General features: G+C 41.6%; 2 protein-coding genes across 5 annotated transcripts; one reads left to right on the top strand and one right to left on the bottom strand.

Annotated features, from left to right (window-relative positions):
* Positions 1 to 6,908: 6,908 nt before the first annotated feature.
* On the top strand, positions 6,909 to 119,942 carry FLT1 (fms related receptor tyrosine kinase 1). 2 transcript variants are annotated; one of them, XM_063331892.1, is made up of 30 exons: positions 6,909 to 7,232; positions 23,251 to 23,347; positions 23,647 to 23,867; positions 33,136 to 33,260; positions 39,551 to 39,713; positions 39,801 to 39,937; positions 41,455 to 41,629; positions 43,556 to 43,673; positions 45,648 to 45,817; positions 46,229 to 46,388; positions 61,622 to 61,736; positions 70,567 to 70,675; positions 76,983 to 77,273; positions 82,355 to 82,501; positions 84,452 to 84,583; positions 90,412 to 90,518; positions 93,429 to 93,567; positions 98,511 to 98,615; positions 101,856 to 101,969; positions 102,726 to 102,814; positions 104,636 to 104,795; positions 105,213 to 105,310; positions 105,856 to 105,978; positions 107,097 to 107,208; positions 108,868 to 108,967; positions 110,344 to 110,449; positions 110,543 to 110,673; positions 111,069 to 111,153; positions 112,016 to 112,107; positions 117,386 to 119,942. In XM_063331892.1, exons 1-30 carry the CDS (start codon positions 7,175 to 7,177, stop codon positions 117,588 to 117,590), a joined length of 3,984 nt encoding a protein of 1,327 aa, XP_063187962.1. In that variant the 5' UTR covers positions 6,909 to 7,174; the 3' UTR covers positions 117,591 to 119,942. The 2 variants fall into 2 exon arrangements, with proteins under 2 accessions (XP_063187962.1, XP_063187972.1); XM_063331902.1 differs by lacking the exons at positions 82,355 to 82,501; positions 84,452 to 84,583; positions 90,412 to 90,518; ... (12 more) ...; positions 112,016 to 112,107; positions 117,386 to 119,942 and adding an exon at positions 77,437 to 80,309 and having other exon boundaries at positions 6,912 to 7,232.
* A 359-nt stretch (positions 119,943 to 120,301) lies between these two features.
* Positions 120,302 to 206,571, bottom strand: PAN3 (poly(A) specific ribonuclease subunit PAN3). Of its 3 annotated transcripts, XM_063331917.1 has the most exons (21): positions 205,775 to 206,564; positions 199,953 to 200,093; positions 192,826 to 192,947; positions 182,415 to 182,481; positions 180,623 to 180,693; positions 178,324 to 178,386; positions 168,733 to 168,894; positions 159,905 to 160,055; positions 149,420 to 149,667; positions 148,742 to 148,846; positions 148,042 to 148,099; positions 146,737 to 146,898; positions 146,459 to 146,575; positions 146,252 to 146,353; positions 138,176 to 138,341; positions 137,645 to 137,732; positions 131,646 to 131,785; positions 130,686 to 130,815; positions 127,713 to 127,777; positions 126,845 to 126,983; positions 120,303 to 123,802 (listed from the first exon to the last, which is right to left on the bottom strand). In XM_063331917.1, the coding sequence occupies exons 1-21, from the start codon at positions 206,196 to 206,198 to the stop codon at positions 123,662 to 123,664; spliced, it is 2,862 nt and encodes a 953-aa protein (XP_063187987.1). In that variant the 5' UTR covers positions 206,199 to 206,564; the 3' UTR covers positions 120,303 to 123,661. The 3 variants fall into 3 exon arrangements, with proteins under 3 accessions (XP_063188007.1, XP_063187987.1, XP_063187996.1); XM_063331937.1 differs by lacking the exon at positions 168,733 to 168,894 and having other exon boundaries at positions 120,302 to 123,802; positions 205,775 to 206,571; XM_063331926.1 differs by lacking the exon at positions 199,953 to 200,093 and having other exon boundaries at positions 205,775 to 206,562.
* Between the last annotated feature and the right edge of the window lie 8,295 nt (positions 206,572 to 214,866).

Below are 214,866 nucleotides of genomic sequence, written 5' to 3'. Positions count from 1 at the left end.
TCTCTCCTGAAATTGCTCTGCTTGCAGTCATGTAAGTGAACCAGCATGTGGGGCAGGGAGTACACCAACCCTACCATTTGGGGCACATGTGGTGTAACCATATGCATTACTCCTGTGCTGCAGGACCTTGACAGTGCTGTACGTAGCCCACATTTCCCAACACAGTTCCCAAGATACTCCTGTGAACATCATTTCTGTGGTCAGATAACTGTTTGCCTTTGTTCACATTTTGTATCTGATTTGTTCCAAAATAATCAGGACATAGGCATTCCTGCACATCACTGAGTCACCAGCTTCTCTGCGAGAAGCAGCTGCGCGGGCTCTTGGCGTGGAGGCCTGGTTTGTGTTATGGTGAGGGAAACACTAAGCCTCTAGGGGCTGGTGTTTGGGGTGGTAAGAGGAAAAGAGCTCTTCATTGTAAAGCTGGTTTTCTTTTCATGGCCCAATATTTTCTTGGGTAGTTTTCCCTTTTTGACATGTTTTGGTTTGGTTTTGTGGTTCTTTTGCTGACCTTCTGGTTGTCTTTCCCACTGAAATGCAGTGACCTTGGCCTGATTCCACAGGGAGGAGATGCAATCGATCCTTTTATGTGGTCATGCCTCTTTCTAAACACTTACCCTGCTACATTCATGTACTGATGGCTCCAGGAAAGGCATATATATATCCTCCGGGATAAAAGGAAGAAGCAAAGGCTGGGGACTGGATTTCACATGCCTGGGAGATGAAGCTGTGAGTGCTACGTCACCACCACACTAACCAAGCTATGCCCAAAGTGGGTCATTCCCATATTGATGCAGGTGTGCATGCATGCGAGTGGGGTCCAGCGTGCGTACGTGTGCGTATAATGGAAATGCTTACTAGCATTCTTCTATTGTACAAATAGAAGGACAAAAAATGCCCCTACCAATTAGGGACGAAAAATTCCTGTCCCACTCTTTTTTATCCTGTTCGGTGAAATATTGCTGAATACACATATAAAATCGGTTGTGTAGCATTTTGAAAGAAAATGTATATTGTAATAGAGTTTGCTTTTATTGAGGGGGGTGAAATCACTGACGTTCTGCTGTGTGGTCCTGACAGGAAGAGGAGATGCAGGCAGAGCCAAAATCGTGTTGGATGTGCCAGGGACCAGCGAGGGCTGGCTGCTTCCTCAGTGAGTCAAGCACAGTAAAAAGGCAGGTGGAAGCAGTCGCCGCGCCAGCAAGGAGCCGGGATGAGGAATGGCAAGTCTGTGTGAGGATCAGGTCCAGAGACAGTGATCAGACTCAGATACAGTCTGGTGATCCCCCCGCAAGGCCACAGTGATGCGGCAGGTCTGAAGGCAAGATAAGCCAGTGGGTCAGAGTCAAAATGGCAGAGGTACAAGACCGTGTGCGGGTGTAGCTGCTGTGACACAACCACGGTGTAGCACAAGTGGGGACCAGTGGTACGGCCTCAGTTTCAAAGCCGCTCCCAAAGGACAAGAGTGGAAGATCCTCACCTCTCGGTTTCTCCACAACAGCAACTGCCAGCGAAGGCACTGACCATGTACTTGGCCAGATAAGCTCCTCAACTCAACCACCAAAACTCCTGGAAGCGGGGCTACTCTCCGTGCCCGAGTACTACAGGAGCTCTTACTCATTAGCTTCCTAACCTCCCAATAAAATACCAAATAATCTGATTAATTGCTCATTCCATTTGACCAATTATAATAAAAAATGAGCTGTGGCAAATTATGCGCTCCCGTTGCTTCTACTTGCTATGGTTAGACTGCTGCCTGCTTTGCCTGCCCTCGACAGTGGACCTAGCTTTGATGCAGGTGGGAAATTTGGATGACGAGGTGACACAAACTCTGCTCTGAGCTGTCGTACCCTTCGGTGAAGGATGGGCAGCACTGCCGTGAGATTGTCCTGCAAGGACTAATTCTTTGCTGCAGCTTTTGGCTGTCATTGCCACACACACTGACCGGGTACAGAGCCAAGAGTCTACATAATGTCAGGTAAAGCTCAGCCTACAGCACAACCACAGCTGTAGTTTGTGTCTCTGCATACACCTATCTATGCACCTGCCTGGTGGGCAGGTATAAGTATCTGTCCCAGTAAACACAATAGTATAGAAAAGAGGTCTCAGCTTTTTCTTCTCACAGCCCTGGAGAAAACTAAAGCACTTTACTTTTGTTTACATGCAGCTTTCAATGTCATGGGCAAATCCAAATAACAGCAGCAGCTAAAGTTATAAGGATGATGGTAAATGGGACTTACTTTATAATGTGCTCCTTAAACTCTGTTCCTGCCATAGGGAGATGGGAGATGACAAAATCAGTGCGATCAAAACCACCTCATCGAAAAGAGAGTCAGAGGAAGGCCTTTGGAAGAGTGGACCCAATCCATCTCACCTAGGATCTTGGTTCAGGTTACAGTCTTTCTGGTAGCTTGATCAGTATCAAAAGCTCCAATATTCTTCCAGCTGTCACAGTTCACTGGGTCTCCCGTTATGTGGGTGTGCTGTAAGCTGTATCAGTGAAATGACACAGGTTCTAAGTGGCCCTCCATATAAAGCAGACAAGTTACATCCTGGCTTATTTCACCAAACTGTTTTACACTGAGCCCCAGAAACAATTGTGAGCCCCAGAAATGGTTGTGCCAGTGCAACTGACAAGGGACTCTAGGGATGGAGGAGGCTCCCACTGCTGCACAGGGAACATTGGACCCTTTCTCACTGACTCTGAAAAATTGTAATGTTTTTGGGCGACCAACTGAAATACTACTTTGCTTAAATTTTCAGTCCTGGGAGTACCCAGTCCTCTTAAAAGAAGTCAGTTGGCAGATGCAGATTCTGCAGAAGACCTGCAGAGGGAGATCCAATCTGCTCTGCTTTGACATCTTTCCTTCTTTCCCAACAGCTGAAGCTTGGGACCATCTCAAAGGCAACCTAGTCTGTTCCTGTGAGGTGCCTACATCTCCGCTATGAGTACAGTGATCAACAGATATCATAAGGTCCTTCAGCTGTAACTCTGGCCCATGTGGTCATCTGCTACAGGCAGGCACCTGCTGTGCAGGTGCTGGTAGTAGCCTTATGTGTAATGGTCTGAACACCAAAACCAGTGCCACTAGGAGCTATTTTGAGCACCAGTGCAAATAAAAAATTGCTTCCATGGCTGGAAAGAGACAGGTCAGGTTGGGAGGGTATCAGCTGCTGCTGTGAGTGGGATTTTCCAGGCTCTTTATTTTTGCCAGGTCCATGGGAACTGTCCAAGTGATTCCTCCCAGAAGACTTGGCTAAAGCCCTAACTCAGGATGTTCCAAGTGTCCTAATTCCAACAGGGAGTAGAATCCACAGCCTCAGGATGTGTCCCAGCAACTTGACTAAGTCACATCCGGGTTGAGAGGAGTCTCCACCCCACCTAACTCTTGAAACCAGACATGCAAGAGTCACAAAGGCTGGCAGAAAGCAAGCAAGAGGCAATGTCCTGGTTAAGTATTCAGCTATGAAAGGTCCTGTGGGCTCAGGGTGGTGTCTGTGTTTCTTTGCAGCATGGTAGTCTGCTGCTCAAGGCGGACCCGGGAGATGAATGCCCTGATTACTCGTCTTTTCAATCAAATTTCCTGTTGCTCATTTTCTGTGTTGTTCCAATGAGTCTTGTTGGCCAGGGAGGGGTAAGGGATGCACATTGGAGAGTTGGTGCTTCTGCTGCCTGACAACTAGATGATCAGATGTATGAGTTGTTCAAGCAAAAGGCTTGGTAGAAGACATCTTCCTGCAGAGCAGGGTAAAATGCAACAATACAAGGTACTGCTGGGCTGCAAGTGAAGGCTAAAAACAGATGTTGTCTACTGTGGAGGCTGTTTCTCCTCCCTCTTTTGCAGCTTCTGTAGTGCTGGAGATTGAGAAGATAATCAGCCTTGCAGCAAGGATGTTTGCCTGATACATTTCAGAGGGCTTACTCTCAGCTGCTAAATTTGGTTGATTTCCTTTCTAGTATTTAGCAATAGTATTTAGTAATAGTCTTTTTAACAAATACTAGAAAAAGGAAAAATCCCACATTTTAGAGCAGAAGGTAACGTAACAACAGTTACATATCCTGTATTCCAAGGACAACAATTGTCCTCATACCTGTTGGAGCGGATCCAGGGGAGGGCCACAAAGATGATGAGAGAGCTGGAGCACCTCTGCTATGAGGACAGGCTGAGAGAGTTGGGATTTTTTTTTTGTTCAGCCTGGTCAAGAGAAGGCTCCAGGGAGACCTTATAGCCCCTTCCAGTACCTAAAGGCGGCCTACAGGAAAGATGGGGAGGGACTCTTTATCAGGGAGTGTAGCTCCAGGGAGACCTTATAGCCCCTTCCAGTACCTAAAGGCGGCCTACAGGAAAGATGGGGAGGGACTCTTTATCAGGGAGTGTAGCAATAGGATGAAGGATAACAGTTTTAAACTGAAAGAGGAGAATTAGGAAGAAATTCTTTCCTGTGAGGGTGGTGAGGCACTGGAACAGGTTGCCCAGGGAAGCTGTGGATGCCCCATCCCTGGAAGCGTTCAAGGCCAGGCTGGATGAGGCTTTGAGTAATGTGGTCTAGTGGGAGGTGTCCCTGCCCATGGCAGGGGGGTTGGAACTAGATGATCTTTAAGGTCCCTTCCAACTCTAATCATTCTGTGATTCTATCCCCCCCACAGCTGAGCATCAGACCAAGGCCTAAGATTCTGGTATGAACAGATCATATTGCCTGGAGGATGGACATTTCCCTGGGACAGGTCTAGGACCAGCCATAGCACTTAAACCACTCTTCGAAATAAGTTCTCACCTTACTATGTGTTGCCAGTTACGTGCTAGTACACAAAAAATAAGATCAAATAGGTTCCACACAACCCTCCCCTTCACACATGCACTGTCCATCTGCCCAGATATTTCAGCCTATGTGTTTAGAGAGGCCTTTCATCCAGTTCCAGGCACAGGCTTCCCACTGTTCCTTCGTTCTGCTTTATGGGAATGTCTGCTGCCTCTCTCTTCCCTGTATCTCACTACTGGTGTCTTTTCAGTCTTCATGCAGGCTCCACATCTCTTCTCTCCCTGGCTTTAGTGTATGAAGAGTGATGAGGGGTTACGAGCAGATCTTCAGGTTTGCCCTTCTTAGTCCTCAGCTCCTTGGGTGGATCAGGAGCTGATGACATCTCTTGGAGACGGAAGGAGACATGCCTTGCCAAAGTCCTGTGGTCTTTGAAGGGCCATGGCTGAATGCAGCAGTGATGTAGGAGGTGTGAAGAGGGTGGGGAGGAACTGGTGTGGTATGGCTGCTGAGCTTGTGATGGAGCCTGCATCATCTCAGACTCAGCACATACTCAGCACTGGGTAGGTCAAAGGCAGGGACATACAGTTCTCTTAGCTCCTTCCACCGGCAGCCCTTGCTCCTAGGGGGTCTGAGCTGTCAGGATGCCCAGTGTCCTAGTTCTGGTTGGTCTGTCCTCACTGGCCGACTGTTTTCCCAGCTGCTGTCCTCTCCACTGGAGGAGGTGATTTCTTATGAGTCATCCTCTTCGGGAAAGAAACCTCTGGGTTGTTCCCCCCATGGTGTGAGCAGATGAGGAGGAAGGTATCCATAACCATTTTATTTTCAAGGTCTCAGCTGGGGGCAGGAAGATTGGAAAATGCAGACTTAAATTTGTAGCTTAGGGTGTAATTTATGAATAGGAGTTGGACAGAAGTGTGCAGGAAACATTCTCACAGACCTTAAACTTGAAAGCTAAACAGTTCTCAAGTTAAAAACAACACCAACTTCTCATCTTTTTTCTTGCACAGGATGGTCTGGTGGGACACAGGAGATCTGAGTTCTATTTCTGGCTCTTGTCACCAGCTTCCTATGACCTTGGACTAGCCGCCTAACCTCTCTATGTGCCTCCATTTCCTTCTCTGTAAAATGGGGGCGATCACATTTACCTGCCCCATGCAGATACTCTTGAGACTTATTTCATAGGACAAAAATATAGGAAGGGACATACTGAGTCAAACCAAAGACCTGACTCACCCAATAGCCTTTCTCTAGCTACGCAGGGGAAAAGTGGAAGCACAGGGCTCGAGTTTGGCTGTCACAGGTTCTCTTCTGGTCTTTCACAAAATTAAACACGTATGAAAAACGTAAGGTAAGTGCATAGGGAGGAGAAATATGTTTCTAGGATGGTCCTGGATGTCACAGGGTCAGTGAAGGCCAGCAGCAGCGCTGGCAGGGCAGACTCCTGGAGCATCCTTAGCCAGTGCTGCCCCTTCCTGGCTTCCCCGCTCCGAGTGCTCCGTGCTGCTGGCAGGGGACCCGCGCCCGCTCCGGGATAGGCCCCGCACAGGGCAGGCTGCCCCGCCGCTCCCCCCTCCGCCACCCCAAGGAAGGCGAGTAGAGGAAAACCGGGCTCCCGGGGCACAGGCAGCTCTTTGGGGCGCCCCGAGCATCGTTCCCGGCGGCCGGGAAACGGGAAAAGACTGTGCGGCACCGGCCTGACCTGGCCCCCGGCCCAGGAGCCGGCGACGGGACGCAGCGCTGCCGGGGTCTTCTTGCGGAGCAGGAGGGGGGCTCTGCGGAGCGGGGACCCCCGCCGAACTCAGCGTTTCGTCCGGGAATCGCAAGTCCCCCTGCGCGCCTTCCCCGGAGGAGCCCGGCGGGTGCGGGCGGCGAGCCCCGCTCCTCGCCCCGGCAGCGCTGCGGCCCCGGCGGCTGGAAGCTCCCCAGCGCCGGGCTCCGGGAAGGCACGGCCGGGCTCCGGGAGGGCATGGCCGGGCTCCGCGGGGGCCGGGGGCGGCCGGGGCCGGGAGATCCGCGGGGGAGCAACCCCGTGCCCGCCGGCGGGCGGGGTACGCGTCCCGGGGAGGGCGTGCTCCCGGCGGAGGATGTGGGCCGGGGTGGGGCGGAGGGGTGCGCGGTGAGGGGTGGAGAAGTTATAAATCAGCGGGGCTGGGGCTGAGCTGGTAATTGATGTCCGCGGGAGGTGAAGCTGGCAGGGCGGCTGGCTGCGGACACTCCCTTTCCGCGGGCCGGGGCGGGCGGGGAGGGTTCGGGGGCTGCTGGATGCGGATCCCGCGCCGCGCCGCGCCGTTATCTCCGCCACCGCGGGAGGAGCCCGGCACCGAGGAGAGCCCGTCGGAGCCTAGCCGGCGTCTCTGCCTCCGCCTCGCTGCCGTCGGCAGGGGAAGAGCCCTGCGCTCCCGCGGGCAGGACCATGCCCCGCCAGCTGCTCTCAGGGACCGTGCTGCTGGGAGCCGCCCTCCTGCTCGCAGGTAAGGGTCCGCCGGCACCCGGTGCCCCATCCAGCCCTGTCTCTGCTCCTGGCTGTCCGCGACGTGCCACCAGCGATGTGCCTCCTCGGCGGCGCCTGCCGTGCCCCCAGACCGGCCCCGCCGCACCCCGCTTGTCGGCTGGAGCCGGCGGGCACCTGCCTCCCGTCCTCCTCTCTCCCCTGGGTAGGGCCGGGGGACGCGATCCCCGCTTTTTAGAGAGTCGCGAAACGCCGCATCCCGAGCGGTCGTTATCCTCCGGATCCCCGGCGGTGTGCCCCGGGAGCAGCGCCCCGGGGGTGCCGGAGGTGCGGAGCCGCGGTGCCTCCCCTCCTCCGGGCAAGGCGGTGGTGCCGGCGGGGAGGGGACCCTCTCCCGGCCACAGGGGACAGCCGGCCCGGGCGACCTCCGAACCGGTGCATCACGGAAAGAAAGCATGTCTTGGCTGCAGGGCAGGCTTCTTTCCTCCCCGCTTTGTTTCCAAGTGTCAGCCTCTCCCAGCTCTGTCCGTGAAGCGGAAAAGATGCCCATTTCCTTCGCAAAAATCCAGCTCCTGCTGCCTCCTGCCCGGGCAGGGCGGCGGAGCATCGGTCGCGGCTGCCTGCGGGGGGCGGCCGCACGGATACCCGGCGTGGATGTCTCTGGAGAGTGGGACGGAGCTGCTCTCCGGCGCCTGCATCCCGCAATGCTGCGTGTGCTGGGATGGATCAGCGCAGATTTGCTTTTCTTAATCGAGTTTTATTTTACTTTGAGCGAGTAGCCGTCCCTGCTGGGCCGGAGCGCCGTGGTGGGGAGCGCGTCCCTGTGTTGAGTCGTTTGGTCACCTGGGAGCAGGGCTGCGGGGGACCGGGCAAGGGCCAGTCCCGCGTGGGCACATCGCACCCCCCGTGGGGCTGCCCCGCAGGGGGCCCTTCCGCAGCCCCCCCCCAGCTCGGGATCCCCGCGTCCCCAACGGGGCTCCCCAGGTGCGCTTCGAGACGCGGGGCAGCTTCCGCGCAGCATCGCCGGGCTTGGGGGCCGGCTGGGAGCGACAGCAAATCGCGGGTGGGGAAGGAAAAACCCGAGCTCCCGCCGGGACAGGCGTCGAGGCCAGTGGCCGAGCGGCGGAGCGATTCTGCGGCTAGCGGCGCGGCCGTCCGACTCGTCACGCTCCCCCGCGCAAGTGGCCACGGGCTCGCTCTGCTCCGCACCGCTGCGGGAGCGGCTCCGGCGCGGCGCGGTGTCCGCCGGAGCGGTCCCGGCGCGGTGCCCGGTGTGACCGCCGGAGCGGTCCCGGTGTGGTGCCCGGGGTGACCGCAGAACAGCCCCGGCGCAATGCCCCGTGTGCCGGCCGGAGCGGCCCCGGCGCGGCGCTCCCCGGGCACTACTGGTGCCACCGGCCGGCGGCAGCCGAGTCTCGCGGCTGCCCGGGAGGAGGGCTGGTGGAGCCTCTCCGACGAGACGTTTTCCTGCTCGGGAAGTGCTGATTCATCAACTTTGAAACAGATATATAGGTTTGGTTTTGTTTTTTTTTCCCCAGGAAAACGCTAATTTCCCCACATTATTTGTCTCTGCCAAGGAGGTTCTTATGCCCAGGATGATATAGGCACAGGCATGGGACACCCACCCTGGATACAGGAAACGTGGGTTCAAATCCTTGCCAGGCTTCCTTCACAGCTTGAGCTTGAACTTCGGCGTCCCGCTCCCACATGGGCTCCTGCAGTGACCAGCTATTGCTGGGGGACTGGCTTCCTCTTTCCTGTCGGAAAGGTTTCCCATTGTGCAAATCATGGCAAACCCACTGCCCAGGGAGAAGGTGGACTCTGTGAGCTGAGGACTGTAAGAGACCCTGGTTCACCTTCCTGTTCCAGGGACTCTCAGGGACATGCACACCCTAGACCAGTTCCAATGGGAAAAACTTGGCTCGTTTAGGGGAAAACCTGGTGCTTTGGGTGCTGGGCTGTGTGGACGTACATCCTGGGGTAGCTCAAGTGCGATAGCCACTGGAAAGGTGCTTCTCTGTAATTTGGCTGAGTGTCTTTACAACCAGTTTGCTGGAAATTTGTATCCTCCCTCCTTAAACATACAAAAGATTGTCGTCCAAATCAGAATTTCAACTGTTTCAAACTCTTTGATTTTGTTCCATTTTTTTTTTTTTGAAAGAAAATTATCCTTGCACAGCTTCATTTGGACATCCCAGATAGGTTGATCATGCTTCTTCTGGGTCAGTGGTAAAACTCTTCATACTTGACGTTTGCATGGCGTGTTTCAAAGTTGTTGGTGAAGTGGTGGGATGCTTTGTACCATGCGTCTCTCTATGCTTTTCTCCTCATTTCAGCCTCCTTCACTGCCTACCTACCTAAAATTCTTACTCGTGCTGTCCAGCACTTCCCTTTCAAATGTCCTTGATGAAACTTCATTCATCATCTCTGCATGGTCCGCTCTTGTAATTCAGTCTCTGCGGGTGTATGCGGAACTTCCATTTACTGACAGGTACCCGAAGAGATTCACAGAAATAGTCAGTGGCTCAGGAGTTACTACAGAGAGCTTCATAAGCATCCGATAGAAAGAGGTCTTTTAGCTTGTATATGTCTATTTATTAATCTAAATTTCCCCAAAACAACATGCAAGCTAGAAGCCATGAGAATCCCCATTTGAAAATGAGATTAAGGAAACTATGTTTCTTTGAAATGTGAGTGTTGGACATTTCAGCTCTTTTGTATTTCTATGCACACGCATATTTTGGCTGTCATAGGAAAGAACAATACTTTTGTCTGTGTTTTGCATAGTACTCGCATATGTTTCCTTTATAGCTTGTATATATTTATTCCACAAATTTTATTGCATACATTTATGCTACAGACTGTACACATAATGGTCAACATGAAAATGTTGTAGTCATATTAAATTCAGTCTCCCAGTCCTAGACTTTGTATAACAATAATTTTAATCGATAGCATTTGGGAATGTGAAGGACTGGGTTTAAACCCTGAAAAGATCAGATTCTGCAGCCTGGATCGAGGATTATGTGGACACATTTCCAGAAACATAGGCAGATAATTTGGCTTTATTTCCAGCTGTCCACACAGACGCAATACCTCACAATTAGCAGCTAAGAGATAAATAGAGTCTATTACAGTCTTATCTGTGGGCAGTGCTATATGATTCTCAGTTATTCCAGTTGGAACTAGATCATCAAAATCCCCAGCGAGTGGTAGACATTTCAATTTCATGGTCAGCTGGAAAAAACGAAGGAAGAAATTCCAGGTCAAATCTAATCAGCGCTGAGGTTAATTTCTTACAATAACTAACCTGACTTTTCTGAAAGTGCTATTCAGACGGAAGTTCATACATGAAGGTTTTGGTTTCATTTGGGTACTCAGCTGAAACAGCTGTGCAGACACCCAGCTACAGCGGTCTAATTTGGGATTAGGGCTGGAAATCTTAATGGAGTCTCGAAGAAAAGGGTTTCCCACTTCTTCTGGCTCTTCACAGAAACTAGGATCCCTTAAAAATTCTGGACTACATTCACATAAGGCAGAAGAGTTAGACCCAGCTGCATAGCACAGGTTTAAAAAAAAAGTATGCGTAGAGTTTAAGTATCAAACTTTCTGGCATTGCTAAAGAAAATCACTTACATCACTTACTGATGTTTTGCCAGATAGGCGCATTGCTCATATGTTCTACCCAAAGCTAAATTTCATTCTCTTATAGCTGGTGTAAATATGGAGCAATTCCTTTGGGCTAGGCTAGCATCCTCTAGATCTATGGTTCATGTGGGAGGAAATCATGACTTGAGCTGTGCCTTGCCTAGTAAAGATCTTCATATCCAGAAGCACCCAATCCATTAAAAACTCTACAAATTTGTCATTCGGGAGATCTGAGGATTTGTTCAGTGGCATTGGGTGTTTTTTTACATGTGAACAAACAAGCTGAGCCTATTTTTTGTCAAATGCTTCAAAGACTGAAACCAGTGGCCCTTCTCATTGTGTGGGTGTATAGGACAAAAGGAAATTGTCCACATTTTCAGGACAGTTGCTGAACCATATGCTTTAATGTGGTTTGGAAACTTCAAGCACAATGTTTATGAAGTTGCTAGTTTTCATGTCCGACTGAGATTGGGAAAGGAAGAAGCTCAGCAGATGAGGGTTAAGGTTTGGTCTTTCAAAAATCTGTGTCCAGTGGGGCTGTGGTGGGGCTTTATCAGCAAATTGTTCCTTTGAATCCCCCAAAGTAAGGCGTTGGGTCTTTCTGCTGCAGCCCCAGTGGGAATGGAAAGTAGGAAATAAGTTTGCCATGAAGCATAGGATGCCCAGCTACCACAGGCACCTCTGCTCCTGGAGGCAAGTCTCTCCTACTGATGTGAAAGCAAACTGCAAACTGCTCCTTTCACAGCTGTGCTTTTTATCTTTAGATCTCACTCCCCCCCAGCCCCGGCCCAAGAATCTTTTCATCCTCTATCACTGTTTGTAAGAATATGGGAAAGGTTTATGGGCATATTTGAGCATGAATTCCACCCATGGACAGCACCAGGCCCTTCTCTCTTTGCCCTTACGATGCATCCTTACCACCCATACTCCTGCAACTGAGAAACAGCCTTCCCCAAACATTCCCAGCTGGGAATGGCCTGACTTCTTAATCCACCATGTAGGAACCTCTCATCCTAAAACTGGTCCAATGATTTCAAGAAAGTGCCCCACTGATGGAGGTCAACACTGCATAAATCCTGGTGGTTAAAAGAAAAAGATATGCTGCAAGCAGCAGCTTGAGAAGTGAAAATACAGGCATTAGTGCTCTCTCCAAAGCCAAGCGTGCCACAATATCTTGCCTTGCGCGATGGGCAGAATGAATTCATGCTGAAACTAAGCAAAGCGATAACAGATTGAGAAACACAAGGGTGTAGGGGAAGAGATTTGAGACTGTACGTTTCAGAGGTACTTTTGGCTGAAACCTAAGTCTTGAGACATTGAGATGTATGGAGAAACTTGGACTGGGAGTGTGGATGACTGTTTCTTCTGTAGTAAGTCATGTTTGGTATTTGGGGTTTTTATTTTGTGGCACTAAAGATGAAGAGGAGGATGATTTTGCTTATGACGCATCTGTATTATTCAAGACCATTATAGATGCTTGTGAAACAGTTAATTGATTTATTCATCATCTTTCCCAGAGTTTTGTTTGGTTTGTATTAACGGAGAGGCAAAAATTCACGTTCATGATGACCTGATTTTACTGTCTCTCTGTTTTTCCATCAAATCCCCATTGATTTTCATTACCAAAATCAATTTGTCCATATCCACAGTGTTAAGTCACCCCTGTAACATATTGAGACAGAGCACAATCCAGCGTGACGCGATTGACACCTATTTCTGGTTGCATGACTTTTCTAGGCGGTGGAGCTGCTCTTCCAACCTTCACTGTTAAGTGGCACTAAGCACTCCTAAGTGCAATCCCTTTTAAGTTGTATTCACTCTTTTGGAGCTGTGGCCTTGAAACAAGGTGCTGCTTGCCGTTAGAGCAGCTGAAAGATGTGGAAGTGGTTAGAAGGAAGCTATTTCTAGGACTTCGGTGGGTTGAAGATGCTGTGGCAATGCAGTGACATTATTTCCGCTCTGTGCCCGGAAGCGGGGGCGAAGCGGGCAGGGGATGGTGGCCCTCGCAGAGCTGGGGACCCATGAGCAGCTGTCTCTGCTCCTCGGAAGTTCCCTCGGGAAGCCCGTGCTCTGGGAACAGGACCCCCTGCTTAGTGCGTGGGGAGCGGCGAGGGATGAGTGTGAGGGCGTTTCATGAGAGGAATTTCACAATTTCACATAGTTCGCTTTGGCGTCCTTCCTGTGGGATTCTTCCCTGCCACGGAGCGAAGGAATTCGCCCCTTTTGTTCCCATTGTCCTTCCTCTGTGGAAAAACCTCTCATCAGGATCACCATGGACTAATGTTAACAGAAGCGTGAGAGTTGCCATCCTGGATCAGACAAGGGCTCTATTTAGCTCCGTGTCATGTCTCCATCAGTGTCCAACTTCTGATCTTCAGGGGAGGTTCAAGGAGCCTTGCAGGAAGCAGTTATCTGATAAAATTCTCCAGAGAGGAAATTTTTTTGTAGTATGATCTAAAATCCACTATTATTTACTAAGAAACCGTGGGATTGAGAGTCAAGGAAACTAAAATTAGTCTCTGCCAAAACTTAGGTGTTGCCTATGTTTATGGCAAATGGATATAACATAGTGGGATTAAATTGCATTATATTGTATAATCCAGAGAATTTTCTCCTTCTGTTGTGCTGGTAGCGTTTGGGGTGAAAACCTACCTTTCTTTGTTTCATCCAGTGTTTTATTCATTGACGTTCATTCTAATCTATTTTATGAGTATTAATGATTGTAATTTCCCAGTGTAAACTGAGCCATCGGCGAGCTTGTCAGAAGCTCTCTGCAAGTGCACCTACCCTAGGCTTTGTGATTTAGATGTCATTTAACTGCAGAATGGGTCCAGCCTCTTGAGCTGTTGCAAAGGACTCCTCTGCGCAGACTGTTCTGGTTTTCACCTCTCTAGTTTAAATTGTTGTGTCGCATTACTGATTTTCCCTTGTTTTGAACCCAGGGCTTTTGCTTGTAGCTCTGTTTTATAGGTTAAAGTAGGGTGGATGGAAAGTCAGTTCCCGACTTTGTCTTTTTGTTGTTTTTTTTTTTTTTTTTTTTTTTCTTGGAGTGTTACAGAACAGTTCAGCCATAATGATGGAGTATCGGAAATAATAACCGGCAGCCTTCAGCAAAGTGGAAATCCTGCAACTTTGCTTTAAGTTTTCTTTTATTTAGTTCTTAATTTACTTCAGTGTGCACAGCTTAATGGATAGTACAGCCCCAAATGGGTTTGATAGGCCGGTGTTGCTGGGTGAGCTGACAGGTTACTGACAGGTAGGCAGTTTGACTGCTCAGATGTCTGTAAGAAATAGTCTTCCAATTCAGTCCTATTATGTTGCTTAATTTGTCCTGCCAGGGAATCTGTAACAAAACTTAAGCATCAAGTTGGTAAATAAATAAAAATTGGCCAAGAAAATTTATCCCCTTAGTCTACATAGGAATTTTGAATTATTTTTTAGTCTTTTTTTTTTTAATATACGTGCTTTGTCTTTGGTACCATATCAAGGCTTTCCTACTACACTAGTTAATGATACAAACTTTTCTCAAAAAATATCAAACTGATGATTATGCGCTGGGATCCGGCACGGTGGAATTAGAGCAGAGGCGTGGTGATGGCTGACAGCGTCCATAAGTGATAGAGTAGGATCTGATGGCTCACAGACGTAACACGGGTAGGGCTACCAACAGTCCTGTAAGCAGCACAGGCTTCATCGTGTATAGGGGCATGAAACCATATCCCTGGGTGAATGGAGGGGTATGTATGTCAGCCACACGGACCTGTGACAAATGTGGCTGTGAAAGCATTGCTACAGCCGAGCTCTGCTATAACCAGTCCTTACTGAGAACAGCCTCAGCAGACCTGGCTTTTTTAAGCTGGGAATTCATTCTGTTGGAGAGAAGACCAGACTTAGGTGGACACAACTGTGATACGGCTCTCACTTTTCTTAATGCACGACATGTATTTGTGTGTTTTGCCCCGTTGGTGTGGTTTACCTGAGTGATGATCCCATGATGGTTTATAATGGAGGCGTTACACTGTGCATTTGGGCTGCCATTTTCAATTCCATATGCTCAAAGGGGAATAAAATCTTTGTGATCATGGCTGATTTAATTCTTCGATTTAATTCTTCTCTGTAATTGCTTTCTCCTTATATAGCTAATGAAATGAGCACCTTCGCCTCACTAGATGTTGGCAAAGGTGCTCGTGTCAGTGCTAAGTTTCTAAACTTATTAAACTTAGATGCATAGAAGAGGAAACTAAGATTATTTTTTTCCCCCAGGTTCTCTGAATGTTAAATTTTGAAAATTATTTTTAAATGGCATTATGTAAAGTGCCTGTGCCCATGTTCAAAATCGCCTGGTGACTTTAGGGCAGACAGGACACAGTGCTCTGACAAGCTGGTGTAGCTAGTGCCTTCAAGCAGGTATTGCCTGGGCACAGCGCACTGAACTGCACGGCCTTGGCTGTCTTTGCGGCTTTCCAGATGCCCGGGTATGATGGGAAATGTTAATACTTGACTACTTGACTACTTGGTAGTAACTGGACACAGATTTATTTCAAATAACCAACTGTGATTTCAGCTTCCGAAATTTCTATATCTGAATTTTTAAATGAACAATCCCTTTCACTCTTTAATAAAATGGTTTTACCACAGGCTTCTGCAAGCACCACCTTAGCTAGGGCAAATACTGGCAAAATATTTGGCATTTATAGGGGAAATACGTATTTGTTTACATTTGCAGCTATTGACCATATTGGCATCCTAACGTGTACTGCTCAGAAGTGCTAATGAAGTGCTGTCAGAATTGGACTTGCTCTATTTTTAGCTGCTGGGTGTTTTGCTTTGCCTTTATAGCATCTAGTCTTGCATCAGTGTGTTTACACACCTAGGGACAGCAAAAGTGTACAGATAGTAAATAAACTCTTATCACTTGCTCTGAGGTCCAGAACTGCGAGGGGGAGGACACACTTGCTCAAATAGGACATACGCGTTTTTCTGTGCCTGTGGAGACCTTTCTTGGGCAGTAGCGTATCCATTTACCCTGACGACTGATTTTTAATTCCAGGGCATGGAGTCAGGGTCAAGGCATTTTAGTCTGCCCAGGACTCTTCTAATCTACTGTGATAAGCCTTATGCTGTTCAGACTCTGTTACGATGCTGTATCACACAGCAGCCCAGCTTTCTCATCCATTAACCTATCCACTTTCTTCGCTGACTGTTATGCCGTAATGGTACTGTAAATTCTGAAATTATAGTTGAGATTAATCAGATTTGAGCATTTGATCCAGAAATCACTGGGGATGTGTTGCAGAACGTCAGACTGGATAATCGGAATGTGCCTTCTGGACCTGGAAGGCACAAATCAATGAATTGGTGTTTTTTATGCGTCAACGTGTAGTTTGTAAGTAAATAGCTTCCAACAATTTTCTTGATCTTGAAAGCAAACAAGAACACATTTCAGGCACAACAGAGGCATGTGTGAGTGATAGATCTGTTGAGAAGTGAGACAACTTGAACCATGTCTTCTGCCCTGAGTGTGTTTCTGTTTGCGGCCGAGTCCCAGCACAAGAGCAACCAGGAAACAGGGACAAAGCTACCTTAGAGTCCAAGAACCTCATGTTACAATTAACCCTTGCAAGTCCACATGGCCCTTAGTTGCCCTGCAAAGCTTTGCTTTGATAGAAGTAGTGGTTACATTTTGCTGCTTCAGATCATGAGCTTGCTCATCTGGACAATTGTCAGTGTCAGCTTGGGACATAGGTGTACCTCCTTGCTACCTCACAGATAAGCTGTCTTAGTTTCTCTTCTGCAGACTTTAGGTTGGATATTTGGATTTGCTTCAGAGAAGTGGTATGAAATTAGGTGTATGAAGGACTGTGAGGTTTCCTTTAGGATGGGGCTTGGATGGCATCTGAAAGACCTGGAGATAGTGCTTTGAACCTCAGGGTGGCTCATGGTTTGGCACTGTAGGCCTTTTCTGGAGGCTGTTTCTGAGTACAGGCAATGGAGATGGTGCTTTTACCTCTGGGTGCAGGAACCAGGCTGCGTTGGCTGCTTTGCCTGTGCCTGAGCTCTAGGAACCCAGGCAACATAGGTGAAATAGGGGCTATTGCTGCCACAGAGCAGGGAGAGTAGCTTCTTCCAGTAGCAGTTCTTCCCAGCAGTCACAGAAGTAGAAAGCTTCAGTATCCAGAGTGATCCCTTCTCCCTCTAGCCCTGTGGCAGGACAAGGCCAGACTTTCACCCTTCAGGCAGGAAAAAAAATCAATATTTTTTTTCCAATCGTCACTCAAATTTTGAGACAATTCTGCCTAGAAGTTTTCTTGTCTTATTGATGCAAGTATTGATGCTGATGAGAATCTCACTGTTGATTAAACTGGGAAGCCTGTTGGTCAATATTTCTCCTTGTGGTCAGATGTAAATCAAAACTTTAAATGGATCTTCAGAGTTGACCACAAGTTCCTTTTTCTCTGTCTCCTTTTTTAAATAGAGTGATGTGGTATGATGGCGTAATTGGAATTATTATGGATAGGTACAACTGTTTGTCCGAAAAAAAAATGTTATATTTATTCACAGAATGGCCTGAAGTACCTTTAGGAGTATTGTTAATACAATAGCTTGCCAAGAAGAGCTTTGAAATAAAGAAAACTACCAAAACAGATTTCCTTATAAAATGGAGGAAAGCTGTGTGCCCCTCAGGAGGCTGGCTGGTGGCCATGTTCTGGTTAAGGTGCTGCTGAGATTCAGCTCATTTTCACTGGAGACGCGCTGAAGGTCAACCCACTGGGTACTGCGTGCTCCTGAGCATTTCAGCCAAATTCTGCACTTGCTTATTAGTTGCACGCGTGTGGGTATTACCATTCCCTTCAGTGGGACGACTCATAAGGAAGTGCTCATAAGCAAGAGTAAAGTCCTGGGCTGCATTTGAACAGAACGACCCACACTTTAAGGAGCACAGAGAGGTGAAGACCCTATTAAGAAATCATGTGTGCTCTCTTTCCAGTTCAGGAGTGTCCTCTACAAAATATATTTTTTCTGAATGTGTTTGAATCAGGAGGAAATGATATGTGATGGTAAAACCCACAAAGGGTCAGTTACATTTAACAAGCCTGCAAATCCAACAGTGACTGAAACAATTACTTCATGATGGATAACTTTATTGCTCACAGATGGCACTTGAAACCCAGAAGGTCAGATTCTTTGTATACACTGAAGTTGCAAAGATAAACTGATCGTTCTCCTTAACCTCTCATTGTGCAGGTGAAAAAAGATTAGTCAACATGTTCAGGATAACTGGAGCGGCTGGAAGACAGTCAGTCAGCCTTGAATTCTGAAAGAGATGTTAAAAGTAAAGGCTACCAAACCTGTTAACTTCAAGGAAATTTCTAATAATTTCTAATTTATTTAATTTTTTAACTAAGCCATAGAGCTAGCTTTTGGGTTTACTTCCTTTCGTCAAAGGTAGCAGAAATTCAAAGCGTACAAAAGGAAATTTAGAAGTAGAAGCTGGAAAAATCAGAATGGAGATAATCATCCAGAACATGCTCCCAATTTTGAGTTCAGCAGTTCTATCCTTTTAAGAGAAATTGCGGTTTAGCTAAAATAAGTGGAAGGTTGTTCATGTGGACATCGTTACTCAGGTATCTGTCTGTAGAACTGAACTCACACATCATATTGGAAAAAAATATGCATGTTCATTTATTTTCTCTTCTTTTTAATTGCTTGTAATCAGTGTTTTTGGTTAGCAGGTAATTCAAATTTTTGTTTACTTCATTCAGGAAGAGCATCACCATTTCTGCAAGGCAAAAAATAATCAAAGAAAGTTAATTCTTTTGTTCCTTTGCAAATTACAGATTATACCCTCTGCTTTCTTTAAAAAAATATTTGTCCTTTCCTTGTTTTAGACAGAATGGCCAACTTTTGCAATCTAAATTAATGTTTGCTCATTAATTTAGCAGCCCTATTGACTGACTTTCCCATGTATCTAATAAGCCTTCCGAAACAAATAGAATACGCAAAAAAAATCACCCCTTTCCCTATGGGAGGAGATTCCTCAGTTATCAGGATTAATTAGTTCTCTTGTTGTCACATGAAAAGAAGTTGCACCCCCCAATGTAGGTCAGTGTGAGGGTAGGCTGCTGATGGTCGCTTAGTGACAGGCACAATGATAAGTGAACGTGTCCTGTTGAGCCATGACCCTCCAGAAAAGACAGTGTCAAGTAAAATGCCCAGAGAAGGTACATAGAAGGCGTAAGCCGCTTCTAAATATTGACAGTAGGAATTTCCCTGCTATTCTCCTCCTTTTTTCTTTTCTGGTAAACATGTCAAACTCTATTGCGTTTGTACTCTGCTTCAGTTTTGAAGCATTTAAAAACGTAAGGAAGCTAATGACCCATGAATAGATAGGACGTCAAATAAAGCTATTTTTCTTCAAGACTTCGCATCTTGCTGGTAAAAGCATTGTCTCGCCTACTTGCAAAAGCCACAATGTTGGCTAGAAATAGGATCTTTTACTTCAGCTTTTTGTGAGTGAAAAGCTAAATGAATGACCCTATAACAGATGTGGTATATCATGCCAAATACATTAATGTTAGCTCTTGAATATTAATATGATTAACTATTGGAGTTACATGTCTAAAATGTACTTGAAATCAACGATGAAACTCTGGCTTATATCAATGGGAGCAAAGTTAGACAAACACTAAGCACTCCTTAAGATCTCACCCACAATATTTACAAATACTGCGGTGTCTTTTAGATATACGTAATGTGTGTAAAAGGGCAAAAGCTTGAATATGTACCCAGTATATCTGGGTTTCTTTTTTGCCTGCAGGATGGGGTGAAAAGATCTGCTGTTTGTTTCTTTTTTATTTGATTTTAATAACTCTGAGGCAGATCTTCCGATACACAGGCTTCCAGGCTGTCTTGTTTTGTATGTTTGATTTAAGATTTTGAGATTTTCATGTGGATGTCTTTGCTTATAACCCCATAGAGTTACCAAGAGAAGAGTTTGTAACATTCATAATGTTTTCTTCTCCTTCGCCTTTGGCAGACTTTGACAACAAGAGCAGCCCACATTCCCAGGGCTGTCCCCCCGGTCCCGACATGGGTCGGGGGTGGGCACGGCGCTGCATGGCTGCCTTTGCCCCTGGGCAAGGTGTTGGTGCTGGTGCTGAGCAAAGCCGCGCACTCAGCACCACAGTCGTGAGCAGGCACTGCAGACTTGCTCTCCTGCCTTGCTCTCAGCGCTTGTGGATTATCCACCTTTCCATCAGTTTTAACTGAAAGCAATTTACACGTTACTCTCTAGCAACCGGGTTGAGTGTTGCAACTCCAGCAGCTGGGCTTTGGTCCCAATGGGTTCCTCTGGTAGACAATTGCTTACGGGTTTTTTCATACCTATTGAAGTGTCTGTAAACACCTTTGCATGCTTTCAGCTTTTCTAGAGGCTGAAATAAGGAGCAGTTCAGGGAAGCTTGGGGCCAAGTTGCCCCCTGAAGTAAGGAACAAGATTCTTAAAGCTGGATATAAACGCTGCCTTCTTGGGAGAGCATCTGAGCCTCCAGTTCTGGGATGACAAGAGGAATACGAATGAAATACAGGAACACGGTGGTTTTGTGAAATTGTCAGGTTGTTTAGTTGGAGTGCATTGACAAACCCACTCAACCAAAGTGCCTGGGTTGGTCTTCACAGAAGCTGCCTGAGCTCTTGTAACGTCTTATCTCAGTTTCTCAGTGTTTAGCTTCAGGGACATTATTTTAGAACTGCAAATGATTGACTCATAGACCGTAAGCATCTGTGGGAGACTGTCCCATACAAGCATGGTGCGCTATTTGGCAGAGCCAGCATTTCAGAGTTGAGATCCTTAAATGGTAGGTGAGAAAAATGTATGTTTGCAAGATACCACATAACCAATTGCTTCTTCAAAGGTTTGCTGCATCGTTTTTCATCCTCTTAATGGCTGGCAGAATAGCTTCATTTCTAATCAGAAGTATGGTTGTCTAGGCAAATCACAGAGGAAGTCTGTATATTTGTACAGTTTCACCATTCAAATTTCTGGTAATGCTTGTGGTGCAGTTCAGAGGACCTTTTTTCTCTGAAAACTTGTTATGGCTTTGCTTAAAGCCTGTTCAAGTGAGCTATAATTTAGTTTACATCTATGTTTAAGTGTACCCTTTAAATATTCTTTTGAATATGTATGGATGATAGCATATACAGGAAAAGTACTGGAGCTACAGCTTAAATAAGATCTACAGGGCTAAAAAGAACAATGCACATAAATGTGACTAACTTAGATGCCAAAGGTTAGTTAAAAGTTGGTTAACCCCTACAGTGTACATTTCCTATATGGCTAAGGAAAAGAAACAATCTCTGAAGACCTCTTGCAAACAGTTTTGCAGACCTAACCAGCTATTTGGTTCTTTGCATGGATTGTGTTAGGTAGTCCCAGAAGGTGATTTAGGTCTCTCGTCTCCCCTGATATTGTAGGGAATCAGTAGGAAATACTTACTGACAAATGGAGCAAAGCTGGCCCCTCAAAAAACAACCAAACCCAACACCCAAAACCAGCAGATGAGAGCAGTGCTTCTTTAACTTTTGTACAAAATCCGTGTACTTTTAGCATCTCTTTCCAAAAGTGGATACTTGGCTTCTAGGCCTTTCTCAGACCGAACGAGTTCAAGTCCACATCTCAGAACAAAGTTTTGCCGTTCAGCCTCTAATCTGAGGCTACATCTGGTGCTGGATGAAAGTTGCTGAATCTGAAGCAGCCATTGACTTTGGAGGGTTTATACAGTTGAAATTTAGTCACCAATCTCGGTCCAAAAGTTCCTTCTATAGGCAATGAAAGAGGGAGGCCTTTCCAGTGGGTGATCCATAGCAGCCGAAAAAGGTTCATGTATTTCTACTATGTTTGGTACATACAGCTGTTCATATTTGGTTGTGGCAGGAACCTCTTAGAAGGGCTTAGAATAGCTAAACTGAAGCTGTACTTGACTGCGTTCTAGTGGAAAATTCATATTATCCTTGTTTACATGATGCTGCTTCTCTTGTACGTTGACAAAGAAATACTTTCTCTTGAAGTAAAGTGATCTCTCCCACAATACTGAAATCTTCATAAATTGCACTCAGGTCCAGATTTAGACTTAAACTGGTTTTCAACTTTAACTGTTTCAAAATATTTGCTTGTTTTGTTACTAGCTTCTGGAACACTTTGCTGTCAGCGAAAGGGCAACGGGATGAATCAAGGACTGTTTCTTCTCTAAGGCATGGATTTCTGTCTGCTTGCCATGAAAGCTTTTATGGCCATAGCCTGCCCAGGGGAGTAGTTGAGGCACCATCCCTGGAGGTATTTAAAAGATGGATAGGCGTGGTGCTTAGAGATATGGTTTAGTGATGGTTTTTGTCAGAGTTGGGTTGATGGTTGGACTAGATGATCTGAAAGGTCCCTTCCAACCTAGGCAATTCTATGATTCTATGAAAGATAAAACATTATGCCTTTCCAGCACTTGCTGGCTTGATGCAAGGGCAGGTCCTGTGTTCCTCTAGTCTTCTGGCCATGGAACTTCATAGACTTCCTAAAAATTGCCTCCACATATCCTGTGAGAAGCCTGCCTTGATGTTTTCAAGTGTCCTAAGCCACCTCCACCTCATCTTATACTGACTCCCAGGGCTTCACCCATGCCAGAATGGTCTGGCCATGACTGGGGCCATGCTGGCAGGCTTGCTTTCTCAATAAGGAGCAAATGTTGTCTGGAAGGTGCCTTGAACTTATTCTCAGAATTTATCGTCGAGCTGTCCAGTTACCTTTTGACACCACTTCACTGGTAGGAAGCCTGCAGCTAGCGAGGGACCGTAGGTAACAGTGCTGTGACCTTCAGTCAGAAAGGGAAGATCTTTAATCCCCTTTCATTCCTTCCAGAGCAGTTCCAGCTTTGCAGCAAGTTGTTTGAGTAAGAATTCAGTATCTTAGAGGTCAATACGTGGCTCTTGCCATGGAAGTGGCTGACTTTTGCCCTTCCCATTGAAGGGGCTGCCATGGTGGTGTTTCCTAAGGAAATGCAGCCAGCAGTGCTTGAGGGCACGCTTCCTTGGTTGGATGAGTAGCTGCAAGGTCCTGAACTTTTTTCATCGTACGCTCAGTGAATAGTCTGGGAGCAAAGTCATTGACCGAAACTTGCATAGCTTTCATTTCTACTCTCTTTCCTGAGTAATTCTCATGGAATATTATGTGAGTCCTGAGTCAGGACACCAGGATTATGCTCAGAGCAAAAGAATATGTGTGGTAAGGCGGACATCTCCTTTTTTTTGCTTTCCCCTTCCAGTGTAACATCACAAATGCGAGTGGACTGGGAACAGGATGACTTGTCGTTGTTAATGTGTTTTTTTTTTTTTCTTTGTTTTTCTAGGATCTAGTTCAGGATCAAAATTAAAAGTTCCCGCGTTGAGCATAAGTGGCACACAGCACGTTGTTCAAGCAGGCCAGACTTTAAATCTCACCTGCAGGTAACCAGCTGAGTTGGATTCTTATAATTTGGCTGGGAGTTCATACACCTGACGCTTTCTTTTTTTTTTGCAACTGAAATTAGAAAAAAATGAAATCTTATGTTGTGGGGAAAGGTGGGGAGTGAACTTCAATGGCAATTGTTTAATAGTTCTTTGTTGTTTCTGTTGTTGTTTTTGGAAAACAAGATAAAAGAGAACCCCAGAAATAGCTTGATATAATAAAAAAGAAAGCTTGGGAACTGGAGCTATATAATTGCAGCCCAGCATAATTGTTTCTGCTTCCTTATCTGTATTTGCAGGGGGGAAATGGTTCATTCATGGTCTTTGCCTGAAACTCTAAGTAAGGACAGCAAAAGGCTGAAAGTAATTAAATATGCCTGTGGAAGGAATGGGAAGCAGTCCTGCAGCAGCCTGACCTTGAGCAGAACTCAAGCAAGTGACACTGGAAACTATAGCTGCAAATACCCAACAAGTCCAGCGAAAAAGAAGAAGGAATCTACAGTCTATGTATTTATTAATGGTAAGATTATGTTTTTTAACACTTCTTGGTACTTGCACTTCAATACAGCAAAATGGATAAGTAAGGCAGTTCAGCTGTGGTTAATACAAGGATTTGAGTGGTATTTTCAGCCTTGCAAAATGTCACGATAATTTACCAATTAATGTATAAAATCTGCTTTGTCAGAGCTTGCAAATACAAAGGCTAGTGTTCTATCTGATAGGAAAAAAATGAAGGAAAGAACAAGACCCAATCCAGCCAGTCTGCTAGAGCAAATAAAAATCCACGTGGAAGGAGACTAGTAGTGGATCTGTGAAATGGGTATCAGAGAAATCACATCTTACAGAATCGGATGATGACTGATGCAAACTATATATCTGGTACAACGTCCACTTCAACCTGTCTGTGTAAGATTATAGATTTCTAGGCAGCTGAAGGATGCCAGAGCTGTCTATCTAGATCACTGAATTAGGCTGTAGAAAATTACAATTTGCATGTTGTGGCATCAAAAATGTACTCTGTACTCCACACTACGCAGATTGTAAAAATCTAGAATAAATGGAATCAAACAAAACACTGAATTGTGTTCAGCAAACAAGTATTGTGTAATGTATGGGAAATGCTGGAATTAGGTCAGTTAGGCTATAACAGAAATTGCTTTCGGATCCTGTTTTCTTCCAGGATATTAATCAGATACTTCTCAGAACAGTTGAATTGAATAGACACAATAATAAAAGAAGGAATTATAAACACATTAGGGATTTAATTTAATTTTATATTTTAGTTTTTATTGATTTTTACAGGATAAAATTAATAGATTACTGTAAAATATCTGGATTCACAGATTTTGAAAGCCCGTATTACAGAGAAAGTGCGACTGGAAGTTTTCCAAATTATGTGTCTGCTGCTTCTAACGAGTTCACATCAGAGTGAATTAGCCTTTGTTTTCATTTTGTGACACAAAGAGTGGGACTGGTGCTGTGAAAAAGCAGAATAAAGTGGATCTCTCACTACAGCGACAGAAAATAAGATAGTTTCCCCCCATTATTGTGTTTTGGTTTTTTGAGAATTATTGAATTCTCAAACATATTGGATTCTTGCTGTTCATCCTACTCTCCTTAATCTGAAATATACTCTGGAGTATTTTTCTTATCTAGCTATTTTCATGTAATTCACTGGATATCCAATTACAGATGCATCCATGGAAGCTTAACCAAAGTAGGTTATTCATTTAGCGACCAACATTTCCTGCTGCCTAGGAAAACTTACAATTTTCTTGGATGATTTTTGCAAGTTTCCCATCATCGTGGGACTTTCTTGAACCTCCCACCTCGGATGTCATCTCTATCTGAGATCTACCCACAATCCTCTTCATTCACCGCATGAGAAGGGCAAGGATTGCTGTGACTCTAACTGAGAACCTCTCTGCTAAACCCACTTTAAGTTATAAGGGATTAATTTACATTCTCTTGGTCTCTTTAATGTTCGAAGTGTTAATTTTTCTGGATCCTGAATTTTTACAAATGGAAGATGCAACCAGTCTTTCTAACTCTTCACTGCTTCCCAAGTTGTATGCAGCTTGCTTGCATGTGAAAGAGATCCTCAATGAGATGTATATGAACCGAGGTTTTCTGCATAATGCACATGGTGATGGAAGAGAAACATATCATTGGAGAAATAGTTTTCGTACAGCCCCTTCCCCCCCTCCAATAATCAGTAAAGGAAGACTGCCTGAGTGTCTTGGTTTTGTTGATTTTTCAAGGACATTCAGTCATTAAATGTTGATGTCGCTGTTGAAGGTAGGATTAGATTACGTTTCTCCTCCTATCTTACTTGCCAAAAACCAGTAAAGTATTTAAGGGACAGGCCTCTATCACACTTAGACCTCCTTAGCATCTTAGTTTTCTGAATTCAACAATCCTTTTGATTGAAACCCAATTTCTTAACATTTAATTATTGGTTGTGTCCTAGTAGGCACATATGAGAGTTAGGGCAAACTACTGATAATGAGGGAAGCTGCAAGGTAACTGCTCGTTTAACACCTGTTGAAAGTGTCACTTTGCCCTAAGATGGGGAAAGGTGTATTAGTCCTCCAAAAATTTACAATTTCAGGAAGAATTTTTCAGTAGGTTGGAAAGAAACAAAATATGACGTATCAAAGCTGACCCTTCCTGGTCAGTGTACCATTAGCATTTGGAAAGAAAATACTTAAGGAATCTCTTAATATAAGTTGTTGTTTCTGTGAACTTGCATGAAATTCAATTATCGGCTGAAGTTCGCGTGAGGGGGATAACAAAATCCTCTATGAAGACTACCTTTCTTGAGTTTGGTTTTGTTTTAAATGAATTTGTGGGTGCTTAGGAAATAAACATTTGTAAAATTTGGGTCCCTCCTAGTTTTGTATTGTTTCCTGTGGCAGGACGTTGTGTCAGTCCATTTCCCATATTAGCTCCATGTGGATCACCGAGGTGCCTGTTTCCCATGTCTTAGCATGCTGCAGATGAGAACAAATAGTTGCTATTTACAAACACAGAATCCGAATCAGGAAAGTTGATATTGTTTGTACAGGAAGTCATCACTTATTGTTTTTAAAATGTTATTCATTTCCGTAATTAGAGTGATACTGAATATGAACTGTATTTAAAAAAAAAAACACCCAATAAACCCAGTAAGTCCTTTAGTTCAGTAATGAGCATATACTATGGCAGAAGATGAGCTTCTATAGACAAAAACGAGATGCAAGACAGTAAGTAGGAGACTGCAAGTCTCACGTGCCCCAGGATGGCTCGAAGCATTTCTGAAGTTCTGAAGCATTTGAGTGATCAAGAACAGGCAGGCTGGTGACATTTCTTTCAGGAGCTAGTCCTGACACCACCCTTCCTTCAGCTGGAGAGGTCACTACTGAGTTGCACAGGGGAGTGAGTGCGCAGTGTGTGCCGCAGCAGCTCTTGACCACACACAGCTCAGGAATTGAGACATCCAGCAAGGGAAATGAATTCTCTTAAGAGCCTTGGACTTTGCTCTAAGGAAGCTGATGGTCTGACTTCCACCACGAGCCATGGGAAAAATCTGAAATGAAGCAAAGCGTCTTTGCCAGTTCTTCCACTGTCTTGGACCAAAAGCTGCTCTGATCTTTGTTTTGTCATGCAACGGCAGCCTAGTAGTAAAATGGAAAAAATCATAATGAACACTCAGTGCCTACATTGGAGTGAGGCATGGGGAATTTTCTGCTTGAAAAGAGATAATTCTGGAATAAAGGCATTTAAGAAACACCTAATTATCACCAGGCTGTTTTGAAACCTATGTAGACTTCCCTGTGGACAATACTAAAGGCTTTTCTTTCTGCCTGCCTTTGTTTTGGTATCTCCAAGACTTTCTTTTCCAGTTGCTGGAGCTCATTCACTTTCTTCAAAAATGTGCAGTTCTTTTCATTCTCTACTCTCGTCATCTCTCACCTTTGATCAATTGTTCCCATGGTATGGCAGAGGAAAAGCAAAAAAGTTCAATTACATTGATATATCAAGGTTAGATTTTTGTAAGAATTTAAACAAACTTTGATTCAAGTGAAATTTTGCTGCCTCCTGTGATGAGGGCAGCTTTCAGGTATTAACACACAAAAGTAATGTCTTAATTCTGCTGCAACAGAGAATTCACCTCTAAGTGAAGTTCTGCTTGGCTAAAGGGTATTAGCACATTTCTTAGTCAATGTTCTCCCTCTCCTTGTCTCTCCTTACGCTCCTGCTGTGCATGTCTTCTGACCGCATACTTTTCCTTGCAAAATGAAACCTTAACTGTTACTTCAATCAAGCACCATTCGAAATATTCTGTTTTAAAACCAGACCTCTAGGCTGAGTCAGTTGTCTATTCTCTTTCTATACTTAACAGAGAGAATAAAAAGAACCTTCTGGTGCGTGTTGCTCATCACTGACTATACAAGGAATCTAGAGAACAAGCTTATATAGATGTCTTGCTTTGAGATGATTTAAGTCAGGTGAGAGCTGGGTAAATAAAGGTACATGTCCTGAGAGTACGTGTACTCACAAATGCCTAGAGTGTCAAACACGTCCACTAGTTTTGGATATTTGGCTTGAGATGTGTCTCAGATTGTACAGTCCAAAATGAAGGGCTTTAGCATTAGTGAATGGTTCAAAATGTAAGACTTTGAAGTGCCAAAGCATCTGGGGTTTTGAGAGTGCATTTTCAAACTCTAGAGTTGCATTCTGCAAGTGCTGAGCATATGGCATCTCCTTGGGAGGTCCACTTGTTGACAGATAGTTGGATCCAGCCCCAGAACTGACATGGATTTAAGATTTATCTTGAATGGACTGACTCCTGTAACCCTAAAGGTACTATATTGCAGTACAGGGAGAGCATCCAAAGAGTTCTCCAAAAAGGTCTCCTATCATCTGAAGCATCAAAGCCAAAGTAGTTCAACAGGTGAAAAAAGCAGTAAGACAAAAGACCCTGAAAGCTAACAGAAAGGGAGATTTTCTTCTTTTTCCTTCTTATTTAGAAATAATATGCTGACAGAAGAACCTGCTGTGGCCTGGGAAACTCTTCCTCCCCTGTGCCTTTTTTGTGTCTTTGCTTTTGGCACAGTTTTAACGTATGAGCAGAACGGTTTTGGCTTACGCTGTCAGAGTCAATATTATGATAGGGCTTCTGTTATGAAAAGGAAACTAGTTGAACTTAAACTATGCTACAGCTGTATCAAGTATGCGGACACATTTTTAGTGTCTAATGAGGTTCCTGTTACAAAACAGAGCCCTCTAGGACTTGCTGACGTCAATCACCTATAATTGCCATGCTTTTGTCATTGCGTGTACATGGACTTCACATCATAGTACATTGTGTTGAGCGGAGCCTGTGTGGACCCCTTGGCAGCATCAAAGGCCATGCACTAAGCCCTCCGAGGTCCTTCTTCCTCACCAAGGCTTACAGCTCCTCCTGAAACAGAAATACATTTCCAAGATGAACCATCGTGAGGGAGCGATGCATCTGAAAAACTGTTCCTAACGACCACTAGCCTTTCTAGAGATTGCTTTCTGATCATAGTAATTGCTCTAGTGTGGATTTCCTGGCTGCTGCAGGCAAGAATATTTTTCCTTAAGAGTTTTAACTGTGTTTTATGTGTGTTATGGACCTACGTCGACGATAGCAAAGGAAAACAAACAAACGCTGCCTAAAAATCACTCCACAATTATGCTAGCAATGCTTTGTGTCTGAATGTGCTCCAAATATAAACTGTTCCCCACCTTTTTCTTTTTATTTTTGCCATGGACTTCTATAATTATTAATTTATATTTCAAGTCTCCCTTCAAGGTTTAGAAATCATTTGAATTTAAAGAGTACTGTTTTACAGGCTAAGAAGAGGCAAGACTGGAAAAGCCCTTCTTGCAGATAAGTGTTGTGCTTCCAGACATACAAAATGGGAATTTTTTTTTCTCTTAAGGAACATAGCTATTCAACCTGCTCACGTGTAGCTGTCTGCCTTTCCTAGGGCATGATTCATCTCATCATAAAACAAATGTATAAAAACAGGTCAGATGATGACTTCCATGGCAGAATTCCCCCTTTCTCCCCAGTGACCACACTAACAGTTTGGCCACTCAGCTCAGTGAGAAATGTCTATATTTTAGATGTGTAAGTAGATGAGAGCCACTCCTGGTGTGCGAGGTTATCCTCAAATTTCTTCTGAATAGGTCTACTAATTTAGCTGGGATAAATAAAGTTAGTTAGGGTGAATCCCTACAACGGAAAAGGGAATTTGGCAATTAGCCCATTAACTTTAATGAAGTTTGCATGTCTGTGTTTTAGTAAAGACTTTGGTCCTATTCACGTGCATGAGGGAAAAAGTGTTACCTGAATGTGAGGAAACTGGTTTGGCTCTTTTAGCCTGAAAAAAATCTTAATGATGAGCCAAGCATAAGTAGGTATTTTGGAAGAACTTCAGAGGACAAACTTTCAGAGATTTCAAGGAGCTCAGACTTTCCTGTAGAGGCTTTCTTTTTTCTTGCAAGTGTATGTATAAGTACTCTGGCTTACATAGCTCAGATTATTAAAAACAAAACAATCCCAAGAACAGTAGCTGAAGCTTGTGGAAATAAAGAACGTCTCCATCTTTTCTGAATTTGGCATTTCAGTGTTGGCTAATTTAGTTGTTTGTGCAAACCCCATAAATAGCCTAGACAGGTTACTGATACCAGACATAATATTGCTTGTGTTAAGCCTCTTATCAAGTTTGTATCTGGCTGCCAACCAGCTTAATAAAAAGCTGCTATTTATGTTCTTTAACAATATAGCAAGTGACCTTCATGGATTTTGTGATTTCATGAATGCTCTTTGTGGTTTCATGTTGATTGTAACGGAGAGATATTGTAAGGAACGCAGTCAAACCACCACACAGTCATTAATTCGAGGCACAATTTAAAAATACACTAAACTTTCTTTTAAAGTAACCGTTAGCACATGCAAATACTCTGGCTGTCCATCTTTCATTTTGCTACCCTGCATGCAGCTCTGAAGCAAAAAAAAAACACCAACAAAAAAACAAACTCAAAAACCAGGGTCAACCCTCTTAGGTATTCCGTTCCAAATCCTGATGGAGCTGAATGTGTAACTTGGATGTTGTCTTCAAGATAGGTCAATCCATGATGTTCCTTTTGTCTAGAGCTTTCTGAACATAAAAGTGAGTGAAGCTGACCCAGAAGACCTCTGGCGGGAGGTTAGGTCATCCCAGATGCGCTGCCAGCCAGCTGTTCGGGGAAGGATGGCATTTACCTCCCTGCAGGAAGGAATTCTGAGGAAATGTAGCAGAAGCTACTGGCAATATGTAGGACTATGATGGGAAGGAAAGAGGAAAAAAGAAGCAAGGATTGCCACTATTTGGGGGGTGGAAGGATTCCACATCTTTGGCACACCCTGCCAGCTTGGCATAATCTCCCCTGGTGCTGCTGTGGGTTCGGCTGTGCCTGATGTAGAGCCTGCACCAGATTTCTGGTCTTGAGGCACCAAGAGCATCCCCTTATGGCCATTAAGACTGAAGGGGAATAAAATCAAAGGGAATCAGGAAAAGCCTCCACACTCATTATGAAAACAAAACTGTGCTAGGAAACATGATGCGTATTTCTTTTAATCAAAAGCAGGAAGACATTTGGAGCACTTGGGGCCATCGATTGCCCTCTGGCCCATGGCGGAAGTCCCCGGTGATGTCAATGGGAGCTCTGCACGCGAATAGCGGGGGCATGGAGACGCCTTGGCGTACCACTGCAGGGAGTGTACCAAGAAAGGCTGTGACTGGGCTTTAAAGCCTACCGAGAGCAGCCAGGGCGTTTGGTTGACTTTTATAGAGCACTTCATTAACTTCTCCAGGCACGAACGTGCATTTCCATTGAAGAAGAAGAAAAAAAAGAAGTCAGATGTGGTGCTCGTTTCCTGTCCCTGCCTTTGGATGGGCAGGAGTCCTGCGAGGTCTGAGCTGCACAACCCCCACTGCCTTAATATTGGCATCAGTCAGTGGTGACACTGTGTCTGCAGACCTCTCCGGTAGTCCCCAGAACAGCTCTTCCTCACACTTGTAATGATCTGGAGATTATGATACAGGAAACTGCTTTGCAAAGCTTGCTGGTTTTGGGCAGGAGCTCTTAATTTTGTGACAAAGATGAACGAGTCTTTGGGGATTAGTAAATCCGTTTGGCTGGTGATGTTAAGGGGCAGGTGACCTCTTCTGTGGCTGCAGCCCCTGAAACAAAAAGGGTTCTTTTCACCGTGCTACAAACAGGTTCATTCTTGGTCTTTCCTTGAATCGTACTGCAGAGGAAACGTTAGCCTAACAAGTCCTTAGGGTATTTTTTTATTACATACGCATCCTCTATTACTCATAAGTTCCTCTTGCGATCTCAGTGGACATTTAACACCTATTATTAAATACAGCATTGTGGCTTTTATTTCAGAAAGTTTGTGTAACATTTTCATTAAACATCTTTAGGAAAACTTTTTCTGTATCCTGTGGTACATTTGCGATACTCTACCTCAGGATTCTCCCTAGTATAAATTAGAGCAGAATTTGCTTCTCTTCCTGTTTGATGTCTCACACAAAAATATTATTGCGTATAATAAGAAAAGAAGATCCTAAGGGCAGAATGGTTTTATGACACTGGGAAGTGCAGATCATACTTTTGAAAGAGAAATAAAAGTAATATATTTGAAGAACTGCTAGAGTGAACACGCAGAACACTTGAATAAAATATCAGAATTTGAAGTTTTATGAAGGATCAGTTCTTGCTAGCTTTAATCATTTCTTATCCAAGAAAGATTTCCAATGTTATTTGTAAGATTTTTAACTAATTGAAAATAATAGGTTATGCCTGAAAAAGACATTGGAGCTGTAGGTAGGCACGGAATTAAGATCTGAATGTTCCACTTTTTTAAGAGTTAAAAACCAAACCTTATGTGAATTTTGAGGTAGTCTATCTGCGATGAGAGTCAAACTGAACCTTCAGATCTGAACACCTGCAAAGAAGATTTGGAACCAGAGCCTGTGGCTTGAGCCCCTCTTTGTTAAGTGGTCCAAACAATAGCAGCAGCTATGTTCCCTGTTCCCAGCGCAAGCTATTTATGACAATGCCCTTTGTTAAAGGGATTGTTCGAGGGACGGTAAATTACTCTGCCAAGCTTTAGTTATTGAGTCGAACGGAATGAACGTTTTCCTGGCATTTTCATTTACCTTGTCACTTACAAAAGAGACATATAGGTATTGTGATAGTGGGAAGGAGAAGAATAATTAACTCTCGCTAGTCTGTATTCTCAGCGTTGAAAATATGGCTGGATAATCACAGTAGATTCTTTCTCCTGGTGAAGTTGATGTGAGTTTTTTCCATCAGTTTCCTCGCAGAAAGCAGGAATGTGTCCTGTTTAGTGAATTTCAGTCACTTCCCATCTAATTATTTCTCCTGGAGATAAAATAGAAATGCCCTGAAATAAGAAACACATCTCTCAGCAGTGGAGACGATGCTGTAATGGGAAAAATGTACTTTAACTCTTCTGGATTTTAAAGGAGATACCAAAGTACTGCTATTGATATTGAGTGATAAATATATTTTCTAATATTCAACAACATTTGATTAAAATTGTTTAGATAAAAGTAAACAGAAAAGTGATTTGAAGACTTTGTCTATCTTATGTTATGGACAGGGTTAGTCAGTTCTTTTGAGACTGTATGTACAGTTACAATTTCCATACACTGTCTTAAGAGTTCAGATATTAACGTTTTCTTTTTCTTCTCTTGCAGATACAGGCAACCCATTTGTAGAGATGCACAGTGATATACCTAAAATAATACACATGACGGTGGGAAGAGAAATGATCATTCCATGCAGAGTCACAGCACCAAACATTGCTGTTACTTTAAAAAAGGTACCTCAATCCAAGCATGCTATGAAAGTGTTATTGTGGATGATGCGTTTTTTGCTTGTTTGTTTACAACTATTGTAATGCTTTTGAAATATTTCAACAATTTAGTATTTCTTAAACAAGGTTTCTGGGTGGCAGTGTGTTTAGAAAGATTTCAATCCTGGAGGCTTTGTCTCATATCTCACAAAAGGGCTTCATCAAATCTCTTGAACTGGATGGGAGTTTTCTGAAGCAACTTAAGCTTTTCACACTGTTTTATTAAATTGTCACTAACAAAGGTTTCTTAAGCCCAGGAAGGAATTTCTTGTTAGGAGAAGAGATTTCCTCCCACCTCTTCCCCTGCCCTTCCTCCCCTTTCCTCTTCTGTCCTCTGGAACAGGCGGTAAGTGCAGTCCCCGGAGACTTGCTGGGGCTGTACAAGGATCTCACCAAGCCTTTACCCTGCCTCACTCCCACCAGCGACTTTGCTGCTTCCTTTTCCAGATAGTGCGCTTATTGTCAGGCAGGGGACAGCTTCTTTTTGTAAGGAAAAGTGCAGAGTTTGAGATGGTGGGGGCAGTTTTAGAAAATCTAGACATTTTTGGTGTTCTGGGGAAAACATTTATTTCCTAGGTTCTTTGAGAGTTACATGTAGGCTGTAGTAAAGTGCTTGGTATCAAGACAGAATGGTGCTGCTTTTTTTTACGGTTCCTTTTTTGGCTTAAAAATTAGGTGGAAGTGCTAGTGATGTTTTGTTTCTAAATACGGGGAGTTCTGTACGTAGTGGCATAAATGTTCATCATTGTTACATGGAAAAGAAATTTGTCTTTTTATAGAATAACATGTAATTGCCAAACAATCATAGAATCATAGAATTGTCTAGGTAAGAAGGGATCTTTCAGATCATTGGGTCCAACCATCAACTTAACACTGACAAAAAACATCACTAAACCTTATCACTAAGCACTATGTCTACCTGTCTTTTAAATACCTCCAGGGGTATACCTCCCTGAGCAGCTTGTTTCAATGCTTGATAACCTTTTCAGTGTAAAAATTTTTCCAATACCGCCATAAGATTCTTATCTAGATCAATACAAATCTTTGATTCTTTATTGACTATGGAGTTTTACACCATCCACAGATTTGATCCTGTGTTTTAACTTGCCCTAGAGGTTTACAAATTCTATCCAGCACTGCTTTGCTAATATACATACTGATTTTGCCTCCTGTTTTCCACCTGTTAAATCACATGCAAGAAAGAAAACTGCAGAGAAAAGAAAGTAATCTGACCTAGGACACCTTGTGTGTGTGTGTACACACACATGCGCGCGCGCACACACACACACACACACAGAGTTCTCCTGCAAGAAGTGCACCAGGGGTGGATGATGCACAAGATTCTGTGGCTCTAGAATCAAAACTAGGTGAGGAAACATCCATCTATAGGGTGGATGTTGTAAAGTGGGAACTTATTTGGGCAGTATATTGTCGCACCTGAAATCTCAGAATATTAAATTCCTAACTGAGAAAATTCCTGTCAGGTTTTTGTCTTATTAAACAATATAAAAATATTTTTTTTCTCCTTATTTGGAGAAGATTGAGACATATATCTACTCTCTTTTTGTCATATTGACTTGTCTTTAGCTTGGATTTGCGGTGTAAGATGCATCTTTACACCATCAAAACCAGATATAATACTCTGGGAAGGAGAAAGAGGAGCTGGAGCCAAGTCTTGAAAGAAAGGATTGGTTGCTTACATGTTTTGCATTCCAGGAAAAATAAATGTGTTCCCTAATTCATCCCAGAATTTCCTGAAGTATGTAAGCTACAATGCATTACATCATATCTTACTTTATCTATCATCTGTGACACCCGTGTATGAAGATTCCAGCAAGTTTTTGCTCACAGAGCAATTAAGAGATGTGTTAAATGCATTTTACAGCTGCAGGCAAACTACTTCTGGAGAGCGGGCAAAAGCTATTCTGTGTTTTCCATTTAGCAATAAAGGAAGAAGTCAGTGTCCTCATAATGCAATCCTCTGCAGCTGGAAAGAAAATCCCAGAATTAGAGTCATTAGATTCTGCATTATATATTGCCAGGAAGTAAAAATACGGAATATTTTTTGGTAATCTATCTCTTCTGAAAGGACTCGTTGAGACAGTTGCATGAGCACTGCCTCCATCACTTTTTTTCCTGTGCCGTGCTGCTTCTTATTATCAGGAGACCAACATGGGGAAGGTTTAATGTCCGTCTTAAACACTACAAATGATTTTTTTACTAAAACAGCATCTTTACCTTAGTCCTTTTGAGATACCGTGCTGCTCTAACTTCCAGGCTGAACATCTGCACAAGTTGTATTCTATAGCATGGTAATCATACACAACACAGGAGGAATCTTAAAAATTAAGAAGGTAACAAAACAGGGATCAGGAAATGGGGTTGGAGCTTTTCATTCCTGTTTCAAATCCAGCCTTCAGGTTCTGTTATAATTGCAACAGCTGACGGTCCTTTCTCTTCTTCATCATATGAAGACCTGTGAAATCAATTGATAGTGTTGCTTAATAGACATTTGCTAATGCTTAATAGACAGATAACCAGAGCCTCTGAAACCATCATTCCTACCAATGTGACTCTGGCAGGCTGATTCAAGATCCCTAAAATAAGATAAACCTTATTGCAACTAAGGTACGCACTTCTCTTGCCTCTTCATTTCCTCTTATCTTGCTAAACAGAGAAAGCATCACCTTTTGGTACAATGGTTTGATCCCTCTGTTTACTCTCCTTTCGGATTCTCTGTCATAAACTCAACAGCGACATTTGCAGGAACAGAAGTAAATAAACTTCAGCATAAGGAATAAAAAGAGGGGAAAAAAACCCCCAAGGATGTTGAGAGTGACCCACCTGGACAGTCTGAATTCTTAATAATGCCATCTCAACCTTGCCAAATTAATGGAAGGGGAAACATGAAAGAAAAGACAAGCATTCAAAACTCTAATGCACATTTTTACTATACTTTCAGCTGGCTCTTTCCAATACAATCTGCTTCTGGAGATGTGGAGAACCACAGCTTGCCTATATACGTATCTTGATCATACGTATATACCCAAAACCTTGTGATAGTACTGTGTTAATGCCAGCGGGTACCAAAAAGGTTCAGTGGTTGGTGCTGAGCAAAGAAGGAGGCGCAGCCTATACCAAAAGAAACTGAAGTCTAGTTTGAAATTAAGTACAAAGAAGGTAAAAGGCCAAGACTCCACTGGGAGCCACAGCGATGTGGTTCATGCAGATAAGTATGTAGACAGTAAATTCCATGTTTACTGCAGCTGTCACAACAAATTGATTCTTTGAATGCCTCTGACTATCTGCTGGTACCCATCTGTAAGCTATTATTTTAGCTGGATTTATCCCCTCTCTTCTGCTTCAGTGGAAATCTCACTGTTCCGGCACTATGTTCCTTCACAGGTTTTCTACTTCTCTCTGTGATGACCAAGGGCCAAGTTTTTTGGCAAGACCATGAACTACGTTGGCCTTGCTCGGTGTGGGGGATGGACCAGATGACCTCTGGAGACCCCTTCCAACCTAAATTATTGTGTGATTCTGGGATCCCCTGTCCTGTACCATCCATGATGTGATCATCATGGTGATGATGCCATGTCTCTAGGTGGTGGCCTGGAAGCTGGTTTAGGGCAGAGCAAAGCAACTGCTCTTTTTTGAGAGTGGGAAACAGGTCATCTGAACCAGTGGGGTTGGCGGAGGAGAACACTGTGGAGGAGAGCTGGGCAATGAACTGAAGCAAGTAAGGAAAGAGCGTAGAGCTGTGAAGGGCTGTGATGGTCAGCCCCAGCCACTGCCCTTGGCCTCTTCTGAGACGAAGTCCTGGTGTTTCCACACTCTGAAATTTGTTGCAGTTTCTTGTTTCCCTGACTTACTGAGAGACCAGCCGTGCCACAGTGGTCTTTTGCTAGTCATAGACTTCAGTTTTCTAAAGTATTCCATACAGTAAACTAAAAATGTTGATTTATGTTTTTGTATGTGATTGCATGCAACTTTTTAGTCTCAAAGCTGCAAAAACTACACAAAAATATGTAGCTCTAGCTGTTTTTGAAAGGTATCAGGTGAGTACACTGTGCAGGCAAAGATTTGCCTCCAGGGCAGGTGAGCCTGTTGGATACACAGACAACGGACAACATTCGGTGTTGCAGAACAAGATCATATTTATAAACACTTCATTTCCAAGACCCGGACACTTCCTGGGTCTTTTGGTTACTTTTCCTTTCCTGGAATAAGGCTAATACAAATTCAGTAATCTATCAATTAATTACTTAATGTGAAGTGAAAGCATTCCCTGGGAAATGTCAGTCTAGGGAGGCTCTGAAGTCTGACTTGACTCCCTCTTCATGGTATATATGAAAACCTATAGAGGAATACGGTCAGAAGTAGTTTGGTTTCCACCAAAGTAGCAAGGGGTTAAATCCAGTTGAAGCCCTTGAAAGCATAGCCATGAACTGGTTAAACAAAAGCTTGAATATTTGTTTTATTTAGAACAGAAATGGCAACAGAGCTCTTAGAGTCCAAGATTTTGTTGAATGGTAGCCAGCAGGCTATAATGTAATGGGCTTTACTTGTGTGTGTGTGTGTGTGTCTGTGTGTGTGTGTAACACACACTTCCCCTGTGATTTGCATGCTTATTATAGCATCTTATCAGCTGTTGTAAAGATAAGGAATTCTACCACGGCATTTTGTGCTCTGCAATTATTGTTCGTTTGATTCATCGTGCACTTCTGGCAGAGGAAATAGCGTGAGATGAGTGGAGGTGATCTCGCGGGCAGCTTTTGGTCAGTGCTGAGCAGGCAGCGTCGAGGGTGCCGTGTTTTGGAGAGAGGCTGTGCCACGCAGGAAGGTGCCAGCCAGACACGTTTCCTCCAGTCCCTGGCAGCCGCCCACGCTGGCTTTGGCTGTAGGAAGGAGAGGGCTGGCCAGCGTACAAGTCCTCTGCTCAAATAACGGGGAAGAAAGAGATGAAGGGGGGATAGTGAGGCTGGGTGCACAGGGAGAGGTGATGGGCTGCGAGGTGCTTAGTTGACCCAGAGGTCTTTGCACTAATTCACTCAAACTCTGCTATATGCTATCTTTAAAAATATGTTATTTTTTACCATAAAATCAGGCTTTATAAAAGCAGAGACACATCCAGGCTTTGTACTTGTGGCTGATCTCTGTGTTATCCAAATGGTGGCATTTATTCCATCAAGAAGGTGTAACAAAAAAAACATGATGCGAAAACAAGAGGGCTTGTCTGACCTGCAATGCCTGTGTCATGCTTTGCCTTTTCAGGGTTCTCTTGATACCTTATTAAAATGGGGCTTAAAATGCAAATGATCCTAATATAAAATATAATTTGTACTGCTGACAAAGTGAACACTTGATCCCAAGTGGCAATATTTTAGTCAGTATTAGATTTCAAGTCTTAAGTTTAAAAACACCTGATGGCTTTACACCAATTACTTGTTGGGCCTTCAACTTCTGAGGGATTTAGAAGTGCCAAATTTTTAAAATGTGCTGAATACTTTTTCTGTGGAAATGTGATGTATTTAGTGTTTCAAGATGCCCTTTCAAAATCTCTAGTCAATATGACTTTCCTCATTCAGTATGATCAGTAGTTCTTAATAACAGTGGCCAAGGAAGCTTTGTACCTTTAAAATTTGCACGTCATGTTGTATGTAATGACCTAGAGATATGTACTCTGTGACCTGTCGACTTTGAAACAGCCATTCATGTCCTTAAATTTTTATTTTATTTTAACAAACCTGTCCAGTCCTTTAGACAACATAAACGTGATAAGCATCAGACTGAATCCTGGCAGGAATTTGTTAAAGGCACAAAATGACAGCAAATTAAGTCCATTTGTCACCTCCATTGAAAAATGTGTATTTGTGTCCCAGTGGTGAAACCAGGATACTTAATTGCAAAGGTTTGCCAAGATGAGCACTTTAGCTGCCAACCAGGAGCCAACAGAATAGCAGCCCAAGCGCTGAGACTAATGATAGCGTCGATCTATTGTGTCATAAATTACATCCTGTTATAAATAATGAAATCTTGGAAACAAATAAAACATTCACATTCTTCACCCCGATTTTTTTCCTCTATTTTGTGATGAAAATGTGACTTGAAAAATCTGCGTAATTAAATGGCATCCTTTCTACTTTGATTGGCATTTTTTAGGGCATTTTTTCCCCCATTCCTTTTTATTAAGCTGCTTTGATTCGTGAGTGGCATGAGCATGAGCTGTTTTTATGACACATGTTTGACACTTCCAGATTCCACGAGAAACCCTAATTCCTGATGGCAAGACAATAATCTGGGACAGCATGAAAGGCTTCAGAATACCTAAGGCAACCTACAGATTCATAGGGCTCCTGAGCTGTGAGACAACTGTCGGTGGACACAAGTATAGCACTAAGTACCTAACTCACCGAGAAAGTAAGTGGTGTTCTCCACTCCCCATCCTTCAGAGAGCACTTTGCCCTGGTGACGTTATTCATTTTTCTTTCTCCTTGTCACACGCAGCCAACACAATTTTTGATGTTCAGTTAAGCACCCCACGTCTCGTCAAGTTGCTGAGAGGAGACAGCCTGGCAATTAACTGCACTGTCACCGCAGCCTGGAACACCAGAGTGCAGATGACATGGACTTATCCTGGAGAGGTGAGTGCTGCGGCTGAAATGAAGAATCCAGGGGTTCCCATAGATCACACTGCATCTGGCATCCTGGGAGGAATTTTGCCTCGAAATGCTTGCCGTTGTTCGCATTCCATCGTTTTGACCCTTGCTGACATGTCTTTAGAGGCTTCTTTTTTTTCTTTCTGGTGCTTAATTGAATAAGTAAACATGTTTACACAATGTACTCTGGTTATATTGCATAATTGCGAGCGAACGCTAGAGTTGTTTCGTCCCTGGGAGGTTCTTTTCAACTTGGAGAAATGGTAGAAATTTATCACACGGTCCCAGGCAGGGACTCTCTCTTGTGACAAAAAAGTTTTCAGCGAGGCTGTCTTTCTGAACACATTCATTTCAAAGACTGGCAGACAGTCAGGCACCCAACTCGAGCGTGTTTAGAAAAGATATTTTGATTTAGCTAGCCAAAATCTCATTTGTTAAGTGTCATATGAACAATCCTCTTGTTTTGACAACTACAGGAACGATCTTGAATGTGCTTCTCCTCCCCCCACATTGGGAGCATCCTCATAAATATTTGTCGCTTACAGAATAACTGCCAGGGAGTCCGTGTAAAGCTGATAAGAAATTTGACATTAGTTTAAGGTTTACAACTCCCATTCCTTTCATGTCAGTTTGATTTATGCTGGCGATTCAAGTCAAGATCATTTATTATGTCACTCATTGTGCCTAATCACAAGCTAAAATTATGATTACATTACATAGGGAAGATTAATGCAGCCATTTCTTGCATACTGTAGCCATTTTTTCCTTGGCATTTTTTCACCTCCGAAATAAACAACTTAGCAACAAGAAATGCTCCAAATATATTGTATTGCTCATTGCTCTCTTACCAAGCCCTAGCCGGGCACCGCACTTGTGAAATTCTACTTTGTGGTTATTTGGATGGTAACCGAAGGGTGCTCAGTGTTTATAAGACACCAACGATGTCCTGGGTTAAATAAACTTTGAGGCCAAAGGCTGAGGGGGAGTTGCAGGAAATAACTCCTCAGACTCACATTATCTTCAGTTCCACCCTGTTATTCCCTTGCCAAATCTAGTCCCTTTTCCGTCTATAGCATTTCCAGAATTCTCCCCTTCTTGTCTTAATGAGCCCTTCTTCTATATGTCTGCTGCCTATGGACACTGAATCCAAGCACCAAACTTTGTGCCTGTGGCTCCGGGAATTTTTAAGAGCAATCTTGGACAAGAGCAATGGGGAGCCAGACGTGTTGGTATGGCAAGTTATACAGAAAGGATGATCTGTAAAGAACTATTGGATGCACTTAAAACTTTGTTGAAGATAAGAATGAATTGCCATATAATGTTACTTATAATTTTTATTGTTGACCCTCTGGAAACGGTAGGTGTCTTTTGCATGTCTGCGTTGTACAGAGCGATCCGGATTTTTTTATTAAGGTATGGTGGCAGTACAGTACAATAAAAATCTTAATAATCATTAAAATTGGTTTGATTAAGCTCTTTCTTGTTCTTTTTTGCTTTTATAGGCAAGGAAGAGAGGTTCTGTAACGCAGCGCATTGACCAGAAGAATACAGAAGCCAATATTTTTTACAGTATCCTCGTTGTTGACAGAGTGCGCGATATTGATAAAGGCCAGTATACCTGCCACGTGAAGAGCGGGCCATCAATCAAAGCTGTTAACACAACGGTCATTGTTTATGGTAAGAAATGTTGCAGATGTGTAGAATACTGAATGCCCATGTACTAAGGTCAGTCATATGATAGCTTGACATAAAGTGGAAGTTAAATTGTAGTGCATTCATCATTGGTAGAAAAAGGAGGGAAATAAGAGAGAATATGTGCCTTTTCTTCAGTGGCTGTTTTGTATTGTTAGCAGTAGACGCGTTAATGTTCATTTAGATCACCCTTGTCTGCTAAATACTGTGATGACCCTGTCCTCAGTCAGTTCTGGCAGCAGCAATCAGTTAAACTATAGTTTGCAAAAAAAATAAAAATAGATGTACAAGCTGAATTTAAATAGAAGAACCCCACTTCCTCTTCTACGGTACTTATTCATTGGTTTTAATGAAAAATGAAGAAGAAATAGATACACTAGCTCTACATGGAGCAGGTAGCTGCTAGACCATTCCAAAAAATGAAGCAAGCACAAGATACTGCAACTCATTGTTGTCGTTTTACAGTGGGAGCCTTAAACGAGTTCCCTGTGGTCTGCCTGGGCCTTCTGTGAGATCTGGAAATTCCTGGTGTTGTTTCAAATTTATTTGAATTAGGACTTTTCTGCATTGGGACTCTACCTTCTTTGTGGCATCCTGTTACAATCAGGACTGTCCCAGAAGCTTTGGAGCATCATTGGTATTAAAGACCAAGCAGTTGGTGGGTGTCTTCTACAACAGATGACTCCTGGACAGAAAATTGATTTATTCTGTGTTTTCACTGGTCTACCTTTTCTCTGTCATCTGGAAGTGTGGACTAAGCACCCTGTGTTGGTATTCTTAAACAGTATTTCCATGTATTTTCTCTGTTTAAACCTTGGACTAAGTCACTGGGAACGCAAGATGAACCATAATATCCACTTAATATATTTTTAAACAGATAAGGCTGAAGCTGTCAGAAACTGAGTTTTAGATTAAAATTAAAGTCAGAGAATCTGGACTCTTACTCGCATAAGCAACCCCACCTATGGGATACCCACATTAGAAAGAGCCTGTGTGAATAAGGGTTTGCAGAATCAGGGTTGTGTCTTTAAGTATAACCTTACCGGTGTAATTAAACTACTGGTTTGTCTCATGCATGTTATGTTCAATATATGTGGCAAGTGTGATTAAATATTGCACTTGTTTATAGATATCCAACATCCTTGGGCAGTCCATAACGTGAGTAAATATTGTACCACAAGTACTATCTGAAGGACACTCAAACAATTTTTCCTGTTTTGAAAGTTTTATTTTGCTTAAGTGCATTTTGGAAAAAACAATTTTTTTTTTTTCAATATATTGTACAAATAGTCTGTTTTATTGCCTCTGGTTAAACCCATCAACTTGCCAGAGAGTTTGAAATACAGGGCAGTACAACTGGAAAAGAACAAATTCCAGCAGGTTGAGATTGTTCCAAAGAAGTGATAAAGATTTGTTTGTTTGATGAAACAGCTGTTTACCAATGATACAGAAAGTTTCAGCTTTTTCCTTTGCTGTTTCTCTGAAGATCCCCTAAATCCTCTCTGGCAGAATATTTTCTTTTGGAACATTCATTGATTCTTGGCCTTCAGCGGTGGAGAGGTCATCTGCTCCTCTAGTTCTGTTTCCCACGTACCGTGAACCACCTTATCTCTTTTGTGTTGAAACCAGTGCCTTTTTTTCTGACTGAAGCACAATATGAATTTTGGCTAGAGCATATCTTCTCCAGGCAGATTCGTGGCCTGGGAACTGTGTCTCAGTTTCTTGTATATTTGTGGTATTCTTCTCTATATTTTATAGATCTATTTAGGGTTTTATTCTTGCTGCTGCCATGTGGGAACACGAAAATTATTAAAGATAATTTTCATTTGGGCTCCTCTTTTCTTTAGTAGAACAACTCTTTTTGCAGGTTGCAAATCAGTAATATAGGTGCACTCTTTTTCTTTGTTTAAGATAAAATGTTCATTAATTTGAAGCGTCGAAGAAAAACTGCACTGGAGGCTGTAGCTGGAAGAAAATCCTATCGTTTGTCAATGAAAGTGAAGGCGTTTCCCTCTCCAGAGGTTATATGGTAGGACACCAGTTACTTCCACATATGCACACTGGACCTCTTCTTAGATGAAAAAGAATACCTTGGTATAATATTCAAATAAGACCCCTTGAAATGGCAACAAACTGGAGACAAGATGGGTGGGAAGTTTTGTTGGAGGTTTCAGGACTGTCCTGGGTTTTAACAATAATATTCTACGAGAATGTTACCTCCATTTTGCAAATGCAAAAAAGTGGTCTGGAAAGGTTAAAGCTTGGATCTTCAAATATGTTAGATATGCCTCCTGTTCAAATCAATGGACGCTCTACAGCTAAATATCGCTACCAGCCTTGACTGAAGTGTTGCGTCCAACTTCACTCACACCTAGATATGAGACCTGAACTTGCATTTTGCAACTTTAATTAAAATAACTGACTGAGTTGAGTCATACAGACATGCACTACTAGAAAAGCAATGGAAGTTGGTTTTATTATGTGGTGATCTGCAGGTTGTGGATCTACTTTATTGACTGGAGCATTGACTTTGGCTCACGTATACTGTGCTAAGAAATCTTTTGAACAGCTTTTTGTATTAACCCAAACCACTTTTATATAAAACAATGTTATCTATTCATGATCTCACTATTTTTTTTTTTGTTTAAATCATTTTAAATACCAGTAGCTCTGGCTCAATTCATTACACTTTAACAAAGGCTCTATGACAAGACTGATTAAGAAAACAAACCATACACACATGAACAGTGAGAGTTCATGTTACTCACAGCCAGCAATTACTTTTGCTCCAAACATTTTGTTTTGTTTTACAAAACCCTTACATTTGTAGTTCCAGATGGAAAATTAAGGGGCAAAAGTGGGGCCGATGCTGGCCATTTATACAGTATTTTCTGTTTCTTTAATGGTGGAGCTTGTTGGCTACACATACAGATACAAAGCTTCTGAAATAGAAAAAATTCCGCTTAAACCAGAATTTAAAAAAATTTTTTATTTATCACTGTGAGGTTGGTCAAAAACTGGAACAAATAGTCGAGAGAGGTTGTGGAGTCTCCATCTTTAGATATGTTAAAAACTAGACTGAAAATGGTATTGGGCAACTCGCTGAACTTATTTTGGCCAGGGGGCTGGACTAGGCGATCTCCAGAGGCCCTTTCAGCCTCAACGGTTCTGCGGCTCTGTAAAATACAGATACAGTGAAATGCCTAAATCCATAGTCCTTAGACCCAATTGTTAGTGCTCCTCTTATAACTGTAAGAGTTTTCTGTAAACATTTACTAAAACTTGTGAATCATTTCAACGAAGTCCATCATCATAGTGAAACTCTGTTGCACTCTTCTTCTAACATCATGTCAACCTTCATATAGCAACCTACCAAGATGTGCTTTACGCTGCATTTTAGACTTTGAAGAAAAATGTTGTGCTTCTTCAGGAATCTGTGTGTGAACAACAGTTAGTACTTTCCATGTTGATTTTCTGTTATCTTTAAAAACATTCACCTGATAGCAGGATATCTGATTCTTAAGTGCTTATCTAATCTACTTACTCTTCCTCTTCCTAAAATCCCAGCTGTGCTTAGGCTACTGTAATACTTTGTCCCAGGATGTATACTGAGGTCATAAAGAAATGGTCAGTGCTGGATGATGCAACTTTATTTGTGCAAATGACTTAGGCAAAATGGTTGTCTTGTAGACTAAATAGCGGCACAAGCATGGAAAACTGGGATCTTCAGAGACAGAGTTGCAATTTTCAGCAACTCTCGAATATTATATAGCCCTGTCAGATCCTAATCAATTTCAATATATAGAATGGTATTCTCCAAAGTTCTTTATAAATATCAGCAATCTTACTTGTAAGGGAAGAATAAGCCTCTGGTAAACAAAATCTCAGACTCTAAATTGAGTCCTTGCCCAAAGATCGAGAAATGTTTTGAAGTGAAATAATGCAGGCAGTTTAAGCAACACGACTTTTCAACACTTTTGATTTCTGGAATTCTTTTAAACAGGTTAAAAGATGGGCTACCTGCTGCTGAAAAGTGTGCCCGGTACATGATTAAAGACTATTCCTTAATCATCAAGGATGTTGCTGAGGAAGATGCTGGAAACTACACTATAATATTGAGCATACGGCAGTGGAACTTGTCGAAGAATCTTACGGTCACTCTTACAGTAAATGGTAAGTTTATGGCATGTTCCCACGCTTTTCCTGAACGTGTAAACGCTAAGTTTTCATTGAGCTAGATTTTCATTGATCTTGCACAGTTCAGATCATTGTGGGTTTTCTTACTGGCTTTCATGCACCCAAACCCAAGCCCCATATGCGGGGTGACAGACCTGTCTTGGAATCAGAAGACAGACATTGGTTTTCATTAGAAGGGTTTCTGTCTTCCACGGTCACGTACTTGCTTCTGATGACTTAAATGTGTTACTAACCACCCATCTGACTTGACTTAGGCCTGCTGCTTTCCTTTGTTCTCCTGGGGATTTTTCTTATTACTCACCCTGCAGGAATGTAGTATTTTCATGATCATGCAATACACTGGAAATGAGCTGGTTTTAATCACTTTCCAATTTTTACGCTTTGCAGTGAAACCCCAGATATATGAAAATGCCGTGTCATCATTCCCCGATCCCAATCCGTATTTACTGGGCAGCAAACAAGTGCTGACATGCACAGTGTATGGTATTCCTCAGCCTAAAATTACATGGATGTGGTATCCCTGTAGACAAAACCATTCCAAAATAAGGTAGGACATCTTTCTTACTTCTATTTAGTATGTCTTCCCTTACTATTACACTTAAATATTTACTATTTTACAAGAATAAAGCTTGTCATGACCATTGCTTAGTTAATAGAGTATGTATACTTTCAGTCAATGTATTTTTTAGTAACCGTGTATGCACAATGCAATTTTTTTTTCTGCATCATTATTTGAAAACGGAGGGCAGAGTTGTTATTTTGTATTGCTAGTTAGGTTTATTTATAGTTCACTACTATTCATGCATGCAATGAATGTCCAAAGGCGATAACTGCTTTTTAATTCTTATAAGTGAAGACTTATAGACAATGTCTTGCAAAGTTCACATGCTTTCTCTTGGAGGAGATTTCCGTGCTTTCCTCCATGCACAGTGATTCCCCTGTGTGGCTTCTTCTGAAATTCAACAGAAATCCTTTATGAAGGTCAAATCTTTTTTATGATACGTTGACTCATAGATTCAGTTCAGCAAGCCAAATGTGCCCAGTATTCTCCAGATGATATTTCAACAGGGTAAAATATAAATGGCAACATACAAGCTTACTTGATGCTGATGAGGCGCTTAACTAATCCTCTTTTATATTTAAGCTTTCTTTTGAACTCTCTTTCTTACAATTACAAGTTTTTGTGTTGACTCATTTATCCAAAGCTCTTCATGAATCAGGAAATCTGACACAATCTTAATGATTAACACTCAACCTCCACAATGGCATTAGCATTAAGCTACTATTGGAGGCTTCAAACATGCAAGGTATTTGGATCACAGCACAACGAAGATATTTAAAAACCTAACAAAAGTTTAGGAACCAACATTTTCTCAGTTTCAGTTGAAGTTAATCATTTTACATAGAGTTTAACTTCTCTAATGTTTTCATTGAATTGGGTTTTAGTGCCAATCCAGCCAAACATTTAAGCACATGCTTAATTGCAGGGATACAAGACACCCTATTCAATTATGGAAGACAAACACCTTATTTCAAATTGAGGGTGCTTTGTGGTCAGTGAGGGCGTGGTCAGCACTTCCTAGAGCATAGTTTTTCCAATTGCTTTGGGATTATTCTAATGGGTGGCTTTCTGTGCCCTTCTCGCCAAGAGGTGGCACTAGCAATCTCTCCTTTTGCTCGAATAGGTATAACCTGAAATTCTCCATTTTGAGAACAGGTGAGGGCTGCATTTCCTCTATCTGTTACGTTAACTTCGAAGGACGAGTTGCAAAATTCTGAGTAGTTTTACTTATAAGTGCAAGGTGTAAGAGAAAAGAAATCACAACCTCTTTTAAATAAAGAAACCCTGTGAAAGGCGTATATGAAGATTTTCAATCTTTTAGTTTCTTTCAAGTGCTTATACATCTGGGCATACGCTGGATTGAAATCATGGTGTGGCACTGATAAAACAGTTGGTTCTTCTTTGGGAGGTGGGGTGGTGCTAGTCCATTGTCAAGTATTTCCTTCTGTTAACAAGCACAGATCTGCACGACAGCAGAGGAGAGCGTGTCATCAGAAATAGAAATTAATATCCGCAAGCAGGTGTTTAATAATGCGCTAGACTCAATCAAATGCTAATTAGAAGCGTGTTCGAGCAGGTGATCAAAGGAGAAATGTAACCATTTGAATCAGCTACTGGCTCTGTTACAAGGTTGTTTCCAGACTTGCTTCCAAATTGCCTTCATAATTGTTCTGTGACAATTCTCTTTAACCCCCTCCCCTTCCTTCTCCTTTGAACGCTTATTGAAGAAGTAGTCTGGAGAACGCCATTTTTAATGCTTTGCCTAAGAGGAGTGGAATGAATCCCTCTGAATAATGTGATGTTAGTTAACTATTGCAGAAAGGCAGAAATACCTGAATAACCGCATTTTGTCTCCTGCTCTGGGAAAGGAGCAGGGTGGACTACAGCAGCTGGCATGGCTGATGTCTGTGCCAATTCAGGTGTTCTCCCTGAAGAACTGGAGAACCCTTTAATCCCACCTATTTCACTATACCTTCCTTTTTGTGTGATGGGAGGTTTGCCTAAACAACAGATTTAAGCTGTGTGTACCTTGTTCAGCAGCTCAAAAACGTATCTTATTTTCCTATGATGGCATTTCTTTGGATTTTCCTGCCCAACATAAAGTTTCCAAGGCTAATGTGTCACTCCGTTTGTGCTCAAATAGTGCCTATTTCTGTGCACAGATGTACCTTGTACCTTAAGTTGATAAACCCGTACAGTTTACCATTATTCAGTGTATGGGAGTAGGGATTCTCATCAAGTTTCCGAGTCCCATACCACTGGCCAGAGCCCACACTCTGAGTAAAAAGAAGCTGTCACTGCAAAGACTTTGCAGTTCACAGATCTGTTTACTTCAAGATTTATATGTGTGCTTAACTTTACATCACTTGAGTACCATCACTGCAAGCTGGGGAATGACGCATAATGCATAAATTAGATGGTTTTGTTTTCAAAGGACTCTTGCCTACGGGCAACTTAATAGAAACCATTAGGTTATCTAACTGCTTCTTTCAATTTCTGTTCTAGACAGTATTTCTGTTTAAAAGATTTAAAAATACCTAAAAATACCTCAGTGGATTCCATTCCTTTTCTTTTTAAATAAAATGCAGATATATTTTAATGCTTTATGATTAATACAATCAATTTGCATAACTCTCCTTTCTACATCATTCAGGCCACTAACAGGAGGCCAGCCAAATTAAAGTTTCCATAGATTCCTGGTAGCAAATAATAATAATAAAAAAAAGTTGTAAAATTGCTCAACAAATTTGACTTTTTGGAATGTGGAGAGACCAATGTAATTAAAATTCTCTGATCTTTATTTGCTGTTAAAATTGCTTTACTTAAACCGAGTCTATTGCCATTAAATAACCTTTTGTTAGCTAGCTATCTAACGAGGGATTCTGATGCTCAACCCAGCAAGGAAACATAAAATAGTCAAGAAAAACTGTCTGGGGTAAAATATAATGTTTTGGAGGGGTTTTTTTTTTCAAGCTTATGCAGAACTAGTAAATTCAGAGAAGGCAGGCAAAAGACAGCAGAAGATGCAATGAGAGTTAAAATAAAATGCATTTTATTTTTTCTTAATTTTTTCTTAAATGACTGAGAAACTCCTTTTCCAGTGCTATCTTACTCCAGCTTACGCTGCTGCTCTGTAGCAGACACACACACTCCCAGGCTGGGCAGCTCCCGGTTGCTCAGTGGATATGGCAGAGGACAGCCTGTGGGACGCTTGTCCTGCAGTGTCCATCAGCCTCCTTGCCCTCTTCCTTACCACCCCGGAGTTGTTGGTTCTGGCTTTGTTTTCGCTCAGGTTGGGTTATCAGCGGAGGGGCAGCCAGTGTCAGGGCTTGCTGAGGAGCTCCGGAGCCAGCCAGGCTGGGCTCCACCTAAACCCCATCAGCTCTGAGGCTGCAGAATGAGCATCCGCATGCTGGGAACATGCTTGATGCTAATGGTTCTTGACCTGAATCTCTTCAGCAGATTTGTGTTTATCTTAAACTGGTCTGGCAGACATTGCCAAGAAAGGCATGTGGGATATTAGTATTGCTCAGTGGAGGCACTGATTTCTTCAGCGGTTGTGCAGCATCATTTGGAGGCAGTTTCTCTTTCTGGACATTTCCACGTAGGGAGTTCAAGACAGATCTTCATCGTGCTCTGCCCCAGGTTTGACCAGTCGGTCTTTAAGAAACTGCAAACAGATGCAACACTCAAATTGGATGTTGTGTGGATTGGGCGTTCCAACTCTCCCGCCACCTTACTGCCTCTCTCTCTCCTTGAGCTATCAGTTTTGCTTAGCCTCAAACTGAATATCGGATTATTATTTTACAACTCTGTCGTTACATCAGTCTGCATTTCTTTGGCTTTTGTTTTTTTCTCTGTGTGTGTGTGCATGGAGGAGAGAGAAACATGACAGTATTGTAGAGATGCCTACGTGCCTACAAAACCAAAGTCACCGGAAAAACTGGTACCTGATTTTCGGCCCCCTTGACTATATGTCAGGATATGAACTCTTCTTGATGGTAAAACCACCTAAATGGTGGGACTGGAAATGAAGAGACTGAACACCTTATGCTGAGGACAGAAGCAGGCAGTGGGGACCAGGGACTGTGCAGCAATACCTAACCTGGTACTGCTGCCAAAGAGCTAATCTTGGGAAACCATGATGTTTGTAGCGCTCCAATGTGTGGGGGTCCTCTTCAAAATCACTACTTATTTAACACAGACTGATAAGAAGGGAATATTGCCTCCCTTCGAGGCTTGTCTGCAGTGCAAAGCTAGGGTCACGTGAATGATATTCTACAGAAATATCTCTCCAGCACTGCATGGGGAGGAATGGGGTGTGCCGTGGATCTCAGTGAGGCAAAACCTAGAGATTTTCCTCAACTTCTGCAGAGATGTAGAAAGCCTGAAACTACCATAATGAAAGTGCGCGGCCAGACTCCCACCAGCTTCAGTGAAAGAGGAGGCAGGCCATGTGTGCATAGCAGTCTAATTGCATTTCTGCATTGTTTATGTTAGTATATTAACAAGGGATTGAAAGGCAGAATCATTAGGATGTGCTTGGGTAGATTATCAGGGGAAACCAGATTTGGAACATCAGTGAGGTATGTAAAATGAACAAGTAAGGAACAAATGTTAATTGTACTTAATTAGAAATGTACTGAACCACCCAAATTTAATTGTGGATGTCTGCAAACTTTGATGCCCATTAGTTTGTCCACAGCGGCTGTTTTTGTTCCCCATGCCACCTTCTATTTTCGGGAAGGGGAAGTCTGAGTCCTTAGAGCTGGTAAAAGTAGGTCAGATGCCATTAATAAACAGGTAGTTCAAAAATGCCTTTGTTTAATTTGACATGTGGCCAGATCCTCAGCTCTAAATTCACACTGGCTGAGGATCTGGCTGGTGGCCTTTGTGGCTTCCACTCTCTACTGCAAGAAAATCTTCTTACGGTGATCCACTAACATAAAGGTACATTAAATGGGTACATAAAAAAATTATGCTAGCTATTCCCTTATTTTCCTGCAGTTGAGGGAATACATTAGCATAACACAGACCCTGTGTTTTTCACATATCTTTCAAAAAAATGTAGAGGAACTGACACGAGCATACATTGCAGTAATGTGGACTTGCAGAGTGTTTGAAGCCAAAAGAGAGAATTGAAATAGCGACTGATCCGCTTCAGCCTGAACAAGCAACGTGCCGAAGCATCTCACTCTGCACTTCCACTGTGAGCCAAAAGTCAGCGTGTGCTCGTGAATACCTTCTATCCTCTGAGAACAGCTAGTAGGGCTGTAGCCTTGTCCTCAGTCAGTATTTTGGAATTTTTTTATCTTTTTTAATATTTTACTTACAAAATGCCATTTGGATCAGACCTGGCGTATACATATGGGTAGGTAAGGTTGACAAATATATGCTATACCACGAGTACAGTTTGCCTCAGGCTGTCCTCAGTATAACACAGTGAATGTACTGATGAATTTATTCTGCAAGGTGTAAATGGTTTCACTATGGGTCTTAGCTGAACCAGAAGCTTCAGCTTTCAAATTTCGGTATTTCTAGTTTTCAAACCACTTTAAATCAAAGCTTTTTCCGAGTCTATTTCCAAAATGTTTTAAACCAAAATGCATTATGTTGCCCGACTAATTTTTTTTTTTTTTTTTTTTAATGGGTCACTGATCAAACCTAAACATAAGGAGTATGGTAACACCCAGATGGTCAGGAGTACTCTGCTTAGTATTATACTTTTAACCCTCTCTGTCCTATCTTTTTTTTTTTCATTTGCTGTTCCTTTTTTACACACACACACATACGCACACCCTTTCCAGTTTCTTTTTTTCCTCCTGTTCCCTCCACAGGGTAGTCTCTTGGCTTTACTAGGGACAGTGTGACACCCAGTCTTAAGGAAGAACACATAAGGGTCATGCAGACGTGGGATGTTATTGCTCGGTCCAGCCCATAGAAACCAAAGGGTGCGACAGGCTCTATGTGGGGACTGCACATCGTGAGCGAGGCCTCGCACGCTGGCCATGTCCGAGGCAGTGGGACGTCCCAGCCCGTAGCCAGAAACCTGCTCCTGCGCTAGCAGGGGCTCTTGGCCAAAGGAAGGCACCAGGTCAAACCCTGTGTGTGCTTCGGAGTGATTATGAATGGAGTACTATTACTGGATCGAGTACACCTTTTACAAAAATATACAAACTTTAGTTAGCATCCTTTTTCCTCTTACGTGTACGCCTTTCAAAATGCCTTTGCAGAAGGCTTTGAACAGACACGGCGTATGAGGTAAGATCATGCTCAGAAAAAAATATTCAGCTAAAAAAATAGAAAACAGAGGTTAAGAGGGAACAGCCAGTTCTTGCAGCGCAGGGAGGCGACCACTGAAGTTTTTCAGGAGCTGGTCCTGGGGTCCGTACTTGTCAACATGTTCAGAAATAACCTGGAAAAGGGGGTGTAGGGAGGTGACAGAGTTTGCTGATGATATTAAGTTATTCACATGTGTAAGGATGAGGGCTGATCGTGAAGAAAAGCAGAACTCTGTGAATCTGGGTATCTGAGTGATAAAGTGGCAGGTGAAATTCACTGAAGATAAATGTGCATGATGTACACAGTAAAAACTAATTTGACTTTCACATATAAAATGTAAATGTAAAAATGCTGTACATGTAAAAAGGCTGTTGGCTGATCATTACTACCACAAAGAGAGATCTGAGTGTTGTGATACATGGGTTTGTGAAAGTAATCACAATCATGAGCAGGTCAAAAAGCAAATCAAGTGTTAGGAATTACCAGGAAAGAAATAAAGAACAAAGTAGAGAACACCATGATAACTCCACATAAATCCATACATTTTCAACATCTTTTGTACTATGTGCATTTCTGATCCTTTCATCTCAAAGGATGCAGCCAAAGTGGGATGAACACCAGGAGGGGTAACAAAAAAGATCAAAAGAATTTCGGGGAATGAGAGGAATGTGTGAGGGACGAGTGAGGAGGGAGGTCAGGGCTCTGTTGCCCAAAAAAGAGGTGACTTGGGGGGGCTGCATGATAGAGATCTACAGGCTTGTGAAGGACACAGATATCTGAGGATCAGTTGTGTATGTCTCTTACAGTTCAAGAAGTAGGGGCCATTAAATGAAGCCAGGAGAAGTGCAATTTGGAACAGGAAAAGGAGATGGCTTTTCATGCAGTGGGCAACAGATCTGTGAAACTCCTTGCCAGAGGATTTTGGGGGTTTAAAAAGTTTGCAGAAAGTCTTGGAAGAGAAATCCACTGAAGGGTAGAAATGGCCACCATTGCGGGAAGCTCTCGAGCTGATAATAATTGGTGACTGGGGGAGTATTAGGAGGAAGTATCTGAAGTTAGTCCTGCTCTTACTCATCCCCAACCATCTGCTTATGGTCATTGTTGAAACAGGATATGGGGTAGATGGATCCTCGGTCTTATATCCATGTCTGTCAGTATTTTTTCTTCCTGTTTTCCCTCTAATCAAGTCCCCTCTCTCCTTAAAAATGTTTCCCTCCATTCTTTCTCATCCCTTCCTTGTTTTCTGCCTGCACTTCCAGTCCCTTGCTCCAGTCAGCCCAGGGTTGCTCTCAGACCCCCACTTGCAGTGAAGCTGAAAACAAACCATCACAAAAAACTCAACCTCAGTGCAGCAATTGTTCCTTCATCTCCTCCACTGGTCATTGGAAAATAGAAAAGGTGTTAGTTGTGCTCCCTACTTGTCGACAAAGCAGGGAGATTAGTAAAGAGTCACTCCTTTCTAGAGCCAAGAGGACTCAGGACAGCAAAGAAAAGGAAGGGGATTTCAATATTATGAGAAGGAAGGCGTTAGGGATACCTGGATCTTGGAAGGTTATATATATGAGGTTATGCCTAAAAGTCAATTGAGCTGTTAGGAGTGACTTTTGCATGAAATATAACTTATGCCGGAAGGGTCTGAACAATATCTTGGACTTTATATACAGGGAACTTATTTGGAAATAGAAGAAACAGAGAATAAGAGTAAACATTGTATGGAAAGATTTCATGGTCTTTCTTTTTAGGTTTCTGACTGTTCAACAAAATCAGTAAACACTTCTTCCTTTCAGCACAACACAGGCTATTAAAATCAAATGCTTTTTCCCATCGAGAAGTTCTAGCTGTTTGTGAAAACCTCGTGCTTTCAGTGATAATTCTGTAGTTCCAGCCAACGTTCAGCTCCTCTGTGGAGGACACGGTTGGTGCTCTCGGAGAAAGTGGAGGCTGAGTCACAGTGACAACATGGGAGATGAGAATGATTACAGTCTAGCAAAGGAGGGAAAGGAGGCAGACAAGAAGGAAGGAAGGAAGGATTGGCTGAAATATGGTATTCTGTGTCCATGAAGAATGCTAAACAGTGTGAAGCAGGAAATTGAGGGTCAAGAAACAAAATATAATTATCTGATAAGAAACTCAAGATGAGAAATTTTCAGGTCACCTCAGGATGTGCAAACACCCCAAAAACTACTTTCAAATTCCGTTATGTTCCCTAGTGGCCAAGGTTCTCACGTACTGGCGAAGAAGTAGCAAATAAAATGTGGGGTTTGGTGACCCTCACCCTCAGTTACTTGCGTTTTTTGTTGCAAATAGCTGGTGTTGCAGGGTGCCCAGGTGTGCAGATGTGGAAGTGATTTTTTTTTCCCCCCTGTTCAAGTGCAAGCATGGGCTGATGAGGGCTTGAAAGGTGGGACAGGTTAGACTGCTGTTGATCTTATTGCTTCTTTTGAGATAGTTCAGATCAGCTTTCTGTGATAACATACTGGAGTAGTTCAGAGCAAACCATAATGTTTGGAAAGGATGACTGTGAAAGGGAAACACTATCCATTTGTCTGGTTGCATGTAGATAATAGCAGGAAAGGCAGTGTGCCGCTGTCAAATGCTTTCTTTTTCCATACACCCATGGTGATATGCAACAAGACCATGAATGCCATATACCCTATCATTTTCAAAGATGCTCACCAGGAGGATGAGGCATTCAGGACGTCGGGGTTCTCCCCTAGAGCATGTGCTTTCCCTCTAAGTATCCCCCTCAGTGGGGACACAGAGCATCCTACAAAATAGAAAACAACTCAAACACCACTCTGGAAGCTGTGTAGTGCACCAGGGCCCCAACCCAGCCTAATGCATTGAGGCCACCAAGAAATCCTCCAGTCACCCTGCAGCTCAGCAGTGAATGGCTTCTCAGCACAGCTGAGTGCCCTTGGCCACAAGTTGCTCCGGGTCTGGAGATGGAAGTTGAGGAGTGGCGATGGAGAGTTGCTGCTCTTTGGGAGGCACGAGCATGTCTGAAGTGAGATGGGCTGGTGCTATCCCATCTGTTCTTTATGGGCATACATTGACACTGCAGTGGGTAGCAGTAGGGTCCAGTGACAGTGAGAGCAGAGAGGTGAAGGGCTGAAGAATGAATCATGCAGAGGAGGAACCTGCACCATTTTCACCAAGACTGCTTGTTTGGCGTTCCTTGCTAAGCTCCTAAGTATAAACAAACAAACTACAATATATGATGTCAACTGTATCCAGCTCCTACTATTTATAGAAGATTTCCTCCCAGCCCCTCAAACCCACGTACTCTATGCGTGTGTGTGTGTGTGTATTGGGGAAGGTGCTCGGGATGAGCTCCCAGATGGCTGCAGCTTTGCCACCAAATGCAGTGGGGCCAGCATTTCGACCTTTAACTGATTATTTTTCACCTAGAGCAGGAACGTTTGGACCGTAGCTCCTTAATGGACAAGCGCATTATAGTGTTACAGCCAAAGCTCGCGGAGCACGCTGGCGGGGGGCCAGCACACATTCTCCCCCTCCACCCCCATTAAGCACGTTTCACAACCTGTACATGCTCCCTGCTACTATTTTCTCTCTGGGTTTCCTGCCTCAAATTGACTCAATATTCCCCAGGACACGTGGCTACGCCAGCCCCCGCTACCAATTGCACGGTGCTGGACACCGAGGCACGGAGCAGGCAAGGCCCATGTCATTCAGATCTTTTTTGATAACTTCCAAGTGGAAAACAGTCCCTATATATTCTTTACAATTACAGGAATTTCCAGAGTTCCTGTCTTAAAGTCGGTGCCGTCACCACCGCCTCTTGAAAGACGTGAGTCAGCCCAACTTGAATTTGTAATAACATTGCCCCCATGCTGTGAGGAATTGATGGCCACCCTAAAAAAAGGATAGGTGATGAGAAAAATATTGTGCCTGACATTAATCACTCTCAAAAATGACCACCATTAGCGAGAGGATGGCTTCCTCTTGCTCCTAGTACTGGTGCAATTGCCAAATACTACCTCAGTAAACAAGAGTGTGACTGAGGCTGCCAGTGGCTTTGCCAAGAGGAATGCTTAGAGAATTGGATGGGATGTTACAGGAGGGAAAGACTGCAATGGCCTCTGGCGTCACACAGGAGGGGATGGAAGGGAGGAGCTGAGAGGATGAGTGGACGGAAGATGAGTATTTTTCCAACCGATATGGGGATCGAGGCTCTTCCACTGGTATTTGTCACTGTATTACAGTAACTGCAAGTTGCAGAACTGCCTCCAGGGTGGGGAAGAAGAGGTGTCTAGACAGAAGCTGGGTCTATGGCTTTCGTTTCGGACTGTCTGTCATACAGAGAGTAAAATCTGCCCTCTGAATAAGTAGACAAATCCTTTACCTCAGCTCCTATGCTCTGCTATAAATCACTGGGGTGACAACAAAACCACTTTTCTTCTGAGATCAGTGGTTTCATAGGCAGGACTTTAGCTTGGAGCTAGTTTGTAGTTTGATTTCAGTGAAATACATCAAGATGACATGAAGTACACTCTTACCATGGAAACTTTTCCCCATCGATGGTTATAAATATACCACGCTATTGTGCTTGGCATGCTGTATGCTAATAGAGGTGAGGGCTCTGAAACTCATTAGGAAAGGGAACGGGCTGCGGAGCAGAGTGAGGACAGTGTGAAGCTAAGGTTGATAACCATGGCCTTGTCCAGAATAGGCCATGGGAGTTTTCTTATCTCACTTTGGCAGGAGGTGCTGCTAGCTTCCTGTGCGAAATCAGGAGCATATGCTGCTTTCCTCTTGTTGTTTGGCTTCCTCCGCTACACAAGACGGTTCCCAGCACTGTGATTATCTTTGCATCTTCAAACATGGCACACTCTGCTTCCTCAAGGGCTTGATGTATTCTTGAGAAGCAAGCTGGCTCCCCTCCCCCAGGCCACTTCTCCAGGGCCCCCGCCGGTGCCAGCTCCGCACATCACAGACCTTTTATAAAGCTGAACTTACTTCTGGTTGCATAAACCTCCCCCTAGCCCTGTAAATTCCCAAAGCAGAGGGCGGCGAGCGGGTCTGCCGGGCACGCAGGGCGTGCTGCCGGATTGCCCCGGACCCCAGCCCCAGCCGAGCCGCTCTCGCCCCTCCTTCCCCCCGCCCCGGACTTCTCTGGAAACCTGCAGGAGAACTGACGGCTGCTGTTTTTACAAAGGAATAGCCTATTTCTCTGGCTCGTGACTCAAAGGACGAAGCGCGGCCGTGCGTGCGGGTGTGCGTGGGTGCACGCAGGCACCGCGCGTGAGAGCACGCACGCAGGCAGGCACATGGAAAAAAAACACTTTGAGGGGTGAGAAACCTGGTTGCTCTGCTTCTCCCAGCGCTTGACTAAGGCAGCAGAGTCTGGTCACCTTGCTCTGAGATCAAATAACGTTTATAAACACACATTTGTGTACACACCCCTCAGCATTTATCATATAGGATCCCTACACATGCATCATTGCACCCACAAAGTAGGGACGTGAAAGGATCCGCGGGGAAACAGGTGTAAGAAGGGCTTAGAAATCTGCTGGCAGATAATCAGCTTGTTTATCAGTTTCTGTGCACACTGTGTGCTTTTTCATTAACCTGGTGGTAACCCTGCTGTAAGCTTTCCTGAAGATGCAAAGTAACGAGGCTCATCCCACAACAAAACATTTCAGGAATTCGTGCGCTCCAGAGATATCTGGAGTAAGATTCAGATATCCAAAATTCAGTGGGATTTCCCTGCAAACACGCGCAGTTCTCGCTACAAGTAGGATATCCTTGCTATTTTATTGAGTGGATAGTTCGCAGTAACTTGTAATTTCTTTAAAAAGCATCAAAATGCATAGCTGATGTTATCTGAGGACACACACAGCAAAACAAAACATCAATTGAATTAACGTGAAGATGTTTGTGTATTTTGGTCCCAGCCAGAGCAAATTTTTATATTTTCATTTTTCTCTCTTTCTTTCCAAGCATCTGTACTTAACACAAACATTTGGTTTGATGACCACATCTAAGTTCAGCGGAGCCCTTTCTCTTTCTGTTACAAAATGCTTGTTTTTAGGAGCTGAAGTCAGGTTAGGAGGCAGGACTTAATTACTCCCACTTGTCCCATCCTCATCTCTACCCCAAGCTGTTGGCTTAAGCAGTGGCTTCAGGTGGCATTGCTGGCTGCAGCAAGAGGAAGGATGGCTGAGTACTAACCCCAGTAACCAGCTCAGGAGACTGGAGGTGGCTCGTGTCCTCTGTCCTCTGTCCTTAGGCTGTGCCAGTGTATTTGAGGTTAAAGTGAGAGCATTTGGCAGCTGAGGAGAGAAAGCATCTGGTTCTGCATCCAAAGGGATGACTCTTGAGTCTTGTCCGAGGCTTTGCCTGGCAGCCGCGCTGCGACTGATCTGTAAGCATTTGCTGATCCAGCAGACCGTGGAGACGAAGTGGCGCGTACGACAGTGCTCACGTCTCCCGCTGTGTACCATGGGCTGTTGGATAATGTATTCTCAGCTTGATGATGCTCCTTTTTTTATTAAAACCACGGACAGCAGCTATTAAGTGTACTCAATTTTCTACTGTAATTGCATTAACATTGTAATCGGCAGTTTGGACATAGTATGGTATGTGAAGTCAGTAGAGTTCACATATGTGCCTCCAGGGCTAATATTTAATCTTGCATTTTACATGTGTTTTTCTTGTTATTGTGATGTTATTGTAATTATGATGGTGGTTTGTATTATGGTATTAATGAGTAATCAGCACCCCATTGTGCTAAGCATCAACAAAGACATAACGCTGTCCTCATCCCTAAGACCTTGCAACCTAAATATATACAGTCTTTTTCAAGGAATTATGAGGAAGTGTATAATAAGAACTAAGCCTGGAGGCTCCAGAGCTGCAAGAAAGGAGATTGGGGATGCCTTTCAGAGATGCACAAGCAGTTTTTGAATATGCATCGTACTCTCTTTCTGTCCTTTACCAGAATAGGTGTCGCTCTTATAGGAAAGAGCACAAATTTTCAACATTGTAACAAAAAACCATCAATTCGTTCTGTGAGGAAAGGAAAAAAAAATAAAAAATACCTTTTAGTATGGATGAAATGAGATTTTGGGCTCTCTGTCTTCCTGTGCAGAGATTGCCCAAATATCCAGTCACAAGAAAGTGCCTCTGGTACCACCTGTTTGTGCCTACAGTACTGGCATCATGAAATAAGTTCTGATATGTGCTATGGCATGGAAATGTTATCAGCTTACCAACACTATCATGTCTTTTGTGTCCTAATTTTGTTACAAAACCAGACTTCTCAAAGCATTAAATATGCAAAGTAAATGGCCTCTTCCCTTCTGAACAATTTTTAACAATTTTTTCCCATCTGAATGCATCAACTGTCTAAATGCAACTGTCTTTCATCCACCCTCAAGAATCATGCATTAGAAGTTGGCTTTTAAACCAGAGTCTGGAAGAAATGGTTGTGTAGCTAGGGCTTTCTTGCCATGCCGTTGCTCCTTGACATTTCTCCATGCATGGATAACAACGGCCTGCTTCTGTTTTTTGGCTTTTTCAGCTCAATAAGCCTCTCAATGCATGTTAAGAAATTTGGGCAGACGATCATATATCTGTGTTAATGGTTGCAGCCCAAGTGAGTTTGCGTATCATCGTTTCTTTAAGTGGTAATATCTACTAAGGCACTGGCCAGTTTGACGCAAAGCTGTGCAATTAAAAACAATCATGTAAAGTTAGTGTACCATTGATCTTATAAACAACACAAAGTTTAAGCAAGCTGCACAGTTAGCTGAAGGGAAATGAACCTCATTCTTTGGTCAGGATTGCATCACATGCCATCATCCAGTCACCGGGCTTTAAAGGTCATTTCTCAAACAGCTGATATACGTATCAGAACTATTTGATTACAGATACTGTGGTCATTATCTTTCAAATTCACAGAAGATCAAAGGAACATATCAAATTTGAAAGAGCTTGACCCTGCTGAAGGGTTAAGCTCTACTGTTGAAGCTGGAATGGAACAAGCAATAAGTAAATTTTGGATGAAAAGCAAGACTAGATATCCTCAAAGAAGAATAGGGACAGACAGTATTTAAGAAGCATTCAAGAAGCATTCCAATGTGTTTATTTCCATGTGTACCAAATTAGGCTTTGGGAAACAAATTAGCTCTACCATGACCACACCTGAATGTTCTGATTACAAGCCAATTTGTTGCGTAAGGCAAAAAAATTTTTTTCCCTGAGATTTCCATTCATTAACATGACTTTGATTTTTTTTCAGATTAAAAGAACATGTAAATCCCTTTGGCAATTAGGTATAGTTTTGTTTAACTTCGTATTTCTGATTTGCAGGATTATGCAAATTATTATTTTTACTGTGCATCTTATAATCATTGAACCCCAGTATTGATATTTTGCCATTTTGTAAACTGAACTAAAGAAAACATTCAGAAATGAGAACTTGCATCATTTTTCATGATAACAAAATGAACCTGCACATAGTAAAATGGCATCAAATACCTTATGGAATGGATCTTAAAACAAATATAGCTTGTCTTGGATTTAAGGCTGAAAATAGTATGAACTCACTTTTGAAGCCAAGTCTGAACCATGGCAATGGCTGAAAACAGGAGCATTGGAAATGGAATGTTGTTTTTGCACAGCCCTATAATTAGGCTCAGATTGTAAATTCTGACCTCCCAGGCACAGTGGGTTAAGTGTTAACACTGACTTCAGAGAGCTAATATTCAAGGAGGGGCTGTGGAAGTGGATCCAATCATCAGGCTCCACAAACCTCAAGATTTTATGAAGAATAACTATATTTGCCTGGTCATCACAGCACCTGCAGTTTCCGTGACTGATCACTGTTTCCAGAAGAATTGCTTTGTCTTATGTGTTGAATGTTTCAGTCTATCACAAATCAATAAAACTTCAATTTTTATTGTCTTCAGGCATGGCTTTTGCTCTTATACCGAAGGATCTTTCATCCTGAAAGCTGGCAGCAACATAGGAAACAGGATCCAGACCATCACTGAGCGAACGGCAGTAATAGAGGGCAAAAATAAGGTACGATTCCTAGGAGCAGATACTCTTTCTGTGTGACAGCCTGTGTTGAAAAAGCACTGTACGATGCTGTCAAGGTTACAGTAAAGGAGCCAGTATTTTTATATTGTTTAGATTTGAAGAGCTGCATAAATGCAATTAGCTTCCACAGTTGGTATTTATCTGCTGAGGTGTAGAGATGTGCTTCTGCATGCGGTCATATTAAGGTAAGTGACATACCAGGAAAGTACACCAGTGGAATTTACCATATCTGCTTTCCTAGAGCTGGTCTGTAGTATCTTGGGGCACCTCAGGAGCACAGAGGCAGGGTTCCAGGCCATCTTTGCTTCATTTTGTGACATTGCACAATTTCCTGTTGTTTTTCCTATGAGAATTGAACAGTTTACTCTCTTTAGAGGGTTTATTCACAGATGTGGTCCTAGGTTATTAGATGACCAGGTCTTTTCTTGCAATAAAAAGTTTAAAGGGACAAATGAATCCACATTACAGAAGCAAAGAGACATCTCAGTCAGAGAGAGCGTGGTGGGATTCATGCCAGCTGCGTTAACTGCCTAAATGCTAAGTGTCTAGGCCAAGTCAAACATCCCTTTATGGGTCACGGAGAGGTGCGGGCGCTTCTGAAGGACGAGTAGGCATGCTGTGTGTTGGTGTCTAATGTGGGAGAGAAAGCCAACGAGATTAACTTGCCAAGGGCCATGGAGGATTCTCCATCAGTTAAAACCTTTAAATCAAGACGTTTTCCTAAAGAATGCCCTAGATTAGCTGCACTTCCCTGGGTTATACATGAGACTGATTTGGTGTGGTTGCGTAGCCTGTGCTACAGAGGAGCTCAGGAGAAGGTGCACAATGCCATGCCACTGTCACAGCATCTGGTTTCACTGACTAGTTTTATTAGTGGCAGTAATGGCTGAAGAGACCATACATTTTAAAGCCTACCTTATTCTAGACCTGTCATTTCTAAGGACACTGAAATGCTTTTTGTAATTCTAAGGTCACCAGTGATATAGGTCTCCTTTCCTTGATGGCTGCCTTCAGTCTTCTGCATGTGAAAGTGGATATAAACTGTAATTACTCTCCTGTTAGGGCCCTTTCACACACCGCAGAATAAATAGGGCTTTGCGTGCAGCCAAGAATCGGGCCTGGAACTGCATTTTCTCCTGCTGTTGTATTATTTAGAAAGTACCACAGGTGTTCGTGGCGCCATTCCAGCACTTGGGAACAGGCTGGATCCCAGTGAGGCATTTGCTCTATTTAGCTGGCCATCTCTAAGTGCTTAAAGATCAAGGCAGACATGGGAGAAAACAGCTTCCTAGGGGAGACTATCGTAGGAAAGCACATGAAAAATGAGACATAAGGAGGGATTTGAAGGAGGAAAAGGAAATCATTTCAGGCACAGGAAGACACAGTCTATTCCAAAGGGGGAATGATGAACAAAAGATGATGAGAACCAGTTATTTTCCAGAAGGCCTCTAGCCATGCTATGGGTGAAGTCCTACCTGTTCACAGGGTGCAGAAGGAGCTGTCTAATGACCAGACCTCATTCTCCTTTTGGGCCATGCGTTTTGGAGTCAGCGGAAGAGGAGTGGCTGAAATGTCAAAGCAACTTCCAGTCAACAAATAAATTCCTCCCTGGAGGAAGAAGCTAATAACGGGTCCTTGTGTCAGAACTGCAGGTTTTGCTTAAAGTCTTTGGCAAGCAGCCCTTTTTAAAAATATGTGCCTAGAAATGAACCAAGGAATGGTCTCTGCATGTGTTAAGTGGAAAGTTTTGCAGTGAAACTTTGTGGTTCTCCTTGGTATTCCTTGTCTTCATGCTGTTTAGTTCGACTAAGAAAGGTCTACCTTGCATTGCTTTATTCCTCCTGCCTCCTATGGGGAATGGGAAGTTAGTGAAACAATCTCTTTGCTCAGCTTTCTCACAGCTTTTCTAAGGTTTCTTCATTTCTGCTGTTCTTCCATAGCTTTTCAAGCACAGCTGGATTGCTATTGTAAGTAGAAAATGCTCACTAAGCCTGGGTTCCTGGCCAAGCTGTGAGTTGCATAATTTGTGTGCACACAGCTGCTCTAGAGCATCCAGGATTTTTTTTTTTTTATTTTTTTTTTCCGTGAGAGTCTATAGCTTTTCACTCTTTGCAGTCCAAGAGTCATTCTTGGTCTCCCAGACCAAACTCAAAGGGACACAGTTCAGACAAAACCCTTCCTCATCCACTGGGATATTGTAAAACTGTTAATAGCACCGAGCTCACTGAATGCAGCACGTCATCACAAGTGCCTGGCTCTGATGGACTGCTACTGTGAGCAGTTCTGCTACTGCAAGCAGCTATGAAGAGCTCTCTGAGGCACTTCCACATCAATGGAGTCCTGCTATCTAAACAGAGCGTCTACCCCACTTCCACATCCAAGCATAGCAAGCATGGTAAAAACAATCTCAAAGCTCAATGGAAACAACAAAGACGTAGGAGACAAAGCAGTAGGAAGTGGATGAAGAAACTCAAAAAGTTGCACATTTGGGTTAGCATGAAAGGAGAAATGGGGGTGACCACAGGATGAGACTATTGTAATCAAGGGAAGAGATGAACAAGGAACAGTCAAAAGGTTTCTTTTAGCAATCAAGGTAGCTGTTTTCACCTTGCTTAAAGACATTGTGCCAGTTCCACCCATTTCCTGTATGCACAACATCTGAGTCCCTTCAGTGTGGCTTTTCACCGTGGTAGGTTGATTGGTTGTTTGTTTGTCTGTGGTTATCAAGGTAGCCACAGGCATATATTTAAAGTTAGAAAAACCTCAAACCCCGTGTCTGTACGGTTAAAGTAATGCAGGAAGCCTGCGCTACATTATTCTTCTGGTGACAGAGAAACCGTGACAACAGTGTTCTAGTAACGTTTCCGCTGAATCCTCTCTAAACGGACATTAAGAAACTTGAGTGATATAATGGAAGAACTTTGTAACATAAGCCATAATACTTAATCATAAGACAACTCTTAAAGTGATTTGATTCCCCCACCCAACATTTTCATTCTCATTTTGTTGGACATTTCAGTGACTTCCTACAAAGTTGGGCTATTCTTAGGCTTATCATGTAAACCCGTCACAGACGCTCTCCTGTCATTCAGCTGCTAAAAACCATCACTTCTCAGTGTTCCCAGCTAAAGCTAACTGCTATGTATAACTCAGGGATAATGCTGGTTATTATTAACCTTAGCATGATCAGTGTTCATTAAAATGTAAATCTGTGAGTGACCTGCAATAATGAGGTATAAAGAGCTGGTGTAGTCATCGGTATCCGTGCATACGTATCAGGTTTATGTTCTCTCCTGTGTGTGCAGGCACACACTGGTTTATCAACAGCTTTGAAATAAGTCAGTACTCCTTGTATGGGGGGTACAAGGAATAGGGAGCTGCAGGAGAGGTGAACAAAGAGCTTGGGCATGGAGAATGCACAGAAGGCAAGTTCAGATGGGAGTAGAAGGAGTTGGCCAAGAAGAAAGGATGATAAATCCAAGGGAAGGATACAGTAGACAGGAGGGCAGATGAGTGCAGGGAAAAGTTGGAGCGAGTGGAATAAAACGCCCTTGTTTTGGGGAAATAACCTACTAGAGCTAAAGTTCTCAAGAACCTGAAATGGGACGGAAAGTCCCTGACTGCCCCAACCCTCTGCTGCTATTAAATGTTGGGGTACCACTGACAATAACAGGTATCAGGAAACCTGGGTCTGTGTCACACTGCATCCCCCCCAGGAACAGTGTATAAAGAATAGTAATGCATGAAGTTGTGATTTATCATTCATATCTGTATGTGTATGTAGAGATAGATATATATACGGCCTTGTTTTCCACTGCATAAATACCTTACTGACACAAGTTTTTAATGGTCCCATCCCTTGTGAGTGACAAAGCCACTTGACTTCAGGGAAAATGGAAAGTAGTGACCCTGTAACAAGATTCTGCAAGACCAAACCTAGGCTCACTCTTGTCCATCTCTGGTTTGGCTGGCAATGATGGGTCAACATGGCATGTGCTGACAGTGGGTAGTATTAAAAACTGTGACCGTCCAACATAAAGGTGCAATGCAAGATAGTCAGAAGAGTCAATATCTCTCGGACATGACCGATAAGTTGTGACCATGCAAAACAGGATGGGTACATATCTCCTGCATCTTCTATGCCAAGCCCTAAACCTCTAGCTCTCTTCCGCGTCCCCTCATTACTGATGAGACGAGGAAGCATGTATTGTGTCTGCTCTCAGTGCCTACACATGCCAGCTGTCTGGCCAGTACGTCTGTGCTGATTGGCCATCTGGAACCCAAAGCAGAAGAGAAAGCTGTTTAGCTCACTACAACAGCACTTATTTTGATCTTTCTCCTCTTCTCAACATCTGGTTTTCATGAAATGCATGAGATCTTATGAGCTTTAAGTTTTCTGTCAATTTTGGTTGAAATCGGGCAATGGGTTCAAAAATTACTGAGGGGATGATACTGGCAGACAGATGGAGAGGCTGGCAGACAGATGGACAGACAGACAGACAGTGTGATCTTCCTAGGAAGCCAAGCTAAAGATAGCAGTGGAAGCGTAGCTTGCCTCTCTTTCAGCACATCGTAACTTCTGCTGGGGCCTTCCTGAGTGCTACTAGAATCGCTGTCAACACTTCGAAGGAGATTGCTGGGAGGTGCCAGCTGACCCTAGCCCGTGGTGAGATTAAAAGCATCAGAACTTGGCACCTGCCTGCACTTGGCCCTTGGTGCATGAGGGAGGCATGAATCAAGCACTGCCTCTCTCTGCCTGTGGCCGGGGAAGGAAAACAGGGGATGCCCGTGGTATAGCTGTCTGTAGTGTGGTCTCCTTGCCAGTCAGCTGTCTGCATTTAGTCTCATGGTCTGTTCAAGCTGGACAACATGGGATGCAGAGGGAAACCACAGCTCTAACAGCAGCGGCTCGCCTGTCTGACCCAAAGGGGAAGGGGGTGCTGTCCTGCCTGTGGTCATGTCCTGCTACTGGAATTATTTTGGTGTTTCTTCTGTGGCTGTCCAGAAGGTGAAGCGTGTTGTCCAGATGTTTTGCACTGATGCTCCTTGCTGACATGTGAGGCATGCAGATCATACGTCTTTGGCATAAGCAAGAACAAGCTGATGGTGTGCTGCCAATATTTCAACATGGGTCTTCCTAAATAATATTGCTTTAGCCAAAGATAAATCCATTTCATTTTTCATCATTTCAAATAATTTCATTTACTTCAATTTGTTTTTTTAACAGATAGGTTTTCTTAAAAGCATAACTAGGAGAGAATCAACAATATTTGGCAGACATGCACTAACCTACTCAATGCTGAAAGGACAGTATTTTGGTTTTTAAATATATTTAAATGTACGGGCTGTTTAGAGAAGTTAGCACAGCAATCTCTGGATGGAGAGTCATGAAAGAGTCAAGTTACCAACCATTTTCTGGAACCTCCTCCTGCTTCTCTGCCATCAGTTGGAGCAGTGGGAATACTCTACCTAAGCTACTTTGAGACAAGAGGAATTCAAGCAGACCCTCCAGGGGAAAGACAGGCCAACCCTGACTCCAAGCACAGCCATCTTGCCAGTTGCTTTGCACTCTTCCTGCCCCCCCCCCCCAAGTCTTTTCCTCACCGGTTTCTACCACGAACAAATCTGTAAATTCCTCTTCCATCTCTCAGGACTTCTGCTTTATGCCTCTTTTCTTTGCCAGCAGAAGCAGTATCGGATTTGCTTCCCTAGCCCCTGGCTTTGAGATGAGCCTGTAGAGCAGTGCTTCAGCTGAGATGATGGGTGCAGAAAGGAGGAATAAAGGATCAAAGCTTTGGTAGTAAATGGGGTTTGTGGACAAATGATGCTCAAGATGCTGAGCATGCCAGGAAGGATTTGCCCTCTTCTGTCTGTTCATGGCAACTGGATTCAGACTTTGTCTATACAACGTGGTTGCAAATCCAGGGCCTGAAACTCTCTGTTGCGAAGCCAGATTAAACAAGGCTGCGAGAATTTTTTCTCTTGCTTCTTTTGTAGCAATAGCTGTATAGAGGAACCAAGTGGCACAGACTGATCTCAAACAGCCATGATTGCTCAATAAACAGCAACATGCCAGGCTTGGTTTAGTACACGCTGCTTCTCTGGTGGGTTTTGGCTAGCATCCACAATGCAGAACACAGACTGCACCACTGGAGGGCTCACAAACTGTTTAAAGAGATGTTATCTTATCCTTATGACTAATTTATAAGCTAAAAGATTTATGCAGAGACATGTTGTCTCTAAAATATTCTATTCTTGTGTAAATTCAGTCGCTTTTTCCTAGACACTATGGCTTTCCCTGCCTTAGTCTAAGTAAACATAGCAATGACTGGTCTCTGGCACTAAGACCTGTGTTCATAATATTTATCTCCCTTACCCTCCAGAAGATGCTGGTTGTGTGCAAGTTGCCTTTCGGCATCCTTGGCCCATGCTAAAGGAGTATTTGGGACCATGCAAGTTGGTCAAAACCAAAACAATGCTGGGGAAAAGCATTCAATTTAAATTACTGAATTTCAGTACTGAGGAATGTTCTCTAGGTTCATTTAATATGCAAGAAAAGGCATAAAAAAGACACTCCGGTCAGTAACTCCAGTCATACTGCTTAAGCGTAACTCTATGTGCCATCCTCAGTGTAATAAAAGTAATAATCATATCGTAGTGGGTTGGAGCAGTAAAATTTGGATAGAGTGCACAATTTTTCATTAAAATCTAATACCTGATAAAGTCAGGACAAAATATAGTTTGATACTACAGAAAAAATTTCCAAACCATTGGACTAATTGTGGAAGGAATAATTTACATGAGCTTTTGAGGCTCAGTAATGCGCCGGTTCCGGGTGTAGTGGGATAAAGACAGGTGCCCTACAGTCAGAGAGTAAGAGCTTCTTTCTCCTTCACTGTGCATTTTAGGTCACTGCTCCTACCTGGGTAAAGTTGCTATGAGGTAATGCCAACTAACACGAAAAAAAGGCTAATTTTGTGGTGGAAAGTCTGGGATGGCAGAAGCAGTGTTTAACCACCCATATTAGGCCTCTGGCAGATGTTATGGGACTTCCTTCTATTTTGAGTTAGTGTTGATAAAGCAGCTGCAGGAATCCTGCCGCTGGGCCCTGTGTCCGCACTTTACAAAATCATGTTTAAAAACTGGAAGGAATTCTAAGAGAATGAAAATATAGACAGGGCTGGACCCACACTTTATAATTAGGAATTTGTAGAGGTCAGACGACTGAATTTAGCAAAACAGGATGATTTTTTTTAAGGGCTGTAATTATCTATCTGGTATTACTGAGCCTCTTTCATCTCACAGAAGAGCCAAAAAGTACATTAGAAAAATTCTGGCTGGAAATGAGATGTCGTTTGTTAGCAGACAGGTAGCTGACCACTGGGACAGCTTAACAGGGTAGAGGTGCTGTTAGCGTCACTTGTGGTCTTGAATTTGCCATAGGGCAGCTTTCTAAAACAAATAAGCCAAAATCAAACAACTTGAATCCACTGTGTTTGCGCGAGGAGTAGAGAAAGTAATATACTCTTGCTACTAAAGAATGTTTTGGGAAATGAGAAGATCTGTATTATTTAGGGGTTCAACAAGGAGTTTGGGGATAGTTATGAAGTCTCTGAGTTGGAGACACAGAAGTAGTACAAACGTTCAGCCAGTGTTTATGTAGAAATGTAGATAACTGGTCCTTATTTATTACTGACTCACCCTCTTGCGCTTGTTTCTGGACTCCAGCAATCAGGCAGACTTAAAAGAATGTATTAATTGCACAAAAATTATTTTGAAGGTTTTTAGAAAAAAAATGTAATTACAAACAACGGGATTCCGTGGTCACACAATTTTCTTTCATCACTGTCCCAGCTCTGCCTGTAGCTCCAGCCAACACGTGTTTTACAGAAGAAGTAAAACGGAGTCAGAAAAACAGAAAATTAAGCCACTAAGTAGTATCTAAGAGCATGTCCCGCTGCTGAGCTCCGTGTTTATGCCCCGTGTCTCAGCTCCATATCAGAATGACACCTCACTTGTTTCTGCATAACTTTCTTCTTTCACTTTGTGCCCGAGCCATTAGACCACAGTTTTCCATCACGATGAAGGTATAAGTCTTGTTACTACAATGATTTTTATTTTTCTAAAGGCGCATCAAGTGTTATTGGTCCCTGGCGTTCCGAGGTCTCATCATGAAAGTCATATCACTTTGTGAAAGTATTTACTGTGCTGAACCTCTGAATATGGTGATAGAACACAATGTAATGAAATCAAACATATCATTATTTAGTAATAGAAATAATAAGTTCCAAGAAGAGGAAATATTCCAAAAGAGGATGAGTAAGCATCTCTTTTGCCCCTGTCTTTTCTCACCTGACACTTACTTGAGAGCATGAAAGAGAAATAAAATGCATTTAGTGCCAAACGGAGCTAATTTTTTCCCAGCATTATCCAAATGCCTGGAGCATTCCTCACCTATTCCCTTTGCAGTCTGGCTGTCCTACAGGCTGCTCATCTCCTCGGGTGAACCATGTTGTGTCACGTTTTGTGTTTTGTAGCTTATCATTACATCAGCAGCAAAAAAGAAATCAACCTGAAAGACACATTCAAAGATTTTTGGTTATCGTGGCTCTGAGAAGGGTCTTGCTCTCTGCTATTCTGCCACTGTTTCCAAAACTGTATATGGTGACATCTCCTTTAAATACCCCAATGGTACCCGTCACTGAGAGACTGAATCATGGGATTTAGGAAATGGTGACTTAGGAAAAAGAGAAGGGAAGCTTTAACTGAGCTCCTGATCCAATGAGAGCTAAAACTCTTCTTTCTTTCGCAGACTGCTAGCACTCTCGTTGTAGCTGAAGCCAAGTCTTCTGGAATCTACAGCTGTGTGGCATCCAATAAAGTGGGAAAAGCCGAAAGAAATGTCAGCTTTATTGTAACAGGTAAGATCTAGTCCCCACTAGAGCCAAACGTGTTTGCTGGTCCTGGGATTATAACTGTTAGGCTGTTGTGGCTTTTTCATATACCACAGTTTGAGAATTGTTGTAACGTGTGCACCTGTAAACTGATACCATGCTTTTGGGTGATCCTGGAAGGGTTTTTCACAGCAGCTGGTCTGGATTTCTAAGAAAGACCGCGAATTAGGTGAATGACTCATCCCTCCATCGAGTATCCCACCGTGACACAAACTGCTCACAAATACAGCAACCTGTAATTCCCCCTTTTAAACGCCCTGGCCTCTGCAGTCATTCCGTACGTGACATTTTACTGTATTTTCATAAACCAGTAAGCCAGTTTCGTGTGTGACACTGATGGTGTCTATGGTCTCATCCTGCCAACCAGGAGATCTCATAGGGTAGTGCTCAGAGCAGTGCCAGCGTCTGTAGGCAGCATGGTGCTGGAGGAGGGATGCCTGCGGTACCTGGGCAGCCCCTCGCAGCTCTCGGGGACTATGGCAACTTGTAGGTAGAAAAGTGACAGGGTACAAAGTAGAGAGTTTTGTTCCCTCTTCTGAGATAAACAACCTTGGACATCATTTGGGCCATGGCACTGAGAAGACTCACTGTGTTAGCTGCACATATGAGCATGTTTCCAGTTATTTTTACATTATTAGATGTATGCAAGTGTTTGCAGGTTCGGAGACAAATGATTAAACATCTGATTTCGAGAATTACTGAAAAAAACACCATGAGTTTTTGAGAATAACTACTGCATGATTTAGCAGCATAATGTCTGCAGATACCATAGCAAAGGATTTGTTTTCTGGTGAAAGATGTTATTTTGGTTTTGTTAACAAAATGGTAGTTCTTAGAGCACTTAGGCTGATCACAACTTTCAGTGTAGGCCGTTGAAGACAAGCAATTCATTCCGAAATATGGAAAAAGACAGAGAGATTAAAATATTCTGATACTTTAACCCCAAAATCATAATCTTGAAGTTGAAAGCAAAAAATAATTTTAGTGCATCCTGTTTAATTTTTGTTGTTTCTCTTGTCTGTTTTTGTTGTCAGTCTCTCACTTATCATTATGATGTGTTATTGTAGTGAAACTCATTTTGTAACTATACCGAGAGATACCAAAAGAGAGCAGACACACATTCACTAGCTTTGTTTAAAGAAAAAAAGCAAAATTCTTTGAAAAATGTCCCCCTTCCTGATTTTGTGGGACAAAATTTTTATTTTTTAAATATTCCGACTAGCTGTGGTAATGCACTTCCACTTTTCGAAAGTGCCAGTTATCTATAACATAGAACACTGGTAACAAGCATGAGAAGTATTTATTGAAGTCTAAACAGATAAGTGACACAAAGGCAGTCTGTTTGTTAAAATACAGGAACAAGAACATCATCTCCATGTTCTATTAATGGATGTGACAAGAACATTTGCCACCTTGAAGATGTCTGCTGTCCCTGCTCTCAAATCACAGTTTTGCTTTCATTCCTATCCTTACATTGTGTCTGTTTGGACAGAAAGCTAACAACGGCACATAGTTCTCCATAAATTAATGTGCCGATGGAGCTGTGTTCTCATCTTTATGTGGGGACTTCACATGTAACTTTGAGCAGTCACTGTGAGTCGCTCGCTGAGGCTCTTTTAATGTGCAAGATGCTGAATCTGGCCTTCTCTAGCTCTTAGTCCTCAGTCTTCAAAAAGTCCATGCAAGATCCTGAAACCAAAAGAAGCTGAAGCTTGATGGGGCCCATTCACTGTACCCACATCTCCCTTTCAACATTCTGATGGCCGTTTTAAGATATTTTAGTCCAGTGACATGAAGGAGTTAGTTTCCCTACTTAGATCTCGCATACTTAGATCTTGACCAGGGATAGAAGGAAATCCTTCTCCTTGATACCAAAGCTTGCATGAGAACATGCAGAATATTATGAATTTCCTTTGAAGGCTCTTGTATTGGCTGGTGTTCAGAAAGAGGAGTGGCTGCTTTATTATGGCTTGGAAATTCTTAATATCCTCACTAATAGCAAACTTTCTATATAGGGTGGTGAAGTTGAAGTGCATTTGTCCTTTTGTTTCCTGGAGCTGAGCACTTCAGTTGTGTGACATGGAAAGCCCTGATCATCCACTGATACTCGGTGGCACTGATTGAAGGCAGTTTGTTTAAACAATACTGCTGTTTTGTCCTTGCAAAAATCAATTTTGGCTCATTCTTTGGGTTTGCGCACATAGTGCATCAGTTGGGCTCGCAGTGTGTAATCATAATTCTCCTCCGTTGCGCTGAGACCAAACTGCTGTGGTTGGGTAACAGCCTGTGTTTCATGACAATGAAACAAATGCGTCCAGCGTTTGCTGAAAAACACATTGAGGGAGCAAAAAAATGAGAGCCCTAACAGCTGATGGATGTGAACAGGACACTGCAAAGTATTTCCTTCTGATGAGTCCAAAACCAATACTTCAGGTCTTGTGTGACAGCTTGGGGCCAGTTTATCTTATGTTGTTGGGTCTGCTGGCGCCATATGAAACTAGCCTGAACCACACCAAAGTAAGTGTAAGAGAAGTGTCTAAGCAGAAGAAGGCGATTCCATGCAGGAAGAGGAGCTGCTGCCCTCTGTAAAAAGGGACAAGACAGAAAGGAGACAAAGCCTGTCCTGAACAGGAAGAATCCCTTTCCGTGAGGACAATCTCCTTCAGATCTTGTCCTGGGGATTAGAAAACACACGTGCTCCAGTGAAGCAGCTGTGGTGGTCGAGGAGTCTCTTTTCTATAGGCAGAAACTGTTGGGAAAGTTGTGGGAAGGCAGAGCTTGTCTCAGCAAACTTAGTTTGACAGTGGCATGTTCCACCCCTTCAAGAAAAGGTAGATCTGACGAGCTAAGTGGAAGAAGGTACAGCAGAGCGCACCCAGTAAGAACAAGCCCTTTCTGAAGTTATTGTAAATCTCATTATTTCTGGGCTTGAAGTGCGACTCGCATATGTGTTTCTGGGAGGTCTGAGAGTGGTATAATTTTATACCCTGTGCCCCAGAGTGTAGGACATGAAGTCCATGGGCTCTGCCATAGCTTTCCTTTCCTATGGCCTCTGTCAAATGGGTATTTTTCGGGTATTGTCACACTGACTTATTTCTAAAAGCAAATCTTTGTTCAGGGCACAAAAGCAGCTGTTGGACTTACATAAGGGAGATGTGGAAAGGTGATTTCTGAAGGCTCTCCGGCTCACTGATACCACAACAGTCTCTCTAACAACCTATTTATGCCAAATTTAGCTGGGGTAGCCCCCTTCCCTCCAGCCTGCCCCTTTCCCTACATTTTGGGCTGTTTTGCTGGCACACAGCAGGCCCATGGGTGTGTTTGCAATTACAGAGGGTGAAACAGGAACAGCTCTGCCTTATCTCCCTGGTTTCCCAATGTCACTAAGCGCATTTTATTTTGAGATTCCTGATGGTGCTTGGCAAAGATAAACAAAATCTTCCATCAGGAAACCTGGGAGCTATTTCCACAGGAAGCTTCAAATCACTAAAGTAAATAAAACCCTTTTACGTTATTCCCAGCCATGTTATTTAGCTAGCCTGAGCCTGTAACAATTGGTGAGAGGTGTCATATATTAGGGGCTCCCAGCCTTTAAACAAATGATTCTCTTGGAATCCTGTGCATTTTGCTTTTGTCCTTAGATTTTTCAGAAAATAGCCTTTCTTCACAGAAGAGACATCTAGGAAGAGCTCCAGACCTGACAACATGGAAGTAGTTACAACTATATTATTCTGTTGGCACGTTATCCTTTTACATTAAAAATAGCTCACTTGCCTTGATCCCAGGGGATCTTTAGTTTCATCTTAAGAGTTTTGCTTGGCTCTTCCTAGCATTTGCTGAGTGCTGGCATCTGCAAAAGCCAAAAATGTGCAATATTTCAGACCTGTACCCTGGCTTTCCCAACACAGATCAGAACAATTTGAGGTGTACTGAGAGTAAGACGCAGCAGTTTCTTTCATCCAAATGCTTACTCATGATCAAAACTTTGGACCCTGGATTGCATTTAAGTGTGTCTGAATTCAACGCTGTTTAACAAAATCAAGCAGAGGATTCACTTCATCTAACTTAAGCCTTAAAGTTAGGTATCTAAGCCTAAACTGGTCATGTAGGATCTCTTCATGAGTAAGCGTGAGGGATTAGGATCTCTGGAATTTGGCTCATCTTAAGGCAATGGGTTGCGTTGCTCTCTGGAGGTGCCTCTGTCACACCATGGGCCGTAAACTTTAGCCCATACGCAAACCAAGTATATTCAAGTACATTTCGATGGCTTAGGCTAAATATGCTGTAACCCCATTAGGGAAAGGTTTAATCTTAGTAGCACTTCCAGTCAACACGTTCTTAACTGAGACCAGAATCTGGCACCATGCACCCTTACATATCAAAAAGGATGCTGGTGATAGTCACTCATAGATGAGTTCACTAAATTTTAAGTTTTTCTTTTAGTTTTGTTTGCTGGATAGAGGAAAAAAGGGAGGCCCCAATCATGTATAAGAGGAACAAGTCAACACACGGGATTTAATGTCCAGTCCAATACGTTAGTGTCACTGCCTCCATTAGGTTGATCTTTGGACTACACAGCTGAACTACAGCTGGTGACTGTACAGCTGCCTTGCTCTCACTGCAAGGGCACAATGAGCTCAACCAACAGAAATCCTCTCCCTGGAAGGCACCTACCGTCAGAGGAAATTTCAATCCAGGACTTGCAGGAGCTCATTTACCCTGTATTTAACACTCAGGGCTAAGTGCAGAAAGAGGATATTAAGGGGAGCAACTGATACCAGACTTTCAACAGGCAGAAACTTTGTTTGAAAGGCAGCGGTGAGCAAGTCGTGTTCGTGGTTCCCCTGGGGAGCCAAGGCTTGTACGGTGGGGATTTAGGGATAAGCTTTCTGATGGATTGGTGAATCAATGAAAAATGTTACTGAAAGGTGTGGGATCCTATTCACTGCAGATCTACTCTTCATGTGCCCCTGCTGCTGTGACATTAAACCCGAAGCAACGTTGGTAAGCATGGAACTGAATGAAAGACGGCGTTGAGTTGTTCATGCTCTATGAGACAAGAAAAGAAGGCATAATTCTCCATTATGAAAGATGAAACCATTCTTATGGTTTTGAGTCAAGTTCACAGCCAAGTGCTGTAGCAATTAGCAGTGAAAGAACAATTGAAAATGGCCAAAGTCGATGTCACTTGACCGAGAAGAAGGAAATGACTTTATCAGAATATTGGCTACAAATAAACGCAGAGAGCTTGCATTCTAGGAGTAAAACTTGGAAGTGCTTTCTCTCAGGAACTTTCACTGAAGCCAGTGGCATAACTCTCCCTCGCTGGAGAGATGAACCCCAGGCGGAGGCAGTCAGCACCACCACGGGTCTGTGCTGCTCCCCAGGTGGATGAAGCTGCAGTAAAGTTACAATGGATGGCAAACACGACTTTTTCAAGTGTGTCTTTTTACATTCGTAGCTAAATTATTCCTACCTGAACTACCAGCTATGAAAATTCCTTGTGAAAACTTAAGATTTAGTAAATGGTTAGTGCAGTGATCCTTGATTTCTCTCAGGTGGAAATATTGTTCACTTTTGTTTAATGCCAAGCAGCCTGAAAAGAGCGATCTTCACCCTAGTGCTGCCCACACATGGCTGGCCACCCAGGCCAGCAGGTGCTGTTTCTGCTCTCCTTTAGGGTGCCTGACAAGCTTTAAATGCATGGCAGGCAAACACCTCTGTTCCAAGGGAAATGTCAGGCGTGTAATCACAGATTCAGTAATTTCTCAGGATTTGAAGCATTTTTGAGAAAGAGACATGATTTGTCTGAATACTCATGAATAACAAGAAAACAATATAACCTAGCCTGATGAACTGCAGTATTTTTCTGCTGTCCCCTTGAGATTCATTTTCTCTCATGCAGTTCACAAACTGGAACTGAGATCAGAGTTTTACTCCTTTTTCATAGTCCCACTGTGCTGTCTTTAATTCTGCTTTTGGTACCCTGCCCCAGTCTGTCTTAACGGGGCATAACATTTCTACAAACTCAATACTTCCAAGAGCAGCTTCAGTTTACACTAACTGATGCCTGAGCCCAAGTGTCTCGTAGCTCCAAGACAAATTATAAGAATAGTTGGAGCCTAGCATATGAAAGGAAAGATTAGAGACTTCAGCAGGAAGACAAGGACATCGATTAGTTCAAAGGCTTCCTGATAAAGGGGAAAATATACGCCCCGTTAATTTTGGCTCATTCATTTCGTATAAACTAAAAAGTGTTCTTGATTTTTGACAGATGTACCGAGTGGATTCCATGTTAGTTTGGAAAAAATGCCCATCGAAGGAGAGAATTTGATCTTGTCCTGTTCGGCCAACAAGTTCCTGTACAAAGACATTGCCTGGATTTTACCGAGGACAGTCAACAATCAAACGAAAGCAAAAAGATCTCTCAACAAGGAGTACTCCATCACCCTCACTCTGACCATCAAGAACGTTTCCCTGGCACACTCGGGCACCTATGCCTGCCGAGCAAGGAACATATACACGGGGAAAGAAGTGCTTCAAAAGAAAGACGTTACAATCAGAGGTGAGCACTGCAACAAAAAGGCTGTTTACTCTCGGATCCTCAAATATAAAAGCACAAGGAATGATTGTACAACACAAAGCAATGTAAAACATTAAAGGACTCATTAAACAGTAACAGGTGTCTCATATCATCTTGATTTTTTATTACTGTTGCTACCTTTCAGGCCCTGAGGTGGTGCACATTCCCCCATGGGTTGGACGTAGGAGGAATAGCAAACAAAATCATAACGCGTGAGCTTCCAGTTGAGTTCAGACGGGTGTTTTCTGCTTTGACAAGGCACGTGGAAGCTGGGGTTTGGAAGATCCCCTGTGCTACATTTTGCATGTTGTTATTTTTTCTCTTGCTGTCTCCTACTGAGCGATAAGGAAAACTTTGGATCAATCTTTTCTTCCACTTTGATATCGGCCTCGTCAAAACTGTCAAAGCTGAATAAACTGATTAACTTTAAAAACTGCTGTTTTCAGTCAACAATGGACATTTAATAAGTTAACTTGAATGTGCAGAATGAGCACAATTCAGTTTGAGATTGACTGGACTATATATTTTTTATTTTAATCTGATCTTGATGGACTTATAAATATTACCTGCTGAGCAAGTTCTAATGCTTATTTATTTGAAATTATTTTCTACACTAAAGTACATTAATCTTAAAAAGTATCTTCTAAAGGAAGTATGCAGGGAAGAAATAAAAATGTTGATATAATGCACAGACCAATCATATCATTTATAATAATGACGATTTTAAAACTGACAGACGTGAACCGTGTTTCTCCAAATAAATCCAGGTAGACTTCCAGTTGCTGTGTTGGTCAATTTTTAAAGTCAGTTCTGCACTAATGTAAAAAGCTACTGATAAAAGGGTGAATGTTGCTCTTGGCCTGAAGATACAGGAATTTGTAATGTTGTAATTATTTTATTAAATGAGAAATATTACACTAACATGACTGACAAGGTTGCAGCCAGCACAGTGAGTTCTTTAATATGTTTTTAAAATCACAAATTCAAAATTGAAGCCATTAAAAATATTCATTGCTTTTGGGATGCAAGTGACAATTGGATTTATTATGGGGATTAAGAACCAGTCAAACTGCTGAAGGAGAATTAAGGGCAACATAAAACTTCCTTGTGAGCGTTTCCCCTTTTTTTTCCTTCGACCTGATTTTGCTATGAGATGTTTCTGTGTATTATAAATTCTGTATAAGGAAGAAGTTGCTATTTTTAATAGATCTGATAACTTTATTTTTTTACAATACATAGCTTTTATTATTTTTGGTTACATTTATGATTGATCATTTATATAGCATTTACATAAACCATAACAAAACAGGCCGTAGTGACCAAAATAGCTACAGCAAAGGAACAAAGTGGCTGTGCTTTTAAAATAGAGGGTGACAACATGACAGTTTCTTGCGCTTGGGAACTCACCAGGCTATTTCCTCCTTTAGGTGTCGAGACTGTGTCCCACGGCTAAACTTGTCTTTCACGTGGGAATTGCTTTTGTCAAGTGTGAAAGGGTAAACAATAGCATTTCCCCGTAATGCCAGTTTCATGGAGCCTAAAATGCTTAGGAAACAATTGATAACCTGGAAGTTGTCAGAGTAAAGAAGAGAATAATCATTTATATCTTGAAATGTCACCTATAGCCTGCTTGTATACAGTAGCTCTTTTGTTCATTATTAGTGTGATGGCTTCCAGAAACAATGTGCTCTTGCAAAGGGACCTGGGTCTCTTTTTTTTTCTAAAATATGCCTAAAAAGCAAGCGAAATCATTGGTGACTGCTGAAAAATGGGGCAAGTGCGCTCTGTAGCATTTGCAAGTCTTCAAAAGAATTACAATACAGAATCCCCTTTTTTATGAGGCTGTTTTGTGAGAAGACATTTGATGGCAAGGTGGGCGGTGATGACAGGACGTTATGAATTTTCCATGGCCTTGTGAGCCGGAGTGTGATGACTTGTAGCAGCCAGTTGCCAGGCAATATGAGTTTGGGTCAAGAAAAAAAAAAGAGATGTGGCGATTAGACTGTTCCTCTGTGAAATTGTTGTGAATCGCGATGATGTGTATCACTGCTGGGTGGACGTCCTGCCAGCCTGGTCTCAACCAGACCTCGGGGGGCCACGCTGTGCACGGATGTCGTAACATCCCTATGTGGCTGCCTGTGTTGGGAGGCACAGAGAAACCTCACTGGAAACATTTGAGGAAAGCAGGTCTTGGGGGCCAGATAAAAACTACTGATGTCACTTTTGATGTCCTCAGATGACTGGAGAATCTCATCGGTTTGGGGAGTTTCTCTGCTTTCTGTTGTGTAATATATTATTTAGGGAGAAAGGTGTGAATTATATTTCTTCTTTTTTTTTTTTTAAGTGTTAAAATTAAAGCTTGTATTTATATTTTTGTACTGATTAATAAAAATAAGTGAACAGACAACGTAATCATAACAAAGGGCAAAAATGGATGGAATGCAAAAGTATACCCCAAAATGAACAAATTGTAATGTTTTCCCCTTGTTTGCCATTGTTTGCTTTTGGAAATGCAAATTTTCCCTCCTTTACCGCCCTCGGGTGGGCTGAGTGTTCTGACACCAGCGTCCCCTTCTCCCCTGTCGCTCCCCTGGGCCAAACTCTGCCTACAATGAAGTTCCTCGGGGACACTGAGAGCAGAGTTTGGTCCGGCCAGGCAGCGCTTGCGGGCAGGCACAAGGGCTGGGGATGAGCCCGTGGGGGCTGCCCTGGGCGCTGAGCCCTGCACTGGCCGTGCTGGTGGCCAGGGCAGCCCCTCGGCTTTGGAGTGAGCAGAGCCGGGTGTTAGAAACTGCCCCCCTTGGCTTCACTGCAAAAACGAACAGAAGAAAATGGGGGGGGGGGGTTGCAAAAGAGGATAATCCTCAGGTTGACCATGTCCTTGAAAAAACAGCTGACTGCAGCAGAGAAATTATTGAAAGTATATGAATGGTGACTTAAGTTTTAAGCAAAAAAGTTTTTCGTAATATGAAAACCCATCTTTAGTGTATGGCTATAAAAAAATTAAAATTAATCACAAATAACTCACTGAATGTGTGATTTGCCTTTGTTGTGTCATCTTGTCTGCCTTCATTTTGGATGTCTGGTCTCGGGCGTCCATCAGGGACCACTGATAAATGTGAACTGGGGAGCTCTTCTCAGCCTGGGTACACAGACATGTGTCAGACGGTGACTGTTCATAGGCAGCGTGTGTTGTGAAAAATGATAACTCTGTAAAAACTGAGGTGAGATACCAGTGAGAAGAGGGCAGTCTTCTTGGCTGCCAGGCAAATATTGTTGACCATGTCATTGTGTAGGTATTTGATGAAGATTTTACTTTACAGCCTCTCTTATGAGCATTACTGTTTGGGAAGAGAGAACAGATTGTGTACTACACTGTAAACAAAAAATAGCATTGCCTGTGGAAATTACAGACTTGCAGCTCAGAAAAGCCCAAACTGATCATTGCAGGGTCATGACTATGCTGGAATTAATTTCAAGGGGTAAGAGCATAGCAAAGATAGCCTACTTTAAAAGTGCTTTTAGTACTGTGGGGTTCATGCACACTGCATAAGCTGGTGGTACCTAAGTGCTTAATTTTTCTGAAGAGTTTTTTATGTACAGCTGGTAACAGAATAATTGTGAAGATGAAAATGTCTGACAGTTGGTTTTTCTGAAAGACTAGAGTATAATTTTCCAAACCCAGAGTGTCAGAAATTCAGCTGATATTATACTTGCTGTATTGTTATCTACTGCAATCCAAAAGAAAATATATACCAAGGGTTGGGTTTTGCCTTGTTTTATTTTGGTTTGTTTCATATTTTGTAATGTGTGTCTTATTATGTTAGCAACTGCTGATCCTGGCAGTTATCAATGAAGAGAAATATTACAAATAATCAGTTCATGCAAGACTGGGGAATTCAAGGGAATCTGCAGAGCCTTTGCATCTGTGAGATTGCTCAGGAGCTCCCTGGATTCTCCATCACTACTTTGAAGGGACCAAAAAGGATCATGTGAGAGTTGCAAATGTGATAGAAAGATGTTGCCATATAATGTGCATAAACGTCGCATATATCTTGATCTTTGTCAGAACAGCCTTCAGCTCTGCAAAGAATGAAGGAAGGAGTGGCAAAGGGTTGAAATGAGGATGGGGAAGATTTGTTGTTTTGCTTCTTTCAGGGATGACTTTAACATGACGTTTACAGAGTGTTTTTGAAATGCCCTTCTGAGAGCAGAAGCAGACCAGATGAGATGTGCTTCCAATACACATTGTCACTGACTGTCATGGAAATGTGTTTTATTACCTTGCCTTTGTACGAATTTCAGTAGATAAAACAGGAGTGGTATTGCTATGCTGTGTGGCTTGCTAGCACTCGGCTTCGGCCCCTGCCGTCAGGGTTTCCAGCATCTGTGGGCTGCTGGAGGACACGGGCGCATTTCTCACCAACTCAGTTTTGGCAGGCGGGCTGCGGTGTGGTTTGGCCAGGCCTTGTTGTGTTCAGCCAAATATGTGAAACACAAAAGTGGAAGAATTTATGAAGACTTTGGGACATGTAACGCAATGCTTTTGTGCTTATGGTTTCTGGTTTTAGATTATGTGAGTTTACTGAATACAATTTGTAACTGTACTCTTTAAAAAAAGTCACTTTGGCAGGTATTGTGGTGTACAGAACTGTGTGGGGCTATCAGTGATGCAAAGATATTCTGCTACGAGGGTGTCCTGATGATTGTTAAAAACCTTGGTGTCACAGTTTGTTTCTTCTGATGATGCCAAACTCTGAGCTTTCATGGAAACTTGTTGCTTTCAATAAACAAACGTGGTTGGTAATGGAACTGAGGAAATCTTTTAAACAATGTCATCACTGGGTCTCCACTGGTCATCATAACCTCCTTTCGCTGAGTAACGAGAGTTTTCTGCACACATCAAACGCTCTTAAACAAACTGGAATGGTAAATAGAATCTATGAACAAAGAACTTGGTAGAACATCCATAGCTGTTTACATCAGTAAAATGCTGGTAGGGAAGATAATTAAGCCCCCACAGTTACAGGAATGTAAAACGGAGGTGTTGTTTTGTCTTGTAGCTCAAGAGGCACCAGCCCTCCTGCGGCACCTTATGGATCAGACAGTGAACACCAGTAACTCGGCCATGCTGGAGTGCCAGGTTCGTGGCATCCCCGAGCCCCAGATATCCTGGTTTAAAAACCATGAGGAAATACAGCAAGAATCAGGTGAGAGCTCTGTGTACTCGCCTACCTTTTACAGCTTTTTTATTGTGCCCTGTCTGCCTTAGATAGCCATTCGCAGAGTCCTTGGCATCGGTACCCAGACATAAGGAAGGAGAATTGCCCAGCTGTTACAGGCAGAGAAGCACGGGTGCTCCGGGTTATTTTGTCTCACTCCAAAACCCCAGCCAGGCTGGAGGTGTAGGCACAACGGGCTTCTATGGAGCCAGTGGGGAAAATACAGCTCTCAATTTGCATCTGAGAAGAGTCATCTCCAGAAAAAAATATTTCTCTCCGTTTACTATAGAGGGAGCCTAAGGATCAGGTGTCTTGGTCGGTGTACAGCTAGGTAGGGGGAAACCAAGCTTGCATGATGTGCATAGGAGTACCACAGGGAGTCTGTGGTCAGGCATGCAAAGTCTGTTCTTGATTGACAACCTAACTGCCAGACTAATTCTGTATCTGGGGTCAACAAAACCAAAATGCATCTGCTGGCAGCGGAGGAATCCAGGTCTCATGGAGCAGAAAGGAACAGCTTCCCAGGTGGCATGCTGCAGCTACAGGAAAACTCTGGGAGATGTTTTACTGCTGTATCCGGAATGTGGCTTGAAAGATCAACTGAGGCTCATATCCAGCTCTGATGGCACAGAGGTCACGAAAGTGCTCCTTGGAGATTTCAGATCATCTGGATCTGAGAATGATCTCAGGATAGATATCATTCCGATAGAAGGCAAAACCTTTCTTATGGGAATTCATCCACGTTTGGATCCAAAGCACACAATGATCTAGTGTTACAGGCTCAGCAAAAATGTTCAAGGAGGCTTTGTCTGTAGGAACTTGGATCCCAAGTGTAGTTCAATAACAACATTTTAGGAAGTTGGTGTTTGAGGTTCTGTCCTGCATTATTGGAAATCAGCATAACATGAATAAAAGCAACAGGGAATAACTCTGAGGATTTCTCAAAATGAGTTATAAGCACTTGCAGACTTGCAGCAAAGGCACCAAACTTAATCTAGAGCCAGATCCCATGAAGCTTTACAGTGACCACATGGTTGTAATGTGTCCTATTGTCTTCTAAAATGTGTTGTCTGTCTAGGGTGTAATGCAACACATGAGGTTAGGAGCCAGGAAGATGTCTGTAGAGGGTAGGTCAGAGCACTTCAGTTAGGTGCCTGAAATAGATGGTGGGAACAGTACATTTTGACAGAACAGTAGTTCTGATGGAGCCAAACACACAAGTGTCCACTTGACTGCCCGTTTCCTGGCCATACAGTGCCTTAATGGCAGTCCTGAGGCCAAATCTGCTCCCTGCCATTTCCTCTCTTGCTGGAGTATTGCCCAGGCTGGCTTCTGGGTTGACCCAGCTGGAATACACAAGGTGTTGAAAACTTCAGATAACTCCTGTGTTTTAGGGTATACCTCACGGGACCTCTCTTTGCACTGGCTGGGATTCTTCTGAGAAGGGGCTCATTGTCCCATACCACATGGACAAGTGGGACTTGGAGCAATTCTGCTGCCCATAAGGCCAGTGTGGACTTATGGAGTTGGTTCTTGGAAGTACTCTGAGCTTGAGCTGCTTCCGGTGTGGACCTGAGCCTGTAAGTGTAGTGGTTAAGTAACCACACCACCCATTTTCCAAAGTTGGAGACATGCTGAAGAACTCATTTGCATGAACGTCTAGGCACAGTGCTAATCAATATATATGATACCAAGTGCTCCCAGGATCGTTCCCTTAGGCTGAGCTTTTTCACTCAACACAAGTGCTTTGTAAACACTGATTTCCAAAAGATTTCCAAAACATCCAAGTATATTTGGCTTTCCTGCAGATAACATTGTGCTGTTCAGTCTGTGGCTCAGATTTCTTTTGAGAAGAACTTGAAGCAGATATTATTACACAAGGGCCTGGTTTTGTTTATATCCTGGCTCCCTCTTATTGCAAAATATTTCGTTTCACAGGAATAATTTTAGGGCCCGGAAGCCGAATGCTGTTTATTGAAAGAGTAAAAGAGGAGGATGAAGGACTTTACCAGTGTATAGCCACCAACTTAAAAGGGTCCGTGGAGAGTGCGGCATACGTCACGGTACAAGGTAAAGCACGACATGAAATGGGAAGAGCAAGCTTGCCAGGGTGATGTTCCTACTCAGGCTGGAAGGGTGGGGGTACGGCTCAGGGCTCATGCGGTGATCTCTGAAGGCAGCAATTTGAAGGAAATCCTAGCAAGGGAAGTGTACCAGGTTGGAAAGGAAGCCTAGCAGGAAATGCTAACTCAGAGCATGTTTACACTGACCTAAAAAGAAGAATTGCTTCAACCCAACAAAGATCAGGTCAGGGTAGAAGACAAATGTAAATTTAGTATCATCAAAACAAACAAAAAACAGAATAAGGAACACTCCTACCCACTCATTTTCCCATTTCAGGTTAATTCCAAAGAAATTAGAGGCCTGGGATATTTTCATTTGTTTATTTTCAATGTAAAGTGAACTGCCAGATTGGACTAGAAGATTTTAGCCTAGCAATAGCTACACATGCGTTTTTCAAAGGTACTTGTAAGAACTAAGTATGTTCTAGTTATTTCTGTAACTATTACTTGAGATATTTTGCTATTCATTTAAATACCCAGCATCATTCTGCCTTCTGCCAAGCTTGACTTAGGTCTGTGGCAATGACTTCTGTCAAGTAATTTTACATTGCATAAAAATAAGTGTTATTCAGTGACTTTTCAGTTTCATTGAATACCCTTTTTGTTCATATATTATGAGTCAGGAGAACTGGTTGACATTCTCCATGTAAGTCAGTGCCATGTATGAATTGAATTTGACATAACCTATCTTATTGATCTCATGTGTTAAGTAAATAGTCCTTAATGCATTTAGTTTCTCTTTATAGAAGACCGTTTGACTACCACCAGGTCTCTCAGGCAGGGATTATATCTTTGTGGACGTTTTCATACAATTACTAAATGTATCTGAATGCTACTGAGTGAATACTCCCCTACAGCAGAAGACCATTGATTTTCTGCCACAAGTGTGTTAGCAGTTTCAGTTAATGGTCTTCTTTGATAATACAACGACGTTTTTTGCTTTAAAAGGTCAGGGATAAATATATGTACACGTGGGCTGGCCTAAGTGGTGCAATCAAGGAGTTAAAAACACCCCTCTCCTTATAAATAATGCTAAGGTTTTTATGGCTGCTCTCATAGCTAAAAGAATACTTTGTGCCTAAGTACTTGCTGTCCAATGCATCCTACTAATTGATGGACTTGGACAATATAATTAATTATTGTATTGATTTTTAACATCATCGTGTCTTGGCTATTTATTACAACCACAAGCATTCTGTCCGATGGCTTCTAGGAAGTCGTATCTCCTTGTCCATGATCCAGAGAAGAGGAAAGACAGCAACCAGGAAGTCTTTGGAAGCTTCTCTGGTTACATGTCCTGGGGGACCACTGGCAATGCTCTTGTGTGAATCCTATGGGAACTCTTTGATAAGTAGGGGATGAAGTCTACCATATTAAAATGTATAACTTTGAGACTGCATGAGAAAAAGAGAGACTAGTATGGTCAAGGAAAATGTCTTTCCACGCTCTCTCTTCCTACTGCCTGAAGGGACATCACTGGAGGTTTTTTCAGTCACACCAGAGTGTCTGTCCCTCTCCCAGGGAACAGCAGCCTCCCACCCCATCCCTGAGCCTGGAGGGATGAGATCAGGGCTTAAATGTGGCTTAAATGCGGGGTTCTCAAAAGTGGGCTTTGCCACTTGCCTGTCTTTCTGAGAAGTACAGACCGTGCGACTGCCACTGTGAGCACCAAAGCCTTCCCTCCATCCCGGCAGCTCTCGGAGCGTGAGGCTGCCGATCAAAGGGAGCAGAGCAACGCCTCATGTGGATGGCTGTGTTTAGCAGATTGGAAGAGTAGTTTGTGAATGAGTCAGGAAGGAAACTGTCTGCTCTCTTTATTTCCTCTGAAAAAACATTCTTATACTCGCAGATAAAACAATGTGTTATTTTTATATCCGAGATGGATGAATGGATGGTGAAATTCAAGGGCCGTCTTTAAATAATCACAGCCCATGTTTGGTTTGGAAACCCTTTTTGCCGGGTTGTCTGAGAAGGAAAGGGGCTGCTTTTGTGGACATGTCAGAGCAAACTGTCCGCTTGCTCTCGGCTGAGGAACTGAAGAGGCAGAGAACCTGCAAGGGCTGAACAGGAACAGCAAATGGCCGCCAGAGCGCCCAGCAGGCGGAGGGGACTGTGTCCCTAAAAACCTGGGGACACAAGCTGGTGGGCACGGGGGGAACACGGGCTGTCTTGGGCAGCTCTCCCTGGGGGACACACCCGTCTGCCCCGTTTGTAGAGTGGGCCCCTTGCCATGAAAGCCTTGCCCTGCTTCTCCTCCTGGGGACCCTCGCACCCCCCCTCAGCCGCAGCCAGCGATACAGCTGCTCGTTGCAGAGGTGCTGCACCATTTGAAGGGGATGTGTTGCTGAAGGAAGGAGCATCTTTTACAGTTCATGCTCACTGAAATCCAGACATATAACAAGCAAATGAATACAGGAACACACACTGACTTAAAGCCGATGTTGATAACTTGAAGTGATCCCTGCTGATGAGAAAGGAAAACCTCTCATTTATTAAGCATTCATTGGACTATTCCAACACTATGAAAAGGGTGTTTGCTTTTTAAATAGCTGTCTGGTTTTCTGTCTATCTGCCTTTCTGACTTTGTATCTCAAAAAGTTGTTGTGCCTTTTGGGTCACTGACTCTGAAGTCATCAGGAATGTTTCCATGAAGTTTAACTGGAATCCCCTTGGCTACTGAATGACATTCAGCCTGGGTTATGTGCATGGGTGTAAGAGAAAAGGTGAATATCAGGGGACACTTATACTCTTTTTACTTCAGGGGACGACCAAAGGAAGTCATGGAGGTTTCTAGTTCATCACAAACGCTACCTCCAGTCAGTGATGGCTTTGTCTGGCCAGGTCATGAAAACCTCTAAGGATGGAAATTCCTCAGCATCTCTGAGCACCTATCCCAGTGCTGCACTGCCGTGATCATGGGATCACATGGATGAAGCAGGGTAGATCACATTGATCTAGGGGTGAGGGACGCTTTGGGTCCAGCAGAGTGGTGTTGGTGCCCCAGGCATTGCTTTTCCCCTGGTTGACACCTGACACAGAGCTGCACCTTGATGTTCGGAGCTGAAATCCTAACGACAGAGCCTACGCCAGCCCATGGCCTGAGCTCATTCCTGGAGGGGTCAGTGCATTAGTCCTGGCTGTCGTCCCGGCATGCCTGCACCATCCTGGTGGCTCTTGTAGCTGCTGAGAGAGAAAAGCTGCTGCCAGTGGCACTTCTTCAGTCGCTCTCTCCTCACCCCTCTGCAGCACTGAAGGGGCACGGGATGGTGCAGGGGGACTTTCAGAAGGGCTCTGGGCAAGAAGGGGACTGCTGCCTGCTGAAGAGAGTCACGAGGATGGGGCAAAACAGCACATGGCAGAAAGTCTGTGTCTAATGAGATGTCTGGGGAGTAAAGGTCTGGGACAGGTGTAAGGGGGAGCCAGAAATCTCAGGCCACTGGGCAGAGAGAGGGATTTGGTCCTGCTTACAGCACCTCCAAACTCTGCTCATCCTAAGCCTTCTTCTGAGTGTTCCTGCCCGTTCTGCCTCAAATCAGACCTTTTCCTACCCAGCTGAGAGGCACTCAGCCAGCTCTGGCTGCAAGGCTTTTAGCAAGACGAGGAATCCAGCCCAACCCCAGCCTGGAGAAACGCTTTCTGATTGCCTAAATTCACTTCGACTTTTCAAAAACATCACCTTCATGTCTCTTCGCTAACTCCTGGGCAGCATACAGTAGTGGTTAGGGAATTGCTGCCTTCCACGCCAGGATGGGCTGTAGGATGCCTCATGGCTTTTCTGAGTCCTGCCATATGGAGCAGCGGCAACAAATGAACCTTCAGCCCCTCCAGGTTTTGCTGAATAAATGTCAGAAACTATTACTCACCATCTGCACGGGTGCAGCTCAGAAGCAAGAGGAGAGTATCCATACGTAAAAGGAAAGTCTGATGCTAGAGGATGGGCAAGCTGCATTAGGCTGTATCATTTATGCCATCATTATGACCCCTATCTAAATCAAGCCTTTAAAAAATACTTAAGAAAAATTAACACTCTTGGCATTTTGGAGAAATAGATACTTTATATCTCCATTTGTAGTTGCAGTCGTATTTTTCTTCAATGAACTGTATTCTCAAAGCTCCAGAATGGACATACTGGAGGAATCTATAGGGTACGAACACAAATCTGATTATCACCTTTAGAGAGGGAAGATATTAAGCTGCTTAAGCCACAACTACAAGAAGAAATTCAAGCTCTGAACAAAGCCTTACTTAAAACAAGGCAGCACATCCCTCTGGATTACCTGGTAAGCCCACCATTGAGACATCGATCACCCCTTTTTCATGTGCCAGGAGTAGCACCGAGCTGCCCGGCGTCTGAAGCTGCTGCAAGTGCAGTTGACGAAACCACTGTGAAATCATGTTCAGAATTGCTCCTTCTTGTCCTCTCATTTTCTCTCTCTGGAGGGTCTATCAGAATAAGAGGCAGAGAATAAGGGTTTGGGTTCTTTTTTTCTTGCATTTGCTACCAATCAGATGGAAAACATATTGTGGGAAGCATGGTATTTTGACACGATCACAGTATTTGCAAAACAGACTGCTCTGAAACCATTTTATGAGTCCCTAAGTAGCAGTCTGAAGTGAATTTTATTTTGTCTTTTTTTTAAGATCTGTCAGTGGCCTTTAATCCTCTCCAGATTTCTAATGTTCATGTTTTCTTGCTGCTTTGTTTTCAGTTGTTGTTGTTGTTTTTCTTTTTCCCTTTCTGTGCTTAATCTGTTCCCTGGTTTGTAGAGCTCTCCCAGCTCCCCGCCAGCTGGGTTCTGGAAGGTGCTGATGGGTCCCCTAGAGAGGGTCCCATGTCCCCGTTGGGGAGCTTGTCCCCGTGCTGCTGGTGTGACTGGCAGGAGACCTGAAGGCGCAGAGCCTGCCAGGGGACCAGCGGGTTGGAGGGAGCGCTGGGCTCTACCCCCCAGGTTTCTGGCCACGCTGGGGATTAAGATCAAGACTTTGCAGAAGCTGAGATCACAGGTGCCAGACCAGGTCCACCCAGGCCATGAGAAGGAGAGCTCATGGACTGCTGCCAGCTGCACGGCGAGCCTCCAGGGGAGCCCCCAGCTCCCCACCAGATAGGTTTTTGGTGAGAGCCGGTGGGTTGTACCCAAGGAAAGGCATCAAAGGAAAACCCAAGCAGCATGTCCTGGGTCACACCTGGATTCACCAGCGTCTACACCAGCACAAGCCCTCCCTGGAGCTTCTCCTGAGTGTTATCAGCCGCTCTCACACAGCAACGTTGGCCCCCAGGATAGGCCAGCAGAGCCATCCCCTCCCGAGGCTGCTGGGGACTGAGACCTCTGCTCCTCTCTTGGATGTAGGCTTGGCCAGATGGGTTTTGTTCTTGGGGGGTGGGTGTGAAACTGCATGAGCAGGCCCACACGCATTCTCACACAGAGAAAATTTGGCTAAAAGAACCCTGCTGCTGAATTTCCGCCTCAAAAGGAAGTTGTTATCTGACTGGCCATCCTCAACCCGGTTTACTTCACCTCCTGCACCCCAAAAAAGAGCTGACTTTTTACTGAAAAACTTATGGATGGATTGAACACAATTTTGCTGTGTTCAATATAACAGCTTTGCTGGGGAGACCGTTTTTTTCCAGGCTCTGCAAGCCAGTCCAAGCGGACATTAATAGCCCATTGAAAAGAAGTTGGTCCTTCCTGGTATGTTATTTTAATGGCAAAGAAACATAAAGTGCCCTTGGTTCGCAGGTCATTTTCTGAAATGTTTGCTACTTGATTTTCCCAGGCACATCGGAGAGGTCAAACCTGGAGCTAATAACCCTGACCTGTACCTGCGTGGCTGCGACGCTTTTTTGGCTCCTGTTGACCCTCTTCATACGCAAGCTGAAGAGGGTAAGAAAGGCCAGGGAGCTCCTGGCAGCACCTGCCTCTCCTTACCAGACCTTTGCTCATGTTAGAAAATCTTTCCCAGACCACTGGGATTGCTGAGACTACAAAAAAAAAATTAATTTAATTCACTTAATGCTCACCTTTGTTCCCTGTACAATCACCGGGCTGCTGATGGGTGCCCAGGGACCCGTGACCCACATGGCTGAGTATGAACCAAGCCAAGAAGCAAAGCCTGGGTGGGGGCAAGGCCCTGAGAGTCACAAACATTTGGATGCCTGACTCCCACCAGAGGCATCCCCATTCTCTTTAAAGCAGTGGGGGTTTGACATCTTAATGTCTTTGAAGATCGGAGTGAGCGGGAACGACAGATCTTCACAGACTGCGCTGGGGTCTGGTTTGCACAGTGTCTGGTGTAATTACATCGCTTGCAAAGTGATATTTTACTGAAGTAGTTTTGGTGGTGCAGCCTCTAGAGCAGATGATCTTGTATCAGCGTGATAACATTAACTGCCCACGCAGCTGACCCTTCTTCTTGTCCAAGGATGACCGTGATGGTTTAAAGCCCCATTTTGCTGACAGCACCATGTCCGCATTGCCTGGTGTGTGCAGGTTAAACCACCGCAACTCTCATAAGCAGAAAATACAGTTCCTCCACAGTGCGGGAAGATCTCAGAGCAACCTGCAGGAGCAGATGGGTTTGAGGGAAGGGAGGTATTGGGGCGATGGGGTGCACTGCAGGACATGAGATGAGGGATGGCTGCGTGTCCCCCTCTCCCCCAGTCCCATACCACAGCGGCACTGAGACCCGTCTGCCATCCTTCACTCAGCCTGAAAGGTGACACTGGGTGGGAAAGAAAACTAAAGGTCAGCTGAAGCCATCGAGAAACTTTGTAGCTATAGAGAAATTGCAAAGCAAGTGGGACCAGTTCTGACTGCTCACCAGTTATGAAGCAATTCATAACATAACTGCAAACCCTTGGGAAAATATAAGTTTTCAAAGTAGCAAAGAGGTTCTCATTTGTTATACCAAAACTTGGCATTTGCTTGGTAGATTGTTAAAACATAGTAAAAATAATCATCCTTGCTATAGAACTAGACGGCATATGAAGGGTTCTTTCCAGATGAGCCTTTCCAGCTAGTCTGTTTAGGGTCTTCTCTGTGTTTCTGTTACAAACCCTTACTCTCAAGGATTTATGTCTGGAATTAACTCTAAATTAAATTTCATACACAAATTATGTTGCCACAACAGAAAAAGATGGTTTATATACTCTCTGAGAGCATTTCCTTAAAGCCTGTTACACATACAGGGACAAACGATATACTTAAAATTCTTCATCATTCAAAATGTTGTTTCAAATCTCTAATTGTGACAAAAATTTGGCATTCATTGCATTTGAATAAAGAAACATAGGAAGCTCTCTGCACATTCCCACTCCCCTATTGCTTTTTCTGGGTCAGGTCTACTTAAAATCTCTTCTCAAGTGACTGGTAGGAGCAGTCTGGTACACACATCTCTATCAAGAAGTGCTGTTTTTGGAGCACCATACATGCTTCTGTATCTATCCATATCCCACTTATCCACGTCCTATCCAGGGTCAGGGGATTGTTTGGAGCCAGGCTTTATGCCACCTGACTTTTCCCCAACATCAGTGTAATCTTTCTTGGGATTAATCTTCTTTGTATTTGGGATGGTGAAAGGCAACTGAAACAGGAGCTATTAACTACTGTCATTTTAGTCTAGTTATGTTTTAGTTATGTTTGTAACCAAAACATACACAGCTAGTAATAGCCTTCTAAAGCAACGGCCTGGAAATGCATGTGTTAGAGACAAATTTCCAAGCTGTAGAAGAGGAAAGCCGAAAGTCACACAGAGCAGTTAAAGAAACCACAAAAGAATATGCAGATCTGTCTGTGTGTCTGTGTATGTGCCTGTGTGCTCTTTCCACGAGTTTAGGAAAAGCAACATGAGGGGGTCAGTTCAACAGATTTTCCATAAACTCCAGCTAATAGCCAGGAAATTAGACCAAACTTGATATCTTCTCTATAGTACTCCTGTACTCCAGTACACCACTCTAATCCACTGGACTTTTCTCCTGTGTCAAGAAAAGTCCAATGGATTAGAGTGGCGATCTTGGTGCTCTTTGAAGGAAAATATGTTTCAAAATGTACGGACTGCAGAAAACTTTGCAATTAGGTTCATCTTTCCTTACCTTTCTCATGTGAAGTGAATAATCCATTTGCTCAGTAGAAACAGAACTTCCGGCAAATTCATTTGAAATTTTGTGTTTGAAATTACGTGTTTGAAATCACGTGTTTGAGTCCCGGTGTTTATTAATTCCTTGAAACTCAAGTAATTTCAATAAATTTCTCAGAAATTGTATCAAAGAAATAAAAAATTCTGAAAATTTGTAAACATGTATAATGTCTAGTCTCCTGACGACTGGTCTTGCACAACTTCTAACCACATATGACCTGTCTTTGCCGGGTATATGGAAAAAACAAACACTGGCAGTTGAACTCCATCTGTTGCATATGGCCACATCTTGCTTTGCACAATCATGAAGGAAAGTTATTTTTATCAGCAATGTTTAGTCATTTGCCGAAAATATTTCTCTTGACTGTGCAGAGGGCCTGTATCATAACACCATATGTTAATACAGATAGATCCACATGGATTTCATTGAAGAAACTGGTATGTCACATACAAGGAAAGCTAGAGGACAAGGGTTTTTCTACATAAAAAGTCTTGCAATATTTAAAAAAGCCAAAGGGATCTTAACCGAAGCATCTATTGGACTGTGGAACATGCAGCCCTGAGGGCAGAATTATCTTGGAGCCCTTGATCCAAACAGGAAGATTCTGACAGATACCCTTATCCTTTTTTTTCATTTTGCCATATTATTTGTTTTCTAGCCTTATTCCTCTGGAATGAAGACCAACCATTACCTGTCAATCATAATGGATCCTGACGAAGTCCCCTTAGACGAGCAATGTGAACGTCTGCCTTATGATGCCAGCAAGTGGGAGATTGCAAGGGAAAGGCTTAAACTAGGTAATATTGGGATACTTCATGTTGGGTTTGCAGTGGTTGAATGAGAGGAGCTGGGTGTGTTTTGGACATAGAATCATAGAATATACAATCATAGAATCATTTAGTTTGGAAAAGACCCTTGGGATCATCGAGTCCAACCATCAGCCCCACTCTACAAAGTTCTCCCTTACACCATATCCCCTAACACCACATCTAAAAGACTCTTAAACACGTTCAGGGATGGTGACTTCACCACCGCCCTGGGCAGCCTGTTCCAATGTCTGACCACTCTTTCTGTGAAAGACATGCAGCACAACATCCTGCCAGGTTTGGTGTGAGCTATTCTGTACCAAGTGCCCCGGTCCCTGACTGACTTACAGCATTTAGGACTGACTGAATCTGTCTACCTGACTTTCCATATGTATATTTTGACTCCAGGTAGGAAAACTAAAACGCAGACAAAAATCCTGCAGTCTATTTTTTGCAGACTGGTTTACTTAAAACATGACATAAAAACAGGACAACCGGACTCTTCCAAATCAGACCACTGACTTGGGTACTTCTCTCTCTAGACTTAGGAGCCTGACCTTCGGCATTTACTGTGAGTTTCTTCCCTTGTAACCTGGTTATGTGATCACCTGGTAAAAAACCTATGCAGAAATGGGTCCTCACAGTCCACCCTGTACCCCTCGCTGTTTCTCCCTTTCCTCCTCTCTCCAACACGCTCTCTCTGTTTTCCCTCTGTGGTGCAGATTTATAAACATTCTTGTTGGTGCACCGTAAAATGCAAGAATGTGACACATGAGTCCACGCATAAATAAATAAATATCCACAGAAACTTTGAACCTGCAGCTAGCTCACCTACAGATGCTCAAAAGGCATGGGTTTATGACTGCTCCTTATTTCCTTAGCCCAGTGTGGGGTTGACAAAAGGGCAGGATGGTAGGGACCAGATTTTGGAGTTGAGGAATCCCTCTAGAAACCACACAGATTTTAGTAAGAGGGTCAACATTAAAATATCAGTGATAAGCTCAGACTGTTGCTGTACTGATGTTTGTTCTTTCAGGCATGCATTAGATTTGTCGTACAGCAAGGGCTAGAAAATCTCTGCATTTTAGCTAGGAGCTGTAAAGATTCCTTTTGTCCTCCAGGGATCAGGGGCAGAGGGTGATTAAAACATGCATACAATTAGGATCACACTTAATTCGCTTGCTAGAAGTCACAAGGTGACCAGATGTGGACAAGCACAGCTGAAATATATTGCTAGTGATTTATAATTGTCATACACAATTCCGGGAATGCTGAAACATAGCTTTGCATTGGAGTGTCTTCAGTCTTCAAATAGTTTTCTTACAATGATGGACCAAGAGCTTGATGTGCAGACGTTGTGATCGCTGGTTTATGCAATGCTTTATTTGTGTGTAAATCCCATGGAAAGAATCAAGCAGAAATGGAATGTAAACACCAAGGAAAAGCCCACATCTTGCAGGGTTGGTGTTTGGAGTCTGGAGGTGAGGAATGATGACCAGAGAATGAGTTAAAAGTAGAAGAACTGGTGTAAACAAATAAAGAATGCTGACAATGAATGAGAACCAGATTCAGAGAAAATGGGTATGTGCAGTATGCTAGATTAGCTCAGTGCAAGTCCTGCTTACATGGCAGTTGGCTCAGTCTTTGAGTAACCTTGGCAGTCTCCGAGGATTAGTGTCTCACAAACACAAAATGTGCTTCTATGTTTTTTTAAAAATATTTTTACTGAGAAATGCAACCCCTTCCAGCATCAGATATGTCTGTTTTTCTCTTGCCACCTACTTATCCTCCAGGATACATATTTATTGTAACTTTTGCAAATAAGTCTCTCCTTTCAGCCCACATCTCCTTTGCTGTGTGTTCCTCCAACACGCATACATACAGCCCACAGTTGTGATGCAATGCTTGTAACAACAGGACTCCCCCTTCATCTGTAAGAGCTACAGATGTTATAGGAAATTTCGTATGGGCACCACTGAAGTTAGGATAATTAACATTCAGTACAGATTAGTCTGGCCAAGAGCAAAATGTCATCTTTTCAGTAGGCAGAAAAATGCTGGTGCTATAAATCACTGTCAGAGTGGTCGGCGATAACGTTGCCGGCCAGCATAAGTGTTGAGCTAGCACGCCTTTCTCACCTTACTCTTGGGCTTGACCTTCCTAATCTATGCGAGGTGACACACTGCTGACGCTGCGGTGCAGGACCCCGCGGGAGTGTTGCCACATGGCCCCGGTGCAATGACAAACACGCCGGTGGTGACCGGCTTCCCGAGCCCCGCTCCCTCCTGTGCACAGCCAGCCCACAGCGCTGGCACCCAGTGGAGCGCTTTCCGTCCTCCTCCACGTGCAGAGCTGCTGTATGTAACCTAACGGAAAATGTGAAGCCATGTGTGGGAAAACCCCAGATGACTCAAACTGCAGGAAAGGAACCGAGAAACAAACACACCTTTGAGCCTCTGCCTTCCAACACAGATGGAGAGCGGTGTCTAAAAGTGCTTTTTGCTGATGCCCCAGTCCAACAACTCACACACTTGAAGGACCCTGCTAAAATGGGACTGAAACGGGAGCCTCCTGATCCAAAACTCCTTCAATAAGGGGTATGTCCACTTTAATGGGCTCTGAATTGCCCCAGGAACGCAAAGTCAACCGCAGAGAATTTAAGTAGAGCGTTTTCCTTCCTTGGTCTGGATGTACACGCTGCAACGTTTCATAACCTGAGCGTTATCCCAAACATGGCCAGTGGGGCTGCTTGAGGGCTGTGACGAGCTGACTGCTCAGATGGTTGGGCGCCTTAATATTCCTCTGTTTAATTGCTCCATTTAATAATTTTGTAATTACTTTCTGTGTCAACATAAGGGGCTTTTGCAAGAGCAAGCCATTAGGGTCATAGACACAACTCTGCAAACTGTGGAGTTTGATCTATGCTCTGAAAAGTTAAAGCAGCCTTATTCTGCCCTAACATTTAGCACGGTACAAACAATAGCGGAGCAACAAAGGCTAATACATCAAGTGTTATTACAGTTTCCCATTAAATCACAATCGCTGTTTGGAGAAGGAAGTGTTGTTTGCAGTGCTCATTCTCCTTTATGAAAGGTTAGCAGCTTTGTGTAGCTTTATGAGCTAACCAGTATGTTTTCCAAGTGGTGACTAAGTAGGTTATCTCGATCTGGGAAGTGAGTTAACAGTGATGGAAACAGATTAAAGCCATGGATTAAACAAAGGTACGATGGGTTTTACAGGACCTCAAACTGCAACTTCATCTAGTAGAAACCATGAACAGTCAATACATTAAAGACTAAGAACATAATTTACCAAGAAAACTGAAAATTTAATGTTCGTTCCCTTATATACCTGCTATATGCAGTAACTGAAAAAGAAGGCTACTGTAGATTTTTCAAAAATGCACACTGATTCACCTGTGTTTGTGTGTCAAACTCTAAGCCTTTCACATACCAAGGCTTGATGCTTTTCAGCCATGTAGATTAAGTTCTTCACGGTTTTTATTTCCTCCAAAAATTACAGCACTTTTGCACATCTAGAGGGGAAATAAATTTTGGGGCTTTTTTTGGCTTAGCGTATTCCACTTCATATTTCCATTGCTTTGATAACATATGCTGTTTGCTTCTACTGACAGACATACTGAGAATTACAGTTTAGAAATGTGATACACATATAAAAGGTGGTATCCATTTAATTTAATTTAGAACTGACAGCAGCTCTTCTTCTTTGCCTGTGGGTGTCTGAGTGGGATTCATCTCTCACTTAGGTGCCTGGGTTCTGCTGAAGGTGAAGCACATATGCAATCTGAGAATAGTTACTACTTGGAAATAAAGTTTATTGCTAGCTGATACGCTGACAAGATCTCTCTGATCAAAATTCTGCTAGCCACTCGAGAAGGGCAGAGGCAGCCAGGCCTGTCCATGTGAGCACGGTGTCAAAGAGGTAGTCAATACTCCCTGCTGCAAACAGTAATAAATCATGAAGGAGACTGTGAAGATCATAAGATTGGCTTAAAATGTCACGAATTCTAGAAAAGCTATAACAGCACACTTGGAGTCTTGCCTGGTTCTGAACATGAAGGAAGTGGACATTCAGCTTCTACTGCTGGAGAATTTTATTGATGCCCACTGATTTCACCCAAGGACCTCTGGGTGCTTCTCCTTGAGTCTGCTCAGTAGCAGCATGATGATGATATCACAGCACAAATGTCTGCCCTTGGACACCTGGAAGCATTGTAGCCACCATAAGCAAACCCATCATTCATCACTCCAAGTCCCCTCTTGCTGAATCCCCCCCAGACCTCACTTTGCAAAGGCGAAGGTCTCATTTGCACAGATTTGCATTCTTCTCACCACTCCATGATCTCAACCTACAAGGGCTTGCTAGGGAAGAGCATCAGGTGGTTGTGCAGGTACTCCAGCGGCTGCGATGCAAAGTTGCTGCCGCCTCCCTAGAATGAAGATAATTTTAAGGCACCTTGTTCAAGAAGGAAGAATTTCACTTCTAAAAATTACCAGAGTCTGTGACAAGCTGCAGCTCAGCGTGTGTGCGAGCAGAGGCCCTGTGTTGTAGAAGACACAAGCAGCAGTGTCACAGCCTGCTGCATGGTGCAGTGTGCCCAGGGAAAAAGGGAGCAAGCCTTTCTCTGGCAGAGCTAGACTGAAAAAAATTGGGTCAGGAGCCAGCGTACCTCTACTGAATGGTTCCATTCACCTAGCATCATTTTCAATCATATCACCTATTCCCTCCGATGACTCTGTCTTCTGTTTTGTCTGCTTACTCTTTAAAAAAGCCAAAAATCACAAAACCCTCAAAACACCTATATGTTGGAAATATACACGAGACTCATTGTAAACGACATTTGTCAATTCATTATCTAAGAAACCGTTTGCTTTTTTACCACAATGTATCTCTCCAATTTATTTTCTTTACAGGAAAGTCTCTTGGACACGGAGCTTTTGGAAAGGTGGTACAAGCATCTGCTTTTGGAATTAAGAAATCACCAACATGCAGAATAGTTGCTGTGAAAATGCTCAAAGGTATCTTGCTGCAAAGTGGGGCTGGAAAAAATGATGCCTTTTATCATAGAATCACAGAATGGTTTGGGTTGGAAGGGACCTTAAAGATCATCTAGTTCCAACCCCCTGCCATGGGCAGGGACACCTCCCACTAGACCAGGTTGCCCAAAGCCCCATCCAACCTGGCACGTCCCACTTTTAATATGATTCTGTTGAAAGCAGGAATATATGATGTTATCCCCTCTTTGTGGCCTCCAAAATGTGTACACCAAGTTCCAGGTCCGCTACAAGTGAAATGGCAGAACTATGAAATAAAAATTGCATTCACAGTAAAAAAGGTGATAAATTGTCACATGATACAGGAGAAAGTTTCAGATGCAGTAAGAACCTACCTGATTGCCTAAATTTTTTAAAAATCATGTTCCGCTATTTCAAATGCCAGAAAGAATGAAAGAGTCACTTTCGTAGGATCAGAAGGAGCGATTAGATTCCCTGCATACTCTATGTTGTGCCGTTATGCGAGACTGACCCCGTACTGAACACTGTAAATGAAATTTAGCTGAAGCATGAGGCATCCGCTTTGACACAAAGACATTCAGATGGAAGCGTTCATATTTTCCTTGGTCATTAGTTCCAAAGATTAATCATGCCTGTTAAAGACAGGTGCTTTATGTCTAATTTGCATCTGTCTGACTTTCGCTTCTCATTCCAACCTTCTCTGTGAGATTATATAATGATTTTTCTTCATGAAGGCCCTTTTATTAAGCTGAACAGATTGAGCTGTTTAAATCCTGGTGGTGTTGTACAGGTGTGTCCTCTCTGAGCTGTCGGAGGATGCTGACACCCAGGTTGTGTAATGGATTTGCCAGCGCCCTTCACCCACCAGTGCTCTTCCCAAAGTGAAATCATCTCCCAGCTATTCACTGCCACTTTTCTCACTGGAGCAGAAAGGACAAAGCCCCTCATCAATTTGAAGAGGGCGCTTGGGAAATGAGGAGGCAGGATGATACTCAGTCATAGCCTGCAGCGGCTGTGGCTGAATTCCCTAACCCAGAGTCCTGGTAGCATCCCTTCCTATGTACTTAGTTTCCTCTTGTTTATATATCTAAGGATCATATCAGGCTTTTTTTTTCTTTTTTTTTTTGCATTGCCCTGGGAGCTTATGCTGCATTGCTTATCTGTCTTAATCCTTGAATCCTTTTCAGCAGCATTCTCTGCCAGGACACATCCCCTGTTCAGCCAGCAAGGCTTGGGTCCCTGATGCTCTCAGTTGGCTCCGTTCAGGCATAGTTTGAATACGTCCCTCTTACCCAGTGGCTTCGAGCTTCACAGCTGCTTACTTAGCGGTTATCAGGAGGTCTGTACATGCTACTTCCATCCCTTAGAGGGACCCATGCAATACTCTCAAACATACGGTCTGTCCATGCAACACGCAACCTGAAGTAGCTTCTATTTGTTGCCGGCAATGACCTCACAGCTGCACTCGGTGTAGGCTGTGCCCTCTTGATATTGTCCTCAACAGGCTTGTTCTGCAATATAACGTCAAATGCTTTCGCAGGGGGTGGTTCTTGCTACTGCAATATCCAGGATCATCCCCAAGGAGGGAATTTGCAGCTGAGAGGGTTGCAAACCTTTCTGCTTTCTCTTATCGCAGAAGCACAGAAATACCTTGTTGGCCAATGCCAAATGAACAACTGCCCTGCAGCATGTCTGGAAAATGGGAGGAAACTAAAGCTTTGGTCCCTGTCCAGACCTTCTGCAGCAGTGGGCCAATAGCCATCTGTGTCACTCGTTTCAGTGGATGGCCTGTCACCTGGGTCATTGCCTGACCCCTGGTTAACTGAGCTGTTTTGCCAACATGCAGACATAGGTGCTGGCAGAGGGGTCTGCCAGAGTCAACATTTCTTTAGGTACATCAGCAGGCTTCTTGTGCCAACCAGCACCATAAAGGCAGCAGGGATTGCTCCTGGCATAGATGGGAGCAGACGGCAGCTACGAGAAGTCTTCATGGTGGGATTCATGTGTGTGTGTGCAGGGTAGATGCTTGTGTCTGAGTTAGTCACTCAAATTCCCTTTATTGTCAGTGGTGAGAAACAACAGCTCATCCCATCCTAAGGGAGATCCCTGCATATGGTGAGCTGGGTGCTTGTTTAGTTCTGCTGACTATGAAGAGAGCCTGTGGTGACTAGATCCTCTGTAGGTATCTTCGCTATGGGCATCTAAAGTTAGGGGGGGTCTGCCCCATTCCTAATGTCCTCACTAGATTATCCAGGAACTTTGCAGTCATTCATGGTCTTTATCCTTGCAGAATTCCCATGAGGTGGAGGGAAAGTGTCACCATGTATACAGATGAATAGTGGATGACTAGTAGGTGACAAGTTTTGTAGGGGGCCACCAAGAAAATTTGTTTCCATTCAGATGTTGAAATCCAGACCTAGCTCTAGGTTCTTTCCACTGGACTATTCATCTTACTCTTTGTGTCACTAAACTGCAAAAGTCATTTTGGGTCTACACAAAGCAATATCTTTTTTCTTGTTTTCTTGCCAAAATAAAATTCTGGAGAAAAAAATTTGCTTGGAGGGAATTAAAGGTTTCACTCAACAGAAAATAGAATCTTTTGGGCTTAGTTGTGGGATTTATATTATTACTATTATTAGTAACATTGACCATAACTAGTAAGGGTCAGATGCAGCCACATAACTTTAACCAATTAAAACTTACTTCCCTGGTCTATCTTAATGCTCCAGGCTTCCTCTATAATGAACAGAACTAGGCAAGTATCTCCAAGGGGTGGTTCATCTCTTCCCTATCCAATGGCTAAAGCTGATGGCTGCATCAGCCTCTGTCTTGCCACCAACTCCTTGAGACATTGACTAGGTCAGGCTAGTACATAACCCTTACACGGCTGAAATCAGGTCAGCTGAAACCCACTCTAGATAGAGTTAATTATAGTCTTGAAATCCCTTTTTATTTGTTCTTTCATTTTTTTTTGGCTGAAACAACAAAACTATTCATGTGAAAAGAATTTCTCTCAGTTCTAAATATAACAGAGTCTACTGGGAGGAAGCTGAGTGCCTAACTCTTTTTATTGGTTTTATTGCGAGTAAGAGGATGCTGAGCAGGGAGGAACAGACAAAGAACATCAACACACAGAGTACAAGCAGGAATGGAGGTTATTTCAATGGACAGTAACGAGAAGTGGTAAAGCTCAGCAGGATCAGTTCTTTGCCATTTCACATTGACTTTATTTTGCATTTACAGAAGGTGCCACAGCAAGTGAGTACAAAGCACTGATGACTGAGCTGAAAATCCTGATCCACGTTGGTCATCATCTCAATATTGTGAATTTGTTGGGAGCTTGCACGAAAAATGGAGGTAAAAAAATCTGCACTGCACTGAAAATGGGTTTGGATCATCTCCCAGTAACAGTCATTTGGTTATGTTGTTTTTCACCCAGAGGTCAGGATATTAACTTGAAATATTTGAACTCATCCTGTGGTTGGTAAAAAAGAAGAGGAAGAGAAAAAGAGATTTTTAGTCATTTAATTAATTGATTAAACATTTTCTCTACTTAAGCTCTCTTTTAGTGTTAACATGAGAAGTGTGAATTTAGGACTGTGCCACTTGTTGTCCTTTATCTTACTCACTTCACCGCTGAAGCTCAAGTTAAACTTGTTCTGGAAAGATTGGGAACAAGGGATATCAGCTGCTGGCCCTGAACAATGAATCACAAGGCAACTGTTGTAAAATCCTTCATGACATTCCACCAAGAAAATCAAAGGGGCAGTATGAGTGATGGTTTGTTTTAGATATGTCACCTTTTTCAGTTCAACAAGTGTGTGTGGGCTGCAGGACTCCAATCTGAACCCAGACTGCCCGAAGAGGAAACGGAGGGTCCCTCAGGACCCAGGTTCATGACCCAGCTTTCAAAAATTAGTCTCTTCCCTAATTTCCAGAAACAGTATTGTTTTACTAACATGTCCAGTGTCCTTCAAGCAGCCTTCTACTTCATTAGGACATGCTGTTAGTTATTCTGGACTCAAGTTTTAGCTACAGGCTAAAACTATTCTCGGAACTGATAACCCCTTGTATTGCTTTATGCTGCTCAAAATGCGCTTTTCTTTTGTCCAGGGCCTCTGATGGTCATTGTTGAATACTGCAAATATGGGAATTTATCAAACTACCTGAAGAGCAAGAGGAATTTTTTCTGCCCCAACAAGGTGAGGAGGCAGATGCCGCTGGTAGAGTTCATCTTACCTAACCTAAGTGTCCATAATGTAGATAGCAGCCTCTGAGCTAGTCTCCTAGACTCTCTTCTACCAAAGGAGAGAAATGACTTTTGGGTGCAGTTCACCTGAGCTATTTTAATGTTTGGTGTGGGATGTGCTGTGCCAAGAAAGGGCGCATTTCTCTCCCCTGACTGTCCAAGGAGACTGCTGGGAGTAATTCGGATGGAGCCATCTACAGAGAGAGGAAGCGAATCCTATCCAAAGTGTCCCCACATGCTCTCACTCCACTGCTGACGAACCCATTCCTGCTGAGCTTGGGGTCACTTCAGAGACTTGTGTCAGCGAAGCCGAAGGAAGTGGTTTTGCCCACTGATTCCCGTACTGCTGGGAACACAACCGAGATAATGCCATTTAAAGCTCATGTTCCAAGACACCCTAATGTTCAGAGATTTGCAAGTAATCTTATTATTGTGTGAAGAGAAGGGCTATCAAGAAGAAAAGAGATTACAGTCTTCTCTTCACATCCCACAGCCCTCTGAATCAACTCTAGAGCGTGTTTCTTATTACAAAATTGAACCCAAATGTGCCAACTATATCCTTGCTTGTGCACTTTCAGCAAAATCCCCCAAAGGATTAAGGGCTCTGAAGTGGGGTTTAGGAGCCTGGACCCAAAACGGCAGTCCTCAAAACCCCTGCTCAGCTGTGCCAAAAGCTCAGCAGCATCTCAGGGTTATTTCGGGAGGGCTCTGCAGGGAGTCGTGCTCAGCAGGACCTCCCCCTCCAAATGGTTTTGGCTGAGCATCTGTTCCCAAGTCCATGCTGGACTCTGCATGAAACACAGTAGCCGCCTCCTCCAACATGTGGTTGTTGGTGTAGGATGCTCAATGGGGAGCATGGTCATGCAGGGTCTACCATGGGGGGAGCTGCCCACATTTCCCCCCAGTGAGGAGCCTGCTTGGTCTCAGTACTCCGGCACCCCTGGGAAGGGCGCCTGGGTGGGAGGGAGAGAAGGACCCTGGCTCTGCACCACCACATGCAGGGGAGTAAGACGGTTACAGGACAAGAAGAAAGGGGAGAGTGGGCAAGACCATGGCCAAGCAGGTAGGCTGCTGTGTGGGTGGCAGTGGAAAAGCCTTTTCCAATCAGTGTTGCATGTGTCCCAATAAATCTCATTGACTGTAACATAAAAACATTGGATAAAGGTGTCAGGGTAGAGAGGTAGTCACTTCCAATAGCAGCTGTATTTCAAACATGAAGTGTCCTTGCTCCTTGTTGGAAGGGCTTAGAGTCTCGTGCTAAGCACTGCGCAAGGACATAGAGGCAGGTGCTTTAAGCTGCCTGGGATGAAAAGCTGACTCTATTTTGAGAAGGCTGAGACACCTGCACTGTGGGCACATCCTTCTCAACTCATCCCACCAGGCTCCTTCTCTGGGTACCAGAGCGAAATAGGCCCTTTCAAATGTCCCATTTCAGGCTGAGATGAGCCACAGCCCAGCAAACGTGTCCATCCATGGACCCCAGAAATCCTCACCTCGTTAGCTGTAGCCCACCACCCAGGGTGCCCCAAAATCCTGTGCTGATGCTACCACGACATCATGTTTCTGTCCTCTGGGGATGGCAACCTTGGTGCAGTACTGCCCTGCCACCAACCCCCACCTGCCACTGGACACCTTCGCCCATGGGAAACATGACTGCACGTGCCATGGACTGGCATTTTGTCCCCATGGAAAGGTGACAGAAGTCTGACTCGGTTTCTCTCCTATCCCCTCCATTGCTCTGATGTAGCACCTCTTCTTCTCTGTTTGTTTGAAGGACTCGTCTCTGCAAGGAGAACCAGTGAAAGAGAAAAAGGATCTTGAGCCAGTGGAAGGCAAAAAACAAAGGCTGGCCAGTGTCACCAGCAGCGAGAGCTTTGCGAGCTCTGGGTTCCAGGAAGATAAAAGTCTGAGTGATGTGGAGGAGGACGAGGAGGGTAGGTATTAATTCCTTCCTGTCCCTACACGGTCTGTGATATTTTTACAACATACTGTGCATCCCTGAAATTTTTTTCCTCATTTATCACCCTAATAAACATCCGTGGGAGACGCTCACAGGGTCATGTCCAGAGGGTAGAAGATTTAAAAAAAGATTATTTCCAGGGTTACTAAATCTGACAGGAAAATGTGTGATTGTTTCTTCTGACTGCTCCTTATCTTTGGGGAAAACACAGCAGTGTCCAAAGCGCGGGGTGTAAAGCAAGCACTATTTTTGTTTCCAGTGACAGTGGGTTGACCTTCGAATACTACTCTATGAACGCTGAATTTATGGGAGTAATAGGGTCAGTAAGAGGGGGAAAATAACTGCCTGGTGAGTGATCTTTGTAATGAGCCGCATTTTTCCACCTTTGCAGAGGCTGATGAGCTCTACAAGTTGCCCCTTACTATGGAGGACCTGATTTCTTACAGCTTTCAGGTGGCCAGAGGCATGGAGTTCCTCTCCTCCAGAAAGGTAAGTTTTGCACTGGGGACTTTTCCCTGCAGAAGGATGGGATTCAGAGGTGAAATCATGTCTACATTTTAGTGACACCTTCCTTGGGAGAGCTCCCAAAGGAAGAGCCTTTTTCCTCTTGGCGTTATAAATATAACCATGTGTTTATCCAAGTCTCCATAGTCCATAAACACAGGATCATGGCTGAAGGCAGTGGGTCAAGCTCATTCACTCATGGAAGATCTTTTGGGTGTGGTGGTTTTTTTTTTTTCTTCATTTCAACATGTATCATGCAGGGAGCTCCAAATGTCCCTGCTTTCCCTGCAAATGTCAAGGGGCTTAAAAATTTATCAGTTTCTGGACTTGGGAAGTTTGGTGGGTTTTTTATTAAGAATTGTCACCGTTTACAGTAACTTCATGTAAACTATAGTCAACTTCCCTAAAAAAATATTAAATTGATTTCTCTAATAATAATAATAATTTTAAAAAGGATATGGGAGACAGTCAGGAAATTTGTGCGCAAGATTAAGGAAATGCAGTTTGATTGTGAAACTGTTTTATTATAGTGCATTCATCGTGACCTGGCAGCCAGAAACATCCTTTTATCTGAGAACAATGTCGTGAAGATCTGTGATTTTGGCCTCGCAAGAGATATTTATAAGAATCCTGATTATGTGCGAAAAGGAGACGTAAGTCAAGATGCTGTTTATTTACCCAAATGATTATAACATATCATTTCAAACTGTCCACCAAAATGTTCTGTAGATATTCACATTTCCTGGACTTAGAGGAGATTGAAAGCTATCATGGTTTTTATGTGAAGATGAGCTATCCGATGCATTGTAGATCTGGAAAGCATTTCTGTCCTTAAGCGCAAGGCTCGGACACGCTAACTGTTTCACAGCTCTGCCCTTAGATATTTTTTCGACATTTGTTTCTTGGCGGGCTCTGCAGCATAACCCACTTACTCAGTTAACTTCCTTCTAGGAAACCAGTCCCTCCCGAAACAAGGTGCGTGGCCGGCTGTGTACCCACACCAGGGTCCAGCATCGCTCGTGGTGCCTCCAGCAGCCAAGCTGGACTCGCTGCCTCCAGCACCTACTTATTTGGGTTTTTCACTTCTCCTGTAAATATCAGGCAGTAAGCCCCTTGCCAAGCCTGCCGTGAACGCCGGGTCAGAAAACTGTGCCTGTGCCCACTGGTGATGTGGGAATTTGCTGTGGGCATCAGGCGCATGCAAAGAGTCTCCTTCTGCATCTCACCCACCTGCCGGCTATTCCGTCATCCATAAACAGCTTTCAAGACTTGCGGCACTGCATATTAGCTGTGAAGTGTTATTTGCATAATTTGGGTACTGCTCAGGAGACACTACGAGGCTGCGCTGAGGGGGCTTCAAGGGTTCCTGCAAGTCAGGCTCTGAAAGTTTCCCCAAGAACATCTTTGACACCGTTACAGAATGATCTGCGCTCGGATGTAGGGTTTTCTCCCCTGTCTCTAGGATGCTGGCAAGAGGCCTCTGTTCTTGCATATCCCCACAACTCCATAAAGAAAAGGCCTGGTCGCTCTGGTCACAGGTTTCCAGTCTCTGGCGTTTTGTGCCACGCATCTTAAAAACAGCTTTTTACTCTGATAATTTGTTAAGAAAGTGTCTGAATGAATGTGGGTTTATCTTGACCACCTGTAAGGAAATCCCACAGGTTCCTGTTTGAATGGTAATTATTTACGTAACAATATATAGTTGATTCATCTACGATTAAATTCTTTTAGACTTTGAAAATAATAGTCAGGTTTGTCCATTTTACTCCAGGCTCGACTTCCTCTCAAGTGGATGGCTCCAGAATCCATATTTGATAAAATCTACAATACAAAAAGCGACGTGTGGTCCTACGGGGTCTTGCTGTGGGAGATATTTTCCTTGGGTATGTTGACTCTGCACCCCAGGAGCTGGACTCGGCGGCGGAGGCTGTAGCTGGGGCCGTCGTTTCAGCCTGGGGAAAAACATCCTTATCTTCAAGAAGTTTTTGCCAGGTCTTTCATAAAGAAAGGCAGAGGTGGGGTGTGAGGGTACAGGGGAGAACTCAGTGTATCATGCTCCCGTGAACTGGAAATTTTGGTGATTGTAAGGGCACTGAAAATTGACTTGCCAGGCTGAAAGCCTTAACGGATAGCGCAGCTATCTGAGCACTTCTCCACCTATTTCTGCCATGGGCAAAACCTAAGCTTCCCTCTTTCTCCTGTAGAAACCCTTGGTAGGGGTGCAGCGCAGCACAGCTGGAGCGGGCACAGCCCTTTGTCCAACTGATGGCGCAAACCAGGAAAATCGGGCAAATTTTTTAGGTGTTTCTGTTGAATATGGAACCCTGTGGGATAACATGGAACTGTGGGCATGGGTCGGCAGCTGCCAGAGACTGAGGCATTGCGTCCTGTGCCACAGATAGCATCCAAGACACCCAGTGCCAAGGCCTGGATTCTCCCTCAAAAGCTTCTTACATCCCCAGTGGGAGCAAGGGAGCTGAACGCGCGCAGGGGTTTTTGCACGTCTCAGACTTTGTCACTCCATTTCCAGCCTGAGACCAGGCGGTTGCCCCAGCCCAGGGGGGGAACCAGCATGTGTTCCCCCCCGCCCCAACCCAGGCCACTGGACACAGCAGGCAAACAAGCATCCGCACAGATGCCGCAGGATGAACTAGAGCATGCAATCTGAAATTAAAACCCAGTGAAGCTTTTTTTCACATGCACACTCCCCCCACTCCTTTCTTTCACGTGGAAAAGGCAGGATACAAGATGTACACTGGGCGGGAACAACAATGACCGTCAGAATAGAAGAACCTTAATTGGGTTCAACATAGAGGCTGACAAAGGAGGCGAACAGCAGAGGAAACAATACTATACAATTCTCAGGACAATCAATCATTTATTAGTTTAAATACATGTTGTTGGTCAGCCTGCCAACTCTTGTGATTTTATGGTCAGCCTCATAATACCTGCTATTTTTTTCTTAAAGCCCCAGCTCCTTGAACCTGGTGACCGTCAAACTCTCTGAAAGATTTTGGTTGGTTTTTTCTTTCATTTTCACTTTTCCTGATTTTTTTTTTCTACAGAAAAAAGACTGACAGCACAATCAGTCTGCATCTTAAAACCACAGAAACTAAGAAAATAATGCAAATGTACTGTGATCTGATTTAAAACCACAATTTTATTATTTTCAAGGTGTTTTTGAGCATTTGGGGTTTGTTAATACTCTGCTTACTAGAATTTGGGGTGATCCAAACCAATAGAGAGGTCAGACTCGGCTTTTCTTGAGGAATGCTTTTCAAGTCCAGTTCACATTTATTTTTTGCACCACCAATAATGCTGGGTTTGATCCTGCCCCCCCTCCAAAGACTGGGGTTTGGGGCAGCATCAGCAGCCGTTCCTTCCCTGTGGGAGATGGGGATGGGGAGAGACAGCCCCGGGCTCCCAGCTCTGCAAGTAGATGCTGCACACCCCGAGTCTTTGCTGGAGGGGAAGTACAGGGCCAAAGCTGAGTCTCAGGTACCCAGCTCAAGGGATGTATGACCCTGTTCTCCTGCCTCCAGGTGCCTCTCCTTACCCTGGAGTCCAAATAGACGAGGATTTCTGCAGCAGGCTAAAGGAAGGCACAAGAATGCGAGCCCCGGAGCAAGCGACGGAGGAGATGTAAGATGCCCTTCTCTGCTGGCCTCATGTACTGCTGCCCTCCTGGGCTGCCTTGCAGACGATGTACGAGTCGCCACAAAAAATACCCTGTGCCAACATAATGAAAAACAACCCGATGCTGCGTTGTATCTTCCTGCTGTCATCAGCATCTTCTCGCATCCCTCCCCACCCTTGTCCCCCTGGCCCTCCCGTGGGGTAGGACAGGGTGAGGAGGGACGTGGACCCGAGCCCAGGGCACCACCAGGGCTGGGCTGAGCGAGCAGCCCGGAGGAGGAAGGTCATTCATTCCTCTCCAGGTTTACTATTTACCGACACGCACACAGATAAGTGCTGGAGGAATGTGACATTATTAACGTCGTCTTGACTTAGGAAGCGACAGTGGAGGCTTCCTCGCAAACACTCGGGTGACAAGGGTCCACCCTTTCCCGGAGATGGTGTCTGATGGTAGAGGAAGGTGACAGGGACCCACAGCCTCCCAGCCCGTGTCGCCTGCGGGGTTTGCCTGAGGTCTTCCACCGCGACATTGGCTGTCCCTCCCCAGTCCCCTGCCTTTAGGTGCAGCCTCCAGCTGCTGCTGCATGGCCAACACCTTTTTGGAGGCTTGAGGGGTGTCCCAAGGGAGACTCTGAGTTTGCAGCCCCTCTGCCCTGGGACTGGGATGGAGTGCCCTGACCAGGGTGGCACCTGCAGCACATCGACCACGCACCTCGTGGCACGAATCATGCAGGAGCATGAACATATCGAGGGTATTTTACCTCTGGAGGCAAAATCAAGTATGTATAGGTGTCTTCGGTGCCTTTTTGAGTACTACGTCATGACTCTAAATAGCAACACTTACCAAAAAAAAGTTCTGGAAGAAGAAAAAGGATGCGAGCCAGCCAGGCCTATCTGGGAGTATTACCCATTGGCTAATTTTATTATCCTAGTGACAGTAGATAAGAGATTTTTTTTTTTTTCCTCTTCCACATATTTTATTGCAGGAAGGAAAGCTCGACTCGAGCAATACGAGGAAGTGACACATTCATATAAGTCATCTTAGGATGCCTTAACTTAAACATTGCCAGTTAATAGATGTTTAATACAAAGGTTTCATGCTTAATTAGGAATGAAAAAAGAAAGTATGACTAGTTGGCTAAATTATTCTTTTGATGTGGTCTTCCCGGTATCTTGCGGGAAGAAGTTTTTTTTCTTCTTCTGTAGAAAGTTTATTCTTTTACTTTTAGTAGGAGGCCTCGGTGGTGTTGGAGACCATCTTTGTAAAATCAGGCGGGCTCAGGAGTTAAGTCTGTCAACGACAAGCTGTCAGAGACCGCGCTGCCTTGGATCAAAGCAAGCTGTAACCCCTCCGTGTGCTCATTTCGCTTTTGTCCTCACAGCTACCAGATCATGCTGGACTGCTGGCGAAGCAACCCGAACGACAGGCCGAGGTTCTCTGAGCTGGTGAAAAAGCTGGGCGACCTGCTGCAAGCAAACGTCCAGCAGGTACTAACGTCACGGCCACGGGCTGCCACCAAGGCAGGGGCGACCGGCCGCACAGTGCCAGGAATAACTCTTTGATTTCTTGTTTGCATTTAGGAAGGCAAAGACTACATACCCCTCAATACTATATTTACAACGGAAAGTGGGTTTCCCCCTGCATCTGATCCTTTGTGCAATGAAAATTTTTCTGTTACAAGCCCGAGTTGTGGAAGCACTGAAAACGTCAGGTGAGAGAAGCAAGATGAAGGCTGAGTTTGTTGGGTGTCACAGGTTGCTGCTGAGGGGAGAAAACACACAGAGGCACCCCACCACCGCGGGCCTGAGTGTCCCACCAACCACCGAGCCCCCACTGCCGCCATCCCGTTGGGCTAAGGTGGCCCGTCGGGATGTCCCTGCCCAGGGGGACCATCGTGTCACCGGGGTGGGCCGCTCTGAGAGGGGCAGCCATGTGCGCCGCAGGGCTGAGGAGGGAGGTTTGGGTGGGGTGTGGTTAACGAGTCCCTTTTGTGTAAACTACCTCGGTGACAACTGCTAAAAGAAACAGAGAAATACCCAGCGCTTCCTGCTTACGCACTTCACACCCTCACCAAAACTTGTCCTGCTTTTTTTTTTTGTCGAACAGATACATAAACACTTTCAAAATAAAACCACCCCAGCGCATAAAGACATTTGAAGAGCTTCCCGTCAAGGAAACGCTTGTGTTTAATGTGAGTGACTCTTGGGCCAAACGTTACGCCATTTATTTCTTTTTATTTGTGTGACAGATTTATACAGAGAGAATCACGAAGGGGTTTTACTGCTTTGTCAGATCTGCTGATAGGAGGTGCAAGATTACCTGGGCTTGCAACATGGTGTTATCCCACTGTCCTACAAATTGGGGACAGTAGATGCTTGCTGACCATGCCATGGGCTGCAAACTCTCCTTCCCTGATAAGAAACTGCCAGTGCCAGTGGGCCAGCAAGATACAGCTGCCAGGCTCCCATCTGAGTGCCACCGGTGTGGGAGAGCCACTTAAAATCCCTTGGATTTGTGTTTTCATCTGAATAGTAGTCCATAAATGAGACTCATGGGTCACATTTCCATCAGAGGTTCCTGGGATGAACAAGTCCTGTTATCACGTGGACAGGCTGGGGCAATGTCTACTAACGGGGCACACATACTGTCCTGGTGGGGGTGGGCATGGGTGGGAGGCTGGGGGAAGCTTTTAGCGGCCCTGTTGTATGCATGAAGCAGTGGGAGGTGGGAAAGGCGTGGTGGTCCTCTCAGGGATGAACGTGGCTGGCCAGGACCTCACCTTGCGCGTAGACACCTTTCTTCCAACACCCTGTATCTGCATTAATGGCACACGTTTGCTGCATCCCAAAGCCAGGACAGTTTAGAAAGGCACCATCAAATACCTGGGCACTGCGGCACCTCCAGCAGCACGGAGCTTCTGTCTCCTAGAGCTCTCTGAGTATAAACAACGAAAATGATGCTGAAAATCAGACCGAAGAGTAATTGGGCCCATTGCAACAGTAACTTTCTACAGTTAACACCTAATAGGGTTGTGTCTGTCTTTTTTCTTCAAGGATTACCAAGCAGACAGTGGGATGGTGCTGGCTCCAGAAGAACTGAAACGTTTCACATGGACAGGCAGCAAGCAGAAATGGACGCTCTTTGGGTCTGTATTTTATGTTTCTTTCTTCTACTTCACAATTTAGAAGGCGAAGGAGGATTCAAGGTCCTTATGCTAAATCAGACATACTGAAAGTAGCCGAGGTGTCCCCAGTCCCTGCAAACATTCTTGCTCAGGTGTGTGCTGCTGAGTTGGGTCAGCAGTCGATCAGTTCCTGCACCTAACCCTCCATATGCCTTTGAGGAAACAAATAGCCCTCATAACCTCCAATGCACATCACTGTTATGATTTATTAGCACTCTATTCACAGAATCACAGAGTCACAGAATGGTAGGGTTGGAAGGGACCTCTGGAGATCATCTAGTCCAACCCCCCTGCCAGAGCAGGGTCACCCAGAGCAGGTTGCACAGGAACGCATCCAGGCGGGTTTTGAATGTCTCCAGAGACGGAGACTCCACCACCTCTCTGGGCAGCCTGTGCCAGTGCTCTGCCACCCTCAGGGTAAAGAAGGTCCTCCTCATGTTTAGGTGGAACTTCCTATGCTCAAGTTTGTGCCTGTTACCTCTTGTCCTGTCCCCGGGCACCACTGAAAAGAGCCTGGCCCCATCCTCCTGACACCCACCCTTTTAATATTTATAAGTGTTGATAAGATCCCCCCTCAGTCATCTTTTTTCCAGACTGAAGAGACCCAAATCCCTCAGCCTTTCTTCATAAGAGAGGTGTTCCAGTCCCCTAATCGTCTTGGCAGCCCTATTGATCAGCCTGATCCCCAACTCAGTGCCAGGCTGGACAAGTGAGTGCCAGAGAGCACTAAACCATGGCAGAGGTAGGTAACTATAGGAAATGAGCCCTTGGCAGGGCAGGAGGGGGAACGTGTGGCTATGAAGGATTTGCAGTTGTTTCTGCAAGTCCCCAAGGGCACCCCAGCTGGGACAAGGCCCTCTGTGCTTGTTTTCGCCCTTTTCCATGACTCAGCTAAGCACGGCCCATTTAACACCCATGGGCTCAGGATGCTAAAGTGGCAACTGTACAATAGATGGATGTGAGGGCCTCACTTCTCTTCCTGCCTTTAAGCACTTTAATATATTGGCCACCTTCCTCCACCTAATTCCTGACAGCTGCCCAAGCAGGGAATGAGGGCTGCTCTAAGAAATGCGCCGCACTGACATGAACTCTCTGTAAATGGGAAATGTTTATTTTCTCAACGCCGGCGGTGCCTCAGTTCCCAGCCGCTGCGAAGCTGGCAGTGTCTGCGGCTGGTTTTGTCTCACTGCTCTCAGCCAGCCCGGGGACTGCCCGGGCCCAACCCATCCTTCATCTTACGCTGGCAGGAGGTCAAGGCCATCCCGCCATCCTGCCTCTGCCAGACTTGTCAGCGACTCGCAGCTGGGCAGGCTGGGAGGTGTAGTATTGTCTCGACGAACAATTGGAGCTGGCTGGAACGTGCGGTCAAGGCAGAGAGGGCTTGCTTCATGAAAAATTCCAGTGACTAAGAGGGCGTCACTTAAACGCGGAGAAACGGGGGTAGGAGGGCGTGCGCGCTCACACAGCCATTACCATGCGGCGCGCGGGGCAAACGTGCGGCTGGCAGGAGCCTGCGGGGGAGCACTGCTCACGCCTGGCAAAGCCGGGGTGACTCAAGCCACTCCACACGAGTGCTGGAAAACCCTTTCTCCTGCCTTGACCGCTCGCATTTCAGAAAAAAAAGGCTTGTGAGCAATTTTACGGTACTTTGATTTTATTGAGACGGTTTTCCATACTCTTTTGTGAGGAGACAAGTATTATAGAGCTTGGAACGCGTGTGCACATTAGAGGGCTCCAAAGGATGCAGTGTTTCCTAGAAGTGGTTTAACCCGTTTTTTCTTTGTGTAAATGTGACATTTCCGAAGGGCTGCTGTAAGCCACAAAGACAACAGGGCAACCTCCCCAAATGAGATGTACAAAATGCCTTTTTCTTTGCGTGGCATGGAATACATGGAGCATGCCCCAAGCATCCCTCTGGAATTGCTTTAAGGAGCAGTTTCAGCTGCAGAAGGAACGCTTGGATGGTGTGTGTGGGGGGGAAGAACTCAGCAGCGGCTGCTAGAACATAAATGCTCGGGGAAACAGAGCAGCTGGGTGAGAACACACAAGGTCATCTGGTCTGCAAGCGAAACAAGTGGTACTGTAGCACTATGCCAAAAAGCACTCATGTATGTGAATGCACGCAGCCACCCTTTATTCTGCACACATTCCTAAAAGAGGTAGCTTCTTAGCTGAGCATCCTTTACTTTGGCTAAATTAGAGCAGTAAATAAATACCCCTGAAAGTAGCAGTCGAGAGGTAAAGCCTGGAGGGGTTTGGCACACGTAAGCTGATCTAACCAGATGCACAGTCCTGCTTCTTCCCTTGCACCTCAGGCATCCTTCTCTGCGGTCCTGCCCCCCCTCTTGTGCAGATATTTCTGCTTGGCTTGCCTTGCAGAGAGCTGCTTCAGGTGGCTGGACTATCAGGAAAACGACCCCAGAACAGGTTCTGAGGGAGCAGTAGCAGCTCACCGCCAGGGCAGATGGTGCCAGCGGCAGGATGAGGAAGGGGTCACCCCCCTCTTAGCAGCAGCTTACAGCTCCATCACCTTCACTGCAACGCCTCACCGCTCCCAGAGCACTTACCATCACGCTGTGAACCTCAACGCTGCAGTTTAGGACACAGATGCAGAGAAATGCACTCGCAGCGGCCGGTGGGTCCTGAGCCGAGGCTGAGGATGCTGTGGGGCTGTGCCCTTGCTGCTCCCCACTTGCCTGCAGACTGGGGCAGAACAGTTGGGCTCAGGGTGGGTTTTTTTCTCAGTTCAAAGCACGTGAAATCACAGGCGACCCAGCCAGGTGGGGTGACTCTTTCAGACCAGCCCAAGGGTGTGGGCGTGCCCTGCAGCACGGCGTCAGAGGATTCAGACTTGGCAGTACCACGTCTGCCACCGCACTGCTGAAGGACTGCAGAGAGGGTGGAAGGAGCCAAAGCTGGTGGCACCCTAACTGTCCCCAAGAAGCGCACCCAGGGTGTGTTCGAGAGGAAACTAACCATTTTATTTCAGGAGAGAGCCAGTGCATGCACTGGTGCTTATGCAGCGTGACCAACCTGAGAGCAAGGTCCTGGGGAGAGCAGAGAGCCTTGCTCCTTTGCAAGTGGAAAGGATCCCAAGTGCAACTCTCTTTTACCTTTTCAGTAGTGGTGAAAAAGCCCAACCCAAGTAAGCCAAAATCCTCAGGCTGCCAAAAAAAATGGCTGCGAACTCCACCACTTCTGAGCAGGAACAAGCATCTCAAGAGCCACCACCAACCTCTAACCTCACTCCATTCTTGAATCTGTCAGGAAAGCAGCTGACGTTTCCTCCAACAAATGATCCCCATTAAGAACCAACTAGACGGAGTTTCTAATTTACATTCCCCGAGTGGAAAGGAGATAGTCCACAGCTAGAGAAGCCTTTACTGACTGTAAGCTCAGTCTGAAAATGAAGCCTGACCATGGATGCCAAAACCCCAGGGGCTCCCCTAAAGCTCTCTGTGGGAGTGTACGCCCAGGTACAGCAGCGCACTCAAGTGCATTAAAGTTAACAGATGTAGCTCTACTAGTATGAAGATTTAATAGTTAAAGTAGAAGCCAAGTCTAGCTTGCAAGAAAATTCTCAGGATGCAAAAGCCTGATGATGAATGGAAGGATCAAAGCATGATGATTTTTAAGGTCGTAACTTCACATGCACACTCCACTTTTGCCAGCCCACTGCTCCCTGAGACTCACAATTATAATGTAAATCACAGGAGCGTTTCTTTTTAAACCCTTCACAAAAAGTCCGTTGAGTCTGTGACTAACCTTGTCACATAGTTATGGAATTTATCCCAAGGCAATTATTTGTCCATCTGCCAATGGACGCAATATAAAAATATGGGATGCATCCACAGTCCTCATCAGGAGGGCTCCTTCTCATGGACTCCATCCATCTACAAACAAATGTAATGGGGTGGTCTTCTTGGGAGGACCCTTCAGTTTCCTACAGCAGGAGAGAAGACCAAGACCACACTCTCCACAAAGCACACAGGCCTGTGAGTTAAAGATTCAGGAAGACATGAAATCTAACAGAAACTATTACTTCTCCATTTCTGAATCAGTAAAAGGCCCTGTGCTATCAGTTCTGTACTTTACTGAAAGATACGACAGTGCAAATTATAATGAAAAGCAAAACCCTGGGCTCCCAAAACCTCAACAGATGTGCTGACTGTCTTCTCTGGAATTCAAGACTAGGGCTGCCAACGTTCCCGACCTTATAAAAGGAGAGGGGCATGAACTTATAAAAATACGGGGGAGGGAATCTAATTTTAGGCATTGCAATCCAACATATGTTTACATTAGGATTTCACATATAATCAGTGATGCAAAATGCTCTTGGTTGTCTTTTGTCTACAGATAAATCTTCAGTATCTAAATTCAGTGGTGTGAAAAATCTCTTTGCCTTAACTTTCTTCATTATTGAAAGAGCCCTTTTAAGTGCTGCTCTCTCCAAATATGGGTGAGAAAGTGCTGGAAGGTGAAGAGGGTCTTAAAGAGCAGCTCAGCTGAGAAGACATTAAACCCTTCTTGTAAAGAGAATCTTATAAAAGGCAGCTTACAGGATAACTGGTTGTGGGAGAGGAAAACTAATCCAAACCAGCAGTTCATGTCTGCTGCTGAGAGAAGCCTAAGAGAGTAGATACCCAGACCTTGTGCCCTTCCTCACAAACATCATCCATTTAGCTTAAAAATTCATCCCAGCATTAGGCTTTGGGAACATCTACACTAGCAGCTTCCTGCTTTTGCCCCAAGGCTTGAAACCTTTCATTACTTCATTCCTGCTCAAAAAAATCCCGGTTCCCTTAGGAAGAACATTTAAGTGTGGGGACCCTATTGGGATCCACAGCCCAGCAGCAGCACAGATGCCAGACTCCACACTATGCCCTGCCATGAAGTATCACTCCCTACCACCTGCCACAAATGAGCAATTAGAGCTTAGGCTGAGCAATCAAGTACTCCCCATAAGCACCAAGACTCTAATACTTACAATGAACACAAGCACCCTAACAGTGATGTTCAGTCACAGCATCTCTGTTCAGAAGGGGACTCGAGGGGGACACAGGAGGGCTCTTTCAGTCCTCCCTCCCACTCCCTCATTGAGCAATCCCATCTGCATCAATGCCATTCCCATCATGAGAAAACAAACAAAGCCACTTCTTGTGACATGGTGTTGCTCAAGTCATTAAAACAAACGCTCATACTTGTTAAATGTGTTAACAGTGAGGCTGCTCTGTTACAGAGTGAAAGGTGCCAGCAGGAGCAAGGAGTCGGTGCTTTCTGGAATAACCAAGCCAAGAAGTTGCTGCAGTTTCAGCTGTGACCAGCTCAGTGACTCCAAGAGAAGATACACGTACGGTAACGCCATGCTGGAGAAAATGAAAGTGTGCCATTCTCCCCCTCCTGACTACAACTCCGTGGTCCTTTATTCTCAGCCACCTGTTTAAGTACTTCTAGGGCAAGATTTAAATATGCTTTTAATTCAAAAAGGTTCTTCTGAAACACTGTCAGTTTAAAAACTTTGACTCAAATAATGTTAATTATCCTAAAATTTAAAAAGATATCATTGGCTTAATCTCAGTGACCTGCTTTTCTACAGACTGCAACAAGCATATATAAAATATAGTAAAATACTAATGCTTAGGCCTTGACTTTCCCCGATGCTGAACACCAACAGCTGCCACTAAATTTGCCCAGTGCTTCTGAAAACCCGAATGGTCAACATTACAGAGCAAAGCAGTTTGCTGTTTGGTCCCAGGCAGCAGGATGGTATTTCACGCTCCAGTCACGCAGCCTCTGCTGGGACTCAGGGGCAGCACCGGTGTCCTGGTCATGAGAGGCAGCTGGGAGCCCTCGGGACCCCCCGTGTCAGGCACCGGGAAATCTGCACCCTATTGCTGGGGCCTGTGTAGTGCTGGAAAAGAAAGGATTCTTCAAGAAGAGAGAAGCAAGGAATAGACCATGCTCTACAGCTTTTAGAGTTTCTCTCTACTTTGAGAAACTTGAGGGATGGCTAACGCTCCGGGGAAGCTGAATTAGCTGGGGCATTATACGGCTCTTACTGCTTCGGATGGCAAACGCAGTAAGGAGTCCCGCGAGGAATTTCAAACACGTTGTGTTGCAAAACACAATTGGCAGAGATAGAGAACTAAGATCAGAGCCTGGGCTGCAACAACAGGGAATACAGATCAATTCAGTTTGGACAAGCCTGCTGAAATCAAGTAAATATTCTTGAGGTTTTGCACTTTGTCAGTATGCCAACACACACACACTGGAACCAAACCACAAGCTAGATAGGTTAAAGCCAAGCTCTGTCCACAAAACCTCGTGGACCTTCTAACACTGCACTGATTATATTTTATTTATGGGAACCTGTCTGACAAGACAGGATGGCTACTAAACTGCATATATATATATACTATATATATATATACACACACACTTTAAACAACGAATCAATCATTAGAGAGTCTGAAGAGGTTAGAAATGACAAGACAAACTCTTTGGAAAGTTAGTGGAAAGTTAGGGCAGCTTTTCTATGAAGACAAGTGAATTTCCAGGTTAGTTATCAATATATATGTACAGGAATAAAAAGGTATCATTCATTTGCAACAGACTTTTGTACAGCATCTCAGAAAGGGCATGAACGTTCTTTGTTTGAGAAGCATAAGGATGCACCATCCCCTTCCACCTTTAAATGCAATATTAAAATGAAAGTTGGCCATTTAACACAGTAGCGCTGAGGTCTTCCAAATCAACAACTACTGACAAATCTCAGCTTGTTGTGGTCCACTATAAATATATATTAACTACAATGCTACGTATAATATGGTTCTGACCTCTTAAAACTCAGCTTAGGAGCTGCGACTTTAACCCACTAACAGACTTAAAGGCAAATGACCATTTGCATACTTAAAAAGAAAAATGTTCTTGGATATTCAAATAAAAGAAATATGTACCACTACTTCTAAGTATCAATTCCAGATCTTCCTGGCCAAGAGATCATCAGTTTTAAATATCTATTGCACTGGCTCCTGCTGGTAAAGTATATTTGATCTTGATCATAACAAAAGGAAATTTTAAGAACCATTTCTTAACTACAATAGAGCAAAACCAGTTATGGGATGATGCATCTCAATGGAAATGTTTGCACAATGTAAATATATAAATATGCTTTTTGTGCATAAATATTTAAGAAAAATGGACTACAAAGATTACTTTTATATGAACCCCCTAAGTTTCTTCAGATGTGAATAACTCTTATTTTGTCTTCCATTTTCTGTCTTCATATAATGTATTTGACTGCTAAATTCACATAATAAAGTTTGCTTTTGAAAGAATCTGCAGAGTTCTGCCAAACTAGTTAATCCGGTGTCAAGAGACTGCTGCAGCAGATGATTCAGCTCTGGGCAGCACTAACATCAGGCAAACAATCGATTCGCTAGGCCACTCTTGTGAGCAAAGGAGAATATGGAACAACTGCATGAAAGGCAAAATTCTCGCACAACAGTGGATACAGCGATGGACACTTGCACCTCTCCCCAGGCAAGTGAAATGCCTTAGATTCAGCATACGCAAGAAGCACTCACTGCTGTCTAGAGGAAAAAAAAAAACCTCAACTCCACCCCTGGGAAAGGCAAAGTTTCACGGTGGGGGAAGAAAAAGCAGCTTATTAGCGAACATCCATTCAACTGCCCCCCCGCCTGGTTACTTCTGCAGCTAGAAGATCTGGTAGAGATGAAAGGCCATGAGTTAGCACCTCAGGCCTGGTAGATGCTTTCTCTTCTTCAGGGAATCTCCACATCCCCACCCCATCCATCAGAAGCTGAGGATGATCCCTACAGAGACATTCAGTTGAGGGCTCTCTGCTATGCAGCATTTTATAACGGGAAGGGATCTCCAAGCCACACTGCAGATAAACTACACACAAGTGCTGGAAGGAAGGCGAGATGAAACTTCCTCCGGGGTGGCAGAACGTAACGGGATCCCCTACTGCTGTCACAGGAGGTTCTCTAGTCGTTACTGCACATCACTAAAAGAAATTGGAGACCAGGTAACTGCGCCAATCAAGCCTGCTGCAGCTTTAGTTCAGTCTATGTAATAAAATCTCTAAAACACTGCAATTTAACTGATAATGACTCCCTGTGTGCAAAGAATATCGACAATTTCACACACATTGCACAAAATTTCACATTACATAAACATGGTCAGGACTGGATGGGTATAGGAGATTTTACCCCATTGGCAACTCACCTCGGCTTTGATGGTTAACAACACAGAAGAATAATTCTGGGAAATGACTCCACAATGACTCCACATGCAAGTTGTCAGAGAAATTAATATACTTTGTTATTGGGCAAAAAAATCCTCAAAAAAGATGAAAGTAAGGGTACTTTAATAGAGTTTTCAAAATTAGGGCTTGTCCAGTAAAGCAGACCTGATCTGGCAGAAGCAGACGGGACTTGGCTTGGGAGTTAAGGAAACATGTATTAGTACGACTCTAGTGAACACGCTCTCTAAGTTTTAGGACACCTGACATACTGTAAGTGGCAGGCACTAAACGCACTTTGTGACTCCTGATTGTTTGAACTCCGCATTGCAGACAGCGAATACAAAAGAAATACGATAGAATGAAATACAATTCCAGTACCAAAGTTGAAAAGCCCTGTACCCAAGTTCACATTGTCAAAATAAGGCCACGTTATTTCTGGTATTCTTTATTAAAAATACTGCTGTACACATGAAGAATGAAAACAGGATTAAAGATGAGTAACACATATTGGGATCATGACATTAGAACTTAACATACTGGTGCTTTTTAGGGGAAGCAGTTGACACCTGAATTACTGAAACAAGGGCAAATCAAAAATACAGAGGTACCCTCAACAAAATATTTACAATATAGTAAATACAGCAACAGAATTTAAAACAGGTATAAAAATTAAAATGACCAACATCAAATGATTTCAAAGGTTGTCCCTTCTGTGCTTTTAGCTGTAAAAAATAGGAAGGTCAGAATTAAATTTCCCATCTGGGAGGGCACATCCTGGTGGCTCTTCCTTTTAAATACAGATACACAGTTTTTCCTATGAATGGATCAAACTACAACTTTAGGACAACCTTCTTAATGGAATCAAAATGGGGTAGAAGGGCTCTCCCCAAAAAAACACCCAAGCTGAACTTCAGACTGTTCAAATCATTCCCAAATACGGACCAAATGAAATAAATAGAAAACAAAACTCAACTTTTTTTTTATGTATTACCTGACACCAAATATTTTCTGGCTGACATTACGTATGAAAACTTATTAGCTGTCTACCTTTTTATTTTTAAACCAAGTCCTGAGGTTACTAGGGGCTGAAGCAAACTGACATTATGCAAGTACACACAGGTTTGCAATTTAGACATGTCTTGCAGAGGGTGGTTTGCTGGTCTAAAAAGGATGAGAATTCAAGCCCTATTTTACCCCTGCCTTACACTTTCACAAAATATTGGTCCACAAATTAAATTTTCAAAGGTTCCCAAACCCCACAACTGAACAGATGATCCCCTTTCATTTTCAAAGAAAACAATACTGGAAAAAACCTCAGCCCGCTTATAAATTAAGCATTTCATATTTCTTCTAGAATACAAGTACTTCTTTTTTGTACAAAAGAATTACAATATGATTTGTCAAAAAACATATAAAAGACAGCTGCTCTTCCTCAAATACATGAGCTAATGATAAAAGACTGTTTTGCATGTTCACTTTTCAAAGTTCCTGTTCCTTTTATATTAAAAAGAACATTCTGGCAACTGTTATCGTTTGAATATTAAACATTATGTTCCTTTTAAAATTCATTCGATCAAATGCAACAATAATCGATTTTTAAACTCAACAACTGATGCTACCTAATGTGGATTCAACCACATTTTCTAAAATGTGTAAAGCATGTCCCTAGTCTTCAAAGCTTTCGATGTGAAGAGAGTTGCTTTTTTCTTGATGCAAGTCTCAAGGCGGAGAATCATTTTAAAGCTTAAAAAAGTGGACAGAGAAATATTAAAAACTTCTCTGAAAACTACAAATATTGAGAATTATTAAAATTGATGTCAGTAACATCAGTTGCAAGTGCTTAGAGTCTGTCCTGACCTTTTGAGTTTCCACATTTTCTTCATGGTGAGCACCCAGTGCTATTAAAACATTCAGTGCTGGGAAAGGGTAGATACAGTCTTCACTACTGCTTTAAGAAAAGAAAATTCCTACATATTTGGCAGTCTTCAGTATCAAAGTGTAGGTGTTTAACTAGAAATCCCACGAATACCCAAGTTTGGAAACAACTGCATGTCCAAATATTAGAAAGTTAATTGAGGAGGAAAATTCCAGACTTTTGAGACTGAATTACTTCAGGAATATTCATGTGTTGAGCATTATCAAAAGTAATATTACTTTGGGCTAAGCAGTGACTGCAAAGGCACAGCAGATCATTATCCCTCCAGATTCAGGCTGTAAAACTTGAAAAGCTCTTGATGCCAGACAACTGCTGTGTTTAGTTAATCTTCTTTTAACAGTGTCTTTGTATCTGTATCCAGTGTAGCGTACCATAATAAAGCTGTGGTTCAAAGAACAGAACTTTATACAAAAATTATACTGTAAATAACCTAAAGTAATACACTCCTGAAACTTCAGGCATTTAAACAATTTCTTTAAAAAAAAAATCTATTAAAAAAATTGCATAAATGTAAATGCTTCTGACTAGCAGGAAAACGTACAAACAGTTTTTAAAAGGCGCTGGTTGTGTTTAGAGCAAGTTTGATATGCTCCTTAAATTATAGATGATTCCCATGTTGCTATTTTCGTCACTTCGCTTAGACAAAGTTTAAATCAAATGACAGGGGGCTTGCTTTCCTTTTTTGTCAATTCACCGATACTTCACTTGACTGGTTTTAAAAAGTTTCGTCTTCTCGCATCTTTTTTTTGAGCTAACAGTGGGTGGCATACAGAGCTTGCATACAACACACTTTTACAGAGGTTACGAACTAAACGGTCATTAATAGAACACAATTTCTATTAAATTATTTACCTGGTCCTTTATGCTATTCTGGGTGCAAATAATATCAAAAATGAATAAATTTTGCTATATCCTCAGTGACAAAAATGTATCCCAGAAATGTCCTTGCAAAGAGTTTCCCTTAAGTATACAATGTGGCAAAACTTCAGAGATCAGAAAAGTCTTAAAAAAATTAAAATTAGTGCATATACAAGTGGAAAAAATAAAAGCAGGAACATCATGCACCTGATGTGTTCCTTAATCTAAAATAAATTCTTCACAGATAAAGCCTCCAATGGCAGCCTTAGCTCTAGGATAAGTGAAACATTCTTCCCTTCAAGTAACAGTGTACCTGACTGAAGTGCAAGCAGCTTTGCTCATCTCCTGTTTGTTTCCCAAATGTGAAATGAGATGACAACAACAATTCAGCTGTAGTGCAATTTGCTATTGGTTAAGTTCCTCAGCAATGTCCTGCATGCTTTCAGCAAATACTACAACTGACCATTTGCGGCTGCAATCAGTTCTTGAAAAGTATTTTCAAAGCAGCGTTTTAAATCGCTGTAAGTTACCACAAGTACACTCTTCTCATCTCTGGAAATGAGGCTTATTTTTTCTGGCACACCAGCATCTAACTGTAACAAGAATGCAAAAGATAAAATAAAAGAAGTGTGAAAGAAATGGCAAAACATTTCCCCAATAACAAAAGCAATCAATTTCTTGGCGAGTACATTGTTGTGGTGCAGTTCAAATCTGCTAACACCACAGAAAGGAAGGATCTGAATCGCACCACAACAACGTACTTGCCAAAAAATCGAGACATTTTGGTCTTAACCTGATGGACATTCCAGACCTTTGGACTAGGTTACCATTGTTTTCTTCCCTTTCCATAAAGCTAATAATCCTTCAATGCTATCTTCCCCTGGGTAAAAAGCCTAGCAAAGTTTCCATAGAGCTCCTGATGAACAAAACCACATTTGACATTACATTTGCACATAACGTTCACAAGCCTCCAGGCAGGGTAGGTAAACTACTTCTTGCCCACTCTAAAATGAAATAATGGATGGACCAGCCCCGGGTAGTTTGAAAACTGGTAGAAACCCAAGCCTCACATTTTTGGCAGTACTGGAAACAAATTTAGTTCCCAAGCTGTATGGTACTTTTATTCCCTTAACAAAACAAACAAACAAAAACCCAACAACCAAACAACGACAACAACGAGATCACCTACTTATAATCCATAAACAAAGATAATTTGCGGTTAAAGATAAAGTCTGTTCCACATTTGTTTTCATGTTTTGTTCTGACTTCTCAAATTCAATATTAAAAAATTGTATGTTATGCTATGTACTTCAGAGATGTACCACTGAATCCCAATTTGGAACAGAGGAATACCCTACTTTACATGCTGAAGTCCCTTCCAAGACTGTATCTTATGTTCTCCTCACTTTGCAAGAAATGTTCACCAATGGAGAATTTTCGGATTCTCTTATAACACAGAACTTTTGTAGCTCTGTTTTAGTTGATATATCGATACTTCCCAATACTTGACACTACAAACTTTCTTGTTCCAATACAGAAAGTGGGGCAGAGACAAGTGGGATATGACATTATTGAGGCAATCTTTGGAAATACAACCCCAGCAGGATTACATAAATGAATTATAATGTTATATTGAATAGCAGAAGAACAATTATGTTTGTCACTGATGTTCCACTAGCTGCTGCCTGAAGCAACACAGCAAGTTAGAAATTTCTTGCATGTATCTTCCATAATGGTGTTCTGAGCTGGAACCTCCCAAATTTAAAGTTCCTGCTTTGTGAATAGCTTCAGAAGGACAAAAGCAAGCCAACTACCTTTTAATTCTTGTAGAGTAGGACAAAACCACCAGTTTCTTCCAACATCCATTACAAAATATTATTGTAATTAAGGTGTTTGTGAAATATATACAGTAGACAATATTTAGCATCATTCAAAAAAATCGGTGAATTACCTTAACGAATTTAGGATATGGAAGATCTGTATTAAGAAAGCCACACAGCTAACTAAACATCAATATTTATGGCTTTCTTCCTCTCCTCCTGTGGAGGCATAAATCAGTATCTCAGCTGAAAAGATCCCCAAAATGCCACATTGAATAAAAGATACATTTTTTTAAACAATAGAGTAATTTTCATTCACAAGGAATGCTTTTGGAGCATAGCAGGAAAGCCCAGATAACCACTTCTACTAGTGCACACTACAGTTTCAGAAGTGTGTTTTGGAGTGTATTTCCAAAGTAGAGTTCTGTAAGCCTTACATTTTTTGTGTGCTGAGCCCACAACCACAGAAGAGAAGAGCCTCTGTTTAAAAAGGTAAGCCATGAACATTTATAGAACAAGGCATTCTTTGACACCATCTCTTACCTGACCTATGAATTCAGGACTGTCCCCTCTTGCTACAGTACTGTACGGGTCACTGCTTTCAAATCATGATGGCATTTCACTGCCTATTTGAATATCAACATGCTTTCTTTTTGATTTAGCCTCAATCCCTTTAATGTCCTTTTTAAAGTGATTACAGACACCAACCAGAAAGATAAAAAGGAGGTTAAAGAAATGCACAGCAGTGGTCTAATAGGAGATTAAAAGCCCTGATAATTTAGAAAAAGATTTAACTGTAGTTAAGTCAGTTGTTACATGTCAAATGGTCTGAATATGCTCTGGAAGAGAAAGTTGGCTACCCTAACTAGAGAATACTAGCCACTGACTCTCTCTATTGTCAGTGTCCGCATCACCGTTCTCTACAGAGTGAGTGGAATGACCAAGCAGCTACAAAAAAAAGGAAGTAGCAGCATCTTATTCTCCTATGAATTACAGAAATTTGGCAAAAACAATGTAAAGTAAGCTGAAAGCTGATCTGCCAATAAAAAAAAAAAATCAGCTTACATTTTTAAATTTATGAAACAAAACACGTGCTACAACTACTGAAGATCTTGCGATCTCTCACACGTCTCCTGCTATTAATCAAGAGAGTGCTCAGCTAAAAATCTTGCTAGTGGTGCAGCTCTTGGAAAACTGCAAATAGCTTTGTTAAATCAATCTTGGAAACTGAAGGGCTGGAGAGGCTAGGGGAGTTTATCAGAGGTAGACTTAACATTGTAAGTCACAGAAATTTTCCAGCACTATCCCAGACAGTAAGGATTTTGCACAAACTTTTATTGCAGTTTCCCTCCTGATATACCCTCCTGTCTCCTACTCTGGTCAGCACAGTTTAGGAATGGATCCTCTTGCCTTATGACCACCCTCTGTGATAACTATATCAGTAGAAATCTCCCCCAGTTAAAGGGGGTTCATGGATCCTTTATGCTGTGTTGAAAGACCAGAGTAGCATAAAGGGACCAGCATTGCTCATCCACAGTATTCAATGCGTTCTAGGATGAAAAGTTAATACTGTATCTCATGCTATATTACCAAATTCCAAATTTTAATATTAATGTACTAAGTTTATTTAAAATATCCATAAGTGTTTGAATATTAGCTTAGTGAATACATTGTTTTCATCCAAAACGGGGAAAATAACCATCAGTTAAATCAACAGAATTAACCTGCCAATGACAACTTGCTTTGAAGTGGAATATTATTTTAAACAAAATTAACCCAAACAAATTTTTAAAAGCTAACCCAAGTACAGTGTACCTTGTTAAGACATGAGATAATGTGACTGAGGTCAATCCAAGGAGTACCCGCTTCTGTCACCTGATGGAAAAGGTGATCTCGAAAGAGCTTTAGTAAATATCTGTCTCCAGTTTCTGACCACGTTGGGTCCTTCTGAAACCTGGTGTAAAATAAAGGCTCATATTAAAGCTCAGAAAGTTAAGAAAAAAGAAATCAAACCCCACAGATGTATACTGACTCTTCAATCTAAACTGAGTAATCCTACTGCTTTGCTAAACTACCCATTATAATTTGCAATTAAATGAGTCTCCACCCCCTGCAACAAACAGAATATAACATAATCAAAGTTTTTTAGCTGAAGTACCCAAAGCTAATGCCTACCAAGGACCACAGAAAAGTAACAGAAGAAAGCAAGAGTTATATTCAACAAGTTTAACGTATTAGAAACCAGCATTACGAACAACTCCAAGTCTACAATAGAAGTCAACTCCAAGTCTCTTCAATAGGGTGGAAAACTGACCATGAACACTTCATTTGTATGTAGTAGTTGATAAAAAATAAGCTGAAAATTAACTAGCTTAAAACCAATACCTACACCATCTGCTACAGTTAAAGTAAACTATAGATTTCCTCAAAAACTTTTGTCACTCACAGGAGACTGCTAAGAGAAACCACACTAAAAAAATGAAGCAACTTTAGCATATCTATTTGTAGCCTTCTCTTCTCCTTTATTTAAAATTTTGGTCAAAGTCGCTTATCTTATTTTTCTCAAGGCTTCTTGAATACTCGAATATGGGGAAAATGTTTAGCTTAACTTTATGGAAGAAGAAACCTTGCACTGCAAATTGGGGTTTACATACTTTACACCATGAAAACAAGTATTTCTTACTCTGGCCTCTCATTGATTGTTCCCAATTTTGCTAGAAGCCTAAACAACCTTCCATTTTGCACCTCCTAGAAAACAAGAAAGAGATTATTAAAGTTTCTGAAACATAAAATTAAGAAACTTATTTGCAAAAGTTATACAGTAGTAATGTCAATGAAGCACTATTAATTACAATTATTTATTTAATTTAAGAAGAGGGTATGATTTTTTTCAGAAAGCGACAGAATGCATTATATTGTGTATTGGTAGACCAATGCTCATTTTAGCACTTCATATTCAAATTATAATGTGGAGATTTAACAACTAACGACACTTTGCTGCTCCAGCAGAAACTGGATCAGGCAATCTATTTCTTTGTGGAAACGTAAGTCTAGTCTTTTGCCAGCCTCCGCTTACAGGTATGCTAAAACATAGTAAGTTAAACAAGAAGAATATGTTAATATATATATACACACACAGTATCAAGACCTGTAGAAATATATAGTATAATACCTTATTTCAGGTAAAGATGAGAAGCAACATAAACTACCAGATGTGTTTTGCAGACATGCATTCAAACATTCAAATTACAATTGATTCCAAATATCATTCTGAAACAAGTTTTTCCAAAAGAGCTAGAAGTTGTCTTAAAACAGTATAAATGCTGAATCCATCAATGACATAGATAAAGCAATAAGAATAAGCTCACATTAGAATTATATGTTTAGAATACATGCAATTGAAAAAACGGTTCCATACATTTTTCCCCATCGATTAGGATTCAGTAACAGTACATCCTCACTTACATTACACTGTGGAATAATGTTTTAAGTAAAAGCTGCTCAAAGCTGGCAGGAAAATGATTCTCTCCTGATATTACTCATATTCGCCAATGGCCCAGCTCTCCAACATTATTCATGCTAAGCTGCATCACATTCCATGCATGATCATATTGATTTCAAATGAATTCAGTGTGGAGTGGATTACTGTGCACAGCTGGGTAAATAAAGTAGGTCAAGGTGATAATAGCTTGACCTTAGACAACCTATGAGTTGCAAAACTTCTACTACCAGCCTAAAAACATTCAGGGGAATGGCTTGTACCACGACTGTAACTACACTCAGAGACTGACAGGGAAGACTTACCTTGTCCAGCTAGTAGAGGTCTATACAACCTCCAAGTAATTTTTTGGTATGTGGCCAAATATACAAAAGCCAAAACCACATTTGTGTGAATGCCACTGCCTTGCAGATGCCCAGTCAGTGGTGACACAGCTGAGCAACAACACTGGCACTCGCTCTCCAGGTGGCCTCTCTCCAGGCTTAGTAGCCTGTAAGGCAGGGAGCTCTTCTACAGAGTGGATTAGAGGACTTGAAAAAACTGAGGCTTTGAATGCTGGCATGTATATATGATGGGAATTTTAAGGTGAGGAAGGAAAGGGGTGGAGTAATGGGGTCACTGTGGTGTGAAACAAGAGCATTAAGGGAGTAACAAAATATTCATGTCTTCGAGAAAACAAATTTATTAATTGCACACAAACTACTTGCAGCATGAGAAGCTCCTAAGCTACAGATGACAGCATGCTAGGAGAATATGAGGGAAAATATCATACATACTAGTCTTGTTCTAATACTCTCCCTGAAGCATCTGCTTTGGGGCAATAATGAAGAGAGAGTACTGGGATAGACTTAAAGGATGCTGTAGCTCTGAAGTTACTGAGGATGTGGTAGTACAAACAAGTTATAGTGTGACAGCTAATTAACAACCGCTATTTATCACTGCCAGGCAAACAGCTAGAGACAAACTGGGGGCTATGCAACAACTTGGATTTGCAGTGGCCCTGCTCACCTGCCACAGAAAAGCAACTGCTACAAACAACCTGACTGAAAATGTGAGCTGCTTAATGCTGATTACCGGACAATCTCCATCTTTGTTCTGGAAAAAGGTCCGCCTGCCCAAATCTGTGCAGGCACATTGGGTCACCTTAATAAGAAATTACCTTAAACATCTTCAGAGCAGGAGTAGTGGATAACTCTGATTGACTGAGCACCAGTCATCTAGAGCTCTACATCCAAAGTAGATACCACCTTGCTCTTCTACAGCTCTTTACTTCTGATAGATTGCAATATCTTACACTAAGGAGGGAAAAACAGTTATCCAACAAGCTAATGGTGGAGAATTTAAGAGAACCAGTTCATCAGAATCCCAACCATTGGTTTACTACCTCTTAAAAAAAATTCTCAATGAGGGCATGTAATGGAAAGGAGTCACAGGACTTGATTAGATCCTTAAAAACTTAATATCCTATCCCACACATCTTCAGCATCATGAAAGCCTTCTGTAACGTACCTCAGTCTTGCTAGAAAATCCTGTGACCATTGGCTTCTGATGAGCAGACACCCTTTCTTGTTGAACAAATACTCACTAACATGGGACAAAGTACATATGTCCTTTGTAGCTAGCACTTGGTACCTTGACTGAACTTGATAGGCTAACCAGATCCACACAGCAAGAGGTACACACTTCAGGGAAACTGAGGATGGCTGCCTTTCCCTCCACGATCATTCATTTGGAAAGGAAAATGTATGACATAAGTAAAGGGACACTGGAATCCAAATCTATCCAAGAATTTAAAGGCAACGTTTGTTGCTGTATAAACTCTAGCACAAACTACGTGATCTAGCATGTGATGACGTGCATGGCCTTATTTACTCAGAATTAACCATTCTATAAAGAACATCTTTACCCCAAGACTACTGGTTGGACATGAAGATGTTACTTTAGGTAAAGCCCAGCTGAGGACATCCTAAAACTAGTGGTTCTTGGAGCTTTTGGACTTTCAATACCTTGAGCTCACAGTTCTCAAGTCTGCATGCAGATAACTTAGGTTGCTAACCAAGCAAATGGAAAAAATGGTAGAAAAAACGTTCCCTCTTAAGGTACAGCTGTAAGAATACTGACTATAGGTCTTCCCGTAGGATTTACTAAATGATTTACCTTTGCAAGGTCTTCCTCTATAACATCATTTCGCATTTGAGCAGCATCCAACTGAGTATAGAATCGCGCACCAATCATAGGCATGATATCATTTACACTGCGAAGCCTGTTTTGGTCGGTCAGCAAATACCTGCCAAAATATCCCCACCCCCAAAAAGATCACTTAAACATGTTGCAAATGCCAGAGAGATCATCCTATTACAGTTTTATAACTATTTGACCATGATGTCTATTTAATACACAAAGTCAACAATTGCAGCGTTTCTTTAAAAAAAAAAATATTAACAGAGAAAACGTGTGTTAACTTACATGTATACATCCAGTCAGTTACTTATACAAGATAGGAGTGTACTTTCATGGAACTGCGTAGAGTTCACCCACTCAAATAGCAAGAACATACTCAAAAAGAGAGAAGATGCGAAGATTCAGATTGTCGTGCAATTGTTTTTCAAATCAGAGAGGGGACAGTTTTCTACTTTTCCCTCTTAGGCTGCAAGAGGAGAAAGGCTAACTACACTAAAGAACAACTAAAAATAATACACAGCCAGGAGAAAATAGCACTCAACCAACCCTTTGGTCATAAAGGCAATACGCCTATTTCTCAACACCTGAAACTGGAAGATAAGACTAGCATATTACTATGGTAGATAATAGGCAATGAAGCCCAGTACTGAAGACAACTTAAAACTGCTTGTTTTCTTTAAGCTCCTAATTCTTATTAGGAGCTTAAACAGCACATAATAAAGAAAGGACACTGATTTTATTAGATACACCATGAAAATACACATTTTACAAACAAATTTTAAATTATGTTTAATGACGCATTGACTGTGCAGACAACTCAATGACAGTAGTTATATCTGTAATCTTACTCGCATCTAAAAATATCATTTGACATTTTCACTTGTATGTTTAAAAAAAGCAGTAATTTTCTTTAAAAGATTTATTAAGTAAACTTACAAAATCAGATTCTTCAGATCAGAGGAATAGTTGATTGTCACTAGTTCCATTGCTTTCTGCAAATTCTCTCTCTGAATTCCTGATAAAGAATTGCAAGCCAAAGCCAACACAACTTTCCCCAGGGACATCAGATCTGCTTGCTAACAGGGAAAACACACAGAGATAAGATTCTTAGTATAGATAAACATTACCTATGGTACTAGATGGTATTTAAAGAGAGACAGTTCTTCAACAACCTTAAAAGAATTTAAGCAACACGCTATTCAAATCATTGTTCAATATGCATGCCCAAGTTACAGTAGTCAAAACGTACGGAGGAAAATCTGTCTTGATTTTCTGGCCTGATAACTAGTGATTTCTAGGTATAACATTTATCTTTGAATGCTTAAAATTTACCTATTTTTAGCTTAAGGACAGTACCAGAGAGAACTCTTGCACAGTGAGCAGAAGCTCTGCAAAGAGGTTCTCCTAACCACCCACCTGTTGGCTCCTGACAAGTCAAGGAATTGGTGGCAATTAGAGCAACTCTTCTTGATACAAGAGGCAGAAATACCTATCAAGGATGGCCAGTGTGAAAAATATGAACTACCTGAAATAACTAGACAGGAACAGGCTCGTACGGCTGACAAATTGAGCAGCATGACATTTTATGAAAAAGTCCTCAGTGTTACTAAATGCTTTCCTTGGAGTAGAACAGCTTTTAAAAGATGAATGCTGCATACAAACTGCTTTGCCGCAACGGAAAATCCTGCCTATTTTAATAGACAGCCACCAGAAATTATTTTGAAAAGCTATACCAGATTTTAAAGCCCACCCCTAAAAACAGGAGCCTAATTTAGTAGCAGGCAATGACATTCATAGCAAAAGCTGCCTGATTCTTTCCATGGAAAGGCTTTCAGCTGCACACAACTTGGCCAAACTTGAAACACCTGCAGCTTTCCATGCTGGATGCTTGCTTCAAACTGAATTTAAGAGTCAATTAGAGATACAAATTTAGTATTTTCCTGAGTTTTTTTTTTTTTTTCTAAGAAAGTAAGATATTTTTGCAGAATTAAAAAAGTGAAAGCTACTAATTATCAAGAATGTCAACTCCACAGTCTGGAACAAGGCTGTGTCATTTAGCAGAGAATGCAGTCGTACAAGGAATACACCTTTGGTCACTTCTGTAAGAAAGGCCAAAAATTTGGCAGCACTGCAACGTCAAAAGTTCTGCGTAGAATTCAGCAGCTTTAGAAAACTGCTGTGATGGTGAACATGCCACAGTCCCTCACAGCTCTTCTACCCAGAGGTGTAACCACTTTTGCTGCCTCTGGCCGCAGGAGCTGAGCAGAGCTTTGCCTGCAGCCACATCCCCCAGGCGTTGAGGGACAGAGTGAAGAAAACATTTCCAGGTCTTTCAATGTCCCTGCTGTATCCAGATCAAGTATGATTAAGCGGTGCAATTTAAACATGGATATGCAACATGGTAAAAGTTCAATACCGTAGTACTCTTCTAACTACTGAAGACAGAAACAGGATGTGGGAAATGAGACAGAAATAAGGACGAAGCGGTGGAGGAGATGGGACTGGCATTTGCTAGACTTGATTTCCTAAGGAACCAGGAATTCCCAAGTATCAGCATTCCTTTGTACTTTGGTAAAGAGAAATGAACCAGAGCAAGAAACCCCATTTTTGTGGGAACTCACTTGCTTTCACTGCCAAGTGGTGAATTTGAGCAGCAGAGGACACTGCTATAGGACTAACAGAAGGAATCATGCTGACGCAGTATCTATACAGACACATCACCTGTCACAATGGTGTTTTTATTATTTTTTTCTCTGAAAGACTTAGAAGAAATACGTAAGTATCTGTATTAACCAAAATCTTTCTTCTTTCTGCAGTCTTTACTTTAATACCTTCCAACTTTTAGTAATTCATAAGGATGTATCCTATATAAACTCTCTATCATCACACAACCCTGAGACACCAAAAATATACAACTTCAGGCAAGACTCTATGAAAATATAGTCTTCCTTTATATAGGTATTTTCATAATACAGATTGCATTAGATTTTAAAAATTATTGAGAAAGAGTCTTATGCTAACATCATCCAGGAAATTCTAAATTCAGACTTTTGATTTTTTGAACATTTGACTTGCAACCTTAATTTTTGTCTGTTTTGCAAGTTGCATCTAATAGAAAAACTGGCAGAGAGGATACAGTACACCAATGCAGCCTCAAACACACACATTTCAAGTTACAGTCAACGCCTAACTTGTTTTAGTTGCAAAAGTGGCTTGGATTCATCCCACTGGTTTTAGGGACTTAAACTTCAAGTGATTCAGTTAAGAGTCTGATCGATTTAAGATATCTGTAACTCTGCAAAACAATTCAGATTGAGTGAACTGAACTGCTCTCTCAAGGTGCCTCACTATTCACCGACAGCTGAAACCCTGAAAGAAAATGTTATTACAATGCTCAATGTCTGAAGTTTTACAAGTGCACAAAGACAGGCGGTAATTTTCCTGTGTGATAGGAGAATCATAGAATACCTTGAATGGAAGGGACCCATAAAGATCAGGATTTATGGAAGTCAGATTCCTATGTTAGAAGGGACAAAACTACCACCCACTGACCAACTCTATGCATGCAGACAGGCTACGCAGCTTCCCAGGCATTGGGGTACATCATCCTTTATAGAAGAAAGCAATCCACATATGCCTATTAAGCCCTAACCTACCCTCTGAAAACATCAACAGATTCAGCTCTTCCTCCTCCTACGTAGGAAAAGCTTAAGGGAAGCACACAAAAACTACTAGACCTCCTTGGAGGAGGGACACCAGAAATAAATGCTGTATTCCTGTAGTACCCTTGCTAGTGCAAGGTACAGATGAACATTAGGTACAATAATTTCCCTGTTTATACTCCATATTGTGCTTTACACGTATCTATGGATCACACCAGTTCCTTTTGCCACAGACCTGCCAGAAGACTTTTGCTACCGTTACTATCAACAGTGACTAAGTCATACCACGTTGACTCTCAACTTCAAGGAAAAGCTTTACACCTTTTAAGTACAGGCTGACCTTTGTTCAAAAATGGACCTTGCATGCAACTAATGACCATTTAATTAGCAATTCAATTCATAACCTTAACCTGTACTTAATCTTTTTATCTCCTGAAAGCTTTGCTAGGAAAGATTTTATCAACATCATCTAGTTCATTGATAGAAGCGTTAAATAGCATTAGACTAAAAACCAGCCCCTAAGAGATAAACTGAGAAACAGCCCTCTTCATTACTGTCTCCCTGTTATCAAACGAATTTCAAAAATGTCAGTGAGCAATTTAAAAGTTAATTGAATAGGTACCCATTCTCTTCTGCATAATTTTTTTTTAATGTTAAAAAGGTATGTGCGACTATGCCAAATGCCCTGGAAATACCTCAGCATTTTATACACTTGGCTTTATCAGACAGACATATAAGCTAGTCAAATCTAATTTTTGAGAAGATCCATTTTCCATAAACTCTTTGAAACTGACATTACTTTTTTGTCCGTCCTGTTCCACTGCTTTGCTTGGATCAATATCAGCTCATCCATTCTACTACTCTGAGGATTCACTTATCCTTTTAAGTTCTGGAATTGCAGTTAGAAGTCCCTCCAAGTTCCTAGATTTTTTGATTTTTTTTTTTTTTTTTTTAAAGTCAACATTAATACTTCAGATGCCTCTTCAGCTAGTTTCTTTAAATTTGGGGAAAGTTATTTTGGTTTGCTAAATTAAAAATATTTACTTTGAGCAAATGTAACCTTATAGCCCCTGTTAAATCAATAAAACTTATGTTTTCACTTACTTTCGTATGGATAAGATTCACCTTCATTTTATTCCAAATACAGAAATATTTATTAAACCTTTCCATTTTTTCTTACATCACCATTTACAGTTTTCCCATCTGTGTCTCGTAACCGACTGTCACAAGACTTAACGGATTGGGGGTGGGATGTGATGTGCTGGAATTTATATAGGTTTAACACCTTGCTTTTAATGCAAGCAGCCATTCATATTTCATTTACTACTTTTTAGCTTCCCTTGCTGTTGCCTTTATTTAACTCTTAAATGATCATATAAATTAATGTTTAACACAGATTGTAAAGTACAATTGCATTCTGTTTACATAGCCCCTCACTGTTCTGGCCGAACTCTTTCCTATCTATATTAACAATGGGAAATAGCCAGAAAGTGACAAATGCTAACAAAAATACCTTCCTCTATTGAAGACAGCGACAAGGAAATGCATATTAGCTGGGCAGTAAACCAAGAGATAACCTACATTTTTAACAGTCACACTGGAGTCCCAGAGGAATTCAGGAACTGGGTCATGGATCGAGAGGAAAAAGGACAAGCAGCAGCTGTTATTTTGTAATTTTATCTGGCTAGGGCAAACAAAGGTAGAAGATGATAAATGACTCCTGAATTGAAGGAATGAACTCAGTCCAAAATCTCTGAAGGAACAAAACGGATAGTGAAAGCCAAGCCCTTCTAGAGGAAGCGACAAAACAGAAGGCAATACTGTGTTTTCTAACTCCAGTTTAGATCTTCCAAACTATGTGTTTAACAGTATTTCTTTTCTGGTTTAGCAGCGGTACCTGAGCAATTTGAACACTAACAATGTATAAAACATGCAAAAATATCCCCCTCTAAACAAAACCAGGAATTACCAAGCAAGTTAGTTGCCAAGTGTTGGGCTGCTATGGTGGTAAATGCTTTTGACAGATTTGCGTACCTGCAAGTATTTTTAGATTTGTACCTCCAAGTACATTAAATGTTTTGCTTTAAAATTACTTGAATGTCATAGTATCTCAGGAGGATCTCTTTCCCAGCTGCAATTAGAATAAATTCGAAGAAGTATTCAGATTTAAAAAAAAACACACAAAGAAAACTCTCTACATTTTTAGACATGGAATCCCTCACTTGCATGTATTCTTATCATCTCTCAGCTGTTTTCCACTAAATTATTACCAAAAGCCCATTCATACATAGCTGGGGGGGTAGGGGGGGAATCCTTTGATGTACTACTCAGAGTACACTGAAAATTGCTTTACTGTATCATTCATGAAAAAAGAAAAAAGTTGCTATGTTTTAGGAGACGGTTTCCAACAAGCTAGCTTCTGCCTGGCCAAAGTTCAAACATTCCATTTATTACTGGAAGACTCTGAATGACCAATTTTCTCACAGTGAATAAGCTCAATTAATGAAAATAAATTAAAACCAACTCCCTACTACAGTCTTTTACTCCCAGTATAGACAGGGTATGCGATGACTGCTGAAGCAATGTACTTTACCCTGAGGGGAAGTTAGGGAAAGAGGCACTCCTCTACACAGTGATGCTCCAGATGACTGCGGAACAGTTTTTGTTAAGTCTAAAGGGATTCTTCTTAATTCAGGAATTATGCAGAGTCCACACTTCAGAGAACGCCAGGAAAGCACGGAAAAACTAGGAGCCTAAAATAAAGATACACTAGAACCTTTTAGGATTGAGGAGAAGGCCTAAGTGCAGTTTTTTAAAAGATGTCCTACTCCTCTGTGAACAGGTATTCAACACTTTTTTTATTATTTTAACAAAAATAACTGAGAAAGCAGAGCAAAAACTGTTACTCAACCATTATTTTTTGACCTCTAACACTAAATGTAAGATTTTTCTTCTCCTTCCTTTAGAAATCCATATTTCCAACCATTTCTGACTTAAGTTCGTTAAACACTAATAGTTCAACCTGTTTGGCGAGTTTGCTGAAATTTTAGAAGAAGATAGCAAGATGAGCATTCACATTTCTAAATTACAAAGAAATTTGAATAATGCATGGCAGAACCAAGATCAAATCAGGAATGAAAAAATATGGTCATTTAGAGACAGATATACTGGACTACAGTTAAATGAAAATACTTGTCTTCCAAAAGGAATCACACCGGTTTTCAGTACTCCCTGTGCCAAGTCACCAACCTAACTACGGCGCTATTGTCTTACCTGAAACTGAGCCATTAATGCCAGTGGATTATTTTGACTGTTGTCAAAAGTCAAAACATCAAAGATTCCAACGCAATTAACTCGTAACCTTTAGGAACAAGAAGAGAAAAGGAAGAAGTGACGTTAAATTTTGTTGGTTACTCAGTTTTTCCTCTGGCATTCATTGAACACTTTGATATGACAAAAAAAGTCATCGGTGCTCAGCAAATTGCTATGAAGCAGAGAATACTAATTTTACTATTTGATAAAATGCAACAGACAGTCTTCAGTTTACGAATAGATCAAAAAATTTCTAGGCTGTCAGTAGTGGATCTGAACAGTGTTTTGAGGATAATGCTTAAGTCCTCCCAAAACACGTTTAAAAAGAACTTAAAAATTTACAAGTTTTAGCACGTGTTCATTTTTAGTCTCATACCAGTTAAAAATAACAGTACTTTCTAGTGAGACTTTGCTATTTCCGTAACAGGTGCATGGTCAGCAGCTACCATCAACACAGCTCACAGTACACCGCGAGATGAACGCTTTCATTACCTTGTTTTGCCTGTTACTAGAATCTTTGTTGGATCCATAACTCGACATGCCAGTCCTGCTGTATGAATGGTCCGTAATGCAGAGCTGAGCTGCACGATATATGCCCATATCAAAGACTCTGGAAGTAATCCAGCATGCTGCCGTGGTAGAGGTCCATCATGCTGACCTAGAAGCAAAACGTTGTAAGCATCACTTGTAAGGCTACTACATAAAATTAAAGTTAGCACATTTTGAATTATACAATTAATTCACATACTTATTTCACTCAGCTCATAATAGTCCTCAAAAACTTATCTGTTGTGCTTTAATGGTTGCGTGGGTTTGTTTTTTTTTACTTCGTTTAGGTTGGGTTTTTTGGAAGGACAACATATTTTAAAATGCTCACAATTCAATAGGCATTATTATTTTCACTCTCACGTTCAGGAAACCTATGCTGATTTTTAAAGTTTAGGATGAATAATCACTACTAAAAGAACACTGGTTAGAAATTGCTGCAAGTGGGTGGTACATCAAAATATGCAGGTACTTCAGAAGTAAAACTGCTGGTATTCTGAAACAAGAAGCATGTACCACAGGAGCTCCAACCAATCCCATTTTACCTCCTCTATTGTAGGAAGGCTTACAAATCAAACATTCTGTGTCATCTGATAAGATAAAGGAGCAAGCTAGTTTCAAATTAGATGGACAAATCAGACTGCGAGATTTGGTGGCTAAACATCACTGAACTTCACTTATGTTCTGCTGTGACCCAACTCCCTGACACGCCATCACTGTGTGACCCCTGTGTTCAATGGGCCATATGAAAGCAACGCATCACTCCCTTTCTACGCGGATTTGTAGCCCCCCTTTCAAATGTAAAACCAATTCTTTGCAAACGACCCCAAATTCTACATTGCAAACCGTTTCTGAGTAATAGTGAGCCAGAGATGAAAAAATAAAGATACAGATAACAAGTGTTATTTTTAGTAAGATGCGTGTAATGCAAAGAAGTTGCTACTGTTTGTGTGGCACAAAGATGCAGAGAAGAATGCACATCTAGATTAAGACAGTACATCTCAATTTTACAAAACATCATAGGCATTTCATGAGGTTGCCTCAGGACTCATTTTGCTATTTTTGAGACCAGTAATATCATCAGTATTCAGTAAAATCATATAAGCATCCGATTCAGTTGTAAACTGACTGCACTCCTCTCCTCCAAACATTTGTTTCTTGGGTTTTTATTTGGGTTGTTGTTTTTTTCCTCTCCCTAAAGGAGCATATCAACATCTGGGCACTTGCTCAAAATAAGTTTGTGTGTGTGTGCGCGCGCATTCTTGCATGCGTACACACAAACACACACATACGTACGTGAGAGTTAAAAAATGAAACACATCACTGAAAAAATTTTTACTGATTTTGGAGTGATGGGCTGGGAATGTTCCCAGCTTTCGTTTCTGGGCTTTTGTTTATTTTTTTTCTAAAGTTTAGTTCATTTTTCAGGTTTAAGGTGCTTTGGTTTAGATTATAAAGATCAAGACACTGACTCCTTTAAATAGCAGTAAGCCTGGCATGTCTACTGAAAGCTGAATATAATGAGATACTCCTTGTTTTTTCTGGAGTCCTGATGAATCATTATGCAAATCACTTCCCACAAACCAGCATACCAGAAGTCTCACGTAGCAAACTTTTTTTTGCTCATGATTCTCTCTGCTTCAGCATGACAAGAATTATGATGATACAAAATGACTGAGGAGATATAACCTCCTTTATTAGTTAAGGGTCCTCCTCTAGTTGCTACTTGCTATAGAATACACTTTCTGTTTGGTAAACAGCAACATGTGTCAAGTTTAACAGGAATGCGTATGGATACTGTAAAACAGAATTACAACTGTATGAAATAAGTAGTCTAGAACAGAAATGTTGCTATATCATCCCAAAGAGAGAGAAAAGCCAAAACTCGAGGCTTATTTTTCTGCAGGCAACTTAAAAACAACAGCACTTGTTCTTTGATTTCCAGATAAGGGCAATGTAACCAAGAGAATATTCAACATATGCTGAAAAGCTGAAAGATCAGACTTCAACACAGCTTCTCTCCCCCTCTATCAGAAAAATCTCAAGCAACAACATTATTTTAGTACTGGAAAGACTTGCTTGAGGCTACAGTTGAATCTAGTCTGCTGCTTTGGGGCTGGCTGGCTGCACCCCATGTTCCCATACACTAAAGGTACAAGTTAAGACATTGGAATCAGTTTTGAAATGCTTACACATCTATCTGTTCAAAGGAAGTAAGATCAAAAGTAGTTCAGTTTGGCTGCAATGCTAACTACAAACTACGACCCATGAAGGCCCATCAGGCCTGCCACAGATGGCACTTGAGCAAGGAGCCAAAGAGATTAGACCCAAAAGCTCATTCTTCAGGCAAAACACACAGTTTTCAAAAAACTACTGAACACAGTGGAAAACATCAGAAGAATATAAGAAAACATTACAAAAATGATCAAATTACTTTACTCCAAAAAGTGGTATTTTAGAGGTTTCATGGTTGATTTGAAAAAGGCCTCTTATCACAGGTTGAATCCAAAGCCACAACATGCAAAATTTCTGATTATGTTCTTCCCATCTACAGACTCACCTCTCCCATTACTTTCATCTCTCTGAGATGCAGAGCATAGATACTAATGGAAAACATTAAAAATTAAAGAACCACCACTCCAAAAACACAGGTTATCCATTACTTTTCCTTGCTGTGTTAAGATAAACTCATTATCATCATTTATTTATTTATTTTTATGTTCTACAGTATGAATTTTTTCACTGAGCAAGAAACGTCCCCTTGGCACTGGTGTGTGTATATATACTACTTTTTTGTTTGTTAACAAAGCATTCAAACGAAATTCAGTTCCCCAGAGCAAGGATAAAGCCAGGGACAGTCCTGAAGGGAAGAAACAGCTGGGACCACCGGCAATAGGACCTGTTTTACATCACCAGGAATACCGTCAGAAAGCACGCTAACAAACACCAATTCTCATCAGACGGTTATGAAAAAAATAACCAGAAGTCCAATGAAAAATTTAGCTGCTCACTAAATGGAACCTCTCAGGCCTGTAAATCACTCTTTTGCATCGAGAACTGTGAATTGTTGAGTGTTTGCTTAGTGTTCCTAAGTTCCAGTACTGAAAGTAAGATAAATGCAGCAGCTTTCATTTCTCCCCCTTCTCCAGGGAAACCTGGGCTTTGGTTTTACATTTCCCAGTTTTCAATACACAGAAAGGTTCTGAACTACTAATACAGCATTAAATTTTGTCAAAAAAATCTGAAGATATTGAAAACTTGAATTTACTTCAAAAAAGTTGCAGCTTTTGGCAAAACCATTTTAGGATAATTATTAGTCACATATTTTGTCCTCAGCAACATCACGATGATTTTCAACATTCACGTATTCTTTCTTCTCATCACAGTCTAAGTACACAACTTATTTCTTTTCCAATAGAAGAGGTATTTTATGAAAAAACGTTCAGCAACTGGGGATGCAAAAACTGTAGAGTCAGCAATGAAGTCTATTTTTGTGCATGACATACTACTATTAATGTGTCCAGAGGAAAACAAGGTCCAGGAAACTTGCCTATCTTCATTAGAAAGCATGTGTTTGCTGAAAAGCAGAATCTGTGGTGCTGAAAACTACTGTAACAGCATGTAAACCAACGTTTAATTACTCAGAGCATTTTTAATAAACAGGCCAAAGGACATATCAAAGGCATGCTTATCTCTGCCAACCACAAAAGCTCATCAGGACAAAGAAAAAAACCTTAATTGGCAGCAGCAGATAGCTATTGTTAATTTGCCAGGATTGTCTAGCCAATAGTTTTAAAGAACATACATTCAGAATGTGGTTTATCATTTAATTATTGGACTGTTAAGAACAATGTTTCAGTACTTTTGGGTTAATTTGCTAATTTAAAGAAAACGCTTTTGCAGAGATAAATGCACTAACATGTACTATAATCTGAGATCGAGAAATATCAGAAAGGTGGAAGAAAATCAGTAAGTTCCAGAACAACAGATTTAATGTTTAGACAGTTTTGATAGAAATAAGTGTATTGAGAAAATATGAGGAATTAGAATCAAACAAAAAGGAACTTTTCAAATAAGTAACAACTGAAAAGTCAGACTCCTGATTTTAAAACTTGTGTAAATTTAGTAAAACATGACAGAACAACATCGGATTATCGCACTGTACCACATGAAGAAAAAGGATATTCCATTGCATAAAGAACACAAGCAGTAAATACTATAACATTCAGAAGTAACAAAGACATTAGTTTACAGTATAAAAAAATAAACACAAGCTGCTGGGGTTTTTTTCCCCCCCACACCAAATCCCTTCCAAAGTAGTTCTGTAATAGGGTCTGTAAATAACATAGCAAAAAGAAAAAACCCAAGACTGACCACACTGACACCAGTGACATGCAAGACAGCTACGTAAACCATAATCCTCATCTTTTAACTGTCAAAGTCTCGCGTTGCCAACTGGAGTGTTCAACATAAATAAGGTTGCATACCTGAAATCAAATTCTCTGAGTTCACTGATCAGGTTCACAGTGTTGTGCCTCCTAAAACCTTTAAAAGCAATTGTACTAATCTGGGCCTCATGCTGCAGAGTACCCAACTTCCATCCATTCCCCTGCTTCTCTTGGGAGTCTCCTCTAGGCAGGCAGACGGCCAAGAAACTCTGTGAGGGGATGGAGAAAGGATCCGTGAAGGCAGGCAATTCTGAGAAATCAAGTTATAGGTATGCAATCTTATTTTTCTCTTTTAAATTGCTCCTTCTACTGAGGACCAGACTAGAGAGCAGCAGCTACCAAAAAAGAAAGGCCAAAGTAAAGATGTGCAGAAAGATCTGTCAACCCTGGGGAATTTCAGGTGATTTTTTTTTTTCTAACTTATCTAATAAAAAGACTGGAAGAGCAGGTAATGAGAAGTGCCATGATCAGGAGAGAGTCATCTTTTTTACATATTTCTCTAAGTTCTGCTGCAACAGTTCATTTTAATTAAATAATACTTTAGTTTTGCTGAAGAGAAACTGGTGTCTTATTTCCAGTTTCAAAGGCCATCCCTGCCTACAGAAGGAAGTTGCAGTAGGCCAAATAAATGGTCCAGATTGCCCACTAACCTGTTTCAACACATACACTAAAATCGGAACAATAGATTGCAATAGATACCTGAATGTAAAAGCATAAACAAGTAGAATATTCTAGTAGCCCCTAAAGATTTGCAGCTCAGAGAACTCCTGAGCTAGATAAAGTGTCCTTGCAGTTAACAGTCCTCAAGTATTTCCCCTTCATGAGTAAGCCCACTTTCCCCTTGAACCCAGACAAATGTCCACAATAATTTGTGACAAAGACCCATGGCTTAATTTACACAGGTTTTGAATTTGCTACCTGGATAGTTTCATTGCCAGTCCCTAGTTCTAGGCTGGAAGCAATAGCAAACTATTGTTGCTTATTCTTTTTTTTTTTTTTTAATCCCTGATGATTTTTTCAGACACCTACCATATTCCAGGCATTTTTAACCCCATCATATCTCTGTTCATCTTTAAAAGCATGAAAAGAACTATTCTACTTTGCCGTTCTTCATACAGAAGCTGTTCCATGCCTTTGATCATCCCTGCCACTTCTTCGCTGATGTTCCACAACCTTCAAAATTGTGTAGGGAGGACCACAACTACAGATCTGAGTCTATGATATACCCACATCTTGAATACAATGTCTTCTGTTTCATTGTTTACTCTTTTATTAATGATCTGCAACAATCCATTTCCTATTTACTGCTATTCAGCAAGAGGACAATATTTTCTTTAATCTACTTAACTATAGCCCCAGAACTGCCAAGTAACAGCCAAGACAGAGGCCATCATTTTACGTCTAAAGTTAGAGTTATGTTTTCCCTCAGCCACATCGGTTTATGTTACACCACCTGCTAGGTTACTGCCAAGAATCCCAGTCTTGTAAGATCCTTCTGCAATCCATAACAATTGGCCTTTGTTTTTAACAATCCAAATAATTTGGTATTATCAGCCAGCTTTGACAGACCATTATTTATCTTCAGTGCAAATAAGTGAATGTGTTAATACAACTCCCAGCACATATTCTTGTGAGACTCCATCAGTGATCTCCTTTCAGTGTGAAAATCAACTGTTCCCTCTTATTCTGTTTCCTCTCTTCTAACCAGTTATTAACCTGAGGACTTTCTCTTATCTCATGGCCACTTCATTTCTTTCAGAGACTCTGATGGACTCCGCTGAAAAACCAAGACCTTATCTACTGGATCTTCCTTCAAAGAACTTTAACAGATTAATGAGACCTGAGTGCCCTTTACATGAGCAAAACTTAGTTCTTTTTCAGTGTCACAAAAGAATGTGCCACAAAGAATTTTATTATACCTTCTATTATTTTATCTAGAATAGACATCATTCTTCTATAATACTCTAGAGAAGTATAAGAACATAACAAGGACTGATTTACATGGAAATTGAAAACCATGGGTGGGAGACACTCAGAAGCATCGTCCTGCACGTAACGGTCATTAACCTGGCAGTAAACATTCCAGGTTTATCCTACCAAATTCGTTTCACGTCAGGCTCACTGAATTTGTAATTACATTCTTTGACTTGCCATGGGATATGACAAGTCAATCTAGGGTTTCCTCTGTCTGAGATATTACTACCAAAACCAATGATGGAACTGAAGTTCCAACCTCACTTATACTGGTCAGCTCAGTGCAAAGCCAGTGGGAATTATTCAGTATATAAGGGATCTACAGGCCTTTGAATGTATTCACACACTATGAATCCATTATACTCTGATCTACCAGATAGTCAAGTAAAGTTTTCCATGTCAACCTTTGAAACAGAATTCAATCTAAAGCTAAAGACTGTAATTGCAAAAGGCACGAGAAAGAAGAAACCTCAGCTTCTGCTTCTCTTCATACACTGGTAGCCTAAAGACATTTAGGGAACTTCTACTCTAAAAAAATAAATGAGGCCAGGTCATAGTCATCTGGTCACCCCTGCTGCTGGATCTAATTTCAGGGTTGGTCCTGTGTCAAGCAAGAGGTTGAGCCAAGGGCTCTGAGGATACTTTCCTACCCTAAGTCTTTCTGTGATTCCATTCAGTTGTGAGCATCTCTGTCTCTCAGCATGGCGCCGGGCTCTACTTTGGCCAATAGCTTTGGCCTGTTGTGTCCCAGGCAACACCTGGATGCAGTCTGAGAGACTGCATGGGTCACGAACTGGTTCTCATAGGCAGCATGATTGGCAGCGTACTGTTTTGGAGGGGAAGAGACTTTAGCTATATGGATATGAGCTCTGCTGGGAAACTTGCTGAGCCACAGACCATGCTGTGATGGATTTTATTCACAAATGTACATGTAGTTTTAGAGACCCCTTTGAAGTCATAGCATAAATCTGAAAAAAAAAAAATCAGACTTATGATGTGAAGTTTGTGTCTGAAAAGAATATATGTTACAGGGATTTTTAAAGCCATTTCTTGTCTTAACTGGTACTTCACATTTCAAAACATTAAATAAAACACTGTCTAATTAGTCCTCATAATACTTTATGAGGAAAAAGAAAATTATAAGTGGAGGGCACCTGAACAGCAAGCATCAAATTGACATAGCATATGTGTTTTATGATTTTGGAACATCTCCAATAAGCGTCAGGTAACAGTCTGTGACAGACCTGCAACTGGGACCCCAGAGTTCTTGGGTCCCAATTAAAACTTATTTCCCTGCCAAAAAATTGTAATTCCCCTACAAACTGACATCAATTTTGCAAACTAGCCTTAAGTCAAATGTGACCAGAAAAGTAAATTATTCATTGTTAGACTTTTACCGTAACTTTTAACTCCACTTATATTTTTCTATTATTTAAAAATACAGACAGAAAGTGGAGTTCTCTAATCCCTATCAGTTTATGATACCACAGGACCGCTTAGCTAAAAAATTAAGTTGGAAGACTATTTCTGACCAGCTGTTTACTGCTTAAGTATTAGAAACAGTTTACAGAAGTATTGTATGATAATGTATTTTCCTTACCCCATTTTCGTTTTGTGAAATAGGCATCAGCACTAGGGTCATTGAAGTGTCTGCTCATCATAGTCTCTCCACCAGCGTGAAAATCATATGCAAACACAAGAGCTTAAAAATAGAAACATGTGACAATTACTAACTCAAGCATATTTAGAAAAAAGTCTCAACACATCAGTTGGGGAAAAAAAAAAAAAAAAAAAACAAAAAACTTACAATGTTCTCCAAATGCTTTAGTGGTAAACACTTCACGCAAGGTTACTATATTTGAGTGCTGAATTTTTTTCCACATGTCAACCAATACCATGCACTTTGTGTTAACAAGACGAAAACCTAGAAAAGAACAAAAGCCACGGCTTAAAAATCTAGTGTTTTAGGGGAGAGTTTTTTACTTCAACATTTCTTCTGAAACTACCGAAAAGCAACCAGACGTTAAAATATGACTAGCATGCTTAGGAATGCTATTCCTGTTGAGACAACTCGATTTTTCTCACCATGTATCCTCCGAAGGCAATATGGCAGGTCATCTTTACTATTTACAGCTTTATAGCATGATGTAATGTACCCAAAGTTGCTTGTTTTCTGTATCCGATTGGGCGGTGGCAGTGGTTCCAAAGGAAAGAGACTGTGGTAGCTGTCCACTTCTGCAGGAACCGCTAAAATCATCAGTTTATACGCAGAAACATATTAGGCGTCAGTTGACTTTGGAAAAAATTATAACAGTAGCAGAGAAGATTAAAATGCCTGTCATTAATACGTAAATACGTTTTTTAGGTGCACGTAAAGTTAAAAGTCACTGGTTTTGCTTTAATGCCAATATATAAGGTTCCCGGAAGAGATTCCACAGAGCTAAAGTAACGGTCTTCAGAAAAACAGTTACACCAAGTAAAATCAACAGAATAGATGCACAGTTCCATCTGCCATTTTTTCATTTGCCTTAAAAATTCACCCTTCTGAATGACGTTTCTTTGGTGTTTTTTTTTCCTGCATAAACTCATAAATAAGCACCAATTTCCATACAGACTTCATAGCACTGTAAGAACCCTGTTTTCATCACAAAAAAACAAATCTCAATCTTACGCGTTTTAATGTACTGGTTTAGAAAACAGAGACAGAGGTGCTGAAGGTTTACAAATCAGATTAAGAGATTAAACTTGCAAGAAGAGATACACTGGTACTTCATCTGGATTAGTAAAATAAACTGCATTTTTTTACTGTATCATTATCATATTAAACACACGTTTGAGAAGGATACGGCAGACAAAAAAGCGATCTGTTTAAATCAAGTTGAACACACTCAATTGTAAATTCTCCAGAAGCCAAATTACTATGAATAGTATATGTTTCTCTTGCCTGATAACTAGTACAAAGCCTTCTCTGATATACCAGCCAATACACTTTAAAACAAACTAATTTGCTAGTTTATATACAGCCTTTGAAAATACATGCATCCTTTAAAGAAAAACCTAATATGTATAAAGTAATACAACATCCTTCTTCATGAGGCTTTATTGCTTTAATGATTTTTCCTTTCCCAGCAATTTTACATACTCCCAACTATTAAAGAGTTTCAAAACAGAAGAAAATTGCAGAAGAAAAAGAGAACAGAAGCAAGAAATAAATTTAATATTTCTGAAATACTTTGTATCTGGTTATCCATAGCCCAAGCTGGTGATCAAGGCTTCATGAAAAATTAAAAAGAAGTGGTGTTTTTTGCAAGATGTTGTTAATATTGTTGAATATGCATGGTTGCAGAACAATATCATCACAGTTTAGTTTGCAAGAAAACACTTACTTACCAGGAATATCAGCCTGATCAATCTGGGCCATAGTTATTAAGTGTCTGTTGATCAGTTCCTGAAGAACAAATTAAGTCAAGCTTTGAACATTCTAATTCAGCTCATCATTTTCTATAAGTGAACAGTACACTGTTTTTGAAGCACCAGCTACTTGTACTAAAACAGGGAGTTGATCCAAGTGTCCGGGCCAGGGGAAGAGGACCACTAGCTTGAAAACGTTGATGACAATATATAAATTCTTGAAGTAAGGAGCTGCAGATGACACATTAAGCTAGAGCTAATATTGACAGCGGCACCTTCTACAGTAAAGCTGAAATAAATAACAACCACAGCCAGCCCTCAGAGAAGGACTCATCAACTAACACCTGCACATATTTTCATTTAAGTGAAAGACTTTAAAACTGGATAGGATTACAGCTTAAAGGAATGCCACATAAATGAACTCACACACACCAAAACAATACATAAAAGTAAGAATACTTAGCTGAATCATGGCATGCAGATTAGGTTGGAGTCACATATGCTGTAACCTGCCCCCACCCTCTGTTGTACTCCATCCATTACAGGACTTGATTTTTTAAATTCTCCAAAGGGAAAATTAACTGCACAGATTTTGAGCAGCTATTTCTCTTCTACCATTAGCGATTTTCTAGTTTTTGCCAAGGTATGCGATTTTCCTTTAAATTCTCCATCATCTTACCTGTCTGAGCTCATCTGCCATGAAGAAGGAAGGTGCATTTGCTTTTGGCTGCATGTAAGCAACATGAGGTGCAGCTGGATGGTAAATGTGGTAGTTTGGAAATACCTGAAAACAAAACATTTTAGGCAGTTTAAAATCCTTAAGGATAGGGAAAACAAGGTGTTTTGTCACCCTTTTAGTTTGACCTACTGAACTACGAAGTCTTCATGCACAGGACATGTTACAAATACACTGTCAGATACATTACAATTTCCGTATGCGATATTCATTACTAATGATTTCAAGGGGGTCTGCATATGTATGTACATACTTACTTTAACACTTTTATAACTGCCTTTTCCCTTCCACTGTAAGAGTTATTTAACCTATCATAAAAAAAAAAATCTGAATTTTTGATTATCTTCTCATCATGTATGTATCCACTGAGACAAACATAAAATGGTTTCTCTCCGTTGCTGTATAGAAAAGAAAACCCAAAGTCTCCATAGAGGTAAATGAAAACTACATTAAAAATTCTCTGGTTCTTAAATTTCAGTTATTTTGGAGAACAATTACAACAAATAAAGATCAAATCTTCAAACAGAATAAGGGTTTCAGAGCATTAAGAATAATCTCTGTAGTATCAACCAATTCAGCATTTGGAACCTCCACACACTTCTGTATCGAAAGCAAACATACCATTCCCGTGAGAGGTGCTGGAGTTGTATCAGTGTAGAAGTACGTGGTTCCACCCACTGTTTCCTTCTGGATCACCTGGCCAGTAGATGGAGGCTGAGAGACAGCATTAGCGACAGAAGCAGAGGCACTAGTAGGCACCATATAGTTTGCTGGGTTAGGAGTATGACTTCTTCTTCGAGGAGCAGGAGATGTATGAGGAGTTATTTTGGGGGAATGAAGAGGAGAAGATCCTGCTGACAGTGACATTCCTTAAAGAAACACAAGAAGATATTCTTGATCAAATCCGTCATCAAAAAAAAATTAGCAATTTGCAAAAACAGCCTTCATTACCAATAATATTCTGAGCAGGTGAGATGCTTTAGGACTGCTACATCTACATGAAGAGTTAAAGGGTAAAACATTAAGAGCAAGACTGAACAGATACATTTTCACAAAAATCTTTCCTTAGTTCAGGGAGAAAGGGCTTGGGAACTTATGATCTACACATGAAGAACTGGAATGAAAGACACAGAAATTGCAGAAAGGGGGAGACAAATCAAATTAATGCTGTGTCTAGAACAGAGTTTATTAAACCACAAAGAGATAAAATATTACAATCATAGAATTGTTTTGCTTAGAAGAGACCTTTAAGATCATCAAGTCCAACCGTTAACCTAGCACTGCCAAGTCCACCACTAAACCATGTCCCTCAGCACCACATCTACACATCTTTTGAATACCTCCAGGGATGGTGACACAACCACTTCCCTGGGCAGCCTGTTCCAGTGCTTGACAACCCTCTCAGTAAAGAATTTTTTCTTTATATCCAGTCTAAACCTCCCCTGGCACTACTTGAGGCTGTTTCCTCTTGTCCTATCGCCTGTTACCCGGGAGAAGAGACCAACCCCCACCTCTCTACAGCCTCCTTCCAGGTAGTTGCAGAGAGCAATAAGGTCTCCCCTCAGCCTCCTTTTCTCCAGGCTGAACATCCCCAGCTCCCTCACCCGCTCCTCATAAGACTTGTTCTCCAGACCCCTCACCAGCTCCGTTGCCCTTCTCTGGACCCACTCCAGCGCCTCAATGTCTTTCCTGTAGTGAGCGGCCCAAAACTGAACACAGTACTGGAGGTGGGGCCTCACAGCACAGAGGCACAATCACGTCCCTAGTCCTGGTGGCCACGCTACTCCTGATACAAGCCAGAATGCTGTTGGCCGCCTTGGCCACCTGGGCATGCTGCTGGCTCATATTCAGCTGGCTGTTGACCACCACCCCCGGGTCCTTTTCCACCAGGCAGCTCTCCAGCCACTCTTCCCCAAGCTTGTAACGCTGCATGGGGTTGCTGTGACCCAAGTGCAGGACCCGGCACTTGGCCTTGTTGAACCTCATACAATTGCTCTTGGCCCATCCATCCATCCATCCAGCCTGTCCAGACCCCTATGTAGAGTCTTCCTATCCTCGAGCAGATCAACAGTCCTGCCCAACTTGGTGTCATCTGCAAACTTACTGAGGGTGCACTCAATCCCCTCGTCCAGGTCATTGATAAAGATATTAAACAGAACTGTCCCCTATACTGAGCCCTGGGGAACACCACTTGTGACCAGCCACCAAGTGGATTTAACTCCATTCACCACGACTCTTTGGGCCTAATCATCCAGCCAGTTTTTTTTACCCAGTGAAGTGTACGCCCATCCAAGCCATGGGCAGATAGTTTCTCCAGGAGAATGCTGTGGGAAACGGTGTCAAAAGCTTTACTAAAGTTCAAGTAAAGAACATCCACAGCCTCTCCCTCATCCACTAAGTGGGTCACCTTGTCATAGAAGTAGATCAGGTTTGTCAAGCAGGACCTGCCTTTCATGAATCCAGGCTGATGGGGCCTGATTGCCTGGTTGTCCTGCATGTGCTGCATGATGGCGCTCAAGACGATCTGCTCCACAACCTTCCCTGTCACTGAGGTCAGACTGACAGGCCTGTAATTCACCAGATCCTCGTGGCCCTTCTAGTAGATGGGTGCCACATTTGCTAACCTCCAGTCAACTGGGACCTCCTTGATTAAACAGGACTACTGATAAATGATGGAAAGCGGCTTGGTGAGCACTTCTACCAGCTCCCTCAGTACCTTTGGGTGGATCCCATCAGGCCCCACAGACTTGTGTGTTACCATGTCCTAAGTGGTACAGTAGCTTGTAACCATTTCCTCTTGGATTATGGAGGGTTCATTCTGCTCCCCATCCCTGTTGTCCAGCTCCAGAACAACTGGTCTTACTATTAAAGACTGAGGCAGAGAAGGCATTAAGTACCTCAGCCTTTTCCTCATCCTTGGTCACTATGTTTCCCTCTGCATCCAATAAAGGATGGAGATTCTCCTTAGTCTTCCTTTTGTTGTTAATGTATTTATAAAAACATTTTTTATTGTCTTTTAAGGCAGTAGCCAGATTAAAATCTAGTTGGGCTTTGGCCCCTCTAATTTTCTCCCTGCGTAGCTTCTGAAATCTTTGTAGTCTTGAGTGGCCTGCTCCTTCTTCCATAGGCCATAAACTTTCTTTTTCTTCCTGAGTTCCAGTCAAAGATCTTGGTTTAGCCAGGCCAGCCGCCTTCCCCACCAGCTCATCTTACAGCACACGGGCACGGCCAACTCCTGCACCTTTAAGATTTCCTTCTTGGAGAATGTCCAGGCTTCCTGGACTCCTTTGCCTTTCAGGACTGCCCTCCAGGGGACTCTGTCAAAGTCTGCCCTCTGGAAGTCCAAGGTGGCAGTTCTACTAACCCTCCTCCTTACTTCTCCAAGAATTGAAAACTCTATCATTTCGTGATCACTTGGCCAAGACGGCCTCCAACCTTCACATCACCCACAAGTCCTTTTCTGTTAATTTAATGACTACATAAGTGAATGTTTATGTAACAGTTACATGAGCAGTCAATGCAGTTTGCCAAGCTGTAACTCACTTCACCTAATTACACGTGTACCTGTTACTAGAACCAACTCTACGGCTATGAATGAGTATTAGAGTTAGATCTCCAGTAACTACAGCACACAAATAAGCAATACCAATATGCTACTTTTAGTAATTTCAAGAGAGAAAATACCTATTTTCCTACAATTATTTTCAAATTTATTTAAAATTATTTTATTGACTGGTGTTCACCCTCAACATCAGACAGACAACTCAACTGAAACTCAAGAAGCTCAGCTTCTAAACAAAGTGCATCAGTGGAGAATAACAAGGGCAACCTTATTTTGCACATGCAATTTTTAGTTACCAAAACCTAGTTTAGTTACTTCACGAGTCATTGTACGCAGAATTCTCAGATATGCTTATTTATAAAAGTTTAGATGTCAAAGAAATATTCCAGGGTGAGGAAGAGATTACCCTTCAGAAAACTCCAAGTATTACTAGTGTAAGATCCTAGATATCTAAGTATTCAGATTAATACAAAGACGATCATCTATTAAACATATTGTTGCTCAGTTCAAGTTGGGATGTACTTTCTCTTCTTTAACAGTCAGAACTATATTAGTCATACTAAATTCTCTTTTTTTTTTTTGAAAGGATGTAAGATACACAACTTTTATATTTAATGCTCAACAGACAGCTAAGAATTCTTCTCTAATTAAGAATTCAGTTATCACTCAGACATTTGCTTAAATGACTTCCATGTATAAACTCTGGTAACTAGAACTTATACATGTAAGTAATTTAAAGCAAGTATCTGAGTAATAAAAACCAAAGCAACTTTTTTTGCACACACACTTTTTAGTTACCAAAAGCTAGTTTAGTTCCTTCAATCAAGAGTTACTGTATGCAGAGTTCTCAATATGCATCATCGGTAACATGTAGGAGTGTTTTTACACTCATGTCTTGTCTCTACAGTAGTCGTATCCCTCCTACGCTAACTTTTTTTCTCTTTTTTAAACAAACCACAAAAGCAAACAACAATTTTAGCATCAACGGTTTAATCAGTAGTTGGGGAAAAATTATTTTGAAGCTATGTTATCCTAATAATATTAACAGAATGTTTGTAACCTTTCATTTAGCTCCAACCAGGTACATTTTTGGCATCTCAAAAATTATGTGTATTAATTCAGCTCAATTATTTCTTCTGTTCTTGAAAAGTGAATAGTTCCAACAAAATAAATAAGATTTTTTAATATAAGCCATAAGAAAATCTTACACCTTCCTCTTCAGTTATTTATTCTTTTTATAAAATATAAAAATATAAAATATAAGAATATAAAAAAATATAAAGTCTGCACTTTCCTGGGGCAGAACTTTTCTTTATATTAATACATATACATGTGTGTGTACACATACCTTAGAGATAAGCAATATTGTGGAATAACTGCTTGCTGATTAGCATATTAACTTAATAAAATGCGACTTATATAATAGGCACTTCTGAATGTTTAATTTTTAAAGTACTTCTGAATGGAAACATAACTCGTCTCCTAAAAATCTTTACAAATCAAGTGTGTGACCATAAAATGTTACATATTGTGATAGCAGCAGTCTATGCTACAAAATAAAGTAAGTTTCAATTAAGATTAAGAGTTGCCTTGAGTGACTGAGTAACAAATATTTCAACAGCTACTGTATAAATGGTTACATTTTTAACAAAAGACTAACACATGAATGCATTCTTAATCCACTCTGGGAAAAGAGCAATTTCAAAGGAAATAACATATTACTATTAAAACTTGAAGGATGGCTAATTAAAATGGCCATAAAACTGAAGCAGCTCTACAATTTCCATTTATGATGTTCAAGGGATTCTCTTCATCTAGGGAAAATTATTGACATGGTCTTTTCACTCTATTCCAATGAAACGTAATATAAACTGAAGTCTTTTCAAGCATGTAAGCTCTACCCAGATAGAAATAACTGGATTCAAGAAACTTTTTTTTTTTTCAATAAAACATTCAACTGTAGGAACTAGGAAAAAAAGCCAGCAGCCTTCATATATACTAATGAAAAATTAACTCTAAAATAAAAACTGTACATGCAAGACACAATGTACTGTAATTCTTATCTCAAAAATGAAAGTGATGTCTTGCAACCTCGCTAAAATTATATTGCGACCTTCTACTGAAAGTTTCTCAGAAAAAATATCAAATCTATCACTAGTGGTGCTTACTGATACAATTTCAAACAATTCCTACTGCAAGATTTATTTAAAAAAAAAAATATTATTCCTTCCAAAGGACAGTTACAAATATAAATCCTTCATGCCTTTGCTGGAGATTAACACAAGACTGAAAGCAAAGGAAGACAGTCAGAGTTACACAAATCCTTTCAAATGTCCTTCCAGTCTCAGTTAGGTCTGATTTTGGAAGGACATTGAGTGCTCAATGAAAATCATTGAACATATGGGCTTCTCATTTGCCAGTATATGTAGTAAGTTCAAGATAAAAAAGAAGTTTGACTACAGTTTGGTTTTACACTGCTAGAACAACATACTACAAGTTGCAAGAAATTTGCTGCTAGCGCTGAGGTGGGTACCAATAGGCTGAGGCAGCAAATATTGAAGGTGACAGATTCTTTTGAGAGACTTGCATTAAATTCTGCAGAGTCTACATAAGTATTAATTATTAAAACTCCAGTATCACATAAAAAAGAAAAAGCCTTTTAATACAGTGAAACTGATGCATAGCTAAGTATTTAAGGAAGCAAATATGCGGATGCACAAACTCAAGCAGATCTCACCAACCTCATTAGTATTTCAATCGATTAAAACCTTACTAATGTTAATATTTAACCACAACAAAATAGCATTAGAGGATAACACTCATTTTTTCCTTTCTCAAAGGAAAAAGACGGTACTGAACATATGATAGTAACAATGTGGTGAATATGGAACCACCTCTCACAGAATTAGACAAGCTGTTTCCAAACTGTTTATATACACACTTATCCACTTAAAGGCCTAAAAAAATGGGGTTTGAATAATCTATTTACGATTTATTTCTATATATATAAATGTTATTATAAATTTATATTTATATAAATATATATAAAAGGGGCTGTGGGTCAAGATAACTGGTAGGAGACAGATACAGAGAGAGCTCTCATTTTAAGCTTTCCCTATGAGAGAGTTGAGCATTCCCCTGTATTAAAATTCAAATGGCAACAGGAGTACTACGACAAAGACAAAAAAGCCAGCTTTAAATTGTCCCTTGTGAGACTTCTCTGCTAGTAAAGGTGTCTCTCCATTCCTTGTCTCGGTGCATTTTAGTATCTTTCATGAAGAGGTCAAATACTATCTTGAAAGGTAAACTGCAAGGAGAAAGGGCTTCGTTCACTTCACAATTATTTACATCTAAAAACTCGTGTCATGGTATGCGGCTGTCATGGCATGACACCAACACGGAAATGACTGCAGATTTTAAGGTCTTTTCACAACATTCACAGTGACTGTACAGGCTACCTACACATACCTGGAGCTCCTCCTGCTATTCTCATTTTAGGTAGAGAAAGAGATCACGTTTACATAACTCTCTTTATTGTCATATTTCCACTTCTTGCATTTTTTTTTTTTATTCTTGAAGTTTCATTGTGACTGAGGAAAGGGAAGTGGCAGACTTTGACATTCGAGACAGTGCCCAACGATATTTTATGAGATTAACGCTTCTAATAAAGCTTTGTAGCATGCAATATATTTGAATTAAAAGCTAGGTTGCATTTTGAATGTGAGAATTCATACCGATAAACAGGATTAAAGAGAGGGCATCAAGCATGAACTTTCATTAGGGACTCTGTCTACAGTTTTTTTGATTCAATGAGAGTTTACAATTTAGCAAAGCAGGATTTCATTAAGCTCACAGGTATGCAAGTCAGCTGGCCTACAATGTGAGTACTTTTAAAGAACCTACAAGTTTTCCCTACAAATTTACTCACCTACAACCATATCCCTACGCCTCTACGGCTTGTAACATTCAGAGGTCAAAAATTAAGCATTTATCATTTTATCACCTTAATGCTCTGTATTTTAGAGATAGACTACTAGGTACATTTTGAGGAACAACAAATCGAAGTAAATAATAAAACCAGACTATTACGCTAACTTAAAGCGGCATCCTTAAATTCATTAAATATTTCTTTTTATTATAAGCTTTCTATCAGGTCATTAGCGTTGTAGCTGTGTATTTTCAAGTTAATTAAATCTGCTTAATTCCCTAAACAACTTTAGAGTCATCAGTTCTTCCTCCTCAATTTTATTTGGGAAAAAACCCCTAATTTTACAGTCTCTTTGCCTTCTTCCTTTCTTGTATTATTCTGGAATGCCTGTGGAACTTCCTCCACAGAATGGCTGCACCATACTTGATATGGGAGATTGGAACAAGCTCTTAGGCCACTCAAACCACCTCAGCTGAAAGTGCTCCATTTCCTCCTGGGGTGATAAGCTCTGAGAATTACAATCTCATCGCCCGTCACGAATGGAGATGAGTCAACTGCGCACAAGCACATCACCTTCACGCTCCTGGCTCCTAAGCCTGCAGGTTCAGACTGGCAGCAGAAATGGGATCTCTTTCATTCTGCGTAAGCTCAGAGCCTGTCTTGGACTAAATATAGAAGCAACAGCAACTTGCTGTCATTTCCATCAATGACAAAGGCATCACTCTGGAGCTATAACCTAGCTTAAGCAAGCCCAAGCCGGACAAAGATCTTCTCTGCTGGGGGCTATACATCTGTTTTCTCTCAAGTTTAACACAGCAGTGATGCCTTATCACTTCAATGACATTCATGAATTTCTTTCATATGCTTTGTTGAATATTTTAATGGCAATATTACTCTGAAACCACTATACAGAATTGGTTAAGATAAGCTTGTTAGCAAAAGTACTACTTGAAGATTGTCAACAACTCACTAAATTTCCCATACAAATGATAAACAGGATTTGTGTGCTGAAAGGGAATAGAAGGAGCAAAAATCTTCTCCAGCTATTTGTCTAAGTCACATTTTATCTCACTATGTTTTCATATTATATTAAAGGCTACTGAGATGAAGACTGACCATGTGTTGAAATTATGCGAGAAGGCACTTATCTAAATAAATACACAAAAAAGTAGGAGTAACCTTCTTCCATACTACACCCTAATGGATATGTCAGATGTGGATACAACAAATTTACTATTAAAGTATATTAGGTTTCAGTTGTCATATTTTTCCAGTACTGTTGATAAGACAGGCAGAACAAATCCTTTCCAGGGACAATCAATTTTGTGAACAGTTATCTATGAAATACTAGATGTCAAAAGTGGTTTTGATTTACACCTACCTTCAGGGAAATCTCAGAAACTAGAGATGTGAAAGAATTTAATTTTTTCCATCCTCAAGTGGGAAACCAAAGGATTGTTCTCATCATTTACCTGCTTTGTTATGCGTGAACTAAACTATGGAACTTTTAACAAATTATTCCTACTACGTTACCTTATTTCTTATGAAATATTCATTTCCTCCAGTTTCCTCTGTAAACTACTACAAGCAATCTTAATCTTATGCAAATGCTTAAAACTTACATACATTTCCTGAAAGTTATTCTACTGGAGTATAGGCACCATTTAACTGGAAAGAGACTTACCTTTGATTAAAGGAAAAATCTTATGAACTCTTTATACGTGTTTCATTTGACTTTTTTTTAATTTATTGAAAGCTAACGGATCCCGACAATAATTTATAATGGCAATTTCATAACATATTTAAATCTTTTTTTATTCTGTTACCCAGTATGACCTAAATAGTGACATTTCCCCACAATAAATACTGCTTTCTTATTTAAGAGCTTAATTGCTTAGAAAAAACACCTCCTAACTCACCTTGAAATAACAAAGTTTTTGTGGATGTATACTATATTGACAGCTAAACCATTTAAATAAAAATAAATGTCTATGAGTATTATTTACACCGGACATTTAGGTTCAGAGAATTCTGCACTCAGTATAGAGAAAGAAGCTTCTAGAGAAATTACAAGCACCCAACCCAGGTCCCTAACTCTGAACTATATTCTCTTTTTAGAAGAGCAGGGAAACAAGCCAACTTTGCCTGAAGTTCGCTCTTGTGAATACTCCCCCATTCCTCTCATCCATAAACAATACTATTTGAACCTAGATAGTTTTCAGCATTGGCATCTATATTTCTAGGAGTTCAAGTTGTTGTATGTACTTCTTTCATCAACAGTGTTACTTATCCTTTCAAGTGTTACTTACAGATAGTAAAGAAATTGGACTGTGAAGGATCCCTCTGAGATCCCACTGGACACTTTCCAAAAGTAGATCATTTTACTGTATTCTATTTACTCCTTTATACACTTTTCAATCCAGGTGACAAGGCTGAGAGGCATATAAACACAACAGTTTTCCAATAAGACTGTACAGTACAATATAGTATGAAGCAGACACAGTACTGCAACATGTTCATTTGGTCAGCAGAAGCAGCAATTGCTTTTCTAGCCTGTTCCGATAGTTCTAACATGCGAGCTAAGTACTGCCTTCTTTCACGTTGACACTGAGATTTATCCCCTGGCATCCGGAAAGACTAAAGGTCAGTTTACCAGATGGTAATTGCCAATACTGATTCAAAACCCCAAACATTTACAATATTTGCCCCTCTGCCTTTTGGCAGCTACCTAATGCTTCTTGTCCATTGCAAGAGATTGCCAAAGATTTAAGTACATACAGAAACTTGCTAAAGGATCTGCAATGTGTAATATCCAGATCTGCTGATGGCTGTATTTTAAAAAGTATTTAATTTTATTAAAAAAAAATAACGTTAGAATTAAGCTAACTTTTTAAGATCAGAAGTCCAAAAGATGCAAGAGGAGCTTGAACTTTTTAAGTGTAAAGAAAAAAAATAAATCTTGCCACTCAGAATTGTATGACTGCATGGAACATTTCGCTAAGAGTTTTAATGTCTTAAAAGTGAGATTACACATGACAGATACAATAACAATTAACACTACTTTGCAAGGCAAGTTATTTTAGAATAAGCTTACCTTCTACTTTTTGGTTCTCATTGAGATTTTTACATCCTTATATATACTCACTAACTTTGTAAATAATTACTTCTACATTACATACTCTAGAAACAAATCAAAAGAGCAGATCAACGTGTGGTAATTAAAACGCACATTCATTGTAGATTGCAGTGCATTTCTAGACTAGGGGTAGTTTAAATCATCTTCAGGTACTGCTTTGGCAAGGACTGCATAGAGCACAGCATGTAATAACTCAGTACCCCTTTTCCCCAAAAAGGGCAGAGTAAAAGTTAGGCTGAGTTAATTTCAGTGCTGCTGTGGCTGAACAGACTTCACAGTTTCCATACTGGACTATTCCACACTACTGGAAGATAAATCCCAAGTTCCTGCACTTTTATATGCCTGAAGACTGCCTTAATTTTAAGAGCTAAAGCAGGAGGTGGCTACATTTACACCCAATAACCTGATCACTATACAGGGTTATGTTTGACGTTAAGTTAAAAGAAGCAACTGTACTGCAAATCATTGCTCTCCACTTACCTGGTGCTAGCCCAGCAGTAGCAGGACTTCCCATGGAGGGGTGAGAGAACAAGGCTTGAGAGAAGGCAGACATACTTGACTGGGATACATTACTCAGCCTGGAGGTTGATCCTCCTTTAGGAATAAACTCACTTGCAGAAGGATTTGGTGTCTGTTCAAAAACAAACGTAAATTAATTGTTTATTTTAAATGTGAAGAGATGGACAGTGCCTATTTAGCAGAAAATACTTTCTAGGCAAGCCTACCGAGTACAGGGGATATTTTTAAGTTACAGACAGCTTGCTGACATGAACTGCAGATACTGGAAGCTGGTCTGCACAAATAAATTTAAACGTGTTTCTAGCTTATGTCTGAAGTAGCACTAGCAAGCTTTCTATATGAACAGCTGATGTATGAGCTCATACAAACACTTTGCAAAAGGCTTTCCATAAGCATTGCATTATAAAGTTGGAGAACAGACTTGACACTGAGAAAGCCTTGCCGCTGCTGCACAGACTGTTCTATGTGACTTTAGCAATTTCATCTCAAACTGAGTAGCAGTTTCAAATTAAAGCAGTAAAAATGATTCCTACTAAAGAAGCCATCCCTGCCTCTATTTCAAATAGGCCTATACAGTCCTTTTTTGCAAAGTTAACTTCTGTTTTAATTACTTATTCCATTTACGTAGCAACTTTAATAGTAAGGTTTAACTTAGTACTACAGAAAGAAAGAGCAGCCGAGTGACCATCAAACATTCAGTATTTGTTAGCACATAAAATGTATCACACAACCAACTTTTAATTTCTATTAAAATCTGCGCACAGTTTGTAGTTTTGAGGTGGGGGTTTCTTCAGTTTTGGGGTAGGGAGGGTTAGAAAAAGAAAATCCTAATTAGAACTCAAAAGCTAAAACGCTTAATACTGGACAACCAAATACAAAAGACATTAGTGGAAGAAAAAAAGAAATTAAGCCAAGAAATAAGCCCAATTACAACAGTGAAAAGCTTGAAAATTATTAACTGTCAAAGTTTATTAAGTAATCCCAGAATCCCTCTCGAAAGTGTCTAAACAAAAGAGAAGATAGTAACAACTCCCAATAGACAAAGGATACTGTTAAGATAATCCATGTTTTTTCTAAGCAAATTCCATTGGATCCAGTTTTAAAATGATTCCAGTTTTAAAATGATCAAATATATCAACGGTTAATTAAATCACCAATATTGATTTTTATGAATATGAATAAAGTGGCATCAGAGAAGTTGTTAGTGACAAACTAGAAAAGAATTGTGATTACAAAACACTAATTTGGACAGTGAAGAAAAGTATTTGAAATGTATTTTTGTGTTAATTTGTTTTTAATATCTTCATTTGAATACTTCAGCCAAATATCAGAGTATTAATGTCCAAAGTACTGGAAAAAGAAAAGGAATCTAAAAGCTGTAAAATTAAAGAGGATGTTCAGGTTTAAAAGCAAATAGTACGAACATTCCACCTTTAACCACACGGTAAATTTTAGCCACTAACCACTTTTTGATGGTGATTCTATATATGCACGTGTCTGAATATTCAAAGAACAACTATCACCAAATATGTAGACTAGTGAAGTAAACCACTTAGATTTACATGGGTAAAAGGTTCATAAGAATCTTAAAACTCTTCAATGACATTTAGTTAAGGAAAACTTGCTAAGGTATACACTAATGCACCAAAACAAATGGTAAGCTGCATTATCGAAAGGTAATACTCTGGACTTATCTGAATTTTAGGTACAGGAGTAACTAAGAGAATTGTGTTTCTCTAGATAAAATCTGGCATGCAACAATTCAGCAAAATCTGCACTGAAATTGGAGAAAAAGACAGCAGTGGTAAAGAGACGAGCAGAATTTGTCCAAACAGTGATACAGATGAAAAGTCGTCATCAGACAAAACCGGGAGAGCAAGGGACAGAACTTGTAGCATCTTACCAAAAGCACATAATTTCAAAGAACTACATGAGAACCACATTTTTCCACTGCTAAAACTAGCCATGACACATACACTGATCTACCACACCTAAACACTGTGTCAAGTAGGTGACAAGGGCTGGGCAGGGCAAAAAAATTTAAAGCATGCAAGTGGAGAGGACAGGCATCTTCTGGAAGATAACCTCAGCCTTTCCTAAAGCAACTGAGGGAATTCCCAAAATCACATCCATACCATTCTCTTACCACTTTCACCAACTGATGCAATCAGTGCCTGCAGAACAGGGCTGCTTTTTATTTCTAAATGCATTCTGCAAGCATTCATAGACCAGTTTCTAAAAGTTACTTAAATATCCATCATAATTTTAAAATGAATCTGCTTAAGAACTCCACTTTATCTGGTGGAAGCTTTAGTTTATCCACGTGAAAGAGCCAAATCCAGGAATCTGGCAGAGCTGTTTGGGTTTATGCTATAAAATTATCAACAGCAGTGGATCAAGCCTGATGGAAATTCAGTTTTCATTCCATTTTTTGGTGTCACAGTTCAGGATCAGAATCAAAGCCTGATAAGACTGAGCTGTTCCTATATAACTTCAATTAAAGCATTTTATGTGAGTAAAGACCTTTGCTTTGCACAGCTAGAGCGTTTACTATAAAAGTCAGTTTATTTCTCTGTGATGGTACAAACGTAAAGTTGTAACTCAAGACTTTCCCTACTGGTAAAAAGGTGATTTAAATTTTGCTTCCAATTTTAAAAGACCTTTCCACATTCAAGTTGTTTTGCAAATACAGAAAAATGTCCGTGTTCCACAGCCATCAGCCAGAATAAGCTAATTATAAACTACTACAACAAAATTCAGTAATTTGTGGTCAAAGATATTTAGTACTTCATCAGAAAATTTGAAGCTTGGCCATGTTTGAAGACGTTACATCTGTGTGAAGCTGCTCCTTAAAATGTTTCCAAAAGTATACAAGTTTTCATCTGAAGTAAAACACTGATTTTTCTACATACATTTTGCTTTTAAGAAACTAACACAAAACATACCTCAAACACTTTCACAGTATGTAGACTAAAGTAAGTGATTAGAATAGACTAAATGAGGGAATGGTATATCACTGTTGGTTCTTTAATATCTAATATTTTCATTATTTCTTCCAAAATTTGTAGATAACATTCTGCACCAATGACCATGCAAATATGCCAAAATTAGGAAGCCACATTCTTAATGGCCAAAGATTCCAAAAATTATGTTCCTGGTCCGGAAAAATATCCTACTTTCACTCTGGCAATTCATCATACGAAGTATAAATTCTAGGGCTAGTTTTACATTTGGGTCAATGGTAAGCTTGAAAAATCTATCTAAAAGGGGGCCTATGCTTTAAATCCTATAGAGTATTATTACAGTTTTTCTGTTAGAATCCTACCAGGCTTCCCAAAATGGGATTTAGTTAAAAAAATTAATTTTTTATAAGAATTCAAAAAAAATCTATATCTAATTAATGAAAAATTTTCTTCATTCTGTATTATTCTTAAATTTCCTAAAAGCACAGCTTTAAAACAAATTAGTCATTAATTTCTTGTCTGAGAGTACAGTTACTTCTTCATGTTAGACCAAGGCTAAAATTTGAAATCTGAGTAAATCAGGATTGGTAAAAAAAGGTAGAGAAAATAGGAACTGAAGACGTTAATTAAACCTAGGGTGTAATGAAAAGAATGGAGATGCAATACTTAGAGGTCATGGAATGAATCATGCAATATTGTGATGCTAAAAACAAAAGCAGCGAATGCACTTTCTAAAGCCCAAACAAGAAGCACAAAACCTGCTAGTGCTCTCTCCAGCATGCAAAAAAATGAAGACTGTATTTTCAGTTTCAGATGCAAACGTCCTATTAAAATGCACATAAAAAAACTCTCAGAACATTAATTAATATGTTTTCAACAAACAGCATTAAACAAAAAGAAGTACAGCTTTGTCACCTACGTTAGATTTTTCTAGAAATCCACCTAAAGTGGCTTCCAACTCAAGCATTTGCTAAAATTACCACCATACCTTTTTCCTCTCAACCTGGCCGGTTTAAATCTCATCCCCCTTCTTCTAGGATATTCATAAAAATACTATCAAATTAAAGCAGGGAAGCAACTTTCCCAGGCATTACCTGAATGAATACCTGCATCATGCATTCTTACCAGAATGATACCATGAAGAAATTTCGCCAAAATACCCTATTTTCACATTCTTTATGTCTTTGCTCTCTCAAAGAGAGAAAAGCCTCTTTTCAGACAGTTTTGCAAAGAATCTTCCAAAGACAGACCATAAAACTGAGTCAATCCAGCTCCACATATAAGAATTATTTCTATACTTCCATACATCAGAGAATGCAAAATGTCACAAAACACATAAAATACAGTCCAAATGAAGGCTGAGTTTAGTTACGATGCAATTAGTAAGGATGGAACCACAAGAGAAAAAAAAAGGGGGGGAGGACTATAAAACAACTCATTTGTGTCACCATTCAGCACAGAGTTTATCTCTCTGGTGGCTTTTATGCTTTTAAAGATATACAAGGAAATATAATTTGGAGAGGAAGAAACAAATATTTTTGTAGGTACCACTGAAAAACAATTCAAGGCTCCTTAAAGGAAGGTGCAGATTAAAGTAAAGAGCAAGCCAAGGATCTCAGCTGAAGACCATCACTGGGAGGACCGCACAGCAGCATGCAGCGTTACTTATGTTGAGCAGTTGCACGCATCAACAGACTTCCATAGTCCAGAAATAAGATGAAAATTCCCATTTCACCAACTATTGATTTCAATACATATGCTTTTTTTTCCCTCTATGATCCTCAGTGATAAACTCCTAAGGCCCCACTTTGAATGAATGAAGGCATTCATTCATAAATGACTCCTGAAATCACCACGAAGTACACAGTAACACAGGGATGCACAAGTTATGGAGCCTTTGGAAGATCATGCAGGGATCCCCCAGGAGTACTGGAAACCACCCTTTTCTCTCTCTCATTTCCAGTTCAGCATCTCGCTACATGAAACAAAGCTGCACAGCAGTGGCAGAGCCACCACCTCTGATGTGGCGGCTGTAAAACTACTCCGTAAGATCAGTCCTGGTCCCACATTCTACCAAAGCCAGCTACCTAAAGCAAAAAGTAGGCAGATTTCATTTTATTTTGGAAGAATGTGCTAACGTACTTACCATGCTACAAACGGGATACAAGCCTTTTTGTTCATTTTTTATGTTCTCCTTCACCTCCAAATTCATGCTGATCTGTTCCGACATCCCAAATTGCATAATCTTGTAGTGGTTACAGAAAATCACCACTAAACTAAACCCGTGCCATAAAGCAGGGCCTCTACCAGTCTATCTTTGGCACAGTTTTCAGAACATCTCTTAGGAACCCAAAAACACACAAAAATGCTGCTTGGTTTTTATGTGTGGTTATTTTTTTGTTGTTTTGGGGGTTTCTTTGTTGTTGTTTTTAAATGGACAGATGTGCCATCCAAGGAGCTTCACTTTATGTAGAGAGCATCATTGCAATCCCTCTGCTCCTAGAAGGATTCCTTGTTAACTATGACATCAGGGAAGGACACATTCTGTGACGCTGGAGCAGCCCATCGGACACTGGAGGTCGCCGAGGGCTTCAAAGCAAGTCTCTTTCCCTCCCACTATTGAACTTGTGCGACATGCTTCTTTATTTCAATTACTGTGACAGGTCATCACACATACAATAAGCTCTAATAAATTTCAATTCATCAACATTATGAGCCATATTGCTCTACTGCTCCTTTAGAAGAGTTACAATTTCATTAAAACTGGGTAATTTTTGTTGGCTAAAGACTTCTTTTTTAAACCAGAACACAGGCTCAGAGAAATAAAACTACTAGCAAAGTTTTGTTACATTTTTACAAGTAGATCTCACTAAAAAGTAAACTTCTAAAGACTCAGAATATTTCCAAATTTCTCTAAAAATACTTCAAAGTACTGTAAAAACTATAAAGTTTTGGAAAGTCCATGTTCTCGATGCAAAATATTTGAAGAAATCATTTATATGTTGGGGTTTTTTTTGTTCAAGAAACAAAACAAAAAATGAGATAGTCATGGTGCTTAAGAACTGATCTGTATAAGAAAAAAAGGTATCCCTACTATTTTAAGCAGAATTGCCATTTGCTGTTATAGTATGTATCATGCAGTGGTGTAGTAGCTCAGGATATTTCCTAACAGGGTAGGACATGTTGCTGAAGAACAAACTTTTGATTTGTTTCTTTTTCTATTTCAATGCACAACCCACAACACAATTCACTCTGCGGACTCCACTTTTAATCATGTAAGTGTAACACAGTATTTAAAGTAAATAGATCTGGATTATAAATTCATAGCCATGCCTGAGAAACATTTATGCTGTTTTACAATGCATGTTGTAAACTACTTGGCTTTTTAAAACAGCCACTTCTTGGACTAAAATCTCTAAACATAGCACCATGAAATAGCGTATTCTCACATCTTAAACCATACGTTTGGAAGAGTGGAGATTCAAATAGACACGAGCTTCAACCCTACCCAACTCTGCGGGCCCTCAGCAATTTTGAGATGTAATTCTGCTTTCTCATCTTCAAGCATAAACAAAAAAAAAGATACCGTCAAACAGAAGTGCCTCCATCAAAATTTAATCTTTCTCTTATTGCTTAGCACTCACCATCAGCCAAAATTTAGTTTATATAATCTATATTTACACCTGCAAATATCTCTAAACAGCTTTGCTATCTGTGGATTATATCCATACTGAAGTAGAAAAACAAGGTCAATCTGAAATCTCAGCGTGAAACTACCCGGTTTTGAGTAGTTTCATGTACCAAACTTCTCCAGCCATTTTTTGTGCTTTTATAATTAAAATTTCCAATTTTTAGCAGTTTGAGCTTTGTTTTAGCTCTAGTTTAGAAGACGTTCACGTTAGAATACAAAGATTTACAATGATGAAAATGAAAACATCAAGATAAAATTCAGCTTCTCATATATGTAGAACTTCATATATCCTCATAATCTCCTCTGCAGCTTGTTTTTACACCTTTCCCCATTCACTCTTGCCAGACTCCACTGTCCTCTGCAATCCCTCCCCCTTCTTCTCCTATTTCCCATGGCTGGAAGATCCTTCTGTTCCTATTTCCAACAGATATGCATATATGTGCTTTTCTAAAGTTTCATGTCTCCATAGGAAGCTATGTAATTGCATCATATAATACAAAAATCTTATGCTGTACACAGTTTAAGTCAATTATGTAGCTGGGATTCTGGCACAATAAAGGAGCTTGGAATTGCACCTTTCAATAGCCATGTGCTCTGCAGTCAATCCCAAGCTCTTGCCACTAACCTTGAGGGGACCTTGAGCTTTCATTGCCACACTTTCAACACAACTTTGGAGGGCACAGGTACTGAAAAGACAATTGCTCCTGGACAGATGCTCCACTCTCAGACTACTAGCACTCCAGCCTCCAAAAGCGTTAAGTTTTTCTGCTCTACGCTAAGTGGATTAGATCAATGACAAACCTTGCTGCAACACAGAGAAGACAATGGATGACATAAGTGGGGCTTTTCCTGCCCTTTAACAACCACATGAAATTTGAAGACCAATTTTCTGTTTCTCTCTTCTCAAAACAACTGCCTACTAATTAAGGTTTGCACTCCCATTAGATACACATGATCAATTCAATGTATCAGTCTTCTCTCCCCCGAGAAAAGTACTGCTTCGCTGGTTCCAACCACTCCTCTGCAACCTCGCGTGGTCCTTCTACCTACGTTTCCTTTATGCTTCATCTTTACCACCCCGGTGGCTTTGCTCCTTCCCCTGCAGCAAAAGGGCCAAGACAGACTTAAGCACAAACTCCCCTATGCAACGTAGCATCGGTTGCCTGCATCACGCTGCCCGTGACTCCCAATTTCAGTCACGCAAAGATGTCAAACATCAAGTAATGCAGCACTAGTATTGGTATGGAAAGGCTCTGGTATGAGCTTCATGTTGGCCCTTACATGGCAGAAATTTAATGAACGGAAAGAAACTCTTAAGGTGCCACAAATTCTTGTTATAAGTCTATTGTCAATTTACCCGTTTCACTCACTCAGAAGACATCAAAAAGATCATAACCCTCAAAGAAAGACTAAAGTAATGATCTGTGAAGAATCAAAAGCACCACACAAGCACAAAACAGTAATAGCAGCAATGTTGCAGTTAGGACCATTATAAAAATTTCCATCTAAACCCCATCTTAAGGGACACCAAGCAGGTTCCTTCCAGACTAGAATCATCCTTCATTATCATCCCAAAGATAACCTGCTACTTCTGTACAGAGATGCTCGAATCCAGCTGTACTTCTCGTCTGTTAAGGAGCTGAAGAAAATTCAGGAATAAAGTAAAGTAACAATAAAATTTAACAAACAAGTTGAGAAATATAAATTATCCCAACATAAAAATTAAGGATTTACACTTTCTGATCATGGTGATTACATCCTCAAATTCTGTACTAAGGAATTTGCATTAATTGTCAATCATTTTAACAAATATGACTAATTTTACCAGTAGAAACCTTCCTCACATGAAAATTAAGATAAAAGGTTGTGTTTGTTTGCTTTTAGAACACATTTAATGATTACTTTTGCTCCTCCTCCACAGATTACAACATAACCAAGCAAAGTACATAACATAGTGGTGGGTGAAGAGAATAAAACATCTCTGAGCCAACCTTCTGGAGGGCCACTATGCCTACTTTGTGAAATATTTGACCTGATCTCAACCCATATTTGGAGTAACTGCTTCTAACATTTTCCAAAATTTAAAATAAAGCATCCAAAATACTGAAAAAGTGACTAGTAAAAAATAATTTTACCTGTAAATTGTTTTCTGTGACTCTGTTCCACCAAACCATATTGATGGGTACTCCTGTTTTACACCTGTCAGCCAGACAGCCAATAGGGTTCTTTGATTTTCTTGCTTTTGATCCCACCGGAACTATCCTCTCATCCAGCATCCCCAGTCGATACTTCCTGGGCTACGAAAAAGAAGGAGAGAAACCAGGCCACTCCTAACAACCCTCATCTAAAGCTACACTAAAATAGGTATTACATTGCAATATAATTTCTGGATTGGTGGAATAGGAAACAATTTGCAAGTAAAATTTATCTGAGACTGTTTCCTTTCAATCCTGACTATTTGGTTATAATAAACAATACTTTTAAAAAAAGAAAACAAACTCCAGGGACTACTAATTATTTGTAAGCAAAAATGTCCATCACAAGTCAGCCACTGAAATATAAGTTGGGGAATTCTGTAAAAATGATTGTTTTTTTTTTAAAAAAAAGCCATATTTCTTAAATAGATACCTTCAACCACTTCATAATAATGAACAGTTCCCTTGGATTAACGAGAAATTACCATTGGCTTTTGTATGCTTCTTTTTAAATTCAAATTTGCCAAGACTCATCTCCTGAAGACTTGCTTTTAAAAATCACATAGAACTGAGTAGCCAATTGCAGCAGAACTAAGTGAGAAAAACATTTCTGCTCAAATTAATATTCAAAAGACTAACTTCAGCTACTGTCTTAGGTGAAAACAGACAAGAACTACCACCATAAATGCATTGGAAACTGACTTAAACTTGAGAAAACAAAACACACTTGAGGAAGTGAACATGCAGGAGGTACTTGCACCTCAGTAAGAGTGACATTTCTATTACATCAGCAATGATCTCTGCTAATGAAACTATTTATAAAGCACGATATGAACATTAAGTCAAAAAAGCACACTGTAAAAAAAAAAAAACACAACTGTTAAAGACTTTCAAACAGGTAAAGTACAGAAGTTCTCCAGATTTCTCTACGCTCTCACACCTGTGTGTACTTACATAGACAGTAAATACCACCAAAAGAAATATTTCAGCATCTATGCATATTTAGACCAGATCCTTTTATACTGATTATATCAACAACTGGACCAATTTTGAGGGGTTGGTCTATTTTTCTTTTGTTGTGTTGTTGTTGTTGGGTTTTTTTGATGTGAAAATGCAACTATCATCATCTGGATATAGACCACTTCTTAAGTAATCAAAGCTTAACTTACCTTTATTCATATATTTATTTCATCTGGCACCTTAGAAATCTTAGCAATGTGTACCTTGATATGCATTTTAAATACTGTTCCTCAAGAAACATGGTGAGGATCTAATTGGAGAAGATTCCACACACACACGCGCACAATTTGTAAGACACAGGACAAATCTACCATAAAATGTCTGCAAAAACAAAACCCAGACAGATTCCCTCCTCTACTTCCCTTTAAAACTTTTAGGCTGAAGGTTTTGGAAAGAATTAAAACTGAGTAAAGCCACCAGTACCTCATTTGACACACACACACCCCACCACCCCCCCCCCCCCAAAAAAAAAATCCAAAACAAAATAACAAAAAGCCCCCAAGGATACCAACATTGACTATGAACTACAAAGGCAATAAAGTTCATGAAGATCAAGTTAACCAACTTTAACAACAATAAACAAGACTGAATTTTGCCATACTAATCAGAAATTTGGTAAATTCTGTGATGGGTAGCAAAGCCCTCCTATAGTTCAAATGCAAACTTCATCATGACAAATCTAAATACTGGTTGTTTATTGAGAGAATCACTTAACTATTGGGCAACTTCCCATCTTAGTAATTCAGAAGTACTACTAATATCATAAACTGCAAAGCTGTAAGGTCTGAGAAGCCAGACATTCAAATAATGTTGGACTTTAGGGCAGGGTTTGAATGCAGTATGTGTTTTTCTTAGCCTGGCTATTGGAAATAATAACGTAATGAAGAGTAACTGTTTCCCTGGCAGCCTCCCCATCTCTCTCCATGTTGTACCAAGTACAGAGGCCCAGTCTCAGACTACTGGACTACAACCCAGTGTCCAAACACATTCCTATTCATAAAGGGTACTTTTAATCCTCCATAATAAAAGGTGACCTATAAATATTTTGCAAAGGAGAACCAAAACAAAAGAGGAACTGAGCCAACATGGAGGGAGGCTATTTCGGTTACAATGGGATTCAGATATCAGGCAACAGAATGAAACTGTATTTTAGGCTTTATAAAGGACCATACTGGGGGATCGGGGAGGGCAAAGAATGGTCCATTCTATGCCATAAAGCAACATAGAGACAATATGAGTTCATATACCAGTAGTTCTGGGTCTACTAGTACGAAAAAATTAAACTAAAAAAAGGGTGAGACTAAATTAAAATTTCACTTTCATTATCACTATAAAACATCATCAGAGTATTACTAGGCCAGGATATCATTGTTCAGACAGACAACAGAAGATGGAATATACAATATTAACATTTGGAAATCAATTTCAGTCTATTTGCATGAAAATCGTTCTAAATTACACTTGTTTTCAATGAGAAAAAATGGCATCTGATTCATAAATCCGATTTAAGTTTACAGGAGACCAGAAAACACAGAAAAAAGCATCTGCCAAAAGAAGAGTCAATAGAAAAGAAAGATCAAGTAGATTGAGCTGTTTGAATAAGCATATCAACTTTGATACACAGAGCAGCCCACAGAGAGCCCTGCCCTCTACACAGAGCAGCAGATAAAGCAAGAAAGACAGAATAGTGCATCTTGAAACAAGCAAGAACTCATCAACCACTGGTCATTTCTGAACTAAACTAATACATCTATCTAAGACACAGAGACATGACAATCTGGACAAACAAACTCAACTTCTTGGCATAGCGACAATTTCTCTTGGATGATTATGGAAGTAATTGAATTTTTGCCTTCTCTAAAGTCTTTCTGCGAGGTACAGAAAACCTGTTCAGCCATACGGATAAAAAGATAGTTCAACATACCGAATCTTTTTCTTTTTTCAGGGAGTGGGGATGGTGGCTAAAGCATTTATATACTTTAGTGAGTATTTCTCAAACTAGGTTGCAACTCCAAATATGGTTACAAGTTCCAAATGAGTTGCGAAAGGTCAAAAACATCACAGAATCACAGAATGGTCGGGGTTGGAAGGGACCTCTGGAGATCATCTAGTCCAAGCCCCCTGCCAGAGCAGGGTCACCCAGAGCAGGTTGCACAGGAACGCGTCCAGGCGGGTTTGGAATGTCTCCAGAGACGGAGACTCCACCACCTCTCTGGGCAGCCTGTGCCAGTGCTCTGCCACCCTCAGGGTAAAGAAGTTCCTCCTCATGTTTAGGTGGAACTTCCTATGCTCAAGTTTGTGCCCATTACCTCTTGTCCTGTCCCCGGGCACCACTGAAAAGATCCTGGTCCCATCCTCCTGACACCCACCCTTTAAGTATTTATAAGCATTGGTTATCACGATTATTTTTAAATGGAAAAATAAGGTTAAACTAAAATAATTAAAATGAAGTCTAAAAAAAAAACCAACAACCAACTAAACCGAATTATTACAAAGGATTACTGGAAGAGTTCAGTTCCTCCTGGGCAAAGAAGTGAGAAGCAGCAGCAATTACTGGCTGCAAACGTTTACATGAGGTAGGGAACAGCTAACTACCTTTAATTGCTAGCAACAGCTTGGCTCCCCAGGGTGAGAAGGGTAAGCATTTTCAACCATAGCTAATAATTATAACCCTTGCCCTGTAGAACCAAGCTGCTGCCAGCAATTAATGATAGGAAGCTACTGGTTGGCATGATTAGAGGGAATGTGTTAGGATAGGAAAGATAAACCCCCCAAAGTCTGAGAAACATTACACTTCGACAAAAGAAATCCACTCTAAAACCTAGAAGGTCCTTCCCAAGTAGCATCTTCACATCAGAACACTACTACAGATAAGTAACTTAATCATCCCACACTAGAAAATATTCCTCAAGTTGGCTTAATTACCTGCTTCCCATGCATGCAACAAGAAGTTTGGGAACATGTTTAGCAAGTCTATTTTCTTCCTACTATTTGCTGTAACAGCACCTTTGCCCCTGGTTCCTCCTGTTTCACAGACAGTGGGCAACGCCACACTTCCTCTTTCCAATTCAGGGTTGGACATGCCACTGGTGTAAGATGTTATGAGACTATCCTAGAGAAATAAATCTAAACAACAAAGAGGTTTACGTAGATTCAAACAGTAAAGACCCCTCCTGTCTAATAACTTGCATGTCATATTTAAGCCTGGATAAGCTGGCAAATCAAACCACACAATTCCAAAGTTTTCTTCCACTGAAGGTCTGCAACTGGATTTTGTCAGGATCATTCGTAACCCAAATTACATTTCTGTTCCTTAAAATGCACTTACTCTGGTGGGCTTTGAATTTTATATTTACAAGATATTCTCTGTACCAAAAATCGTACAATTAACTTTGGTGTACAAACACACGAGCAGGCTACTGTGTTTTCAAGTACTGTGAAAAATCTGAGCTACAGTAACGCTGTCTATGTGCATATACTACTGAAGTAAATACAAGTGATCTTAAGCCTTTCCCATCACAGGCTAAATTAAGCAGCGTTACCTTAAATTACCATAGCTAAAAGCTATCACAGTAGCATTAGCTAGGGCTCATCTGTTGTACAGTAAGTTGACTATATCTGCATGTACAGACAGATAAAAATAAATATTACACTGTCAGACAGGAAAGATCAGGTATATATTTTCCCTGTACTACTTATAACAAAATTAAGCAATATATGCAATTTTAAATTTCAACATTGTCTTGTTTTCTAAGACTTCAGTTTTTTAGCAGCAGTTAGTGGCAAAGAGACCATTAGAAAAGGAGGTTAAACACTCAGCTAGGGTTCTAGTCTACTGAAAAAGAAACAACTTTTGTTGTATTAAGTCTTGAAAACCAAAAGCTAACTACAAGACATTGGTGTCATCATTGCTATTTTCCCCCAACAGCCACAACCAATTAGCTGGAATAAGACAGTACTTGAAACACCCAGCTACAGATACAAACCTCAATACGTTATTGAGGAAAACCACAACAGTCCGGGCAGAATCCCTACACAGGCACAATCAGCTAAGAAGCATCTCAATTGTGAATACAACTGTGTAACTGGATTTAGTATTAAGTTCTACAAGGTGTTACACCTGAACACTAGATATAGTCACCATAAGTATCCTAACAGATTTGCAAGCTGGTAACATGAAAAAGAGAAGTTGTCTGGTCGTTACTTTTTAAGCTTTGCGGCCAATAGAACTACAAACCCCTTCACGTGGTTTGTGTTTCTTGCTAACCAAGATACTCTCTCCTCTTCCTCTTTCATTACAACCTCTCACTGGTAGAGAGGCAGAAGATACTTGTTTCCCGTACCTCAACTTCTGAAGGCGGGAATCAACTTTTTTTTTTACTTTAATATCCACAAAAAAAAGGGATAGGAGCCTGGTCAACGGGTTAAAAACAATTAAGTGTGTGTTTGATTGGTTGGTGTTTGTTGTTGGGTGGTGGGGTTTTTTTTTCTTTTTTATGAAAAAAGGAAGAATATGCTAACATTTATAATGTCCATATGTTTATAATTTTTAAGTTTATCATGTCATACATTGAGATTACACACACTTACAAACTAGCCCCCCTTCCATCTGGAACACTTTTTTTAAATTGTTCATGAAACCCTGGGTTTGGCTGGGGATAAAACTTGTACTAGTTGAAAAGTATCAGAGGCAAATAAAAAAGATTCTTCTAACCAAAGAAAACCAAAATGTGCAATTTAGCACGGAAATAGATTTTATTCCACAGCAACATATTTGACCACTGCAAAAAAAAAAAAAAAAAGACCCCAACACATTCTTGGTTCAATCAAATTTTAGAGTGAAAGCTGCAAAAGATCAAGCATTACATCATGTATTTTAACTCAAAGCTAAGGAAAACTTTTCAGGTGTACATACTAAACAGTGTATTTCATGAGTATGTATGCTGAAAACATGAAAACCTTGAAGAGTTCAGAAGGGGCTAAGGAAAACTGACTTATCTTTAGGTCAAATATTTTCTCACCAATTTTGCAGCCTAGCTAGGTTGGATGAAGTATGAATTACCACAACAGCTAAAACCTAGCATGGATGTAGTTATACTGGCAAAGTTCTTTACTAAGAAACTAATACCACCTGCTAAATTGAAATACGCTGGTGGAAAAGCGGGCTTTTCCCACCATCACTAGAGCAGATAGTTCTAACTGTGTAGTAAAGACTTGTCAGAGTACCACCACCCCAAGACGTATTTTCAAAAACTCCATTGCTAAAGGAGCACACAGTGAGCAAACCACAGGGGTTTTTTGAATGTTTAAAGATCTCTTTTCTAATAGGCCAGAAGTTTTTATATTACTCACAAAAATAGTGGAAAAATGATGCAAACTTAAGAACTAAAAATATAGGTAGAAGAGGACTAAAGATTGATGCAACTTTTATTCTGGTCTTTACTAAGCATATGATTTCTCAAAAATGGCATGATTTCTCAAAAATAGCTGCTTTAAATATTTGTATATTTACAAATATTTATTCACATTCAACAACTGTGTGTACAAGTTTTAAAAAAAATATCTTTCAGTTATCTTACTGCAAAATCACTCTTAAAGACTACATACACCTTGCCATAGGAAGAACCAAATACAGCTTGTTAAAGATAAGCAAAAGCATCTTGTACAAAAAAGTTACATTTGTAGTTAGCTGATTCAGCACCTGACAAAGTCTAGGTGGCTAACCGAAAACTTACGCTTTAAAAGTGGGGAGTGAGGGTAGCATTTGAAATTGTAGATGTCTAAGTCATAACATATATCTGTCCTGTTTAGATACAAAACCAAAACTAGCAAAGGTCTTTTAAATACAATTCTACGCTAAGTGCTGCGCTATGCAGTCACCTTATTCCTCTCTTTTCCTTCAAATACACAATAGGATGAGGCAACAAAAATATGATGACTCCTCATCAATGTAAAAATGTTACATATTTCTAAAAGGAAATGTTTTAATAATTTTATTTCTTATATAACACAATGATCACTAATCCATACACAAAAATGAATGTGAATAATATATTCTCTCACATCACACTTAAAAATGAAAAATAACATACTATGTAGTAATTACTAAGACAGAAAGAGCATACAACCAAGGAATAACTCCAATAACAAACTATTCCAAAGAAAAATATAAGAGGTTAGATGACATCATACCCTTAAAACACATTTTAGAACGAGGTAAACATCATACTACCTGCAAACATTTAGTGGTTTTCTCTGGAAGCAAAGTTTGTCTTTCTATATTCCTGCAACAACTTTTTTTGCATCACTTATAAACTGTAATATTTTATTATTGCTGTAGGGGTGTGTAATCCCAGAAGGAAAATTTCAGGTTTGAAATATAAATTTAGCCCAGGTACGTTATAAAGTCTGTGCAGCCATAATTCTGCAGTTTACAACACAGTGACATGACGTGATGTTTGGAAATGACCTCCCAACTTCTCAGAACAAGATTCATGCTTCCGAGATGGTATTCAGGAGGCTGTGAAACACGAAACAACTGTCTCGGTACGTTTTTATTAAAGGTAAATACAGCAAGACCAAATACTGTACGCATGGCTTTTCAATGAACACCACTGAGGAATATAAAGATCAGGTATCAGAGGTGTCAAGACAGAGCTGGAGATGGGAAGCTGGAGAGGAATACAGCTTCCTAACAGGTAAAAAAAACTAGATGGAGGACAGGACACTCAAAAATAACCTAGCAATAGTTTAGGTCTTAAGAATTTGGTTTCCACAGGACCTGAAGTTAGCATTATTGTTTTCTTTTAACATGAGAGGGGAAACTCTCCTTGTCCTCATTAAAAAGCTTGCATTTGTGATGACTAGGCTTACAGGCAGTCTTTTGTTTCAATATCATTTTCTCTGCACGTTTATTAATTCTGTACGTTGGTCAGCAGTAAAGAAGTTTGCTGCCCAGTCTCACTTGCTGTAGAACTCCATAGAGAGTACTAAACATTCCATTCTAGTCTAGTTTAGCATCTTTTGGTCCTGGCTTTTACTCACCTAAACCCAATGGAAGGTGTTGTAAAAAAAAAAGAATTCTTCAAGATACACATGAAACAGCATTAAAATTGTATTGAAAGTCATTCATTACAGCAGTTGGTTCACTCCTTGCAGCCTGTGGATTAACAGTGGTTCTCACCTTAATGGCCCTCCTCTAGGTATGACTGAACAATTGAAAAATGAAATGGAAATAAACCAGTGTTAGGAACTTTTCAGAAGAGTTCAGTTTTCATGAGGATTGAAGGTATGAAAAAACAAAGTAAAACGTAAAAGCAATGCTTTCCACTACCCTGTAAGGCTGACCAGTGACAAGTAGGGGGACCCTTTAGCCTGGATTGGTGGCAACAGTCTCAGAACAAATTTAAACAAAAGTTTCATCATATATTTTCTTTTTAGTGCATTAAACTGTCATTCCCTTGGCAACAGATTCTGATTAGTTATGTTGCACACATTTTTATGAACTGTTTACCAGAACCACCAAAATGAATGCAAGGAGTTTTCCAGCCAGATCATTTCAGGGTTTAGAGAGGTACATTTTTCTAGGTAATGGCGAAAGCCAATTTAGGGAAAACACCCAAGAAGTTCAAGTTCAGAATGCCACCCTATTTTTAACAAGTATAACATGTATTTGAAGAAAAAATGAAATAAGTGTGACATCATTATTCTCAGGAAAGAGGGTTAGTCTATTACTAGCTCTAGCTTTTGTTCCATGCTTCACAAATCCTATTTGTGCATTGCAGATTAATACTTACCTGAAAATCTCTTATAGGAAATTCACTTTAAGGTTGCTTGTCTTACTGCATGTGGAGTTACAACAACCGGACAGTAAATCCAGAAGGTTTTACAGTTGACAGAACCTCCACCAAGGCTCCATCTACAGAAATACTTAGCTCCTTTGATTTCATTTTAAGTATCCTATAAAAATGTCTTTAAATAGTAATCTTAGCTTTCCTGAAATCTAAAATTGAAATGCAGTTTAATAAGTTCTAAACAGAAAAAATAACCTCGAGAATGTTCATAAGAATTCAAGGACTACGTTTACTTTTTAAACAAAAATAGAATGTCTTTAAAAATCAAAATAATCATAAGCAACTTATATAGCCCGGTCACACTAACTAGTTTCAAAATGTTGTCTAATTAAGAAGCAAGTATATTCAGAATTACAATCATCAAGCCTTGTTTTTAATATTTTATTGATATCAAATATTTACATCCATGTGGCTTACCCATTGTTAAAGGGCTGCCAGGATAACATCATCAGCAATATCCAGAGACAATAAAGATTAATAAACTTAACTTTCTTGCTTGACACAGCTAGGTATTAATGCTTTTACAGAAACTATTCAGAGTTTTACACAATACAAACATGCAGTTTTTACATAGTTGCAAATAATTAAATAGTTCTAAATATTTAAAATATCACAATTTTAATTTGTAAAGGAAAGCAATTGCTCTTTATTCACTTACCAAGACTGTATTATATCTGTCCTCCAAGTCAGTGATAAACGAAGGAAATGCTGGTTTTGCCAGCTAGTTCAGAACAAAAAAAAAAAAAAAAAAAAAAACTTAGCTCTGGGCTCTTAGCAAGAAAATTGAAAATTTTTTTTCAAATAGTAGATGTTGTAAACACCTACATTTGAGCTAGTCACCAAGGCTCCCTTGAGAGTCAATGAACAGAAGCACGCACTTCTAGAAGGCTATCTATCTTCTGTTACAGCAGGCGTCAAGCGCTGGCCTGATAAATCACATTGCTCAAGCTCTAAATAAACCCCAGTTACAGGGGTGGGAGGAATTCACACAAGTTTTTAAATACCTGGCACTCAAGCATTTAGTGCTTTTGAGGAAATCACTTAATTGTGATCATTTGAATACTGTACTCAAAAAATACTAAAAATATGAAGATACTACATCCAGGACTATTTGCAATGTATTGTCTGGTACCAAAAGTCAGTCAGTCACACAAGCATGACTAATTTCTCATAACTTTAGCCATCAATTTTTGTTCACTTAAAACAGTCACTGATATCTAGTCTTTTCCCAAATACTTCTCTTGATGTGAGCTGAATGTTCCTTTAAGCTGCTCATCTCTCTCTACCGACTATAGAGGGAGCCTTGATGCCTAGATTTTAGACAGCTCAAGTAATATTAGATGAAAACTTCCCCATTACTAGTATTATTTAACAACCTTTTATACAAACATACATTACAGAATAACAGTCATAATAAATGTTAAATTATTAATATGCAAAGGAAAACACAAACCTCTTTCAATTAATGCCAGTTATGTCTGAAATATTAATTGGAAACAATCCAAGTCAGTTTCACAGATAAATCTTTCTCTTGATATTATTTTAGCCGTGAGTAGCTTAATTTGCTGATTTTTTTGTGGGGAAAAAAGGGACCGCGTCAGAAAAGACTCTACATTAGTATTTGAGTTTTGAGTTGTTTGAGCTTTACACTCAAACATGAATTGGTTTGTTTCCCATTTGCACTGTTTCATTAACTTTGAAGTAATTTTTAGTATCAGAGGCAGTGGTCACTCTGGAAATACTTCTGTATGATAATTCATTTTCTTTGGTGCATGTGGTTTATATACATAAGCACACTCACATATACATATGTATGTATGTGCATGTGTATGTCAAAAAGGAATGCATGCTCATTTTAACTCTTACTATCCTCAGTAAGTGGATAAGCAACACATTTCTAATTGTTTACATCCAACTTTCCAGTGGACTATTCTGGCATTAAGGAAAAGGGCAATTCAGAGATTCCGTGTAGTTTGGATACATCATAATATTTGGAAGTTAACATTCTACAACAGCATTTCATTTCAAGGAACATTAGTCTGATGGGGCAACTATAGTAATTATCTTTAAGCTCAATCTTCACCTGCAGGAATGATACAGAGCTCCCAATTGCCAACCCACAAACAAAGCTCTATGAAAAGTCACAAGCATGCTGATGTAGCGTGCTTTCAAGACAATGCATTATCCACTACAGGAAAGTTCAGGATATGGGGCTAATAAGAAAAGTAGTAAAACATGAAAGACATCAGCGAAAGTAAAATTTGGTAACTGGCTGGGAAAAGATAATGTCTTTTTTGATAAGCCACAGTTCACAAAAGTGAGAAGGAACTCTGGTGTAACCAAACTTTTGTCTCTTATTCCAGCCACCGCATCTGTAAGTGTTTAATTGGAAAATACCACAACCTCTGTTGGCGCAGGTCAAAGGTGTTTAAGGAAGCTGTCTAGCCCTCAGCAAAAGAAAGATTTCTCAGTACAGATTAGAAGAGAAAAAAATCCCAAACTCTAGCTTCCCAATAATAGTGTCTTTCAAACTAAGTGCATTCCAAATTGTAAGAATTATTTTCACACTACGTATAAATAAATGGGGGAATGATTCTTAATGTATTCAGAACTTATCGCCATGAAGGCTTGCAGGTGGCTTGCCTTGTGCCTCAGTACAATAAAAATAATTTGTTTTCAAATTAAATGGGCTATATCCTAATTTTCATACTCAAAGCATTCTTATAAACTTCAGTTTACAAGTGCTTGGAATATTTCTTAATAGCAGCAACAGTCTGATCTGGTGTAGCAAAAATTAAGTAGTAAAATCTTATTTATATCAGCAGTGACATAGTCAAATAAATCTAGTAACATCAGAAGAATCATCCTTATTTCACCTAGCATTTCAAGTTATTCCAGATCATCTTCCCTGTCAACTCATATACAAATATGCTACTTTAAATTTAGTGGTTGCCTACCTTCCTCCTTTGAGACACGCTGAGGGCAGCAAAGTCATTAAACAAGGATGAATTTGGTGAAGTTAGTGGATCTGTAAAAAGCATGTAAACCAACATGTTATATACCTCTAATATTAAAAAGAAATTTCAGATTTTTTAACTTAATTCTGTATGAAAAAAAATCCTGTTGACAAAACTAAGCTTAGCAACCACACTGCTAAAAAACGCAGCATTTATTAGATTCTGTGCAACTGCTCAACTGAAATGGAGCTCATTAGCAGAAGTTAGTAAGTTTAATTGCTGTTGACGTTATTTAATATCCATCTAACAGTTCGAAGTCTTTCTCTCCTGTTACCTGAAATTAGTAACCTTCTGTTAACACAGTATTACAAATAATTATGTGGATCTTATTTGTCCTGTCACTGTTCTGCATAAACTTACATCAGAACTAAAGGCAGCAAAAGTCTACATTCTATTAGTTGCTTTTTATTGCTTTTTCTTCATCCCTATGCATCCCTTCCAGAGTTGAAGCACCAAAAACTGAGTAACAATCACAGATCCAACTTAAAACTCCAAAGTCCATGGGCACAGACGTCAAATTAGCAGATATCTGCTAGCTGTAAACACTGGTGTTTTGATGAAACACTTTCTTCAACATTAATCAGTACTCCTTAAAGGGGTAATTCTACAAGTGAAGCACAGCTTAGGAAGGGGGGGAAGAAAAGAACCTGAAACACAACAGAATTTAAACTGGTTTCCAAAAGTCAGTCTGATTTCTCTCCTTCGCATGCATCACCATCACCATGTGGCCTGTCACAGACAAACTCTGACTGCATTTAAAACTGGAGACCTTCACTGCCTTGAATAGATAATTGTTCAGTGGGACAAAAGAAGTACAATCAATCACAAAACCTACTGGAAATGAACCAGGAGGAGGAAAAAAATAAACCCAATAAATTTCAGCTTTCAAGCAAGTTAATTTCATAGTAGTTACCACCATGCTTAAAAAATTATAACCCTACTTACTAAGTAGACTAGCTGCAGGGTCAGACATGCAAATGGATTTCTAGAACAGCATTTACACAGCAATTTTTAGAGCAGAAATATGTTTTAAATGTATGTCCTTGCCATAAGGGAGTAGTATCCTCTTCTTTAAAGAAGTTAGTTTGACAGCTATAGCTGAAATAATCTGCAATGCCTGTTATAATTTGGAAAGCGATTCTGCAAAGTGCATTACAGAAGTTCAATATACCCACCACAGTAATTTAACAAGTACGTTGGTCTGCACTATGCAGACATTTTGTTTGGTTGAAAACCATGTTCCCAACATCAGGGAAAAAAAAATATAAGATGTAAAGTACTGCTTATAGGACAAAACTTAGTATCTATTAAAATCATGAGTTATATGATACATTTCACAAAAACCATACAGCTTAAATTTAAGAATAAAAACCTGTACATTCGTTCCACACAATAACTTACTTGAAAAGCACAATAAAAAGGTATACTGCCATGAAACAACATAAATTTAAGCTCTCAGTGCTTTACAGTGGATACCCAAACTAGCACTTCACTTGACAATAATGATTTTTATTTTTATTTTCCCCACCACTGGAGCAAAGAGAAGGCTGAAAATGTATGACTTCAGCTTTGGGTTATAAGTAATCACACTACTGTTAAAAAAATACAGTTCTACTGCATCTCAAATCAAATCAGAGGAGGAAAAAAAACTCCCTTCAGTCTCAGTTTTACCAAAGTACATCTCTTAAATTTCCAAACACGTTTTTATACATATTACTTTAAAAGTACTTACCATGGCCTGCGTACTGCTTGGCACTGTCATTGAGAAGGCTAGGGGAGCTGCTGCTATTTGTCATCCTCTGCAAAAATAAAAGACAAAAGTGTACACTTAAAATAAAGCTGTAAAACATGAAGTGATGTCATTGGGGATGACATTTAGAAAGTTTTAAGAACAGACTAGGAAACCTGTGCTCATTCCCTGTTTAGTAAATACTCTAAGCAGACAGTGGTTTGTAGTTGACAAAAACATTTAGTAAAATAAAGCACTTTGCACTTGAGTAATGCAAACCAAAAAAGACTGCATACTAAAATAAAACACTATCTTCATGAATTTATTCTATAACTTAGGAGGGTCTACCAAACCTACTGTTCTCTTCCTGTACGTTGTCAAAATGTCAGATAAGCCAATTACTTATCTCCTTTAAACATTCTTTCACAATGTACTCCTGAAACAACTCCTCCCTTTATTACACATCATCACAACATGAAACTTTTGCAATGAAAAATACACAAATTAGTACAGAATTTAAAAAAAAAAAAAAAACCAAAATCCACAGAAGAACCTTTTGAGATCTTTCAGCAAAACCACGCAATTCTTGTAAGCCAGCAGGACATCTGAAACCCTCTCAACATTCCTCCTAGGCTCCACCTGCTTCTCCTACATTCTTCTAGAGATACGGGCTGGCAATAAACTGGACTAAGTGAGGCAGTGCTGCTCTAAGAGCTATCACTGCTTTGATAGAGAAGTTTAAGAGTGTCTCTTCTTACTCCTGCTTTGAGTTTGACCAAAGCCTCCCAACAGGAAGATAAAAATGTGAAAAGAAAAGCAAGGCAAGGTCAGGAAGTATTTCTCCATCACTGAGAGACACAAACAGTAATTTGTTAAAATATTCCCTGGCATGCTTTTGGCCCACATCAACCAGGAGTTTCCCAGCCAATTTTCAGGCACTATTCAGCAGTGAAAAGTTTTGAGATCCCTTCAAATAGCCAGTTTACATGCAGCCTCTGCTATACTGGGTGAGCATACACCATCACAAACAGGCTGTTTTGTGCCAGCTGGCCCTAAGCATCAAGGAAAGTTTCCAGAAATGTTTAATTCAGTAGTCTAGACACAGACTGAGACTCAAAACTGGTCACTGGAGTTGCTCTTTATGCTCACATTTTTCCATGGCCAATCTCAATGTTGGGGACAGAGAGCAAGAAGCTATTATATTTCAATACCATTTCATCTAATTCTTGACCAGAAAGATCAATATTCTGGAGTAAATTTGTTTAAAAAAAAAAAAAAAAAAAAAACAAAAACAGAGGAGAACCAACAGAAACTGGAGTGTTATTCAATATGGTAGAACTGTAAACCTACTGCAATTCAAGTTTCTCAATGTTTGTGGTTTTCATACTACCACTGACTTCACCAGAAGCTGCAGCTTTTAATGCTTGTGTCTAAAAGAACAAATAGATAGTGTAAAGTAGCTTTTATGTGGAAGGTAATGTGTAAAAAACCAGCCTGCACTATTTGAAAAGTAACTTGAAGAAAGTTTTGGTAAAATTTAGGTACTTCAGGACTTATCTACAAACATTTCCCTCTCAACAACATGCTCAATCCCTCAATGCTTTATTCCCCCATGTATTATTTCCATTATCTGTGCTCCGTTGCTACAGCAAACTTTCTACAATCATTCAGGCTTCTCTGATACAACTCTTCACTCAGTACAAGTACGTAGTACTATATGAAGCAGAACATGCAGATGCATGATGCAGATGTCCTAGAACTATATGTGTAATATATATACACATGTAAATATCATGTAAACCTTCAGCTTTTTCAAGACCTAAATGAAGAAAGCTCTTTGCTATATGCTCTTTCCTTATTTTGATGCCACGTGTCATGTTCCTAAATACTGAACTGACACAACATAACTCTCACTAAAAGTTTAGTGCGCAACAATTAATTCTTTATACAAAAGGGATGCCTCTAGTGAAGCAGTTTATTTATTTCTAGAAAACAAGGTAACACTTTGGGAGACCCACACTAAGTTAACAATCTTGCCCAAGTTCAGGATGCTCACCCTACTGTCCACCATCATCAAAATAAGAATATATAAAAATAAATAATTTCTGGATTATAGTACCTCAATTATTCATATGTCATATTCCCTTCCTGACTAAGCAATGGAAAGTAGTTACATAGTTTTTCACAAATATTTGAAGGCCTACCTATTACACATCTTTTCCAGGCATTTGATACATCCACACTGATCCTTATAAGAGGAAGTGGTTTAGGAAGAAGTTTCCTAAGGGGAACCTTTCAGATTTGCACAAAATCTGTCCACTAAAAATAGTGTTAATGTCTATTTATAACACTTAGATTTTGAGATCAATTATTATGGTCTGTTGAAATGGTGATAAACATGATACTGAGATCTGGGTTGGTATCAAAGATGGTTAAACATATGGCTTAAACTTGGAATCAAGCACTTTCATACCATCAATATTCTACCTCTTCAAGTACAGGAGTCAAACATTCAATCAGACTCACAACATGAATGGGTGACTGCAATGATGAAAATCAGTGCTGGTATGATCACTAAAAACAGTGCACGCAAGACAGATTGCAACAGAACGCATTGTTCAGGATTCTGAAAACACAGGGCAAACAAAGCCTATGAACATCAACTGTGCTTTTACTACGTCAAGTCTTGCTCAAGGTGCAAACATAGTTTACGTGAACCAGGATTCTGAAAAACCAAAGCTTCTCTCACTGATCTTGGGCAGCTCTTGCTACAACAACTGCTTGTCAGCTGTACCTTGAATGAGGTTAAAAACCTCCACTTCACCACTCACTTCCATGAATTTTTCATTTTGCTCACTTTCATTACACATCCACAACCTTCATACCTTAACATTATTCATAGAAGTCCTGCATGTAATCAGTAAGTGATTTTCAAAATTAATATTTTTAACACACCCAAAAGCATTTAGTCTTAATGAAGGCTATTCCTGTATCTGATTTTTACCAAGTCAGGCTGAAAATGTCTCGAAAGAAAAAGAGAAAAGAAAAATCAAGTACTATTTACTTGTGTTTTCTGGAAGGCAGTTTTGATTTTAAATTACACTTCTCAATCTTTTCTAATGGTGCTGAACTATTTTTCATACAAATTCAATTTCAAGAAGAATGAGATCAGAAGAACCTCAAGCCCAAAAGATGAAAGCTCCAGAAAGGTAAGAGCAACCATTAACAAGAAAAGAAAACAAACTATTCATTCCTACTAAGCCCGCCAGGCAAGGCAAGCACACACATATGAGAGCTTCAGCTTTTTTTTTTAAGTACATCATGACTTTCACCATACGGAAGTTAACATAGAAAGACAACTTCATCACAACCAAGTCCCACGCCAATGTCCCTCAGTTCCATATAAAGTCCTTTTATTTGCCTGCCTATTGCTATGATTTATTGAGGTTCTTTAAGCAGTAGTTAAAATTCAACTAGGCTGACTGGCGTACAACCTGCCCCTCTCCCTTTAAAGGAATTAAAAAGTTGATTCTGTTCACCTCTCAAAAGAAAGCCACCGCAGAACAAAACTGTCACACATTCACCCCTGTCCAAGGATTTAACCTGAGGCTTCAGCTTAGAGTTCTTCCACCGTCAAACCCTCCACCAGTAACAAAATACAGGCTCTTAATTTCATGGGAAAATTGAGAAATAAAGTTTTTCAGAATACTGTGTTAATTCCTGAACATTGAAGCAATTAAGTTACAGGAGGGGAATAGGCTTGTTCAGAAGTCTTTACTCTTTCTTTGAGCATCAGGATTAATCAAAGTAACTCATCTCCTCTTAGGAAAACTCTGTGTGCACTGGTACTATGTCAAAAATGAAACTTTTGCCAAAGTGATTCATTATCTTACCTAGACTTAAGATAGCCTATTGCATATTAACATTTCCTTTTCAGAACCACCGCAAGTTAACGTCTTTTTAAAAAAAGTATTATTTTCACACAGACTCTAAGACAACACTGACAACAGATCAACAGCACCACTGTAAAAATAATTTCCATACTAAGTTGCTGTTTTAACAATAGTTTTGAGGATTAGGTACCTTTCAGAGACTCACGGAGGGATTAAAGTGGGAAGGGATCTCTGGAGGCCAACTGGTCCAGCCCACCTGCTCAAGCAGGGCCACCTAGAGATGGCTGCCCAGGACCACGTCCAGACAGCTTTTGAGTATTTCCAGCGATTGAGACTCCATCACTTCCCTGGGTGACCTGTGCCAGTGCTCAATCACCCTCACAGTGAAAGAGTGTTTCCTGATGTTAAGTTGAACCTCCTATGTTTCAGTTTGTGCCCATTGCCTCAGGACCTGTCACTGGTCACCACTGAGAAGAGCCTGACTCCATCCTCTTTGCACCCTCCCTTCAGGTATTTACATACATGGATGATATTCCCTGAGCCTTCTCTTCTCCGGGATGAACAGCCCCAGCTCTCTCAGCCTTTCCTCGCAGGAGAGATGTTCCAATCCTCTCATCATGTTCACGGCCCTCCACTGACTCTCTCCAGTATGTCCATGTCTCATGTACTGAGAAGCCCAACACTCCAGGTATGACTTCACCAGTGCTGAGCAGAGGGGAAGGATCACCTCCCTTGACCTGTTGGCAATGCTTTACCTAATGCAGCCCAGGACACCATTCACCTTCTTTTCAATACTTCCTAGGTGCAGTATCCTAGGAAGTGTTAAAAGAAATACTCCCACCTTCTAAAGGTATACACCACATTGCCTCCGCCCCTCAATGTTCAGTAGTGAAACCCAGTATTATAGCTACACTTAAGACAAGGCTGCTTTGCTTTCATCTCCTGCCACTAAAGTACATAGTTAGAAAATTCTCATCAAGATAGAGTATGAATAAAGATTTGCTGCACACAATTAGATCTAATTTTACATAGCTTATGTTACAAGACTTAAGTGAGGGTTTTTGCCTTCTTCTCTACCTCTTTCTTCTCCCCAAAATACCTAAGAGATAGCATTTGTTCCCTGTCTCCATATTTCCTGCCCTAACCCTAAGAAAATAAGCACTTTCCTCAGGTTCATTCCTGTGCTGAGAATGTTATCTCAAATATTTTGTAGTGGGTCACAAGCTATACTCTTCATCTTAATATTATTCTAATGGAACTATATTTCAGAATATTTCTTTGTAATTTTTAGAATAATGTTAATTGGACCACAAAAGAAGTCATCCTGCAAGAGAATGAGATTGCCACAACCAAACAAATCATTGTTTAGTTGTCAGATTCTGTGACCTACAAAGGGTGATACCTTTTGCTTTCCTTACTGAACAGTCCAAAACTTGTCTTCGACTATATATTCGGCACCATCTACAGCATGTCCCACTCACAACTGTTTGAACTAAAGCAACTGGATTTCTTCAGGAAGCATTATGTAAACAACTGCATAATTTTATATTTAAAATAGCACACCTGTAGTTCCACGCAGTTAAAAACTGGAGACATTTACAAGCTTCTGTGCTATAAGGAGAGTTTTATTAGTAAAGTCTTGGCAGTTGCAGCAATGGGAACAAAGGTCTTTGTGTTTATTCAGCTGCAAGGCTTTGAAGTGAGCATGGTCTCTACTTCTCAGGCTTTTGAAGAACACTTAGTATACCAACATTAGCATGGTGAAAGCAAGCAAGACCAATTCTTCTCCACTGCTTGGCCTTGCCAACTTTAATACTGAAGACTGTTGGGTCCTTTTTTATTTCGATTAGCGTGATTAATTGAGAAGTTGTGATTCTTTCTATACAACCTGCAGTCCAATGGAAGCCATGTAGTTATAAATCTCATCCTACCAAAATAAGGAAAACTGGATTTCTGTGGAGTTACATTCATGAAGACACGTTTTACTGCTTTATGCTTAGAACCAAATTGCCCAATTCTAATATAGAATCATAGAATGTGTTGGGTTGGAAGGGACCTTTAAAGGCCATCTAGTCCAAGCCCCCTGCAGTGAGGAGGGACATCTTCAACTAGATCAGGTTGCTCAGAGCATCATCAAGCCTGAATGTCTCCAGGGATGGGGCCTCCACCACCTCTCTGGGCAACCTGTTCCAGTGTCTCACCACCCTCATTGTAAAGAACTTCTTCCTAATGTCTAATCTAAACCTACCTTTTTTTTTTTTCCAACATCAAGGTACTCCTCTGCGTCATCCTGCTACAAATTCCCCCAGATAATTCACATATCCTTTTAGCATGCCAACATCATACTGCTAAAGCTCCTTCCCACACCACCTGTATCTTTGATCAAGCCACAAGTCAGTCAAGGGGCAGCACTGATGCCAGAGGAACACAGACATCAGTCAGCCAAGTGGCACACGCAGAGCAACTGAGCAAACTGCCAAGCATCAGAGGCATCCTGGCCAGCCAGCTCCTGCCTCCTCACTGCTGGCAAAGCCAAAAGCAATGAGCTGCTTCTTGAACCACACCTCTGACCATCTCTTGGCTGCTGCTGCTACACCAAAAAGAAAAAGAACAGCTTCGGGGACAGCATGCAGCCTGTGGGCCATGTGTTGTGCAGGCCTGCTCTGTTATTACTTAGAGAAGGGAAAAAACAGAAAATACACGCTTTGATAAGCTGGAAGCCAATACTGCTAACGTAGTATATGAAAGCACATGCAGATTCAGGCAAGAAGAGACACATGAAACAGAAAGAAAAAAGAAGAATAAGAATTACAGCCATAGCCACTTCAAAAATCCTGCCTCTTCAGAATATAGTAAGGATTTTTATTCTTTTTTCCCCCCACTGCAAACTGAGCATCGCCGCTAATTGCATCTTCACCACCAATCTAACCCCAATGAGATGTTCTAGTTCTCATAAAATATTCTTCAGCAAATACAAATAAAATCTCAGAGTCAGAAATATCTGTTCTGCAGAAATGTTGACTGCTAGTCACCTACATTACTTATGATCAAAGACACAGATCCCCTCCTCAATTCATCATGACACAATCCACTTTTACTTTCCTTCCTTTTGCTGCTTACTGAACACCATAACACTGATTACGCACCACACACAAAAACATGATGATTGCAAAATTTGAATATAGCTTTGCTTGAGGCAATTTGTCTCCATTACACATTAGTAACCCAAATATACACAGTCACAAACTCTTTTCAACAAACTGCACATGACAAATACATTCTGGAGATTAATCAGGTACAGTCAAGAAGACTCATCTATTGAATCCCTGATGATTAGGTCGGAAGGTATCTAGTGACTAAAGCACGGACTGCAGAAAGATTATCTCATGGTAAAAGAAAACGAGCATTACCCAGAAGAGACTGAACTCTACTACTATCTTTTCTAGATTGAGGCCAGTTAAGCAACTTGAACAAAGCTTTCTACAGGTGGTCATTAACTCCGTTTCTCACCTTCCTGCCATACAGGTTAACTTAAACTCTGGGGACTCCAGCTTGCCAGCACTGTCGCGGGGGAATTGTTTGTTTAATTCCCATCCTTTTTATTCCCATGCCTCTACGAAATGCAGACTATTTTCTTCTTTCATAAGGAAAGTATTCCACAAAGTCAGACACAATAATGGTAACCCATACAGGAAAGCACGCTGCCAACTAACAGTCTTCACAAGAAGGATGTGAACAGCATGCAGGAGTAAGGCACGGAATCACAGGATTAACACTTAATTGTCTACCAAATGCATGTTCATTACACGTGTACTATGCATCTTGTGTCCTGAATTAGTCCCACTTATAATTTTCCCACTGAAAAAAATTAGACGATGTTATGAGGAATACAACTCAATATATAACCTTAAGGCTGCATCAGCAACGTAAACTTAACATTTCTTAATATCTAACTGTATCTCACCAGTGTTTTTCTATCAGTGTGTTTATTTGCATGTTTGCGCAATTTCCCAGTTTTAAAAAAACAAGCTGAAAATGTTTCCTCATATTGCATCACTGATGCATCTATTTGTGAACTACACAGATCCACCAGAGATGACTAAGTCAGTCATAGATGGAACTGATGTTTTCACCTGCAAAAGCACCACTGAGAGGCTAATGAGATATTTTACAGAAGACTTCTGGTGTTTCATCAATGGCAGAATAGTAAATTTCCAGTATCCTTAGTTTGAGTCAAGGACCTGGAGAGAAACAGGCACACGGATTTGTCTCCACCCTACTCCCCGCTAGCTTCGCATTACACCAACTTGTTTCTTTCTCCCAATTTCTGTGCATTTCACTTGCGCAATTCTAGTCCCCATTCTCTGAGTGTCCCACCAACGTCACCTCTCAGCTCCAGTCCCTCTGCTCAGCCTTTTCTAGTTCCTTATTCATTTATCTTCAGCTCAGTTTCTCTAAGCTCACAGCACATCTCTTTTCCCTTATACATCTTTCTGCTCCAATTAACACAGATGCAGCTCTCACTCAGTAAACACAGATCCATTTCCCTGCTGCTTCAGTTTGAAGTGGAAGAAAAGCAAATGAAGCAGATCAGCATTCCTGCTCGGAGTTCGGGCAAGGCCTAGATTAGGCCAGAGCTCTAAGTGCAAGAATGTACTCAAGCTGGAACATGCCAACGCAGACTACATCTTTGAGAAATTATCTAACATCTAGGAAGTCTCCAGTGAGTCTATATAAAGCAGTTTTGCAAAGGTTTAATCAAGTGACAAAACCCAAGCAAATTTTCATAGACAGAGCAAAAGGTATATCCTTGACACAACCACCAATCTATCAGATTTAAATTCTCCGTTACAAACCATGAAGCATTAGCATTATTCGAAGTAAAAGTCACTAAGTTTTTTCCCTTGTCTTGTTCTCCAAAGGGCTGATTGACATAGGAAACCTTATTCCAAGTGGCTAAACTTTGTCAGTATGGACTTAATTTAGAAGCTGACGCACAATCAAAACAGACAGCATTATCGGCTTCACCTAAGAAACAAAAAACTTAAATCACATGATTCAAAGGAAAAATAAAAAATCAATACAAGAATGCTTTTTAAACTGTAGCTTAATGCCTATAAGCACTTTCTCAACACTAATGAAATCCTTCTTCACAAGTAATTTTCCTTAGCCTCCAAAAGGTAAGAGGCACATAAATTTCTTCTCTTTTGTTAAAGAAAAGCACAATGCCTTGACTGTAATCTCATAGGCATTAGTAAAGTATTTAAAAATCCTATGAGCATTCATATTAGATGTATGCCTTATTGTCTTTCTAGAAGAAACAGTTATAATTAAAAATCTGTGTTTAGAAAGACACCAGTGTTGCTGTAGAACACAGTTTAAGGATACAAAACATAATGACTTTGCACTAAAAGGATAAAATTATATCATCCCAGTGATACCAAAACTTGTAACTGTACATACTATAAAGCAATAATCTCCTAAGTACTATTCTAGCTCCAACAGTACACTTTGGCATCAGAGGTTAAAATTTTTATGTTTAAATCATGCATCACTGAGTAGTAAACATTTCCATAGTTTTGCAATTCTGTTGAATGAGAAAATCCAGCCTTCTTGAAAACATGCAGGAAAAAAAAATAAATAAAAAGGGAACACACCTAATTATTTCCCACCTTTTGCTGAGTTATTTTTCAATCCATAATACAGCCACAATTGAGATCAAAGTAAGCTCATAAGGAGAGTTTCCTTGATATAAAAGAAGAGAGTTGTTGTCAGGACTCAGTGCGAACTGTTTGACTTGTGCTCTCTTTCATTTACCAGAAACTGGTTTGTCAAACCTTTGAGTACAGGGAGAGACCATCTTCTTTGCAGCTTTTAAAAAGCATAACAGTTTGAGGAAGTTATTATAGCGCTTCATGTGTTAATTAAATAGATACTCGTTTAGGTTTAAAATATGACAGCCTTTTGCTATAAAATTTGCATAATACTACCTACATAATAAGTTCTACCTCATGGGAGTTCCTATGCCAACATCTACAGAACACTATGAATACAAGAAAACATTTCAGAAGACTTAAGTGTATATTCAACATCAATGAACACCAACAGAGGTTGGGTTTACAAATTCCGACTCTTTTTGCCTTGTAATTTATTGGTTTGACATACATCACGTTTTGCTTCAGTGACTTTTGATCTTTGAAATGTTTCAAAATCTAATTTTTATATGTTTAGTAAAAGGCTATCAAAATTAGCTATAAGCCTAAAAACAAATCTAGGAACAGATAATTTATGTGGCAAAGCCCAATGCAACAGCTCAGATGTGTACCAATAAAAACAGCTCATTTTAAAGCAATGATATTGTTTCATTTCTATTTGCAAGAATTAAGTGAGTATATACTATGTATATCCTAGAAGATGACACATATCAGAAGGACCATTTTTCCTGCCTCTTGAACAGTTTTCCTTTCTTGGTGTGACGCCAGTCAAAACTAATGAAACGCTATACAATTCATTGCTATTACCTGCATCATGGGATACTTTGTTTCAGCGGGATTTCCAAATCCATTAACGCCAATGAAGCTGGTGCTAAAGTAGGAATCTGTGAGGCTAGCATCAGCTAACCCACCGCCATCTATCCCGGGAACTAAAAGAAAAAAAGAAAAATGTTTCATAAAAAATTTAGTTCATCATGGGTTTATTTGCTAATATCTCTTAAATATTTATTTTTTTTTGCAAGGGGGTAGAATAGTAAAAGGTTAGTGACACTATTTCAAACCTATCTTCTCAGCAAAACAACTAAAAACATATTAGTGCACAGAAGGAAAAGGAAACTTTATGAAACAGGTTGCTAAATGACAGCATATGCAGCATGAAGTTACAGCACAATTACAGGAAGAGGACGAAAAGTAAAAGACTGACAGAAATGATGAGGAGTTTGAACTTTAGAAAAAAGAATAACGAGGCAAGTAATAGTATCAGAAAGAAAATAAATCAACAAAAAAATGAGAAAGCAAGCTTACTTTAAGAAAACCTACATCTTGGAAATATATCTGTTAAGTACAGTTTTTAACTGGATGTACTGGTTTTTTTTAAAGGGTAACAGACAGAAAACGTGCATTTAAAACTATCTCAAGTCCTCTCATATAAAGCACGAAAAATTTAAAAAGCTTCCTTAAGAGCATAAGACTATTTTTATTAACTTATACTTCATAAAGGGGCAACAATTTTATGAAATGTGGCCAAAAAACTCTTTTGGACTGAAAGCAAATGTGAAGGATGTAAGAAGAAATTAATCTCCTGTCTAGAAACAAGCACCTTGACGTAAAAGCACAGTACTTCACCCACAAATAAATGAATTCAATACTACGAGACTACAGAGAACAACAAGAAGCAGTCATAATTAACGCAAAACACTCAAGCAGGTACTACTTTGATAACAAAAAAAAAAAAAAAAAAAGAGTTTACAATGGTATACAAGCCGCAGTTCAAATTAAGCTTCCACAAAAACACCCACAGCAAATTATAAAGACACTAATCAGTATGGCCAGGCCACTGCAAGCCAACAGGCATGAGTAATTGGTAGCTCCAAGGTAGGAAGGCACACATCCAACTCAGAAGAACATCCTGTACCAAGCCATCCGACTTGACCTCCTGGGAGGACTCGCAGCCAGCCAGTGACACCCAGAAACAACTTCCTGATCCTAATCCTCAAAGGAAATAAAATGCAACTTTGTGGCAGGGCTAAAGGAATGCCGATTATAACCCCTCAAATTTCATCAGAATGGGAATTTTCCCTCCAAAAGAGACTGCATAACCTGGCGAGCTATTTCCAGGCTGTAGACACAGGAAACAGCAAAAAAAGTACAGCCAGATGAAATCATGGGAAGGGCTGGAAGAGATGACTAGTAGCACCCATACTACAGCCAGATGGAAACACTGCCCAGCTGCACTCCCTGAGACTAGGGCTGCATGAACCAGCCAACCAGGGGTAACACCAACACCACAAATAAACCAAATACTTCGGCTGCAATTCAGACCAGCTTTGCAAGCAAAAAGCATTCTTAAAATATTGCTGCCAAATCTAGAACATTATTTGTACACTCTGCAGGTTTGAAGGAGACACCTAAGGAACTTTAAAAGATGCTAATTACTAATGAATTGCAACATTTTATATTTTTTAAGCTTTAAAAGTTAGCTAAAAGAGTAGGAAAATAAATTTTATTTTCCCCACACTATCCATGCCCTAGATCCTCCTTCATAATTTCAAAGGAACAGCCACAGAGAAACTCCAGAAGCCCTCTTGCTACATCCCTGACAAAGACAAAGCTTTTTTCCTTTGCCTTTTAAACATCTGTCCCTCTTTTGCCTTCATTTGGGAAATTTACATTCAAAAGCCTAGGGAAAGTATTTTATGGTTGAACTATTGTATCAGAGAAAATATTACTGTCTGCAGTAATGTCAATTACTGTCTCATCCTATCTGCTACGGTCAGTCCCCAACTCACACTGTGAAGGTTAGCATTTTAACACAACCGTTTTCTGGCACCATGAAAAATACTACCACCCGTTCATACAAGAAAGCCAAACGATAGCAAATCCATGTTTAATTACGAATAGTAGTTTCACTCTAGTTTGCCCATAAATTATTCAGGGTTTACTCTGTGTTTTTTATTTATTTTAGAAATGCATTTCCAATATAGCTTTCTCTGCCTGCATTTCAGCCATTAACAAAAACTGCTGCAGTTTTTATGCTACATCCTGATTCTAAAAGACCAAGAAAACCAGTTTAATTTCCAGGATCTACTGTCATTTCAAGGTACACTATATAATTTCAGCATTATATGTGCTATTTCATCTCATACTTCTGGCAGAAACTCCAGATTCTATCCAATTTTTAACAAACAACTAGCAAGCGACTCCCTCAGATTACACGATCAGCTTTCAAATTCTTCAGCCTCTGTTGAAGAATCAAGAAACAGCCGATTCTTTCCACTTCTCCCACTGCTCCTTGCTAGGCTAGTGAACTTAAGAACACACATACCTTCATTTCTCTGTTGGACAGATACAGTTAATGCACAAAACCCTTAAAACTGGAAAGAGTTAAGTGAAAACTTTCAAGTTTCACCATATTTATCAACAAGGCATGCAAAGAGCCCCCTCTGCATGAAGAAATCCCAGAGCTGACCTCCAATAACTCAAGACAGCTGCTACAGCTGCAGTTACCCAAAGCACTGGACCTGGCGCAGGTAGCCTCGTCAGGGCACAAATACAGCACCAGGTTCTCCACTCCTACTTTGGCTGAAACATCCTCAGCGTCAGGCACCTCAAGCTGCAAGCAGGACCAGGCTTTGGGTAACAACCCCAGTGCTGAGCAAGGCTGAAGACGCTGATGGAAATCACAAAATTCACCTCTGACACTGCTAAAATCCTGCTGCCTTTCCACTGCTAGCATTTGCTCGGCTAGCCAGTCCAAACCACTTAAAGCTGCTCAAAGCTACAATTCAGGCTTTCTATTGGCACACTGATACCTAACGGGGTGATACAAATTGAAAAAGCTATTCCAGAACTTCTTCTTTTATCTAGTTGTATGAAGACTATCTCTCTACTGAAGTGCAATGGTTCTGTCACGCTAACCAGCTTCCCTGTGGGGTTACCACCAATTGCTGTACTCCAGTGCTGATCCACCATCCTATCACTGAATTCTAACGGTGTTCCACCTGCTGCACTAACTGTAATTACTTCAGGGTGGCTTCCAACTATGAGGCTTTCTATTGTTCTCTTCCAAAAACAGTCTAAAAAAAAAAAACAGGTCAAATGATCTAAAAACACAACTCTAGCTAAGGGACCAACACCACAAGAAAACATACTCTGCAGGAACAACCAAAAGCAAACGATCAGAAGTAAGCTCCCTGGAGCAGAAGGCAGTTTTCTTGACAGTAGCTGATATTCAGAACAGAATGCTCTAGATGTGCTAAGTACAACTATTGCCTTCAAGAGAAAACTCAACACCAGCTTCCTTAAACTAACTTCCCTATAGTAACCAACAAGAAAATTAAGGCTAATGGAAAAGATGAAGCTTACGTAGGTAGAAGGAAAAAAATAATTCCTACATTTCCTATAGAATGAAATAAAAGTGTTCACTCTACACGCTCCATTTCTGTTCAAAGAAGGGACATTCAGCTGTTACAGTGATGAAAGCTCAGCAAATACCTAAACAGCCAAGGCAGTTTTACTGTATTTGGCACCTGGCCTTCTCCATGAGAAGTAGAAGGCTTTTATCCTCTTCTGCCAAACATTTGGCAAATCATAAATTCTCACTTGCTTCTGGAAGACCACAGTAGCTCAGAGCAGAAAAAAAGAAAAATGATTTATCATAAGCAATACACAGGAGAAGGTCTTCAGAAGTGGGCACGCTTCACCACACGAGCAGTGTGGTATTAAAAAAAATAGAAGTCTAAGCTGGAAAGAGAAGATTTTAGTCCCTATATAGTTTTTATTCTCATGTGTTTCCTAGTTTACATCAGACCCTATTCAAATTGTCTGTCCAGAACTTTCCTATATAGCAATTTTAAGCATAGACTTTCAAACATTCTGCACACAGTGCTATTACAATAACAAATAGAAAACAACTTCTGAGGTTTATACCTTTTCTCTCTTAAAGCACTGATTATAACTTTATTTAAGCAAGTTTAAACAATTTTAGAAAAGTCTTGAATTGGCTATTTTTGTCAAACGACAACAGTATTATCTATGCATTGAAGTTGTATATATTTTCAACAGGCTCTTCCTTGGAGAGAAGTAACAACTTCCTTATAAAAGTAGTAAGGTTGACTAGGCAGGTCTGAGAAGAAAAGATGGATATGCAAGGGAACTAGGAATCCAGTGGCGGGGCGGGGGGAGGAAACCCAAACGCTAACACGTTATGTAAGTACATATGCAAAAACAAGAAGAAATTTCTAAATTCTGTCAATATTAAAGCCAGAAGTTACATCCTGGCAATTCTGGAAAGAAATTAAATAAAACACCTTGAGAAATCCAGAAGATGTTTTCTACTTTTTATACACACATTATCTAATAATTTTTTGCTTGGTGAGTAACACTGCAGCTTAATGTGACAACTGCAATTAAAAATAAATATCTTCTTATATAATTCTTCTCCCACAGAATTTTAGCAGTAAGTAGGCTTCCCATCAGATGCAGGCACCAAAGAGAAAAAAAAATACAGATAAGATATTTTTGCCTTACTTATTACAAATACATTTTTCAGGAACAAAGAATCTCATTACACCTTAAGTGCTTGAGTACTACTGTAATGAACTCAACACACATGCTTCAACAGAATTGGTGGGGTTTGGTTGGTTTTAGTTTAACGCTTGTCTTTTTTAATACTAGCACTATCTGAATGCTAACACTAACATCATTTGAAATATGGCATTTATGATATTTTCATTCTAACATTTTACTAACCAGTAAACAAATACTATAATATCCTATACTACTTCTTTCATGAACTTAGTATCAGCACTGATCACCTCATAAACTGTTCTTAATATAAAAAAGGATCCTTTACCATAATGTGATATATTGCTCCAAAAATGAGTGGCCTAAAATAAGACCACAACAGATTTTTCTTGAGATTTTTTCAAAACAACAATTTAAAGATTTCTAGTGAGGTAATAAAACACAGATTGAAATAATTAATTTTGCTACTAACACTGCTTAAAAAACTGTACTACAATTATTTTTATGCTGGGAAAAATGTATATATAGAGAGGTAATCTTGATATAAACTCCCAGCACAGTAACAGTGCAGGCACTTTTCACCTCAACACAACTCGGTAAACTGAATCATAGGCTTACTGCATACATGTGCATACAAAGGACCAGGTGTTATCTCAGCTAGATATAAAGCAGTAAAAACTACAGTGCCATATCTCCAGTGGAATTTTACACGGAGATAGCTATCCTAATATTGAGACAGGAACAATAAAACTTTTATACAAAGCCTAGCTATATGGCAAGTCGTTTAAGGCTTGTGTCCTTTTAGTCTCCTAGAAGCACCGAGGTGCGATAGGAGCTTATGCTTGGCCTACTTTGTTTTATACTGACATGTTGGTATCAGGAAAGAATCATGTGCTTGAGGTGCTAGCACACCTGTACACCTCTGTAACAGTTCACACACACTATACATACTAGTATGTGCATCTCAGTGTTACTTTCTTTCTTACAGCCCCACTACTGTTGCAACTTGTCAGGGAAAGTGCATTCTCCGGTGTTTTTATGCCTCTCTTATTTAATGCAATGCTTTTAAAACACAGGCTAGGAATCACTGAAATAGAGACAACAGACAAAGAAAGAGAAACACACCCCCAGGCACGAGAGGCAAAAGTAAAAGCGCACGCCTGGGTTAGGATGCCGTGACAGAGAGTGCAGTTGGAGGGCAGACAGCACAAATGAACCAAGTTGGCTGAAAGGCAGACAGGAAGCAAAACAGTTTGGGAAATGCTGCCTTATTTACAAACACTCCCACTAGGCGATGAGATATTCATAGGCAAGCAAAGGAAAACAGTAATCTTTACCATGAAACTAAATGACTGGGTTGTCTCTTCTTTTTTTTTTTTTTTTTTTAAAGTTTATCTCTCATATCATGGAAACATCTTATAAAGACTGAAAAATAGGATAGCTGCCATCCTTTCGTTCTGTAAAAATCTCAGTAGAGAGTCTAGAGCAGCAGGACTCCTCGTCATGGATCAAGTCCAAAAGCACAGTGATAATACAAATTAAAATTGATACTTTTTCAAAGGAGTCACCAGAACTACTCTGTTATCAGAAACAGCAATTCAAAGTAATGCAATTACTTAATATCACAGTTTCCAGAGCTAACCCTCTTCAAAAGCTTTCACAATTCCTCATATATTGCATCAAATTATTCAATAACCCACATCAAATTTTTCAAAGCACACATGTTTAAGCTTTTGTTTTTAATAGCCTCCCTGCACCTACAACTCAACTTTTTTATATATAAATAACTGTACAAAATGCGTGCAGACAACCTGAACAGAACATTAGGTCATTTTTCACAACAGTGGGGGAGAATGCATAAAAGAAAGGAAAGGTGTCCCTGGCAGTTGCATCAGCATTAGACCAACCGAAGTTGAGGGATAATAACTTGTACAATGCATGTCTCTGCTCTCACTTTTGTATATCTGTACCTTGTTTCTAAATCTCTATTCTCAAATAAAAATAAAATTAAAAAAAGGGTCAGGAGTAAAAGGCTGTTAGGAAGCAAATTAAAAAATACAAGTAAGTTCTAAGCACAAAGTATCTCTGAATATCAAACAAAACAATCACATAATCAGAACTTTTTTAACTCCTGGAAGACTCATGGAACAAACACACACGCACACACAAAGCGTGATCTACTCCAACTCAACTCCAACACACAGTAATTCACCACACCATTTTTCTGGCTGTGTAATGCATTACATCTTTACTAGAAAGCAACTGATCAGGAAAACAACAGCTTACTATCTAAATCCCTCCACTGACCCCCTTTCCATCAGCTGCCCCATGACCAAGATTATTTTTTTCTGCTTTTGAGGTTCTACAGAAGTGCTTCTGCCTGTGTTTATCACCCCACCCTCACTTACCATTTGTCCACTTTTCCCGCAGCAGTCTAAATTTGCTTCTAGGTGTTTCCTTACACATGGAACTTTTTCTGAGCTGGTCCCCAAGGTCACTATTTTCTGGGCATTCAAATCCTTCCTGAAGGCCCACTCCTACAGTGATACCTACAAAAAATCGGTTATCTAATACCTGCTAGATAAAAACTACACGGGGATTCTCTGTATCTTAAAAAACATTATCATAACTTCAAATTATTACAATAAAGCATATAGAGTTTGCTCATATAACGTTAACTATATCCCACACACACACTTATTTTCATCTTTGCCTCTGAAGCAGAAAAACAGTTACAACAGTAACAGTGCTTTCTTTACATTTTTCAATACCCAACACAGAGCGGGTACTACCAGAAACAAATAATTACCAGTACTCCTCAGGTATCTGTAATTCCTGTGGAATATCTGAACTTTGAATGACTTCCCATGCAATGTGGAAAATCCACAAAGTATATAAACAGATATAATCAGTTTCAAAGCCAATTAATAGTGTATTTTTTTAAGAAGTTTCATATGCTAAAACTGCCCCTCAAAATTCCATATAACTTTGCAGACTGACAAATTTTTCCTTCCCTCCTTCCTCTTTCATCAGCTCCCCCCAATAATTTTCCTCACCATTTCGTTTCCACATGAAACATGTAAAAGCAGCAAGAAAAAACATGCCTATAATTTCCTGATTCTGGAGTTGACATATGAGACAAAAAGTGATTAAGTGAAATCAGTAATTTTCATCTTCTGACATGCATCTGTAACTGATTATTGTTTTTAGTCTTCAATTCTCAGTCGTCTCTAACCATCTCCAAATGTCCCAAATGTCTCTTCAATTCTCAGAATTGTCTCCCCTCTTCTTAAAAATATTTAGAGCAAAACAAGATGAAAACTGTATCATCTATCAACTCCTGGAAAAGGCATCAGGAAAATTCAAATGGGAAACATCTCTCTAAAATGAAAACCAAGGCATACAACAACTAATACAGCATCACTTGCAAAAAGTATAAACAGGTTTGGAAAAAATTCTCAGCCACACACCTTTACTATAATACCTATTTTTCTGTATACAAGCAAAGAAGAAACAAACCCAGAGAGAAGTGACCAGTATGTGACATACCGCAACTACATTTATATTTATAAGTTTGAGATAACTGGCTGTTTCTAAATACTTCAAGCTGTAAATACTGAAATTCTACCAAAGATAAGAAAAATCCATATTCAGAATAATCCTGACCATTGTTTTATTGCATTAAGAAGTGTAATCCAACAGATTACCTTTAGTATCTGTTTTGCCTAAATAGCTTATCTTTCTATTTTTTCTATATCCACTGCTTCATTTTGTTTAAAAAGGGAATGGACTGGTAAAGACTTAAACACCTTTTAAAAAGTAGAAAATATACAAATGTATAGGGTCTTTCCAAGCCAAGAGTACTTATGGATTTCACAAAACCTAAGCTGTAATGCTCACAAAGCTAACCACCAAGTGATTGCATACAAAGAGTTGCTACAGCGGTGGCCGCGATCCACTACATAACATGCGGGTGGCGGGCTGCAAAAACAGACATAATGCTTTTATTTGGCTAAACCAATGCAACCCAAGCCTTGATGCTCCTTTCTACCTTCTCACAGGCTGGCAACAAAGTCTATTCACAGACAGGCTTTCCCAACAGCTGTGAAGAAACGCAGAGCGAGGGTGCTCGGGGCAACATCGTGGGTGCTGTATTTCAACTACAGATTTCCTAGGAGGGCTTTGAGAAAGGCTTTCTGGTGGAGAACCGGATGAAAAGGTCTGAGGAGGAGAGGGTGAGCTCACCTCTGGCCAGGGGACCTGGGCCGGCAGCAGCACCACCGCCGTGGCCAGCTCCTCGGCCGGCGGCTCCGGGGACAGCAGTGACCACCCGCTGCCGCCACCACCGGGCCCCGAGGACACCAGGAGCTCCCAGCTCAGAGGCTCTGGTTCGGTCGGGTTTATAGGAATAAAGACAAGATGAAAGAATGAGCGCTATGTATCAGGTACTTCATGGCAAAAAGCAGGGTGGGAGTTAGCAAATGCTTAGAGCCATACCTCAGCTCGTCGCTAGTAATATATAACATGATGTCTACATGCAAAAGAGTATCACATTTGTTAAACTACTCAAAAGCCAATAAATACAATTGCAGTTACCCATGCAACTTTAACTTATCCAACTTACATATTGACATGAATACATTTTAACACTGCAATGACATTTTTCTCTAGGCACTCCCTTGGGAAAGCGTCGAGAAGAGGCAGTGCCCTAGGAAGGAGCCAGCAGGCTGCCGTTTGCTTCTTACAGAAGTTGGAAAGTGCCAGAGAGAACAGAGAGCAAATACAAGAGAAGTTTTTCCATGCTATTACGTCCCCTACCCATCGCTCCCTAGGCTATTCCTTAAAATCCTATTAACCAATCATATCTTTTCCCTCTAAATGACAAGCAACAGTCATTTCCCCACCTCTGCTCCTTCTACAGCCTTCTCCAATAAGGTACTGCAGCTCATTGGGCTGACACATGGGACATGCATGTATTAGAAAAGCACCATGTGCAGATTTTGGCAGCTAACAAATCTGGAGGAAACTTTTTTCTATTTTTTTTCTTCCCCCTCCCCTTTTTTTTGGTCACAGAGGTCCTATGTGAAAATTATTTTATTTATTATCATTTTTAAATAAACTTTAGACCGGTAATACCAGCTACACTTCCTATTTTGTAGGAAGCTATTTTGTCAGCTGTCCACCTTAGGTCACACAGGTGAAACCACGCAGAAGGCTGTGCGCTTACAGCTCCAGGGGAAGAAGCAGGGACCATGCTTTGAACACACGTGCTCCAAGTGTCGAGTAGTTTGGGGGTAGTGGGCAGCAGGGCTAGCTTCTGAGAGCAGGCAGAGTTCATTGGCATGGTCCGTCTTGTTCCCCAAGAACATAAAACGCCACACAGTCAGGCCAAATCCACATTTAGCCCACTACCTCATCCCTGACACCGGACAGCAGCGGATATATGGAGAAAAGCATAAGCGTGAGGCAAGGATAAAGCAGGATTTCCCAGCAGGCTCTCAGCCATATGTAGGGGAAGATGAGTCTGATTCAGAGATGATTTTTTCGCATTTAATAATCTCAAGCAGAGTTTTCTTCCAAGAATATCTGATCACTTTTGGAATCCCTGTCAGATGTTAGTATCCAAAACATCTATGGCACAGAATAGCTTAACCACATGTCATGCAAGAAACTTCTCCCTCTTAGTTATGAAGATGTCACCTGCTCATTCCACCTCATGCCCTCAAATTGAAATACTTCTGCATTGGAGTATTTCTTGTACTTTCACAGTTCATCTTCTCCTTATCACTCAACTTTCTTATCACCTACGTTGTGAAAATAAGTTAGTATTTGGGAAGCCTTTGTGATTACCACAGAAAAACCTATAAGTAAATTAATAATCCTGTACTCAAAGCAGGATTAGAGTAACGCGCATGTTAGAATGAGGCACTGACCCACTTTTAACAATAAATAGGACTACACAGTTAATTAGTCAATGAGCATTATCTGCTCTGTGCTCTGAATGAGACTGGGGTCCAGCAAGGGCGGAAGAAGAGAAGGTGTCATCCACAGCCACGTAACTGAAGACCACTAAATACTTTTGAATTAGGGAAGAAAGTCAGTGAGACTGTACAGGCAGGAGATTTTGGCAGTTCCCAATTTCATCATCTTCGTCTCAGAACTTCATTACTTAATAGAACTTTGTGTGTTGCATCCTACATCCATAGAAATAAAACCTTCATTCCATCCATTTGGAAATCATACTGTTAACACCACGGGTCATCAGCAAGGTAAGGATTTTAGACATCAGCTTGTCAGTACCTATACAGATCAATTTCAGACTTTGAGCAAGGATTTTCCTTGCTTATTTCACAAACATATGCTGAAGCACAGACACTTAGAAGCAAGACTGGGTCCACTCCCTGGCTCCTCAACTTTAATTTCTCACTCCTTCCTTTCCTTACTCTTTTTTCCTAGTTAGTCTCGTTCCTGGAAGATCTTCTTCTACCAGCCCAAGCTTTTGCCTCCTATAACTTCAAGCGAGTTGGCATTCCCAGCAGGTAGTCACTGATAACACCAGCGTGGGTTTGTCCATTCTTCATGCCCTCACTCCTCACAATGGGTGCAACTGCAGAGAGCTCACATAGTTTTAAACATCTGACACATTCAATAGAAGCAAGTTTTTCAAATAATTTAACTGCTCAGCAGTATCAAGCTTAGAGCACACAATAATTCTGAGGGTTTTTTCTTAGATTTAGGGTTTGGGAAGATTTTGGAACTCTTTCTTACAAGAACAGCCTCCCTATAGAAGCTTTTACTCCCAAGCCAAATTATGCACCCTCTCCCCAAGCCTGAACCCCCTAGTTTAATAGATTTTAATGATTTCCTTTTGTATAGGGAAAAAGTGTATTTTGTGCCTAACTCTGTCCAAAAGAAAAATGAACAAAGACTTATCGCTGCTGAATCTCTCTAAGATATTTCTACCTGTAAAAAAAAAAAAAAAAGGCAGGCAAGAAAGGCTTCAGTTTGAACAATTAAAGTTCGACAACATGATCAAAATCTGAAAATTGCGTCTTTTAATAGAAAGCATTAGGCAATTTTATATTATAGGCTCCTCCTGGAAGGGTAGGCATGACAGTGCTGTGTTAATGCAAAACACTGACAAGCTACCAACTGCAGAAATAAAACTGCTCACTGGCACAAGCTCAGCACTCCTGGCAAAATAGCAGTTGCAGGTCCTGAAACACGTATCACGCACTAAAAACCTACACACAGGATGTTCAGCATGGTTGCATCTTAATTTCAGAAAAAATATGGTTGTGACCATTTAGTAGTTGAGTCATTTAATGTAAACAAATACCAGGTTTATGACAGAAATCAATAATGCAACCAAGCTTAATAGACTCATTTAAAGGGGCATGACTTTTCTGAAGGAGCATCTTTTCCTAGCTGCCAAGTGCTGCTTCACCTACTGAGGGAATGGTTATTAAAATCAGTTTGCTGCAAACACCATCTAACTACTGGACTGCACATTCAGAAGATGCGTAACCAACCAGTAACACCAATGCTGCTCCGCATGGCGTACAGGCAATCTGAACTCTCACCATTTGAGAAGGGGCTGTATACAAAGGCTAAAAAAGCCTTGGGAAAAGAAAATTTAGAAGGAATTTCTGCTCATGGCAGCAGATAGTACAGATATATATAGTTATTTTTATATTTTTTTTAATGCAATATTTCAGCTGGAACATTTCAAACTTCCAAGCGCTGTAACTCCGTATAGGTTGTTTGGAAGAGCCCACCCAAGGGTACCACCACCTGCCACCATCCCCCTCCCGGCCGGACTTTGGGCAGGGAGGTCCGGCGGACCCGCACCGACCCCGGCGCTGAAGGGACCGACGAGCAGCTGCCCGGCTGCCCCCCAAACCCGGCCGGGAGGGAGGAGGAGCCCCTTCCTACACACACACCTGCCCGTTCCGTCCCCATCAGTACCGGCCGGGTCGGTGCCTCGGGGCGGCCGGCGCATCCCCGTCCCGCCCGCCCGGCACCTCCGCGGCCCCGCAGGCGGGGAGGGCGGCCCGGGGACCCCCGCCGCCGCCACCATGGCTGTTGTTATTTGTTTCCGGTAGCACCACAGCGTGTCGGGGAGCGGGAACAACGCGCCGTCCGACCCCCCTCCACCGCCCCCCCCACCACCATCCTCCCGCCATCGCCCCCGCCCCACCCCACCCCCGGGCCGCTCCGCCGCACTCACTCGCCAGCCGCGGGCCATCCAGCCCCCCGCCGCCGCCGCCTCCGCCGCCGCCTCCCGCCCCCAGCTCGGCTTTCTTAGGCCCCACCACCGCCGCCGCCGCCGGGCCCGGGCTGGCCCCGTGCGGCGGGTAGCCAGGCCCAGCGGCGGCGGCCGGGGGGATGCCGAGGGGGAGCCCGCCGAGGGGAGCCGCGGGCCCCGGGCCGGCGGGGGCGGCGCCGGGCTCCTCATGCAGGAACTGGCACTCTTCGCCGTAGAAGCAGGTCTTGTCCTTGGCGTAGTAACGGCAGAACTTCAGCTTCACGGCACCGCCGCCGCCGCAGCCGCCGGCCCCTGCCCCGCCGGCCGCCGGCCCCGCCACCGGTGGGGGGGGCGGCGGCCCCACCACCGGCGACGGCGACGAGCAGGGCAGGCCGCTGCTGTTCATGGCAACCGCCCCGCCGCCGCCGCCGGGGTCGGCACCATGGGGAAGGAGGGCGGGCGGGAGGGGGCGGGGAGGGGGAAGGGGCGCGGGAACCGCCGTCACCCCGGGCTCCGGCCCCGGCTACCGGAAGGGGGAGGAGGGGGCGACTCGGCGCCTCTTAAAGGGGCCGCGCGGCCCGCGGCGGGGGCGGCGGCGCCTCCTCAGTGGTCCCGGCGCTCGGGGTTGTTTATGCCATTTTCCTCTTCCTGAGCGGCCGGGCGGGCGCGCCTGCGCCGGCGCGGGGCATGATGGGTAGCGCCGCCGGGCCGGGCCCGGCCGAGCCGCCCGGCTCGGGGCTGAGGTGGAGGGGGAGGAAGGAGCTTCGGGCGGCCCCAAACGGGGTGTCCGGCCGGGGTGAAGGAGGTTGGGGGCCGGCACGGAGCGAGCCAGCTGCCCAGCCGGCTTGGCGGGGTGCGGGAGGGCGTTAAGCGTCCGGCGCGGCGGCAGGCGGCTGTTAACGGCCGTCTCGACGGGGCGAACGGCAGGTGCGGGTGACCCCTCCCCGCCGCTGCCGCCCGGCCCTGCCCTCGGGCCGGGGGAAGGCAGAGCCTGGTCCCGGGGCCGCTCGGCTCCCGTGCTGGGTCTCATGCCTCTTCCACCTCCTGGGGCAGAGGGGGTCAGGCCGCCGGCGGTGCCGGCAGGATCTCAACCGATTTCCCCCCAAAATAACGCAGGTACCTCATTGCTGAGGGAAGACCCAGGGCAGCCCCTCCACTCTTCCCTGTGAGAACAGAGCCTGAGGGATTCTGCCCTTCCAGCAGTCGAAGCGGCGGGCTTGCCGTTTTTAAGGGGATGTTTGAAGTGTTTTCCCCTGAGCGTGGAGAATTTTTAAGTGAATTTTCAGTGACTCGCTAAGCTAGTCAAGCTTTTTATTTTCCCCTCAATCAAATTGCTGGCATAGCTTGTGGTGCAGTCACTGAAATGATGTATATAGTGGGAAAACCATCATATGTTAAAGCACGCTTGTCATTATTTTGGTAAGAAAAACATTTACTGTAGAATTAAGATTCCTTTTTGTCTGTCATAGTCTTCTCTCTTATTAAAAACGAAAAGGAAATCAGGGCCTGCTTCCAAGATGCTTTGACAGTTTGTGCAGAAAGAAATTTAAAAAAATAATGAGTGAGCTTTTAAATGCCACGTTGGAACAAATCAAAGTCTTTCTTCCTCAGATAAAGTCTTTTAAAAAGACTTCAAGAAGTAAGCGTGCCTTAAGCTGAAATCTCAAGGTCAACATTTTTGCATTTGGAAGCGTGGCTTCTCCAAGGGAATGAACCGGCTGAGGAAAAAAGGTAGTTGCTCTGCAAAAGAAGGTTGGACAGAAAACTAGAGAAGAGCAAGGCTACAAGAGTCGGGGCTCAAGTTCTAGCCTGGTATCCCAAGAAAACAAGATGAAAGATATCATATCTCTGTTGTTCCTCAACAATTTTCAGCCTTTTGCATCATTTCAACTGTATGGCAAAAAGCTTACAGCTTCTGCGTTCCTACAAGTTCAGAAAAGTAGGCAAAAGGGTGGAAAAGCCCTGTTGGTTTCTCCATTAAAGTCTCCGTGTTGTAGCTCAGAAACAAACCGCAGGAGATTCCACGGGGGTGCCCTCATAAATGCCTCGACCATGGGAAACATTTCAGTCCCAACCTGCGCCTTCTTAGATAACCAAAATAGGTTTAGTTCATGGATCAGAGGTGGTCCCAGCTGCTTTAGCTGAGGTGCCCACAGCACTACGAGTTGTTTATCAGTCAGTCCCCCAGCATCAGTGTTAGGGGAGCACATTGTTTTCTGTCCCTTTATCCTGCTCGCCCGTGCCCTGGGAAGATGCCAGCACAGGACAGAGGTCTCGAGCAGATGGGGCCTTCACAGAGATGGAAGATGGCTTCATAGAAGTGAAAGATGTTGTGTTGAGGTGACGCCAGGCATGAGGGAAGAGATGAACTCAGTATGCTGAAGCCCTATTACCATCAGTCTGTTTACCACCCCTTATTCCAGCATTGATGTCCCCTGGAAAAGCATCCTTTTCCTCCAGAAAGGTCAGACTGAGTGGACAAGTTATATGTGCGTGTGAGGAGATTGGAAAGGGTTGCAGAAAGATGTTAATATAAAGGGAGAAGAAAAATCTCAGCTTTCACCCAGAGCTTTCCCAAGCCCTGTGGATCTTTTATCCAGAGCTTTAGTACTGTGGATTTAATGGCATCAAGTTATCTTACAAGAGATTTCATGATACACATAGGGAAATACCTTTTCTGGGTAAACTGGTTGAACATGAAATGACTTCTTCCAAGCAAAGGCTTCAATTGTGTAACCACTCCCATCACTGAAGTGTATTCTAACCAGTGTTTGCAACCTTGTGAATCTGCTTTTCCCACAGCTCTTTTGCTGATCCGTGCATATGTCTAATATTACATACACACAGTGAGGTTGTGAACAAGGACACAAATGGGCTTGTTTATACACGACCCGCATTTTCTCTGTCTGCATGCTGTAGCTCGGGTTGAAAACATTCCCACTGGATGCAGGAAGAGCTGAGATAGCGGAGCGGGCAGTAGCACGTGATCGTGCCAGGCAGAGTGCCTGGATTGCAATGAGACATGTGGGATGGTGCCAAGGGCGCTCAGGTTCTCCTTCACCGAAGTCAGTGTAAGTGCTGTACCTGAGCCACTGAACATCAAACCGGCTTGGAAGCGTCCCTCGTCTTTTCTATGTTCTTTTGGCCAGTAATAATGGGAAGAGGCTCAAAATGGCATGAGCTTCTTTTTGTCGCACTGGCAAGCTCTCACTTCTGTCTCTTCAGTTCTGTTAACTATATATAAGGGCTTGGCCTGAAGACTTGACCTGCAGCTACTGAGTGTCCATATGGGAGCCTGACACTTTCTTATTAATCAAAACCATGCATTCTTCTCCCGAATTTTGTTTCCATTGCCTGTTCCTGCTGGTCAGACAGAGTGATGAGGAGTTCTGCCAGCCATCTCCTGGAACTTATTCCGCTGCCTCATGCAGTGCACAGAGACTTACTGGGCATTCCTGCAACGTAGTGATTGATGATATTATCATTTATTTTTTCCACAACTAGGTCCCCTTTTAATTGAACCTGGCACCTATATGGAGCGTGCTGCTGCTCCTCTCCTGGGCACATACCCAGATTTACTTTGCACAAGATCCAGGGAGAAAGACAAAGGAGAAACACATAGATGCCCCTGGGTCTTGTCCCACTTTGTAGTCAAATCATAACCGTGGTGTGCTTTTCGACCCAGAAATGGGGAAATACTCCTGTATGCATGCATGCAGGCGTAGCCAAGTGACAGTTTTTATGAGTTCTGTCAGAAAGGCAGAACCAAACATTATGAGATAAAAAATTGGAGGGGGGGGGGAAGGGCAGGAGAAAAAAGGAAATCCTTGAGAAGGAAAGCCCTGCCAAGAGCTCTTTTTTCCAGCCAAATCAGGTTGTAAGTGCCAAATAGCTCTCCCCTAACATTCAAACCAGTGTTGAGAAAGCCATGTGTGCTATTGAGAGTGACAGTTTCTCTTTGTGTCGACCCAAAATTAACATGTTTAATAAATCATGTGGAAACAGATCCTGAAGTGCAGGCTGGCATCAGATAATGCGATAATGCGAACGTATAGCAATACTTTTTGAGGGATAGAATTATTGTAGCTGTGATTTTTTTTTTAAGGCATAGGCAAGACAAGTTTTGTAAGTAGGAATCTTGTTGAACCAACAAAGTAGTTGAAAAAAGCAATACATGAACACTGTTTTTTTCAACAGTACCAGTTGGTCTATTAAGAGATATTATCTCTACTTACAAAACTGGCCTTGCTTAATATTATTGAAACACATCAAAGGAAATACTTCTAAAATTTTTTTCACATATTCTGAATTTAAACTTAAAGTCTATCATTATAGTATCTCATTAAGAAAAAAAAATGAGCAAGATTTACTAAAATATAAGCATGATCAGAGTTCACAGTATATTAGACAAGAATTTAGCATTTGTTCATTTATTTTTTGAAGGAAGAGTAATAAAGCCTGATAGTTCAGGACGTACGGACGTACACGCACTGCTGTCTGAAGTCTAAGGGAAATTGCCACTCTTGAGAGGATTATTCCATGAAATTAGGGGTTTTTTTTAATCTTCCTTTGAAGTGTTTGAGAATGACTTATATGGCAGTCAGGATAATGGATTGAATGGACCAACTTGTTGTGGCAATACCCACGGGTCCCTAACTAGGCAGTTGTTTTTAGTAACAGTATCTGGAACAAACCGAATGTTGCTCCTAACCAGACTCCCATTCACATGCAAAAAGAAATTCATTCCGACTCGGTGAAGTTTTGAATTCAAATCAAGTAGCAAGTCAGGAGTTGACCCTGAAGTGCTCCTGGTAACACCTACGTTAATAATGTATGCTAACATCTACATTAATAATGTATGGGGAGGGAGGTCTAGCCCTAGGCTGGAGTTCGTATTAGTACGAGCACTAAAATGTAAGTCTAGTTTCACTGTACTGGTAATCCGGTCATATGGTTTAGCTAGGGAGTTTCTTACCATGTGGCTACTCCCACTGGAGCTGGCTTTATCTAACTGTTGCAGTGAAGGCCAACCATGATGTGACATAACTTAGATAAAATACTTGGTAACAGAAGCCACTTTCCCATAAGAGCAAAAAACCTTTTCTCACTCAGAAGAATGCTTTACTGTCATACACATGTGTATGTGTATATGTCATATATGACACATTTGTTGAACCCCCTCCACCCACAGTCCAGCATACAATCATAGAATTGTTAGGGTTGGAAGGGACCTTAAAGATCATCTAGTTCCAACCCCCTTGCCATGGGCAGGGACACCTCCCACTAGATCAGGTTGCTCAGAGCCCCATCCAGCCTGGCCTTAAAATCTTCCAGAGATGGGGCTTCCACCACCTCTCTGGGCAACCTGTTCCAGTGTCTCACCACCCTCATGGTGAAGAACTTCTTCCTAACGTCCAGTCTGAATCGACCCATCTCTAGCTTTGATCCATTCCCTCTAGTCCTACCGTTACCCGACATCCTAGAAAGTCCCTCACCAGCTTTCTTGTAGGCCCCCTTAAGATACTGGTAGGCCACTGTAAGGTCTCCTGGGAGCCTTCTTTTCTCCAGACTGAACAACCCCAACTCTCTCAGTCTGTCCTCATAGGAGAGGTGCTCCAGCCCTCTGACCATCCTTGTGGCCCTTCTCTGGACATGTTCCAGCACGTCCATATCTCTCTTGTAGTAGGGGCTCCAGAATTGGACACAGTACTCCAGGTGGGGTCTCACGAGAGTGGAGTAGAGGGGGAGAATCGCCTCCCTCGACCTGCTGGCCATGCTTCTCCTGATGCAGTCCAGGATACAATTGGCTTTCTGGGCTGCTAGTGCACACTGACGGCTCATGTTGAGCCTCTCGTCCACCAGCACCCCCAAGTCCTTTTCTTCAGGGCTGCTCTCAAGCCAGTCACTGCCCAGCCTATATTGGTGCTTGGGATTGCCCTGACCCAGATGGAGGACCTTGCACTTGGTCCTGTTGAACTTCATGAGGTTGGCATGGGCCCACCTCTCCAGCCTGTCAAGGTCCCTCTGGATGGCATCCCTTCCCTCCAGCGTGTCAGCCGCCCCACGCAGCTTGGTGTCATCAGCAGACTTGCTGAGGGTGCACTCTATGCCACTGTCCATGTCCCTGACGAAGATGTTAAACAAGACCGGTCCCAGTACTGATCCTTGAGGGACTCCACTTGTCACTGGCCTCCACCTGGACATGGACCCATTGACAGCCACCCTTTGGGTGCGGCCGTCAAGCCAGTTCTTTATCCACTGAATTGTCCATCCATCAAATCCATATTTTATCAGCTTGGAGACCAGGATGTCATGCCGGACAGTGTCATGCGGGCTTTGCTCAGGTCCAGGTAAATGACGTCAGTTGCTCTCCCCTTGTCTATAGATGTTGTGACCTCATAGAAGGCCACCAGGTTTGTCAGGCACGATTTGCCCTTGGTGAAGCTGTGTTGGTTGTACCCAGTCACCTCTTCGTTATTCTTCTGCCTCAGCAGTGCCTCCAGGAGGATCTGCTCCATAATCTTACCAGGCACGGAGGTATAGGTCTTACTGGCCTATAGTTCCCTGGTTCCTCCTTCTTTCCCTTTTTGAAAATGAGGATTATGTTTCCCCTTTTCCAGTCAGTGGGGACCTCACCAGGATGCCATGACTTTTGGAATATGATAGAGAGTGGTTTAGCAACCTCATCCGCCAGTTCCTTCAATACCCGTGGGTGTATCCCATCAGGTCCCATGGACTTGTTCACTTTCAGGTTCATCAGATGGCCACAAACCTGATCTTCACTTGCCACGGGCAGTTCTGTCCAACCCTTGCCATTGTCTTCTGTGACTCCGGGAGTGTGGCTGGAGCCCTTGCCCGTGAAGACTGAGGAAAAGAAACTGTTGAGAACCTCGGCCTTCTCCATATCACTTGTCACCAGCCCCCCCATTTCCTTTAGGAAACCCATTTGCCATCTTTAGGAATAAGTTAATGTGCCAGATTTTATATATTTATTTTGTCCAAATCCAGTAGATATGAACTGTCCTAGCTGATGGCAGCTTTCACAGAAGTTTTTAAGCTGAAAGCATCACATGTACATTAAGACTTCTGATACCAGATCAGCTGAATCACCAGCAACAGATTTTCATACTCATGATTAAGAAAGTCTATGTTTGTTTCTTCTTGTGTGAAGCACAAAAAGGCAAAATATCTTCAACAAAATCCCAGCAGCTTCCAGTGAATGCATCACACAAGAGAAAACAAAGGACTTTGCTCGCTTGCAAATATTAAATCAAAGGACAAGCATCTACTGTTTCGCTGTACATGTAGGTGTTCAGACAGGTCATTGCCCTGCCACCCAGCTGCCCATGAGCAGTAGGTGACTGGAGTAGATTGCTCGTAGTTTCAGAACAGAAGCACAAACTGTCTACCCCCTGGTTTCTGAGGGCAAAACCTGTATATAGATGTGGTGTTGAAAGGGAAACAAGAAAGTACAGGACAGACATGGACTGGAGTGAGTCCAGTGAAGAGCCATGAGGCTGATTAAGGCATTGGGGTATCTGCCATGTGAGGACAGGGTGAAAGGGCTGGAACTGTTCAGCCCACAGAAGAGAAGGCTCAGGGGGATCTTATCAATGGGGGGAGAGGAAAGAAGACAGAGCCAGTATGGTGACCAGTGACAAGCCTGAGGCAACAGGGTAAAAGCTAAAACACAGGAGGTTTCCTCTGAACATCAGGAAACAGTTTTTCACTATGAGCATGGTTGAGCACTGAACAGATTTCCTGTAGAAGTTGTGAAGTCTCAATCCTTGGAGATATTTAAAACCCGACTGGATGTGGTCTGGAGCAACCTGTGCCAGCTGATTGTGCTTTGAGCACAGGGCTGGACCAGGCGATATCCACAGGTGTCTTCCAATCTCATCCATGCTGGGACTGTGTACCAGTGAGGACTGTGGAAAAAAAAGGCAACCTGCCAGCCAGGAAAGCTTGTTGCCAGCATGGCATTTCCTTGTTTGCAATGATTTCTCTAAGGATTCCTATACTTCTTTCCTGGTTTTTGCATCCTTGCAAATATGTCTCTCCCTAGTTTTCCTATCATTTCAGCTCCTCCCTTTCCACTGCATCACATACAAACTCGTCTTCAGCACCAGAGTGCAGTGGTATTGCCTCAGTCTCTATTTCTAAGGCAGTCTTGTAAGCGGTCATGCGCTCATCTTTGCTAACAATGTGGTCTCAATGCCATTTTCCCCATTGGGACATTTTCTTTTACATATGATGTCTGTCTAGTTCTGGTCCACCTATATTTTTATTTAATCTTCCCTAATGCAAAAGAGGCTATTTACCAGGTATCAATGAAAAATAAAAAAATCTAGATATCATCTCTGGCAGGTATCTGAGAATGCCTTACTGACATTGAATTTATTTGCTCAGAGATTCTTTTTGTCCAGGTTCTGTACAATTGCAGAATGGATGCCTAGTCCCTAGCGAGTAAAAATATAACAGCTGAATGAGTAATAAAAATCCCCCAACATATCCTGGGGATTCCTGAGGAGGATGCTCCAGCTTATCTCTTAGACCTGGATCCATTTTCTGCCCCAGGGCTGCGATGCACAGTGGTGGAAGCCGGGGAGATCTGCCTGCCCCTCTGCGGTGTCCTGTCCTGGTACAAAGCAGGGGCTCTCCCTGGGGCAAGCAACTTCAGTCATGGGCTGGCTACTCCACCTTCTACACACCAGTGCCCCGGGGGCCATGACAGACAGTCCTGGAGTGCCACACTCCAAGGGAGGTGGCGAGCGGGGACAGGCTGAGGGCAGACAGACTGTGTCCCTAGAGGCTCACATCTAAAGGTGAGCCTGTAGGCCTTTATTTTTATTCTCTAGACAAGTCATCTGCGAGACGACTTCAGAGCAGCTGTAGGTCAGTTTGAACCTTTGTGCAGACCATGCTAGTTCCCTTTTCCTCCTCGAGTAGACACAGCCCCGCACTGCAAACCCAGTCCCTGTCCGGAGGTGACTGCAGCAGGTCCTCTCTCACCAGCAGACCGAGCGCTCACACAGCGCGGGAAAACTCCCTCAGCCCACGACGACAGATGCAGC

The sequence above is a fragment of the Chroicocephalus ridibundus genome, chromosome 1 (assembly GCF_963924245.1).
Source record: "Chroicocephalus ridibundus chromosome 1, bChrRid1.1, whole genome shotgun sequence".
Lineage (NCBI taxonomy): Eukaryota > Metazoa > Chordata > Aves > Charadriiformes > Laridae > Chroicocephalus > Chroicocephalus ridibundus.
Note: the sequence above shows the minus strand (reverse complement) of the source record. Positions and strands in the feature narration are given on the sequence as shown.

Excerpts from the sequence above, each read along its gene's own strand:
- FLT1 (XM_063331892.1), top strand. The coding sequence starts at position 7,175 with ATGCCCCGCCAGCTGCTCTCAGGGACCGTGCTGCTGGGAGCCGCCCTC. Across the intron at positions 90,519-93,428 it reads TCATACGCAAGCTGAAGAGG|CCTTATTCCTCTGGAATGAA; the intron begins GTAAGAAAGGCC and ends TTTGTTTTCTAG. Across the intron at positions 93,568-98,510 it reads AAGGGAAAGGCTTAAACTAG|GAAAGTCTCTTGGACACGGA; the intron begins GTAATATTGGGA and ends TTTTCTTTACAG.
- PAN3 (XM_063331917.1), bottom strand. The coding sequence starts at position 206,198 with ATGAACAGCAGCGGCCTGCCCTGCTCGTCGCCGTCGCCGGTGGTGGGG. Across the intron at positions 168,895-178,323 it reads ACAGATATAATACAGTCTTG|CCCAGGAAGTATCGACTGGG; the intron begins GTAAGTGAATAA and ends TCTTTTTCGTAG. Across the intron at positions 148,847-149,419 it reads CAGCACCTCTCACGGGAATG|GTATTTCCAAACTACCACAT; the intron begins GTATGTTTGCTT and ends TTTTGTTTTCAG.